Genomic DNA, 287324 nt, shown 5'->3' with positions numbered 1-287324 from the left:
ATCCCAAAATCACAACGGTGTCTTAAATCCCAAAATCATGAAGCAGTCTGTACCTGGCATAGCTTCACGCTCACCACACCAGAGTTCTTGTAGCCCTTCTTCTTCTGTTTCTTTTTACTGTTGACACAGTCAAACTCTGCCTGAGAACAAAAACACAAAAGCATGTGTGTGAGTGCGAAAGGTTGTACTTAAAGTACCAGTTGTGCGTTTGAAATCTACATTTTGCTTGACGAATTCACAACTAGTGGGTCACCAAAACCCAATGTCATTACATTACAAAAACACCACAATGAGCCGCCTCACGCTGGTTTGTTGTTTCAACAGGGATGAAACATTGGTTGTTACACATCCAAGCAAACAATGTAAACACACACACACACACACACACACACGTACCGGAGACGATCGTGATGCTTGCTGAAAGCGCGTCATTGTGGTCTCAAAGGTTCCAATAAGGTCATGTGAGCCATCGTCGTCATAGTCATAACACTCAACCTGGAAAAAGGTAAAGAATTAAAATAACATAACATTTAAAAAAATAAACACAAACAGTGATGTGGCAAACAAGAAAACTGTTACATCTTTCACACAGAAAAAAAAATACAACTAAAAGGACTGTTCACCAAAGCCAAATAATGCAGAGTTCACGGCGAGATTTCTGCATTATCCAACGCAACGGATTCACTTCAGAATCCCAATCACCTCCACTGTATTGGGCCGGAGGCAGAGCCATAAATATATAGACAGCGGTGATAAATGTTGTTTTTGCATGGGTGAACGTACCCTCTAAGTATATTTTTAAAAACTGGAGGTGTAGAAAACAAGAAAAAAAACGTGCACAAGTGAGGTTCAAAACATACCTCTTTGTAAAACTAGCGTACTAGACAGAAGCAGACAGTCAGATGACTAAAAGAGGAATGTGTGGTTTCAGACAAATCCATCTTAATGAGAGGATTGTGTTGGATGAAGCCTGTGACGTTACCCCTCTATATCTACTTCATTCACAAACGTCACCCATTAAGTGATGTACGATGAAAAAGAGACAAACACTGCAACACACTGGGGAACTCACTTGTACCGTTTGGTTGAAAACAGCTCCCTTCCTGACATGTACGCTTCAGAAGTTCAACAAAAATATATACATCATCAAGATAGTACTAAATACACTTCAACAATGTTTTCAGATATCCGAGAGAGCCGACACATTTTTTTGTGTCCGGGATCTATTTTACAGCTGCAAGAACGGTTGTATTATGTCACGACAGTGAAGAAACGCAGCGCCGCTCGACCAAAAAGATCAAGGTGCAAGCGGCGGTTTAAAGAAGTGTATTTGAGGTTAGAAAAAGTATTCAGATTACTTTTATAGGTTTCTCCAGGTCTCCTCCGCAGAGCGACTGCAGGGAGATTCGAAAGGGTTTCCATGTTGGATTCAAGTTGTTGTTCACCACCTGGCGACAGAATTTAATAAAAGTTATACAGACGACTCAATCAAGAACAGATGCATATGGAACTCGTGCAGATTCTTAATTAGCAGTTAATTCTCTCCACTTCCGTACCTCGGTCCTGTGAGCGAGTTGCCATCCAGTTGCTGTCTGCTTGTAGAACTCCAGGTACGGGTCGGACTTCCCAAAGAAATCCTGTAAACGAGTAACGTAATGAAACACACCAATAAGTGTAATGTAGCTGAATACTGAAGAATGAAGAACAGCGTGATAAAAGTTCATACCTTGTTGTCTAGTTTCCTTGCTTCAACTTCAAAATTCGCCACCCTGTTATCTTTTATTTCTTCTGCACTGATCTACAACAGGATGGAAGATGAACAACAGAGGGGAAAAAAACAAAAACGACGTCGCCACATTTCTCTCCGGCACTCACCGTGATGGTCCCTTTGCCTGCAGGGGTCTTGTTCTTCAAGACAAGCGGGCGGGTCAGTTTTTTACTGGACACGACCTAAAATAAAAAACACAAAAGCAAGTTAACAAAGAAGCAGTGGACGAGTGCAACGAGGCGAACATCCAAAACAACCAGGCAAAGTGAACATGTGGGGTCGGGTTACAGCGAGAGCCGCCACAGTAACTGCTCATCAGGGATGTCCGTTCTTGATCCGCAACAGTAGCGTGTTATTACAGCACATGTCTGACTGACAAGACTGGGAGTTTTCGAGCTGCACCCCTTTTAGTCGATAGCTGTTTTGTTTTTTTAAAGGCTTTTCATGCAAAATGATTAATTTCCTAGAAATGTATGGGCACACATAAACATTACATTTCATTTAGCTGATGCTTTTATCCAAAGCGACTTCAAGAAAGTACAATTTCTTCAATAAAGTTAAACTACAAAGTGCAATCAGTTAGTGACATTAAAGTGCTACTACGGTGCTACTTTCCTTATTCCTTATTCAAGGTATAGTCGAAAAAGATGCGTTTTTAGTTTGCGGCAGAAGGTGTAAAGCGTGTTTCTTTGGTCGGGGACGACCATAGTTATGTGAGTTTATAGTGAATCTTTACACAAACTTTGTTCAACGAAACCTAAAGTAAGGAATTGAAACCGTCAACGCCACATGAAGCCAAACGCCTACCTGGCCCAAGGTGCACTCCAGTTGCCCCAGGAAGTCATCGTCACTCAGATCAACGGTTTTGTTGTCGATGTCATAAATCCCAAACTTCAGCTTCTGCACTATTTCAAAGTAATAGTCGATGACAAACTTTTTGGCAAACTTCGGGCAGAGGCAGTTCTGGACTTTCTCCGTGCGCCCCACCTGTCACGAAAGGATCACATTGCTTTACGCTTCATTTCAACATGCACAGATCTGAACAGTAAAATGTATTGGCACACATGCGCTGAAGTAACAGGAAATAGACATGACTGCTGCTTTACTCAACACTGACTTCTCTACTTCGGGGGTTAACGATTAACGATGCTCTTAGATTTTCTTTTGCAAGGGGCAGCAGTGACATAACTGCCACACCTAAAAGTGAAACGTGTTACTTCAAATACCCCACATTATCGGATTCTCAGAGCAGGGGAGGTTTATTGCCTATCAAAATAGTAAACGTTCACCAATACAAAAGCACCAATCTGTAATCTCCTCGGGTATCGAATGATTCCAGATGCCCGACTGACCTCATACCACTGGGAATCAGAGCTGCTCATCAGAAGCACACACAGAGGGTCGGACTTGGAGCCGATGTCCTTGTCCAGGAGATTCTCACAGCACACAGTGAGCTCCACCTTGGTGACACACTGGGTTGCCATGTCTCACCATAGACTGCAGGGGCTGACTGTGAAGAGCTGGAGAAGACACACACGCAGAGATGCACATCACATACTATTACGCACATATTACGCACACTTGATATAACTTGGTGTATAAGTGTGCGTCGCTTTTAAACATGACCTGACGTTACCACTAAAAAAAAGGGGACTTCCATGAACAATGTGTTTCATGTTTTGAGTGCGTTAACTTTACGCAAGCTGGCAACACAGTGACAAGTATGTACATTGTGATGAACAGACGTCACGCCGCAAATATCCAAATGTTGAGTTTCACGCTTCAAAACATTGACACAAAACCGGGGTGCCTCACTCAAACTGGTCCGGTGAACCAGCAACCTCCGGGAAAAGTAACACAGCAGTAACTCATGAGGATACAAGAAGGATACGAGCTACAGTAAAAGAAAGTACTACGACGAGACGCCAGCAAGCCAACTGGGCTGTTGTTTTAATTAATAAAGAGCTGCTTTTGGCCCTTTAACTTCCGCCCAAAATGTAGATGGCGATTTATATTCAAACTTACCGTAAAAAGAGTCTGGACTCACAGTAATAAAACTACTTAGTTGGCTGGTTTTAGCCGCTCGACATGAACGTGACAGCTTAACAGGGTGGATTCGCCCTCTTGAACGTGAAAGTGACGCAATGACGTCAGCTCTTCTCGGCGCTCTGCCTTCAACGTGCCAAAGTTACGCCTACCAGGAAGTGACGTCATCACATCTGATCCCTTTTCAAATATTCACGGTTTTTCGTTTTCCGTTTGAAATCCAACATCTTATGGGCCTCCATAATAAACATCTGCAAAAACAAACAAACAACGGATCATGTTTACTCACTTTGAGGCGTGCAGTTCGTGTCCTCTGCCACTAGAGGGCAGCGTTGTACTATCTATAAACAAGTACCTTCTTAAGATGGAGCTTTAGGTTACAAAATACTTTTGTAGTTTTTAAAACTTTTCCTCAGTCATAACGTCGGGCTGTTTGCAGCCTTAAGATAGTTTAGCCTCTGGTACAGTTTGCTGTGCGCTAAAATGTTTTTTTGGGGGAAACTCTGAACTGAGACGACAATAATAATAATAATAATAATAATAATAATAATAATAATACTGTTATTTATAAAGCACATTTCGCAGACAAAAGAGGTCACACATTGCTGTACAGTTTAAAGAACACAGTAAAAACACAATAAAAGATGAAGTAAAAAACACAATAAAACAAGTAGTGAAAAATAAATAAAAAACAGATAAAAAGCTGGTCATTTCAGGTGTTTAAAACGTTTGTGTGCGCTTACTTCTCTGTGACGTAGAGCACTCGGTCCCTGATGGAGTCTGTGCATCTTCCTGTCGCTGTTTATTAGGCAACACGTCTGAAAACACACTGCAACCCTCATCATGCTAAAATGATAAACATTTAAAACATCTGTTTTAAACTATGAGAAAAAAAATTGTAAAGATGTTTGCTTATTCTCGGCTACTTCCGCCTTCTACGAGACGGAGAAATGAACAAAAAAAGACAAACTGCGTGGACTTTTTTTTTTTTAAATAAATAAATAAAAAATACATTTTGGTAACTTGAAAGAAGAATTCAAAAGGTAACACTGTCTGCTCGGTTCAAAGTGCACATCTCCAAGTCCTCGGAATTCCTCGACAAGTAACTCTGACAGCAAGCATATGCCCCGATTAGACCTGTCAGCCAACACCTGTCCTTGGTTGTAGCGCATCTCCTCCGCGCTCAAAGTCCTCCACCGTGTTGTACATACCCCCATCGGTTGCACCAACCCAGTTTCGAACCCGGAGTTCATGCGCGCCAGGCGGATGCACTACCCATTGGGCTAAGGTGTTTTGGCGATGATACTTAGGTCAATGTATATATTTATCAGTTCGAACGCCGCTTTCAGAATTCCGTCTCTTTTGGGTCGCACAACAAAAATGTATTTAAATAAATACAAATGTTTAAAAACGTAAAAAGACAGACAATTAAGTTGCAATTGTTATGACATTGATATATACGTCTGAAGCAAATAATAAAAACAGTTATTATACTTTTTTTTACATTTTTTATATGCGGTTGCTCAGTTGAGGAGAACTGAGCATGATGTTGCTGTGAAATTATTATATTAATAAAACCTGTTTAATGTTTCTTTAAAGCTTCAGTCACAAACAGTCCAAACTTTAAATCATTTTTCTACATGAGTCACAATGGGAACAAATAAGAAATTGTTTTTTTTGCTCTCCTCGCGGGGAAACCCCAATTTCTCGTAATTTTTGCTGGGCGAATCTCTTAGATAAGTCATAGCACACTGTAGCAGCACTTCTGTAACAGCATGACAGGAAGGCAGTTGCAAAAAAAAAAAAAAAAAACACCACACAAAAAAAACTTTTTAAATGATCTAATATTTTTATTTAAAAAAAACAATTACGGAAATAGAAGCTGGGTACTTTGTAGGTTGACTTGTTATTTTTGTTAATTTTGCATATATTCACATAAAATATCAATAAAAACAAAGTCAAAGACAAAGTATAATAAGGCAATGCCACAGTTAATCAGTGTATATTAAATATACATGTACACTTAGTGAAATGCATTAGGCCATTTTCTTAACAGTCAGTGAAGTGATACGTTGAGTTTCTGGTGTACATCGGTCATCACTTCTGGGGATTCTCATTGTTAACACTCGTATCACAGAATAAGATTTCAAAATCAAATACAGAACAGAAAAAAGAAAAAAAACTGACAGAAAACAGCAGCGAGGGTAAAAAGTAACCTTTTTGTGAGCGTAAAAAATCTCCAAAAGGTATTAATTTAGGCAAACGTATTAATCCATTGTGTTTGGAGCCATTATGTAAACATTACATTACTTTATATAGCACAGCTTTGTCCAAACTCCATGATTTTAATGCAAACATATGCTTCATTATGAGCATAAACATGGAAGACGCGTAAAGCACTCCAGCCCTTTCACGGAGATGTTCGGACAGACTGGCTGCACCAATGACCTTGAATCAAGTCACATGACTTTAAATGAATGCAGCAGATTGTGCAGATCAATCAAACAATAAATGACCGCAAGTCCTAATAATCCTGGCACTTGAGTCACATTGAGATGTATAGAGGCGTCACATTAAATGTTTAAATTAAGTACGTTAGGAAATATTAAGAAATGTACACAGCATCTGTGTACTATGGCTTTATACGGGTAGTACGTAGTATTTACAAATCACAGCATGCCTGCATAGACTGGATGTTGCATGATCATGGTGGCATACTGAGGGGTGCTGACGCCGAGAGGTCAAGGGAGAGGCGAGTCGCTGTGTGGCGGCTTCAAGCGAATGGTGTTGAAGAAGCTCGCCACCTGACCCGGGACTTCCGCCAAGACGCTCTGAGCCAGCATTTCTGGAGGACTCTAAAGAGAAGAAGCAGAGAGAGAGAGGGGGAGAGAACCACATTAGAGACGCAGGGAGCTGCAGAGGTGAGCTCATTTCATGAATGTCCCAAGTATGATCAGCATGTTTCCTCGAGGTCAGTTCCACGAGGAAACTACACAGACGAGCGTTGCACATCTTTGCTTCTACACTGACAGTGGCGACGCTATCCGTTTCACGCCGTACGTGGCACCTGAACACTTAACTATATGGCCGGTTAATTTAGCTTCACAGAAACACAGGAAAAAGCTTAAATATGCATGCAGCTTTGGATCAAATGCGGGTGAGAAGGAGAGGAATGAAGGGGGAGGGCGGGGGTGCTCCTACATTTCTAGGAAGGAGTGGGTTCGACGGGGGGCTTCAGGTCAAATAAATTGAAGAAGGAGGCCACTTGGTCGGGCAACTCTGCCAGTACGCTTTGGGCAAGGGCCGCACTGCCTGCCTGAAATAAGACGTTTAAGATATTGAAACGCATTATTGAGGACATTAAAGAAGCTCATGTGGCGCATGTCTGCGAAGACGCTGCGTCGTGATGCCGCTTACATTTTGGAACTGCCTGAAGGGCACGAACTGCACAATGTCCCGCATGGCCGTCTCGCCGGCAGCGGAGCGCAAATTCCCGTCGTCCCCGTCCAGGAACTCCATGGCGCTGAAGTCGGCCCCTCCGACGCCAACAATGATGATGGACATGGGCAGGCGGGAGGCGTTGACGATGGCGCTGCGCGTCTCATCCATGTCCGTGATCACGCCGTCAGTGATGATGAGCAGAACAAAGTATTGCTGCGAAAAACATCGACATCAGAGGGAACAACAAAAGCAACAGAAGGATTGGTTTCGTGTGTGGAGGAAAATAACCGATCGAATTAATGTGGTCTCCGTTTGGTAGCTACTTCAAGACCAAAAGCACAATCGTAATATACTTGATGGAGTTGTAGCAACTTGCAGCGACTCACAGAGGCGGTTTCCTGCTGCATGGCTTGCTTGCCAAATTGGGCTACGTGGTTGATGATGGGGGAAAAGTTTGTGGGTCCGTAAAGCTTCACCTGGGGCAGACACTGCTGGTAGGCCTGGACCACACCCTCTATACCTAAACATTACATACACACACACACACACACAGGTTATCAGAACTTAAGTCTTACGGGACACACTGATTATCATGTTCTATGTATTTGCCGGAAATTCTGCACGATCCAAAGTGGACTGCACCACTGCAACGTGGGACAAACTGCTGTGCAATGCAAGTAGCTGGTGAAGATGTTGCTCGATCAGTCACTCAAACCCAAATTGATCATCATTATTTTTTCTTGTGGAAGTTACAGGTAAGATTGGAACATCCCATCCCATATTTTCGGCAGAAGAACAAAATGATCCCAATCGTACACAGCGGTAAGAGTTCACATCAGCTTCAGTCTATCCTCACCTGCACAAAAAGGATTCGCCGGGTTGAAGTTGATGGGAAACTCGTGGGAGACCTGAACACAAACAACTATCAATCTGGATCCTGTGACAACTTCTTTGAAATGTTTCGAGGAACAGTGATTCAAAGACACGTTTTTTTTCTTTTTTTTCATGCATTAGAGAAGGTGTTGAAAACACAGCGAAATGCAGATCCAACGTGTGCGTTTGTTTTGACCAACACAAACACCCACCTGCCACGAAGGGGGGATCTGGGCTCCAAATCCAAAAGCAGGGAACATCTTGTCACTATAGGAAGTGAAAGAGAACAGGTGTTGTCGTCGTGGTAACTTCAGTCAAATAAAGGATTAGAAAAGAGCTCTTAACTTTTACATCGATGCTCCTTAAAGCTTCATTCAGACATGACGGGACGTTTACGGAGCGAGCCGTGTGGCTCTGAGTGCTCGTCCCTGCATCTCACATTGAATACACTGATACATTTTCACATCTATCGGATCATTAACATAATGGAGAGAGAGACAAATTCTGTTGCTCGTTTATAATAAACAATACCACACAAACATGTAATTGCAGGATGTTAAATCAACTTTATGTATAACAATCCATGTACCTGTCGTAGTCCTGGATGACATTACCCACTGTCCAGATAGCAGCCAGGTATTCATTATAGCCTTGAGGGTTGATGTAGTGGAGGGACTGGGGAGTGCTGGGATTCCCGTTAGAGCCGGTGAAGTCAATGGCAATCTGCCCCGGGGGATGGATTAAAAGCAGAGGGAATTAAATAGATTAATGCTTTCACAACATCATAACAAATGCTTCCTGAAAACATTACATCCTCAATAGTGTAGAAATAAAAAACATTTCTCCATTGTTTCTTCAAAGAGTCATAAAAAGATGTAGTACTCACAGTGAAGTTGATCTGACAGCCGCCCATTATGTAATCCAGAAATGTGTAATCCTTCACTGTCTGAAAATAAATATTGTTGACAGAAATCATATCTGTTAAAAAAAATGGATGTAACAACATGCGTTGTAGTGGTGATTAACTGTTCTAACATGCAGCAAGATAAAAAAAAAAATGTATATATTGTACATGTTCAAATGTTGAAGTAGAGGTAGTGTGAAACGTCAAAGGTCTACTTTCATCTGAACATCTCAAATCACACAACTGACTTCCGGAGTAGTAAACAAATAAAGTACCTTGCATTGTTTCACAATGATAACGCCAGAGTTCTTGTATCCTTTCTTCTTCTGTTTCTTCTTGCTATTTATGCATTCAAACTCAGCCTGAGAAGAGCACAGACACAACACACGAGTGTCAGGAGCGACACGGTCAAGCTTCATAAAACACACACACACACACACACACACACACACACACACACACACACACACACACACACACACACACACACACACACACACACACACACACACACACACACACACACACACACACACACACACACACACACAGCTAGCTCACCGCATATGTTTGGGAGCCCTGCTGTATTTGGCAGAGTGTGGTCTCAAATGATCCGATAAATTCGTGAGATCCACTGTTGTTGTGATCATAACAATCTACCTAGGAAACACAGACAGTTTGGAGAAACAAGACAAATCCAATCAATTCTCTTGAGAGGGAAACTAAATAAACTAGCACCAGTGTGTGCTAGTTTTATGTAAAATCAAAGCAGATGAGTAAAAAAACATAGTAAATAAGCATGCTTTGAAGCTTCAAATGTGAGACAACACCCCGATATTGAAAAGTGTAACAGAAACACACACACACACACACACACGCCTTCTAATTGGCAAAACGAAAGGTGGGGAAGGTCCCGCCTCCCCTTTAGAGCAGGTCACACACAGTACCTGCTCAGAATCTGCACCCAGCAGCTTCTGAGCACCTTCAGTGTTGAGAGAACAGGTGAACACACACAGCATGGAGCGAGTACAGGTTAGACTAACTGTGTGACGCTACAGTCAGTCTACCAGATGGTTAGCTAAGGTAATGGGTGACTAAAAGAAAAAAGGAATCCATCTTAACAGAAAGCCAGACGTCTACCTTTAGGGAATCTTCCCCAATGGTCATCTTACCCTTTGTGAAATCTAATGTACCGTTTATCAGGTCAAATAAAGCTGAATAAAGAGTAGGCCACGAGCACGAACAGAAATGTATGTTATCTATATTTACATATTTCATATGCTTTAACAATACAATTTATTTAACATTAAATATGTATTGGACTCAGGTTTATTGTGGTCAACAACACAGTGTTGTATCACACATAAACTTAAAATATCCTACATAAATGGGGAAATTAGTACATTTTGGTGCGTTGTATTTTGTTATCATTTGTGAACTGACAAAAACTACCAGAGCCGTCTGGATATCTGGATTTATAATTTAGCTTTGCAAATACTTCCTGTTCTCTCATAATTCATTTTGAATTAATGCTCGCGCCCCACTGTCAAGTCAAGTGTGGACATGATAATGCTTTCGTCATTTAACAGGTAAGTGGACCAATGAGCCAGACACCTGAAATTGTGGACGTCCTCCTTTAAGACAGACATAGATGCGGAAAGGACTTTGGCGTGTCCTATCAAAGACACTGCATCCCTCGCGTGATGAGCACTCACGGTGGAGACAGTAAACTCACTTGCACCGCAGACTGGAAAGCATCCCGTCCTGACAAGTGTGCTTTTACAGGGTTAGAGGATGAAAACAAAACAAAAAAACATAAACTAAGGCTAAAATACATTTTCCTTAATTGTACCAAAACTATCAGACCCGTAGGTGTGTGCACAAGAGGGAATCACTAAAACACAGACAGGGTGCTCAGTGAGGCCCTGATTCAGCCATGACAAAACGAAAATGCTTCAGTGATCAAAATGTGTGCTTTTTGTTGTTGATGTTTAGCCGGGCTGGAAATAAAACAACTTCTTTCACATTAATGTATAAGACAATCCGTAAAATACATTTGGGCTATTCTTTGCCAAATCTCACAGGCACTTTGCTTTCGCACGGAAGAGAAAACAACTTTGCTCGTAGGTGTGTGTACCTTTATAGATTTCTCCACGTCACCTCCACAGAGGGACTGCATCGGGATTCTGAATGGCCTCCATGTCGGGTTTAGGTTGTTTTTCACCACCTGCACAGATCAAAGAGCATTTTGACAGTTGACATGCATTCACCGCATACACTTCAAAACTGTCATGACTTTACTTTCCCACGCACTGTCCAAGAGCCCCTGGGACCACATGAGACACAATGATTATATCCGTACCTCCGTCCTGTGAGCGAGCTGCCATCCAGTTCCCGCCTGCTTGTAGAATTCCAGGAAAGGGTCGGACTTGCCAAAGAAATCCTGCAAATAAGCGAGAAAACAATTCAATTCAGTTCAATCAACACTGAGTATGTTCACTCTGAGCTAAGCTCGTGCTTGGTGAATTTTTAAAGCAATCATGAATGGAGTTACACTACTATGATTCACCGTGGCAACAGGTAAATAAAAGGCAGAGCCTTAATTTTAATCCAGTGGACGTGGAGCTATTAATGGGTCAGTGCAGAGGAAAAGTGTCAATAAGTGAACACAAGATACTTTTCGTCAGTGTTGTCCATTAGTTAATTGTTAACCAGTCTTGCATTTCCTGAATGGATGATGAAGCGGTGGAATCATTTTTAAATTGTATTTGTTCAGCTTTAAATCGGACGGGGACAAAAGCACGTTGGCCAGCAACTGAGTCCCTTTCAAACTAGATTCTCCACCTGCACCACAATCCAGCTCACTCAGAAATATTAACATATAATCTCCAGTATTGTGGGAATTATGTCCTATCAGTGCAACCAATCACATCACGAGACGATAGAGAGAATTATTCATTCATCATACGCATCTAAGCTACAATGTCTTTATGTTTCTGAATATTAAAAAAAAGAAGAATACAAGTAGCAATCAATACCTTTTTATCCAGCTTTCTACCTGCAACTTCGAATTCCACCACCCTGTTGTCTGTTCTTTCTTCAGCACAAATCTACAAAACATGAAACAGCTTTGTGGTAAAAAGAAAAATCAAACAAGTGCAAATACAATCCGCCAGGGAACACATCAAATATCACTAATGCGCCAAATGTCGTTGCCAATGTGAACGACAGGGACTCACAGCGATAGTTCCTTTCCCCGCTGGTGTCTTGTCCTTCATGACGAGCGGTCGTGTTAGTTTCTTTGAGGACACAATCTGGACAGAAAAACACTTTTCTGAATCAAAGTTATCTCATCTACCCAGGCCACGGCTTTTTATGCTCAAAAAACTTGACTGGGGTTTTTTAGTAAGCAAAGTGCCCCAACCTGTCCCAAGGTACACTCCAGTTCTCCCAGGAAGTCAGCTTGTTGCAGACTGTTGTCGTCGCTGTCAATGTCGTACACCGCAAACTTTAGTTTCTGCACCATCTCGAAGTAGTAGTCAATGACAAAAGTCTTGGAAAACTTGGGATTAAGGCAGTTCTGGATCCTCTCCGTCCGGGCAATCTAACACAGACACATGTTTCAGCGTCAAAGACTAGATTTGTACATTATCAGACACTCTTTTTGAACTCACAGCAGCTGTTGACGTGTCCAAAGTGACAGCCAGCGCAGTTGTGGAATGAACACAATATGAGGGTAACCGGCACTTTTTAAGATGGACCTTCTTACCTCACACCAGTGAGGCCCCGAGCTGTTCATGAGAAGCACGCACAGAGGGTCAGACTTCGAGAACGCGTCCATGTCGAGCAGATTCTCACAGGAGACGCTCAGTGCCACCTTGGTCATACAGTCAGGGGCCTTTGGCCCCGGGGGTCCACCTGCTGCCATCCCAGCCTGGAGGACACTCACACACACTCACTGACGAACAGAAACACAGTCTTACAACATGTAAAAAGGGAACATGGTATATACCACACCCATTGTCATTTCAAGTTAGGACTGAGAGCAGCAGCCACCTGTGTTCTGCAAAACATTTGCTCCATCGGTATTTTGTTGTTATCATTTACTTGTCAAGTTTAACCAAACTCATCTCAAAGTTGTACATGGTTTGTTGACGAGCCCAGAAAACGAAGAGGACCCAGTATACATGCCAAACGTGTTATACATTCGTTTATTGACAGTTAATAGAAATGTATAGCGAGTAGAGCACGTTGTATATAAGACGTATGATTAGTTCAGGGTTACTTATCAGCCCCTTTAGTTGCAATCAAATGCAGCTGCTGGAATGCAGTTTACACTGCGCCACACAGTGGTGACTCACAGTAAGATACTCGCCGTTGTAGTAGCGTTATGCGCTCTTTCCATTAAAAGAGAATACACTGACGATGACGTAATGTAGTTACCGTAGCGATAGTGGAACAAACACGAGCTGTAGCGAACTTTAACGTTACTAACTGACGTTGGCTATCGTCGCGTGAGACGCCTCACTAACGTTTACTGTGAACAGTCGATCAAATAAAACTACATGAACTACCACTCACGTTTGCTGTGAACAGTCGATATAAAAACGGGTATAAACTACTAACTACATGAGCTAGTAGCTATAACGTTAAGTTGAACGAGTTGACGCCTATTTTTTTCTCGGCTACCCCCGTGATACTGTAAAAGTACAACATCCCCGTCCTGTAGCTTTAAGTAACGTGAAGTAGCTCGGAACGTCAGCGCATAAAACCTTCGTCTCACGTCACATTTACGGCAAAAAACAGCCCATTGAGAAAAGGAGTCTTCACTTCACACGTCCTACCTTGTTAGCTAGCTGTTAGTTAGTTAGCTGTCCGTGTGTGTGTGTGTGGGATGTTACTAGCTAACAGAAATGACAGACAGCAGCTAGCTAGATGGGCGGGGCTCGCGCACAGACAGTTGACGGGCACCAGTCAGTCTGCTGCGGATAAAAGCAATGCACTCAGCTTAGACACAATATATTAAAGCTGGTAAATCACTAAGCTAAATATAATACATCATTCGGTTTACACAAGGGTTTACAAACACGTCAATAAAAAAAAAGTGGAAATTTGATTAAATATGAAAGACGTCCTGTCGTTATACTTTGAGAAAAGGCATGACGCCAACAAAAGCCTTCAATTTGGAGTTAAATCACAAGTATTTGGTCAAAGCTGCGATAGTCAGACAAAACTGGAGCATAAACATGCCATCAAAAGTGCCTCAAACACCCACTTTAAGAGGAATGTGGTTCAGTGTTGTGGATCCACAGCATTGTGTCGTCCAGATTCAAGTGTTAAATCGAGAGGTTATTTTGTTGTTGTTGTTTATCTTTAGAACAGTCTTGATAAAAGAATCCAAAAGACTACACTACACTAAGAAATGTCACTGAATTAATTAGTATGCATGTTATTTCTTACTGACAGTTGCGTACATTGCATAATAGATTTAATTGGAAAGTTAAATAAATATATATTTAAAATCACACATTGCACAATTCAGCTTTATATTACTTTTGTTCCCCTCCCTGCTAATTTACTCTTCACAATAATGTACCACCACTACCTGCCTTCTCTCTCGCCTTCTTTTGATGTCATTGATCAGCATGAGCTGTCAACAGAACAGATACATGCACATTTTAATGTCAGCAAGCATCGTCACAAAAGTTAGATAAACCTAATTCTAGATTGCTGCACTGGGATGTGACGTATGTTTGCCAGTTGTGGCAAAACATTTCCCTCCTCAGAAGAATGTGACAGAAGAGGCAACATCTTCGTGGTAACAGTTCAGCGTCTTTGTTGCGAACATAAATCGGCTGACGACACTGATGCAAGTGAAAAAAATTATACTTTTAACGGCAAACTATTTTACCAGCAGGGTGCAGCAGATGTTCGTTTATCGAATTGATCTCCTAAGCTGAAACTGTGATTACACTTGTCATACTTAATACACACATTCTCTCAAAAGCTCAAACTTAGTACTGAATTAAAGATCACGTGCAGAATGACACAAACATAAACTATGCTCGCCTGTGCAGACGCAACCAAGACGAGTGTCAACCAGGACTGAAAGAACAGTGTCCAAATGAGTGTGACGGTGCTGACACAAGCTGTCCATCATCACAGCCCACTGCCTGGACACAGAGCACACTATGCGACATACAAAAGGTATCTCTAGGAATTGCAGTGAAGTAATAGCAGAGAAGCTGTAATACACAGAGAATAAATAAATAATAATGACACGTAATCAACAAAGCGATACCACCATGTCAAGCGTTACATTTGCGGCGTTACATGCGCGATACAAGCCGTCGTGTCTCTTGGACACAGCAAATCTTCTCTTATGAACGAACTCTAAATCAAGTCAAATCACATACGCTTGTCCTTGTCCACACTCATTTAATGGCATTCATGTGTGCCGTCGAATACAGTAGATGCAGAAAGAGGGGGGTGCAGATAGGTCCTGAAGATGAGTTGTTTATTTGGGGTTAATTGAACCCAACGGTCTGTGACGGCTCAGAAACACAAGGTTTCAGCTTGTAAGAATTGAAGAAGGAGGCCACTTGATCAGGCAGCTCCGCCAGGACGCTCTGGGCAAGGGCCACGCTGTTTCCCTGCAATGACAATGTTACAAGAAGAAAAGTCTGAGCCACGTTTGGCACGATGCTTGTGGACATTAAAGTGTGCTCATGCTGATCAATGACATTAAAAGAAGGTGAAAAAGAAGCCAGGTGGTGGTGGTACATTATTGTGAAGAGTAAATTAGCAGGGATGGGAACAAAAGTAATATAAGACTGAATTGTGCAATGTGTGATTTTAAATATACATTTATTATATATATAATATATTTTTATTTCCAAATAAGTACAGCAGTTATACAAAGTGATAATGGATTAAGAAATATTCTCGAATTTAAGGTGCAATACACAGGATTGGGAGCGTTTCTATACGGCTCTCAAAAAGGAAAAGCTTGGATCTCTCACACACACACACACACACACACACACACACACACACACACACACACACACACACACACACACACACACACACACACACACACACACACACACACGACCTTTATAATAGTTGTTTGCTGCTATATTAATGCTCCGAATCCCTTATGTGCCCACAATAACTCAGGTATGGCAGAATAAAAGGTGTGGGCCGCTGCTTACTTGAAAATATCTGAAGGGCACAAACTGGACGATGTCTCTTGAGGCGACATCGCCACTGGCCGAACACAGCAATTTGTCATCGCTGTCAAGGAACTCCATTTCGCTGAAGTCTGCCCCTCCCACGCCCACTATGATGATGGACATGGGCAGGCGAGAGGCCTCCACGATGGCAGAGCGCGTCTGGTCCATGTCTGTGATCACGCCATCTGTGATGATGAGCAGCACGTAGTATTGCTGCAGATGGACAGAGAGAAAAACTCTTGACAATGCCAGATATTAAGGTTACAATTATTAAGTATCAGAACATGTTTTAATTCCTGTTATTTTGATTTTTTTTCGAGTTTGCTTGGGTTGATGAGTGATCAGAAATACTCTCCGACAAAGACAACAATTAATCTCATTATGGGAGAGTTACATAACCAACTGCACAACCTTTTTATCAACCAGATTTGACTACATAAATCAAATATTATATCAAAAATGTGTTATTAAAACATGTGCAAGATAAACATAAAGACCTTTTTGGGTCGTAAATGGAACAAAAGCAGTAAAACAACAGGTATTACCGATGAATTATTACGGTATTGTTTTCTTTCAATCAGCTGGTCTTGCTCTCAAAACTGAATCCAACAACCGTTTGATTTAGCAGTGTCCTGAGTGAGTGTCTCTTATATTTTGGGAAAATAATTTGTCTACTCACGGAGGCCACACTCTGCCGGAGAGCTTGTCTGGCGAAGCAAGCCGCGTGGTTGATAATCGGAGAGAAGTTGGTGGGGCCCCAGAGCTTCAACCGGGGAAGACACTGCTGGTAGGCCTCCACCACACCCTGTATCCCTGCAACACACACACACACACACACACACACACACACACACACACACACACACACACACACACACACACACACACACACACACACACACACACACACACACACACACACACACACACACACACACAACTGAACTAAGTTGTTCAGTACGAACCAAACACTTCCCATCTTGTGACAAAGTTTGACTCACCCGCACAGAATGGATATGCTGGATTGAAATTGATAGGAAACTCATGGGAAACCTGCAAGCATGAATTAAGGATAGATAAAAAAAATCATAATAACAGCTTTACAATACATTCAGTCAGAGAACACATTATTCCGATGCCCCTTATCATTTATCTTGTTAAAAACAAATCTTACCAACTTTATTTAAAAAAAACAAAGTCATCCTCCAAAAGTCATTTATGAGGCAGTTTTGTTAGTTTTGGGGGAACAAAATGACCCCCGGTTAAAAATTACCAAATTTCCTTTTTCTAAAGAAGATAAGGATTTTTAAGGCCTTCAAGAAATGTCTCACACCTGCCAGGAGGGAGGGAGCTGGGCTCCAAAACCGAAGACAGGAAACATCTTGTTACTACAAAAAAAGAGAATAGAAACAATACAGGTTTAGGTATAACATTAATGACCCTACACAAGACATCAGTCAGGAGCACGGAGCCGTTAAACTAAGGCCCGTGGAGCGTGACCATTGTTAGCAGGCAAACTTAATCCTGTAGAGGTTTTCAAAAAGCAACCGGTCACGTTTGCGGCCGACTGGTTAACGCTTGCTTGGATCCGCGTCGACATCATCTTCTTCCCAAACTCGGCAATGGAGTGAAGTGGTTGGGTGATGTCGGATGAGGCAGAGTTTGCGTTTACCTGTCGTAGTCCTGGATGACATTACCCACTGCCCAGATAGCTGCCAGGTATTCATTATAGCCTTCAGGGTTGATGTAGTGGAGGGACTGGGGAGAGCTGGGATCCCCGTTAGAGCCGGTGAAGTCAATGGCAATCTGTCCGGAGGTGAGGATAACAAATAAATTAAAAAAATAAAGATTTGAGGACGGATATATACTGTATATATACACACACACACACACATACATACATACACACATACATACATACAGTCAGGGTCATACACAATGTTTCAAATGTACACAACTGCGATTCATTTGAAATAAAGCAGTCAGTATGTGGTTGAAGTTTAGACGTTCATCTTTATTTCAATGGATATAACAACGATATGGGATGAGGGATGACAACCATTTCCAAAGAGTACAAAGACGTCAGAGGCCTCAACCTGTGGTCATCACACCTAAATCTTTGTTTCGGCCTTTGCCAACATCAATATCCGCTGAAACAAGCAGCTACTGGTGGCATCTCTCTCTCTCCATTTAATTGGTCAACATGTGTGGCGTCGTCTCTGTGCATGCGCTGAGCAGAGGGGGGAGGGGCGGGAGTTTCACACACAGCAAGCACATGAGTGAGGCGTGGGAGGGACCCCCGCTTCACTCATGTGACGCACAAAGACTGTGCATTGTAGCAACTTCAGTCCCCTCAGAGAGAATCTTTTTTACAATAGTAATTCATATTGCGCATCATTTTACATTATTGTTGGTAATAAATTAATTTAAGCACCAAAAAATCTGAAGAGCCATTTGAGAGCCGAAAGAGCCGGCTCTTTTTAGTGAGCCGAGCCAAAAGAGCCGGTTCTCTAAAAAGAGCCGGAATTCCCATCACTAGCAGGCAGGCGTAATTGTCCCCTGCAGTCACCTGTCCAGTTCCACACGGTTCTCAGTTGGTTCACCTTTAACTTCGGCGGTAAGTTGTAGACTTTCGCTCGTCTGTGAGTCACCTACCCTTTACAATGAGACCGTTTAGCTCCCCTCGTGTTGACCCCAGGTACTGCACTGTTACAGTATGTTGACCAGCTGGATGCCTCTCCCACACGGGAACAGTGTGAAGATGACACAGTGCCTCCCCAAGTTACAGTTCGTACAGCCACAAGTAACATTTTTGGGACATTATGCTCCGCTGCAGACTCCCCTTGGCGCCCTAACTAACCCATGGTAAAGTGGCCTCTCCTCGCATGACAAACTGACCTGGACTCCTGACGCAGAACGAGCATTAACTGAACTAAAGCGAGCTCTGCAATCAGCCCCGACTGTGGGCTTACCTGACCCGAACAGACCCTTTACTCAAGCTTTTAACAAAAAAAAAGCGGCTGTTATATTGTTCTATATTGAATCGATCGTACCGACGTGTGCTACTGACTAGACCTGAAGAAAGGACTTCCACTAACATACCCAGTGACAACATATCCTCTTCAATGAGAGGATCGGCGGTTCGATCCCCGGCTCCGCTAGCCCATGTCGATGTGTCCCTGAGCAAGACACTTAACCCTAAATTGCTCCTGTAGCTGCGCAGACAGTGTATGAATGAATGTTAGATAGTCCTGATGTGGCACCTTGCATGGTAGCTCCTCTCATCAGTGGGTGAATGATTCCTATGTAAAGCGTCTTTGAGTATTCAGAAAAGTGCTAAATAAAATCAAGTATTATTACTTTTGCCCTGACTGTATATAAATACACTAAGCGTCTGCAAGTGCCAGAGAGGCACACAAACCTGGATGTCTGCTGATTAAAAATTGTCAAGATAAATACAAGTAAAAGGATCTTGTGTCTGACATTTCCAAACTCACAGTGAAGTTGATTTGACAACCTCCCATAATGTAGTCCAGGAAGGTATAGTCCTTCACCACCTGAAAAGAAGGATAAACCACATGTTAACTGTGTGCAGTACAATGGCTCAATAGAGAGTGTAGTAAGAAATAGATTGAAATTGATTAAGGCAAATTGTAATTGTCTTCAATTCCCTTTTCTTCTAAATCATCACCTGGCAGTTCTGGATGCAAATGACTCCAGAGTTTTTATAGTTTTTCTTCTTTAGCTTTTTTGGGGTGATGCACTCAAATTCAGCCTGCAAGTAAAATCAGAGTCATATTTATGCAAGTTAAAAAAATGAAATGAAATCAAGGCTCAAGGCTAACACACACATACACACACAATTATTTGTCGACGCAGGTCATGTTCTGTAGAATGCAGGAGGTAGACGTTCAGGACTGGCAAAGAAACAGTGTACTACCACTACACAAGGAACAGCAAACAAATCATCTGGTTTTAGCAGGTACAGTCTCTCACACACACACAAAAACACAAAAGTCTTACAGGGGAAACGCATGTTCCCATTTGCATCTCAGCCAGTGTGGTTTTGAAGCTCCCGATAAGGTCGTGTGCGCCGCTGCCGCGGTGATCATAACAGTCAACCTGAAGAAAAACAGACACATTTCCCGTAAGCTGTGACAAAATTCTAACTTAGCATCAAGACAGGATGAATAAAATAAGGTTGATGTGATTTTCTGAAGTCGTTACTAAAAAGGTTTCCGGTGTCTAAACATTTTGAAATGGAATGCCGACAGCATTTCTTCTTTTTGAGACAACTACAGCGTGTAAATACAGTGAATACAATGGAAGAAACTCAATCGAGAACAAAGAAGGTAGCAAAAAGGCACACCTTCAGGTGGATGACGTCATGAAACACACACACACACACACACACACATCACTTACCCAGCTGGGGTGCAGCGTGTTTTAAGTTTGAGAGCATTGCAAGACGAAAAGAAAAGGCAATCATAAAATGATTCATTAGTATGTTAGAGTAACATGGTCAATACAGCTGATCTCGTAATGATGAAAGGAAAAACTGATTCTACTGTTAAGGGACGGGGTTGTGTTATTGGGCTGCATTTTTACAGGGCTTATGAGGAAAGGTAACTGAAATGAAAAACTAAATTACCTTGATGGGTCTCTCCACATCTCCTCCACAGAGAGATCGCAGTGAGATGCGGAAGGGTCTCCATAGTGGGTTTAAGTTGTTGTTCACCACCTACATAAACAGGGTTACAATGAGCCACAAGCCAACAATCATCCTTTTCCAGCAGAGGAATGAGTTGCCGGTTGAACCTGTTTACCTCCGTCCTGTGAGCCAGCTGCCATCCAGTTTCTGTCTGCTTGTAGAATTCCAGGAAAGGGTCGGACCACCACAAAAACTGAACATCCATATCCAAATAATGATTAACGGTACTTCAGGGCAGTTGAAATTATAAAGATATCTGACCTAACTGTTCACAATTACCGATATTACCTTTTTGTCCAGCCTGCGGGCCGACACCTCAAAGTTTGCCACCCTGGTGTCTGTTATCTCTTCAGCACATATCTGTTTTTGAAGATAAAGACATCAAAGAAATCAAAACTCTTAAAGGTTTGGTGATTTCAAACGCATGAATTCACATAGCAGGGCCATGTGTTACAACATATAGCTTACAACTCTCTTAATTATATTATACCAAAGAGAGAGAAGCCATAAATCAAAGATCACTATAAGCAACACCAGATCCAAGTATGCAATATGTCTAATTCCAGAAAGATTGTTCTATTTTACGACTATTTGGCTAATATACCATAACATAACTTAACAAACATCACCATGATTCTGGTTATTTTCTCTGATCACATCTCAAGATACATCCCTATATTTATTGGTGCTTTAAATAACTTTTCATTATCAAACTTTCAATAAGCCTTCACATGTTTAAACCATGAACAACATCTTAAACACTTCCCATGCTTTTTTTAACCACATTACAAACCACAAAAGCATAGATTGGAGTTTGGTGTATCCAGAACCACAATGCAGCCCTTCTGTCTGTTGGTGTGGGAATAGAGAGCGCCTCGATCGCATGGCTCGTCATACTGTATGTTTTACAGATGAGAAAAAAGTCCACTCACTGTGATGGTCCCACGACCTGCAGGCCTCTTGTCCTTCAGCAACAAAGATCGGGTCATCTGCCTGCTGGAAACAATCTGAACACAAAACACTGGCAGTGTCACAGGACGAGGAAAAAGAGGCAGAACGGCCCAAAAAGTTGTCGTTTAAAACTGCACAAAGCGAAGCTCACCTGGCCCAGGGTGCATTCAATCTCCCCCAGAAAATCATCGTCGCCCAGGTCGTGGGTGTCATTGTCAATGTCATACACGGAAAACATCAACCTCTGCACCATCTCGAAGTTGTAATCAATCACGAACTTCTTGGCAAACTTCGGGTTCAGGCAGTTCAGGATCATCTCCGTGCGTCCAAACTGATTCACAAAGAAAAACAACGTACTCATCATCTACGGTGTCAGAGGACCTGCGCTCAATCACCCTCAACTACCGTGCCCACGATGCATTCAGGTACGTCTTTGTTGGATGTAAAGGTTGATATAAATAGCTAATTAAAAACAAGGCCTTGAGTCATATCCATACCGTGTGACATGTGTCCCAATACAGACCTCATACCAGTGGGAGCCCGAAGTGTTGATGTACAAGGCACACAGAGGGTCAGACTTGGAGAAGACGTCCATATCCATGAGGTTCTCACAGGAGATGGTTAGCTCCACCTTGGTGGCGTAATGCGTGGCCCCTGGCACCGGGGCCCCACCTGAGGCCATGGCTGCTGGTTGTACTGAAAGACAACCACCGATTATTAGAAGGATTATTTACTCAAGGTGTTTTTGTACTTTATTTAAATATCTCAGTTTTCTGCTACACCTGCTACACTACATGTATGAGGAAAATATTGTACCTTTTCTACTTCATAGACAAGAGCCACTAAGCAAAATGACTTTAACTGAAGAAGGGAAACCCCGGTAGCTACCGGTCAAACAGTAACTAGTTATCACAGAGAAACGTAAGTTACCTTTAACAGAAATAAAGACAACAATTAAACGTTAATGTCACGTTACTGATAATGTAATAAAAAACAACAAATCTTCCTCTGAGCATCAATTAGCTAATTAAATAGGCCATATGCACGCAGTGACAGTTAGTGGGAGTGGCGATGCCCGGTGCAGCAAAACTAACGCCAACCTAAAGTCTCCGCCGAAGCTACCCACACTGTTTCCTCAGTTCAACGCTGACTTATTTACCTGTTTAGTTGTTGAATAAAATAAACACGTTTGCCTTGTTTCTGGTGGTCACGCATAGATACGTGTTTATCTGACAGGAACAGCTGGGGAGCTGGAGGGGTGGAGCCGCCTCTTAGCGGGGCTCTGCGAAATAGTTTAGTCGTCAACATAACGGACTTTTTCTGTCCGCTTCAACCGTCCGGCGCGCAACAACGTTACATCTGTCCTGTACATTTGTTCTACAATTAAGTGTAACCATAGACTGTTTAACTATATAATATAAAAACGTTGTACGGTGAAACTGTCCGATACAATTACTGCGGTAAAATTACGACGGAACTCTCGGGAGTCTTGGTTGTTTCCTGTCGGCGACATATCGAGGGGACAGACTCCCACGGGGGTGCATTCAAGAAATACCTTTCGAGGCAATCATTTAATGCAAATCATTTAAAAATACTGTGATAGCTAACATTTTAGACATTACTTTGACATGTAGGAGGTACCAGAACATGTATTGCATTTTGTTTTGCCCTCAAACATTTAACATTTTAAAATACACTGGTTTGCGGCATTTTAGTGTTGATATGCCCTCTAAACTGCCTTATGTCACATTACATTAATGAATTTGTTCAATGCATAAACATACATACAAAATCAGTGTGGTGACTATGCAATGTATCTTACAGATGTTAGTGTGTGTAGAATATAATAGGCTCTTCGAGATGAGCCAGTTCTGCGCAGAATCGATCGGCGCGCAATGCATGCCGGTTAGATTTGTGTCCGACTTGCTCCCGACTTGCTCTGACGTCATGCACACGTGGTCAACGATACTCTCACGAGACGAAGCCGACCGTCGATTTCAGAAGCAGGTGCTGCAGTGGCTCTCCCCCGACTGCTTGGCCCAGTGCATGATGGGAAACGCCTGGCTCTCGCCACATCAGAGAGCTGATTGGCTCTTAGATCTGACAGCAAACACCACGTGTTGTAGAAAATCCTTATTTTACGTGTAGTTGTAATACTTAACCCTCGATTATTGACTATTTCACAGGCAGACATAAAAATACCAAAGGATGCAGCTACACAGTCATTTCTACATAAATATATATATTTATAAACACATATAATAAATCCAAACGTGATCTGTAAACTACAAGTAAACAAAAGTTCGGAACTAACAGGAAGTACTTTTTTCTGTGACTTCCTGTGTTTACTTTGAAGGCAGCTGACAACTGTCCGACTTGATTGCAGTTTTTTGTCAACGCCTCCTGCTGCGGCCGCTGCTCTCGTCTGGATTTCAGGCGAGGCGCAGCTCTAACGAACGAGCCTATTATATGCGTCAGTGTGCGTGAAGAGACAACCCTCTCCAATCATTGCCCTTTTGCAACGGTTTCCTGTTCCGGGCTCTTGAATGTGTCCTGTTCTGCGTTTCAGGACGAGCCTTTAAGTTGACGATGTCGAGTATATTTCCCTATCATTGAGCGTCCGGGCTTTGACGCAATGGCTGGGATCGTGCTGAGGCGATGCGTGAGCAGGACTTTACTGTCAGCGCCCGGTGCCACAGGCGTCCGGATCAGAGGGACAAACCGGAACTATTGGACAACTTTGAGAAGGACTGCCGCTGCTCTGACCGTGAATACCTCTGCTTTTTATTCTTACTCATCGGATAATATTGCTTACCTGCATGAAACTATTTCAATTAAACTTTAACGTCATGCATTTGGGAGAACAGTTGTGCCACAGTGGACCCGATTGCTTAATACGCTCATGTAGGTAAAAGGGCAGCAGGGCTTTACATGTCTGCTGAGCCAAGTAACAGGTTTAGTATGTTGTTGTTGATGATGATGATGGTAATGACGAGGAAGACTGTGTATAATTGAGCGTGATGTCATACCGAAGGAGATGAGGCTTGCAGAATCAAAAACTTCTTTTAAATCACTTCTTAAAACCCATTTTTATAGAATTGCTTTTAAGTGATGTCGTCCTTTTTATGATTTATTATGCAGTTATTTTATTCCCCTGTTTTTCTTTGTATATTTTATGTATTTGCTCTTATTTGTTTGGTTTTCCGTCCTCTTGCGCCCTCAGGCCGGAGGAGCGGCTGTCCTCCTCGGGCTGCCCGCGCTGTCCTCGCTCACGCTGGAAGCTTATCACAGAGTGCGGAGTTCAACCGTGCTATACGCTTTAGAAAAAGGTAGGAGATATCCTCAAGTACAGATAAAAGAACAAACAAACAAACAGGGTTTCTTCAGGAATTTAGGGGCCGGAGAAAATGCCACAATCTGAATCCAAAATGTCATTAAAACAAAAGCAAAAACACAAACTTGAGTTCTTTTAACCTTTTAGAAAACCCCACCTGAATGTTCTCTGTACTAAACCCTCTCTAACTTTATTCTGCTTCACTTTATCAAAGTCAACCTTTGCAGAGAGGATGTTCACATATTGTGCTATGATTTGGGTTAGAGTTGGACCTGACAGCTGCATCACTTCAAAGAAATAATCATCCTGAAAGTGCTTTCTTCTATGTAAGCGGACCTGAAACCTTTTTTTTTTTTCTGTGTGTCATCTTTATTTAATCTTAAACCGTAACATATAGACTGACATTTACACATCTGAACAACATCTCACATGTGTACCTTTTATCATAACACCCACATTATTCAAATCGCCCTAGTGGTTGCAGAGATGCACCCTTTTTAGTTTGGGTATGCAATATTTGATGAAAGGGCCTAAAAATAGGTTGGTTTCCAATTAATGAGGACTTTTTTGGAGGGAAAAGATAGTGAGTCTGAGTTCAGTTTAGCAAATTAACAACCCTCCCGTTCTCCTTGGGGTCAAAATGACTGTACAATAGGTCTGGAGGACAACGGGAGGGTTAAGCGAGTTTCTTGCTGAATTTGCTGTTGTGTGTTGCGTCTGCACAGACCAGGTGTTGGAGCAGGCGGACTACCTGTACAGCTGCGGAGAGACGGAGAAGCTGTACCAACTGCTGCTGCAGCACAAGGACAGGTGAGCAGAGAGTTCAGCTCTCAGTCTCTCCTCCTATTCCCACCAGAACATATTGAAATGTACCCTGTTTTGATAGATTGTATTATTTATTTGACGTTTTCTTTTTTGCATTCCTGACCAGAGTTTTTTTTGTTCCCAGTGACGAGGCTGAGTTCCTGTGGCGGCTGGCGCGGGCTTCTCGGGACCTGTCGGTGCTGCCCAACACGGGGGCCGAGGGCAAGAAGCAGCTGATGTTCGAGGGTTTCGAATATGCAAAGAAGGCCCTGGAGAAGGATGAGAAGTGTTTCGCAGCGCACAAAGTAAGAGCCCGGTTCCACACTGAGAAGGCACTACTTGGATAATAATATAATTATAATACATATTTTACATCACGGCCCATCCCTCGTGGAATTATTCAGACACATTAACATTCAACAAATGAAACATTCCGCCATCATTTAACGGCACAAAAACATGAAAATCAACCAAATATGAATAATCATAAACTTCCTGCAAATAACGCTCAAAACCAACATTGGAACAATAATAAAACACACAAACACAGAACCCCCTTAAGCATCAGGCACACCGCACCAAACAAAACATGTTTCCCAACACACTTTTGTCTTTCGAGCTTTTTAACAACCACAACCTGAGTGAAAATAAATCCCTCTGCACGTGCAGCATGTCGCCAACGTTTATCAACACATTTCTTTTTAAAAGAGATTTTCAAAACGGAAAGTAAAAAGACATTGAGCTCTCGTCGTTCTCCCCCTCCTGACTCAGTGGTACGCAGTGTGTCTCAGCGACGTCGGGGAGTACCAGGGAGTCAAGGTGAAAATTGGAAATTCATACACCATCAGAGAACATCTAGAGGTGAGCGGACATTTGGGTCTTATTATCACTGCGTCACGTTCACGGTGTGAATGGAAGTGAAACGTGTCGCTTTTTTCCTCCCAGAGAGCTGTTGAACTCAATCCCAAAGATGCCACTTCTTTTCATATTTTGGGTTACTGGTAAGTCTTTGTTTTTTTTTTTTACTGTAACAAACCATAGGTGGGACATTTTGTTTCAATACAGCTGCTTCATATGAACGTTTATTACACATTAAAGTCAGACATGGACACAAACTCGCTAAAGGGAAGTTTTTAGGAGTGTGAAGAGAAAGAAGAACAAATAAATAATGAGGCCCACAGAATGAAAAGCAATGAATGCTCTTAATGTGGCATAGGGAACCTTTTTAAAGATGCAAATATTTACCATTATTAATAATACAGAATATTCCAGCTGTTTTAAAGCAAAAACTCCACTTGGCAATGTTGTTGCATTTCCCTTTGTTCGCCACTAGAGGTGGAAAAATGACACAGACCACAGGTGCCATCTCCAAAGATGTCACTATTGTGCCTAAAATATCATCCGTCATAGTCATCATCATAATCTGTATTCTCTCTCTCAGGTGCTTTGCTTTTGCTGAGCTGCCTTGGTACCAACACAAGGTGGCGGCTGTCATCTTTTCTTCACCGCCCAAGTCCACATACGAGGAGGTGAGGACCGCTCTGTCTAGAAGCCGGTTACTAACTGCACAATGGGCTGCTCATTAACACGGCTTCAGGCCGTTTTGGAGAGATAAACTTTCTCAAATTTGGATGAAGTCATGTTTTTCTGCCCCTTTCAGGCTTTGGGATTCTTCCTGAAAGCTGAAGAAGGTAAAACATCCTGATAAAATCACAGAGGCATGTACTTCTTTCAACTCTATTTCTTCTCTGAGACCATCACCCACTCCACTCTCACCTCCCGTCTCACTGATATAAAATCCTGGATGCAGCAGAATTTTCTTAAACTCAATTGCAATAAATCTGAAATGCTCATCATCGATGAACATTGATGGCTCCATCGTCACCTCCTACACCCAGGTCCGTAACCTCGGCATCATTCTCGACCCCACCCTCTCTTTCCTCCCCCACGCAAACCACATCACCAAAACTGCCTTCTTTCACCTCAGGAACATTGCTCGCCTCCGGCCCTCCTTGTCCTCTGCCACCACTGAAATTCTCATCCATGCCCTCATAACATCTAGACTTGATTATTGCAACAGCATCCTCTACGGCTCCCCCAACAAAATCATCAACAAACTTCAGTATGTTCAGAACTCTGCCGCTCTCTTACTCCCCACTTACAAAGCCCTAAACAATCTGGCCCCTCCCTACCTTTCAGACCTCCTCCCCCTTCACGCCCCTACCCGTTGCCTCAGGTCTGCCAATTTGAACACTCTGAAGACCATCAAGACCAAGCGTCGGACCTGGGGTGACGGGGCCTTTTCAGCTGCTGCACCTCCCCTCTGGAACGCCCTCCCCATCCACATTCGTCAAGCTCCCACCCTATCGTCATTTAAGCAAGCCTGAAAACACACCTCTTCAAACTCGCCTCCACCTGCTAACCCCTGCTCCCTACCCTCCACCTGCTAACCCCTGCTCCCTACCCTCCACCTGCTAACCCCTGCTCCCTACCCTCCACCTGCTAACCCCTGCTCCCTACCCTCCACCTGTTAACCCCTGCTCCCTACCCTCCACCTGCTAACCCCTGCTCCCTACCCTCCACCTGCTAACCCCTGCTCCCTACCCTCCACCTGCTAACCCCTGCTCCCTACCCTCCACCTGTTAACCCCTGCTCCCTACCCTCCACCTGCTAACCCCTGCTCCCTACCCTCCACCTGTTAACCCCTGCTCCCTACCCTCCACCTGCTAACCCCTGCTCCCTACCCTCCACCTGTTAACCCCTGCTCCCTACCCTCCACCTGTTAACCCCTGCTCCCTACCCTCCACCTGCTAACCCCTGCTCCCTACCCTCCACTGCAGGACTAATTCTGTTGCAGCTTCTCCAGTTTTTTGGGATTGTTTGTTTTGTTTCTATATTTTTGTTTTGTTCTGTCTCTGTCAAGCGTCTTTGAGCATCTGGAAAAGCGCTATATAAATTAAATGTATAATTACTTAAAGAGCTGCTCCTCTCTTGTTGGCTGCGAGCTCAGACTTCTCTGTTCAAGAACAACAACAAAAAAAGCACTGTGCTTGTAAATTGCTTCTATTTAAAATGTTTGAAATGCGTTCAATTAACGTGAATTTCTCTGTGTTAGTCGATCCCAACTTCTACAGTAAAAATCTGCTGATGCTCGGGAAGACCTACATGGGCATGAAGGACAAGGAGAAGGCGCTGCTCTTCCTGAACAAGGCAAAAGAATACCCTGCACACACACAAGAAGACAAAGAGGTACACGCACTTCCTGTTTATTTGGTTTCAGCATCACTGATTGGTCCAGACAACGCAATGATGGCTTTTAACTGACGCATGAGTCACCCGTGCTGATGCGAGCACACTTAAGAGGTTCATTTTGTTCCTCCTGGCAGGTCCACGAAGAGGCCGTCGACCTCTTGAAGAAACTAGGATGAGCCCTGCAATCATCACCTGAGTTGAAACCGACGCCTTCGGAGACGGTTAATAATTCCTAACAAATGTTCTTTTCCAGCTGATTCTGTAATCAATACAGTAGAACCATGTTGAATAAGTCAGTTAATTATAAAATAGAACCTGCAACGTTTGATATTTGTAGTGGGGGATCTGCTCTCTGCGTCTCTTCATGCCGGATGTGGGGCAGTGAGGCGTGCAGCGGTTTGTGCTTTGTGGTGAAAAGTTGCGTATTGTAAATTGTTAGTTTAAATTAAAGAAATGTAATAACTTGTATTCCCAAACCCCATCTGTATGTCAGCAAATTAAATGTCAGCTTTATTAAAGTACACGCTTTTAAGTTTGATTTGTGTTTTTTTTCTCTCTTTTAGTTTTTCCAGATCATAATAAATAAAATCTTAACCATGGTTGCTGCTCCTTCACAAGCGTCGGACGAAATGGTTTAATGAGACCAAAGTAAATACCAACTGTTGTGACATCACTAAATGACATGAAGTGGGTTTGGTCTTCAACACTTCCATTGATATTTGTCCTTTGTTGGCAAGGAGGTGATTTCATGCCGCCAATTAAATAAGAGTATATTAGTGTAAATAAACTCAAACCAGCTGTAAAGATGGTCAGATATATTTATTAAATGTTCCTTTTTTCACAGGCAGGACACATTCAAAACAGGATAAACCAAGAGCACAGCGTTTTATTTTCCGTGTAGAAAAGAATAAGACTTGCCAACAGTTTAGTTGTGAATCCTGAGCAGAAGGCCTCCCGATAATCACAACAAAAAGAGCGCGTGGTCATGGAGGCGTTCATCCACTTATTTATCTCATAAATCACATCTCACTTTTGAAGATGGGTGAAAGATTAAAAATGAATCTTTTATACACATGGCCTCCAGTAAAGGGGCATTCTGTACAGTGTGGTTGTGTTTACAGTGCATCTACACGCGATATGTTACAGGGTTTCGGGTTGCCTGAACCGACGGGACAGTGCTGTGAATCCGCGTCGCTTTGGAGAGAACACACCCGCGTCGCTGGCTACGAGGGCGACCGCCGACACGTCCCGTCTATTTCGGATAAGAAAAGAAAAAAGGCATCACAGATTTCCATCGAATGAGCGGTGGCTCCGTGTGATTAATTATAATATTTAAGTACTTTATTTACTTTCATTATCTTTATACAATGAATATTCACATACAGTTGATTTTTTTCTTTGATTACAGGTTTCTGTTTCAAAAGGAAGCACAGAGTTATGCAGTGTTGACTCTTTAGAAAGTCGGCTCCTTTCGCTACAGTAAATGTTTTTTCTTCTTCATCATCATCATCATCATCATACGGCCGTCCCTCCTTCCAGCTCCTCCGCAGGGACGGCTGAACACATGTTATATACATGACCGACAGCTCGAGGAAAAGTCTGAAGCGGCTTTCTGCTGTTTGCAGTGGCCTGAGAAAAGTAAAATAAAAAAATACCCACAATGCTAGAGGAAACGAGGAGGATGGCCTGCCACTGCCACAGCTGAGTTTAGAGCGCTGACCAAAAGAATAAGCACCAGAGTTTAGGAACAGTGGAGGTAAGACGTGAAAAACAAAGCGCAAAGAGAAAGGGGTGCAAAATAAAAAAACATGTAGCACCGCAATGCTGCGTCGTCTCCGCGCGTTTATTGGTCTGTGGCACTTCAGTGTCTCATTAACTCAATCTTTTGTTTTTGTATGCGAACGGTTAGTTTATAATTTTTCTGCATCCTTACTGGTTTACAGACTCATGCATTTATGTATTTATTAAACTAAGGCTCTCTTACCTCAGCACAAAGCCTGAGCTTGACCTTGGGCTGAGTAAACTGAACTGGGTGGATGACGTCGGGAAAGAAGCCTGAAGCTCATCTTGTGGCTTCACTCGTCCTGCTGCAGACAAACAGCAGATACACTATGTGACCGAATGGTTATGTTCTAACTTCTAGTAGACCTATCAACCCCTACATGTGTTTTAATGCTTATTTCCTTAAATTGGACAGTTTCCACTCCGCTGCCTGCATGCAATATTTATATATGTTGCTTTCAAGACATGAAATTTGATAAGTTTTTTTTTTTTTTTTTTTGGTCCAGTGCCTGTCTCCTTTATGACACTGACCAATTTTTTAAAATTCTTTATTTAAAAAGTATTTCCATTTTGCAATAATGTTCGGGTTGTTATGTCTCATAGGCTTGTTTGTAATTCATTAATGGTTGGTAATGAGTGAAACTGAAACCTTGTGCTTTCAGTACAAATTAGTTCTTTTGGAACTTATGACACAAGAAAACCAAATATCATAGGCCTCCAATCATATGATGATGGCAAGATGCCCTGTAGGGGGATTTGTCTCGTCATAGCTTTAATTGAGGGGTTTAAGTCAATATGATCTGCATGTTATCTAAGCTTCATCATGCCTGTTGCTTTGTAAACCACAGTGGCTTCATAGGACACTTCAAAAAGGCAAAAAGAGAACCGGTCGAGAACACGGAATCTGTCTTTTGTCGGGACAATTTTCCAAAACGGGTCAATTTTTAAATGAAAACTGCGAGTGTGTCATCCTGGTGTGTGTCTCACTTGCCAACTGAAGCGGTGGGCTGCAGTCGTGGCGGCCTGGAACATGTCCAGCGTCTCTGGCTTACAACATCTGTACACACCACACACACACAATTCACACTTTTGCTGTGATTTAGAGTCTTTCTTGATTCATCATCTGCCTTTTGATATCTTCACGATTTTATCCGAGGGAGGATGCGATCTGACTCGGGGCGGTCCAGATGTGTGAGGGTTGTGTCTTTGTGTGTTTAGTATAGGTGGTGGTAGAAGGTGGTCACAGGAGTCTTCTCATCTCCAGAGGCAGCCATGCAAGCGCGCTAAAACTGCAACAATTACTATGAGTCCAACGGGGGAAAAAAATAAAAAATTCAGGCACCAGACCCCGATACCACTCTTGCCATTTGGTAGCTCTATAGAACTAGAGCTTTAAAAAGAAGATTGCGCTCCAACTATAAAAATCCTCTCAAAAACACTTTTTCTTTTAAAAAGCCAGTCAGCAGTGGGGAGGACATTTAAAAGATATCCATGATTTCTGTTTTAAACAGAGGAGCTGAAATGCTGAAATGCTTGCATATTTCATGATGGGGTATCATAATATTTAAGGGCTGGGGAACAGGATTGCGGCAAAAAACGATGCTGCAAATTAAGATTTGGTTTAAAATGACAAAATAGCTTATATACATTGGTGGTTATCTTGTGCAATTATTTGTGTTGTTTGTTTAACTTGGCTGAATAGACAGCGATGGGAAAGGGAGAGAAATACAAGAGGACTCCTCCGCCTATTCTTGGCCAAATCCTTCCGTTTCCTCGATGGCAAAGAGCAGCTTCTCTTTCAGCTGGTCGAAACTCTTGTAAGGAGGCAAGTCCAGACGGTTGAAGCTGAGGACAGACAAGGACGAAAGATCAGTGCAAAGGGACGGATGCTTCATAAAACATGAATTACGTCTAAAACAGTGTCAATGTTTCTTTGCTTGTGATGTGATAGAAAATATTCATTAAACAGTGTTCAGACACATTCTGACCAATGGATTTCCATGACCAAACATTTAGTGAAATATCGGTGTAAACATGAAAAAGTGAGAAAATGTAGTATTTAAACAAACAATGAGAATTATAAAGCATACAGTAAACCTTAAATGACACAATTGAATGAGAGACAATAGTTTGATTAAAATAATAAACATGTATATAGATGCCTGTATGTACGCCTGCTTATATTTTGAGCGTCTTTCTTTTAAAAGCATATTCATTATTTAAAATTCAGTGCAAATGAACGTCATGAACACATGAATATAACAAATTTCCATGACTTTTCCAAAACCTTTGGGATTTTAATTTTTTCAAGGACTTTTCCAGGCCTAGAAATAACCATTTTAAAATTCCATGACTTTTCCAGGTTTTCCATGACCGTAAGAACCCTGATTAAAGATAACAAAGCAGCAGCTCTATTCGTTTAGAATCTGCAGAAAGACTGCGTGTGCCTGCCGATTACATCTCATCATTAACAGCTTTCTAAGTCAATTGCGATTCAATTTTCAAGGGGCAGTGGTTGGAATATGATGGCAAAACTGACCAAGAATCAAGTGTAAAACACCACGAGAGGAACAGAGCATCACAGTTGATTTAATACTGTGAGTGACGTACGGAATAACATCTGATCAACACTACGCGAGGGAGGAATTACGAATCTTATGAAATAGAGGTAGTGAACTCCACTCACCACGTGTGGCTCCGAGGAAGCCAAGTGTCCTTCCCCACCTTCTCAATGCAGAACTTCTGGGGCCCGTTACTTCCTGCAATACAAAAGAAGATCAGGAGTGAGGACATTGTGGGGGAAAAAGAAGACACGCGTGTATCCATAGCTCTGGGTTTCAGAAAGATAATTTCGTAAACGTGTAACTCTTTGTGCGTCGGTCACTGACCCATGAGTTCAGCAAAGCCGCCCAGAGGAAGTCGGCAGGTTCCGGTGACAAACTGCATGAGCCGCAGTCGCACTTCGTTGTCCACTTCTTTCACCAGCTTCAAGGGAGGAAGTTACAGCGCGATTTTAATTAGAATCTGTGTTACATAAACCATGCAATGGGCAACGCCCTGTGGAACACTTGGAATATTCTCCTTCTTTGCTTTGTAAACAGATGAGGGCAAGGAATATAGAAGCTGTGTGCGTGTGCGTGTGTGTGTGTGTGTGTGTGTGTGTGTGAGACTGTACCTGCCAAAACCAGATGATCTGTTTGCTGTTCCTTGTGTAGTGGCGGTACACCGTGTTTCTTTGCCAGTCTTGAAGGTCTACCTCCTGCATTCCACAGAGCATCACCTGCGTCGAACACACACACAAATAATTGACAAATAGAAGTCAATGCAAATAACAGAAGTAGAGAGAAGTCTCACAAAATACTGCTTTTTCTCCACACATCATAAGTAATGATTAAAGCTGTGAGGAGTTGGGTAGGCTATTGGGAACACACACTAGAAACACGACACCACAGGTCATCAACAGCACACGGAGCTCGCCACGGCATCAGACCACACGGCTCACCTCGAGCTCCTTTTCATCAAAGTACTGGAGCCACTGAAGGGGGACCACCTCGTTGAAGCCGTCCAGGAAAGCTTTGGTCTGACCTTCCACCCCGCGGGAGAACCTCCACTCTGCCATCAGACTAAAAGCATCGCACAAATGTACTTTGTAAGTTAAAACAATAAAATAAAATATAGGTAGCATTGTGATGAGACAGAAGTTATACTGAACCTGATATACTCCTCCTTGTTCTCCTCGGTGACGAGAACGTTGGTGCCATCAGGTTTGAGATCATGAGAGGTGATCTTCCCCAGGATCTCCATGTCCACTGAGAAGTACATCTCCAGACCGCACTCTTCAATGTTGTTGTCCCTGAGGACAGACGAGAGCGTGTTGCTGCCACAGCATAATCCAGGCTGAACGGCTCATCGTTGCAAAAAGACCTAAGTTGCAACCCCGTCGTGTTAAAGAAAGCAAACTGGCCGAGTCTGCAGCGTTTGCTCCATCTTTGTTCATAACACACGGCTTCATCCCCTCACTGTCTCTTCTCCCTCGGTGTGTGAATAGTATTCTGTAAATGCTGTGTGTGTGGAGTCTGTCCTCTTTCCATATTTCTGTGGTACGGACAGCTTTGTGGTTGAGGTCCCAATGTTTTACCTCACTCCAAACACACTGAAACGTATAACACTTCATATGTATTTAGGAAAGGGAGCAGCATCAATGTAAAGCCTCTGCGAGATTTCTGAAGGAGACTGCTTCTTGAGCACGATATTTGCCATATGCAAGACACGTATAAGAACAATCAGAGCCCGGCATGGCGACAAAAACAACTTTTACGATGCTCGCTTACCCCAAAGGATTACATTGCAGTTAAGCAGCAGCCTTTTATGGCGCTTTCCCTCAATACTGGACCAATTTCAGAAATTGTTGTACTAATTTGTCACTAACCCAGGTTGAAAAATTCCAAAGTTCTTCTTTGACAGCTGTCAAACCAACAATAAAGAACTGGCACTTCACTCTCAAATGCTTAACAGTAATGTGATCATTTAAAATTAGAATATGCTCATTAATTTTCATGTACACATGTATAAATTCTGAATGCCGAAGACGTAACTTACCTTATCCATATAAGCGAGTTGTAGAACTCTGGGTCGATGGACTCCAGGTCTTTGAGTATTAGCTTCTTGTTCAGCATGCGTTTGTAGAAAGGCAGAGAGAAGCCTGTGTCGATAAACTTGCCGTGGAAAAGTGCCTGTAGCAGGAGAGAAATACAAATATGTATTCCTTTAACTGTGCTGGTCAATCTGAAACTATGGTATCTATCTGACAGATTTATTTGGTATATTTAAGAAAACCCAAAACATAGTCAAACGTTGTTTTTCTTTGACAATTGAACACATTCAGATGTCAAGTCTGTATTTGTGTTTTTTTTTGTCTCCAACACTAAAAATACATGTTTCACATCAAATATATGTCGACTAAAATCACCAGCTTGTTCCACTTCTAATGTATTTGCGTTGGCGTTATCAGGATTGTTCGCAATTTGGTGCGGGCAGCATGTTGAACTTGCCATCGCGATGAAGCGGCCGATGAAGCAGAAGTAGGAGAGGTGGTCCGGGTTGATAGCAGAGGCTGGGTTGATCTGCAGACAGTAGTTGCTCTTGCCGGCATACTCAAACAGACAGTACATGGGGTTCAGCACTTCATGGGACAACAAGAAGAACCATTCTCTGCAAAACGACAAGAGAGCGAGACAAGCAGAGAGGGCAAAGACAAGAGAGGGGAGGATGAATGGGAAACAAAATGAAGTGAGGAAAAGTCAGAAGAGAGAAAGGGAGGGAGACAAGAGTTTTAAATGATTAATCACTGCTTGTTTGCACCAAAAACATTTTTAAATTGACATTATACTATTTCTATTGTCTATATTACCGGGCTAAGCCACCATAGTCTAGACCCTCCTCGCCTCTGAAGATAACATAGAGTCTCCTCCTCAAGTCGTAAGGCTTCAGGGCCATAATCTAATGAACAGAGAAAACACACATCAGTAAAACGACATGGGACAAGGAGTATTACTGTATGTGATGTTTAACATTGGTTCAGACTGGCACAGTGGTAGAAAAGCCCTCTTACTTGCTGGAACGAGTCTTCAAACAACGTCTGTCTGGAGACGGTGATCTTCACATGGCTAGGGAGAGCATTGGACTGAGAAAACAGCAGGAGAAACCCATTAATGCAATCGGGACAACAAAATAAGATAAAGACAAGTAACTGAAAGCAAAAAAACAAAATAGTTATGGAGAAGAAGAAAGAAAACACCTACCTGGCACAAGTAGCGGAAATGGGCAAGCTTCCAGCGAAAGCTGCGCTCGTAGGCAATCTGAGGGCCTTTGGTGCTGAGGAGAGCAAAAACATTTAACAAGAGGTCAAAACCTAACAAGCGTCAGCTGATAGATGCAATGGATTCTACAGGGGTCAGCAATCTTCACCAAGCAAATGTAGTACATGTGAAATATGCTCTGGTCCCATCAAGTTGTTATTTAGAAATATTTCCTAGCTTTCAGATTAATTCATCAAATTCTCTCAACATTCCTGCGTGAATCAGAACCATTGAAATTGAAAGCCAGTGGGAACGATTTCTCTTTCTGAATTTCTCGAAATGTATGTGCAAATGTAAAGCAGATCACAGAAAGAAAACTATTCTAAAAGGTGTTCTTACACAGAGGACTTTCCGGTGCGGGGGTCGCTGAAAGTGGTGGTTCGGGTGTTGTGATCCACAAAGTAGCGGACTCCTTCCCTCGTGTACCGGATCTCCCAGCCTTCAGGAAGAGGATCTTCATTCTGTAGCCTGCACGCACACAAGGACCAATTGTACTCTTGGATGTGGAAACGCTATTTCCATTTGAGAATTTTCATAATGGACCAATTTTATAGGTTAAAGTCTTAATTGCAACATCGGTTACAACTTATCAAAGTGATCACATCGTACGCACGATCACACAGAGGTTCTTGCAGTTTGCGGCAACTTTTTTTATTCTTGGTTGGCAACCGCGGAGTGAGTGCTAACGCTAGCTTAACACAAACATGAGCGGTACACTAACAGTTAATGGTAGATTCAAATGATCAAAACTACCTCCCCGAAATCTCGAGTCCCGCACTAATCTGCCTGCTGTTTAGTTTTTAGACCATGGTAACTACAGTTGCTCAAACAGCTCAGGTATTCCAGCAAGAGTCACCCTAATGGGGAAAACCGCTAACGATGTCAGGCACATTTCCGCTGAGTTGAATTGTTTCCAACTCAAGGTCTTCGGGGCACTCAGCAATGCAAAAGAATGCACAAAATGATCTTTTTGTTTCCTTGCTGATTATCTATTCAAAACCGTTAAAAAATAAATAACAACATTGATTTTTGCGTTGTGCCGCTGTTTGAGCTTCATTAGCCCAGTGCAAAGACTTGCATATTCCTGAGTGAGGAGCGGGGAGTTTTAATGGATCAATGGTTTCTGTCTTATTGGGTGAATATCTCAACACTTTTATAGGAAGTCGACTTCACCCAAAACACAGTCATTTTTTAATATCATAGAATGTTTTTCTTCTATTTTGGCCCAAACAAGGCCAGTAAAATCCCTGGCAGACATCACAGACAGAAAAGGCCCATTAACTTCGAGATCACCTTTCACATGAACAAATGCTGATCTTTAAAAGAGCTCACCCTTGGGTGCGGGGGTCTTCCCACTGCGTTGTCTTGGTGCTATGGTTGACAAAGTACACTCGGTCATTGGAGTCCACACGCCTCTCTAAAGTTGATAAAAAACGCAGAGAGGAATCGGTATATTAAGGATAGGACAGGATTGACACTGGGCCCAAAAATGTGGCAACACATGTCAGATTATTAGTGCTGACTCATGCTATGTACTCATGCACACATATTCGACTAGCTGCCATCTACGACCTCTGTGAACAGCGAGCAGCATTTGTGCTTTCGTATTAACATTCAGTTTGGCATGAACATTTATACAAATGTATATATACACATTTCTGTGTTTGTCTCATCAGCAAGAACTGCAGATGTGATGTAGATTTCACAGTTAAAGAACAGCACATACTGACGCAGAGGGAAAACATGTGCAGCATTTAGAAGGAAAGAACGTGAACTCACCCCATCCAGGAGGTAGCGGGCCGAGAGGATCATTCTCAGCCGACATCATGGATGCCTGAAAGCGAGGGATGCACACATAGACTTCCATTAGAAAAAAAATAATTAGCCAAAAAATATTCCAAATAGGTGTATGTATCAAAAAACATTTAAAAAAAATGTAATAAAGACTCCACGATGCAATTTGGGGAAATGGGAGATATTCCAAATGAAAAAAAGTTTTGCTATGTAGCTGGCAAGAAGGCCTCTGTGCTTAGTTAACTGTTCTATACTTCCCAGATGTCTATTGATTTGTGCTGTAAACTAATCATCATCTGTAAAGATGACATCACTGCTGAGATCAAAGATTTAGGAGAAGGACCCTCCCACCAGATTAGAGGTAGTTCTCACCTTTAGGCCAAATGAGTTGCTGTGTATTGATGAATGGGGTTGCAATACAAATGCCCCCAGAGAGGGAGACGAGACTCATGACGCGAATGATTTAGGGACAAGAGTTTCAAGTGTCATCATTTGTAATCACCATCGGAAACTGGACTTTGATTTCTAAGCTCGTCATGATACAAATATTGATCGACTTGTTTACCCGTGTCAATTAGGTAAAAACAAGATGTATATCATGGATGTGAGAAAATAGCATTTATTTTTTCTTTGATTTACTCTACAATTCACTTTACAGTGAGGATAATCCTTTTTAAAGAACTCTGTAGTGTTTTGGATATCTGACCTATCTATTCATCTTCTTCAGTGCAGCCACTGGTTTCCATTAATGTCACTGTGGTATGAAAATCAACTGGCAATGACTTAAAACTTGCTTGAGTTGGGCATAACAATAAGCTTCATTTCTGCTTTCACTGTTGTCAAAGTTGCATTGCTGTAGCTGCATTAAGATGAACCGTGGTAATGCGGTCATACGTAGGTATAGGAAAGGTCTACACTGCCTAATGGACAGAAAAACAATTACTGATGTATAAATAAAAACATTCATAAGTTGAAAACAATTAGAAAAATAGTAACTATATCAAGGACCAGATTTAAAACATCTGGTCTTTTTAAATGGGTGCCTTTAAATACTCTAAAAAGACAATGGAGCCCTTTCAGAGCTCTCGGTCAGTCTCTCCCAAAGTCTGTGTTGAGCTCCACTGTTTGGTGGCAGGAGAAAAAAAAGAGTCAGCTAACCTTTGTCTAAATGCATTTTTTTGGTCCTCATAATATTTAACATGTGTATATATTTTCAGATAACACATACCTAAAACAATTTATCAAATCTATATATTTTTCAAAATGCCTAGTATAACTATTCAAAATCATATAAGATGGCAGTTAAGATGATAAAGCCAGGTTTGTTTACGCCTCATACGCTTCTGTTTTCTGTAGTGATGGGTAAGTACTGGGGAATAATTGAGTCGAATGCACACTTGCTTCTAAAAGCTCAAAGCTGGATAGATCCAGTGTGGTCAGGCGAGTTCTTTGGGTGTGAGATCTAAAGATCGGACTGTACAGTGAGAATCACAAATCAACTAAGGAGTTTATTTGCAATAATAAGTGTTACATAATGACACGGCGTCCATAATTGTAAAGAGTGTCAAGCAAAAAGAGTGAAAATGTTTAAACCCATTTGAACGGTCAGTGTAAGGGACCCCCGGTTCATGTAAAACAAATTTACAAAAGAAGGACTAATTGGCCATATGGTTTCTTTTCATGCAGTATTGTCGCCTCTCTTAAGGGGAATGTCCACGCTTCTTGAATATCATCATTATGTGGAATGTTATATCGTATCATAGAGGGTGGAATTCCACAGTGAAACCAAAACAAAAAAGTTAGAATGTTGACAATCTGAATTAGTGGGCAGGAAAATACAAAAGAATGCCTTTTACAGGTGTAAAACCTGTGCTTTTTAAAATTTTTTTAAGAGTGTTAAGGGAACAGGAGGGCGTTGGACGGGTGAAGGTGGGAATTGACTTACGGAGTAGAGGTATCGCTGGTTAAACTGGTGCATAGCTCCCTGCAGCTGGCTGCGCTGGCTCTGCCACTGCTCAAAATTGCGGACCGATTCCATAGTGGGCCGCTGCCAGGTGGTGGTGCGGGTGTTGTGGTCCACGTAATAGATCCTGCCTCGGTCATCCACTCTACGCTCCCAACTGGAAGAGTGACAGAGATGCGGCACGATAAAAGCCTCAAACAAAGTACACTTCCCATGTTCTAAGAATATATTAACAGCTTTTTTTGTAATTGATATCGGAAACAGACTTGAGCTACTGCTAAGAAGCACAAATGAACCTGGTCAAGTTACAGATTCCATGTCTGAGAAGCGCTGAATAGGAATAGGGAGCATGAGCCACTCACCCTGGTGGAAGTGGCTGTGGTCTTTCCCAGGTCGTAGTTCTGGTGTTGTGGTCTACGTAATAAGTTCTCCCATGCGGGTCTTTACGCTGCTCCCACCTGAAAGACACAACAACAACAATTAGCGAAAACAAAAAGCTACATTAGGTTACAGAGATACATAGAAAATGTGAATTTTTACTAAAACATTATTATGAAATATGAGTTTCATCATAAGGTGGCAACCTCTGCTTTACTAGGAGACAATCTATTTGTAATAATTAAATATGATTGTTATTGAATATTTCAGACAATTTCTAAACATACAGTAAATACCCCTTCATTTAAATCATAGCCTTGAATGAAGTCAGGGAATGCAGAAAATGCAGCTGGTGGTGTTTCTTTTACGAATGAATGAATGAATGAATGAATGAATGAATTAATTAATGAATATATACTTTATTAATCCCCAAGGGGAAATTTTGTATTTTACCCCGGCGGCAGAGGGTCTGCGGCTCCAGCGTTCGGGGCCTGCTGCCTGGGCTTGGCCCCATCCGCAGTTACCGTTGCACTGTTACTACTGCTACCGCCTCCTCCTGTAGCATTCGCTTCTTCTAAAGCTGGAGGGGAGGAGGATGATGAGGAGGAGGTTGTGATGGTGTTGGGCCCCTGTGCCGGGGAGACAAACGTGGAGGAAGCAGCAGCGGTGCACTCAACAGGCTTCGCAGCAGAAGAGGAGGAGGCTGGAGCCTGTGTGGAGGTGGGCAGGGGCCGAGGTGTGCTATCCGGTGCCGTGTCAGGGTCTGGCGGGGCGGCTTCTTGGTTGCAGTCCTCGTGGTCGTCTGCAGGGGGCGGCGCATCACAAGACGCAGCAGACGATGGCCCAAGCGCCGCATCACAGGACTCCCCGTTGACTGCAGGCAAGACAGGGAAAGACAATGGTACTGTTTACGTGCACAGACTAAACACTTCATCCATGACTTGATGTCAGTGATGTCTCATGGAAAAGAATGTAAGTTTTAAATGGCTAGTCTTGTAATCTTGGAACTTACACAGATCCATGCATCAATTTATATCTCTGTGATTTATCTCTGTTTAGAAATTTAGGTAAGGCTATTTGCTGCCTTTGAAAAATGAAACAGTGAAATCACAACAAGAACAATTCTGAAGTCCTCCGTTAGTTTATCACTCAAGTGAGGCAGGCCCACGAATTAGAGAAATCATACCAATTATTTTGATAACGTGGCATTTTAATAAATTCAAACCGATCGAGCTAGTTCTGTCTGAGGTACACTTGTAGAGAAGATAGGTTCTCTCGTCAACCCAGGCTCAGTGAAGTCAATGTGCTATTAGAGCCCTGCCTGCTCTCCACAGTACACCGTACTCGGCTTTCCTTTTCGATCTGGTTATCTCTCCAAGGAGTTTCCGAAAGAGGTGCTGAAAGAAGCAGATTATAGGCCTTAACGAATAAGAATGGATATACGATTATACCGTTTACCAAGTTAACCACGAGAAAGTAAAACGGCCTGAACACAACATAATGAATACCTGCTGGAAATATGCACACGTCTAACTGAGGTGCTCGCATTCTGATTTGAATTACTCCATTCTTGACATAAGAATAGTTTATCAAATATAATCAGGAAATATTTCTCAAGTGAGGACATTATCACTCGCAGGAGACGTAATGGCTGTACATAGGGAAACCACAACAAAGCATTGAAATGGTCAGAAACACACCGTACACATCTAAAAACCCCAGGATTCTGTTTTGAACCATCAGCGTTAATGGCATTCACATATTGCGAGACGCGAACTAAAGATCAAACTCACCCGTCCTACTCTCTGCGTCACTGTCTAAGGGTTGGTGGACTGGGGTGGAGTTGGGTGTGGCGTCTCCGTTGATGACGTGACCAAGGGCGGGGCTGCAGGAGCTGGAAGGTTCCTGTCCATCCACACCATTGGAGACCGAACAGGAACTTGACCTCGGGCCCAAGTCTGTACCATTCAGTGTGCTTTAAAAAGGGAAAACACACCAGGATTCAAACTAGTTAGATCAAATCTGAATCTGGTTACTGAAGAGAATCTAATGATTTATATGTTGTACTGCCTTACTTTGACTAAAGTTTCATGTCCCGCTTATACTAAAGAATGTGTCTCGGAGCTGAGAAAACGCAACTGCCTGAGTTCCCACTCTGCGGTTTTGGTTCCGTAGACACTCTCCCTCTTGACCCTGGCTGAACAGGTCAAATAGAGGCCGCTAAGGCCTTATATGCACATGCTACCGCGTTTTAACACATAAAGCTTGCTTTTGGCCGTTATCGGTCTTGCACAGGGACATATATCTGGTTCCTTTTATATGTAAGAAGTTCCGCTTTATGCCCTCAGGAATAGTGGCAGACAGTATAACTCACCCTTGTCACCTTTAGATGTCTGATATACAGACGGACCGCTCCCTTTTCGCTACTTAGACTGTGACAATTATGGAAGTCAGAAAGAGGAAGTCTCACAGAAAGGGGATAAATATCCATTGCTCTTAGAGAACGGGGCCCACTCTCATGGTGGGGGTGTGCAGACTGTGTGCAGAGCAGACCATCAGGGGAGCTGAGTCCAAGGCCTTGTAGTAGGTATGCAGTCCATGTATATGTAATAATGGCTTAAATAAATAACCTTGATTGTAATGTAACCTGTACTGTCAATTCTTGAACACCCGAGGAATTTCCTGGAGAGGACAATTCTTCCCTTCATTACACAAGCAACAATTCCTTCATTACACCTGACTTCTAGACCTATTTAAAATACACAATAAAATAATTTATTCGATAATTCATACTTTTATTTAGGACTCAATCATTGAGGTTCCTCTCTTTTGCAATCACGACGAGAAATACACAGTAAAACAAATAAATCTAAACCAAAAAGGCCAATACTCTATACTGCACACTAAGTATTAAAGTGATTTCAGATCAGCATCTTGAATTGTCTAGAGATAGTGACAATGTCGAAAATGTCATGCGTTTGGTGCACAAAAACTAAAAGGCAGGTTTTATAAGTTCAGAATAAACCCACAAGACGTAAAAGCTGTTAGTAGTGGACGTTTGTCAGGGTCCTGTGGTCCAGTCCAGCATAGACGTTATATTTGGAGGTGAATGTTCAATAAGCGGTTTATGGATGAAAAGATACAGGTGTTTATCACGTCTCTGTGTCAGAGAGGACAGACTATCTGTGATACAGAATGCAATGGCCAATGTTGTAGGAGTCTCTGGTAATGAATCCGATGGCAGAATGATAAACTGAGTCTCGTGTGAAAGTGGAAGCAGAAGTGTGTCTATAGATTAGCAAATGTGAGCGGAGTGTGTGTGGGGGCCAGTAAAGCTGCCGGGCCTGATGACTTCCTTGGGTGTGCTCTAGGAACATGTGCCAACAGTTTACTGATGTCATCACTGACGTATTCACCACAGTCTCAGGAGAGTGTCCCCAACTGCTTCTAGACAGCAACATCGTCCCTGTACCAAAGACGTCTGCAGGGTCCAGTCTTAATGACAACCACCCTGTGGCTCTCATTCCCATTCTGATGAAGTGGTTTGACAAACTGGTTCTACAATCCACATATAAAACAACATCCCAGCCAGCCTGGAACCTCACTAGTTTGTAAACAGAGCCAACAGATCCACAGATGCACAGATGATGCGGTCTTCATTGCCCTCCACTCCCTCATCTTGAAAACAACAACACCTACATCCAAATGTTGTTTGCTGATTTCAGCTCAGCCTTCACCACAATCTCCCCCGTGAAACGGCTTGGTAAACCGAGCACTATGGGCTTTAGTACCTCACTCTGTAACTGGCTGTTGGACTTCCTCACAAACAGACCCCAGGCAGTTTGGATTTGCAGTCACACCCCTAGCACTCTAGTGGTGAAGATCTGAGCCTCCCCACCCCCGGCTTGCAGATGAAACTAGTTTGTAGATGACACTACGAGCATCGGCCAGATTACAAACAACAATTAGTCTTCATGTAGAGTGAAAATCAACAATCTTGCAGTGTGATGCTCAGAGAACAAACTTATGCTCAACATCAGTAAAACCAAGGAGCTGATTATTGATTTTAGACAAAAAAAAGAGGCTAATACAGACACATCAATGGAGCTGAGGTCGAGCATATGAATAGTTTTAAGGTCTCGGGACCTTGAGTCGTCAAACATCTCCATCCTGGCTTGAATGAAACTCCTAAAAACAGCTGTATTTCTTAAGGAAACTAAAGACGTCAAAATTCCTGTGCCAATTTCTTGTTGTTGAAAGCATTCTGACTGAAAACATTACAAACTGGCATGGGATGTGCACAGCCCCGGAAAGGAGGGCTCTACATCAGGCGATTAGAACCACTCAACATTATTGATACCCATCTACTGAGTATCAGTGATATTGGTGACAAGAGGTGCCTGTGAAGAGCCCAAAGGACCTTTGCAAAGACAACCCAACCCCAGCCTGTTCACCCTGCTGCTGTCTGGCAAGTGTTACAGAAGCATCAGCTGTCGCACCACCAGAGCAGCTCATTTCCTCAGGCTGCGAGTCTTAAATTCATCCTCCACACATAATATAGTTTTGTTAGTTTTTTGCGTGTTTTCTTTTGAAGCAGAATGGGACTGTTGTACAATGATAATAAATGAACTTTGTAACCCTTGTAACCTTAAAAGGCTTGACTCGAGACACTAGGACTATTGTCCTGTGAGGGCAAGGACAGGACATAATAGGATTGCACAGTGACGTAATGGCCACAGCTGAAGAGGCCCTTTTATGAGGCTGAAGAGTTCAGACGGTGCCACAGACGTGCCCACACTAAGACCAATACAAAATCTGCCATATGACTCAATTACAGGCTTTGTCAAGGCAAGTTCGCAGCAAGCAACCAAGAAGAAAAAGTCAGAAAGGTTCATGGACAGCATGGACAACTCCGATGAATTTTGATTTGACTACTCCGCCTATCCGCACATCATAAAAGCTCTTACTATACCGAATACACAATGTAAGACGCATAGCACAGAGAGGGATGCCAACTAATTTCACACCATATCAGTGTCATTAAAATCTTCGGCCATTTTCATGATGGAGCCTGGCAGAGGCTGCCAACCCTTCCAGCAAGGAGTTATTTGTTCATTTGCATCTATACATATAATATTTTTATCAATATACTGATGTTTCAATATTTTAACTACAAATACTACATCAAAGGCAACTGGACTTGCTGTTTTAATATTACAATCTAATGCAGAGAGAAAGAAATGTGATACAAAGGCAAAGTAGCAATTACTGAAATTGTATAAGTTGGAACAGACCGTTGAAACCCAATACAACATTGTGCTCCTGTATCCGGCATGAGGGCCAGGTCGGAATCTAATGTTTTGACAGGCTATGAGATCTGGCGCCTCGAGCTCCACGGGAAAAGTCTCCATGCTTGACTGTCTGAGGAGAAGTAGAAACACAAGCTACCTGAAGTGAAAGGTGGGTAAGGCTCAAGAAATAAAGATTTCAGAAGGTTGAAAGAGGTGACCAGAAAAGAGAGGAGAGGCAACAGAGTGAAGACTGCGGGTTGGCACCCATGCGTAACAGTGACTGACAACCGTAAAGGACAAGTAAAGAGACAAAGAGGGTACAAGTAGGGCAGAGGGTCCCCAAAGATTTGTCTCCCAGCTAAATAGCAGATTACTTGAAGTCACATTTAGGGGAAGAAGCAGGGAGACAAAGGCCAAGTTCTGGGTGACACTACTTTTTGTAAGAAGTTGTTCACACCGTTTCCTGTTATTTACCAGAGATAATCATCTGTTTTATGTTTGAATTTGTTGAAACCAAAAAATGCGTATTTATTATGGTAATTGTCTTGCTTTCATAAACACAAGTTTAAGATTTATTTAACAACGATGGGGGGGGGAAGTCTCGTTACTACAAATATCCCTCTGCTGGCTACCTTTCCGATCTGGCTGAGTATTCAGATATTTTGGGTACTCCCAGGGAGGGGAAACACTACCAAGTGTTAGATATACCTCTCTGTTTGTGTCTTGCAGTCCTCTCAGCAACTGCAATGCAGAGAGGAGCCAGACAGCCACAACATACTAAACCCGCCTGCCAACCTCCCGTCTGTTGCGATGAGCAGACATGCTTCTTCAGTGGCTTTTCCATAAAAACCCAGTTAGACTCACTAAAGGGCACTTTTGCTGTGACAAATACTAAAGACTGGCACCAGAGCGGCAGCACGAGCACTTAAAGCAGGAGAAGGGCATAGTCAAGGTTGAGAAAAAGCAGGACAGACAGACAAGACGCAGACCAAATATGCCTGCATGTGTTCCTCTAGGGCACATTGTCGGGAAACCAAGCTAGCACATAACTCTTTGCAGCCTGTTAGCATTCCTTGTTTTCAAGGAGTTCTTCTCATCAGGCCAACAACCATATAAGGCAGTGGTTCCAAAACTGGAGGGCGCGCTCCCTAGGGGGAGGGCGCAGTGGAACTACACACACACACACACACACACACACACACACACACAAACAAACAAACATCATATGGTTGAACCTAAGAAATACAAATACAATTAAAATAAATCAACTGTGTTCCAACCACGCCCCCCAAAGCGACTCATGTTACAGAGCAACAAGTGGAAAAACCAGAGAGAGAGACACACAGCGACACAGAGAGAAAAAGATAAGAGACCGGAAAGGCGCGATGTACCAAGATGGACATTTTTGTGACTGGTATAAAGTGCAAATCAGATGGCAAGTCTGACACGACAACAACAGCACAAAGAAAAGATAAAGCAAGAAAGTATAACGAGGCATATCGGTCCCTTGGCTTTACAAGCACTGTGGTCAGCCAAGAAGTGAGACCCCAGTGTGCTGTGTGTCTTAAAAGACTGGTATGAAGCCACTGAAACAGGGTTTCCTACACTAATTCAGTTTGAAAACCCTACCGTTAAATGGGGCAAGTTGTTGCAATGTCCTAACTTCAATTTTAACATTTTATGTTAAGTTTGCTTGAAAATATATTAATAAGGTCTGAAAGCAATCTAAAGTGCAATCTTTTTGGAAATTGATAGTGAAGTGATATGTACAAATTTTAGAAAGAAAAACAAATATTTTATAGTTTATATACTATAGTGCAATTAAATCAAAACAAAAAAGGTACAACCCATTTTGGGTGGGTGAGGCTTACAATGTTCCTATATCACAGGGGTGGGCAATTAATTTTCCCAAGGGGCCACATGAGAAATTTGGACCGTTGTGGAGGGCCAAACCAATTCTTAACTTAATTCAATTAACTCAATATTAATGTTATTACTTTATTAAAAAACTGTAAATTATATGGTTTTAAGCTGCTACTGGTAAGAATACATGTAACAATAAGGCTATGAAAATAAGTAAAAAATGTAATGTAATTTTTAAGATTTTTATAAACATTACCTTAAATACGTATGTTAAAGACCAGCAATTTATTAACTTTAAACAAAAGCAATCAATGCTTTTGATGTTTTCCAGTTCAGTTCTTACTCGGTGAGAAAAGTCCAGTCTGTGTTGGCTTGAACAAGAGCATGAAGTCTGGTTGAATGAGGTGGAGATGAAGGACAGCTGAGAGAGAGGATCTGATCTGTTGAACTTCATCACTAGAATGTTTGTTCTCATGTAAGTAGATCCAAAGAGAATCAACATCTTCTGAGCATATGTGAGGAAAGTTCTCCTCTTTGAGAGAAGAATAAACATCCAGAAGTGATACTGACTTAAAGTGCTCTGCCATAGTGGATCAGACCGCAGGTCAGATCCGCGGCTGCTTTGCGCGATTCATTTTCAATCTGGAGGCGGAGACTGCAGCGCGAGGCTCCTTGGGAGGCGAGGGTCTCGCCGCGGCGCCCGCTGCTCGCTGAGGACACAAACTGCAGAACAATACGCTTTCACTTCAGCCTCCAAGTCGGCAACACTGCCCGTCGTGAGACTAAGCGCGTAAGCGCGCGCACACATATATAAATTGCCTTCAAAGCAAAAGCAGTGCCGTTTGTATTGCATTCATGGCGTGCGCCTTATTTATTTTTCATTTTTGATTGACCTCACGCGGGGCAGACTGGGAGAGCCCGCGGGCCGTAAGATGCCCAGGTCTGCTATATCATCAAAGGGAGGCTTGACAGAAAAAGTTTGGGAACCACTGATATAAGGGAAAGTGAAGTGGACAGAATCTTCCCCATGACCCCGAAATGCTGGTAAACTCACCTGTTAGCAGCCCTTGAGGAAGAAGATGATGAGTCTCCATTTTCATGGATGGCATCGCCATTCTGTTGAACTTCTAGTGTAGATGGGGGAAAACTATTTTAGCAAACAGAAATGATGTGCAAGCGTCCATTTACTAAATTAATGTAAAGAGCAATTGGCGAGTGCTTGACTGTACAAGGATTAGGTGATCGTGTACCAGCCTATTTCTCTCCCTTTGCTTCATTGTTGATCGTCACCAGTGCACATGATGATGAAAATTGGCAACCGCCTGCCTCACCCACCCCGAACACATAAATACTCACTGGTGCCATTTGCTGCATTGCCGTTGGTAAGTGGTGCCAGTTCTTCCTGGCCAGTGACAGTCAGGCCATCTAGGTAGACAGTCAGCTCGCCTGCGGGAACCAGAGCTCCCTTCTGCTCCACGCTCAGTTTCAGCACCTCCTTCACATTCTCCACTGTAGAGGCAAACCAGGGATTGTGTGGGAGGATGCATTACAATAGAGAAGCGCATAAAGCAAACCAATTTCATAGACGTGCTTCATTTACAACATTCATGTTGAAAACAGATATCAGGCAACCTCAACAATAAATATGTGGTCATGGTGATTCTGATTAAACACAAACTTTAATGATTCACATTATAAATCAGGAGATGAGCAGAGAGGATACGGGCAAGTATGTAGCAAAAAGACAGGAGAAGTTCAAAACACATGGTGGTGATGTCGGCTCGTCTAAATTAAAGTGTCTACTGTATAACTGCGCCACAACTGTATGTGTTACATCATGAACACACCCCACCCCAGACCTTGTATTATAATATGGTTCTGCATTTTTTATTTTTTTTTAAATCATACATTTTCTGTCATGCTGTTCCAAGGCTTGAATTAGGTCCAGCGTGGCTTTGCCCATCAGAGCGTCTGCCTTCAGGGTGTGGTGACTCCATACTTTGAAATCCACCTGGGTGTGCGGTGTTACATTCCTAAAAAAGGTCAGGAACACACAAACAAGCGCATGACACGTGTAATTATTAGAACGTTTAGCACAAAAATCACGCAAATTTACATCATCAGTAAAAGGAAAGTCAAATGATATGTTTTTAGCGCCAGTGTGCTCCATCAGCAGTGACTTTTTTTTGGGTCAGGGTTTGGGACGAGTTAATACATTTCAATGTGGAGCGCAAAGACGCAGAAATGGTGATGTATGTCCATTTAATACATACAATCACCATTCACAAACTCAGCATCTACTTTCAGTACCCTCCTCGGAAAAGAGAAACAACAACAAAGAAAACAACAATTATTTTGATGCTTCTCATTCTGATCTCCCTCAAAATCCTTCCTGCAGGCTTAGCGACTGATGTACTCGGCTGCTTCCTTGTGTATTCTGTGCAGACACAAAATGAACAGCACAGTCATTGTATTCACGGTTGAGCACATCAGCCTAAAGCGAAACATCTAGGATTGTAGCCAGGACGCCATATGCAGGATACATAACGGCTTGCGAAACAGCCATGGTTCAAACACAGGATAACACAGACAGCACCACTCTGTCTTCTTAGCTATAATTACCCAATCAAGACAATTAGTAATTGCAATGACATGCCTCTGGCATTCAGCTGGGCCATTAGGAAGCAAGAGCTGTAAAAGTCTCACAGCATTTATTTCCCAAATAATTATCAGATGAACAAACAGCCCTTATATTTGTTAGATAAGGTACACACTGTCGGACGCATGGACCTCAAAGTGGTGCCCCAAAGCCGAGAGGAGGACAGAACAGTTACTCCATCTTTCTCTCACAACAGCTTTTCATACGAGAACGGGCCGTTTCTGTTTGAAGAACTCCCCTCAATAGAAGACAGAGGTCTACTCTGTCGATCATTTTATCTTCTCCAAATAATAAAGTGAATTCATGAGTTGTCGTGTGTGCCCCTGACTAAATGAAACACACTGTGAACATGAAGTTGTGTATATCACATGCTAAGATGCACACGGACTGTCAGATACACATAGGAGGCAAACGGTCGCTTCTTACAGAGTGAGCCTCTCATCCCATTTAGGACTGGAGGAGCTGTTGGACTTTGTTGTGCGCTGCGACTCGCCCTCCGCTGTCACCTCCACATAAATGGAAGTCCCAAACAGGCTTTTCTTCCTCTTGAGTTTGGCACAGGAAACTGGTGGGTACATGAATGGGTTAATGAGACAAGTGGTTGTTTTTTTTTCAGCATAAAGTTGACAGTGTAATTCTGATATTCAGACACAATGCAAGCTATGCACTCCTGTACATTATAGCCTAGTGTGCTTGGACTCACCAATGGCATGGAGCTGTGATGTTCCTCTGTGGTTATGGCTAGACTCGGCTCTAGAAGAAGCCGTGGCCATGTCATACACCACAGTGGGAGACCTTTAAATGCATACACACAGAGACCAATAAAGCCAACATCAAACACATAAGCCGTACAGCCAGTAAAATCACAAACAAGAAACAGGTGAACTTGGCAGGGTTCCAATAAAAATACAGCCGAGGAGTCGTAGAAGCTGCTGCTGGATATTCTGAACCTTTTGTTGAGGTCTGTGGTTAATGTTCTACCAGCTTTTAGCTGTTCATATGTTTCAACATATTGTGTAACATTACATTATTTACCTCCTGTAATGTTGTAATTATAATGCTGGAAACACATTTTATACTCACAATTGGTGTGTGTGCTGCTAGACCCTCTGGTTCAGCCCACTCGGTGTCCCATGGTTCCTCTGAAACAGAAAAGAGATATTTTTTAGGACGACAGCTGGTGTAAACTTCAACAATTCAAAGTAGGACCTCTGATTAAGACGCCAATTTAATACTCTGTATGTGTACATCTCGTAACATATGGCATAACTCTTGTGTTCTCCATCATAGAGGAATAAATGGGACACTCTGTGACAAGCCCTTCTGCTTTGCTTTTTTCACTGTCACACTATAATAATAAAAAGTATAAATAAAAGTCATTAAAGCTGGTGTAACATTCTATAGTAGCACAATTGCAGCTTTCACTCAAAACAACTGACCATCGTTCACATCTACAACTGTTCTTATTCTCGTCTCAGCGAACAACCGCAAAATTGACTTCTCCGCTCACAGCAATAAACCGACTTCTTCCACATTTGCTGTGATTACATTCTGCTGTACTGTCTTCTGTAAAGGTAAACTACACTGGTGAGCACTAGTTTCAGTCACTTTTTAGACGTGTACTTCAATCTGTAAATGTGCTAGCAATTTTTTCTGTAAAATTCTGTCGGTGTGAATCTGGCTAAGATCAAACATGAATGAACACCGTCACATTAATGTTAACGCCATAGCGCAAAGTTCAATACTTTGGAAGAAACTTAGGGCTCTGGATCAACTTTTCCACAGGTAGCATTGGTGCCACTAACTTTCTCAGTGGATCATATGAGCACATGATTTAGTCGCACACTTTTTTTTTTTGTACAGTGTGGTATAGATCGATGACCTTGCATGATAATAAATAGTTGTCGTTTGTAGTCCGTGCCTGTACTTTCATCATCAGTTCGCATCTGAGTGCATAAACACACGTATGGCATTAAATATCCACAATACACTGTAATATCTAATGAATATCTCATGCTCACTACAATATTATAACTATACCACCTAGCAAACAACAATTGTAATAGGCTAGAGGAACGTACACAATGTATTGTTAGTGTCTCCGACTTCACGTCATTTATTTAAAGTGTGTAATAGTGTCCCAATTTCTAAACTGTTGACGATTTCTTATTGAGTAACACAAGGCTAAAATTCTCACATCAAATAGGTGAATACAAATGCGTTGTCAGATTTATTTTCCCTGCAGTGCTAAGAAAAAGCAAACAAACAAAAAACTAATTGATCATCAGATCATCAACAAAGTCCCCCTAAATGTTGACTGTCATCAACAATTCCAGTATGGATAAAATGATTACACTACATTATTGTGATCAAACTGCAAAATTAAGAGGCATGTTGTGAACAACGATCTTTCAAGTTAATCAAATGAAATTATATATAGCCTTCTATACAATTATAATTGATCTCAAGACAGATTCAAATGAATCCTGAATATGTCTTTCTTGGGGAATTGTCTAACTTCTTTTGTCAGCAGTGACATAACATAATCCAGATCACCACACTCAGGCATGCTCACCTTCTCCACAGCAACCAGGAGAACAAGACAACAAGATGAAGCCCATTAAAAGGTCTGAGCAAGTCACTACACCCACTGCTTCCTGATCTTGTACCGAGGGTCTAATTTGGACCAAGCGTTTTTTGATATGATTAAATTATCGCAGCATCAGGTTGTCACATAGGCTGATCTCCCAATATAGACCACAATTTGGAGCAGGCACATTTTAAGCAGCTTAGGAGGAACACAATTAAAAAGTCAAGGTCAGCCAGTGCCTGAATGAACTGATCAATGTGCAGATTACAGGGCAGATAGAGACAAACTAAATCAGCAGCACAGTGCCATGTAACAATAAGTCTGCAATCTTACTATTCTCAAAGTTTCATAGCAAGTGAGTTCACTAGTGATCTGCAGGTTAATAAGCAATTTTAAAGAAAAAGCTGTGAGACCAAGTTAAAGTTTAATTTTTTAAATATGAATTACTATGTCAAAGCCCTTGCTAAATCGTCCAGAACCCCACATAGCACTTAATGTTTCAAAAGTAAAAAAATTCCAGTTTTTTTTTTAAACTAATTTTGATTTATAATCGTAATAGCTATGGGAGACAAAAAATGGACCCAAGAAACACTGAAATAAATCGGAGTAAGAAAACTGCTCCTAACAATCAGGAATACATTGAGCCCTCCATACACAGCAGGTAAGTAAAAGCTGTAACAGGAAAAAAAATAAACTAAAAAGGATGGCAATGGCGTCCAGCAGTCATCTGCCATCACTCTCAAAAGGTCTTGACAAGTAAATAACCAAAAACACTTTGACCGGCCCCAAATCCCTCTGGTACTGCATATGGACCGACTATCACACAAATAAGGCTTCTTTTTTTCATGGAACAAATACAATTATTTATCCTATTGCTAGCTAGTTAAAAAAACAACAACACATTAACGTTGAAACCTGGTCCGGTCCAGTGTGAGACAAACAAATATGAAGATGGGAGCTTTTCATTTCAAACCCTTAAAGATTGTTGGTTTACACAAGTTGAAAAATCACACATTTTTCAAAGAGTATATTTGAATATACTCTTTGAAAAATGTGTGATTTTGATGTGTGACATATTCACAAGGTTAGGAACGTGCTTGAATTTGAATTCAAGCACGTTCCTAACCTTGTGAATATGTAGGTAAAAATGAAGCGCTTTCAAAGCGTTCAAGACTTTGTATGAAGCCTGATATTAAGGTTCTCTAATTTCACACAGATAACAACTTACACACCAACATGGACCCTCAGGCCCACATACACCATCTCTCACAAAGTTGCCTGCATTGGAATACATCTGACCATGATGTCAGGGAAGTGTTCGCTTACATGAACAGCACTAAAGTCTCCCTTCAGCACACCGCTCAACAAACTGGGCAAAAATTATAAAAGTCATAACCTCAGTAACAGAAAACCAAACTTAGCCATAGCCAACTCAAGTATTGTTGCCCTATTTAGCTCAAAATGAAAACAAAGGTTATCCATAAAGTACATTCAGAATTGTATTTCATATAGGACTTAATTTACACATGCCAAAGGCTTAATTTACACCTGCCAGAGGTTGTGATCAGTCCAATTTACTGAGCACCGGGCACCCCAAATTTAAAATAATTGCATTGCCTATCTTCAGTAATGAGACAGCTATTGGGCTTCCCTACATACAGTAAACGCTGTTTAAACACTATGTGAATAGACATCTTTAACCTAGTTCTACTTTATCTCAACATACTCAATCGGGAGCCGGGTAAATTCGTCTTTTCTTTATCTTGGCATGACACACTCGCTTCATGCATTGACAGCAGTCTACAACTCCTGCCCCTCAGCTGCTTTTTTTGCTTTTCAAAGGTCAATGTGTGAGCGAGTGTGTGTGTGAATGTGAGTGAGAGAGAGACAGACAGACAAGTATATTTCAGAGCCAGAAAAAGTTGCTTCTCAAGTGACAGCTTCCTGAGAGTCATTCCCTCCTATTGTATAATAACTAATATACAGTATGCGACAACTTGAGCTGTCAAAACACTTTTCATTTGATTTAGCCGGAAGACAGCAGGACACTCAATAATGGTACTGAAATACAATAGCCAAGGAAACCTTCATCAGCCACTGAAACAAATAGTATCATTGGGCCTAAATGTCATTGATAGGGGTTTCCATCAGATCTTAGCTGGGCCCCAAGTCCATATCCTACGTCATATTGTGCACACAATACTGTGTATTTGCCAATCATGGACTGTTTCAGTGTGTTTGTTGTTCTTGTTCAGTATTAATAATAGGAAGCACTACTGACATGTTAAAACACTGTGTTAAACAGCAGTGTGCCTCAAGTCAGGCCTAGGTTTACGTTTCTTAAGTCAGGTATCGTGCATAATCAAAGAAACATATTGTTGACAACAAATGGTGACACGTAAAAGTTAGAGGTACCCACTGTTTTTCCTTTTCTTTTCAGATAACAACGTTCAGTAAACAATACTGTGGATGTTGGATAATAAATCAGCAGATTGCTATCACTTTCAAACTACATGTAAATCGCACCGTTGAGCTAACGAAGCCTCGTTATTCCAAACACGGATCATCACACACAAACTCCGACATGGTTAACGAACGTCGGCTAACTTCTGATAATCTACTAAAATGCTAACGTTAACGCTAACCTAAGTAAGAGTAATTTACCAGACACCCTGCGCAATGCTCTCCAGGTAACCTAGTAGTCTATGACATCGGAGACAGTGTTTGGTCATCTCATACTTGCCTCGGACGTTTCACACCGCGTTAACCGTATCTGTCAGATAAGGACGTGTATCCAGGTCTACTAGCAGCGGTCTGCAGCGAAAAGCTAACGGCTGCTAGCCCGCTATCAATAAGCTAACCAGCTAGCCACTGGAAGAAACCCTGTTTTCAGTGTCATTTATTTCAGTTACAAGCGTCCCGATAGCCGACTGTCCCTCGAATTGCCCTGGCAATATCTAACGAGCTTGCCAGGTGGTTATATCCGCACACAATGGGCATAGCCATTGTGTTTGTTTAATCTTTCGCCGTACAGCCCGCTGCTACTTCAGCGAGCTAACGTCACAAACTTAAGACAAGTTAGCTCTTCTCCCACTGCGGGCGCGAGCCCGGCGTGCTAACGGCTCTAGCGCAGCTAGCCGCTTTGCTAGTCGTCCGCCATCATTGAGCTAACGTCGGTCTGACAGTTTAGTCGGACGTTTAATATAATAATGTGTGATATGACGACAAATTCTTTCGCTTTGGGTTTGGTTACACAAAGCAGTTGGCTTTTACCTCGTCCGGTGTCCCGCTCCGTTCCCGCTCTCTGCGTCTCCTACGTTACGGTTGTCGGTAAAAAGCCCAACCGTATAGGCCCCAGTCTGCTACGGTTGTCTTGCCATCTCTGTGCAGAAGCCTCTAAGCAGCAAAACACACGGTGGACAGGCGCGCCTCCCCAAATATTGCTGTGTAATAACACGGGACACGAGAGTCGGCCCTGTGAGGATGTATGTTGTTATTGAACATACACAGGTGGACAGTTGGACCAGACCGTGTGTAACGTTACTTTTCCTGCGCTTATCTTCTTAAAGTGTAATTAAAATAATCAATTATTTGTGTGTGTGTTTTTTTTACAGTGCACAAACTAAGACACTATCTTGTCAAATTGAAGACAAACACATCATTCCTATATGTTATATGAATGAATATATACGTTATTAATCCCCAAGGGGAAATTTGTTGTCGGTGTAGCAGCAATTTACAGACACACAATATAATATAAAAACAACAGGGATGAAAGATATATACAAAAATAAAATTAAAATAGCTGGGATGAAAGATATGTACAGCGCAGAGAGTATCACTGTGTGTTTTGTGGATTAATGAACTTTTATCTTCAAATGTGTTTATCTGTAGTAAATCGGCAGAAGTACTGAATAAAGAGCCGCTACACACACAGATGTTTTTGCACTTCTGGCTGCTGCTGGTGTAATTTGTATTCATGCAGAGGCTGAAGCATAGTTGCTCTTTTTGGGTGCTCTATAGCAGTGGTTCTCAAATGGGGGTACGTGTACCATAACATTATTTAGTGTGAAAAAGTGTGTTGGACCTTTGTATTGCCTCTAGTGTAAACATTACACGTAATACTATACATCTATTTGATCACATTTGAGTCATATCGGCCCTAAAGAATGCAGCCAGGTCTTGAAAATGTTTTATATTTACAATTGTGTGTTTGTTGCTGGTCCGTGTGTGTTAAGAGGTTATACGGTTCATTAATTTGTCATTTTACAACACAGGGTTGTACAATGAACTATACATTGCACTACACCCATATGACTGCTGAGGCCGCACCGATCTGTTCGTTGATCTTTCGCCCCATTTTAACTTTACTCATGATCAAGATCCCAAGATACTTGAATGCCTTCCCTTGGGCAGCAACTCAATCCCAACCCGGAGAGAGTATTTCTCCAGTAGAGAACCATTGCCTGACTCCCATCCCAACTGTTTCCCACCCAACTGCAAACTGCCCCAGTGCAAGCTGATGGTCACGGTCTGAAGACGCCAATAGGACCACATCATCCGCATAAACCTGAGAAGCTATCTGAAACTAAACATTCTCCTTCCCAGGCGCTGTGCTTTGAAAAAAATTCTGGTGGAGTCACACCCACCGACAACACGTTTGACTTTGTGCTGAGAATACTGACACCCCACAAAGACCGGATGGCTTGTTTTGGAGTCCTTCCCAGCAACCTGGAATAGACTTTGCCAGTGAGGCTGAGCAGTATACCTGATAATTCGAGCACACTATGTCGTCCCCTTTGTTAAAAATGCGAGCTATCACCTCGGTCTGGTAGTCTGCCGGCACTGTTCTCGACCTCCACGTGACAATGAAGAGGCAGGTCAACCAAGACCGCCCAACAATTTCCTGAGCCTTCAGCATCTCAGGGTTAATCTCATAATATTAACCTGCAGGTGATGGGCTCCTTACATCAAAAATCTAAGTCTTTGACCTCTGCCTTCTCCTGGCCTGGTTCAGGAGCTCCTCAAAGATGTACGTATACTGTACAAGCCACAGGGAGTTCTATTAAAAACCTAATTTCCTGCATTCAGGTGAATTTATGGTGGAATTATCTTTATTTATGAAAAAGAAAACACAAATATCAGAGTTCCTTGTTCGCTAACTTCCTAGAGTTTGAATCCCTTTTCTGCATGTCATCCTAACTCTCTCCCCTCTGCCTTTACTGCCTCTCTCCGAGCCATCAACTAATCAAAAGTGGAGAAAAGAAAACGTTAAAAAAGGAAAGAAAACACAACCTGGTGACAATTCAAAAGATAATGCGGTCATGCTCTCAGGCATTCTTTATTGCTTTCAATTATTTATTCTCCTGAGGATCAACTTTTATCATTTAATCCCTGCTGAATCCACATGAATGTAGACATGATTTACCTGGTAAGGGCTGGAGATGCTATAAACAGGAATGGGACAGCACTTTGTGGCAACATATAAAGTTCCAAAACAAAACATGTTATGTACAATTGTGGGTTTGAAACTATACATTTTGCTTTTTTTACTCTCTTCACGGCCAATGCCGACTGCCTGATTTGAACGTCTTCCGGGCTTTGGCCTAACACAGTGGATGAGAGGTAAACCATCAAATACACTACTTTATAAAAAGTGTGCACGTGTGTTTGTATGTGTTTGTGTGCGTGTGTGTGTATAAACACACCAGCAGAGGGCGCCAAAGTACATTTTGAAACACTGAACCCTCAACATGTTCTTGTTAAAATGTGTTAAAAAACTCATATTTACAACCAGCATGTCTCAGAAGCGTACATAATTTATAAGCAAGAATGGAAAATGTATAAACTCAACTCATTTTGTAATAAAGATCATGCCAACTCATCGCACAACATGTGGTGGACATATGGCCGTGACTACCTCAGTCAAACATAATAACCAGTAAAAAAAAGAAGCTGTAAATATTTTGTGGAAGTTATATTGTTTCGTTTGTCTTTTAGTACAACAATCTAAGCCAACAAGTCAGGCACAAGGAGAGTTATAAGAGGATATCTCATTGTCCTCAATGCGTCATATCATTAGTGTATTAGACCTGTAAAAATAAATTCAGGTCTCTAAACCCCCCAAAAATACGTGTGTATGTGTGACATATAGATGATGTAACTAAGATGCAGAGTGCACAAAAAGGCATAGAAATAAAGCTGGTCACCCTGGACCAGAGGTATGGCTTAAAAGCCCTAGGGTCCCCTAATTAGGGGTTCTACAGCTCATATGACCTTGATATGAATACCAGACCCTATTGTCCTTGATCTCTAACGAATTCGCAACTCGCCTTTTTTTTGGTGCGAGACACCAATACTGATCAGACAATGCTCTTACTGTTACTGTTAGACTCCCACAGTCTCATAGGTTACAGGGAAGTTACTTTGAATGAAATCCACCGTTGTTAGGGGTACTTATGAGCGTTTTAGTGAAACGTTACAACCGCTTAGTCGTGTTGAGGAGCTAACGGAATTATTAAAATGTAATGATCTTTAAAAAAATAGAAAAACCATCACGTATCTTCTCACAAGGGTTACAGTTCTTTAGCAATTTAAATGAATTAGATTGGAACTGTGGATGAGTAGATAGCACCGTTTTAGTAATAAAAAAAAAACACTGTGTGGGTCGGGCTTAACACTCTGGGGTCTGGGGTCATTTTCTTGATTTTCCATCATTTTTAAATTTCTCTTTTTAAAGTCACTTGCATATGATACATACATATACAAATTACAGAAGAATCTCAGTTATCTATACAATGAGGCACCATTGTCCCAAGGCACAAGTGTAAAGAGAAAATATGACTAAAGCTGAAAAATTGACTCTTGATTTTGGAAATCTTTCATATTTGTTGTGAAAACATAACTTTACTCATGTGGTATAGCGGTTTTGGTGATGGAAATTGGTTTACCAAAGGTCTCGGGTTCACAAAAGCAGTGGAATATATGAATAAAATGGTAGACACATGTAGATAAATGTCAAAAACCAAATTTATTATTATATGGTGGGGATGATGAGCTGTGGCTGTCTTTGAGGCCTGCTATGGTGATGTGTTGGCAGGCAGACGGGCAGGGAGACTGCTGCAGCTGCATGTTGTCCTCTGGACCCTCGCAGCTCTGAATCCACTCTGTAAAATACATTAATATAGAAGTCAGTATGAGTTCACTGAAAGAAAGTTAACGGTGATAGGGACAACAGTTGATTACCCACCGTTCATAGCTGTAGTCAACTATCTCCGTTAGTTCTCGTTAGCTCGCGCCGTGTTAGCAGCACCTAAAGTGACATAAACACTACTGTTGTAACGATTAACGGAGATCCAATGCTACTAGTCGTACTAAGTTCACTGAAAGAAAGTTAACGGTGATAGAGACAACAGTTGAGTATGCACCGTTCAGTCCTATGCACGTAAGAGACATCCAAAAGGGCGCTATCTAGTGACGCACTAACGCCAAGCTATCGTCAACAAACACACATTAGCTACGGTCTTACAAACACATAATGGAGGTCCAACACTACTGGTCGTACTAAGTTCACTGTAAGAAAGTTAACGGTGATAGGGGCAACAATTGATTACTCACTGTTCAGTCTCACAGAAACGCTGTAGCCAGCTATCTGGCCCGTTAGCTCCGGGTAGCTCCTTGTTAGCGAATCCTTCAGGCACTGGAGCTGCGCCGTCTGTCCCCTCCAATATATTTTTATTAAAAACTTAAACACCTGCCCGACCGCATCGGCGCGGGCCCTGTCCCCAAAGGGTTAAAGCCCCCAATGTTTATGTCATGTTTACTTGCATCACTCTTCTGGTCGCGTCCACACCGTGGTGTGTAATTTCTGCGTTGGCTTCATTTTACAGCCCCGGATGTTGACGTCGTTCCCGATGAGGGAGAGGACAGTTGGTGACGCTTTTTATCATGCGGCAAATGGGGCAAAACTAGAAGAAAATGAAAATCCGAGGGTGAAGAAGAGGGGTCATTTACAAAAAGACTCTAATGAATAATGTCTTTTAGGGAGACGAAGGGATTCGGAAACCTCTTTCGTAGAGCTGCAACAACGAATTGATAAAATTGATAAAAATTGCTTATCAAAAATGTTGGCAACGAATTTCATTATCGATTTGTTGTGTCGCGCGATTATTCCGGCAGTCATAAAGTCGCGGAGAAGAAAAAAAAGAGCGGAGCAGAGCAACTGGCCGCCAGCGTTTCTAAGATTGGAGTGAGAGACTGAGAAACGCTGAGGTCGTGATCTTAGCAAAAATAGAACATCTTGGATGTGACGTGTCGAGTCTTGGCCAAACAGCGTTAAGATGTCTACAGCGGCTTCATTTCCCTCAAACTTGTTTTTAATGGAAGCTAGTCAGCTTGCTATCACAATAGCTAACGTGTTTGGGTTGTGTATTGTTGTTAAAGTTACGTTCTGTTCCTTTACAGTTCAGTCTTGCTTGTAGAAAACCGTAACGTGGTGAAACATGCCGTAACACCCCGGTCTGGTTCAGTTCACGCTGTCACTCGTTAACGTTAAATCGGCACACTGGCGGATCTGGCTGCAGGTTGTTTTTTTACTCAAAGTAGACTGAATCAAATCACGTAGTTGGAGGCCCAGAATGAAATAATTTTAGGAAGAGGACTCTATTTACAGCACAGCTTGATGCAGGGCTGAGATGAAGTGGAGCTGGGCTTGAAGGTTGAGGTCAAAACAGACGTGAGAGGAGCAGTACAGCTTCCCACTGTCCCAGTGTTTTATACATATTGATAAAGCAGGGCATGCTAAAGCAGCCTCTGCTCCAAGGAGATCAATAAAGTAAAACAAAGGGCTCACATTTGGCAGATGTAAAGCATACATGTGTATATTTTTAGTGTTAGTCCATTTTAATTTTTTTTTTTTAATTAACAGCTCAGGGATGTTCAAGGAGCAACCTGTTAGTGCTTTCTGAACATGTTATGCACTGTGAATTTGCACTGTCACTTCTGTTTTTGAACAAAGGGTTGGAAATGAATGCTTTTTTGCTTTTTTATCCGATTCATCGATTATTCAAAAAAATAATCAACCGAATAATGGATTATTAAAATAATCGTTAGTTGCAGCCCGACTCTTTCGGGAATGTCCAATGCCGAAATGGTGAGATAAATTCAAGGAATTCTAGGAGGCCCAATTACGGCATTGCAGTGCAAGCCATGCCATGTCCTCCCAGATAGCAGTCGACTCCGGGGCGGATCCGCCTTCAGGTCGGCAGATCCGCCCTGCTGTCAGACTCAGTTTGGCCATGTGCACCGGATACGCCCCGCCTCCGGATCGCGCACCTTCAGATATATATATATATATATATATATATATATATATATATATATATATATATATATATATATATATATATATATATATATATATATATTTATAAGCAAACAAACTATTTTATTTTTTATTTAAATACATATTCATAAAAGGAGAAAGGATAGATGACAACTCAAACAACCAATCATGACCATGAAGTATGTCTACGCCCTACTTCCAACTGACGTTCACGTCTCATTTCCCACCTGTTTTTCTAATCTGACGCCAGCTGCACCACACGTTTTTATAACGTTTTAGGGAAGTGTTCGATATTATATTTGTTGCTACTGTCGAATTATGCTGGACTATGTGTGGTTATTATACACGCGCCGCAGAGGGGGCGTGGCTAGTGCTATTTCTGTTGTGGAAATCCCACAAACGTAACATCAAACACCCTGGATCTGGGTTCATAATATCCGTAGCCCGCTCAGCCTCTCCATGACATGAGCTGCGTGTGATGCAGCTGCTTTCAGTCGGCAGGACGTCAGTGATGACGATTCAGCGACCCGGTCTGTTCAGTTCACGCTGTCACTCGTTCACGTTAAACCGGCACACTGGAGGACCTGGCTGCAGGTTGTTGTTGTTTTTTACTCAAAGTAGAATCAAATCACGTAGTTGGGCTTAGCCAACAACGTGATGTCGTGGTCATAAGAGGCCAGATATTGATCAGATAATGTGAATGAAATTAATGCTTTTTTGATATTTCTATCTGATTCGTCGATTAATCGTTAGTTGCAGCCCTAGATTTAATGTTTGTTGTTAGTTGACCTAAAAATGTTGGTGCTTATATTTTTCTGTTTTTTTTTGTAAAAAGAAGTGCAGTAGACATATTCTGAGAATAATATATTTTAACACTGTATCTGTCAATAGCTCAAATGAACTAAATTGTTTTTTACCTTTTAATAAAACAATTAAAAATGCATGTGTCATTTAGTGTTAGTATGACGAATGAGTATTTTTCTAACCCCCTTCAAACCCATTTCTATGGGGACTCGGATAACGATAGTGAGGAAAATCCTCAATAAAAAAGGTGCAGAGGTCAAACGACGAGCAGCACAGTTGCCCCTCCAACTGTTGCCCCTCCTCCCCCTCTTCCACAGACGCCATCACCAGCAGGACAGCAAACACCTACAAGCCAGGGGTACAGACCAACTTGGCGAGGGGAAGCTGTGGATCAGACACCGTTGCCTGCTGTGGTGAGCAACAACAGCTACGGGATTCAAATTGAACATTTAATCATTTCACTTTAAAAAAAGTTAACAATTGTTAATTGTATACCACGTATATTACAAAACACACTGCCACATTGAATCCAAGTGAATATGATTATTAGGATTGTATTACTGGAATTGTATAAAACTTGATGTTTCCATATTTTAAGTGAAATCGGTTGTCCAAATTATTTTTTAACCTTATTCTAATGTTTTTTAACAGCTGCTCAAGTTCATATGATGAGCTTATCATTACATGAAGCAGCAGCAACTGGCCAAGAAGTCGAAGTGACTGGAGACCCGGTTCGTTTACCTCAATGGAGGAAGTGGACCTTTTCAAAGGTCCCTCCAACTTTCAGCTAAAAAAGAGTGTGGTGAGTTTTTTTGTTTTAAGCATCTCAAGCAAATCTGATTAAAATGTATCTTTTATTTGAACTATTGTATGTCATTAACACTTTCGTTTTCGAAAACATTCTGTAAAGTATCAGATATTAATAGTACTTTTTTGATACATTTTAGATTTCCTCCCTGGCAACCATTGGACATGATACAAAACGATGACATGGAACATCCTAGAATAATAATCTTCAACCAGTTGCACAGAGACTTGTTGGTTCTCCAATAGCGATTGCTGTTAACCATGTAACCATGTCCACTGGGTTCTATTAAGTTCTATTAGGTTAGTTATATTAGGTTATATTAAAGGTACAAATTGTTCTATAAGGGTAATATCTGTACAAAAAACATGAAACCTTTCAAGAACTAATTGTCTCATAATCATTATTAGTTGATAACTGTACACGTCGAAAAATAATTGTTTGTCCTTTAATAAAAAACATTTTTTGATATCATTCATGGTTGCATTTCTTTTTTCCATTGATGTATTTTAAATATATGTTGGTTAGCTTTGAGATTTTTCTGTAGTTATTTTGAGTAATGGAGGATCCGGGCCAAATGAGCCGCTTTATGAACGGGTCCAAATTGAATATGAGCGGATACGGGCCGTATCTGGTCTGAATCTTTGACCCGGAGCCGTTCCGGATCTGGCCGGATCTGTGCCTGATCTGGTCCGGATCTTCGACGTGCATCCGTTCCGGATCCGTCTCGCTGTGCATCTAGCCTCCGATCCGGATCCGTTTCGCGGATCCGTTCCGGAGCCTATGATACCTCCTGGGCGGATCCGGAACGGAGTTAGTTTGCTATCTGGGCTGCCTTATGCATGCTCTATACAGGCCCTTGCCGAAACCAAAACATCTGACATCTGACAGATAATCTCCTGTTGGCTACGTGTGTGAAAGGGCAACTCTGAAATGCCTGGACCTGATTCTTCGGAAATCGTTGAAGTCATATAGGAAAACGGCTCTATACTGTATTTGTAGGCCTTTGATTCCCTAAAGTTTGAACATAATCTCTGTTAGCCAACTCTAATTTGAGCATTTTGGAGTTCCCCCCCCTTTCATCTGAGGAAAGACAACATCCTGAAGCGAGATTTGCTCCTTCGAAACGCAGCAAACGCGTCCTCTTTGATACGCCTATGGTAGGAAAAAACACAATAAATAACCTTCTATGGGTCTCCTTCCAGTTGGGCAAATAGGAAAAGGGCCCTCCAGAGTGCCCTTCCAGTGGAGAAAACAACATAAAGTGCAGAATTGGGGGTCCTTAAATGAAGAAAACGTGATGCAGTGCCCACCAGAGTGACCTTCAAGGGCAGAAACCGTATACAGACTGGCCAAACATTTTGCTCACTGGTGCCCAGCACCATGCAGCTGGTGCCCTTTTGATTCTTTTCCACCGTGCCCCTCACACAGCCAGAGTCGTCCACTGAGCCTGAGCGCAGCTACCAATGAGACAGGAACAACGCTCTGGGGATGAGAGGAAGGGAAGCCAGGGTTGACATGCTGTGGGTTGATGAGCTGTTTGTGGCCAGGGGATGAACCTCTGCCTCTCAATGGCTCTCGACATGGTGGCAGCTGAGCCTGTCGCTCGCAGCTAACGATGCTCTGAATATCGTATATAACATGTTTCATTACAGCAGTGGTTCTCAAACCTTTTTTGTCACGCCCCACTTTGAAGGAAGAAAGTCACCATCAGTCCCATCAGTGTATGAATGGGTTTGATTGGGTGAATGATGTCATGTAGTGTTAAATTGCTTTGAGTGGTCGGAAGACTAGAAAAGCACTATACAAGTACAGGTCCATTTACCAATTACCTAAACTACTGTGGATGGCAGCACTGTGTCTTGTTTTCTCCACAGGAAGTGCACTCCACAAGCATCTTATTGTCAAGCTGAACTGCTAATTTGTGGCTGCTGCTAACATCTCCGTTGATGTATTTAAAAGCTTTTCTCAAACAGAAATTAGCCCGTGTATTCTCAATGACCGGTGTCGCGGATGCTATGACTCAGACCCTCCATTTGTGCCTCTACCATTACGTTACTGTCAATGTTCTGTTGTCTTCTATTTTACATTATTTTACATTACTTTTGACTGCAGTGAAGAAAAACACAGTTAAAAAGTAATTGATTCAATAACTGATTGCAGTAAAATGTTTGTTTGTATAGAATTTATTTAATATTAACATAAAGCTCTTGAATGCAATTCACACATTATAAACATAAGTATATGTTAATACAGCAAAACAGTTCAAAACATACAATATGTGAACAGGTAACACGGGCGAAATGCAACGTCAGCAACATCAAAAAAAGAAACAAAAATGATAATACTGATAATATACAGTAGGTATTGTTCAAAGGAATTCACATGACAGTAAATGGATTTTAGAAGACTGTAAGCTTAAGTTTATAGTGGATCATTTTTACAAACAGCTGCCTTTCACAAGAGGTATACAAGTTTGTTAAACTCCTTAAAATGTGCACTATCTGACATAAGATGCTAACTTTGTGAGGTGGTGGTTAATGTCCCACCCGTGTGATGCATCAGTCTGTCCGTTGAGGTGGTTGATTATAAATGTTATAACACAAGCGTGGGTAGTGTGTGATGTGAGTTTATTTTTATGCTTTGTTGTATTGCCGTTCTTCATCTCCTCTACTAGTATTACTAGCTGGACCGGCGGCAGAAGCAGATTGCGTTGAAGAAGCGGCAGTGGCATGTGGTGCCGGAGTCACAGCAGCCAAACTGGGGCAAACAGCTCTGTGTCAGCTGAGAGCACTTTGGCTTCACAGGTTTGGGCGCCGCTCTGGAAGGAGGGGGAGCGCCGTTTGGAGGAACAGGGACGACTTTGGGCTTCTGGAAGGTGGAGAGAACGGAAAGAGAGAAGCACAGTAGATGAATATGGGAGCATCAAAACCCAGTGCGATGGTAATATTGCCGATACAGTCTTCTCCTCTGATGTCTAAAAAGTGTTGTGTTGGTTTATTGAGCGCTGAAAACTCAAAGCTCTCTGAATGGCTAGGAGTTGAAACAACAACACATGTATTTATTCAAAGGGTGCACTACTTATTGTGAAGCCTTTTTTTTTTTCTTTGTGCACATTAACAACTTTGTCTCAAATCTGTGTAACCAAGAATTAAGGTTATTTGACATGGTGATGTATCAGATAGCAAAATTCAGCTAAACCATTTCAATTATTTTCAAATAATTTTTTCAACTGAGATCATAAAATTATTTTGCTATGTGTATAAATCACACAAATCAACATTTTTGACAATCACAGATAATCCAATTATGGATTGCTGAGAAGAAAGGCTTTCTGTTCACTAGAAGTCAGTGAGTCAATGCTCAATGTTACTGGATTATAAACCACAGATCTCACCGATGTATGGATCCTTTGTCTTTCATACTGTCCTCGCCTCGCGAACAGTGGTTTCTGTCTGCCCGGGATTACCGGCCCTGTTGAAACAGCGACAAGACTCTGTTTAGGAAATTATGCTGCAGAACATCTCTGCCTCAGATCGCTTCATGTTCAATATCAGATCACCATTAGTCCCAGTTTGTGCCTCTCATGTACCACCATTACTGTACATTTGAGTCACAAAGCCAAGCCTATTCAAATACATCTTTAAAAGATCCAGATGGTTGTTTGATATGTATTATCACAAGAATGCAGTATGAAAAGTACTCATTGTACAGAATGGGCCGTGTTAGTGTTACATTGTAGAGTACCACCCCTGCTGTGTGTGTGAGGCAAACTGAGGCACCACATGCACCTGTTGACTACAGTCGGCACAGTGTTGTATCAGAATATATTTGAGATATCTCCGAATCACTCGAACAGACAACAAACATTCAAATGATTTCAATATGGAAAAAATGCAATAGCAATTTTATCCATTAACTCACAATTATAAAGGTGCACGACTGCACTGGATTTTAATTATAGAGTATACTGAAATGTGTTCCCACAGTAAAACATGTATATCACCTAAATAAACTACTATTTCAGCTGCTTAAACACCAGGTGGGACTTCTGTTCAAGAGGTTTACCCAAACACTAATCTCTATAAACAGATTCTGCATTCACATGTAGAATGTGTAGGCAACCGGACAAGATGTTGGCATCCAAATGTGGGAACCCACCCGCTATCGTCTGATGATGATTACACTTTTTATTGGTTGAAAATGAGCTTGTAAACTGGCTCCTTGTGAAACAATCCGGTCATACACGTCGTCTCTCAACTCCAACTCCAGTCTCGTATCTTGAGTTGCCAAGCGAGGTGTTAACGGGCAAGGCACAGAAAAGGTAGTCTTAGCCCGGACATCTGCTGGCTACACCTGAACCCCAGAAACACCGGCCCTCGGCTTGTCCGTCCTCTGACCGATAGCCGATGGGTTTAGAGATTGACCAAACACTAAAAGATCTCCGCAGTAACCTTACTGGACTGAATTCAAGAAAGGTGAGCGTGTTAGGGACAGGATTCTCTATTAAATCCAAATTACCTGCATAGTCACATGATAATGGATTAATGCCAGAAAAAAATGATTAAACTATATTAAAACCAGCACATGTCAGAGATTTTTGATAAATGGCCAAGTCAGGTCTTAACAAGGAGCGCATGTCCTGTTCGTGAGAAATTTAGAGGCACAATAAAATTGAAAAAAGTACACTAGGTTTTAAATTATTTCTGCTTCAAACTGTATTCATTTACGAGATTAATTATTTACATATATATACTTTAAAGCTAGGGTTGGTAATCTTGACAAAACCCCCAAAACAGCCCAGTGTTTACAACACTTTTTCAATGAAAGTAACATTAGACGGCAACAATATCTCCACAGGCAACAATGTTGCCGTCAGCAACAATGTTGCCATCAGCAGCAAAGCTCCTCCCCAAAGATGTAACGTAAACAATGAACATGGCTGTTGTTAGTACTCACAGCTGTTAGGCCAGCAGCTTGTGGAAGACTCCGGTGACGCGCAATGAGTGCACGGGCAAAGTGCGCACAGGTGTGCAGTTAAACAGGCAGGCAGGTAGACAGGCAGGTAGACAGGCAGGCAGGTAGACGTGCAGGTAGCCCGTCCAATCATTACATTCTGCCTGAATTAAATGATTGGACGGCGTATAAGTCATGCGACCGACACAGATGCTGTTTGATTAAAAATAAAAAATAAGATTACCAACCCGGCCTTTAAGTTGCTTTAAAATGTATACGGTTCAAGTTTGCATCAGGAGGAATGTTAATCGTACAGCAAAAAAAAATTAAAAGCCCAAAATTATGGACATATTATAGGACCCGCATCTTAATATTCAAAACTCTACATCAAACGAGACAAGTATGTGTGGTGGTAAAGAAGATTTCCTTTGTTTTATCTGTTTATTCTCATATGTAGCGTCCTTGTGACGCAGACTATCACAGCACAAAAACATTGAGGTGTTGAAGAGGGTGTTTTTTTAAGGGTCCCACAGGATCCAGATGGAGCCCTGTCAGTAAGTTTGAATATATTTACTTTCGGAATGATTTCACCCAAACATGGAAACAGGATTTCTTTCCGGCAATAATGAATTAATTATGTCGTTATCTCAAGATAACAAGGTTGTTTTCTAGCGATCCCAATCAACTTGTGATCTCGCATTATGGATATTCAAACTAATTGAATCATATCAGTCTAGGGCTTCTGTGGGTGAATGTCTAGACCAGGTGACGACCTCCGGTTTCGCCAAGGGAAGCTGATGCCGAAGCGTCTTAAACTTGCATTCTCTCTACTGACCATCAGGGGGCGACTCCTCAGGTTGCAAAAAGTAGTCCGATTGTATAGAAGTCTATGAGAAAGTGACCCTACTTCTCTCTTGGTTTATTACATCAGTAAACATTGTAAACATGAGTTTCTGATCTCAGTTTCTAGCAGGATTTTCATTTAGTGAATTATGGACCATTTAGAGTCAATTAGACCATAACTGTGATTGACAGGTCGCTGCCGTATACGACGTCTCTGGATCATTCTTCCGAATTCCAAATATGGTTACCTCCGTTTTTTTGGTTGCGAAAAAAAAACATGGCGACGACCTTAATACAAGATGGCTTCCGTGAAATCGTCAAACTCAAGGCTTCAAAAGGGCATTCCAAAAACCAATGACTCCGCCCACTTCGAATATAAAGTCTATGGTCTGGACTAGACTGCAGACTGTGACAGAGTGACAGCTGACTCGTATGAACGGGCCCAATATACAGTCTAAGGTTGAATGCACATCTGCGCGTATGAATCCTACTGCTTTTCTCGCCGCATCGGCAGGTCTGCTACGTCAGCACTGCGTTGTTTTTTGTTTTATAAACTATGATAATCTGGTAATCTCTCTCCTTGAAGTTCTCTTAGAGCCCCAAATTATTATTTTTAAACCCCACAAAGTGTGAGACCACTTTATTGTTAGGTTATTAGCACATGTGTTTCTAATACCCTACATGCTACAGTTGCTGTGAGGAGCAGAGGGCCTCCGCCTCCAGATCATGTTGTGCCTGTCAAACATTTTGCAGGGTTCTATTTCAACCCTTTTCATTGGATTATTTTGGCACTACTGTGTTTAGTCTGACTGTAATCCGATAAGAACATACATGTATTTCTGCAGTCAACAGTCAAAGTTAAATATGGATCATAGGCTACAAAACTGTCTCGTAAAAAAGATATACTACTTGGGTACTGTAACTGTAAACATGTTCTATCGGCTGTTATGCATGTTACGCTATATGTATAGACTATTATTTTTAATCACCTTTTCTTGTATAAAGAAGTTGATTTTTTTGATTTCAGAATCAAAGTCCAAATCATTTTCTATTGCAGTTCAATGTACAATAAACTAAACCAAGGAAAAGAGCAACAATACATTGTAAATCTGTACAGGTCACTCGCATGACATGATTGGGACATAATGTCCAAATACAAATGTGAAAATGTTCAGTATTATACTCTTCCAATAAATCTGATGCTGTAATTATCTTTAGGCGGATCACAGCCGTCAGCTGTTTTTTGCAATTTAATATTCATCATCTGTCTTGCAATTGCTGCACAGCTAGTTTCCCTATTGGGATACATACAGTTTGATCTTATTTTATCTTCCATTCTGGTCAGTTTCATATCTGTCACAACGTGACATCATAAAGATGAGCCCAACCACCGTCCGAGTCCAATCCAACGATACATACTTCACATAATGTACAGGATTTCACATTTTGGCAAACACATGTTCCATTTAACTTTATCTCTGACAAGGAGGCATGAAAGTAATTTCATATTCTGACTGAAATCCATTCTTTATTCCCGGTTGAGATTGTATTCCCTTTCAAACTTTTTTTTAAAAGTCACAATTCAAAATATTCTATGAATAAATTTGGCAGTTCATAATGAAATAATATTACATCGTTCATATTGTATACTTTTGATCCAAAAAATATATTTTCTATGGGAATATGAATATGTTTTTTATGTAAACTGTCGGATTATCTCTATAGAAATTCCCACACACTCAGACTCAAGCATACAAAACAGTTTAGTGCATGCAGGTTATTCTCTATTACTGTATACATCTATGACTAAAACGGCAGCGCCGCCCATGCACTCACCTGTGCTGAGGGGCTTCTGGGGCGCTTTGGCCGGGCTGCTGGGCGCATTGCTGCGGCCATTGCGCGGCTCTTTGCGGGTGTATTGTCCGGCACTGACAACGGTCAAATGCAGAAGGCACAACCACATGACAGCCAGCTTCATCCCGACTGTAACCGACTGCCTCTCCTCGGATGCCACGATGGAGCCCGCAGAGGAGGAGAGGGGGAGAAAAACCAAAGTGCGCGTGTTGCGTTGCCAGCTGCAGCCTGTTGCCTACATCCAACTCGTTGGCCGCCTCGTTCTTTGTCTCTGCGTCTCAGTCCTCGCGGACTTCAACTTATTGGGAAGGTTTTAACAGTACACGCCCCTTGTCTTCACGACTCTAATCAGTTTAATCAACCGTGACCTACATGATTTTATCTTAGATTTAACACGTTTTAACAAGGAAATACTCTTTTTCTCTCAAATAGTACTTTGTGCATATCATGAAATATGTGTATACTCTTAAAAGTGTCACAAAAAGCTTGAATATTATGAACAAGAACTTCATTTCGGTGGGTTTCTCTGGCCTTCTTCTCAAAGAGAGCACTTTCGACCTTTTCTCATACATATCCCATGTGATATTAATTTAAATTGTACTCATGATGCCTTCATGTTCTGTCATACGCTTTTGCTTAAGTATTGGAGATACAATAATATCCAATGTCCAGGCCGATAAAGCAAATCAGATTTCAAGGGCCAAAGACATTGACTAACTGATTTGCTTATTCAACTGATTTATTTTGATTGAGCACGTTGGAATATAAAGTTAAGAGTAAGGACTGCTAACTCTAAATACATTTCACTGACAGTATTTCCGATAAATATGTGTTTAAAATACACAATAGTATTTAGTAATCTACATTTTACTTGATAGAAATGTTTTTGTATTTTTTTTTAATCAAAATAGACTGGTCAGTAAAATCAAGGAGCAACAAGCTTCTTGTTAACATTTACAGAGGAGCCATCAAAGCATCCCCGCTGGATCATTACACTTACATTACACTAGTTGCTATTGGATTCCAGTGGTATAAAATCCCGCTGTGCCGTGATCGCTCTGTCCCCATGAGATGTGCACGGCCCAGGACAGGCGGGATGAAAATGCTCAATATCGTTGGTCATTAGCTGCCATTCCACCAGGTTTCAGAGCTGCTTTATTCCTCAGCCTGTCAGACTCCTAAATGCATCCCTCGCCCTCCACATATAATAATAATAACTTTATTTATATAGCACCTTTAAAAACAAAGTTCACAAAGTGCTCTGCATATAAGCAAAGAAGACATAACTTAAATATCGGTAAACACAAAGAACCATAGGCAATGAATACTACAATAATCAAAACAGATAAATACATAAAATATCCAAACAAAACCAGGGGAACAAAAGAACAGCATAATAGACCATAAAAGGACATAAAAGGACAACATCACTTAAAAACAATTTGATAAAGATGGGTTTTAAGAAGTGATTTAAAAGAAGTTATTGATTCTGCCAGCCTTATCTCCTCCAGTAGGTCGTTCCAAAGACTATAATAGTTTTTAATGTTTTTCCCATGTAGCAAAATGGGACTACAAATTGCATTTCGTTGCGTAACCCTGTTGTACAATTACAATAAATGAACCGTGTAACCCTTGGCCTCCGTTTAGCAACGGCAAAACTACACCAACATACTGATCCTGTCGTTTGCTCACTACTTCCCAGACACATGCATCAATGCTAAAACAGGCAGCGCACCAACAGACTGCATGCATTAAAGTGTTTCAAATAGTAAGGTTTTAGCAAAGATGCATTTGTTAGAAAGTTGGAAAGTCGTGAGCATACGACATTGCGACTTCAATTTTATTGCACTAGTTGTTAACATATGTTTTGGTATAATTTGGCTGTTGTGAAACACAGGCCCCATTTACTTTAAGTCTTCGACAAAATTACAAGGGAACAGGCCAGAGGTGTGATTAATACAGGATAAAGTGACAGCCATGGGACCGTTTTTCTCTTAGGCAGAAGCAGGATGGTATTAAAAGCACTGATGAAGACCAAGACCACAATTCTCACGGTGATGTCCTTTGAAGTTAATTGAGGGTTTACTGAGGCTCCATCCATCTCCACCCACATGAGTGTTTCAGCACCGTTACTCAATATTTCCATCCATACTAACACGTCAGAACAAACCATCATATGACCATTTCCGTACACTGGGCATGTGGGAAGTTGATTGGTTGATTAGCTCCAAAAGAATACAACAAAGTATTACTGTACTATTTAATAAAGGTTGTGCTTGATACTTAAGATCTTCTTTTATATTTCTCACACTCGCACTCAAACAGACAACATGAGTGGAAACAAAACGTAGTTAGAAGGCTGCAGGTTGATCTGTCTGTCTCTCTCTCTCACACACACACACACACACACACACACACACACACACACACACACACACACACACACACACACACACACACCGCTTACAAATCAAAGTTTATCAAATTATGGATCATTAAATTATGGGTCAGTTTCCTCTCGGCTTCGTTGTTGTCTGTTGCACTGAAGAGCGTTTACAAAAGTTTATTTCTGAACTTCATAATAGTTGCCCGGATCCATCGCCCTCCTCAAAGCCTCAGACCTTGACTTCAAACGTCCGCTTTGTAGGGCTGCAAATTGGCCATCAAAGAGTAGTGTGGACGCAAAACATAAATGTAGTAAAATGTATGCTTTTATGCTACAGTCTAAAGTTAAGCAGCAGAATCCCGTCTTTATAAAGAGAAAATAAAAGCTATTAGTACTTAATAATTGTATTATTGGTCAAATCATCTCAAAAAGTAAAAACATTTATTTAATTTGTGTTATATCACTGATCAGTAATATTCAGTGTAATAAAAGTTTTTTAAGTTTTATAAAAGCTCATAAACAACTTGATTTCTTCTCAATCAAATACATATTCCCTTCCCATCACTTTTTTACTAGTGACTAACTGACAACCCGACTAACTAAACATCAAACTTTACATTCCTGCCCTGTGCGTCTCTCAGCCTGTTTGCATTTTTCACAAGCTGGTGCATTTGGAAAACACGACATTTGAAAGGTTCTTGTCTCCATGCCGAGTATAATGCAGCTTCCGGATGAGTCCCCCAAGACTATACTGACCCTCTCAACTGGGGCACTTGATGCTGCCACTTCAAGTGCTCTCATTGATACTGGAAAAAGTTCCGGGAGGGTGTTCCTGTTTGCGTCCCTAAATGAGAGACAATGCTGGCACTGCAAAGGCCAAGTTTCTTCAACGATGTCTCTGGATTTTCTTTTTGTTGTGTCTTGCTTGCAGTTGCGGAGCTTTCTGTGTTCTGAGAATAACCCAGCTGTACTCTCCCCAACCTGCTGCTTCAGATCCAGGCTCCTGGCCATGCTTCCCAGGAAGCTTAGTTTCTCCAAATGGAGGTTTGGCTGCAGGACATCAGACCGCTCCTTCATCAGATTCCACTCTCTATCTGAAAAGACCAGCTTGTTGTTGCCCGTGCCCTGAACAACATGGCACAGTTCCTGGCGGCTGATCGAGAGCACGGCTTTAAATTTGGGGGAGAGTTGAATTCCACCGTGTTTTCACAGCAGCAAAAACCTGTACGTATACACACATCTTTAACGTTTGTAGATGTATACAGTAGAGAGCTCAATTTAGAACATTTTGCAAAGGCCCTGTTCATGCTCCTTGCACCCTTGAGTCCCCCACCAACCTCACACACTAACTGCAGTGTGTGGGCAAAGCATTGTTGATGTTTGATTAGTTTGGTGAACACCCGGTCCAAAACACCCCCGGTCCAGATTTTAGTCATCATTAACTTGATCATCTTCTTCTTGTAAAGCACACAGTAAGGGATTGTTTCATATTAAAGTCGTCGTCTGATGTCATATTTGTCACATGTAGAATCAAAGGCTTCTGCTATTCTTCCTCCTGTGTGTGTTCATTTTATTTACCACAGGCCTGCAAGTTCAAATTCATCTGAAGTCCCTCATCTGTTGCAAAAACATTGATTGTCGGAAAAGCCCAGCATTCTCCTGTCTGACCTAATACTCGCTGTAAATGATACATGGTCTGCACGAGCAAGAAGCAAATTTAGTTTCCCTCGACTCTCTGCAACAAGAGATTCTACCTTTGAGGTCGTTGTCCTGCGACAGACAAGCGTGTACCTGGAGTCAACCACAGACAGGAAGTCTCGGAAAAAAGTTCTTTGTAATACCCCTCTGTTTTGGACGGTTAGCATGATACACTTTCTGAGGGCAACCCTGGAGAAAACTCTGGAGTGAACACTGGAGTAAAGACTGGCTGAGTATAATCTGCACAGACCAGTCTCGTCTACTACATACCTGTGAAACAAAGCTAGCTAGCGCTGCTGCTAGTTCCCCGCTAACTTCTGCTAACTCTCGCTAGTTCCCCGACAACCACCGAAGGTAGCGGGACCAGCCCCGGCTCGACGACCCGACTAGGGCAGAGGGGACCCGGTCAGTAGCAGCAGCAGCGGGGAGCTAGCAGCAGCGCTAGCTTGCTACAGAGTTGACAACCACCGAAGGTAGTAGCGGCTTGTAACCCGGCTTTTACGGTACATTTCATTTAGCTGACGCTTTTATCCAAAGCGACTTACAATAAGTGCATTCAACCATGAGTACAAACTCAGAACAACAAGAATCAAGAAAGTACAATTTCTTCAAGAACGTCAAACTACAAAGTGCTATCAGTAAATGCCATTTAAGTGCTACTAAAGTGCTACTACGGTGCTACTTTCCTTATTCAAGGTGTAGTCGAAAAAGATGTGTTTTTAGTTTGCGGCGGAAGATGTTTCTGCTGTTTCTGCTGTCCTGATGTCAATGGGGAGCTCATTCCACCATTGAGGAGCCAGGACAGCAAACAGTTGTAACTTTGTTGAGTGTTTAGCTCGCAGTGACGGAGCTACAAGCCGATTGGCAGAAGCCGAGCGGAGTAATCGAGCTGGGGTGTGTATGGATTTACCAATGTTTTTAAAGACCAGTCGAGCTGCTGCATTCTGGATGAGTTGCAGAGGTCGGATAAGTAGACCTGCCAGGAGGGAGTTACAGTAGTCAAGGCGCGAGATGACCAGAGCCTGGACGAGAACCTGTGCCGCCTTCTGAGTGAGAAGGGGACGTATTCTCCTGAAGTTGTACAGCATGTACCTACAGTTTGATATAAGTTCATTAGTTTTATTTTAGTGCAGCACATTTGCCAGAATAAAATGTTGGCATCGAACGTTTTTGCAAATCACGGATACATTGACGGAGACCTCAGCGTCCTCTTGCTCTCTGTTTCGTTGGCGCTCCCTTATAGCCAAAGCACATATGCATAGCATATTATGTCACACAGTAAAGCATGTGAATATATTTGCAAAGGAAAATAATTCCTAACGCAACAACATTTTTGCTATATTTAGTATTTAAATTGAAAACATTAGGGCACCGGTACCGTAACTCAATGATAAAGACAGACTCAATGGCGCCTGCCTTGACTGCAATAAGGCTCTGGATTTACTGTAAATCTACGGCAACGGCTTAAATGAGTTAGCCTGGAACTCCCAGACCGCAAGTAAAGCAGTGTTCCAGTTGAAATTTATATTCAGTGAAATTAAATGTGAGAGAGGCATCATTATGCGAATCATGATTCCTCTCATATTTAGGTTCTACAATCCCCTGCGGTAGTGTGGGATGCATTATTATTCTCATCAAGCTGTCCTTGGCCTCTCCCATAAAACCCCTCCCTTAAAACCCCTCCCTTCAGCACCAGAACTGTGACAGAAAGTCAAACATGAAAGGAAAGATTGGCGCGTCAAAGTGACATGAAGAAAAATTCTGAAGGTTGTCATTGAAAAAACACATCAGAATACAAAAAAGAAAAATCAAAATAGGATCAAATATTTTTTAATGTCTATGTTTTATTTTTCAGTGGGACTTTTTTCAGTGCCAGTGTCTTTTTCCTTGGCAAATTTTATTTTCAATGCCAAAACTTACTGTCACTATTAGTAAAGTCAGACAAAAAAACAGTAGTTTATTTCGATACAATTGCTATATTTTGTAGATTACAGTTGCATCTCTGAGAGCAGATAGAAAATGCAGGCATTTTCTAAAAGTACATTAATAGGTGAGATAAGAGATACCGACCGGAGTGGCATCTTTTTTTCTCTCACAACCACATCAACATCTTTGACTACTCAATCTGATGGATCTCAACATATTTGAGATATTTGCTGGTCCACCAGCCTTCTGGGTTTCTGAAAGACTGCCTTGTTGAATATCTGTCCTATATCTGCAGGAATGTCAGGAAACCTTCCTTTGTTCTTTTCAGAAGCCCATGCATTTCTTCAAGCAGAACATTATTGTAATACATTTTCACACTGAATACTAAACCCTTTCTTCATAATTTTAATAAACATATAAATGATGCATCAATGATGGCTTGGTAGGATTTAGCTGTGCCAGCACCCCATGCCTGTGAGCCAGCGGTACAATACAGGGGCCTTTGTAACTGATAACCTGCATGTCAGTTGAACCTGGGTTTGACGAGACAGAATACAGGCTTGAAAAACTTGTGTATATTATGAGAAAGATCATGAAACAAACCTTTTCTAAACATGTTTAATATATTTTTATATGACATGATAGTAAAATAATATTTTAAGGAGGTACCATGGAGTCCTACAACATAGCTAAGAATCAAAAACAGCACCGCTCTTGCTTTTATGTGCCCACTCCAATTACATGTGATGTGTCAAAGCTTTCAGCAGAAACGGAAACATAAAAAAAATACCACCTTACTTGACTTTGGAGTCAAATTTGACCCAGATGTTTATTTCCCACTGTGAGAATCATAAAAAAAGACAGTATATGAAAGCTGCTTTCCAAAAATAAACTAAAAACAAAAACTGTAATCCTTAAAAACAGACGCTGTGCCTGTTTTGTGAGACGTTGTCAAATATTGGGCAACAACATTGGGACATTCTGAGTTGACACAGCAGGAAAAGCACAATGCCAACAACAATAGCTCTGTTATATTCAAGTGTCCAAGTGTTGGGGACAGCAAGCCTGCAGGCAGCAATGATTTACTGCAGTGCTTTTCGTACACGGTGACATTTCAAAATATCTTAAAGATGTTTTTATTCTTTTATTTGTGCATTTACAGAAAAGGTGTTGCCGCGCAAGAACGAAAACAAAGAGTATATAAAAAAAACTGAACACCATCATGTGAGGAAATCACACCAGCCGCGACACCAAGTCGGGCCAAGAGTTAGGGGGTCAGCTCACACATTCTCCATCACTCGCCACTTTCAAAACAGAACTTAAGACTGATTTATCTGCTTTTAACCTGTTCAGTATGTTGTTATTTTATTTAATAAATTTCTCAGGCATTCTGTATTGTTTACACATATTGATTCAGTACCTTCAAGTCTGTTCTCTGGCAGAAAACAGTGGCTTGCACCGTCCGGGTTGGGAGTGAGTCACTGCCCAAAGCAAGGGGCTGTAAGTGCTTTATCTCGGGGTCTTGCTCATGAGTGAGGGTAAAATTGAGTGTGTGATGGACGGGCGGTTCCGTGTCTGCAGTGAATGGAGCATTGTACTCGACCATTGGTAGGGGAAGGAGCTAAGCCAAATCTCTCCAGGGTGATGACAGAGTATGACCAGCTTTCTCTGCATCCAGTGATAACACTGTTGAAATTGTGTTTCAAGATGTTTATTAAACTAAATGAGCGGTGCATGTTGATGGAGGAATGTTTACGAAGCAGGTGATTTATAATTAGACATGGCAAAGAGAGACTTCTTGAGTTCTTCTAAGGTAATGAGTTGGTCTAATGCAGGGGTGGGCAAACTTTTTGGCTCAGGGGCCACAATGAGTTAAAAAAAATTGACAGATGGGTCGGGCCAGTATCAGAAGGATGGAGAGTGATTGTGTGAACTAATATGAATTACAAGTAAAAGCCATTAACTAAAAAGTAAAGAAAACTTACATTTCAGTGGGAACAGTGCTGTTGGTCATCCTTTTTTGCCAGTGCATCAAAGTTTGGTGCGAGTTTGGTTGTGGCAATTCTCAGGACAGATCTGACGTTCATCACGCTGAGCGCCTGCTCACACACGTAGGTAGAGCCAAACAACACCAACATCCTCTGTGCCGTCCTCCTGGTTTTTGGAAACTTGGCTTCGCTTGTTGAAGCATAAAACTCATCCAGTTTAAGGGAGTCACATTGAAGATCATTCAGATCCAATCGCAACTCCCGCGGCGCTGTTTCATAGTCTTATGACAGGGGACGTGACACCAGCTGAAGTGACTTGTCAATTTTTTCGAAATCAGTTGACCGACCGCAGAATACTCCGTGTCGGTCGTCCAGTGATTTGCTGTATTGCTTCACATGTTTAGGGGCCTCTTTCAGTATGGGGAAATAAGCAAATTAAATTTGTCTTGAGAATAAAGTAAATTTGGCTTTGACGGCTCTCACATTTGTGTTCATTTCATGCACAAATTGTTTTTTCACTTGTAGCTTCATGATCAGCTCATTCATGTGTGTCAATATGACCACAGCAAAAGCAAAATCTCCCCTTTAAACACACTCGTCGACATGCTTTCCTCAAACTTAACCAGCGGACATGAGAGTATAATAAGAGTGTTTTGGAGGCGGCTGTAGCTCATGGGGAGAGTGGTCGTCCTGAAACCTCAAGGTAGCCAGTTCGATCCCTGGTCTCCCCATAGTTTGCATGTCGAAGTGTCCTTGAGCGAGACACTGAACCCCCAGTTGCTCCCGGGGCGCCGCACGGCAGCCCACTGCTCCCTAATTACTAAGGATGACTCATGGGTTAAATGCAGAGACCAATTTCCCCAAGGGGATTAATAAAGGATACTTTCTTCTTCTTCTTAAAGCAAGTCTCGGTGATCAGCATCAGTTTCCTCAATTTAATAAATTGACGATGCTGAAATCCCCTCGCTCGGATAGTAAACACGTTTTACGACTGGCTTCACCACATGATCAAGCTACACCACAGCCTTACACGGGGCTTCCTGATGGATTATGCATTGTAGGAAAATTACATCTTTCACCTCATCCTGGATTCTTCTTTTCAGCAGCCCCACATTTTTTCCGGTTAAATTTGGCGATCCATCTGTGGTGACTTTGGCAAGTTTACACCGAGGTAGCTTCAGCCTCTCGATGACACCCTGTCATACAAGTCTTCTCTTCGTGTTGTCCCCTTTAGAGATTCCATGGTCAAAAATTCCTCCATTATCTCAAAATAGTCATTAATCGCTCTGATCAAAATCAAGAGCTGAGCGGTGCCTTTTACGTCGTTTAAGTCTTCGTCAATCATTTCTACACGACGAGTTTGAAATTGGAAAAATGTAGTTTATCACGCAAGACCACTGTCTTGCGTGATAAACTACAACCAATTTGTTTTTCCTCTCTGGACACAAGAGACCTGCTGTCTCTACCGTGCGTTCTTTCAAAAACTCCCTTTCAGAGAAAGGCTTGCTGGCCGTTGCTAGTTTGAATGCTAGCAAATAACTTGCCTTTGTGCTTGACTCTTGAATAGCAGTTGGTTCGGAGAAAAATATTTAGCTTAGTCTGTAAATTGGCTGCCAACCGCTGAGCAGTAGCCGCCTGTTTTGGCATTGACTGTTGGCTAGCGTAGTTAGCATGCTTGGCGGAAAAGTGGCGGCTGATATTGCATTCTTTGAAAAACGCAACGGTTTCTTGGCAAATAAGACTTAGCTTAAATAGGATTTAGCAGACCACTCCTCATTAAACCCTCGGCACTCACTGTCGACTTTTCTTTTCTTTGGTCCACTCATTGTTACAGAAGGGCTCAATGCAGGAAACAGAACCCGACCCGTCACATGAGCGCGCAGGGCGGCGAATCTCGTGGGTCTGATGCGCATTCGTTATGCCGAGGAAAATAACTCTGAATTCAGCTGTTAGTTCATTTTACAATTTTAAAAACTTTAAATAGGGGCTATTAGAGTGTTCATATCAGTCAGTGTTCAAAGTGGGTTGGTACTTATTATTCTTTTGTAGAGCAATTTTAATTTGCTTTGTTTCTGCAAAGTATGATATAAATGAACATTTTATTCCATTCAATAAATTACTCTTAAAACCGAAACCCATCTAATGTTGCAAATCAAAAAGTTCAGATTACACTGCTTTTCTGCATCTAATGATATTATGGATGCCAGTCCTACCCTTATTCAGTGTCATCCCCTCTCTTTTCCCACTTTCTTGTCATTCTCTGGCTGCTCTTGTCATGATGTGAGTTTGTCTGTTTCCTGTTTTATTTTGTAGTCCTTGTCTCGTGTGTCCTCTGTGTTCCCTGCACTTCCTGCCTCTGTGATTGTCTGTTGATTGTCCCTGATTGTTCCCTGCTGTGTCCAATCACGTGCCCCTCCCCAGTGTATTTAAACCCTGTTTGTCTCCTGCATTAGTGTGGGATCGTACTGTGTGTTGCCTGTCCGTGGGCCGCCCCGTGAGTAAGCTTGTCAACCTTTATGTTTATATATAGTGTTTTTTTAAGCCTTTCCTTGTTTTTGTTAGAATAAATTTACTTTATGAACTGTTGCCTCGGCGTCTGGGTCCTAATTTCAACCACCCCGTAACACAAATAGACACTACCACTGACTTCCTGTGACAATTCACCCTCAAATTAGCACATTGACCGTACACAGACCAGATTATGTCATTACGACATAATGTGATTTAATCGGTTAATTTACAAAACATTCAAACAGTTTTATAATTATAGCCTAAAACATTTACTCCAACTCTTTAAAAACAAAAATACTTGACATTCAGAAAGAAAAAGAGGAATCTAAAGGCCAAAGCCATGCATTTGCTCAGGGCCCCATTTGATTATTAACTTGGCTTTCCATCTTTAAATGCTTTGACAAGTGAGAAGTGATGACGGCTTTCCGACATGTAAATTGCTCTGTTTGAAAGAGTAATGACTATTGGTATTAACAATGGTGCCTTCTCAGAATCCTGAATGACCAAAGTGGACAGACAACACCGAGCTATCTTTCCCTCCGACTGTTTCTCTTAGAGGAGCCTTACTGTGTAAGAATATGTGTGACTAAAGGAGACTTTGGGTTTGGGTTCTTGTTTTTCTCTATGCTCTTTTGAGCCCAGAGGAATAAACAGTTTTGACATTGTCAAGCAACAGAAGCATGCAGGGTCTGCAACTCCAAACGATGATTGATCTCAATCCTTCTCTGCTGACTGGTTTTACCCAATTTCCCCAAGTGGATTATAGTTTCTTTGCAAACAACAATAAATGAGAGTTTCTCAAACATGTTCAAACGCATGCACATTTGGCTTATGCAGTAGGAAAGGGGGATTTGATGAGGCCAAATGGCCAGTAGATGGATGGCAAATGTTGCCGTCAGAGGCCGGTGAGAAGTGACGATTATTACATCAAAGGAACAGTTCAACATTTTGGGAAATCCTGCAACAGGGGTTTTGTTATTTTGTGTCTGTGTGTGAGAGAGTGTGGGTTTTATCATGATATTGCTGGAGAACGCAAGGTTCCTCATTGTGATGAATGGGGTGATCATTCACAGGCCCAAGTAGTTGACCCAGATCACGGGCACCGCAACCAGATGGACCAGCTGGGTGGTCAATGAGCTTGAGGGAACCGTTGTTGCTGACATGCTGACAAAACGTTTGTGAAGCGCATATACATACGTGAATATGATTAATATCCAAACTGATTTATAACATTTTCCCATCTTAAAAGCACAATGGATTACAACATCTGAATAGTTCTGATCAAGATTAAATGTTTTGAAATACTGGGACCTGAGGTCCATAAAGGCCCAGTGTTTCCCCTACCGTTATAATACACCCCCGGCCCCTGTAATTTTCTCAATAGCGCTCTTTCCTATATGTAGCCCGGTCTACAAATATCATTTAGACATTAGGATGTAAATAGTTTTCTAAAACATTAACTTAAAAGTAGATGAGCATGGAAATAATTTGAGTTATCTTTACGGTGCAAAAGTTAGAGTTCATGCAAATGAGCATAGTTTGCTTGATGTGTACATGATTCAGCATGCGCTTTCTAACAGCCTAACTTGTTTTACAGAGTAATCTGTCAATCTTTGTTTTTCTGTGTGTTAATTGGGTTGTCCTGAGACTGACAGCCAATCCAATCTATGTCTCAGGTAGAGGGGCGGATTTAGAGGTATGGTTTGCACGTATGTGATCTACACAAGGTAAATACAAGTTGTTTATTGTTTTCTATACTGTGACTAACTGTTATGTTGTAAAACAATGTTGTGTTGCTCATCACGATTAGCATTAGCGATTAGCAAAATATGGTTAACTTTGCTTTTCATACTGTTAGCTCTGCATGTAAAACCAGTTAAGTTCTCCCGCGTGTGCTGCTGTAGACTGTTGCTGCTGTTTCTTCTGCGCTCTGATGCCGACCATCACCCCGCTTTCCTCACCTCCCCAAGTGAAGCGGCCATCACCGTTTTAGGCCTCTACGCTCCCAAGCTACGACTCAGGCCTGCAACAGGGGTTTTGTTATTTTGTGTGTGTGTGTGTGTGTGTGTGTGTGTGTGTGTGTGTGTGTGAGAGAGTGTGGGTTTAACATGTTTAAAGATGCTAGTAATTAATTTGGGTTTTGTTGATATTTTGTCGTATCTTTGTTGATATTGTCATTTATAAGAGATCTATCTGCATGCCATTTTTGTTCGTTGCCTATACTACTATTATAAATACCATTCTGTGTTTTAAGGCAGTTGATGTATTTTGGGTGTGTTATAGTTCCAGAACTGTTTACGAAGGGGTAGAATATAAGTTCAACACCAGATAAAAGGACTAAATAAGAGGCACAGACCTTTTATTTTACTATCTAAATTCTATTGGAGGCACCGCCAGTTAATTCAGTTTTCATAATTAGAGAGTAATCATAATATTCATTTATAAAAACAGGTAATAGCATCATTATATTTAAAACTGTACCCAGGACCACGCCCATAGTACTACAACACCGAGCAGATTCAGATAATATTATATAGCTACATGGGACGGGTGTTACATATAGAACAGGTCTACACCTTGTTCTGTTATTAAACAAACTAAACGGCTGTATTTATATTATCCACATGACAGCATGCCATTTCTGTCTCTACCTACATCACGTTACGTCACGTTAACACTTCTCTGATTTCTGTATCACGCATGGCGAAGTTCTGCCCCGATGCGCACAGACACGTGCGCACTGAGCACACACACACACACGGCAGCGAACTATGGCAACAGTAGCTCTCATGCGAGGAGCACCGGAGTCTTCTGAATGTTCGGCTCTCAAGCAATTGTCGGTGGCCCAAAAAAACACGGGGACCACCCAAAGCCTGACGGGGCTCATTAATAGCGTCAAACTCTGTGTCCATAACCTGGTCGTGATAGCCCAGGCTATGGCAGCGAGAGTCATAAAAAAAACAAGCGTGCCGGGGCTGGCCATGGATCTGCCATGGCAGGACTGAAAAAAAAGGATTGAAAAAAAATGAAATGGCTTTGCAGGCTGGGTCCAGGTACTGGTGGGATCATTCTGTTGTGAATTCCTGAATATTGCGTGAATTCCCATCTGCAATTTCCATAAGTGGCCCCAGTAAGATGTGTTCCTAAAGTGGCAATCCTTAAGATTTTAGTTTGGGTTTATTTGGCAAAACCCTATTTGCTGGTGGTAGCAGATTAATACTACAGGTCCCAGAATGCTGGGTGCAGTAATACAAATAATTGTCTTTTAAATAAAGAAGATAATAATTGCCCTTTTTCTATCATTCAGTGAGCAACCGTGAAGTTATGCACACAGCATGAATCTGCAAACAGCGAGAGTGAAAGTACATAGCTGGTTACCTTCCTGAGAAGTCGGAGCCTTGAAATGAAAATGCTAGACATCATCTCTTGAATGTGTACTATAGTAGCATATGATATGTTTGAGTCCAATACTGTTTTTGCATGCAAGCAGAAATTATAGCTCTGTAAACCCGAGGAAACCCTGAGGAAATCAAAGCAGTGGACCAGTGAAGCTGTGGAGGATCTCCAGCTGTGCTTAGACTGAGATGTGTACCATCATGCACCAGGGTGAGATAAAATGACAAATGGACAGGTTTAAAGAGTTGTTAACAGGCTGTTTATCATCATTAAGCAGCTTGCAGACACTGTTTCTTTCTCCACCACCCAATGTGCCGATCAGCTGTTTCCGGTGTTCACAGATGTTTTCAACTCCACCCCTGGAGAAATGTCACATACCATCCTGCTTCAAGGCCTTCAAGACCTTCACCGTCATCATCATCTGTCCTCCCAAAAAAAACAAGGATTACAGTAGTTAATGACTCCAGGCCCTGACCTCTGTGGTTATGAAGTCTTATGAGTTCCTTGTCCTGTCCCATCTCACAACCCTCACCGACTCACTTATGAACCCGTTGCGGTTCGCCGACAGGGCTAACAGGTCTCTCGGCGACGCCGTCAGCATGGCCCTCCACTTGATCCTCCAGCTTTTGGACTCCTCTGGAATCTGCGCCAAGCCGCAAACCAGTTTGAGCTACTCAATAATTTGAACAATGCTCTGACAAAATATCACTTTCCAAGATATGAAGGCCAGTTGTGCTTTAGATATGTAATTTTGAGTTTGAGTTAATGCCATGTGGTCACCACATGGTGCAATATTTCCCAGAGCACAGCATCAAGGCATTATCTTACACAGTCAGACCAGACTCATCCTAACTGTTATCCTAACCTTAAACCAAGTCTTCACCTTAATGCCGTGTTCACACCGGACGCCGCGGAAGTTTACTCGCGTGAGTGAAACGAGAATGTTCACACCAAACGCGAAAAATCGCGGCGCGAAGGGGGCGTGGCTTAGCTCTGTTGCTTGCCTCTGTGAGAGACAAGCGACGAAGCTTTCATTTCCGCTATCGACCATGGAATAAATAACCACTAGTTCTGCTTGTTTGGGACTTCCACAACAAGTATAAAGCAGAACTAGTGGTTATTTATTCCATGGTCGATGGTCAAACTACTATTTGCTGCGTAAAGATATTGTGGAGTAACGTCTACCTGAGCAGAGAATGATGTCGATCTCCCACTGTGTTGTTATACAAGCTTCTCTGTGCTTAACATGGCTTTTAGTGCATGTTTGTGGTAGCGTGCCCCACAGGCTAGCTCAAGGCTGTCACTGTGCAAGGCTCTCATATGGCGGTTACAGCTGATAACGCCACATCGAAACTACAACGGCCCACCCTCTGGTTCCCCATCAGGTAAACACGATTGGCTCCGTCAACATGTTTGCCGTAGTTTGCACTGTTGGCGCTGTTAGCTGAGAGCCGCCACTCTATCCGATACATGCAAAAGCAAGTCCGACCCATAAAAAACGAAAACGTCTCAAGCCCAGTCCGAATCGACTCAGCGTGATGCGTGCAGAACTCTAAATTTGACACGGCCACACTACACACCAGACCATAATTTCAATTGGGCAAATGTCTTCTCCATTAATCCTCTGAATGCTGTTTGCAGGCCCAAATGACCGCTTGGCCCTTGGGGACATTAAAGCGTAACTCGCCTAACCCTTGCAGAGCTTTGGGATTTTGTCAAATATAAAAGCAGTAGTACGAGCAATATGTTGCATTTAAAGAGTTGGGAAACACACAAAAGTATAAGGAATGGATTCATCCATGACTTCTGCTCTAACCTACCTAGTGTCACGGTTCAGCGCCACACTTTTCTTTAAGTTATTTTCATCCTGTCTGCCTGTCTGTGTACTAACTGTCCTGTCATTTCAAATCCTGCTGCACGCCCCCTTCATCAGTCACTCCCTCCTCGTCAGCCCTCATTCCTTGCACCTGGCCCATCCCTGTCTCACCTGTAGCACATCCCCTCATTAGTCTTCACTACTTAGGTCCCCTCACTTGCACTTGTCCCCTGCCAGATTGTCTTGTGTTTTTGAACCTAGCTCTCCCTGTGTGTTACCTGTTCAGTAAAATACTTATATTCTTTATCTCTGTCTTCCGGAGTCGTGCTTTTGGGTCCTTGCGTAATCGGACCGTTACACCTAGCATATTCAACTTCTTTCTAGATACATTGATCAACTACATTAGTTTTGGGGATTACAAGTTACATAAGATGAACTACTAATTCACTAATAACAAATGTTGCCTATGTTAATATAGGTGATTTTTTTTCCCAAAACAAAATCCATATTATGGGTAAAAAACTATTTTTCAGCTGGGACTTGTATGTGTCAGGAGACCAGATTAAAGGGAGGATTGAGTGGGTGAGTTTCCGGGTTTTCACATTTCTACAAATGTGGTGTTAATTATTTTTGTGTGTTTTAGGTAGGCTGCAGTTTGCCTGGTGTGTAATGTTTAGTTTTTTTTTTTTTTTGTGCAGAATGTGACCACAGCTGGAGACTCCACAGACTTTCAATAAAGCCCTGTCCTGCTTGAAACATCATTCCAGCCCTTCATTCATCTTTTGAGGAGAGTGTGTGGGAACAGAAGGTGTGTGTGCCAAGTCAGTCACGGGCGCTGACATAAGGACTGAGTGACGCAATAAGAAGAGCTGCGACCAGGATGACGCTTGCCATGGATATTGAGAGGCCAATAAATGGATATAATATATGTAATGTATGGATATGATACAAAATAATCATACAAGTCCATGAACAAATATGCTGATCTGCATCAAGTGCTACATTTATGCCTCATTTCTGTTCTTTATGGACTATTTCACTCACTTTTAGTAACAGGTACTTTTTTATATTTTGTTTTCCACTCAACATAGGTGGCTTTGTTTTGCAGGCCGCCTTTAAAAGAATTAAATAAAATCTGGGTCAAGCTCATTTTATATTTTGCACTAGCTGTTGAGGATAACTTGGTTATTAAAAAATGTCAGATTTGTGCAGGACCTTCCATGTGGCGCTAGTGACTGTTCTCTCAGACTAATCAGTACCAGTACCATACAGTAGAAATTAGGAACAATACAATATTTTTATTTCATTTTTTTGGGACTTAGGGGCAGTCTCAACAAATGTTTCTGTTTTTGATCTGGGGAGTTTCTGCTGTCCTGATGTCAATGGAAGCTCGTTACACTATTGTGGAGCCAGGACGGGTGTAACCTCCTGATGTTGTGGAGGATAAATCTGCAGGAGCGGGAGTTCCAGAGACGCCTCCTCCCAGCAGGTCGGTCAACAGGCGAGCATCAGCACAAGCACAATACGGCGGGCCATACGAGCAGTGCATGGGGCCACTGGGAAGAGCTGGTCTTGGGGAACCATTTATTATATTAAGGCTTTGACATCTGTATTTTTGCCTTGTTTGAGTTTTTTTAGTTTATCTTGGTACAATTACAGTAGCTTGTTCCTATTTATGGGGTTTATTCAATTTAGTTTTTTTTTGGGATCAAATCTTTAATATTATTCCATTAGCTTTTAAACAATCTAAATCTTAATTATACTGGATGCGTTTGCCAATGGTTGCTTACTTCAAATAACTTGCCTCAGATTTATAAAAACCTGTGTTGGCCTGTGATCCTTTCTAAGGCTGCTGAATGAGAGATCTATTACATATTTTCATGTCTGAGGTCCTATTTCGTTGTGTTGATGTGTTCAGTGTAAATGTTATGACATGATGCCTGATAGCTAAGAGAACGATAATGTATGCAAACAGGTGTCAGGATCCCTGTCTGACCCATTGTGTGTTAAACCTGTTTCCTCCAAATCTCCTCTCCTCTTGTGTCTGTCTTTCCCCTGTTTGTTTTGTGTGCCATGTGTTTGTGTTCTCGGCCCCGCCTCCTTAGACCTCCCATGGTAGCACCCTTGATTGGCACACAGCTGCAGACAATCTGGCTCATCACCTGCAGTATATCAACCCTGGTCCTGCAGGCCTGGGTTGTCAGTCTGTTTTGTCTTCTTGGAGTTGATCTCTGCCATGGTGATGCTTTTGGTCCTGGTTTTGAATGGTGCTATATAAATAAAGTGTATTGTTATGGGTATTCAATATAGTTATATATCGTTATATTATAATACGGGTAGATCAAATCAAGCATTCTGATTGGTTGAGAGTGAGTCACGGGGCGTACTTTATTTAAGCAATAAGGTACGAGAGGCAGTACTGTGTCGTGCAATAATGTACTGTTCAAAGGTGTTGTTAGGGCAAACCCTTGAACTGTACATTATTGTAGACACAGTACTGCCTCGAGTACCTTATTGCTTTTATAATACGGGTACCTGTGACTTTATAAATAGTAATAGTAAGCTCCCTTTCAGCACAAAAGAGTTGTAGCCTCTCGTGCCTTATTGCTTAAGTATTCACCTTCTGAGAATGAGAATGCTAATTTATGTGTGTGTGTCTGTTCTGTATAAGCTGACGTCCTCCTCCAAGTTACCCGTGTCTGCCCTTCCTCCAGCTTCCTTCTCCACTTCTGTCTCCCTCTCTGTTTACTGCGTTCAGCGGGAGTTGAACGACCAAGCCCCACAACGGTCGCGACAACTTTCTGAGCAGACGCGCAGGACTAAATTATGTTATACTTATTATACTGCATTGAGCTGGCAACAGTGGTGTCATGATTTGGCTCGAGATTTTCTTTGGCGGAGTCTGAGCATGAGACATCACGCCAGAAGCATGAGAATTAGCAACCCTGTTTTTACTTAAGAAACATTGTCAGCACATCACACCTTTACAGCTTCTTTGTGATTATAATCGGTCATGTGACTGTGTTGTTTGTTGGTGTCCTTTGTGAGGATTATCTTGCTGAACAAAAGACAACAAGGATCCTCAACTTTTGTTTGCCACAGAGTTTATTTTCTTCCCTTTCTCGATGGAGGAGATTTATTTTGCTTGTCACCCAACTTGCTTCCATATGAGTTTGATTGACAGATGGTTCATCCAATCATCTGCCACGCACTATCTGAAAGTGCCTGCCCTTTTTCAGACAGTTTCCAATGATGGTTTCTCATATAGTTCCGTGTAGCAAACCATCTGGCGGGTCAGGTTAGCTATTTTCTGCATCAATCCAAAATCGATTGGAAAATCCCACTTTTTGTATATAGGAAATCAGGGCGATGCTAACTTTTGAGTTTCCCAAAAAAATACTATATCCCTGCAGCACTCTATTACAGTCGATAAAATCTGCCTGCTACAATTATTTCAGCAGGGCAGAATTGATGATTGCCAGCTAGAAATGAGAGGCCTGCTTTGTCTGGAATCAAAGACCCATTGAAAAAATGAAGACTTATGAGTGGTAAATCTGCCACTGTTATTGTAAACTGCATACCAGTATGTTCCCTGTCAGAATGGAAAGCTCGACAAGCGTAGCGTGTAACTACAGGGAGCGGGGCTTAATGCATTAAACACCTTCACACTTAAGGCATGTAGTCATGGAGGGGAAATGGTGGACAAGGAGAGTAGATAAACGCTGATGATTTTTGATGCCATCTTCCCAGAATTTCTTTAAATGTTTGTTGGACATAATTCCCTGAACCGACTCTGCCCTGGAGCTGTGCACCCTAAATTTCCATGGAGATATACAACCCTGTCATAAGATCAAACATCCAAAGTCATTTTGCTAATGCATTCATCTCACTCTGTGTGACCAGCGCCAGCAATCCCTGCTGATGACCAGAGTCACAGCCAGCGCCAACCAGCCTCTCAGTATTTTTGGAAACAATTCAGTGCCAAAGGCGGGTCTTATGATTCGCAATGTCAAACATCTCTGCTCGGTCCAAACATCGCTCTTCTTATTATACACGACGGTGCTGGACTTACAAGGCTGATTTTCATCAAACGTCAGGAGGGTTGTAGCCTGCGGGCTGAGCAATGAGATGTTGTGGTTAGTGATAATGTTCTTGATACGGTAGGATAATAAAACTGATATCTGCCTCAGTCACTTGATTAGTATTTGTTCCAAGCTGGTAAACAAATTAACAAGCTAGTAAACAACTTAATATCGAGAGCGTTAAGCCCAAAGTTCAACCTCGTTAATGTGTGCTGAACCCGGCGGCGAGCACAGCTCCAACTGCAAAAGTGGTCCATATAGATTTGAGTTCATATAGTTAGGCTTTGTCTTGCAGATGAGCCTCTCATTCAACCAGTCCAATCTGGATTGCTATTGCGGTTTTAAACTCGTTGTTCATGTATATGAAACTAAACAAAAAGGCAATCACACTACTTGGTTAGGTTCAGTTAAAAAAACAGCATGCTCTGGCTTCAAATGACTACGTTTGTTACGTTATTTAAACTATGGACGTAGTTAAAGCTACGATAAGGAACTTTCATTTTGTGTTAATTTTGCGGCCCCTGTGGACAAAAGCGGTAGTGTTAACTAGCACCAGAGTCCCTGAGGAAAACTCTTATTTTACTGCAGCGGGGTCAACAACTTTATTGCCATTATACAACACAGGATTGCAGAGCCCCCGCCACGCTACAGCAAAGGAATAAACGAGAGAGAAAACATGATATGATATATTCAATATTAGTGTAATATTTCAAGTGAGAGTGCCATAAACTTGAGGTAGTAAGTAGAGAATGAAGGGAGTTCAAAGGTAGTGGTAAGAGGGCCAACATAACAAAATACTTCCATGTACAATTTATAGGTGCTGTGCAAGTTTGCTCTCCAGAATAGAGCAGATGTGTATTTAAAATTCAAGATATTTTTTATGTCATATGCACAGATAACAGTTACTCTGTACAATGAAAAGCTTATTTTGCTTGGTCCTCTAACACACAGTTACAATAAAAGGTCCAAATTAAATTAAAAAAAATAAGGCACAAAATATAGTAACAGTATTGACAAAAATGTGTGTACGAGAGGTGTGCAGAGGCTGAGGTGGAGTGGAGTTCATCCTTAGTCTGGTGATACGGCAGCGGCCACTTCTGTATCGCTTAACAGAATCCAGCAGGCTGTGGTTGTTATACCCTAACCCTTGTTTTTTATCCTTTAGACACTTCGCAGTTATGACGTCCATAACAGTAATTTATCCTAAAATCAACGATGAGCTCCTTGGTTATGCTTATGTTGAGCAGTAGGTTTCTCACTGGTCCAAAAACTTCATGGGGATCATTATAAGTGTTTAACTCAAAGCTGAAATCAACAAACAGCATTCTGATGTAGGTCTTGCTGTGGAGGGCAGCGGAGATGTCAGCCTCTTTTGATCTGTTGGCTGAGAATGCAAACTGGCAAAAGTCCCGGTTATCTATCGGTTGCCTATGACGTGCTGCTGGGGAACCAGTTCAACAAAACACTTCATCAGAAGGGGGGAAGTCAAATTGACGAAACACAGCAGACCTTTCAGATACAAGAACAATAGCGGCAGGTGGGAACGCTTCGCTGTGACAGTGATGTGTTTGAAATGTCAGTGACGGGACTTCTGGTTCTGGATGGCAGCGTAACAAAAGGGCAACCAACAAAAATCGAATATAGAATGATAGAAGGCCTGGTTTATGTTTATTATATTCAGACAGATGGCGAGGATGACATATAAGCTAATATACATCTAATATATTGATAAAAACAACAAGGTGCGGCAACACAATGGCAACTCCCCCACGTATAGCCAGGAGAGCAGCAGAACTGGACTCTGATTCTCAGAGAGATGTGTGATTCCAGGCAAGACCATAAAAAAACAGCTTGAAGACATCAACAAGAAGCCTGAGCGAGGGTTGTAGTACGAGGAAAGGCTGCAAAACACGGAAGAGGCATTAGCAAAAGTGTTCAAACTAAAGAAGCAGCTGCAGGCAAAGATAACGGATAAAGAGGGGTGCTCAAGGAGGGAGAACATGAAGGTACCGAGTACCCAAAGGAGCGGAAAGCGGACCCAGGTCAGTGATTCTCTTAGTGGAGAAGCTGCTTATAAAGAACATTGACATTCCCGGCATGAAGGACCTACAGATGGAAAGAGCTCACTGGGCATTAGCACCACTGCCTCCGGCAAGCGTCCACCGCAGATTGATCCTCGTCAGATTCCTCTGTGTCAGAATGAAGGAAGAAGTGCTTTAACTGGCATGTCAGAAGAACATCCTCGCATGGAAAAACTGCAGAAAGAGCCTTGACCACAACTATGCACCAATCCTAGTCAGACGTAAGGAATATAGATTGGCACGGAGGGTCCTGAATGAAAACATCAGAACATTCCTCTTCCTGTAACAAGCTAGGCTGAGAGTATTCTATGATAATGGGACAAGAACCTACCTGGTGAGGAGGCAACGCTGGACCAGGTGGAGCGGGGTTCACACAACCAGAAGGTTTATAACCTTTTTTTTTTTAACTAAACAAAAAACAGACAAAATACTTTTAATCATGGCAACATTGGTGGAGACAAAAAACAGACGGCATATTCCCTGGCTGTCATCACATCATTACGGCCCTCTAACCCAGTTATCAGAGTTGATGCAGGTCAGGCAAAGAACTTCATGACGAACTTTACGAAGTCTGGAAAAAAGTTCAAATGTTCAAAACATTTGTTGTCTTAGTTCTGCTTTTTCTTCTTCTGTTGAGATTGGATTGTTTCCGATTTGTCAAGAAGGCAAGAGTGATCATTTTACTGTGGTTAGAACAACATGCAAGGTGAATCTGTAAAAACACTTTTTTTTATGCCAATGGGGTTTTAAATGCAACCTAAGAGAAGAAAGATATTGTAAAAACTTTGAAAAAAAAGAGAAGGCACAAATAGCTTTCCTCCCATAAACACACGAGTCGAGCCGAACATGCAGTTTTAAAAAGGCTTTTCGGCATTTATTTCTTCTTCCATTTATTGCATTTATTTCTTCTTCCTACACTTGAGGACAAGGGAGCTACAACACCTGATGGCCTGCAATCCACACAGTGTATACAGTTTATATTGTCTATGTTCACATGGAGGCCATCGCCGTTCCAAAGTGGAACTTCTTGCTTTTCACTTCTGCGCGGCCTACAGTACGTTTAAAAGGTCAGAGCAGCCACACAGCGCTGAACTGCTGACATTCGTATACGCTCTGCTGCCTCACTGCTCCTGCGAGTCCTCTACAGATCCTTATCCTTTTTTTAATTTTTGCTGGGGGAAAGAAAAAGGCAACACACAGCTGAGCTGCTCACGGTCACATGTGGGTTAAGATGTAAAAGGTTATCTCAGCTTTAGGGTTCTTAAATGTTGTGTTATTCACATTTTGGCTGTAGTAAAAAGAGGTGAAAACAATTTAAATAATTTAACGACAATGTATTACAAATATTCTCTGTTGTTGAATATTCAGGTTGCTCAGCAATACAGTTCAAAGACATCTCAAAACAACAGCATGACTTACTAAGTTCACAGTTCACCTCAAAAAACTAAAATACATATTTTTCCACTTTCCCGTAGTGCTATCCATCAAACTAATCTGATAGATATCGGCTGTAGAGATGGCTGCTTCTCTCCAATATAACTCAACAATATGGCACTCTGCTTACACACAAGATCAAATACATTTGCAAAACTCAACATCAGTGAGTCTTTCCAAAAACCAGGATGCAGTTACTCGGTAAGAACAGGGCAGATAACATGCAGGAAAGATTTAAACAATACAGGGTTGTGTTGATTTGATGATGGTGTGCGTATGTGTGTGTGTGTGTGTGTGTGTACACTCTAAACTAAAGTCTGGGGTGGAGTCTAAAGGGTTGAAAATTCAATCATAATAACTATAACTACCAGCACAGAAATAATGATAACAAATAAAGAAATGAATAAAGAAAGAGAAAAAATATAGACAAACGTTAATACGAATCCATGTTTACCGCCACCACCAAAGCTGTTATTAATACTAACAATAACATAAGAATAATAACTCTCAGTGAAGCAGAATCTGTGGAACGGGATAAAAGGGTCAGTCTGGCAGAGTCACCCGGTTTTGTATTTCATAATCTGTAATGTTATTTATCTATGTAATCTTTTTAGAAGCAATAGGTTATCTTTTTTATTTTTATTTTGACTTTATTGATGCAGTTTGTTGGAAGCCCTCTGACCCTTTGAGGAGGCGACCGGCCCATTGTGGGCTTGATACCTTTAATAAGCTGCAGCAGACCCTGGGTCTTATTTAATTGTATTGCGGAAGCCTTCCTTCCACCCGCTCCAAAGAAAACCATCAGAGTTCCTCGAATGACTTCAGCTGCCAGGGACAGTTCATGTACCCTATTTATCATTATTACTACGGAACAATACCCTGAGGAATAACAAGGGTATTAATGATAGTATTACTAATGAATAACATGGGGGCAAAGGGTTAAGAGAAGGCAAACACACTAAACATTTGAAGAAAGGAAAAAGCTAATATATGTGTTCAGGGAGTGACTACATAAAACATGAATATAGAAAATGTGAGATATAGTATTCATGACAAATATTCAACAATAAATACATAATAATGGTCGATGTTAGGAGGTTGTGATATATGCACAAGTCAAATAAATAATTATTATGCTGTTATTACTATTAACAACAACAACACTGATAATAATAATAATAATAATAATAATAATAATAACAATGACAATAATAATGTCCTTAATAAGAACAATGGCAAAACATAAACACATGAAAACTGAGGGGGAGAGATTTTCCATAGAGATGTGACTTATAAATCAGTTTTCCCAGTGTGCAATGAGTGCGGTGAGATCTGGGTGAATTATGGATGTTCCTGTTCAGCTTCTATTCTTTTTTCATAAACGGAGAATTACATTATTATGCCTCTTGAAGCTGCCTTTTCTGTCAACGACAGAGGAGTCGGTGATGATTTGGAGAAAACAATACGGAAACTAATACTTAACTCAAATATATTAAATTATCCAAAAACAGTGTAGAAACTAAAGGAATAAATCAAAAATGTTCTCAAACTTAATGATTCCGGGAAAGTGTCAACAGTAATATTCTGGGACAATGAAAGCTGTAATAAGAGGGGAAATCATTTCCATCACTGCATACATGGAGAAACCCAGAGGCAAAAATTGTTAGATCCGCATGGGAAATTAAAACAGCTATAATTTGTTGAAAGTAATACAAACAAATTCTAATTTGAAGCTGGAAATAAACAAATACAAATACAGAGATTGACTAATATATATCAGGCGAACAAGAAATAGTTTATATTATTGAAACAAAACACAACATTTACAGCAGTCAAAGATAAATTTGCAAAAGTTCAAGGGGAAAATTAAATTTATAAAACATAGAACCGTAAAAAAATTACAAGAATAGAATAGAGAAAATTGAAGAGAGCTTTGAAACATTTTACCAGGAGCTGTATTCTCAACAAGACCCATAACACTTCACGTTCTTTAGAACTATCCATACTCACAAAATGCCAAACTAGTACAAGCAGTTTCTGCCAAAGAATTGGACTCGGCTATCTCTAAACTTAAGGCTGGAAAGTTCCCAGGCTCAGATGGTTTTACCACAACATGATTCAAATCTCTAAAGCCACAGCTATCTCCATTATTACTCAACCCATTTAACGCAAGCATAGGAAAGGAGAATTTCCACCCTCTTGTTGGGAGGCAATAATCTTTGTTACTCCCAAAGAGGATAAACAGAAACAAGAATGTGGGAATTATAAATCTGTCAGGGTTCTAAATTATCCAACAACGCCTGTAGTAAATAGAACAATTTCATAACTTTAGATCGAGGCATTCTGGCTTGCGTTCTTCATCGAGGTCGTCAATGAACGTTTTGACCTCGTCAGACTTTTTCACACATGCACCTTAGAAGTTTTGCCAGAACAACACACACACACACACACACACACACACACACACACACACACACACACACACACACGCACACACACCTACAATTTTCTTCATCATTACAAATGATTTACTTCTATTTTAGCTCGCAGACTTGAAAGACTCTTACCTGATGTCATCCATTTAGAACAGACTGGTTTTATTAAACAAAGACAAACTATGGAAAACACAAGGACCTTCGTCACCTCACACGTTCAATACAGTTACTAAAAAACACCTGTGTTTTGAAAATAATTAAACACTGCATTGTCAAAGTTGGTATTGTTTCTTTATATGTGGTTCAATACTTGCAAGTGTAAGTATGTCATTACTATTGAACAAAAGGATCCGTTGGAGTTTCAAAATTTAGTCGCAAGATCTTTTTCATGACTTTACACTTTCGGGCTTCAGAGAACCTGCAGAACAGTATTTGTCCAAAGCTGAGAGGTTTTCATGAGTTACAGCTCTTAAGAACTGCGGCTTCATATAGCTTTCTCTTTGCATGTGAATATATATATATATATATCTAAATACTTTTTTACCACAAAATGGGACACATCTTTAAAGCCACAACTATCTCCATTATTACCAAAAGGAGAATTTCCACCCTCTTGTAGGGAGAGAATTATCTCTGTTATTCCCAAAGAGGATAAAGAGAAACAAGAAAGTGGGAATGATATGCTTATGTGAAGAGATAGATAGATCGATATATGGGCATTTTTTTCAAATGCCCATATGAGTACGAGCTTTTATATGTTGGCTGGCACATGGATGTTACCAGGTCCAGCAGCTTTACTCACATTCTCTTTGTAGAGTTGCTCTCACATCCGCGTGGATACGGACCGTTGCCAGTCCTCTGATCAAAGCGAAAATATGAAAGGTGTTAAGCTCATTTGGCAAAGTGGCCTCGCTCAACATCCTGTTTTCGTGGATCACCTGGCTCAGATCTTTGGGGTTGTTGGTGTTGGGTTCTCTCTCCACGCTCTCCTAGTCGCCAGTTGTCGGTCTTGCTCTGGCGGTTCCGTGTGTGATTTGGTCCCCTGACTGAAAGACGGCTTTTCTTTGGTTCCTCGCCATAGTTGTCCTGGGTAGCGGCATCTCTGAACATGTGCCAGTCCGTGCAGTCATGTTGAGCAGCTGTATCCTTATTTGTCCATAGTAAAACTGTTTTTTTCTGATGATTTGACCTTTTTTAATAGGAGAACATTGGCATGAGAAGCAGATACATGTGGTCTAATTGTCCGAAGTGGGAGAGCTTTGCAGCTGCCAGGAATCTCTGTGTCAACATGGTCCAAAGTATTGTTTCCTCAGGTGCAGGTGAGGACATGCTGGTGGAATTTAGTTCAAACCGTTCTGTACAGATGTAAAGATGGAGCCACAGCTGTGTCATCTCTTCCACTACTGAACAATTTCATTTGGAGGAACTCTTCACACTTATGATCACACACATACAGAGTTCCTTTACCACTTGGACATGCAGCAGCTGTACTAAGTGTAACAGGATGGTACGGAGGACACAGAAATCACAGGCAGTCATGTCTGCAGGTTTTAAGGGTTTTTAATTAAAGAAACACAAAAGTACTGAAAACGAAGCTCAGTCCAGAGCTCAATTAATTGACACAAACTAAACAATATCAGCCGGGCCGATAGCAGACTTAATCTTCTTCATGAAGAGGCAACGCCTCTCTTCTCTTCTTCTCTCGTCGGGTCTCCATGCTCCGTTTCCCCTCCTTGCCTTTTGTTCGCCTCCCTGACGAGGAGATCAGGAACAGGTGGGTCTCTTCCCACACCTGATCTCCATGCTCTCCTGAACGAGTGGGCGGAGCCTCCTGACTGGCATGTAGATCCCAGCCACGACCCCGCCCCTCTGACTCTCACATCAGCACCAGACCCCAGAGTTTCATACGCTGATGAACGACATGACATCCTAATTAGTGCAGCTTACACCCGAGTTTACATGTGAGCGGTTTAGCCATGAAGGAGGGAAACTCGCCTTTAGTGGAGCAACATAAAACTGCCGTTCTGATTGGCTGAGACACTTGTGTCGTTAAGTCTTTGTGACACTGTGACTTCTAGAAATGCTTTATATGCTCTTGCTGTCTCTATTGCCCAAATGAAATCACTTAAACGTGTCAAAAACTATACATTGTCTCTATTTCCCACTTGATAGCATTTCTACAAATTGTCCATCCTGTATACATGTGAATGTGAAACATCTTCTGGATTGTTGTGTCAGAGGTCTCGTGTGACTATATGCAGCCTACTGTTTATGAATAGAGCGCCATTACATTTTGCATATGTGTGCACCTGTGCTCTCAATTTGTTTGAGTTTCACGTGGTTTCTCTCACAGGCCGTTGCAAGACTTTTGGAAACCAATTCTGGAAAAACAGCATGGTGTTTCCGTTTGCTTTTTTTGCACATGTCATTTTTCCTGTCGTCTCTCAAACGTGGAAAATGAAGATAGTTTTGCAACACTGACAAAAGTTCAAGATTGTTGAAAATAAGTTCAGGAAGGATTGGTGCGGCCCACACAGTTCACTTCTTTTGTAGATAAGGAATCCAGATAGATAAGCATTTACCCCGGAAAGGTTCAAGACAAGGAACGAAACGAATGTGCCCTCTAAATGACAGTTCACTTTACATAATAGTCTCTGCCTTCCTCATCCTCATCCCGCTGAGAGACCAAAAGAACAGCTGAATGGAAAAACATGTAAAAAGACATGTCGTGAAATCTAATCCCTGCAATAAGAAGCTGTGCCGGCGGTGCCATGGGGTTACAAGCATACGAGTCAGTGTTTTTTTACAGATGAAAAGAGACTATGCTGGCAATGAAAGAGGATATCTGCGTGATAAGAATTTATTACATTTGAAAGCATCACACTTTTAAAATGGGCCTTACAGTAATTGTAAGCCCACAGCATCTCATCATATATCAGACCTGGCAGTTTATTTCACCCAAGCACAAACTACTACTCTGATTTCATGAAAGCAGACTTTAAATATGAAGAAACATACACGGGTATTCAATAGATCATTCCACGTTCAATTGCGGGTGAATTCAATATTTCTTCCAGATAAACATCTCTGCTGTAACTTCTCAGTGAATTACTCCCCTTTAAATCCAGGACATTAATAGTGACACCAATTGTTATTCATTTAAGCCTTTTATAGTGCAACTAAGGTGTATATGTGTAACGAAGACTTCATAATAATTCATGTCACATTACAAAAACAAGTCTATTCCAAGTAACCACATTTCAAAGATTATTTCCATCAGAGGAACAAAGTTGAATTGTTTCATGTTCTGCACAAATCTATAAAGCTATTTAAAACACATCGAAAGAAAAGCTCGGTGAAAGATGTTCAAGGCACTTAGAATTACGCGTGAAGGGAATTGACAGAAAACAAAACGCATGTACATTAATCACATATTGACACATTAGATCCAGTTGGGAATCAAGACAGATTCAGTGGTTGAAAAGGCACGTTTCCGTCTCAAACTAATGAAGTATTAAAAACCATATCCTAGCAAACATTATGGGTTGCCATTCATCCATAAAGTGCATCACATGACCCGTTTTCCAGGTTGAGTTTGAGCTGATTCAATAGAGCTGTGGTTGTTCTACACTTTAACATTAACATCCAAGAGTGAAAACACACAACCACAAGTGAAACCACTGCACTTCAAGTGTTTTTATATGGCTTTCGGGCATGCTGTGTAGGTATTACACTCTGGTAGTAGTGAGGCCCGGGGTCGGCCTTTTCTATTACCCGCACGCACCCGACCCTCTGCACCGCCCGAAATGCAAATTATGCGTTAATCAACCACCGGACCCGACCCGCATACCGCCATGCGTTGTAGTCACACAATTGCCGAGACTCTGGTCCGACTCGAGTGCCCGTCTGTGTGTTTAAAGTCTAGTGTACTCGTTCTCAAGATTATCAACCCGAGATGTAAAAGGTCATTTCAGCAGACTGTAAAAACTGTTCCCACCCTACTCTCACAGGAATCTAGCAGTGCAGATAGTTTTGATTTAATATGCAGAAGTCACAGTTACTTATCATGTTACCCTCTGATGGCCCCATTACGAGGGACTATGCTCCGGTAGACGGTTACACTGATAACTGTCGTGTCTGTGGATAATCAGTGGATTACTGTTGAGTTTTTCATGTCATTTTCCAGTACTTTCGACACCAAACAAAAATTCCATTGACCTAATTTGTATCAAGATAGAGGCAGAAATCTTAGAAGTGGATATCTTAGAAGGTCCTGAATACAGAATTCAAAGCATATCCATTGCCGCCACACGGCTCTCAACATGGAGATGGCTGAGCCTGCGGCTAGAAGCTAACGGTGCTGAAAGCTTCACCAGTGTTGAGAAAGCTAACAGTGTTTACCTAAAGTGGAGCGCTTTGGGTCGGCATTATCATTGGTGATTGCTATATGAGCGCAATGCAAAGCGGCCATTACCTAAGACAGTGGTGAATCAAAAGAAGGACTCGCATGCACTAAAGTGCATGTGTGCAAAATGTCTGACTCCGTCCTTGGTTACTCGTAGTAACTTACTTAAATGGTTGGCGTAGATAATAAACAGATAAGTATATGTTTTAAATTTGAAAAGGCTTTTACAAGGACATTAGGTTAGCCTGGTTAGATCAGCTAACGTTATATTTCACAATAGTTAGCGGATTGTTCTAATTTCTAGACAGCGTCTTAAGCACACTAACTTTTGCTACGCCAGCTAAGCAGTGTTGACTTGTTAGTTGTTCTCCTAGACATCGTTGTCAAAAGTAACTTAAAAGTAGAACATTTTACATTTCCGAGGACAGCTTGCATGCGAGAGACACCACCGTAGTAATGTTGACTTGTTCACTTCCGGTATTTCCAGGTTTTCTGTGTCTTTACACTGCAAATAGCCGTTTGCCGCTACATTAATGCACTGAATCCTGTTTATAGAACCTTCAAAATATTAAGCAGATACGATCAAAACTATCTGCATGGCCACACACCAGTAGGGGTAAGGAGAATTTTACTTTTTTGTTTAATGGGTGAACTAATCCCTCAGTGATACCCATGTTACAACATCTAGGGCGACCTCGTGGAAACTGATACAGGTCCAGGCTCAGTCTGATCTATTAACAGGCAAGGTGCCAGAAGAGGTTTAGTGTTGTAGATATTTATGGACTTTCCTTAAATTGGCATACACAATGTCTAAAAGCAATGTGAGGCATGTGCCAGGGGAATGACATGATAGAGCACATTACGATCCTCGAAAAGCAACAATAGACCACATTTCCTTGGCTTACTCTCTCAATAGAATACATTATAGATTGTATGTCTGGGCTCTCACAGGACTTTAGTTTACCACAAATCTTGTGTCGATGCTTTTGGACACAAAATAAAAGTGAAAACCCAATGAAGCATCTCAAGGTCAGTCAATAGCCCCAATGGGAGTCAATGGCAGTACAAAGCAATGACATGGAAGTGCCTGCTAACATAAAGTTATCAATCCTCTGTCCTACCCACCTGGTTACCAATGCATATCCTAAAACATATAATCTCATCTATCCAGACTTTAGTTCCTTTCATGACACATGTGGTTTTCCTGGTTTGAGAGGAGGGCCTCTTGTCACAAGTGATTAGCATAATGCACGTCTGCAGAAACTGATGAGATGATGGTTCGGGTTCTCTGTAGATTGTCACGATTGTGAATGTTTTCTTCTTTTTTTTTTGGTCAGGAAGCCAAACTTTGTCTTTGTCATCGCATGATCAAGATGATTCAGACTGGCAGCCGCTGTATGAGGTTCAAAAGCAAACGGGGTTTAAAGACAGACCAACTTAGTCTGAGGTTTAAATAACTGCAGCCATATAATTCAAGATAGTGTTCATATCGTGCACATGTTGTATGAGGTCTTCAGGATGTCTTCTATAGGGGTTAGATAACATATCCCATGACCATCGTATAGGGAGAAATATAAGTGAAACAGGCTGTTGCAGTATAAAACAGTTCTCTTTTAACATATCACAGATCTTTAGATAAATGCTGCTTCAGATCTATGTCCAAGACTGAAGGTGAAACAGCGGTATGTGGAAAGTGAAAAGAGGAAATTGGAGTTCTGATAGGAGGAAGGAATGAAAAGGTAACACAAGGCCAAAAAGCAACAGAGATTATGGAATAGCACTTCAACATAAGGAAGTAGGGGAGGAGCATCGTGGAGGGAAAAAAGAGGAGAAGAGGGGTACCAGTGTCCATTGTTAATGTTCCAGCTTTTGGTGGTTAAGCTCAGTGACCTCAATGACCGGAGGAGAGGTGCCGAGTGGCGGACCACACCAACAGGCAGAGGATAGCACCGGCTGGACCTCACATCTGCCGCTAGAGATAGGGAGGTCACAGAAGAGGAAACACATTCAGCGACTGACCTTTCCAACTCGAATGAAATGCAGCGTAAGAGCTGCACACCTCAGACAACAGGAAGCCAGACAGACTGAGAGGATCGAACAGCACACGTACAGCTGCTAGTGTAGCCCGACTTAGGAGCCATCCTTGTGGAAGGAGACACATACTGTAGGGACGTGTTATTAATGCAACAACAGCCAGTTACAGGTCCACTGAAAACACAGCGGGAAGTCAGGTTTTTATCTTCCATCTCACACTGCATGACAGATAATGGGGAGACGTCTGGATATACAGGACTGTCTCAGAAAATTAGAATATTGTGATAAAGTTCTTTATTTTCTGTAATGCAATTTAAAAAACAAAAATGTCATGCATTCTGGATTCATTACAAATCCACTGAAATATTGCAAGGCTTTTATTGTTTTAATATTGCTGATTATGGCTTACAGCTTAAGAAAACTCAAAAATCCTATCTCAAAAAATTTGAATATTTCCTCAGACCAAGTTAAAAAAAAAGATTTATAACAGCAAAACAAAATCAAACATTTGAAAATGTCCATTAATGCACTCAGTACTTGGTTGGGAATCCTTTTGCACGGATTACTGCATCAATGCGGCGTGGCATGGAGGCAATCAGTCTGTGGCATTGCTGAGGTTGTATGGATGGCCAGGATGCTTCAACAGCGGCCTTTAGCTCATTTGCATTGTTGGGTCTGTTGTCTTTCAGCTTCTTCTTCACAATACCCCACAAATTCTCTATGGGGTTCAGGTCAGGGGAATTGGCAGGCCAATCGAGGACAGTAATGCCATGGTCAGTACACCAGTTACTGGTGGTTTTGGCACTGTGGGCAGGTGCCAGATCATGCTGGAAAATGAAATCCTCATCTCTATAGAGCTTTTCTGCAGACGGAAGCATGTAGTGCTCTAAAATCTCTTGGTACACAGCTGCATTTACTCTGGACTTGATGAAACACAGTGGACCAACACCAGCAGCTGACATGGCCCCCCAAACCATCACCGACTGTGGGAACTTCACACTGGATTTCAAGCAACTTGGATTTTGCGCCTCTCCAGCCTTTCTCCAGACTCTGGCGCCTTGACTTCCAAATGAAATACAACACTTGCTTTCGTCTGAAAAGAGGACTTTGGACCACTCTGCAACTGTCCAGTGCTTCTTTTCCAGAGCCCAAGTCAGACGCTTCTTCCGTTGTCTTGAGTTCAGAAGTGGCTTGACCATGGGAATACGGCTATTGTAGCCCATTTCCCGGACACGTCTGTGAACAGTGGCTTTTGATACCTGGACTCCAGCTTCAGTCCACTGTCTTTGAAGCTCCCCCAAATTCTGGAAGCGACTGTTCTTCACAATGCTGTTAAGGCTGCGGGCATCTCTCTTGGTTGTGCAGCGTTTCCTGCCACATTTCCCCCTTCCAACAGACTTTTTGTGGATGTGCTTTGAAACTGCACACTGTGAACAGCTTGCTCTTTGAGAAATTTCTTTTTGTGTCTTACCCTCCTGATGGAGGGTGTCAATGATGGTCCTCTGGACAGAAGTCAGATCAGCAGTCTTCCCCATACTTGTGATTTAGTTTACTGAACCAAGCTGAGAGTGTTTTTCAAGGCTCAGGAAACCCTTGCAGGTGTTTCGACTTAATTAGACGATTCAAGTGATTAGTTGAATACCCTACTAGTATACTTTTTCATGATATTCTAATTTTTTGAGATAGGATTTTTGAGTTTTCTTAAGCTGTAAGCCATAATCAGCAATATTAAAACAATAAAAGGCTTGCAATATTTCAGTTGATTTGTAATGAATCCAGAATGCATGACATTTTTGTTTTTTTAAATTGCATTACAGAAAATAAAGAACTTTATCACAATATTCTAATTTTCTGAGACAGTCCTGTAGAAGCAGAGCTCCGCACAGTTTGTTACGAGCCATTTGTGGAATACATTGCAACCAGGCATTCTTCAAGATTTAATGCCATAGATTATTTTGTAGTTTTCAAACTTTTAAACAGACGGCATAATCAGTATGACACAGGCAGAATGAGTAAGGTTTTGTCGGTTGCGGGGAGAAGCCAACCCCAGGTTCACTCTCGTTTTGGAGCGAGCTTTATCCACTTGACTTATTTGTATATATTTTTTTCATAGCTCAGAAACATCTCCAACAGATAAAAATAAGAAAATCCAGACAGTGTGCAGGCTCTCTGCAGACGCAGACACCACAACACACTTGTAATGGGTCATCATAAGTGAGGATTGACTTTATGTTCGGATGAGTCTATACATCCCCTCACCCCACTCATTCTGCCTTCCATAAACTGATTTCCCCTGCATGTCATGTCACCAGATGGGGAGAGGAAGGAGCAAGACCTGAAATCCAACGACCTACAATGCCCAAATAGTGAGCACACATCACCGTGTGAAAGAGAGGCGGCAACAGCATGTGTTAGTCAAATATGATGCAGGGGAGCAGTGTGGCACAGCCAAAAGGTTTACAGAGCACAGCACACTGCAGTACAATGTAAACACACCACAGTTGGGATCAACTCATTTTCAGGACAATCAATTAAAAAAGGGGAAATACAACTAAAAACACATTTTTATTTGAGTGTCTATTTTAGAATTTGAAACCCTGTTCTTATAAATAACAAGGAACGTCAAGCTTTGCAGTAAAAAACATATTTATTTCAAGGTCTGCGTCCACAAGGCCACCGTAGTTAAAGGGGACATTTTTGGGATATTAAATGTGGACGTCAAATCAGCGTTGATGGTAAATGTAGTCAATTGAAGCAATAAATTCCTCAATGAATGTTATAGAGAGCCGAGTTTGCGGCGTCCTTTGTAGGGATGGGGGGAATTGATACAGCCGATATTGTATCGATACACAGAAGCCGAGTATCGATCTTTTATTATATCAATTATAAACTTTTTGGTCCTAGAAAATTAAAATCAATTGCTTTTTCAGCCCACTAGATGGTGCTGTGTTGTTGTCTGGCGAGGTCAGCAGAGGTCGGCGTGGTCGGTAGGAAGCTGGTCAAACAAACATGGAGGCATCGGAGAAAGAAATATATCGCAATACTCAATGTATCGCAGTATCGTGATAATATCATATCGGGGCTTAAGTATCGTGATAATATTGTATCGTGGGACCTCTGGTGATTCCCACCCCTAGTCCTTTGATGCGACAGCAACGTAGTTGGATGCACAGTTTCCTGAAATATGGGTGCAGAGGCTGATATAAACGGGGACACATTTTACATTTACTATGAACACTGATTGGGATATCCACATCTTTTCCTGAATTAGATGAAATGAAAGTGAACTGACCCCAACCTTGATAAACATCCTGACTGCAAACACAGAAAGGTGTATGTGCTCACATGTCATAGATATGGCCAGTGTGGATATTAGGAACAGCAACACTTAACTGCACATGTGGCATACGAGCATGGTGTTAAGACAAGGTGTGAAAATAATAGAAACCTATGCTTTCGCATCCTGACACCACGGAAAGAGGACACGTCCATTCTAGTTAACAGTGGGGTGCACGTTACTGAGAATAAGAAGAAGAGGAAAAGACAGTATCCCGGTGATGTGTTAACCTGAGCTGGTATCCAGTATAATGTACCTCACATGTTATGGGACTCTTTTTTTCAGATTGGGGCAGCACTGCTGTGAAATGTGAAGGGCGAAAAAACACAAGAAGGGAAGGGGAAAATGTTTTTAAAAGCACACTAACAGGTGTGATTATGGTGAAAATAATAATAATGATAATCATATTTTTACTTACAAATCAAAGATATCTTTGCCGATGCCAATGCCAATGAATCATTTATTTAAAGGACAACTAATTAAGTAACCTTTATAATGCTTTATAATGGATTTGTAGTAATTGGGACTATTTTCTGGTACGGATTAATACATCAATGCAGTGCAAAAAGAGGGAAGCTTATAATTAGTGATGAATCAAAAGAGTTGTGATTGGATTAGTGTTTCATTTTTAAGATGAGAGGTGGAACCTTAGACGGGTGCATTTGAAAGTTTAACAGGAGTATTCTCAGATCTTTTGAGTTCAAGTGCTTAAACTTTACTCCGTTTAGGAGGCTTATCAATTACACCAGCAGGACCATGACTCATAACAAGACCCGTATTACTGAACATAACTTGCTATTATGTAATATAGTAAAAGCATCTTGCATTTATCTAAGTGTATTTATAGCAATAGCACAATTTTTTGGGAGGACTTTAACTTGTGGTGCAGTATTTTTTCGACCGTGGCATTGTTACCTTTGCTTAGGAAAGCAGAATACTTTTCCAACCGTAGGTAGAAGCAGAGCACAGGGTTTAAATGCATCCGTCTTCTTGAGCCTATTTCCTCCTCTGTAATTTGATTAGGTAGTAGACACTGAGGCAAGAAAAGTCCTCACTGCTTAGGACTGGCCAATCAAGTTCACTACGGTAGTCAATAAGCCATGGTCTTATTTAACTGAAGGGAGATCCATGCGTTTGTTTACACATGCTTTACTTCATCAGTGAGAAGCCTCCAGCTTTTTCAATCTGCTCCCGTTTACCATGTTAATTTGTCGCTGGTGCAAACTCCAGACACTCTCCATCTGTTTCACATTAACTGCTTCCCGTGGTTAATGGGGCATAAACCCTTCACTTCCCTGAAAGGCTTATCCTGGAAACATCTTCAGGAATAGTGGAGTTTCTTTAGCACCAAGAAACACAAGTGCAACAGTAGAATTCACCAGAAAACTATTTACACTCCTCATATTCGCTGAAGAAAAAGGACTTGAAACTTAAGTCATGTGAGGAAAACACAAGAGAAGCGGGAGACGTGGCCTTTGAAGACATGTGTATTTGTATAAGCAAAAGTCACAGTGCACGGATGCTCCACAGGATGATTGATGCAACATTCAACGTTGGCCAATCAACCCTTGCCCTCGACTCCTGAGCCACTTCCTAAAGTATTAGAAATTGTATTTTGGGTTCCCTTTTTGTGGCAGAAAAACACCAAATGGGGAATATCCCTCAGAAATAATTTGCTGTGTGTAATAGAACCATATGTAGAATGGGATGGTGGGATTTACTTGACAATGCGGCTGCTCTCTACGTTTGTGGAGTTGCTGGTGCTGAACCTGTACATCATTCACTGCTGCGTGTGTTGTGTTGTGTGTGTCCGTTACCCGGTGTCGTCAAGCACATCCTGATCCGCCTCTGCAGCGGACGACTCCACGTCGGCACTGCTCTCGTTGCCCTGAGCTAACAGACCACACAGAGACTCGGGGCTCACGCATTCGCCACTGGGACAGAGAGAGACACACACACACACACACACACACAAAACCAGGTTGTTACAACACACAGTATAATGCTACATCAGAACTTGTGTGTGGACCTCAATTACCACCACCACCAAAGAACCGAGAGATTATACAACTGAAATGTCTACAATCTGGCAGGTGAAACAATACCATTTCCAGATGTAAATGAGTTTGATGTTCCTCGGCCAAATACATTTAAGTCACATAATAAAATAATCTACGATAGAAATGTCTCAGACCTAAAGAGCTAAATGTAATTTAAAACTAATAAAAAAGGGTTTTACAATCTTTCGTGGTTCATAAACTCTCAACTGCTGAACGGTGTATAAATCCTTTGAACTAAATTATACAATTGAACTTATTATGCAAGTATAAAACGTCAAACCACGGATTTAAGTCAAAGGTAACCCTTTTCATTTAGTTGTGGTTCATCTACTCTTCATCCTATTTTTTCATTATTCAAAAATGTAATCTTATATTAATTTCTATTAGTCAAACTAATGGTGACTTATAGCTTCAGTAGAGTACCATCAATCTTTGATACAAATGTATGGGTTTATAAGTCATAATTTAATTATTAAAAATACATAAATTGATAATAATACATAATTATGTATTAAATCTGCTACTAGCCACAATACTACAAGCACATTGTGTATGTCATTTTTTGCATTTTGTAGTTTGTAATTTGTTAAAACCCTGATTCCCATTTCTGGTATTGTATGTGCGCGCGCGCGCGCGCGTGCGTGTGTGCGTGTGTATATATATATATATATATATATATATATATATATATATATATATATATATATATATATATATATATATATATATATATGTGTGTGTGTGTCTATAAAAAAAATTATAATATCCATCCATCCATCCATCCATTATCAGCCGCGTATCCGGGGTCGGGTCGCGGTGGCAGCAGGTTCAGCAGGCCGACCCAGGCTTCCCTCTCACCCGCAACACTTTCCAGCTCATTCTGGGGGATCCCGAGGCGTTCCAAGGCCAGCCGGGAGATATAATCCCTCCAGCGTGTCCTCGGTCTTCCCCGGGGTCTCCTACCAGTTGGACGTGCCTGGAAAACCTCTAATGGGAGGCGTCCAGGAGGCATCCTGACTAGATGCCTAGAGATAAATTATAATATGTTTCATCTAACTCATGTGTGTGTGTGTGTGTGTGTGTGTGTGTGTGTGTGTGTGTGTGTGTGTGTATATATATATATATATATATATATATATATATATATATATATATATATATATATATATATATATATGTGTGTGTCTACTACAGCATGTCTACTGACTTGATATGCTTCTCCAGTAGCACGATGGCTTGCTCCCTCTCCTGCAACCTCCTCTTCAGAGAGGTGATCTCCTTCTGCTTCTCCAGCAGCTCCTTCTGGAGACGATAGTTGCTCTCCTCCAGAGTCTCACAGAACGCCTGCAGGGAGGCGGCGACAAAGAAAAGAAGCACAGAACATATTTGCCGGCAGTAGAAACCAGGATTGGGGGGCAAATCCTGACAAGCAAGAGAGGAGGAACATACCTCAACAAGGCAGACTCTACTTTAATCTAAAGCCACTTCTTAAACACATACATTAGTTTTTCTAAGACAAGGCCGGTTCTCAAAGCTACCGTATTAATGATTAATACTCAGCCCGACTTGAAATGACACGGAAAGCAGCACAAACAGCACATGAGCATGCGTAAGGTCACATGCGCATGCACACTTACTCTGCTCTCCTCCAGACTGTCAAAAGGCCCGGGGGGGTCATCCAGACACAGAAACTCTCTCACTGCCAGGCTGTCAAGGAGAACAAATCAGGTGACGTGAGTGAGAGTGTGTGCGTATGTGTATGTGTGTGTGTGTGTGTGTGTGTGTGTGTGTTGTTCATCAACAGACCAGTGTGCTCAGCTCAGTAATACGATTAAAAAAAACATAAATAAAAAGTAAGGGATTATCAGTTAACCACATAGTTTACACAAAAAGGCGAAATAATTCAATTTTAACATAAGACTGTATGTAAAATCATGTCACATACCAGTTGGCGATGTCCTTGTGTGCCACCAGGTTTTGCAAAAAAGTCTGTAGTCCCAAGAGTCGGTCTTCCAGGAAGTCGCTGTCGTAGTTGTCTTTGAACCACCGCTTGGGAGGAAGCGAGAGGCGGAAGCCGGGGAACATCTCCTTCAGCTAGAAGACGCGCAAACACATACGACATGATCCGTCTCCAACAGTTGGTTACAGCAGTGTAAAAGTATGATCATGTACTTCAAATACCACATTATCTCAGTTTGGTTTGAACGAGATTTCTAGTTTCACGATTCAAGTCTTACGTCATACGCAAAAACAATGCAAAACAGAAGCAAGAGAGAGTTTCAGTGTTTCAGAAATCGCATCATTACACCTAAATGTTAGGAAATCGTAGGTGGTACGCCTCCGCCGAGCAGTCAAGTTGCAGTTTACATCCATGCTTGTCAAAAATGTCATCCCTTTATCGTTTTTAATCCCATGAGACATTTTTGTGTGAAATTGCCATAATTAGCATATGAATTATTGAGTTACGGCCAAAAACATGTTTTGTGAGGTCATAGTGACCTTTATTGTCAACCACCAACATCTAACCGGAGCGGGGAGGCATTTTAATTGTGGAGCAACATGCGTCAATGCCTCTGGAGAACCCTGAAGTAAATTGCATTGATACGGCACCGTTCCCACAGTCTGGAGAGCTGAGAGAGAAAGACGTACATTGCCTCTATTGATAGGCCTTGCATCAAACTCCGCCTCCTTCAGAGATGTGACCCACACAAACCACACTACTTCTGAAAGTACTGCTCAGTGTGTAGGTGTAACATTTGACATGCAAACTCTAACTTACTCACAATACTAGTATAAATTAACTCAATCCAAAATTGACCAATGGCTGCCCTTAATAAGAACCAGAGCAGACCAGTTACTCTGCACTGCAGATAGTGCCCACCTCGTCTTCATCATGCCTATTTCCATCTCTGCCTTTCTCCAAATGTAAAAACTGCTTGTGATTTAATAAATCCTCAAAACGGATTGAGAAAAGGCTGAGTTTATTTATTGCACGTGGTCTACTTGGAGAAATGCTGTATTGAGACGAGGCCCTGGTGTCAGTTTGCTCAGCAGGAGGTGGGTGTCGCTTCACCCAGCAGCCTGAGCATGTGCACAAACGTACGGTGAAACAATGCTGGGCGAGGGCCAAACTGATAAACAAGCAATGTTTGACTCCAGCCACGCAGTGTGAAGACCGTGCTGCATGTTGAAAACCTGATGTGCTAGATATCTACACTTATCGTTTATCTTAATTGCAGGTGCATGTCTGGCTATGTGCACGGAGGGCAAGTCCTCTTCAATAACTTCTAGATGAATACACATCGGGAATATGGTCCAAATTGTTTGATGGATGCACCTGAGTCTGAAACATTTCCAGCCGTTTGAATGTATGAACAATGAGGCCTCACACAATTACGGTATGTGGATCATTTATCATGGATATCACAGCTGCCTTTTGCAGGGAAAGCCACATGAATGGTAGAGGAGGAAGCCGCCCCCACCACAGTGTTCCTAACTAGGGTGATCCCATTTGCTGTGTTTCCACTCTTCTTGCCTTGGGTTACAGAATTTTAGTTATAGATTTAAATCAGTATTTTACAAGCCTATAAAAATAAGCTTGTTTATTGCATCCATTTAAGCGTCATCTTTTTGCTGTTGCGGGCTCTTTTTCTTCATACAGTATTATCACATGGCATCACATCCCTTTCTGCTGGCAATATTTTCCCCTTTTGTAATCTGTGACAAAACGGTCCATCCCAAAACCACGAGAGACCTGTTCCCTAGTTGGCTCGGGCCTGTTGGCTATTTGGGAACAGAAGGCTTCTTTGTGTAGCTTTAATCACTTCCACAGTGCACTCAAAAACAAAAGAACGCATGCTGAAAGCAATTTTTTCAGCATGCGTTCTTTTGTAGCTTCAGGTAGGCCCGAGATTTGGGAACGCCTGTACTTTACACACACGTGTACATATGTACATACAAACACACCCAAACGCACCTTGTCGTTGAGTCTGGAGAAGTCTGTGTACCTTCTGAAAACAACCCAGTTCTCATCTGGAGTCTTCCTGACCAGGACCTTGAATACCTGCAGCAGAGATAAGATAACCCACATGAATTTAAAGCCACAGTTACAACTGCAATGTTGTTTCTGTTTGTTAAGCGCTTGTGAAAGATTTGTATCCAATCAATGAATGTCTGTCAGAAGTGATTGTGGACATTTGACCTTTAATCTCTAGTATTCTTCAGGCAGTGTGTTTGTCTTCAGTGAGCATGTCTGGCCCCTTTGAACTATAGGTCGATGTCGGTAATTAGCATAGCATTTCAAATTGAATCAGAGGACTTAGCTTGAGAGTTGAGCCACAAATGGACAAGATCAAAAAGGTTGCCATGACAAGCCAATGTTCTGCTTCCATACCGTGAACTTGGCCCTCTCCTCCATGACCTCATACCCCAGCACAGTGGGGGTAATGGGCCTCTCCTCTCCTTGCTGGCTCCCAGCTGGATCCGATATGGAGCGTGGACAGCTGGAGTACTCCAAGGAGGGCTCCAGAGCCCCGTTCACCCTGGCCAGCGTCACAGGGCTGAGGAGAGGTGGGGGCGTCCTGCTCCGACTGCCTTTGTCCAGGCCGCGGGATTGCCGACGGGAACCCAATCCTCTGCCGTGGTCCTCCCCGGCCAAGGCGCCGGATACGCTGCCTAGCGATGAAGCTCGCTGTGGCCGCCTGAGCTTGCTGCTACCTGCTGAATGGGCTCTGTCCATCGGCACAGGGACAGGCACAAAGGGTGATGCCATCTTCCTGAGCTTTGTTCTCCTGCCCTGCCACCGCAGTAGTCAACAAGGCTCTTCGCGCTGACCGTGCCTTGCTTCAGAGATGGTGTGCAACGATGAAGTGAAGCAGCAACACTCAGCCTGAGGGGGCCGACAACAACTCTGAGCACCCTGCACACAAAAAGAGAATAATCCTTATTTATTTTATACATCATGGTCACAATTTACTATAAGCCTCCCTTCAAAAACCGGCTGCAAGAATGGGATCCTCAGATTTCCCTGAAACGTCCACCAATGTAGCAGAATCTGTAAGCAAACATTATGCTTTAATAAGGGAGACAGACTGTGAGGGCAGATGAATTATTGACATGAGCCACATATCATTCATAATTCATGGTTTTCTGCATTATTTGTAAAATGCATGACGGTAAAAAGGCATGGGAAGATCTGTAGATAAGTATAGTGAGTCAGATAATCCTGCAACCTGCGTGCAGCTGTAGATTTCTGCTCAGCCTGAGAGGCAGTCAGCTACCTGTCAAACCTGTTTGCATTCATTCAGCATCAGTGGAGCTCAGAGAGCTGAGCGCCTCTGTGTGATTATTTTATTTGCACCTTAATAATACACATGTCATTGGGTGTACAGGATGCTCGAATAAACATTGTAATGTCAACTTAAGACCAGGGGACAAAATAGGAAGCATTACAGAATAAAAGCTCAGATGAATTGGTTGAGTTAACAAAATAAAAGTGATTATATTTACTCCTCGGGCTGCTTACTCTAACCTGCATCTATTTTGGTGCATGTCGAAAGAGCTGGGACGAGAGCCAGCATGACAACACATGCTGTAACCAACGGTATGCTTTTAAGTCACGTTGTTTTAGTCAAGCCAATACTGTCGCCTCGCGTTTTGGAGGCAAAGTTAGCAGGAAGCTAACCTGACAGGATAGATGGCGTCCTGTTACTGAGGAGAACTTCATTAACTAAATGCGCCAGTTAGTGTAACGTTGCTCTGCCTCTCTGTTCAGGCACAACCGATAGCTACACTTTAAATGACCGTTAACCAAGGCGAAATAGTCACAATTAAATAAGAAGTAACCACCAAGCAACATATTTGTCACTGCAACAGCTGCAGCTATCGTTAGCTAACTAGGTATAGTTGCTATTCACATCGATCCAAACAAAGTAGGTTTACGACAATTTGGTTAAAATAAGAGCTGCTTATAATATTCATTTTCATGCCGAATGGAGTAGCATTTCCTAATAGTTTGTCAAAAGTTGTCCCCTACTTTCTACGAGGTATGGTGACAATAATACACAAGGCAACGGTAAAACGCCAACATTTTTGCACGGAGTTTGGCGTGTGCTCCATCCCACTGGAGACCCTTGGATTCAAGGCTATCACGTTACCCCCAAGTTAGCTAACGTAGCTAGTGCGCGAGGACTGGTAGCCGTTTGTGGACGAAGCTAAGGTGACGCACGATGACAACGATGCTCGCTTACCGTCCCCTTCAGAAAATCATTTTCTTTCTGCACATACAGACCGGCGGTTGTTCTTGTTGCTGTTATTCCACTGCACTATCTCCACCCCTGTCCTGTTCATGTTAGCTCGGGTGAATTCAGGCCTCGGCAGTTGCAGTGCGCCAAGGTAGCCAGGTGGGGGCGCTGTGGCACACATAATATTGAACCGCAGTGCACTGGGTGTATCAGCAGCGGTTCTGTGCTCCTCATGGCACATGCACTTTGTAACATTCATTGTTTATACTAGCCTGCTGAATATAAACTGTAGATAAAGGATGCCAGTATCTATCGTTTGGTGAAGTAGCCAGATAATTCCTTGCTGGTTAAGTCCAGTCTGACCTAAAATGCAACACATCCCAATGGTTCATCCCTTTCTTTTTTTTGAAAAACAATTACATTCAATTTACTAGATTATAACCACATTTCCTTCCTAAAATTAAAATATGTTGGCATCCAATGGGAACAATATTGGCAGTAGAGGAAGCAGTGAATATCAAAACTAAATGGTGTAACATGGAAGATAAGATTATGCAGAACATTCTAGGCAAATGGAGGCCTGCAGTATGACTTCACTGCTTTGCACATTTTACTCACAAGTTACTGTCACAAATTTGAAACGGAACACATTGTATCATCTCTAAATGCAAACACCACAACCACAAACTTGTGCATTTAAATAATTAAGCTTCAAAGCTGGTGCAAGCCTAATATTTTGTGGGCCACAGGTGAATTCTGCCCAGCATTTGGAAATGTCTTCAAATATCTATATATAGAATATAGAAACTGCAACTGAATTAAAAACACAAAGATCTTTGTCACTAATGCCAAATCATTTCCTACAGTAGTAGTAATCTACTTCCCCTTTCCCTTTCCTTTAACAAAGAACAATGTGAACTCTATTCTGTGATGCCACAGCATCAGCACCTGCATTGATAGCAGGATTTATGAGCTCTGAACACGGATGTGCATTGTAAAAACTGCATCTAAATCCATTTTGATTTGCTTGATACATTTCATTGTTCACAGTGCAGCTGATCAGACATTTTTTAATAACATTTCTACCGTGATATTTCTGAAGATTATTGCTTTACACACTGTAGTCCGTACCTTGTCTTAATCTCAGCACCAACCCTCCATATCCATGCCTTTTTATGCCTCTGCGGCATAGACGGCCGCGACCAGAGGCATTATGTTTTTTGTTTGTTAACCCGTCTGTCATGACGCATGTCTGTCTGTCTGGCCCATTGTCGTGAACGTGACATCGCAAGAACGCCTGGGGGAAATTCTTGAAATTTGGCCCAGAAATCCACCTGGACCCTAAAGGATGAACCATAGACCTTAAATAAAAAGGGAAGGACTGAGTCGATTTTTGAGCTCACTATGACCTTGAATCCGTACCAATCTCGTAAAGGCAACACCTCAGGTACACCTTGAGGACATTTGTGTCCAAAACTCCAGAATTCATAGGCTAAATATGACAATTACACACAAATGCCTCATAGTATAAAAGGATGACTGTTTGGACGGTGTATACCGCAACATGACTTGGTTTGTGCAGGCTTACAACGGCGAGGTGGTAATTCCAGTGTATGTGATGTGTCTGTGGTTTGCAGACTCCTACAAAGCACACCCATAGCCATGATGATAAAAATGGGTGTGATTTATACTTTCTCAAGCTGCAGCTTGGGTGTGTCAGAGTGTAAAATAACACTGATGGTTCCAACAGAACACGTCTTCCTTTCACTGAATCGTTCCCGATCACTTGTTGCCTTGAAGAAGAGTCTCTTGCCAGTAAGTACAAGTTATGCCTTGTTGTCTTGAGATTGATGAGAGTGATATCAAAAGATTAACTTGTACCAGTTCTTGATTTAACAATATCTGTGTGATTTTTACTGGGTTTGGTGACATTTCACTTTGGTTTAAGAATCTAAGTGAAAAGTGAATAGTAACTGCAAATTGCTGTCGAAGACTTGAATTTGATCTCTGAAACCACTCATGTGGGCCTGCAGACGAAGAAATATTCTGTAAAAAAAAAGAGGGATTCCTATTCGAATTTGAACTTTTTATAAAGGGATTTGTCTTTTGCATTATCAGGGAAACAGAAAGTTGTCAGATAAAATATATGCTTTGGTTTATAACGCAATGAGTAACACTCCGCTTTGTATCAGACGCAATGGAGACACCCACCTCATCCAAGACATCCAAGGCCAACACCACCTTCGCTCTGGCCTTGTTCAAAAAGCTGGGTGATGACGACAAGACAGCGAATGTCTTCTACTCCCCTTTCAGCATCTCTTCAGCTCTGGCTATGGTGATGCTGGGGGCCAGTGGCAACACAGCCACGCAGATGTCAGAGGTACAGTATGCACATACACACACACACACACACACATGCACACACCTTGAAACACACTCTGTGAAAATGAACAGTAATAGCGTTTCAGTTCTCAGGTGAACACACCCATTTGGAAGTGTTTACACAGGCATGAATTCAAAAGTTCTTGCATGTCAGTGGATCTGGTTCAACACGGTGCTGGAATTTCGTAACCACATTATTATGCAAAGGAGAAAGGCGTGGGTTCAGGTTTCAACTTTGTCAAGTTTTCTTCATGCATTTTTAATGAAAGATAAGGCGTCTTCCAAGAATTATTAAAAACACGAGTAAATGATTCAGACACAAATGTATTAGAGGTGACAGGTTTTTGGGCCAGATTTTCCGATGGAAAACTTTGACCTAACTGTTTTGCAGGGTTGGGTGTGGTGGGAGTGTTTGGGCATGCGATTACTCATAATGTTTCATGCCAGCAGAGATCTGTTCTATTCTGCCTCTGATTACAGGGAGAGGGATAGATCCTCTGTGTCCCTTATACTTTCTGACTTTCACGAAAATAGATCTTGAAGATTTTTCATGTAAATACATGCAGAATGACACTAAGGTGACAGGGCTGATGGGATAGGTGCCGCCAAAGAGAACAAAACAGAGCTGTGTGTGTGATGAGATGTGAAGTTGACGATGTGGGCAGTTGAGGATGAACATACGACGGCATTTTATTTGGAAGGGATTCTGATTTTGTGGTTAAAGAAAAGGGCGGCATCGGTTATGCCGAGGGAAAACGTGTGTGTACAAGCATGCCTTGGTTTGTATGCGTGACTCAACCTGAGGCTGCACAGAGGTTTATTTTCTCCAGTCGCTAGAGACTTCAGATGCAGATAGTTAACCGAAGCATCAATCTGCACTCCCACGCACGCACACACACACACACACACACACGCACACTGACAATAGTAAACTTTACAGTGATCCTATACTGATGAGAGAAACTACCATTTGCAACCCTAGGTCCTCTGCTTCACTGAGGCAGAGCAACCGAATCCGGCGCTAGCACCAACTGGGTCGATGCAGTCGCAGATGCAGACGCGGATGCAGTTGCGGACGCAGATACAGCAGAGCAGCAGACTCCCTCGATATCTGGTCAAGGTGGTATCAAAACCAAAATTAGTAGTAATGATGATTAGGGTTATTGGTGTCGTCTGGTGAGGAAAACTGAGATTTTGGTATTTGGTATTTTGGTAGATTTTTGGTATTATTATTATTCCACTGTTTTGCTCGCTAATTTTGTATCATGCTGCATCTTTTAAAATATAATTTGGAAAATTGAAGTGTATACTGCGAAGCAAAAGCACTCCATCCTAACATGTATTTGGTCCACTATGAAGATGACAATCTAAAACAACATAATGGTGAGCAAATGGTGTGTAACTGCAAAAAAATCATCCCCTTGGGTTATTTCACAATGATTGTAATGGTGTGAAGACTTTGGTTTGGTCTGTTTTTGTCTTTTTCCATATTCTTTCCAAAAGGTGCTGTGGGTCTGATAAAGAGAAATCATACCTCGGGTCGTGGGAAGTTTGGCTGAAAGTCATTCTAATTATAGTAAATGATGAGAACAATAACACCAAAATCATTCGGTTCATATTCCTTTCACTGAGTAGCATTTCATGTTGGCACATAGACAAATTGAGAAACAGTTGCAAAATACAATGTAATTGTCAGGAAAAAGAGAAGACTGACCATAGTTTTTGGCCTACAGCTTGGATTCATAAAATGTATTAAAGATGCTAAAAGTTAAATTTCCTGCCTTGGTAATGTTTAAACACCCAACACAGTGTTCGCAAAGCTGTAGTGTGGAGCACCAGGGTTAATGGTGATGTTGGTGTTGATTCTCATTATTTAAAAGGTAAACTGATCACAAGGTCAAGGGTCCATTCAAACATAATACAAAGTTGTCTTGCATCTATCACTGGTTCAGTGTGTCTTTGTAACACGCAGGTCTTCTCTGGCTGTTCGCAGTGCCTGAAACCCCAGAATGGTGAAGACGATGTCCACGCTAGCTTTTCCCAACTGCTGAGTGAGCTCAACAAGGAAGACGCTCTGTATGCCCTCAGCATTGCCAACAGGCTGTATGGAGAGCAGTCCTACAAGTTTGTTGAGGTGGGTGTGTGTGTGAGCCTGTGTTGCTCAGTATTAATTGCTTAATTATTAATAAAGTGAACTGCAACCCTGTACATGTGCAGCCTAATTACTAGTTAGCTGGATCCTTGCTTCTCGCGGTTCAACACATTAATTAACTAGCTCTATGAGACAATGGATCCTTAGCTAAGCCCCGCCCCCCTCTGCTACGTCGTCAAGCTGTCAGAGCGACCATGGAGCCCACACTGTCACTAACTGCACTCATTGAGTAAATATTTGCAATTCTTTGGGGAGAAAAATAGCTCTCTCATAAAGAAGCAGACGGAAGGATTGACAATATGTGTTTGAAGGAAATATCCAGGATGTGAAACTGATTAAGCAGCGAAAACAGGTTGAAAAGATAAAGGTAGAAGCAAGAGTCTACCGACCATCGCCTGGCGATACAGACAGAAGACAATACATTTAAAGAACTACACTGTTTCTGTTAAGCCAAGCTCTCAGGAAATCATACTGAATGAGGGCTTTCAGCTCTCCACTCATGTTAACTTCATTTCAAAATCCCAGATTAACAAATTAATGAAAGAACAGAAAATTGTCAATACACAAATGACTTAGTATTCCCTGAAGTATTTCTTCTTTGTGGATTGGTTTATGTGAGTATCTAATTGTGGTGTGAGTAATCAGATGGGCTGTTTTTGCTTCCAGGATTTCTTATCAGAAACCAAAAAGCACTACAAAGCTGAGCTGGAGCCTGTGGACTTCAAAACCAACGCAGCTGATGCCAGGGTCAACATCAACAGCTGGGTGGAGAAGCAGACACTCGGTAGATCTCACACAAACTCATCACTACAGTACATAGAGCCCCTTTCCAGGCCTTCTCCATCTTATAAAAACAAAATGTATGAGTGGAGCGACACAAGTCTGCCATCCTCCAACTTCAATTTTTAAATGTCTCTTTTTTTCTCAAAGGGGTCACTCTTCCACTTAACCAATCCTCTTGTGTTAGCTTTCTGTTACCATCTCTTGTGTTAACGGGTCGGTTTTGACCCATGTCTTAAATCAGCTGTAAAATGCACTAAAACAATTATCTATCATCCACTTTGTTTCGCATCTCTTGGTTACCTTGTTAGGCTTCCTTATCCATGAAAATATTGTAGTATGTTTTAATATTTTTGGTGTGGGCCTTGTCTTTGTCAGTATACCTCTCCATTTCAATTAAAGAAATGGTAAAATGAACCTCAAGGTGAATCATATAAATAAATAAATAAAAGGTTGTTGTTTTACCTGCCTATTACTGAGGGGTATTAGGACACTTCTCTTAAATACATTTGTTTTATTTTTTTTTTTTCATTTTAATATTATTAACTATAGTAACATCTATGGTGTTAAGGGTCAATTTCGACCCATATATATTTACTTCAAGAAAAAGGCTAAAAAATATTTTTTCCAGCAATAGAACTTTAATACAAACACAAAATGAAAAGCAGAAAAAGTCGTAACACAAAATATAGATTTGCAAGGTCAAACAAACAACAATCAATCAAGCAAATCTTATTTTTTATAACGGGGTCGAAACCGACCCTTACACCACAAAGGTCATAATTTCATCCAGAGCATTTTATAATTTAGTGAAACAAAATGTTTTTGTTTTGTTGAAATAAAGGTTCCTGACAAAGTCAAAAAGCCTTGATGCAATAAACACATTTATGTGGTTCTTTTATGCATTTAAAAACCTAAAACGGGTCGTACCGACCCTAGCACAAGAGGAAGGTCTGCATCCTTGGTGCTATTGATCATTTCATTTCTCATTCAAAAGTGCCATAGACATTTTGTGGGCACTTAGTTCACGTAATTCACAAGCATTACAGTGTTTTCTTTTTCAAGTTTCAATTCCCAGTTCTATCCTATATCAAGCAGTTATGGTTTGTCTCAGTTGAGGAGTTGTATTAAAACTTCCTTTGGTTCAATGCGTTCAATTAAAATTGTTGTAGTTCACAGCAACTTTAAAAACCATCCAACGAGAGTAGAGGATACTGTAGGTGTACACCCAGGTTTTGAGTTGATGTTTTTTGACCCATCTTTATGTTTTATGTCCTTCTATCTAATATTCCTTTCTCTTTCATTCAAAAAATATATATCTACCTGATTTTTGAGCCTTCCATTGTTTTTTGTGCATCTCTTGTCTTTGTTCTTATGTATAGTATTTCTAGAAGTTGTGGTAGAATAAGAAATCAAACTTGGATGAAGACATTGCTAGTGTCTGGGTCTGTGTCTCTGTCTCAATAACGACGTATTTGCTCAATACTGCTCACCAGGAAAAATCAAGGATTTGCTGGTCGAGGGTGTATTGGACGTCTCGACCGTGCTAGTCTTGGTCAATGCCATCTACTTCAAGGGCAACTGGGACCAAAAGTTCAATGAGGATTCTACTGTTGATGCTCAGTTTAGAATTAACAAGGTAACACTGCACAGAGTCTGAGGAAAAGAAATCAGCATGTCTTCAAACTTGTGAAGACATCAGGCTTCCATGGTAATACTAAAATGTTTATTTAGAACTACTTCTTTTATTGGTGCCTTTCACCGTTTTGGTGTAAGCTAAGATATCATAACATTTTTTGAATAGTATATATTTCTTTAAAGCAATTATTTAGTTAAAAAAACAACAACAATCAGAGTATTGATAAAGAACCAAACTAATAATATCACTAAGAGTAATCGATAAAATCCTAACGATACCATCCCTAATGATAATTCAACAACTAAAGGGTTGTTCTGTCTGTTGCTGTCTTTAGAATGACACGAAGCCGGTGAAGATGATGTCCCAGAAAAGTGAATTATCTTTCACCTCCATTCCCGAGACAAACTGCCAGGTAATATCCATGTTTTTCAACAGGGTGGTTTTGCCCGTGTCTGTTTGTCTGCTCAGCAATCTGATATTTGAGAACAGATCTCATGAATTATAGTGAAGACATTAACCACAATTGGTTCCATTTTGACAAGGGTTGAACCCATGATTTCTTAAGATAATGTCCATTCCTGTAACTAATCAGATTATCTTAAAATGAAATGAAAAGAAAGACATAATGTGTTTGCACAGATCCTAGAGATGTTCTATGAAGGGAAGGAGCTAAGCATGCTCATCTTCCTGCCCAATGAGATAGAGGACGACACAACAGGCCTGGAGAAGGTAGGACACACACGCAGAAAACACATGCACAATTTTAAACAGGCTGATTAATAATTCATATCACATCCACACTAGCTGGAGAGGGAGTTAACCTATGAGAAATTTGTGGAGTGGACTCGTCCAGACATGATGGGCCAAACCCAGGTGGAGGTGAAGCTGCCTCGATTCAAGATGGAGGAGAAGTATGGCTTGAACGATGTTCTGATCAGCATGGGCATGGTGGACGCTTTTGATGTCACAAAGAGTAACTTTTCCGGTGAGGAAACACACCATAAATGTATAAACTGCTGAATTATTCTCAGAGCACAACATATCTGAACAGACAAATGAAAGATCACAAAACCCAAAATGTTGTTTTCCAAATTGAAACTACAGGCACAACAAAAACATGACATGATTTTAGTGTGCATGATAAAGCAACGGACTCTCTCTTTCCTCTGCTGACAGGCATGTCCCCAGAAAACAAACTGGTGCTGTCGAAAGTCGTCCACAAGGCTTTCGTGGAGGTCAACGAAGAGGGAACTGAGGCGGCTGCCGCCACTGCTGCTATCATATCGGAACGCTCCATAATGATTCCTGCCACCTTCATCGCAGACCACCCCTTCCTCTTCTTCATCCGACATAACCCCTCCTTGAGCGTTCTCTTTGCCGGCCGATACTGCTCCCCTGAGTGAGAACTAGCGTACGCCCTGCAGACATGGACGGATGATGAGACCCATCCTACGAGAGAACGAACAAAACAGATTTAAAAATACATCTTCTTGGGTCCTTTTGCATCTCTCTGTAGACGTGTTTTTGTGGTCGTATCCTGTCTCTTGGTTGTTCTGTGTCTATTTTGGGTCATTTTGCATCGCTGTGGTTGTTCAACGTCTCTTTTTGATAGTTTTGCGTCACTTTGTGGTCCTTTTATGTCCATTTGACTTCCCAACAATAATTCTAACCCCCTTCACTACTCCGTCCATGCTTGTAGAGCGTAATGATTTAGCCAGGGATACGTATATCTATTGTTGCGGCTATATAAGGCTATGAAGCTAATAGGTGTTGTTGGAAGAAATGGAGAATCACTGCTTTAGAATGTGTGTGTAAAAGTGCATGTGTGTTCCTGTCCTATATTTTCAAGACCCTGATTTTGTAAGAGAGCCTTTTAATTGAAACTATTCTCTGCTACTTAAATGAATAAAAGTGCACATGGGAGATTGGTGGGGTTGAGTCTTCATATCTTCTTTTGCATGCATGCATTTTACTCAATGAGTCTTTGTTTGTCCACCTTCTGTTCGTCATTCTGCACAAATACTTTCTATCCAGTCCCGACAGCTCGTAGCAGTGTAGAAGTGCACCATCATGGTCTTTGGCAGGTTGAACATCTTCAGCTGCCTCAGGAAGAACATCCTCTGCTGAGCCTTCTTGGTGATGGAGCTGATGTTCAGCTCTCATTCAGGTCCTGGGTTATGATGGAGCCCAGGAAGCAGAAGGACTCCACAGCGTTGACGGGGGAGTCACACAGGGTGATAGATATGGGTGGGGCTGCGTTTTTCCGGAAATCCACAACCATCTCCATTGTCTTTAGAGCAGGGGTTATCAAACTTTTTTTGTCACGGCCCACTTTGGAGGAGGAAAAATGTTCATGCCCCACTGCCCCAACAAAATTGTAACAAAATGGTCCATGCTTAATCTGTGCTTTTTCAAATAGTAGAATAAAGAAAATTGTAATCACTTTCAAGTAAACCAGATCGCTCCATCAGACAAAAACAAATACAATGTGAAATCACTTTGTTAGAACAATGTAAATGAAGTTCTATCTGTGCAAAAAATAACTAATATTTGGCAAAAGAAAATAGCTTATTGTGGCTGCATTTAACCTGTTTTGAACTGAATGTATTTTCAAGATAATAACAATAAAGTGCAACCTGTGCAGAACAAAACAGAATGAGTGCAGACGTGTGAGCCATCACGTTGTATCAGTATTAGTGGCTGCAGTGAGCTGCTTTCCTCTACAAGTATTTTTAAAACGGTTGTAGGCTTGATACGGCCGCTCTCAATTCATGCTCAATGTTGAGTTTAGATCTGTATTCTGATTTGAGAAACGCAACAGCAGAAAAGCTGACCTCGGCTTTTGGCAAAACGCCAAGAATTGGCGAGTCGGGCATGCGCGGTTGGGCTGAAGTGCAGGCATGGGAATCCACTGAAATGGTGAAATAATCTGGAGAGGGAAGCTCTCAATAAAGGTTTTGAAATAAAGAAATTCTGCATTTCCCCCTGCGTCCCACCTATAATACCTCCACAGTTTGAGAACCACTGCTTTAGAGTGTGGAGCTCCAGATTGTTTTGTCTGCACCAGGTCACCAGATGCTCAGTCTCCCACCTGTAAGCGGACTCATCCCCACCAGAGATGAGTCCAATGACGGTGGTGTCATCCGCAAAACTTCCTGAGCTTGACCGACTAGTGACTGGAGGTGCAGCTGTTGGTGTACAGGGAGAAGAGCAGAGGGGAACGAACGCAGCCTTGGGGAGAACCGGTACTGATGTCCCGAGAGGCTGAAACATGTTTTCCCAGCTTCGCATGCCGCTTCCTGTCAGACAGGAAGTCTGTTATCCACTTGCAGGTGAGTTGGGCACGTGCAGCTGGCAAAGCTTGTCCTGCAGCAGAGAAGGGACGATGAAGGCAGAGCTGAAATCTACAAACAGGATCCTGGCGATTCCTGATGAGTCCAGATGCTGGAGGATGAGGTGGAGGGCCATGATGAATGCATCGTCTACAGGCCTGTTGGCCCTGTAGGTGAACTGTAAGGGGTCCAGGAGAGTGTCGGTGAGGGTTTTGATGCATTTAGGTATGATCATTTACTGACATACATTATGTAGTCCCTTTGTGTACTGGGGACGACAAACCCCTCGTCTTCCTATGTGATGTTTATGTATATATATATGTATATATGTATATGTATGTATGTATGTATGTATGTATGTATGTGTGTGTATGTATGTATATGTGTGTATATATATATATATATATATATATATATATATATATATATATATATATATAATGTATATATATGTTTATACTGTCTTCGTTATATTATCCATCACATTGCACTGCACCTTAGCTGCTTCTCTTTTGCACTCTGGACAGATGCAAACTCTATTCAAAAGAATAACGTGTTCGTTAAAGAAAACCACAGTTTGAACCCTCAAACCTGGGGATGTTACACTATTCAAACATGGAGGTCTAGTTATATTTTAAATAACATTTCTGTAATGAAACATTTTAGATGTAGAAACAGGAGTGTCACTAAGGACATTTCTATCTGACAGTTTGATTTTATCACATTATTCTCTTTGGTTATCTGAACATATGAAATGTTCTGTAGATAAAGTGCAGCAAATCTTGCAACAGTGGTATTTTCATAGGGTATAAAAGTAAAGTTGACGTAGAAAAAAGAGAAATTGTGATTAAGGCAACTTCTTTCTCAGGGTGTCAGGCTTTAAAGGCAAGGCAAGTTTATTTGTATTGCACATTTCAACAACAAGGCGATTCAAAGTGCTTCACATAAAACCATTAAAAGCATCAAAACATAATGCAGAGAAATTTAAAAACATTAAAACAGTCAAAAAGCTAAATAAAAATTGAATACAAGTTGCAGTGCAGTGTAAGAAATAAAATGCAGTAGTGTGATGCAGCAATTAAATCTGACCTGCAGCTTTCAGGGACCTTGTTCCAGATGTGTGGAGCAGAAAAGCTGAACGCTGCTTCTCCATGTTTAGTTCTGACTCTTGGAACAGAAAGTAGACCCGTCCCAGACGACCTGAGGGGCCGGGATGGTTCATAAGGTAGCAGCAGATCACAAACATACTTAGGCCCTAAACCATTCAGTGCTTTATAAACCAGCAGCAGGATTTTAAAGTCAATTCTTTGTTTGACAGGGAGCCAGTGCAAAGACCTCAGAACTGGAGGGATGTGATCCACTTTCCTGGTCTTAGTGAGGACTCGAGCTGCAGCGTTCTGAATCAGCTGCAGCTTCCTGATTGACTTTTTACAGAGGCCTGTGAACACACCGTTACAGTAGTCAGGTCTACTGAAGATAAATGCATGGACAAGTTTCTCCAGATCCTGTTGCGACATAAGTCCTCTAACCCTTGATATATTCTTCAGGTGATAGTAGGCCGATTTTGTAATTGACTTGATATGGCTGTTCAGGTTGAGGTCTGAATCCATAACTACACCTAGATTTCTGGCTTGGTTTGAGGTTTTTAACATTAGTGATTGAAGCTGAGCGCTGACTTTCAATCGTTCGTCCTTGGGACCAAAAACAATTACTTCTGTTTTATCTTGATTTAATTGAAGAAAATTCTGGCACATCCAGTTATTGATGTCTTCAATGCATTTAGCCAGCCCTTGTATGGGACTATAGTCCCCTGGTGATATAGTTATGTAGAGTTGTGTGTCATCTGCATAATTATGATAGCACACTTTGTTGTTTTTCATAATCTGAGCCAGTGGAAGCATGTAGATGTTGAACAGAAGAGGCCCCAGTATTGAACCTTGGGGAAGTTGTGTGTCATCTGCATAATTATGATAACACACTTCAAAAAGGTATAGATTAACTTGGGTAGGGTGTAAAGGGTGCAGCAAACAGGGCCATACGTGCATTACAGACAAAGTAAACCAAATCCTAAAGATGAGATTAGGTGCAAAAGATAAAACAGTGCAACTAAACAATGCTCCAGAAACACACATGGGTATGCAAACAAGAAGCCACACTTTGGAGATTTCAAAACTACTTGTCATTCTGGTGTTAAAGATAAAGGACTCAGAGTGTGAGTAGCTAGAGGGAACTACAGAGTGTTGATTCTCAACATTCTTCCAGTAATGCTAATAAAATTGTATACTGCTACAATAGTAGATTTATTGTACCCCTCCTGTTGAGAAGCACTGCTCTCAACGACGTGATCACTTAGAGAAGTGGTTTTCAACCTTTTTTCAGGGATGTACCCTCTGTGAAATATTTTTTCACAGGATTTTGGCTGAACAAAAAGAGGTAGTACATAGCCCTGTGCCACAGCATACAAAATACAGTTTATAGACTTACACTTTTTGAATTTATGCTAATTTAAATATATTTTTTAAATATCTCACATACCCCCGTTTGAGAACCTCTGTCTCAGGGGAGCAGTATCGACCAGCAAAGAGAACGCTCATGGACGGGTTATGTCGGATGAAGAAGAGGAAGGCGTGGTCTGCGATGAAGGCACTTGGCCTGATTAATGCCTGACTATAGAAAGACTGCCTATGCAAAGTAGCAGCCGCTGCCTCAGTTCCCTCCTCGTTGACTTCCACGAAAGCCTTGTGGACGACTTTTGACACCATCAGGCCGCTGCCGGGAGCCATGCCTGTCACAGGAGAGAACGGAGACAGAATGTTTTAAATAAACACAGTGCCATTTCTCACCCTACACGACGGGAACGTTGACCATGTTGACGGGAGTCAGTTCAGGTTTCGTGAGTCTGTTCTTGGAATTATTATAAACATATCTGACACTGTCTGGACTGTGAATGTGAGTGTGAATGGTTGTCTGTCTCTATATGTGCCCTGCGACTTGTCCAAGGTGCACCCTGCCTTCCCTAAAGTCAACTGGGATCGGCTCCAGCGCCCCGCGACTCTGAGTAGGATAAGAATTGAATATCTGATATGATCCAGGCACACGTCTTACCAGAGAAGTCACACATTGACACGTCGAAAGCATCCACCATGCCCATGCTGACCAGGACATTCTTCATGTCGTAGCTCTCCTCCATCTTGAACCGAGGAAGCCCCACCTGGACCTCAACTTCACTCATAATGTCTGGACGAGTCCACTCCACAAAGTTCTCATAGGTCAACTCCTTCTCCAGCTGGGGTGGAAACACAATCAATAATGTGTGTATGTGTGTGTGTGTGTGTGTGTGTGTGTGTGTGTGTGTGTGTGTGTGTGTGTGTGTGTGTGCGATGTGTGGGATTTGTGGGATGTGTGTGTGTGTGTGTGTGTGTGTGTGTGTGCGTGTGTGTGTGTGTGTGTGTGTGTGTGTGTGTGTGTCCTACCTTCTCCAGACCAGTCGTACTGTCCTCTATCTCACTGGGTAAAAAGATGAGCATGCTGAGCTCCTTTCCTTGGTAAGGCATCTCTAGGATCTGTATAACAGAGGGTTTCAAATTTTACAGCAAATTCCATATCATGATTTTTTTATGTATTAAGAAGTTATCAATTGTTTGATGGACTGACAGACAGTACGGATTGATCAATGAACTAGTTACCTGGCAGTTGGCTTCCGGGATGTAAGTCAAGGGGAACTTGGATTTCTGGTGCATCATCTTCACTGACTTGGTTTCATTCTGACAACAAGCAGAAAAATAGACAAAGCTTGAAGAGAAACTTAACACCAAAGGACATTTTGCACACATCTTTTTGGTGCAGTGATGTAAAAGTGTACTGCAGAGTGTGGTCAGTTGTAAATAGTGACATCACTGTCGGGGTCAAAAGGATTGCTGGTTCTTTTTCCCGATTTCTGTCACCTGCTGGTGAAAAATCCCTTCATGCACTTCTAGCATTTAGTCCACAAGTTCAAAGCAGGTCACTTGTTATGACTCCAAGTCCAACATCTTTACATTTGTGACTCTGGTGAACCATTTGTCAATGTCGTACCAATACATTGATGTGCCTATTGACTCAAACTCTGCTTCATTACCCAACACACATTCTCTCCCCTTCACCAAATGGAAGCATTATTTTTACTGGAGCGTATAGCAACCTATGATTCACGCGTAGCCATTGGGAAACGCTCCCTGCAAGTCATGACTAATTTGCAATAAAAAAGTGTCAGACAAATGCTTTTTTATTAAGTGATTAAATTATTCAACATCCACCCTTTTTGTCTTTCCACCATTTCATATGGATGGGTTTCCTGCTATGGCCTGGATGTTGAATTATTTCTTATTCAACTTTGTTTCACTTCTTTCCATGAAGAAGTCAAAATCAACCTCCATTGCCTTCATGGTTTGTGCTACTATGCAATAAAGTTTGAAAACCCATATTTACTGACTTCTGTCGATCAGTGCTAGTCAATTACAAGTTGTCATTGAGTGTTACCTTGTTGAGTCTAAACTGAGCATCCCGTGTATCACTCTCTTGAAACTGCTTGTTCCAGTTTCCTTTGAAGTAGATGGCATTGACCAGCACCAGCCTTGTGAGGCTGTCCACAACTCCCTCGGCCAACAAGTCCTTGATTTTACCTGGAAATCAAAAGAGACACAAACATGAAGCAATGCCACACAAATGGAAGCATGTCTCCTGCCATGTTTCCATGTGTCAGACCCACCTTGTGTCTGCTCGTGCACCCATGTGTTGATGTTGAGCCTGGCCGCCTCTGAGCTGAATACGAAGTCCACCGACTCCAGCTCTGCGCTGTAGTGCTTCTTGGTTTTTCCTAAATAATCCTGGAATAATCAGCGACAAATTGAGTCGGATCACCTAAAAATAAATCATCTTTTTGATGAACTTTCGTGAATACAGTAACAGCTGGAGAAGTATTTCCATGGTTTTACTTGATGGATACTCGTTCATCGTTCCTTATACAAAGCTTAAAGATTCCTATGTGGGTCTCTCATTCCCTCCAGCCTCATGTGTAAACTACACACATGCTAAAACACACACACCTCAACAAACTTGTAGGACTGCTCCCCGTACAGCCTGTTAGCAACACTGAGGGCATACGGAGCGCCAGCCTTGTTGAGCTCGCTCAGCAGTTGGGCAAAGCTAACGTGGACATCATCCAGACAATCCTGGGTTTTCAGGCACTGTGGAAAAAGTAGACGAGTGTTACAGAGATGCACTGAGCACGTGACAGACCAGTCTATTGTAAACAAACTTTAGAGAACCCATGGAAATGAAAATTCCCACCTTGGACTAAATCATTGCATTAATAGTTAGCAGGAAGTTTCAGATGTGAAACCTGCATCCCTTTGTCCACCAAACGGACAAACCAACGAGGCTTCACAGAATCACCCTGAATGAATGAATGAATATATACTTTATTAATCCCCAAGAGGAAATTTGTTGTCGGGGAAGCAGCAACTTACAGGCACAAAATAAAATATAAAAACAGGGATGAAAGATATATACAAAAATAAAAACAGCTGAGATGAAAGATATGTACAGCGCAGAGTATTAATTTAGGAAATTAAATTAAACTATAGCATTAGAGAAGTGCAAAAATGCAAAGTATGCATGTGTAAGTATATGAAGTGTGTGAACCAGGTGCACCGGCCCGCAAAGCCATTCATGTTGATCTTTTACTTTTCACAAGGACAGTGTGTGTGTGTGTGTGTGTGTCCTACTTTTGACATCTGCGTGGCTGTGTTGCCTCTGGCCCCCAGCATCACCATAGCCAGAGCTGAAGAGATGCTGAAAGGGGAGTAGAAGACATTCGCTGTCTTGTCGTCATCTCCAAACTTTTTGAGCAGCGCCAGAGAGAAGGTGGTGTTGGCCTTGGACAGAGGGGTTGGTGATGCCATGGTGTCTGCAAAGAAGGGAGGGCCGACTAGCATTCATTACTGTGTTACAAACTTCTAAAATGTTTTCAAAGTTTGTGTCTCTTTACCTAGATATACTGGTAATATTGAACTAAGTAAGTGGTGGTTTTCATTCATAATTTAAGATTATTTTGAAAATAGCTGCATCGTTGGTGGTGTCTATGCAAATTAATTATTTACAAAAGTCATATGTTCTAGAAAGTATTTAATAAATTATTTTTTGTCAATACACTGTAACAAATTTCCCCGTTAAATTACATTAAACAACTGGCAGCTACAGCTTCCTATATTCAACTGTAATTCTACAGCATACAGCATACCTACAGTAATTTACAAAAACTGCTTAATACTGTAGCAAATATTACAGTACAGTGCTGTATAGAAAAGGCATTATACTGTTATTTTAGTGTTCCTACTGTAACGTCCATGAACAGTTAATTACCGTAAAATGTATTACAGTACTGTAGAATGTATATTTACAGTATGACACTGCTAGAAGCTAATGATTTAAAAATGTTACATTTCAAAATAAAATCCCTTAAAATTGCTCGCATAGAAACGACTCAAACAAGAAATGGCCTTAAAATAATATGCTTTTACTAAAGCTACAGCTGTGTCAAACACATTCAACAGTGATCACATAAAAAAAAATAATAATAATAATAATAAAAGCCCATATCAAATTTGATTCATTTAAGCAAATGCAAACACATTCAATAGCAATACAAAATGTGAAGTAATTACATTAATGTACAATACATTCAGACCAGAACCCTGAATCATGTTAAACACATTCTCAACAATCTACAACTCAACAAATACAATTTGGAAAAGAGAAAGTCTGGAACTGCACGTTTAAGGATAGAACTGAACAGAACACAAATTAAAAACGTCTTGCCTTAGGAGCAAGGAGAGATAGCTCACTGCAGCCTGGTGTTCTTTTTTCCTATGTGAGGTCCTGTGTGGAAATATGCAGTAGGCTACATAAAGCCCCACTCAAAGTCCAGGAGGTTTTTGATAAGCGTGGCCACATGGGGATTGACAATTGCTGCTATTTTCTGGACCAGCTTCTTGGTCTTTGTCGACACCACCTTCCCCTGGTTGGCCTTTGTCCCTCTTTTCCAGTGAGAGACATAATGAAAGAGAATTAAACTGTCATAGAGCAAAGAATATAAATCACTGTCTAACTTTTATGACACTTACACAGCAGTATCAGTCTTGGACTGGCTGTAAGGGTCAGGGTGTAGTTGCAGACGTCTGTAGAACATGGACAATCCAAATTAAGAATGAAATTGTGTGTACAGTTATAGTATAGACATAAACAAACCAACTTACATCAGCACGGAGTATCAGTCCCTCTGTTCTCTCGTCAAAGTAGGCCATCAGTAGCTGGATGAGGCGAAGATTCAACTCCCCACCTTCATCCTGGGAGACGACGGATTGGACATCTGTGTTCTTTGCTTTTATCATTAAATACTTCTCGATTTCTTTTCCGCATTCTTCAATGGATAGGTCCAAGGCATGCAACACGTTAATGTCAGTTAGCAACTCGAAGTGACAGTAAATGCCTCTTTCCATGTTTATGCCAAAACGTGTGTGTTCTGAATGCTGAAACTTAGAAAAAGCTCTCGTACAATGAGGGAACCCACACCTAAAAGATGCATTAGGCATACAACTATGAGTCCGCACACTGTAAACCCATTTTTATTTCAAATTCAACTTTTAAGTGGTCATTATTTTTTCATTGCTAAATCCATTTAGTTGTTTGCACTAATCAGCTGAGAAAATTGAGTGCAATGATCATGCTGAGCAGAGATAACTTTGTACGCTACGTTTCTGTGAGGGAGGGGAGGGGCCGGTGGGTTAGTGCCGTTTGCAGCGCGCAGAAATACGATGTGTGGCGGGAGGGCGTGGCTTAAGGCCGAAATGAGTGACAGTCACGCTCAATCTGTACATCTGATGTAATCTCTTTGAAGGCCACACACACACACTCAAAATATGTAAGGTACTCAGTTAACAATGTTTTTGCTGCGTCTCTTTTTTCTTGCATTGTTGTTAGGGTTGTAGTTCTGCAGTGGCACGTGGTTTTAATCCCCTTTTCCCACCAAAGACTGTTTGTCTTCTGCGTTTGGCATTCTCCACCATTATGATGTCTTGAGAGGTCGGGATCGTGAGGTGAGGCGTGGGTGTACAGATCGAGATGACAAGCAGGGGGTTTGTTAACTCAAAGGTCTGTATTTAGATGCTTCTTAGCAAAAAGGTCAAACTTAAATCCAACCAAAGGTCGTTACACAAAACATAAATACTCCTGGTTCCTTGGTTCTTTAAAGTATCTCCAACTCTCCTTCCTCTACTCCTGTCCTTGGTTCTCCCTCACACCAGCTGTCCAGGGTAATCAGCCTCATCCCTTTCAGCTGGGCAGCGGCCTTGGGCCTGGCTGCACTGCTGACTGGGAATTGTAGTTTATTCATTCGATGTCATGCTGGATTGTAGTCCCTGCTGCAACCACTGGGAGGGGATGTACCTCCTATTAATGAGCCTACCTCTTATGACATCACACGTTACTTTGGGAAATACAGCTCATGAGCTTTTTGTTTTCGAACATTTCACATGTTTGCCAAACATTTTCAGAAACACAAGGAAAAATAAAATTCTACCATGAAGAAAAATCACAGTGTCTTCAAAACACACTATTGTTATGCAAGCACAAAGATACGTACTGTTGTAATGGTTTGGATTCAGTAGCTGACAAAATGTCACGGCTCGGCTGTGACTGCAGTCCTTTTTTTGTTTTTTCTCTGTATTTTCCCCCTGTGTTCTGAGTATGTGTGTGTCGGCTCTGCCGCTTCCCTGTTTCCCCTGTTCATTCTCTGTATACGTGTGTGTGTGTGTGTGTGTGTGGGGCTTTCAGCACCTGGGCTCATCCCCGCACTTGGACGTCATCTCCAGCACCTGTATACAATCATCCCATCAAATCTTTCCTGTCAAATACCCGGCTTCCCTCTCTCTAGGGGCCGGTTTTTCAAAAGTTTTAATCTGGATCAAATTGATCCAGATTTGGAAATCTCTTTTTCTGCTATCCAGGATCACGTAATCCATTTTATTTTTATGCCGGTTTTTCAATGCAATGTGGGATTGGATTACTCTGATCCGGATTCAAACTATTAAGGATTACCAAATCTGGATTAACTGTGGTCTAAATGGGACTATCACAATAGCTACGTAAAGAACAACAGGTAGAATAGTGTGGGGTCACTCCAATATGCTTTATTTGAACAGAAAATAGGACTGAACGGAACAGCAAACAAACAATATAAACATCCCCCTCCATTGTCCATTTCTTGGAAACAGGCAGTCCGCTCATCTGAGACCTACACCAAATAAATAAATACATACTTTACTCACAAATACATTATGGATACTTTTCATTGTCCTACACAACATGGCGCAAAGTCCTTCTCTGTGATGACGTCCCTGATGCACCTGAGCCCGTTGGAGACACTGACCAACCTCCGCATTCTGTCAGAATGAAGGTCCGACTGGACGACCAATAAAAGATGCAATTGTTACTCTATTTTTGATTAGTCCATGACTGATGATTGTGTCAGTGTGTTTAATGTTTAATGAACAAAGGCAGTTTGGGGGATTAATTTATGGGGCCGAAATATTTATAATTTATAATTTGCTGAACTGAAAGGTTGCTAGCCTCCATAGCCTACCTACTTTATGTACTTCCTGTTGAACAATTCAAGTGAAATTGATGAATAAATATAAATACTGTAAAATGCATGATATAAATGTTGTATTTTTTAACTAACCAATTTTAGTGACTTAGTTTTATTACTAATATCCACCATGAATCCACCCTCCTGCTGGGATCAGTTTAATCCTGATTTTTAGGAGTTTAGAAAAACCCAAACTCAAGGTTTGATCCAGATCAACAAGATTGGATTACGTGATCCAATCCAATTTCTGAATCCTTTTTTTCTTTTGAAAAACCCATTTTCAAGATTTGATCCAATCCGATAGCCGTAATCCGATCCGATTACTTTTGGGCCAGATTATTTTGCCATCTCAGTGGTATTGTGACTCTCAGACACGCTAAATCCTTTCAACGACTCAGAGTGATTTATCTTGTATGTGACTTTTTACTAACCCCTGTTCCCTGTGCCCAGGATTCCCATGCCTGCGCTTCTGCCCAGCCGCTGTCGCTCACACCACCTCACCTCCTGCTCTACTAATCACAAGTGTTCTTTGAATAAACCCATTCCTACCCTTACCTTGCCGTCCCTGTGTCTGCGCTTCTTTTATTATGGTCCACGATCAACAATGGCAACATTACATTATATTGCATATTACTAATGATGTGTGGGTGCAACAGATCAGAGTGTTTGTCTGAGATAGAAAATGATACACAGAGATTTTCCTACTCAGCTACAGCAGACAAAGGCTATTTATAAAATACACGCGTCATCAGGAAAATCAATTTGAAACTCAGTACAAGTTGTTGTTGCTGTATCACACTAGAAGCCCATATATGGACTGGTAGGGCTTGGGAGATCGATGAAGACGTTCGACGAAGGGCTGAGTCCCCATTTTTGGGGGCTCAGGGGTTCAGAAGGCTAAAGGACTCAGAGTGTGATTAGCTATTGGGAACTGAGAAACCCTGCTCACAACGACGTGATCACTTTGGGGAGCAGTATCGGCCAGCAAAGAGAACGCTCATGGACGGGTTATGTCGGATGAAGAAGAGGAAGGGGTGGTCTGCGATGAAGGCACGTGGCATGACAAAGCACTCCAACTGCACAGTAGCAGCAGTGGCGGCAGCCGCCTCAGTTCCCTCCTCGTTGACTTCCACGAAAGCCTTGTGGACGACTTTTGACACCACCAGGCCGCTGCCGGGAGCCATGCCTGTCACAGGAGAGAACGGAGACAGAATGTTTTAAATAAACACAGAGCCATTTCTCACCCTACACGACGGGAACGTTGACCATGTTGACGGGAGTCAGTTCAAGCCTGTTCTTGGAATTATTATAAACATATCTGACACTGTCTGGACAGTCCTGTGTGGAGTTAGCATGTTCTCCCTGTGGCAGCATGGGTTCACTCCAGGTTCTCCGGGCTCCTCCCACAGTCCAAAGACATACAGCTTAGGTTAATTGGAGACTCTAAATTGCCCGTAGGTGTGAATGTGAGTGTGAATGGTTGTCTGTCTCTATATGTGCCCTGCGACTTGTCCAAGGTGCACCCTGCCTTCCCTAAAGTCAACTGGGATCGGCTCCAGCGCCCCGCGACTCTGAGTAGGATAAGTATTGAATATCTGATATGATCCAGGCACACGTCTTACCAGAGAAGTCACTCATTGACACGTCGAAAGCATCCACCATGCCCATGCTGACCAGGACATTCTTCATGTCGTAGCTCTCCTCCATCTTGAACCGAGGAAGCCCCACCTGGACCTCAACTTCCCTCATAATGTCTGGACGAGTCCACTCCACAAAGTTCTCATAGGTCAGCTCCTTCTCCAGCTGGGGTGGAAACACAATCAATGATTGGTTTGCCTGCATCTTGTGGACTTCTTTATGAGAGTGTGTGTGTGTGTGTGTGTGTGTGTGTGTGTGTGTGTGTGTGTGTGTGTGTGTGTCCTACCTTCTCCAGACCCGTTGTACTGTCATCTATCTCACTGGGTAAAAAGATGAGCATGCTGAGCTCCTTTCCTTGGTAAGGCATCTCTAGGATCTGTACAACAGAGGGTTTCAAATTTTACAGCAAGTTCTATATCCTGTTCTGACAACTACGTGGTTATTTTTTTAAATGTGTTGAGGATTGGGTTATGTAAAGTACGAGTTCTTCTCTTCTATTTTTCATTCTAAGTTCTTTTCATTTCTCTTTATGCATTATAATATAATAATTATAATAATAATTATTTTGCATTATAACTAAATTGCTTTAAGTGAAATAGTCTTATATCACAATGCATTATAAGTTGTTTGAAGTAAAATGATCTTTTATCACGATGCATTATAACTAATTGTTTTGATTGAAATAGTCTTTTTATCATGCTGCATTATGCTAATTGTTTTGAGTGAAATTGTGCTTAAATACGCTGTAGTACATTCCAGTTATTTTTATGACATTTTAATGACATTTATATATGGTCATAGCAGATAGTATCCTGTTGTATAACTGTTTCTAAGAGCTGAGGGGATTCCCTCCAAGACAAAAAAGAAACGGTTAATGAACTACAATGTGACTTTTACTCTTGTAGCTTTTTAAACATATGATACTGGTGAACTGACTCTTAAGCGCTGAGGGGAATTCCTCCAAGACAAAAAAATAATCAGTTATGATACTGTGTGTATAATAACTCTTGTTGAAATAAAATGTATACTCTCAAATAAGAGTGTAGAACTCTACTCAATGGGGACTCTCGTTTAATGGAAGAAGATAACTTCCAGGTTTTTCGAGACGAAGAAGATAACACCGGGCCGAGGCCATTGACCAGGGAACACAATCCAGCACGATCCCGCCTCGTTTCCAGATCCAGTCAAATGTAAGTAATCGGTTGGGTTGCACTGTGTGTAAAACGGTTCATCTTCCTTTCCTGTTAGAGGAAACAGTTCGGTGGATCACTGTGGCTCAATGAAATAGGTAGGCCACAGGGAAAAACTGAACAAATGGAGTTTTTAGCATCAGTCATTATCTCTATAAATTGTAATCGAAAGCAAATTGAGAGGGAAACCTCATGGTTCTAAAACGGGCCCTCCTTCCGCGGCTGGCGTAAGGAGTAGGCGCTCCCCCTAAATTCTGACCAGGTCAGGGCCGTCCCGTTACAAATGTATTGACAAATTATCAATTGTTTGATTGACTGACAGACTGTATGAATTGATCAACAAACTAGTTACCTGGCATTTGGCTTCCGGGATGTAAGTCAAGGGGAACTCGAATTCCTGGTGCATCATCTTCACTGACTTGGTTTCATTCTGACAACAAGCAGAAAAATACACAAAAGAGAAACTTAACACCAAGGTACATTTTGTACACATCTTTAGGATTGCTAGTTCTTTATCACGGTATCTGTCACCTGCTGGTGAAAAACCCCTTCATGCCTAGCATTTAGTCCACAAGTTCAAAGCCAGGTCACTTGTTGAACCATTTGCCAATGTTCATTACCCAACACACATTATCTTCCCTTCACCAAACGGAAGCATCACTTCTACTGGAGTGTAGCAACCTATGATTCATGCGGAGCCATTGGGAATTGCTCCCGGTAAGTCTTGAGTAATTTGCAAATGCCTTTTTATTAAGTGATCAAATTCCACCCTTTTTGTCTTTCCACCATTTCATATGGTCGGGTTTCCTGCCATGGCCTGGATGTTGAATTATTTCTTCTTCAACTTTGTTTCACTTCTTTCCATGAAGAAGTCAAAATCAACCTCCATTGCCTTCATGGTTTGTGCTACTATGCAATAAAGTTGTAAAACCCATATTTACTGACTTCTGTCGATCAGTGCTAGTATAGCGCCCTGAAATATGTTATTTCATATGTCTTACTAATTTAATACAACTGTGTCCATTACTAACAATTTACTTTAAATTGTGTGTTCAAATTAAGTCATATATTGTTGTTCCAATGTTTGAGAACATTACATTACCTGTACACATACTGGCTGTCAAGGGCAGCCAGTATTGCATGCAGCTTAGAAAAGAGCTGCTATCTCTTTAAGGGAGAAGTGAAGCAGACGTGCTTTATACTGGCTGAAGACAAAGTATGCTTGTTACTAAACTGGGATTTGTTAAATAAAAGTTGCAAAACTGAAGAAGGACGTGTTTGTGGACAGTTCGTTTCAAGGGTGCAACACTAGTCAATTACAAGTTGTCATTGAGTGTTACCTTGTTGAGTCTAAACTGAACATCCCGTGTATCACTCTCTTTAAACTGCTCGTTCCAGTTGCCTTTAAAGTAGATGGCATTGACCAGCACCAGCCTTGTGAGGCTGTCCACAACTCCCTCGGCAAGCAAGTCCTTGATTTTACCTGGAAATCAAAAGAGACACAAACATGAAGCAATGCCACACAAATGGAAGCATGTCTACTGCCATGTTTCCATGTGTCAGACCCACCTTGTGTCTGCTCGTGCACCCATGTGTTGATGTTGAGCCTGGCCGCCTCTGAGCTGAATACGAAGTCCACCGACTCCAGCTCTGCGCTGTAGTGCTTCTTGGTTTTTCCTAAATAATCCTGGAATCATCAATGACACATTTTTTGAGTCCAAACCTAAATAATCTCTTTGCTGAACTTTCGTGAGTCCAGTAACAGCTGGAGAAGTATTTCCATGGTTTTACTTGATGGATATTCGTTCATTGTTCCTTATACAAAGCTTAAAGATTCCTATGTGGGTCTCTCATTCCCTTCAGCCTCATATGTAAACTACACACATGCTGAAACACACACACCTCAACAAACGTGTAGGACTGCTCCCCGTACAGCCTGTTAGCAACACTGAGGGCATACGGAGCGTCAGCCTTGTTGAGCTCGCTCAGCAGTTGGGCAAAGCTAACGTGGACATCATCCAGACAATCCTGGGTTTTCAGGCACTGTGGAAAAAGTAGACGAGTGTTACAGAGATGCACTGAGCACGTGACAGACCAGTCTATTGTAAACAGTATATTAGACGGGTTATCTTGCCGATTAAGTGATGAGTTCTACAAGTTTCCCTTGTTGAGGTTGGTGCTCCACACTATGCATTAGCAAGTTTGTTACATTACGTTGGGTGATGGTGGGTTGCAGTCGCTCACCTGAAATACTTCCTAAAATTTTTGGTTTCAAAGCCCTCTCTTGTTTATTAATTGGTCATAAAAAAAGTAAGGAATCAGCACCGAATCTATAACAAAGAAAGATTGTTTCATAACTATCTACTGGGAAGAAGCTGATTGCTTGGACTTTCTCATCACTTAATGGGTATGATACATGTTATATGTTGAACAGGGGTACTCCTTTACGTTGAAGGCTTTCAGTATTTCACGACTCTCCACATACTGTACATACTGGATCTGAGAACACTGTCATCATTTACATGTCAAGGTTAATGCACAACATCCAAACACGGACTGAAAAATATGGCAAAAGACTAAATGGAAAAAGAAAAGGGACCACTTTAACACCTTTAAAACAGACTTTAGAGAACCCATGGAAATGAAACATCCACATGAAGATGCACGCCATCCCTCCACCACGTTGTTATTTACATGGTTATCTTCAAAAACACAGTAGGCCATCAATAGAACAGCCAGGACTACATTCCTGTGTATTATGTAATACTATGTGGTTTTGAGCTGTTGGAGACACACACACACACACATGCACACACAGACACACACACACACACACACACACACACACACACACACACACACACACACACACACACACACACACACATGCACACACAGACACACACACACACACACACACACACACACACACACACACACACAACACTAAACCTTCCAAGTCAAACCGCTGATCAAGATAAGTGAGTACAATAATTTTTGGGATTAATAAAACACTTCTCTCCAGTTTTAAACTCCAGCACAAAGAAATAAGGAGATGATGATCGTAGTTACATATCATATTGCAAGAGCCAGTGAATGCAAATTCCCTCATTGGACTAAATCATAAGATAAATGACTAGTTTTGACAAGAATTGAGGTGGATTCACAGTGAAAGCTGGCCCCTCCCACATACTCCCACTTCTACCAGCCCAGCCTTATCTGGGTGTGTCTGTGCTTGAGCAATCCTTTGGAATTCTTTTACCATATAACAATTATTTTCATGCTGGGTTGACTTTCCGGGGATTTCAGAGGACGCAGCTCGTGGTGGTGTTTTGATGGTACTTCACTGTGAAACCTGCTTCCTTTTGTCCACCGAACGGACAAACCAACAAGGCTTCACAGAATCACCCTGAACCAGGTGCACCAGCCCACAAGGACAGTTGTGTGTGTGTGTGTGTGTGTGTGTGTGTGTGTGTGTGTGTGTGTGTGTGTGTGTGTGTGTGTGTGTGTGTGTGTGTGTGTGTGTACTGTACCTCTGACATCTGCGTGGCTGTGTTGCCTCTGGCCCCCAGCATCACCATAGCCAGAGCTGAAGAGATGCTGAAAGGGGAGTAGAAGACATTCGCTGTCTTGTCGTCATCTCCAAACTTTTTGAGCAGCGCCAGAGAGAAGGTGGTGTTGGCCTTGGACAGAGGGGTTGGTGATGCCATGGTGTCTGCAAAGAAGGGAGGGCCGACTAGCATTCATTACTGTGTTACAAACTTCTAAAATGTTTTCAAAGTTGGTGTCTCTTTACCTAGATATACTTTACTTTATACATTTACTAGCAATATATTACAACTTAGAATAACCTATTCTAGCATTTACTATACTTCATTCTTAACGCCGCACCATAAGTCAACCAAGTTAAATGCCTGTTATGTATACATCTATTACACAGTCCTATTGAAACTGACCTATACAAACGAGTAAAGTTACTATTAATACACCAACTGTTTATAAACTAAACAATCCCATACCACCGGCTCAATCTGAGTAAAACTAATCTTCTGCTTACTGACAGAGACCTTTCTTGTATTCCTCAAGTATTCCTTGGCTTTCCGTCACAGGAAGACTTCTGTCTCAACCATGAGTTTTATTATTTACACGCTGACTGACACGCCCTGAAACAGGTTACATGGAACTCGTCTTTGTGGTTTCACATTACTTGTAGTTAACAACTAAAAACGTATCTGGTATCTGTGACATGACACAGCTTGATTAGAGATTGGGCAGAAAAAATGTTTTGTAGACAATAATTATGTGATAAATAGTTCTGGAAATACAAGTTCCCTGAGTTTGCTTGCAGATGTTTGATCGTATGTTTGATACCGTAATACTAAATTCTATGTTTGGGAAATTCAGCTCATGAGCTTTTTGTTTTCGCACATTTCAAATGTTTGCCCAACATTCTTTTAGAAACACAAGGAAAAATAAAATTACACCATAAAGAAAAATCACAGCGTTTTCAAACCACACTCCTTTTATACAAGCACAAGGATACATACTGTTGTAATAGTTTGGATTCAGTAGCTGACAAAATCCTCTTTAATTATGGTCCACGGTCAACATACTCAAATGGTATCATTGCATTATTTTCCATATTACTAATGATTACTACAGCAGGCAAGTGAACTGATCACCACCTGGTGGTGAGTTGGATCAGATGGCGGGGGAGCCGGCTAGAAACACCTGGCAAGCCCAAACGTGTAGTGAGGGTGAACTGGGAACGTCTGGCGGAGGATCCCGTCCGGGAGGTCTTCAACTCCCACCTCCGGAAGAACTTCTCACAAATCCCGAGGGAGGTTGGGGATCAATATATAGATAAGTACTATTATAACTATTATTATCAGTCTGGAAGCTTTATTACAGTTTACAGAGTACATCTACATTTAGATACTTTTTACAAAGTGAAATTTACGCCAGCCAACATTAACAGAAATATAAAGCTGTCTTTCTGATCGCCAAAAGCCGGAAACACATCAGTGCTTTTTCCATAAAAAAATACATTTTTGCAGTTGTTTCACTTTGCTGCTCATCATGTTAATGTTCAAGGTACAATGGCATAAAAGTGACACTTTTATTAACAACTTTTTGTGTAAAGTAGCCTCCTTGAATATGAAAAACATCCCAAGTATGTAGGTAACGTGTGAATTATGAACATTTTAAAACAATAAGGAATACATGAATTGTCATGCGTGGGTCACTTGTGATCTGTCTCACCTAAATGTTATTTTAATACAAACAAACTATTTGTTCTATTATTATTTACTCATGCTGGACGATCGGTTCTGACCCAGAAAGCAGCTTTGGTTGCAATACACTTGTTTAAACAGTCAAAAGGCAGTCTAGTGGATTGTTATACACAAATAATTGAAAATATTAGCAATCTTAGCATAAAAATCTGTGTATTTTGGAGGTTCAGAAAATCTCCATGGTAAAATACATTGAAAACAGTTGTCGAGAAAGTGTATAAAACTCACGTTTTTATTGAAACAAGTTGTCAAAGCTTTGATTGTAGGTCCCAAGTAAGAAGTGCAGGGACAGGAAATCGTAACTTGAAGCTTTCTTCAGCGATATCTTTGAGTGAAAGAAGAAATGTCTGCTTTTCTGGCTGATCAACTGAACTTTAGATTCTCTGAACTCAATCGACCGCACATAGAATCACACGTGATACTCTTCACCCATACGGAGACGTCACTCCTACAGAGACGTCACTAGGTGATCGCGTTCTTTCACGAATTCACATGTTTATCCAGTTTTAGTCACATCTCACGCTAAACCTGTTCAGATCCTGGCTGTTTTAATCCAGATGTTTGAACTAGACAAATGATGCAAGCTACTGCACTAGACCAACGGTCCCCGACCTGTTTAGCGCCACGGACTTGTTTGGTGTCAGACAATATTTCCACAGACCGGCCTTCAAGTTGTGGGGGATCAATATGACGAAATCAAATGATACGACCGGCATGAAAACAAATATAAAGTGCATACAAAATACAACTCACCATTACGGTGAATTATCACCATATTATGTAGAGCGTGAGAATCACCTCTCGCGATAACCCCGTATTTTAAGAAGGACTCCTGATATTGTCTTTATAATGCAGCTTTCTTTTTCTTGGAAGTCGACGGCTTTTCTTCTTCTGTCCGTTTTGAACGGCGGCTGTAGCTCAGGGGGATGAGTGGTTGTAACGTAACCGCAAGGTAGTCGGCTCGATCCCTGTTCTCCCCATAGTTCACATGTCAAAGTGTCCCTGAGCAAGACACTTAACACCCAATTGCTCCCGGGCGCCTCACAGGGCAGCCCACTGCTCCCTAACCAAGGATGGGTCAAATGCAGAGAAGAATTTCCCCAAGGGGATTACTAAAGGATACATTATTATTCATTGGGCCTTTCCAAAGAAGCTCACAAAAGACGTCTGTTTTTTACATATTTTGCTAGCTTGATAATGTTTGGGGTAACGTATCACGTGACCCAGACGAGCGCCTTGACATGTGTCAAGAGGCACAGACGCAAAGGCGGATGTATCCGGTCTTTTTTTTAAATAAAACATCTTTCAGACCTTGATAATAAAATATGTGTTTCATATATTCTTTCTGTGCGGCCCGGTGCCAAAGGACCATCGGCCCGGTTAGGAACCGCTGGCCTAAATCCTCTCCTCATGATGCGGGCCATCTCTGGTAAAATTGCCTCCATCAGTGGAACAGATCATTCGAGAGTGTGACTTAGACTGTTTTATTTTGTGTTTTTCAGAAAAACCTGAAAAAAATAATTCCGGCCATTATTTGAGGAATGCATTTGTTGTTTGACGTTTTGATAACATACCATAAAAAGGGTGCAGCAAACAGGGCCATACGTGCATTACAGACAAAATGAACCAGATTCTAATGATGAGATTGGGTACAAAAGATAAAACAGTGCAACAACACAATGCTCCAGAAACACACAGAGGTAATGCAAACAAGAAGCCACACTTTTTCACCACCACCAACGATCCTTGTCATTCTGGTGTTAAAGATAAAGGACTCAGAGTGTGATTAGCTATTGGGAACTGAGAAACCCTGCTCACAACGGCGTGATCACTTTGGGGAGCAGTATCGGCCAGCAAAGAGAACGCTCATGGACGGGTTATGTCGGATGAAGAAGAGGAAGGGGTGGTCTGCGATGAAGGCACGTGGCATGACAAGGCTGTTTCTCTGCATAGTAACAGCAGTGGCGGCAGCCGCCTCAGTTCCCTCCTCGTTGACTTCCACGAAAGCCTTGTGGACGACTTTTGACACCACCAGGCCGCTGCCGGGAGCCATGCCTGTCACAGGAGAGAACGGAGACAGAATGTTTTAAATAAACACAGTGCCATTTCTCACCCTACACGACGGGAACGTTGACCATGTTGACGGGAGTCAGTTCAAGCCTGTTCTTGGAATTATTATAAACATATCTGACACTGTCTGGACAGTCCTGTGTGGAGTTAGCATGTTCTCCCTGTGGCAGCATGGGTTCCCTCCAGGTTCTCCGGGCTCCTCCCACAGTCCAAAGACATACAGCTTAGGTTAATTGGAGACTCTAAATTGCCCGTAGGTGTGAATGTGAGTGTGAATGGTTGTCTGTCTCTATATGTGCCCTGCGACTTGTCCAAGGTGCACCCTGCCTTCCCTAAAGTCAACTGGGATCGGCTCCAGCGCCCCGCGACTCTGAGTAGGATAAGTATTGAATATCTGATATGATCCAGGCACACGTCTTACCAGAGAAGTCACTCATTGACACGTCGAAAGCATCCACCATGCCCATGCTGACCAGGACATTCTTCATGTCGTAGCTCTCCTCCATCTTGAACCGAGGAAGCCCCACCTGGACCTCAACTTCCCTCATCATGTCTGGACGAGTCCACTCCACAAAGTTCTCATAGGTCAACTCCTTCTCCAGCTGGGGTGGAAACACAATCAATGATTGGTTTGCCTGCATCTTGTGGACTTCCTTTGAGAGTGTGTGTGTGTGTGTGTGTGTGTGTGTGTGTGTGTGTGTGTGTGTGTGTGTGTGTGTGTGTGTGTGTGTGAGTGAGTGAGTGAGTGTGTGTGTGTGTGTGTCCTACCTTCTCCAGACCCGTTGTACTGTCATCTATCTCACTGGGTAAAAAGATGAGCATGCTGAGCTCCTTTCCTTGGTAAGGCATCTCTAGGATCTGTACAACAGAGGGTTTCAAATTATATATCCTGTTCTGAAAACTAAGTGGTTATTTTTAATAATGGATTAAGAAGTTATCAATTGTCTGATTGACTGACAGACAGTACGAATTGATCAACAAACTAGTTACCTGGCAGTTGGCTTTTGGGATGTTAGTCAAGGGGAACTTGGATTTCTGGTGCATCATCTTCACTGACTTGGTTTCATTCTGACAACAAGCAGAAAAATAGACAAAGCTTGAAGAGAAACTGTTAGAAAAATTTACTCGACACCTTGAGGTAAAATCATAGATCAGGACATTTATTCTTTGCAAAGAGGAGCAGAGTCAGAAACACAACATGATATGTCAATTGCGTATCCTGGACTGCTCAATAAATGAGCAGAGAGGTACCTCTTAAATACATTAATGAAACAATCACAGAAGCTCTCATGACGTCTTCAGATTGGCTTGCATCGGCATGGTCATGATAACAAGGAACACCACGTTCTTCACACAGAGACATGTAGGCATCCACAGTCTCAAAACTATCAGAAGGTCACTGTTAAAGCATACGTATGTTTTAACAGGAGAGTAGGTCAAATGAGAAGCCACAAGCCTTTACACATTGTATGATTAATAATATAACTGTGAAACAGTACTTGATTAAGAGTAAATAAGTTTTTCTTCTAACAGAAACTTAACACCAAGTGACATTTTATATATTTTTGTTGCAGTGATGTGAAAGTATTGAGGGTCTGGTCAGTAGTAAATAGTGACATCACTGCCGAGATCAAAAGGATTGTTGGTTCTTTTTCATGGTTTCTGTCACCTGCTGGTGAAAAATCCCTTCATGCACTTCTAGCATTTAGTCCACAAGTTCAAAGCCAGGTCACTTGTTGAACCATTTGCCAATGTTCATTACACAACACACACTATCTTCCCTTCACCAAATGGAAGCATCACTTCTACTGGAGTGTAGCAACCTATGATTCATGCGTAGCCATTGGGAAACGCTTACAGTAAGTCTTGAGTAATTTGCAATACAAAAACGTCAGACAAATGCTTTTTTATTAAATGATCAAATTCCACCCTTTTTGTCTTTCCACCATTTCATATGGTCGGGTTTCCTGCTATGGCCTGGATGTCATCTTCACTGACTTGGTTTCATTCTGACAACAAGCAGAAAAATAGACAAAGCTTGAAGAGAAACTTAACACCAAGTGACATTTTGCACACATCTTTTTGGTGCAGTGATGTAAAAGTGTACTGCAGGGTGTGGTCAGTTGTAAATAGTGACATCACTGTCGAGGTCAAAAGATTAAAGATTTCAAGATTTCTGTCACCTGCTGGTGAAAAATCCCTTCATGCACTTCTAGCATTTAGTCCACAAGTTCAAAGCAGGTCACTTGTTATGACTCCAAGTCCAACATCTTTACATTTGTGACTCTGGTGAACCATTTGTCAATGTCGTACCAATACATTGATGTGTCTATTGACTCAAACTCTGCTTCATCACCCAACACACATTCTCTCCCCTTCACCAAATGGAAGCATTATTTTTACTGGAGCGTATAGCAACCTATGATTCACGCGCAGCCATTAGGAAACGCTCCCTGCAAGTCATGACTAATTTGCAATAAAAAAGTGTCAGACAAATGCTTTTTTATTAAGTGATTAAATTATTCAACATCCACCCTTTTTGTCTTTCCACCATTTCATTTGGACGGGTTTCCTGCCATGGCCTGGATGTTGAATTATTTCTTATTCAACTTTGTTTCACTTCTTTCCATGAAGAAGTCAAAATCAACCTCCATTGCCTTCATGGTTTGTGCTACTATGCAATAAAGTTTGAAAACCCATATTTACTGACTTCTGTCGATCAGTGCTAGTCAATTACAAGTTGTCATTGAGTGTTACCTTGTTGAGTCTAAACTGAGCATCCCGTGTGGCACTCTCTTTAAACTGCTTGTTCCAGTTTCCTTTGAAGTAGATGGCATTGACCAGCACCAGCCTGGTGAGGCTGTCCACAACTCCCTCGGCCAGCAAGTCCTTGATTTTACCTGGAAATCAAAAGAGACACAAACATGAAGCAATGCCACACAAATGGAAGCATGTCTCCTGCCATGTTTCCATGTGTCAGACCCACCTTGTGTCTGCTCGTGCACCCATGTGTTGATGTTGAGCCTGGCCGCCTCTGAGCTGAATACGAAGTCCACCGACTCCAGCTCTGCGCTGTAGTGCTTCTTGGTTTTTCCTAAATAATCCTGGAATCATCAACGACACATTTACTGAGTCTGATCACCCAAAATGAAATAATCTCTTTGCTGAACTTTCATGAGTACAGTAACAGCTGGAGAAGTATTTCCATGGTTTGACTTGATGGATACTCGTTCATTGTTCCTTATACAAAGCTTAAAGATTCCTATGTGGGTCTCTCATTCCCTCCAGCCTCATGTGTAAACTACACACATGCTAAAACACACACACCTCAACAAACTTGTAGGACTGCTCCCCGTACAGCCTGTTAGCAACACTGAGGGCATACGGAGCGCCAGCCTTGTTGAGCTCGCTCAGCAGTTGGGCAAAGCTAACGTGGACATCATCCAGACAATCCTGGGTTTTCAGGCACTGTGGAAAAAGTAGACGAGTGTTACAGAGATGCACTGAGCACGTGACAGACCAGTCTATTGTAAACAGTATATTAGACTATTAATTAAGTGATGAGTGACTGTTTACCCCACTGTCTTTTGAGTTTCATGCTGTTTACAATAGACTGGTCTGTTGTAAACAGCATGTTTATGTTGTTACTCATCCGGTTCAACTAAACATTGTTGGTCTCTACCGCCCACCTGGTTCCTCCTGACGTCCTCCTGTCGAACTTTGCAGGAAACGGCTCCCCGCTCATCCTTCTGGGTGACTTTAACATCCAGACAGTCATCTGACCTGTTACTCCTACTGTCTTCCTTTGCTCTCTCACTCAGTCCTTCCCCTCCTACTCACAAAGCTGGCAACCACCGTGACTATATTTTCACCAGAAACTGCTTTACATCTAACCTCACTGAAACTCCACTTCAGGTCTCTGACCACTTCTTTATCTCTTACTCTCTCCCACTCTTTGGAACTGACAACCATCCCACTTCGACAACAGACTCTGCAGCTGTCCGTCGCAACATTCGCACCCTCTCTCCCTTCCTCTCTGGCCTTGTCTGTTCTGTCAGCCATTCCTTCAACTGACTCTTTCTCACTCATGCATCCTAACTCTGCCACAGACATTCTCCTTTCTACTAGTCTTCCTCTCTTGATTCGCTCTGTCCTCCGTGGTGGTCCACCCTTCTAACAAGCGACTTTACAAAAAAGATAGATGACATGCGCCCTTCATTTATTAATCCATTTTCTATAACTACACCTCCATTAACTTCATCTTCTTCCCCTTCGCTTTCCTTTTTCACTCCCGTCTCCCAATCAAGTTCTTACCTTGGTAACCTTTGCCCGCCCAATGGCGTGTGTGTGTGTGTGTGTGTGTGTGTGTGTGTGTGTGTGTGTGTGTGTACTGTACCTCTGACATCTGCGTGGCTGTGTTGCCTCTGGCCCCCAGCATCACCATAGCCAGAGCTGAAGAGATGCTGAAAGGGGAGTAGAAGACATTCGCTGTCTTGTCGTCATCTCCAAACTTTTTGAGCAGCGCCAGAGAGAAGGTGGTGTTGGCCTTGGACAGAGGGGTTGGTGATGCCATGGTGTCTGCAAAGAAGGGAGGGCCGACTAGCATTCATTACTGTGTTACAAACTTCTAAAATGTTTTCAAAGTTTGTGTCTCTTTACCTAGATATACTGGTAATATTCAATTAAGTAAGTGATGGTTTTCATTTTGAAATTAGCTGCATCGTTGGTGTTGTATATGCAAATTTACAGGTAGATTGTAATTATATTTATAAAAAATCATATATTCTAGAAAGTATTTAATATATGAACTGAACTGTACAAATGAGTAAAGTTACACCAACTGTGTATAAACTAAATTAATCCCATCCCACTGTCTCAATCTGAATTAAACTCATCTTCTGACAGATCTTTCTTGTATTCCTCAAGTATTCAATCTCCTTTCCGTCACACGAAGAATTCTGTCTAAACCATGAGTTTTATTATTTACACGCTGACTGACACGCCCGAAAGAGGTTACATGGAACTCGGCTTTCTGGTTTCATATTACTTGTAAAAAAAAAAAATGTATCTGGTATCTGTGACATGACACAGCTCGAAAGACACAGCTTTAAAATACACGTGTCATCAGGAAAATCACCTATTATAATTTGAAATTCAACAGACACACATTTAGGAGGCTTTCCGTTTTTTAGCTTTGGTTGTAAATGCCTGAGTTCAGTGAGACACTTTTAACGTGGCGTTTCTACTAAATTGTGTGTGGTCGAGGGACGAGCATGACATGGGAATTTAGATTGATATCTTTAATTTTAAGATGGAGAAAGTGCTTGATATGCAGAGGAAATGCAGAGGTGCTGGATGGATGAACAGAAATCCGAGGCTGATAGAAGCGACCAGACAGCGTTACAATACTGTGATGTTCCACCAGAGGGAGCTCATCTCAAGGTTTCTTTGAGAGGATCGCAAAGAACAGAGAGGCCGTTTCTCAATACCCAAGTACGGACTTGTGAACTTTTGGAGTCTGGACTTATATGTATAATACATATACATATATATACACACATATATATATATATATATATATATATATATATATATATATATATATATATATATATATAAATAAAATAATACATATTTATAAACATATAATTTAAATATGTCTTATTGTGTCTTATTCCTTTTTCCGGAATTGTTTGCAATTATATATACATATATACATATATATATACATATATATACATATATATATATATATATATATATATATATATATATATATATATATATATATATATATATATATATATATACATATAATTGCAAACAATTCCGTCAAAAGTAATAAGACATATTTAAATTATATGTTTATAAATATGTATTATTTTATATATATATATATATATATATATATATATATATATATATATATATATATATATAAAATTGCAAACAATTCCGTCAAAAGTAATAAGACACCGCTGTAGTTCAAAGTAAAAGTTTAAATCTTAAGTTATAAACCTTAACCTTTCCCTCAGTCAAACTGATTTAATGTGACTGTGAATAAATAATAATGATTGCTTGTTAAATCCTCGAAACAGAATTATATCTCATGTTTAATCGATACGGAGACATCGGAGCCAGCGGATCATTTCAAAAAGTCCAGCCGAGATCAGGCTGCTCTCGGCGGGCAGCAGAGCGCTGACGGCCCGGTGCTGCGGGGCTCACGGTCCCGTTTGCTGGTCCGAAATGCATTCTGGGATATTGGCTCTCTCAAGTACGCTCAAGTCTGCTCTGATGCATCCCCGGTAAAATGGGCGGATCAAGTCACATCCGGGCATTTTCACCGTTCTTGGCGAGAAGCGGACTTTTGAATTGGAACAGTACTTGGGCCGCGACTGATGACGTTTCACGAGTCCACGAGAACATAAGTTCAGAGAAGAACGCTGACTGAGAAACGGCCCATGACTCAGGGCATGATGGGGAAACGCCTGGCTGTCGCCAGATCAAAGAGCTGACTGGCTGTTTGATTTGACAACAAACACCACATTAACCGCAGAAAATCCTTTTTTCCTGTGTAGTTGGAATACTTAATGTTTGATTGTCGGCAAATTAGTCTCCTGCTGTGCAATGAAAGTTTATTCTAAAACCATATCGTGTGTGGTCGATAATAACAAAGATTATTTATACGACACATATCAAAACCAGTAGTAATGTATACAGGCAGACATAAAAAAGACCAAAGGATGCAGCTACACGCACATTTCTACATACATTTCACTTTTCACAGGCAGACATAAATACAACAAATTATAGCATATAATATAAGATACATGCACATTTCCACATAAATACATACTTACAAAGATATATAAATGAATCCGAACGAGGTCTGCCGACAACAAGTATCCTGTAGATCGGATCTAACAGGATGTAACTTCAACGTCCCCTTCTGCTGCCGCTTGCAGTCCAGTCAGCCTCCACTTTGAAAAACAGTCAAGACAGTCCGCACGTTGGTTTTCGGTCCCCTTATACTCGGCATTACGGGATGAGCGTGCAAGAACTGACTTCAAAATAAGAGCAAAGCTCCGGTGAACGTGATAGGACATGTCACATTCATTCAATAAAGCAGTCAATTGGTCTGGAAATCAAAGATAAATTAATTACAAAGTGAACAGCAAGAATACAAATATACATTAGTAAATAAAACTAAATGAATGACTTGTGGTAAGGACCCAGGCAAAGGGGCAGAGCTTATAAAAAGGGGTGGGACGCTCACCTGGGCATTTCTTCCTGGGTAGTCAGACACCTGAGAGGTCATTAGCTCTGATAGAGCAGCCATATATTTTGCAAGGGCATTTTATTATTGTTTCACCTATTGTGTGTTTGCTGTGAATAAGTACATTGTATTGTTTTTGTGTGACTATTTACTGTTTTTATTTAGTTTCCTGACAGTGCAGTTTAGTCCCACATGATTTACTTTCTTGTTTGTGCACTTTTGATTTAGGTATAGTTTACTCAATCTATCAATAAAAGGTATATGTTTGGTATGTAGTCTCTGGCTCCAGTTTACTGTGTTGTGTGGGATATCACCGGGTCACATGATGAAACATTATACATGTTATGAATGATACCTTAAAAAAAACACTAATTATTACCACATGCAAACTATTTCAAGGAAAAGTACCTCTTCCAACATCGGGAAATTCTGATGCTGAATTTCAAAATGAAAGCCCTAGAAAGTCACATTCATGAGACTCAGTCCAAATTAACTTCTCTGATTAAGGTTTGGTTTTGCTGAGTAATCGCAACTAGCTCCTTTGGGAATGTACAAAAATTGCAAAATAAGATATTCCTTTATTAGTCCCGCATTGGGGACATTTTCAGGATTAAAGCAGCAGACAGGTAAAGTGCACACAAGAGACATATAGTAAGAATAGGTAGTAAGAATAGGTGTAATATACATAAACTGTAAGAAAAAACTAAGAATCCACAATAACAATATTATATATACAGACAGAATGTATTTATATTGCACCGGTTGAAGTGATTAAAGTGTATAAAGTGTGATTTGTGGTTTACAGTAATGAGAAGTCTGAAAGCTACTATCCCCGTACGGCTTCCGTACAATGACACATGATCAAGGCTCGTTCACATCCATGGGCTTATAGAAGGAAGGTTTGGACACGTTCTTGGGCTATGGGGTATGACGCATGCGCAGTGTGCCTGTGGCTGCGACGTCGGACGGCGCTAGAAGGGACGGTGTCCTGTCAGGTGCTCTTTTGTTGCGCTCCGCCACACAGAATTCTTTAGGCACGCTCGTGCGCCAGGTAATGAGCCGGCCAGGAAGCGCAGACCAGATGTCACTGCGCATGCGTTGTGACTCTATGGTGTACGCCGTGAGTTCTCCTCTTATACTATCCTTGATGAAAATGCGGAAGCTCATTTGGAAAGTTTTCGGGGCGTGTCAGTCAGCGAGTAAATAATAAAACTCATGGTTGAGACAGAAGTCTTCCTGTGAAGAAAAGGAGATTGAACACTTGAGGAATACAAGAACAATCTCTGTCAGTAAGTAGAAGATGAGTTTAATTCAGATTGAGACGGTGGGATGGGATTATTTAGTGTATATACAGTTGGTGTATTAATAGTAACTTTACTCGTTTATACAGGTCACGTTAAACTGTGTAATAGATGCATACATAACAGGCATTACACTTGGATGACTCATGGTGCGGCGTTAAGAATGAAGTATAGTAAATGCTAGAATGGGTTATTCTATATTGTAATATATTGCTAGTAAATGTAGCATGATAAGTAGCTACTCTTTGTGTTATCCACGAGCGACATTCACCATTTCAGCTGTTATTATAACATTGATGAATGCGGAAATGTAATACTTTATAAAATGTGTAAATTGTTGTCATCATATTGACAAACAATGATTTATTAAATACTTTCTAGAATATATGATTTTTTTGTAAATATAATTGCAATCTACCAGAACATTTGCATAGACACCACCAACGATACAGCTAATTTCAAAATAATCTTAAATTATGAATGAAAACCACCACTTACTTAGTTAAATAGTACTAGTATATCTAGCTAAAGAGACACACACTTATGAAAACATTTTAGAAGTTTGTAACACAGTAATGAATGCTAGTCGGCCCTCCCTTCTTTGCAGACACCATGGCATCACCAACCCCTCTGTCCAAGGCCAACACCACCTTCTCTCTGGCGCTGCTCAAAAAGTTTGGAGATGACGACAAGACAGCGAATGTCTTCTACTCCCCTTTCAGCATCTCTTCAGCTCTGGCTATGGTGATGCTGGGGGCCAGAGGCAACACAGCCACGCAGATGTCAGAGGTACAGCACACACACACGCACACACACACACACACACACACACACACACACACACACACACACACACACACACACACACACACACACACACACAAAAGGATGCAGGTTTCACAGTGAAATGCCCTCCATCTAAACACCACCACAAGCTGCGTCCTCTGAAATCCACAGAAAGTCCACCCAGCACCTCCCTGAGATAATTTCAAGCCGCAATGAAGATAGTGGGATACATGTGATAGGAATGAAGGGCTCAGAGGCGTACTGCGTGTGTGTCGGCCCTCATTCAGTATGAATCACCAGCGGTTTCCTTTCGGCGTCAGCAGAAATGACAAAGATCTCTTCTGTTCAGGTTTTATGGTGGGTGGGGAGGGGGGTCTTTGTTGTGTTTCTATGGGGACGTGAAACATAATATTGAAGTGAGAGGGCAATAAAGATATAGGTAAAGTATTCTGTACACCTTATCAATTCTCATTATGTTATGTGCAGCAGACACTTGTCTTGCTCACCTGGGTGTCACATGTTGAATTGCTGAATGGATTCCAGACTATTTGCAGTCCTCTATAATTAATTCTAATTAATTAAATAATTAAACCCAACTATTTAGAATGAGACCATTCATAGTAATGACTGCTTTTACTCTTACTGTGCTCCCATTAACAATGTAGGCACACCACCTGAATTTTAATTAATTTCCTAATTTCCTTTGTAGGAAAAAAAAGAAGCATTTTTTTTTAAGCCTAATTGATGTCTATTCAGTGATGATGAGGTATGGAAGTAATTATGCATAGTACTATACTCCATAATAATGGACTGCTTTATACTTTAACACCTTGATGAGAACAAAAAAAACACACAGTGGCAGATTGAACAGCAGAAGCAACAGCAGAAGAATGAAAATAACAACATTTTTCTAAAGGATCGCTCAAGCAAAGACACACCCAGACGACTCCGAGCTGCTTGACAGGGTCAGGGACAAAGTCGGTGTTATAAATACATCCTTTTATGAAAGAGTTCACTCAGCAAAGCCAGGAGCTTTGTCCTGCTGTGTTCTTTGTGTAAAGGCTGGGTTTGTTCCAGAAGGTGGAAGCTCACTGTGTGCAAGCATGACTTGGTGAGTAAGTGAGTGAGTGGGCGTGTGAGTGAGTGAAAGAGAGCAGAGGTGACAGTGACATGAGGCCGCTAATGAGGATTTGACTTTTAGCAGCCACTTACCAAAAGAAATGTCAGCTGCTTCAGTAAATACTCCAATCCGTTGAGCAGTTAGATCATCCGAGATTGCAAGAACTTGTCATTTATCTTCCCGCCAACCATTAACGTGGTTATTCAATCCAATTGGTGCCTGCAATATAAGGTGTAGCTACGGTCATCACCTCCGTATCTCTTCGTGCCAGAGAGGGGTTTATCACAGCAGAAAAGGGTTTTCCTCACTTCTACAGACCTAGATGCGACTTGGCATCATCTTGGATCCATCTTCCAAATTAACGTGCTGCATACAACTGGTATGATATCTTCCTGTCCGGAGACAGGTTGGTGTCTAACCTAACAGTCAACACAGCTGCACCCCCACTGTAGGTCCTCAGCTTCACCGAGGCAGAGGAGCCCCGGCATGCGGGAGCAGAGCAGATGCAGATGCAGCAGCAGGCTGCGTTCAAACTGCCGCCGCAGCTTCAGAAGATGGTAACAAAGCCGACAGCGGAGGAATGATAAACTCACTGAGGGGCTTTTTACTAACGGTCTGGTGTCATCTGGTGAGGGGATCCTCGGGGACGGAGAGCCGGCGGCTTCAAGAGAGAATTTTTGTGCTTGTTCTGTGCTGCTTTGCTTACTGATCTCCAGTCTGCTGCCAGCTCAAGCTGAATTTGAAAAAAACAACAACACAGCAATGCAAGGGAGGCACCCGAGTTGACTGCTGTGTACTGAAGGTTTAGTGTGTGTGTCCACATATTATTACAAATACACAGGAATGTAGTCCTGGCTGTTCTATTGATGGCCTCCTCCTGGTTTGCTTTTTTATCTCTTGCAGCTACTGGAAACCACCGTGTGATTAGACTTAACCCTCTCAACCAAACTTAAGAAAATAGTGTACACACAAATTAAGCTGTTTCCTTATTCTTGTGTAAAACCTTCTTGGATGTGGTGACGACTTACGAAAATGACTGTGTTGGTCTTGCTGATTTGGATACTCACCGCTCTGAATTCAGCTGAATCATCAGATTGGTCGTGTATTTTTAAAGATAACCTTGTAAATAACAACGTGGTGGAGGGACGTGGATGTTTCTTTTCCATGGGTTCTTTAAAGTCAGTTTTAAAAGGTGTTAAAGTGGTCCCTCTACTTTTTCAATTTAGTCTTTTGCCATATTTTTCAGTCGGTGTTGGGATGTTGTGCATTAACCTTGACATGTAAATGATGACAGTGTTCTCAGATCCAGTATGTACAGAATGTGGAGAGTCGTGAAATACTGAAAGCCTTCAACGTAAAGGAGTACCCCTGTTCAAAATATAAATATCATACCCATTAAGTGATGAGAAAGTCCAAGCAATCCACTTCTTCCCAGTAGATCATTATGGAACAACAACAAAGTATTTCAGGTGAGCGACTGCTACCCACCATCACCCAACGTAATGTAACAAACTTGCTAATGCATAGCGTGGAGCACCAACCTCAACAAGGGAAACTTGTAGAACTCATCACTTAATCGGCAAGATAACCCGTCTAATATACTGTTTACAATAGACTGGTCTGTCACGTGCTCAGTGCATCTCTGTAACACTCGTCTACTTTTTCCACAGTGCCTGAAAACCCAGGATTGTCTGGATGATGTCCACGTTAGCTTTGCCCAACTGCTGAGCGAGCTCAACAAGGCTGACGCTCCGTATGCCCTCAGTGTTGCTAACAGGCTGTACGGGGAGCAGTCCTACAAGTTTGTTGAGGTGTGTGTGTTTCAGCATGTGTGTAGTTTACATATGAGGCTGGAGGGAATGAGAGACCCACATAGGAATCTTTAAGCTTTGTATAAGGAACAATGAACGAGTATCCATCAAGTCAAACCATGGAAATACTTCTCCAGCTGTTACTGTACTCATGAAAGTTCAGCAAAGAGATTATTTCATTTTGGGTGATCAGACTCAGTAAATGTGTCATTGATGATTCCAGGATTATTTAGGAAAAACCAAGAAGCACTACAGCGCAGAGCTGGAGTCGGTGGACTTCGTATTCAGCTCAGAGGCGGCCAGGCTCAACATCAACACATGGGTGCACGAGCAGACACAAGGTGGGTCTGACACATGGAAACATGGCAGGAGACATGCTTCCATTTGTGTGGCATTGCTTAACGTTTGTGTCTCTTTTGATTTCCAGGTAAAATCAAGGACTTGTTGGCCGAGGGTGTTGTGGACAGCCTCACCAGGCTGGTGCTGGTCAATGCCATCTACTTCAAAGGAAACTGGAACAAGCAGTTTCAAGAGAGTGCCACACGGGATGCTCAGTTTAGACTCAACAAGGTAACACTCAATGACAACTTGTAATTGACTAGCACTGATCGACAGAAGTCAGTAAATATGGGTTTTACAACTTTATTGCATAGTAGCACAAACCATGAAGGCAATGGAGGTTGATTTTGACTTCTTCATGGAAAGAAGTGAAACAAAGTTGAAGCAAAAATAATTCAACATTCCAGGCCATGGCAGGAAACCCGACCATATGAAATGGTGGAAAGACAAAAAGGGTGGAATTTGATCATTTAATAAAAAAAGCATTTGTCTGACATTTTTGTATTGCAAATTACTCAAGACTTACCGTAAGCGTTTCCCAATGGCTACGCATGAATGATAGGTTGCTACACTCCAGTAGAAGTAGGGAAGGGAGAGAATGTGTGTTGTGTAATGAACATTAGCAAATGGTTCAACAAGTGACCTGGCTTTGAACTTGTGGACTAAATGCTAGAAGTGCATGAAGGGATTTTTCACCAGCAGGTGACAGAAACCATGAAAAAGAACCAACAATCCTTTTGACCTCGGCAGTGATGTCACTATTTACTACTGACCACACCCTCAGTACACTTTCACATCACTGCAACAAAAAGATGTGTACAAAATGTCCTTTGGTGTTAAGTTTCTCTTCAAGCTTTGTCTATTTTTCTGCTTGTTGTCAGAATGAAACCAAGTCAGTGAAGATGATGCACCAGAAATCCAAGTTCCCCTTGACTTACATCCCGGAAGCCAACTGCCAGGTAACTAGTTTGTTGATCAATTCATACTGACTGTTAGTCGATCAAACAATTGAACGTAGTTGTCAGAACAGGATATATAATTTGCTGTAAAATTTGATTCCCTCTGTTGCACAGATCCTAGAGATGCCTTACCAAGGAAAGGAGCTCAGCATGCTCATCTTTTTACCCAATCAGATAGAGGACAGTACGACTGGTCTGGAGAAGGTAGTGCGCACACACACACACACACACACACACACACACACACACACACACACACACACACACACACACACACACACACACACACACACACACACACACACATAAAGAAGTCCACAAGATGCAGGCAAACCAATCATTGATTGTGTTTCCACCCCAGCTGGAGAAGGAGCTGACCTATGAGAACTTTGTGGAGTGGACTCGTCCAGACATGATGGATGAAGTTGAGCTCCAGGTGGGGCTTCCTCGGTTCAAGATGGAGGAGAGCTACGACATGAAGAATGTCCTGGTCAGCATGGGCATGGTGGATGCTTTCGACCAGTCAATGTGTGACTTCTCTGGTAAGACGTGTGCATGGATCATATCAGATATATTCATAGTAATTAATCTAACAGACACACAAAACCTGAACCGTCTCCGTTCTCTCCTGTGACAGGCATGGCTCCCGGCAACGACCTGGTGCTGTCGAAAGTCGTCCACAAAGCTTTCGTGGAGGTCAACGAGGAGGGAACTGAGGCGGCTGCCGCCACCGCTGCTATCATGATGCTTCGCTGTGCCATGCCACGCCCCTTCATCGCAGACCACCCCTTCCTCTTCTTCATCCGACATAACCAGTCCATGAGCGTTCTCTTTGCTGGCCGGTACTGCTCCCCAAAGTGATCACATTGTTGAGAGCAGTGTTTCTCAACAGGAGGGGTACAATACATCTACTCTTGTAACAGTATGCAATTTTATTAGCATTACTGGAAGAATGTTGAGAATCAACACTCTGGAGTTCCCTCTAGCTACTCACACTTTGAGTCTTTTATCTTTAACACCAGAATGAGAAGGATCGTTGGTGGTGTTGAAAGTGTGGCTTCTTGTTTGCATTTTGTTTGCATTCTTGTTTGTGTTTCTGGAGCATTGTGTTGTTGCACTGTTTTATCTTTTGCACCTAATCTCATCCATAGGATCTGGTTTACTTTGTCTGTAATGCATGTATGGCCCTGTTTGCTGCACCCTTTACACCCTACCCTAGTTAATCTATACCTTTAAAGCATAACACCCTGAGAAAGAATTTGCCTTTAATGACAATTTCTCTTTTTTCTACGTCAACTTTACTTTTATACCCTATGAAAATACCACTGTTGCAAGATTTGCTGCACTTTATCTACAGAACAAGCAATTTCAGCATTTCATATGTTCAGTCAACCAAAGAGAACAATGTGATGAAATCCAACCGTCAGATAGAAATGTCCTTAGTGTTTGGCGTAATCAAGGAAAGTGCGGTTATTTGTAATTGTACCATTATGCAATAAATACAGACTATAAAGAACAAGAGCTTACATGAAGGTTTGAACTGGCATTGAGTCCAGGTCAGTTTATGTGTCCTTATAATTTTACATGTGGAATAAAGGTGTGTGGTTCAAAAATATTGTTTGTCAGATTAAAAAGAAAATCATGCTATTGACATTTTCTAAAATCTGGATCAGCTGCTTGTGTAAGATGGATAACCCTCAGTCTGATCAGTCAGTGGTTCCAGCAACCCGATCGCTGACAGCAGTAATGCTTTGCTCAACTATATATGAGAGTATACTACATTAACTACTTTAAGTGTCCTAGTCCTAAAGGGCGTTTCTTCCCTGAGATCAAAAGAATAACACATGTTCATGAAAAAAAACCTCTCTGTTTGAACCCTCAAAACTGGGGCTGTTACACTATTCAAACAGGAGAATACATAAAGTAGGTTCACTGTTCTGGACACAGAGTTGAAGTCTACAGAGCACATATGGGTAACATGTAATGTTGTGCTAAACATCACACATGAAGACGAGGGGTTTGTCGTTCCCAGTACACAAAGGGACGACATTGTGCGTGTCAGTAAATGCATCTTACTCCAGCCCAGCAGGTGGCGCTGATGTATCGGTGTGTTTGTGCCACGACTAGAAGCCAAAGAAGAAAAAGTTAGGGATGCCACTTCCGGATAACTTCCTGGTTGTCTTGTTTGAAGTCCAATTATTCAAAAACATATCTCTTATTAACAATACGTGAGGACTATATCACCATCAATCGTAGGGGATCATGAGATGAGGAAAAAGGACACTTTGGCTGACGCATTCCGGCTCAAAGATGACAAACTAGCTTTGTTAGCTTCGTTAGCTTCCCGCTAAACTGGTTTCGCTGCTTGGCTAGTGATGGAGAGGCTAATAACAAAGCTCACAGAGAAGCATGTCCTCCTCACGGCTTCCGTCGCTCTACGACTGGCCTTGGTCGCTTATGGAGACTACCAGGACAGGACCATGGTGGTGAAGTACACTGACATCGACTACCATGTGTTCACAGATGCTGCCAGATTCATCACTGAGGTAACAGTCTTATAACGTCTGTGACCGGAAGCAAGTGGTCAGAGGAAGCTGTGTGTGGATGTGTCTCCTAATATAATGCTGGGTCAGCAATGAGGAAGACGAGGGGTGGGAGGTACATCTCTCAAGTACGAGAGTGTAATTCCGACATACTACTACTATATGACGTCAATGCTAATGTGTTGATATGCTAACAATGATTTCTCTGACGTCACATTTTAAAGACTTCAAACAAAATGGCAACATTTAAAAAAAAAAATTACAAAACCATATTTCATAGTGAAATTTCATAGTGAAATCTCAACTTCATCAATCAAATCATCAATCAACCAAAGTTACTAGTTGCCTTTCATTGAAAGATGTAACATCCCAAACATGAGCAGTTCATAGATCATGATGCATCGTTCACGTTACAGATTACTCCATAACATTTATTTATCCATATACATTTATAGTTAAAATTATCTCCAACTAAAACATTAAAGTACTGTTTACATGACGCAGAATTCAGATTCAGATTCAACTTTGTCATTGAGTAATTAACATGCAGTTAATGCCTCAATAATAATGATCCAATAACATTGACTTGGGGCCATTCTGCTTGATGAGTACTTTTGATACTCCAAGTACACTCTGTTGCTACTTCTGTGATGTGTCATTTCAATGTGGGAACCTTCTGCACAGGGCCAGTCCCCGTACAACAGATCAACCTACCGCTACACTCCTCTCCTAGCCTGGCTGCTCACCCCCAACATCTACCTCAGCGTGGTGTTTGGCAAGATCCTCTTCATCGTGTGTGACGTGCTGTCAGGACTGCTCATCTACAGAATCCTCCGTCTGAGAGGTCTGAGCTGTGAGGTATGTTTTTTTTAGGCACTTTTTAATAAATCGATTTGAGTTGATTAACAGAAATCGTTCAAGAGGATAGTTTGTTTATTGTTGCAAATACCTCCATTTGTTTTGTCCTGATAAAACAACAGCGTATCGCCTTGCTGGAAATACACAGCTGAGATTAAGTTGTGTTTTTGGGGCATTTATGTTCAGACTGCACGGCGTGTTTGTTCTCTGTGGCTACTCAACCCACTGCCCATGGGAGTGTCCAGCCGAGGGAATGCTGAGTCAATACTGGCAGCTCTGGTGCTGGGGACGTTACTCTGTATGGAAGGTAAGGGTGTGGATGTTGTGTGTGAAGCTTTTGAGTTTCAAAACAACATTTTAAGCTGTAATGTAGATACTCAGCTCCTCTGCTAATACTTTTGACCTTTTTTTGGTTTCGTTTTCTTCTTCTAGCCCGGCATCTGATGTGGGCTGCCGTGCTCTATGGTCTGTCAGTCCATATGAAGATCTACCCCGTTACGTATGCTCTGCCCATCGCTCTGTCCCTGCGCACGCCAGCGGCCAGATCAGAGAAGGTCAAAAAGGGGTGGAGCTGGTTCATGGGGTTTATGGGAAGCTTCCTCAACCGGCAGCTGTTCCTCTTTGCAAGTGTGGCCGGAGGAGTTTTCTGTTTGCTTACAGCCCTCTTCTACTACATGTGAGAAGCTACCCAGCTAGTTAAAATGTCTTAAGTATTTCTGATATGACTCAATATTAGCCTCTCCATGCCTCCCTTATCTGAAGAAATACACTGAACAATCCTTTCCTGAATTGACAGGTATGGATGGGAGTTTCTTCATGAGACCTACTTGTACCACCTGACCAGAAGGGACATCCGACACAACTTCTCTCCATACTTCTATATGCTCTACCTCACCACAGGTATTCACCGCTCCAGCCCTTCGTAGCCTTCTAGTGGAACACCTTGCTGTAGACAGAACTACAGAACAAAGACCAGCATCTGGTTCAAGCTGGCGTGCAGAAGTGCCTGGTCAGCAGCGATGAAGTTTGTTTGTTTGTGTGTTTTATTCAGTCAATCATTACAATACAATAAGTAAAGCCACAATGTAATGCAAAACAGAAAAACTGAGTGGTTGTTTATTAAATCAGTTTTAAAGTTGGGAACTATTTTATTAAGTATTTTCCTTGCATCCGTGTTAAATTGGGAGTTTAAACTTGCAGGAGACGATCTTTCTCAGCCTGATCTAATTCTTTTGTTGGCGCAGACAGCAGGTGGAGCCAGTGGCTTGGCCTGGCAGCATTCCTGCCTCAGCTCGTCCTGCTGGTGGTGGCGTCATGGGCCTTTCACGCTGACCTAGCCTTCTGCTGCTTCCTGCACACCGCCATCTTTGTCTCTTTCAACAAAGTCTGCACTTCACAGGTACATCAAGCAGTCATAGGATCCAATTAAGAAGAGATATTGTTTTTTTTGTAGCGTGTTGTTTTGTAGTTTATTCTGATGACACAGGACTTGACTTATCAGTTTTATATTCAAAAGGCATATTGCTTAGAGAGAACCACCTGACATGCAATAATAAGATGAATCAAAGCGTTCAAGTGACATAGTCTCAAAGTAAGAATAAAGAAAGAACAAAGAGAGGAAGGCAGCATATAGACTCATTTAGTGAACGTGATTGCACCGGTTTTATCCTACCTGCATCAGGTGTGGTCATATGTTGTGTGTTATCCTTTCATAGTACTTCCTGTGGTACCTGTGTCTACTCCCTCTGGTCATCCCTCACCTGAGTCTGTCACTAAAACAGAGAGTGGGACTGCTCCTCCTCTGGTTTGCTGGACAGGTAATTAAATTGATCATATTTTGGTGTTTGCAGGGCTTTAAACAAAGTAACTCAAATGGACTTAGAGGAAGCTAATATACTTTCTCTCCACCATCAGGGTGTCTGGTTGGGCCCAGCCTACTTCCTGGAGTTTGAAGGCTACAACACCTTCCTGTTAATGTGGCTGGCTGGACTACTCTTCTTGATCATCAACTCATTCATCTTGATTCAGATCATAGACCATTACAAACCGACTCAAACTCCACAGAGAATGAAGGTTGAGTGACGTTCCAGTCATTTTAACTGAAGATGATGGATTACGGATGTTCAAAAATAAAGTGTTTATTTTGTTAATTCTCAGTTTCCCCAGTACTTTACTACTTCCTGGAACCTAAATAATTTTAGGAAAGAACAGATACATACAGTGCTATTTTCTGAGTGACTAAATCCATGGGTTAATTTCAGTCGTTCAGAGTTAAAACCATTGATTAAATGCATTCCACTGGAGGCCAAAACACGTCAAATCCTCAATGACTCACATGGGGCAGAAAATTGCCGTTGTACCGCTTTCTCTTGGGTGAAACTTTGAAGTCTGTTCTTCCACCTGTGGCCACACCACATGACAAAGCAGATGTTTTACATTTGTTGTCAAGGGAAAAATACCATCCATGGATCAGAGAACACACACACAGCCCTTCCACAGTTTAACAACCACAATGTCAAACAGCTTTGCACCAAAATATTTAACACACCCTTCAAAGGTTTCCGCTTGTCACTGTCACTGCTATCTTGAGAAAGGGAGGCTCGTTCTCATTCCAGAGGGAGGAACGGGCAGATTGTGAATAGCTAGGCGTCACTCCGTTTGAGTGTCTCACTTCCATGTTGGTGCTCACCCCTTAAATTCGAAGCAGGGATTTGTGATCAGATGTCCTCTTACCAAATCCACAGAGGAAATCTATATCATGTCATTTTTGTGAGTTGAGCGAGATGAATAGTACCTGCACGTTAGTCGAATGAACAGGGAACGTTTTCTTAGTTTGGAGAAAAATACCACTTCAATATTTTTGTTGCATTGTGAAACTACTAATGGCGACACTGCGATCGGTAATTATCAATACGTCCAGATACGGATACACCGTCCTGTAAAAGCCTCTTCTATTTCCTTATGTACATTTTCTACATGGCCTCAAAGTTCATGCCATGCGATGTGATTTAAAAAAAGACTGGACTCCTCCTCAGTTGCAGTGTGCGGTTGCGACCAGTAGGTAGAAGCATTCGCCAGCACAAGAGGCAGCTCAGACGTCGTCTATCCTCTAGTAACCCTCGCAGATTAATCAGGCAACTGGAGCATGAACAAAACCCAAAACAGACAGTGCTGGCAGTGGCTACATAATCTCACTGTACTCTTCCCCCTAATCTCACTCGGGAATTATTAGAGCATTCGCTAGTCCTGTAGGTTTAGATCATGTTTGCTGGCCTTGCCCCGTGGGATTGAATATGGGAGTGCATAATGATGATAAAATATGTATTTTTGGATGCACGTGAGATACACAGTGGAGGGCTGATTTAGTGGCTTTCCTAAGACATTCCTGCACAGGACGTGTGTATCTGTGGAAGAGGATGAGCGTGCTTCCTTGTGTGTTGCATACACTTGTGTCTGACTCACGGTCAGCTGCGGCCTGCATATCCAGTTCATGAATCACCAGGTTGCACTCAGTAACCTTTCAACTGGCTAGTCGCCCCCGGGCATATAAACCATTTCATTTTAAAACCGCATCCCACTGAACACTCTCACATTCAGTAGTTTATTTTTTAAATCCCCAGGACTGAAAATATGAATGTTGTTTCTTCTTCAACTCTCTTTCCTCTTAGTTTCTAGAGCAGCCATCCCCAACCAGCGATGCTTCTAACTCTCCAGTTGCCCGGTGGGTTGGAAATATTTAGTATTTATTAATATAGTAGCTACATTTATTTGATAAAGTCAAATTTACAAACCTTCGACAGTAGTGCATTATGTCAGTATCAGCTGTAACACCTGAACAAGCAGCGATTGAGGCTGCTTGAAAAGTAGTTAGCAAGGTAGCAGGGCAGAAACAGTTAAATACTGGATAATGATTCAAATGAATAGCTAAAAGTCTTCAATAAACAGTTTAAATAGTTAGCTAAATGTACTGTGTAGTAGATAGGTGGTGAAACAGAATGGATACATTATTGTAATAGTTAACAGTTCTGAATATCTGTTTGAAATAGAAAGTTAAAAGTAGGAAAAGTTGGTTAGCTCAAATATTTAGCTAAAAGTTGGATAAACGGTTGAAATTGCTAAAGGTAGGATACATTTTTTAAATTGTGAGCTAACTGTGATAAATAGGTGAAAATGTAGAAAGTAGGGCAAACAGTTGCAATAGTTAGCTAAGAGTTTGGGGAAAATAGTGGAAAACCCCCCAAAACATGTCTGAAATGGCTTGTTCTTACTGTCAGAATAAATAGCTAAAAGTAACGAGTAAATGGTTGAAACATCCAGCTCTAGTGTGGTAGTGGTGCGCATAAAAAATAGTGTTCAATAACATTCAGTTTGAACTTATTGAACTTGATGGGTGGTTCGAAGGGGTGCTTGAGTTCATCCGACAGGGCTGTGGGGATGAATCAGACTTTAAAAAAAGGTGGCACTCAGCTGCATGAGAGGCTTTGACAGAGCTAAAGAAAGTAAGCAACGAGGCAAGGTGCTGTTTATTGTTCATTAGCTAATTGTAGTCTGGAAGCAAGAAGTGGCAAGGTTGTGGGGGTTATGGGCGAGGGATCGCGTGACTGTCTTCCATATGCTTAGCAGGGTGTGTATATGTGCATGATAATGTGCATGCATAAGTGTATGCACATGCGTGTCTGTGATATACCCTCAAGGATTCTCCACATTGTCGCCGGGGGATATGGGGAGAGGAGATGCGGACATTGTTGTGTCTGCATTGGTGCATCTGCCTATACGTGTGTGTGTGTGTGTGTGTGTGTGTGTGTGTGTGTGTGTGTGTGTGTGAGAGAGAGAGAGTGGGTGTGACCAATTAGGGCAAATGGTGTGTGGAGTAGCAAAGAGTGGGGTATGAACGGTCACGCAACCTTGCATGGTATAGAATTATAGGTCTTCGTTTGCTCTGCACACACACACATACACACTCTCTCTCTCTCTTTCTCCCTCCACCCACCCTCACAGATACAGCTGTCAACAAGCATCAAACGCTTTGCTTACACTACAGTTGCCCTAAGCAGTCTCTCCTCTCTCTTGATTGGATGTGCTCTCTGCATTGTTTTCATCCCTTTCCAAAGCTAACTTCTCTTTTCTCACCTCTAGGTTTTGTCTCTCCACCTCTCACTCCCACTCTCCCTGTTTCTTTATCACTCTCACCCCTTTCCCGTCTGTGCAGAACAAGTGTCATATGGCGTGATGGAGGGTTGCGTGCATGCTGATGAATATTAAACATTTAAAGTCGGCCTCATCTCCCCCACACTCGTATCGTCACATCATCAGTCTCACTGCAGTGAGACAAAAGCAAAGTCCTCCTTTGGGGGAAAGTAAGCGAGAGATACTACACACAGTTTTGTGTGAGTTGGTCGCTACTCACTTGTGAAGAAAACTGTGTGTATGTCAGAGAGGCACCATTGCATATGTAATTCATGTTATAGAGCTTGAAAAGCGCGACACTTCCTCCTTGTTCGGCTCTATCTAACGTTGCACTTAGTGGTGTGCATTCTGTTATAGCTTTTAATATTCATTTTCAACGCATGTCTGGTGAGCAAAACAAAAAACACTTGTGTAGTTCGTCCTGTAAACAAACAAAAAAAAAACAGTCCCTTGAACAAAAACATATTAATGTCAACACCATATAGCCTTTACTATTCCTCCGGTACTGTATTTCCCCACATCTTGCCAACTGCCAAGTAAAGAAACAAATACTTCCTCAGTCACTTACACATAACCACATCACAACGAGCCCTGCCACACACACGAACACACACACACACGCACACACACACACACACACACGCACACACACGCACACACTCTCTGCTTGCTGAGGGAGGCCCCAGAGAATCTCACTGTTAAGATGAAATACATGTTAAGTTCCTGTTCAAGTGAACACAGTGTTCAGTCTCATTACAGCACCTGGAGGGGAACTACTATCTTAATTGGATAGAGCATGTTTTTAGCTAAGAGGAAGAGAACAGTTCTTCTGTACTGTTGTGTACGGTGAGGGTCTACATGGGTGTACAAAGCCATTGTGTAACTTGTTGCCTATAGTGAATCAACAACATACTGGTAACCAGAGGAAATAACCTTGTTAGGTGTACTTTTACTGGATGGGAAGTGCAGTTTTAAATTATGTTCCAACACACTGAAACATACATTAGACCAACAAGGACATCCATTATTAATATTCTGCACATGAGTGACTTCTGTGGTTTTTGATGCAGGGTAATGTGCGATTGTAGCCATTGCATCGACTCCATTGTTGTTGCAGAGGCTATTTTAACCACAGAAGTTCCACTCTCTTTTCAAATCTTTATTCAGAGCACTTTTGAAATCTAAAACATAGTATGTTGAGGTATCTTTTTTTCAGATTGTGTTTGTTTCTATTGCTTCCGTTTAAATAAAGTAAAAAATAAACTAAATCAAAAAACCTTATTCATAAAAAAAATTCGTTAGTAGTCTGAACAAACATGGGACGTGGTTCTGGTTCTTACTCTCCATACCAGCATGCAAATACACAATGTTGCACACACACCACAAACACACTCACAATCGTCCCCACACGAACGGATCCTTGTGTATCCTGAAAATAAGCAAAACAGTGAGGGACCTACTGCAGGTAATGGTCGGATAAGATCTGCACGTGATGGCTGGGCAATTATAAATTATACAAAATCTGAATTTGTTTTTTTTGTCTGTTTAGCAGCAGGCAACTGAGTCACTGGCGCCACTGGTACTGAGCTCTGATGTCTCTGTCGAGGTCGGAGGTCAGGCTGTAGTAAACAATGGATGAGGAAAGCTAAACAAGGTGGCTCCAGAGAGTCCCGGATACAGCGCATGCAACATAACTGCAACGTCCATGGTTCAATGTCCTACTCCTCTTCCCCTTGAAGTCATCTCAAAAGAAAACGTCAACAAACCATTTAATCCAATGGGAAAGAGTCTCACTTCCATTCATTCCCATGTGTATCATTGTCTTACTGTGGCTCCACCTGGCCAAGTGCCCACGCAATTTAATGACAAATATTTAATATATATTGACCCAATAGCTTGAATTGTGATCATTTAAACCATTATTGAATGTGTGATTTTGTTTCCTGGTGTTTCCAGTGTCATGTACGTGGCCACCATGCCAAATAGAGAACACTGCTCCGGCAGTAGCTATTCATGTAGTGTGATTGCAGGTTTTTCATCATATCAATGCATACGTTTCCATGTTCCGGTGTTGTAATTATTGGTCGCCCACCATTTGCTTTATTCCTAAACCTCTATTCTGTCTCCTACTATCTGCAAACGATCACCCTAGAAGTTTCCTTGGACCTAATTTACATCTAATATTAGAAAATCAGATCAACGTTGGCCAGCAAGACTAAAATAATTGTATTTCAAGCTGAATTAGTCATTTTCATCAGTGTTAATAAGTGATTTTTGGGGGGGCTTTCAGAGTCAATATAATCTACAGTATTGAATGCAGTTAATGATCAAAGACCAGATTCTCTCTGTCACAACTTTGACATGAAAAATGAATTGCTCCTCCGTCCAGAGGGAGGAGGACGGGGTAAAGTAAGCAGTGAATGGTCGGGCCTATTTTAAGTGAACACATTTAACTACCTAGTTGGATAGAAGTCCGGCTCCGCTGGGAATGTCCTGGATCAGGACTTAACCACAGCTTTTAGGCTACATCTCTGCCTCCTCTTGCTCCCTGCTTCTGTTCTTGCCCTACATCTCTCTGAGGATGCCAACGCTCCCCTGGCTCCAGCTCTCGTCCTAGACAGCGGTGAGAGACTGGTGTCGAGTTTCTCAGATCGTGTGAAGGAGCTGTCATGCCAACTTTACAGCACATTAATCATACAGGCAATGTGGCTAGAGATACTCCGTATCCTGTTCTGCTGAGTATTTATTATTAATAGAGACACAAATCTGAAGGATGAGACCACATTTGGTGTACGTGAAAAATTCAAAAGCTGCTAAAGAGACATGGCTGTTAACTGAACCATAGAATTTGGCAAATTTTGTATTCTGGACAGCGTTAATGAGAGCAAGAAAGAAACAAGATTAGTAGAGTTTTTACATTATTATTTCACATTATTTGATTTGAGCTCCATGGTTTTCATTTGGCATTGTTAAGAAAGTGACAATGAAAAAGTTCTTTGAACATGTATCGTGCTAAGCTTTTGCCGAGGATGGTTTCTTGGCCTGTTGCTGCTCGCTTTCACTCTGTTTTCAATCTATTACGAATCTTAAAAGACGAGTGCGCTCGTCATTCACAGCGGCGCAATGTTCACACAGGCATTTCTCACGGCAGTCATTTGACTTGTGATAGCAGGAGAAGCACAGGTGTCACTAATACTACTAACGAGAGCACACGCACAACACCAGACACCTGAAATCAACGCCGTCATTCATTTGATTATTTACACCTGTGCTTTTTCTACGGCGACAAGTCAATGCGTCCTCTGTGAAAAAGGTCTAAGCGACTAATTATGTGTAATCTGATTACTGTGGATGTGTTTTTTTGGCGGTAGTCCAGAATGTTAATCTGTTACTCACACACCAAGCTGGCAGTAGTTGGTTGGCTTGTTTTTTGATCTCCCAAGTAGCAAAAGAACAACACTTCACCCAGAATTTACATAATAAAGAAAAGTCTTTTAATAAGTCCCATTTGCAAAAACACGTAGAAACATTGGAAGACATTGCATATGTACACTGTGTTCGCTACCTTGCAGCTACCTCCTCCATGAGACAAGTATGACTTTTTATAACAATTATCAAAAAAAGATAGCAAGAGAAAAAAAAGGGCATTTATTTACCTTAGTGAAACAGAAAAGCCTTCAAAACTGTAGTTTTTAAATTATACGCTTTTGCCTCTTACAATAAATACGAATCATCAAACATTTATTGAAATGAACACACACACACACAGAGAGAGAAAAAGACAAAGTCAAAACAGTGACACCGTGTAACAGTTGTGCGTGTTGACTCAAAAACCTGTCTGGGTAGGCTGAACTTCAACTGAACTACTCCCAGTAGTGCAATTTCAAAACTACAACAGTAGCTCCACAGAACTGAGACTCTAACATCGAATCAATTTGGTGCTTTTTAATTCATTTTGTGCAAAAACATTGATTGTGAGGAAAAGGTCGGATGTTTTCGGACTCAAACGACGACATGAAAAGTGTATATTCATTTCAAAGGAAATGTGTCGCATCTGCAGTGAGACAGGCTGTATCGAGTTGAAATGCTGAGCTCGCCATGAACACTAATCCAAACTGTACAACATTAGCTTTGACATAAGATGACATAAATTAATTCATTATTTGTAGGTTTGAAAGGTTGCAAAAAAAAAAGATTGTGCGCATTGGAAGAATAATCAACATCAAACCTATTAACAAAAGACGGTCTTCTTTTCCTTCAGTTCTAACACTTCTACCTCGTCCAAACAAAGCTTCAACTGGTTATGAATATAGTCATTTCAGCGGTGCAGACTATCTCTCTTAGGTCCAAGTTCATCTTAGGTCCTGCAACTTAAAGGGCAATTCAAGTGTGATCTTCTATCTCGGAGCCAAGCAGCACATGCTTGAACCACACGTGGTGGAGCTTCATGCGCCGCCTTATGTAATCGGCTTCGAGTTTAATAAACAGATGTAGTGAATATACTTCAAGCTTTGGCCAAAAGTTGTACATGTTTCCGTCTATTAACTACAACGTTTTCCAAAGGTTTCTGCATTTGCAAGGAGAAACCTTTTTATTTTATTTTTTACTTTCCTTTGTGGTGTATTCTTGACAAAAGCACTGCATTGTACGCTATGCTCTTGGAAAATCAAATTCAGGACACACTTTTTGAGTAAACAAAGTCAATTAGTTTGTATCATGCATTAAAAAAAAACAACAGCTTTTCTGTCGCTGCATGAATGAGGAGGGACCTAATTTTTTTTTTTACTTCAATTGATTAAGGTTCAAATCTTTAAAAGTTGACCTAATACAAGTCTAAAATGCATAGAAACCACTAGATTCCATTCAAACATCACTGGGGCATTAATGAAAAAAGGTAGGCGATTTATAGTTGAAGCACTAAAACATGCAAAACCACCATCAAGGCCGATCATCCTTTAAGTTATCACTGACTGTGTGCCATCTCCCTTGATAAGCCCAGCAGTAGGTGTAAGTCATCGCATGTGTACAATGTTTAAAAAACAAGTCTCTTTTTACAGCAAAATAATTTTCCCTCCCACAAAAGCCCGGTGTACACAACACATAAAACAAAAATAAAATTGTGTCTCTAGACATAAATTGTCTCATTGTCACTAAATCCAAAAGTGCTAGGAACCAACTACAAAATGTATCCCTTAAAAACTAAATTGTCTATCCATAAACTGGATTCAAGGTATTATTTTTGATTGTCACAACACGAACACTAGAACCTGAGCCTTGTTTGTGACCTCTTCATCGAATCGAAGAAGAAGTCGTTTAAATGTTAACATCCTGGGAATCCTTTTGTAATGCTGGTGCATTTGGCGCAATACAAAGTACTTTAATGCACACTGATTGTTTGAGAGTGTGTGTGTGTGTGTGTGTGTGTGTGTGTGTGTGTGTGCCTGTGTGTGTGTGTGTGTGTGAGAAATTATCCGCTGTGTTTGCACTTATTATTCTTATGGCATATAGATGTAAGGACTGGACTTGTGGTGCCCCGTGCTCGTGACACAAGGCATAATGTTCCTCGGACCAACCATCATGGACTGGCTTATGTTGTGAGCGTTCTCAGACCACGGCGGGGAGTCCATGGGCTCCCGCTTGATGGAATGGACCAGGCCGTGACCTTTGAACTCATAAGTGCCATGCTTGTTGTAGTCCGGGTGCATGTAGGCCTTGTGAGGGTCCTGTGGATAGATGTGTGAGTCCATGAGGTTGACGGATTGGTTGCTGCATAGAGAGTCTGAGTGAGAGAGCCTCTGAGGACTAAACTGGCTGTTGTCGTTGTGATTGCCCAAGTCTTTGTCACATTTTAACAGGCGTCCGGTTGTGTTCCCGACGTTGTTGACCGCATAGTTCTGATAGTTGCCGTTGTTGTACGTTGGGCTGATTCCTGCTTTCCCTCGGTGGCAGGGCGAGTACTGCGGATCATAATAATCCGCCTCCGATTTGAGATGGGGGCCCGAGCTCTGGTCGTACACCCCGTTGACGTAGCGCCGGTCGATGGCCTCTGGGTCGCGGCAAGCCCAGGGTCGCCCGTAGGCGTCGCAGCCGTTCTCAGAGTCAGAGTCGTTCTCCACCTTGATGGGCTGCATCTCGGGCATCAGGTGGCCGTCGTAGCACTCCCCGTAGCCGTTCTCGTTCTTCACCAGGTCCACGCAGTAGGCGTCCGGGTCTGTGGGAATCTGGACGTTCCCGTAGAGCTTGGAGACAAACACCTCGCCGCCTCTGCCGCTGTGGCAGCTCGGGGAAAGGCGGTACGGCCTCCCATACTGGCTGGCCTTGTTCATGCGGTTAGAGGGGATGTAGCCGACACCCTGGCCCGCTCTGAGGGGGCCGGAGTTCGGCCGCAGAGGCCAGCCGCAGCCCAGGCCTGGGCTCACACCCTTATGGGAAGCCATGGTGGACTTGCAGTAGTTGAGGGGCTCCTCTTGGTTGTAGTAACCCTCGGGGCGGTACTTGAGGTTGTCTTTGGAGAGCGGGGTCCAGGGGGTGTGGTGGCCCCGCTGGGTTGCGCCAGGAGTGGGACAGGAGAGGAGGACCGGGTCTGCTATGTCGCCCATTCCTCCACCGAAGGAATGCCTCCCGAGGTGGTCCCCTCGCTCACTGTGAGGGAGAGGAGAGACATGAAGAGAGGGGTGGGGAGGAGAGAGGGAAGGAAGGAGATCATTAGTCATGAAACAAGATGACAAACCAATCAGAGTAGATTATACAACATTTCTGTAGTCCTTGAGGACATTCAAGAAGAGGCGGTCTCTTGAAATCTCATTGATCCGCCCAGAAATCCATATGGGATCGTCCACAAACTGATTGTTTATTCTACTGATTGATGAGTGACTCAAAGCCCAAATATCTAGGTTTGGTTCACTTAAGTTCACTAGAGAATCATTCCAAAAGTGACTCATCTTTTCCAGGATTCATCTCATCTGAAAATTGAGACCAGAGTCAACATCCATAGCCCAAAGAGCAATGATGGCTCGCAATCCAAGCTAATAGGCAGGACATCTTAGGTATTAGTATTCAGTAAAAGAAACAGTTATTTTTCTAATCTTACGAACACATTATATTTCAAGTGTTTAATTAACTTTGTTAGCGATTAGAAACCCATCAGTGGTGGCGGCTAATGTTGGCCATTTCTCATGCTGTCTACTGATTATTATAGAAGAAGAATGTTTCAAATCTACATTTTTCAGCAATGTGACCGAACCTTTTGCTTAGGTCATCAATGCATTTTGATCACTACTTTTTTGGAAATACTACAAACATCTGGCTGTCTTTTGCTTCTCTTTGCTGTTTTCTCTCTTTCAACAGGAGCTTTTCACAGTTTTTTATAAGGCAGGGTAAACACAGGTGTAATTGATCAAAGTAATTATGCCCTTACATTTAGTGTGTCACAGCCGTTCCAGTGAGCCAGTATGCACAGTACTGGGGCCATAATTAATTAGAAACACCTGCGTTTACCCTGCAATTACGCGTCAAATGGCTGCTGTGAAAAGGGCCTCCTGGATCACATAACACTATAATGATAAGATAAGGCTTTGGGGTATTGCCTCTTTGGACCCGGGCAGCACACATTGTCTATTTAAAAAACATTACATATGTAAATATACAAATGTTTAAGTATTTTCCATTGCATAAAATGAGAAGATGCTGTTCATATTAGCTGACCTCCAAAACTTTTGTATTTTTACACGACACTGCTGTAAAACCAAACTCCCAACACCCAACCCCACGAGCTTCACAGCCTCATGATCCAACCAGCCCACATGCCGTGCACTTATAAGTAATTGGTATTTTTCTCAAGAAACCTGGATGATGCTGAGAAGGAATGAACAGCAGAGGGGGTGGTAGGGCTCTGCTCCCTGACTACAGCTCAACTCTTGGCCTCTCTGCCTCCCAAAGTTGTTAATGATGCATGAAGCGCAGAGGGCCTCATCCAAGCTGGGACATGTATTTGCTCCTAATTGGCCACAGGTAAGGCCTCCAGCACTCGTACGGTTTGGTGTCTGAGCCTGTTGGGCCATGAAAGGGCTTATGTCCGTGTTCATAAAGCTGTTGCTGGACAGTATACTGGTATATCTTGAAAATACATTTAAAAAATGAATAATAAACGAGCACTGATGCCCATTTTCCATCACTCTAACACTGTTAAGAGTGTTTGAATATGTTTGTGTACCGTTACCTCATGTATCTTTCTCAAGGCAGTCACTAAGTATGATTTCACATATTTACCAAAGTAAACATGTTGGCCCTTATGAATGATGAGGGCCAGTTATGATGTGGCCTTTCAAGGTTTATAGTTTTGACCTTTACTTCTATCTCCCCCATCAGGCAAACTGGTCTAATCTCTAGAGGAGGTAACAAGCTGCCAAAATGCATCTAAGGACTAAAAGGTGTCTGAGACATCAAGTTTGTGTTAAAAAGCTTGACCTTTAATTACAGAATAGCACCCCCATTAAAACAATCAATGGCTTTAGACCAAGACTCAGTGTGAAAATACATCATCGCTCCAACTTTGGTTAAAGTGTCAAGGATGTTGCTTCATGAACTGTATGGGCTCTCTCACCCATGCTCCAGTGCGGAGATCATCCCTCCACCTCCTCCCTTGTTCTTTCCCCGCATTAACATGTTCTTCATTTTCATCTCAGTGATGGAGGGCAGTAGGAGGGGTACACCTATGCAGAATAAAGCCAGCTGGGGAGGCGTCAGAGCTCCGGAGCCGGTCTTCTTTTTCTGACCGTGGAGGAACTTCAACCGACCCTGGAACTGAATAGTCTGGGAGAGAAGAGAAGAAGAATGTACTGGTTTGAACACACCTTTTTTAGATTTTGATTTAAACTGGTTTTCAATTTAATTCCGGGAAACATTATTAAGGGTTTACTTGTCCTGTACCACAGTGTACTATACAGTAAGGACACTGTGCCTTTATGTATACAGATAAAAGAACCACACACACACACACACACACACACACACACACACACACACACACACACACACACACACCACATTAGTATTTAAACAAGACTAAGCATCAACAGCTGAGTGAGAAGCTCTTTGAGGCTGCAGCGCTTTGAGCTAAATGCTAACCACGCCATGCTAACAGTGCTAGCATTAGCACATAATTTGCCCATTTAGCAGATCATTTGAGGTCGTTTAGCAGTCCACTTCCAGCCAGTTAACATGCTAACATTTGCTGATTAGCACTGAATTACAAAGTACAGTTGAAGTTGAAGGGATTTTAATGAGTTCTTGTTGTTGCGCCAAAGACGCGCTGCCATCCATTAAGCCTCTGTGGCAGGCAGTTATGTTAAAAATGAAGCTAATTTCTCTTTTGTTTGTTTCACAGGAAATGAAGATTCTCTGGTCTTTTTATTGGCTAGCAGAATGAGTAGCGTGTATTGCATTAATATTTTTTCTTTTCATTTTGTTGAATGATCAGGAAAGTATCTCACCAGTATTTGCTCACTACTTGGCTATAAAGGCTTCCAGAATAAAACTGCCGTCTACGATTTCTGTGCAGGCAACGTCAGCGCAACCAGAGCAGACTTGATGACAGTGAACTTTAATGACCATGATGAAATGGTCCAAACCCGTATGCTTATTGCTCTGTCATCACGGCCCTGGACTTTTCCACTGCTGTTCTCAAAACCACTCTAGTCACAGCCATGAGGGATGAACCAGGCTTCTATTCTGCTGCTGGGTCCAGGCACCCAATTGCCTCATAATGCAACTATAAATAACTGTACGCACTACAATAAAAAAATAAGCTTCGCTGTACCGAAGGGTTCATAACACTTTTTATATGCCTGGGTCTTCTCCCAGAAAGTGGGCAATATATACTCCATGGTTTAACTTTCATTGCATATTTCTCTGTACGTGTTAATGCTTGTAACTGTTCAGTTTAGCTGGCAGTTTGGTTTCGACCACTCACCAAGAATCCGGAGGTGCTGTCCAAGAGGCATCGGACTCTGGCAATGAAACACCTGTTGAGAAAACAGGAGAGCTCAGGAGGAATCCCCCCTGCCTCCGGAGAATGGAACAGGCTGCTCACGACAAAGTCCTCACCTGAAATGTAATGGAGAAAGACGGAGGAAGTGAAGAAGAAGAATTTCATTTCAACTGCAATTTTTGTGCCAAACCTTCAATGTGTTTCACAGTCAGGAAAAGGTGTGTTTGTGGACGATAGCACACAATTATATAGACATACTTAGATCAGTGATTTTCAACCACTGTGCGGTGCGAGATAGCCAGGTGTGCCATGGAAAAATGTCCAATTTCACTTAATCGGTCCAAATAAATATTATTTAGTTGCCGCAAATAATTTGCAATTGTTGATGGTTCTGAGCCTGCAATATAGTGGCTGGCCTAGTAATGAAATACTCTTCTATGCCAGTAGGTAGCGCAATAATGACCTACCATATATGCTGTATTATGCTACAATGTGACATTTTGTAACTTTTTTGGTTGTTGGTGTGTTGCAGGATTTTTTTATTGTAGATGTTCCGCGGCTCAAAAAAGGTTGAAAAACACTGCTCTGGAACTCAAGAGTAACTAGCAGAACTTCCAACGTCTGTGATCACCGCAATATCCCTATCTCAAGGGAAGTGGTTCATCCTTTCCCAGTGAGCTACCCACCGGTTCCTGAAGGTAGCTGGTCCTGTTGTGCCGACGTCCCCGGCGGAGGACACATGGCCCAGTGGAGCTGGCGTCTGAACTCCTGGCGGTCGTCGATGTGGATGTAGTCAAACACATTCTGGTGCATCACGTCAGTCTGCCGGGGAAAATCAAGCGGCATTCAGTACATTTGTTGAGGAAAGAACACTTCCAGTTTATCGAGTCATCTCCTGAAAGCCTTCGGAAACATGAGATTGCGGCAGACTGACTTTGGACTGTGCTGAGCTGCCATCAGTGCAGCTGGTGGATGCTGTTTAGAATGAGGGATTCCTGCTATTGCTGCTCTGATACACTCAGCCTGCCTCAGGATTCCCAGGGAGCATGTTAACCTCCCCAATACACGCATAAGGACCCGACTGTACACACAAAGTCTACGGAAACATACAGTACATGCACACTATATCGATGGATATTTGTTTGCACATACACACACACACACACACAGGAGCAGTAACAGTCTAAGGGCCGCTGTCGGGCCAGCGAGGGCAGCTGTGTTTGTCAAACATCGCGTGACACCGGCTCTCGAACAGCGGTCCAGCCCAGCTTGCCGTCCACACACACACACACACGCACACGCACACGCACACACACACACACACACACACACAGTAAGTCGGGTTCCAGCCCACTCTCGTCATGCCTCTTGCTCTTTTCCAGCAATAGCTTTGCTTTCTGTCATTCCATGACAGATTCCTCACTAAAACGTTCAACCTTCTCCTCTTCCCTCCTCCCTGCTCTCTCTCCATAATTTCCACACTGGTGGCACGCGAGGGTTTTTGATCGCCTGCCTCAGAAAACACAATCTGTTCCCACCGTCTTTGGCGGGCGCTGCGTCCTGTGGTTTTGGTTCCCTACCGGCAGGCAGGCAGACAGACGGATCGAGTGACTATTGTTTATGTTTCTCGTAAAAAATCGCGGAGGAAAAGAAGAGGGGGAGAAAAGAAAGAGAATAAGTGATATTTTCGCTGACCTTCAAAGGCTAACAAATGGGATCAAAGGCCAGTGGAGGGTTTCTGCTCTTCTCCGGGGCTTTCTTGTGGTGCTACTTAGTGAAGCGTTCTCTTTTCTTTTTTTGTGGTATATTAGGGATAAGTGTCCTTCTGACTACAATTGTGGGTTCAAAATTATGTGTCATGTCGTCAAGGCCTTCGAGGCAAACAATGTGAATAAAAAACAACCAATAGCTCCTTTGTGAGAAATGTGGGAAAGGCTAAGATGTTTCTGAATTATATCATGGTGATCTGTGAGTACTTCTCTTATGTATTGCAACAGACTCTCAACAACACATTCACTTTGAAGTTTCTTATAAAGAACATTTTGTATTTAAAGTCACCTATAGTTTGGCCCATAGTTCTCAACATTGATATAGTATAGAGAACTATATCGTTTGAATCTGATGTATACAAACAGTGATCGTCTACCTCAAACAAACTGCTTTGGCTCTTTCTCTTCAGCAGGTAAAGTATGTTTTTGCATTTGTTGAGTCTCTTGATGATCACTTGGCAGTATTAATAGAACTTACATTACTGTCCCTGACTATGTTCGGTATGATAAAAGGACACTGTGTGGCTGTGTTGGCTGGACTCCACCCTGAAATATCTCGACAAATATTGGATAGATTGCCTTGCCATTTTGTACAGAAATACAAGGTCCCCCAGAGGATTAATCTTGCAGAAATCCCCTGATCTTTTTTATCCAGCACCACCGGCTCAAAAAAACTTATAACACACCCATGTTAGCATTTAGCTCAAATATTCATACACACCCATTTGATGCACTTTACAGTTTACATTTCCTTTGTCTTTCTCCACTGGCTTCCATGCCACCCTGCACACACACTCACACACACTCATGTGCGCACAGACACGCTGTGGCAGGATCTCTCAGACCGCTGTGGTCCGCATGTCGATTTCATGGCGCTGGGTAACTGCCCCCGTCTGCTTGTAAGCCAAGTGGGAGCGCTCTACCAGAATAATTTCCACACCAAAGTGTCAATGTGCTGTGTGTGTGTGTGTGTGTGTGTGTGTGTGTAAACTGACAGAGGGCAAAGGAGGGATTTTAACAGTGAAAAGCACTTTATTCATGGTTTTGAGGGAGGGAAATGATTTCAGCATCGCAGGACAGGCAAGCCTGTGTTGATATCATTCATAATTAATGACTGGCTGGGTATAGCCGCCGGAGAGGAAGGAAGCTAAACCGTTGGTGACTTATCAGTGCCCGCACACAGACCGACACCCACAGTGCGTGTCTCAGGGTGAAACGGAGGTCTTCACCTTCCTGTGGCCTCTTAGTGTGTGACTTAGTGGGTTCAGTGTGCCCCTCTAGATAGAGTTATCAGGCGGACTGGAAGAGAGACTTTCACTGACTCATTAGCCGTAGCGTGAAAAGGAAAGAAAGTAGGAAGGGATGGATGGGAGAGAAAATATCGTCTGGGGGTGAAATAAGGAAATGGTGAACTTTCTGAATAATGGCGGAGACCTGTGACCACTGAGGCTTCCCAGGTGTGGATGTATTAGCGTACCTTTGGGAAAAATGGATATAAATCTCCAATATAATGTAAATGATGACACCTGTTTGATTCTAAAATAAGTTTGTAATGGATCTATGCTATTAAAGAAATTGTTTTGGTAAATTACCTTATTTGCTTTCTTACAGAGAATGAGGATGAGATTAGAATACCAACACCACTTTCACGCCTGTACTGTAAATACAAAGCTGACGCTAGCAGCTGCTTAGCTTAGCATAAAGACTGGGAACAAGTGGAAACCTCTCCAAATTAAAATCCACCAACCAGCACATCTAAAGCTCTCTAATTAACATGTAGTGTCTCGTTTAATCTGCACAAAAACACGACTATTTGCCACTTTATTGTAATGTGCGGGACAGAATATCTCTTTGTGGGGAGCAGTAACTCTGAGATATAATATAATAAGAAATTAATGATTATTAACAATGTTTTGTCATGTTTCATACTGGCTGTGTTTGCTGTCAGATGTCTGAATTCCTGAAATAGTTTCATGGGTTCAGGTTACCTCAGCCTCGGGCAGGAAGACATTGGACGACCGACAATTTGTCAAAAACATGATAAGTTGGGCTCGTAATGCAACCGGCTGAGTACAGAGGGAGGCCCTAACAACACACCTATTATTTTCAAGGAAATGTTGCAGCTGAAGACATTGATATATGGTTTGTACAGCTTTGTACACACACACACACACACACACACACACACACACACACACACACACACACTCTTTGTTTTTTTAAGACGTTCAACTCACCTGATGAAATCCCAGATAGTCCACAATGGTGGAAGAGGCATAAAATACCATCCCATCACTGCTCACCACCAAGGCGAAGCCTGTAAGAGACTACACACACACACACACACACACACACACACACACACGCACACACACAAACACACACACACACACACGCACAGAGAGACAGGAATAAGCAGTGACTCAGGGCAACTCATGCAGCAAATAAACTCAAGTGCAACAAATACATAATTGACAAACACAAACAACTGGATTTAATCGGTGCCGTCTTTGCAAAGCTATAGCTTTAGAAGGCATGATTGCACCCAGCAGAAACACCGTGCAACCGAGTCAAATGCTTTTTTGATTTACGACCCAACTGTGGTCACAGTTATTACCGTTTTTTTTTTTCAAGCAAGGCGTAGCCAGAATTTGACTCTAACCAGATTTCTTTTATAGCACATTAATATCATTCTTTCCATAATTATCAGAACAGCAAATAAGAGTAAAAAATGAAACAAAAGACTTAATAATATACTGTACACTGGAGCAGGAATGAAAGGCAGATGACTATGGAAGCGAGTGGGCCAAGTAAAACTTGCTGATTTGCAATGCAAAATATTGCTTTTGATAGACTTTTTTGACTATTTTCTGTCGGTATTTTATTTTTTAAAGCAGTTAACTTTAGGATGACATACACACTAATTTGCTCCCCTTTAAATGTATGTATTTCATCATAAACTTTGATAATTAAGTCCGTTTGACTGCCAACATGCTTTGATTTGTGATACCAAACACGTTGATTAAAAGCAGAGAAACTCCAGACACAAACACAGACTCAGGCCTGCATTCCCTCCACACAGACACACACACACACACACACACACACACACACACACACACACACACACACACACACACACACACACACACACACACACACACACACCCAGCACAGCTTGCAGAGACAAGTGTTGATTAAAGAGAAAATTTGAATAAATACATAACTGGCAATCGAGGGAGGGAGGACAGATGGGGGTGGAGAAGAGAAAAAAAGGCAAAACAAGGGAAGGAGACGTGGAAGAGTCTTTCAGTGTGTGTGTGTGTGTGTGTGTGTGTGTGTGTGTGTGTGTGTGTGTGTGTGTGTTGTGCACAGCTGTGATAGCGTGACAACTGCAAGGCTACTTGACTTGCGTGACTGCTGCTGCCAGAGTCTGTCATCTCTATTTTACTGCGAGACTATGCAGGTCTTGCCCTGTGTGTGTGTGTGTGTGTGTGTGTGTGTGTGTGTGTGTGTGTGTGTGTGTGTGTGTGGTATATTTCCCTGTGGCCTCTACATTCACACTCACTCCCTCACTTTCTCCTAACATTGATCTGATTGCCTTAGCGAGCAGATCAACGCTCAGCTCCCTGCACAAGCTGCAAACTCTGACAAAGCAACGCTGTGGCAGAAAAACTATCTGGACTATGATATGACAATATGGTCCAAAGCATATATGATGAGGAGGGAGGGAAGCAGAGATGAGAGGGTGACTCAGGGTCTTGGTGGTGTAGATGCAGATGTTGTTTGACAAGTTCAACTGGCACATGCTCATAACATGCAGGGGGGGGGGGGGGGCTCAGATAGAGACACACAGCTCTCTGCAGCAAGCACTCAAACGATGCTCCCACTTGAGTGAGAAATACACAAATACATATCTGCTCTGCAAAACAAGCCCTTTTCCTGTTTTTGAATCGGGCTCAGCACTTGCGAAGCATGATTTGTCTTTATCGAAGATCCACATAGAGCAATGTGGGATCATTATAGCTCAGCATAGTTTCTAAAATGGACATGAAAACAGTCTGAATATTCTTGGATGTGATGTTGCCTTTATGAGGTCCAACAAGGCCTTAAAAAGGCCAACATTTACATGTTGGGTTCATTTAAGTTGCTTTTAGCCCATTCACCTTTGAAATGCCACAGTCAATTTCTGCAACCCATTTTCTTTTGAAAGGGTTTTGGCATTTTTATTTTTATGGAATAAATAAGCCTTAGAAAAACACAATTTTCCTTTCTTTTCTTTTTTTTACAGTTGATTACTGTAATAGTTGGCATTCCAAGATGGAATGACTGACCAATATATTATTGATAAATACAGAGCATTTATTTTTCACATGTCCGAAACTATTATGGGAACATTCATCATTTATGTTGGGATGGAAGAAGCCATTTACCATTTAGCAAAAATGCCTATACAGCTCAAATAATCATTATTCTATTTTTTTTTTCCATGTTGAAAAACAACCAAGCTAAATACCAACAGGGAGACCTTTATGCCTCTATTTTGAAATAAGAAAAGAGTTATAATAAAGAAAGATATACTGGCTGCATACTGTTTTGGTGTGTTTTCTCCATTCACATTTCCTTCACTTCCTCGCATACTAGAGCCTTTAGGTAATGGAAACAGGCACCTGCTGCTGGCCTGCACCGCCACATATCTGCAACTACGACGCCCCCGGCTCCCATAACCGCCCCGGGGAAACTAAAAGCTTTGACTTACAAATCTTAAGAGGTGCTTTGCACGCAGAGCCCAAAATAAAATATTGGTTCCCTGGATTTGGAAGCAAGGGAGAGGAGGGGAGGAGGTGGTGGTGGGCCGGCCGTGTCTCATTGTTTCGACAGAGTTCCTTTTGGTTTTTCCTTCTGTCTCGCTGTCACAGTGAGATGAAAGCAGTGACGATGAGGTCATGACAAACATGCAGACCTGCTGCCATCAGGAAGCCACATCCTTCACACACACGTACGAAGGTTAGCATAATACGGGAGTCTGATAGATTGAATGATGTTGACATTGAAATGGTTGGATATCAGCCAATGAGTGAGACCGCAGCCCCACATAAGAAACACATTACAGCCAGCTATGGGGCTCTAGGGAAGGCAGATACCACAGCAAGTACCGCATGAACTACCATGGAACTTAGCAGAGATATGTAGGGTCCCCAGAGGATGATCCCTACTGACTTTGGTGATTCCCTGACTTCTCCTCTAGCGCCACCACAAGACTGAGATTTTTGGTTCCGATTTAAATGTCTCCACAACTATTGGATGGATTGCATCAGCAAGTTTTGCTCCTGTTATTTTAATAATTTACATTTTATAGAATATATATTGTATGAACTACAATATTCTGAAAACAAATAAAACATACAATAAATGTTTGTTTTTGTATAAGTCTCAACCTCAAATGCATTCACGGCCATGCACAAGCATGAAATAATGGACCTGCCACACAAACATACCATATACCAAACACACACATCCTCACACATACAAAGACGTGCAATCCCACTAACCAAACACACACAGACACCTCCGCCTACCCCTCTCTTGGGATCCCGTCCCAGTAACAACTAATGCACAGTTTGCTGTGAGGCCCCTGGTGCAGGCCGAGTCACGCAACGGGAGGCGGCACATCGGCACGGTCAATCTATCCTTTTGTTTACCGCCCCATTGAGACAACCCAACACGTTAACAGAAGCATCAGTGGATCAGCTCGCCCCCGTGAGTGTGCGCACGCAGCTGCTGGCCGATGATCAGTGTTGCTTGTTGTTCGACAGATAGCCATTAGGGTATTGAGTCCGTAGCAATGATCTGAGGCTAAAGTAATTCCCACGTAGCGGGCCGCCGTGCCTGGGTCTGATTACGGCCTCCAAGTCTGCTCGGATGCCTTCAAGAGGAACTTTCGCCTCTCGAGAAAGTTTTCTGTGAAATATATTCAAAAGATGCATCGAGTGCATGAGTGGGTTCAGGGTCAGAGCCAAGTTCGACTAAGCCCTGGTGTCGTTTAAAAGAAACTAAACAAGACATGACGTGTCATACCCTGAAATATATGCATGTATGATAATCTGATTCTGTCTGATTAAAGGTCCGAGGTCAACTGACAAAAAACAAATCTCCTATTTGCTCTGATTAATGTTGACAGGCTCGGTGTGTTTTTCTCACTCTCTTCTGCTCACTTTCACACACGACTACATGCATCCAGACAGAGATGCACTCACACACACAAACACACAGACACACACACACACACTTGACTGGCTGCTAAAGCCGCCAGCATGTGTGAGTCCCCACCTCCTTCATCAGCTCTGACACTCCCGTCTCACCCGTATGTCACGCAACACCACAGCTCTGCAAAGGAGGTCAGGGCAAAGGGCGAAGGGCACACACGCATGCACACACAAAAGAAGGACCCCCACCACCCCACCACCCCACCACCCCACCTCGCTCTCCATCTCACACTCAGTCAGTCACAATCAAACACAAATGCTCTCCTGATTGATGTGAATGCAAGCTAGCGACTATTTTCCTCGCGGGTACAACCAAAAAGACCATCATGTGATATCATTAAAAAACACTTAGGAAGGCACACGTACACACACGTAATACTTTCTGTTCACGCAGTTATTCCACACATACAGACAACCGCCATGTGGGTTCTTACTTCCAGGAGGAGGCTGCTTTCATTGGCTGTGGTGCCCAGTGGAAGGCTCTCTTTCCTGGGTTCGGGGTTTGAGGATGCTGTGCTGATGCTGTGCTTCCTGGGGGGCTTGTCGTGGCCCACTGTGAAAAAAGACAAAGGAAAAGGTAAATTGTCTGAAACGAGGGGCTTATTTATGTTAAAACAACTAAAACCGAAAGCAACCCATTGGGTCAAGGATGTAAACAAATGCTATGGATATGAAAGGAGCAGCCACAAACAGAACGTGTAAATCAACCACGGTCCTTAATTTCATGAACCTTATACATGATGAGATATGTGCTCATATTCGCTGCGTTCAAGGTCTGGAAAATATAATCAAGCACACCTCACAGGAACATAACAGGACGAAAACGACAATAAGTACATTTTCTAAAGCTTCTAAGTTCTCCAAAAAAGCCAGTGTGATGCGGCAGTGCTAGAGTTGGACCGGCACGCAGACATGTGGCCGACACATTAACTGTATCAGTCTCCTTTTCACCAGATATCAGTCTGTGCCGCCTAACAAGGCAATGCAGTGGAGGATGTCATGACTTTACGGGATTCTTCTCCCACGACACAGCCACACGCACACGCACACGCACACGCAAAGGCCCGCTGGTGCACACAGCTTGAGGTGGAGTGCAGCATTGAGTGCTTTTGGGACGTCTGGTGGGTTTCGAAATAGACTTACTTGCACTGAAATGTGTGAAAGATGTTCTTTATTCTATAGAAACGCTCATCACTCCCCTGCTCCGATATTCAAAGGAGTAGAAACATCTACTTACTTAAGTTATAAAAATAACACAAGTGAGTCACGCTCCATCAGCTACTTATACACAGGCTAGGATCTCTCCGCTGCGGAGTGAAAGGCCTACCTACTACCAAGCCAGAGTGTGTACACACGCAATTAGCCTACGCGGCCGTGGCGTGCAGAAATGTCACATGTGCATCGGTGACGTGTGCGTTGCGTGTCGGAGGCATGTTTGCGTGTTTCTCTTATGGGCGTGCTGTCAGTGGGCATGTGGCTCACTCCAAGAGATCAGCCCTTCGCTCCGTCACTCATTGTAGCAGGCACAGATTAGTCACGCAACACACTCACACGCTACAGCCTCATTACGAAAAACTATCTAAGTACATAAGTATGTATGTATGTATGTATCTTCCGATGCGCCGTATAGTCCCCACCCCCACCGAATAACCCCATTACGGCTTCCATTCCTCCCCCTTTAACCTTAACCATCTCCTGTCCTCTGTCCATCCCTCCCCCATGAACCCTCCTCCTCCTCCTCCTCTTCATCTCTCCACCCTTTCTTTGTTCAACTCGGCATCGCAGGCGATCGACAACCGATTTCGTGACACTGAAAGAGTTCCCCTTCTCTTAATTCCACTCTCAAGCACGCAGAGCTAATGCGCCCGTTTCTTTCCTCCCCCTTCTTATCTATATATTTTGACTCGATTAACTTCTTTCACGTTTAATCATTCATTCCCTCCGGTTGCAACATCAGGTGTATGAGTGGAAATAAAGGCCGCAATGTAAGTGTAAGCACGGTGGACTGCATTGATAGGCGGCTTCGTAAACTCATAAATGCCAGTAATAACGTTAAGTATTTTGTCATCACCTCCGCTTGGCGCAAACACACACAAGCAAACAGACTCATAAAGCCACACACACACCATTCTCTTCAATCACCGCAACATCATCCAACCAGTGGAAACTAGCAGAGGGAAATGGACCTAATAAGCCTCTTTATTTTCCTCCTTCATCGCCTCGTGTATTTTTGTTTTCTCTCTTACGGCAGCTTTTGGAGAGGATGCAGCGTCAGGAAAGACAAACACACGGGATGATTAATTAACGGCACAGGCACTTCCTCTGCCGACAATACCGGCTTTATTCATCACCGCTCGCGTCTTCGGGTTTGCTTTTCTTTGCCGCTATTTTCTCCCTGGTCTATAAAGGAAAACAGAGTGGGTAATGGCGAGGCGTTTATGTGCTCTGTGTGAGGACGGGGTGTCAAGTAAAAAGTGACAAGTAGCGGGATGTCGATGCTGCCAAGGGGTGAGGCTGAAAGTGTCGAGCTCCTTTAGCCGGCCCGGTCTGTCTTTCCACTTCCACCGAGTACGCGAAACGTTAAGACCACCCGCCAGATGCCGAGCTACAGCGTGATTCAATTTTGCACAACTCAAGTCACAATTGTCTCTGGACTTCAATTGGCTCAGACGACACCTTCGAAGATTTGTTGAAATGAAAAAATATGATGATATTACAAACAGTGATTGTGATGGAAAGAAAGAGAAGCTCGATGTGAGGAAAGACTGCGATTTAGATGTGATTGCTTTAGATTGCTGCGTGCCAAAATGATCCCTTCTAGGGCTCCTGTGAGGCCGAAAAACAAACCTTTCCCTGCTGCCTGTTGTCAGAGACATGGCAGGATCACGTAAGAAAAACAGGAGTGTGTGTGGGTGTGTGTGGGTTTGGGACACAGTCCACATCAATCAGGCCCTTTCTGCACCCTCTAGGGGGCGAGGTGTGTCTGTCCGTGAGGCACATGGATGTGTAGCAGCAAAGTCTCGGTCTGTTCTTCTGCATTCAACACCGTCTCCTTTCAAACCACTTCCTCCCACTCTACCAATAACAGGCGAAAAAAATGAGAAATATGAAGAGGAACCAGAGTAGAGAAAGAAGAAACCTCGATAAGGAAGGAGAGCTGTGCAGGGGAGAGGGAAGGGGGTGATGGGATGCCTCTGTGACTAATAGTGTCACCGACATGCTTTTATTCTGGGGATAATGGAGATCAAACACAGAGGAATGTCTCGCAAACGCAGAGATGAATATTTCAATGCGGTCCTGTGCATTAGATCCAAAAGATGGCATGGCATGACATTATGTTGAGGAGTGTTGCATGACTCCGAGCGCTTCAGAAATCGTGAGTACAAGAGCGGCAAGCATTTTGAACTGAATGGTAGGTGATACCCCGGCTCCATTCTTCAGCTCACGCTGCTATCCAGAGCAATATGCAGCGAGGAGCAGGTAAGTGTTCATACATGGCTGCTCAGAGACACAACACCAGCTGCTGCACGGTCTTAACCTGGGACCTACTACCCTGCATGCAACTCCAGTCAAACAGGTGGTTGCTGCTGCTTTTTGGGTGTGTTTTTTGAGACATTTCATCACTTTATACTCAGTTTAATACACATTGGAGGACACAGTGGAGGAAAGTAACTAAGTACATTTACACACGTACTGTCCTGAACATTTATTTCACAGCCAGAGCCACCGGAATAACATACGATGACCTTAAAAGTTGTAGAATAAACTACCCAACTGTATATAACGTAGTTTTAGAAAAGCTCCGGACCTGAACATGCGAACGGCGCGCTGCACAGCAGTCCCTCCCCTTCCACAAGGCTTGCGTGAGTAGAGAGAGCAGTGTGTGCGCATATATGTGTGTGTGTGTGTGTGTGTGTGTGTGTGTGTCTGTGTGTCTGTGTGTGTGTGTTGAGGTCGGGTTGGCTTACAGCCACTTCCTTTGCCTATTCCCGCCCCCCTTCTCTCAGCGCTCTTCTTCTCGGTCTCTCTCTCTCTCTCTCTCCGCAGGCACAGGAAATCCACAGTAGAGAGAGCAGCAGCACCAACACACACACACACACACACACACACACACACACACACACACAGACACACACACACACACACACACACACACACACAGACAGACACACACACACACACACAGGGGGAGAGAGAGAGAAGTTGGCCGATCAAGGGCTGGTTGTCACGCGAGCGAGCCGTCTGTCAATCTACCCCCCCTCCTCCTGACAGAGGGCTGGCGGCCGGCCAAGGCCTTGCGTGCAAGCCGGCGAGCCACATTAGCCCATAAAGAATTTCATAATAGCAACAGCTGTTAAATATTGATGACTGCTGGCAAGCGCTCAATGGTGCTCCGCAAAAAGGTTAAGCCTGCACTGTAATGGAAGCTAATACTTCATTATGCCAGAGATCAAATGTCCGGATCTCGGCCTGTCCAAATCCAACCCTTACCGTTTCAACTTTTTTCTTCTTCTTGTTTTTGCAATGTGGCAAAGAGAAAGAAGAAGAAGAAGAAAAAAGATTCACTGAAAGAAAGATTTTGGCGCTTTCATATTTTTGTGAAGATAAACAGCAGCTTTTTCCACTTGGTTCCTACCGTTCCACTTGGATAAGCATAAACAGTATGCATTAAAATTTCAATCACCCTTGATACCAATATTAATATTGGATTGAGGTCTCTAATCTTCCCGATATTGTTTTGGATGAGAATGTTTTCCACTGTGACATATAAGATTACATTTGGAGGGAGGGACTGCCAGGGTTTAAAGCAGTTAGTTCCCTTTTGTTCACAAAGCCACATTTACAAAAATAACTTTTCTTGGAGGCCGGACAGGAATCACGAATATGAATCTTTCAGAGGAGATCCCAATGTTCAGTGAGTGTTTTTTGAGAGTAGTGTGCATGTGGAGCTGAGCTGAGGAAGGAAAAAATAAATAAAAAATAGAACATAAACAGTAGCCGCGACGCCGAAGTGAAGGGGAAGTGATATTACGATATTACTACAAAGCAAATGGGATCACACAGATTGGAGGTTGGTATGCAAAACTCGATTGTTTTCTACTTCTCTGTTTTGGTTGGCAGGAGTGATCTGTCTCCGCACATGAGCCCTCGGGCAAAACAGAACTGTGTGTACTGCTACTGTATGTGGCTTGACGACACGGCGCATCATAAAACTGGCGCCATGCATTCTCCACACACACACACACGCACAGACACACACATGCACACTGGAAGACTGTTGCTTCTATAAATAGAGAACATGCCTGATTGTGGCCCACATGTTTTATGTGAGCGTGGTGTTTGTTAGCAGAGAAAATAGCTTTTTTTTCTGATGAACCCATTGAAAGAGTGTGTAGCCAGCACAAGGGTTGTCTAAACACTCCTAAATTTGCCTTGTCAAGAATTTGGGAAAATGCACCGCAACATAAGGCCAACGCGATACAATATTTATACAGACAATTAGAAAAACTAACAGAATGCAAATGGATGGAGGCCCGGGGAGGATGTGGCTCAGCGTGAAACGATGTGCTCCCAGCTTACACACACACACACACACACACACACTCTCTCACGGGCTGTTTTGCGTGAGATGAGCCAGTTATAAAAGCTTTTTAATTTGACCGTACCTAAATGAGCGCAACAGCGTATTTGCTAATTGAAGACAACAAGACGCTACAGTTTCCCGGCCGTTGCCAGGGATCTGACACGTTCCACCAGGACAAACGTCGGCCCCGGCCTTCAGTCTGCTCAGCGGGGGTGAACTCAGGATACGGACTCCCTCCTGAGTCACACACATATCCGAGCAGTAACTCTGCCTGGAGGCCCAATGACAACACACGTGTACGATCACATGTACAGTTCGCAGTTGCGGAACACAAACACAGGCGGTGGAAGTATATTCTGCGGGAGTCGGGGGGGGGAAACTCCATTGTTAGGCCTGATCTCCACTCCCCTATGAGTCTATATTTATCACAAACTTCCTCTGATTGGCTCGTTCAAATAGAGATATAAAGAATTTCCCTCTGGGGGACCTCAGTGTCCGTGGCACACTTGGACTTTTGTGGGAAAACTGTTGACACACTTTCGACCAAGCCGAAGCTCAAAAAGAGAAACACATTCATTTTTAGATCCTTGGTGTAAAGTACGTTGTTGTTTTTTCTTCTTCTGGATGGCCAACTGTAAAATTGATAGAAATAACTGACACATTTCTCAAGCAGAAATGTGACAAAATAATGGAATATCTGTGTCATGTGTGCAGATCTGAGATGCACACTGCATCACTGTAAGAAGCACCAGCTCCTGCATGCGTGTTTGTGTTGACGCGGTTACTCTATAAATAGCTTTTCCTTGGATTCCTGTTTTGATGAGGACGGCTGTGGCTTGTTGCTCTCTCAAGGAGCTGGCGGTTAATAAAATTTGCATTCAGGAACCCCACCTGGCCACAATAAAGCACGAGCCTTCTATTTCCGTGCTCGCAGACAATCTCCGTTTTCACGAGCAGCCTGAGACTCAAGGGCTCGAGATGAACGCGATGAAGTTTATGTGAACGTTTTGCTGGTTGCTGTGAAGCCCATCTCGCTGATTTTGAGTTTAATTAGCGACGCATTTGAAACGAAAACCTCTCGTGCTTCATAAACAAACAAGGAGCACAGAATTAGATGTGCCATGAAAGGCGGATTCAAAGTGTTTTTAAATTAGTTAAATATGATTGGAATTGCAGAGGGGGAAAGAGTGAAGTATTTTTTGGGGGGTTCCTCATAAATTGAGCTATTTAGGTCCAGGCCTTGGTCCAAAAAGTCTACTTCATCAAAATCTAGACTGGAGCAAAGTCGCTGGCTTCCAATGTACAGAATAAACGACCATAAAGGGTTTATTATATAGCTCACTCATTTCACTCGGTCTGTCCTACACTGAGTTTTTCATTCGAAAAAAAAGCACTAGTGCCTTTGCTTATTCATCCTGAAAAAGGGAATTCTGAACAACAACTCAGGGAATAATTATTAGTTCTCTACCCCTGTGTTTCAGTCTGCATTCCTGCAGGAGAGGGGAGGAGGGCAAAAGAAAGGCGGAGAGCAGAGCGAAGGTTACAGTCTGCAGCGCCGCTGGTTCCCTGCGTTGCGTGCCAACTAGTGTCACTGGCGTTATTCACAATAACAGGGAGAAAGGAGCACAACAAGCCTCAGATTATCCCTCTTGTATTTGTATTCTCCTCCCTGCTGGCAAGTCAAAAGCAATCATCGCTTGCTTTGCGGTCACAACGAAACACTCACCAGGTTTTCTGAAGAGCCACACCTATTATGATTTCATTTTTGATCCTGTTAGCATTTTTAATTTTTTTTAACATCCATGCAGCCACTCCATAACACGAAGGTAATCTGTTAAAAAAGATTATGGTGCTGTTTAGGCCCATTGAGGCAAATAATAACGGACAGATGGTCCCTCGGGCTGAATCCATATGGGAGGGAAACTACGCTAATGCTGCTGCAGCACGCAATGCTAAACGAATGCTAACCGCGGAGCACTTTTTTACGACAGCAACAAGTTGTGCTCATTTGCGGGGCTTGCACTCAAGAGAGGCATCGTTTTAGTGGAGGAAACGTGAGTACAAAGTGGCTGACATAATGCAGTAATGAGAGGAGTCCAATAGCAGGGCGGAAAGAAAAGAGTATAAAAGTACTTTTATGGTACTTCGCTGAAACTCTGCGGGAGCAAAATGTCACTGTCCTAGAAAAAAAGAAACATTGTTTTTTAAGCTGTGTGACAATGCATGTGAACTAATCCAATGGGATTTTAAATGCTTCATTTTGTCTGAGAGGAAGGAGAAGTTTCTCAACCCATAAAGCGGCACGTAATCCTTTCGTGACACGAATCAAAACCGCACAATTTGGCGATACGTGGTTTCCTTTCAAAGGGGAACAACAAGTTAAAAGATGTGTTGAGATATAGTACGACTGTGAACCCACACCGAAACGACACGGACCCGTGGACCAACACACAGGAAGGCCCACCGATGTGTAATTAGATTGATGTGAGGCGGTTAATGTGGGCCGGGGTCAAGTGATAGCCATGATGCCGACCATGCTTTATGCATGAAAGCCATTTACCTTGTCAGTCAGTCGACACTATCAGAGGTGTATGTATCCGTGTGTGTGTGTGTGTGTGTGTGTGTGTGTGTGTGTGTGTGTGTGTGTATGTGTGTGTGTGTGTGTGGACCAGGGCCATCTGTGAGGCAGGTAATCTAGAGCAATAGCATAGTGTAGTATGTATGATATTTCTCTCCTTCTCTCTCTCCACAAACAAACAGTCACATCTCAATTTAAGTTTAAAAGCATATTTTTTGGTAAAAAAATAATAATCCCAAAACAGTATTTTTGGTACAGTTTCAGCCTGATTTGATCTTCCCGTCTCCTGCGTCTCTCACCAACAATATCACACAACAATTTGGCCTCTGACGGAGCTAATTCTTTAAGCAACACGCTGACCGTAACCGTAATCTGATTATCCGTCTCCTAACACCTCGCAGAAACATCCCAGAGGCATCTCAGCGCTTGCGTCAAAACATCACGCGCGATGTTGCCCGTGAGAAGACAATTTTAAGGATTCAGAAAAAAAATAGGCGAAAACAGATTTACAACCAACTCAACCTCAACTAGCGTTGGAGTTTAACATTGCCTTTTAATACCGTGTTTAAAAGCACAAGGACAAGGTGTTAGCTACTGGCAGCTTCGCGTAAACAAAAGCATCAGCTTTCCAAAAAAATGGAGACGTGAGCTCTGGGAGCACAGTTGAAAATAGCCGAGGTGAGCCCACGAGGTATCCTTTATCGGGTCTGGACATATCGTGACTGTCCACTTCACATTCTCCCATCTGTGCCCCTTGCATGTCACCACAACACTAATCCAAGCCTGTTTATACGAACAGTGTTTGCTCCGATCACTTCATTTGGCTCATGGGAGGGAGAGGACATATACCCCCTGTGCAGCAGGCGATATACGTGTGGTTGTGTGTGTTTGAGGGCAGGATATGGAGGGAGGCGGGGGGGTATGATGAGGACTGATGGTGGGATCACGCAAGCTTGCTAAAAGAGGCAAAGTCAGGAGAGAGTCACGCATGGCGGGGCTTTGCTGTGGATGCCACTCAGTCGCCACTGTACTTCCTGGCATCTGGTGTTGGCGTGTTGCTGCGAGTGTATTTATGTATGTTGTGTTTAATTCCCAACCAACTGACAAGATTTTCTGAGGGTAAACAAACACCGACTTGTCTGCCCTCCTCAAACAGGCTGTCGCTCTAAATCGGAAGACAATTTTTCTCACTTTGCACGCAGAGCTGCCGACTGAAGCCCAACACGCCCTTTCGAGGGAACATTCAACCCACTGCTCAACCTGTAAAACAGCTACTCCTGGAGAAGCTCTGTATAGTGTGAGAACAAAACCCCCATGATGTCACAGTGATGACATCATGGGGGTTTCTCAGCTGGGGTTTTCTAACAAAAAGTAACCTGCGTTACAAACTGGAGGAGTGGATTTGGATGGACGTTGAGAAAGGTCTAAAAAAAGATGCAATTCTACTCGTGGAAATGTAGGATTCAGCGTTTTGAAGCTTGACTCACAGCTTGACCCAATTTTGTCTTTATATGTGTCTCTTCAGAAGGCCTGAATACCCCTTTAATCAAGATGGTTCGCCTGGTTTCGTGAGTCCTTAGTTGTGTGAAAAGGTTCTGCTTGAGCTTATGACACAGTATTTGTTTGTGTGTTTCACCCCGGAGATGATCTCATCACCATGTGCTTAAAGATGGGACTCTGCTTGTCACGGAAGCAAAGTCGGACGCACGGGTCAGTCCAATTTACATATATAACTTTAGATTTTGGGCCATTTTCATGGAAAATAAAGTTTTTTTCAGAAATAAATTCTGGTCGAGCATTTAAACAACATTAAGACCATTATAGGAAAATATCTCCTAAATGTTCCTACTTCTTTTAATGTCCGATTGCTGCAGGATTTTAACTTTGTAGAAAGCTGCAGATGGTGAAGAGCAACGCCGCAATGCCGAGGCATAAATATGGAAAAAGTTTCAGGGCAAGGTTCGCCGGCTAATTTGATTCATGCCAATAGTAGGTACCATCCAGTTATTTTATAATTTAATTTGTTAGGATTTACGTTACTTATAAAGACAGCTGCTTACAAAAACCATGGACGAAATGCAAGATGAGCTCATGTGCATCTGATATTTGTTTTCAAGCTGGAGATAGAAATGTAATCAAACAGGAACATGCGTGCATGTACCCGTCAGCTCTTCAAAACCAAAAACAGTTACAGCAGAGTCCTGGCGTGACTAATGGATACTCTGCAAAATATTCCGTTTAACGATCGCGAGGATCTAAAAAGACAAGATTCAGAAAGGCTCAAGGAGAAATTCTTCCATTTATGCTGAACACCAGGCCCTAACGCGCGGCACGCTTCTCAAACTACCCGCGCAATTATCGCCTCCGCACTAATGAACCTCACTTTACACCGTGTGTCGGTAAACCACCATTCGGGCCCGGCAGCACATAAACTTCCCCTTCGCCCTACAGCTGAGACCTGTGGGCAACACCGCTGGACCGGGGCCCGCTCCCGCAGATCTGAGCCTCAAAGTTCTGTTTATACGAAGAAAGTCTCTTCCACCTCAAGTGCCCCGACATGAAAGTAAAATCAAGGCTGTTTGTTATAAGATACTTTTATATACGGATTATTATATTAGAGTGGCATCTACTTCCACACATCTATTCACATGTTCTTTTTTTGTATGTCTTCTATTCTCTCTGATGAGCAGATTTCCTCCTAAAAATCATCCAATTTCCGTCTAATCACATCTAGCTGCTGTACTGAGTGAGATGCGAGACGGCAGCTTTTATGAGTCTTGTTTCCACCGGACATGAAATAAAATGGACGATTTGAAGTGTTGTGAAGGCCGACAATATTTTTTCCCTCCATAAACACAGCATGGGATTTCCAGGCGGAGAATCCGCGACGGAGACACCTCAAACCAAATGTGTCTGAGGTAGAAGTGCAGAACATGTGTTTGTGGAGCGGCACTGCACTGCACTGCATGCAGGCCTGTCCTCCAGTATGTTCTGCTTGCAGCTGAAGTCTGATTTAAGAGCGGGACCGCAGAAATTCCTCTGCAATGGCTTCAGGATGTCTCCGGAATAACAGTAATATCTCTGATTTGGGAAAATATGAGCAGCTCAAAAACACTGCTGTGTCACTGTGGCCGACTCACGCGAGGCGAGGCATTCCTCTTCCCCCTCTATTGCATAAGGAATTCGTAATTTGTGGCTCGGTTTCTGTTTTTTTCCTCAACTTTTCTGTTGTGAAATCCGGTGGGATCGCATTTCAGCTGAATAAACGAAACAATGGCCAGAAGTTGCATGATAATTTACAATTACATATTATTAATACACCATTTGAATTGATTCTAAAGTAATACAAAAGTAAGAGTGATTTTGGTGGATTACTATTTGAGTGTCCCGTCATCTTAATGCTGTTAGGAGAGACAAGAATTGCGGCACTGTTCCAGTTGAGAGAAGTTGTCACATCGCTCCAGATCCTGATCCACTTACAGTTAAGAATGCACACACACACACACACGCACACGCACACACACACACACTAGCGCAATGTGAAAACATGGACACAAATCCAATTTAGCCAGTGAGCGATGTGGTGTCTTGCTCAAGGACAATTCAACAGGACACACAGCTGCTGCTGGGTTTGCACCGTCCATTTGAGAGGCCAGTCTCCCGTTACACACACTCTGCGCGCGCACACACACACACGCACAAAATAAACACAGCAAATACCCACATCCTCCTCACCCGACAACACTGCTGCAACTGTTCCTCATGTGACAGAAGGGGGGTGAGCTGAGGGAGTGGCGAGGAATAGCGTGCGAAGACCTAATACAATGTTTCAACCCCAGATGGGTCACATCAGTAGCCCGCAATCAACCAATTTGGCCCTGCCAAGTTTACACGCTTTACATGTCAAAAGGGACGGGGGAAGAGAGAGAAACCGGTTTCTTCATTTTTTTTTTTTCCCCCACTCCAAACTTCTTTTTATTGCCTGCCACAGCTTATAATTATTAATTACTGTGACTGTATTTTCCATTGAGGAGAGGAGAAATGAGGAGAGGAGAGGAGCGGAGGAGGAGGGGAGGAGGAGAACGAAGGAAAGGAGGAAAGGAGGAGAGGAGGGGAGGAGGAGAAAGGAGAAAGGAGGAGAGGAGATGAGGGGAGGAAAGGAGGTGAGGAGAAATAAGGAGAATAGAAAGGAGGAGAAGACAGGAGAGGAGGAGAGGAGAAAGGAGGAGGAGAGGAGAAAGGAGCAGAGATGAGAGGAGAAAGGAGGAGAGAGGAGAAAGGAGGAGAGGAGATGAGAAAGGAGGAGGAGAAAGGAAGAGAGAGGAGAGGAGAGGAGAGGAGAGGAGAAAGGAGGAGGAGAGGAGAAGTGAGGAGAAAGGAGGAGAGGAGAGGAGAAAGGAGGAAAGAGGAGAAAGGAGGAGAGAGGAGAAAGGAGGAGGAGAAAGGAGGAGAGGAGATGAGAAAGGAGGAGGAGAAAGGAGGAGAGAGGAGAGGAGAGGAGAAAGGAGGGAAGAGGAGAGGAGAGGAGATGAGAAAGGAGGAGTAGAAAGGAGGAGAGAGGAGAGGAGAGGAGAAAGGAGGGAAGAGGAGAGGAGAGGAGATGAGAAAGGAGGAGGAGAAAGGAGGAGAGAGGAGAGGAGAGGAGAAAGGAGGGGAGAGGAGAGGATGGCTACAGGGACATAAAATCAGAGTGGAACCCAGTGGGGTGAGTGCAGAGAACAACAGAGCCGGTTCCTGACACCAGGGCATTTCTTGGAAGCTAAGTAGAAATAGGTTAACCGCAAAGATGCTAAGGGTCATGAGACACCCTCAAACTCCGTCTTCCCTCCCAATCCACACATTCTAGTACAACAGGAAGTGCTCTGACACCACTGATTACAACCAGCGCCGCAGAGCCATTCAGGGGCAGGCTAAGACCCCGTCGTCTCCGTCCAAAGTGGTTAGGACGAGCCGAGAGGACACGAGAGTTGCGCCTCAAGTGCAACTTGAGGCGGGGAGCTCTCTAACGCGTTCACAGCAGGGATGTTTAAATGAGGCCGATGATATCATTGTCTCTGGAGGAATAAAGCTCCAGATGACAAAAGTTTCAGCATCCTGCGCCAAATTATCAGTGGCAAATCCTGCACATGCATGCTGGTGTTTGCACAGAGAGTACGAGGCATATTGTACCAGAGATATCTGTCTCACACACACAGACAGAGCTTTCCCATTCTCTTCTCAAGGCAGTGTGTGGTCTTGTCATTCATGCTTTGTTTCCACCGTGGCCTCTCCACTTTAAATAGCCTGCTATAATCTGTCCATTCGAGCACAGCCACATCTAGTTTCAGACTGAATTTTATAGTGCGCTGTGCAGTTTGGAATCAGAGCAGACCGTCAGATCGGAGCCCAGATCTGCTGCGGGGTTGTGCGCATGTGATGATGGAGGCTTAACATCGGTGGAAAAGGAGCTAAGTGGTGTGAAAGTATGTTGAAAAGGTTTCCACTGTTTCCTAAAAGATCAACCGCAATTTAATGAAAGATCTTAAATCAGCTGGAGTCAGGATGATACAGGGATAGCGCCTGGCAGCTTCACGCTTTAGCTTGGCGTGCTTCTGCACAGACCAAAACGCTTTCAATTGATGCTCCTCACGCATATGACTTAACGAACTGCTTGGGAGAGGACTAATAGTCGTCATCAACTTGTTTATGGAAGGACAGTGAGTTTGAACTTAGGGGTGGCTCTGTGTGGCGTTGCAAGTTAAGCATGGATTCCCAGGCGATTGTCTCAAACTCTGACTAACAAAGAAGAGGTGGGAGAAGAAAAGAAAAAAGAATAGAATCTTTTTTTAACCTAAAAAAAAAAAAAGGCAGAAAGGGAGGAAAAGATAAAGAGAGGCCGGGGTGGGAACTGTCATAAAATGAACAGAGAATGAGATTCAAAGTATTTTTTTTCCCACCGGACAATAAAACATGAAAAAGTATGTGTTAGAAGGATGGAGAAATCCTTCCCTGGCTCCACTGTTCTGTGGAGTCAGAGAGAGATCCAGATGTGTCTCAAACATGCCTCAAGTTTCATTGTGATACTTAGTGGGTCTTAGTGAAGCGGACCCGGGGTTTTCTATTAAAGTCTGGCCCAACACCAGGGCCAGATGGTTCACACATGAGAGATAGAGAGGAGCAGCTCTGACCTTAATTGTACAGTTAATTGTACAGTTATCTTGCAGGTAGTACACTGCAGCCACCAGATTACTGAGGAGTGATTTATTCTACGGCTTCCAACAAGATGATGAACACCATTCCCCTGCACCAGCATCACTGTCTGGGATTGATCTATCTGCAATGCTTTAGGCCTCTTCGGAGGCTTTGAGTCCTCATCATTACAGCATACTTAAAAATGACAATTACATGGACTTTGAGCTATTTGTGTGGCCTTTATTTTGCACTTGTTTTTCAGGTCGCCTACAGACACTGATCCTCAAAAGGAAAAAAGCTGGTGTTTTGCGTATTTATTTGCCATACGATGGTGCCATTTTAGGTACATGTATATTTGAGGAAGAAACGGTTCTGACAAATGCAAAGGATATTGTAACACCTCCCTCATTTCAACACGTTCACACTGAGGGGGAAAGTCACGGCTGACATCGCCTCTACTTTCCTTTCCTCTCTTCCCCGTGTTCGACGGTCACTGCTTCTCCCTGTCGAAGCATTTAGGATTATTATGCCATAACCGAGAAATTCTCCCCCGACCACCTGTGGTGAATCACTGGGGAAATAAAGAAAGACACAGTGGTGAGACTATGAGGTGAGGGCTATTTCTGGGTGGAAAATGTTGACGAATCACTGCTGATTAAAAAAATCTAAATTTGTAAAGAAATGTAAACTTTTTTTCTGGGGACCCATCTTTTGAAAGTGACAACCCAACAGGCCGTGTCCATAATGTCAATGAACCTTCCGGATCATCTTCACTGCCGTTTACGCATCATCGTTTGTAATCTTGAATAAATAAACCAGACATTTTTAATAGATATATTGATGAATCAAAACTTAGTATTTTGTGGGTCTTATTGAAAACATATACACATGTTAATGTTAAAATAATACTTATATATATATATACATATATATATGTATTATTATTGTTATATTATTATTATAATTATCAGAACAACGTGGACATTCAAGCTCCGTCATGTGGCTCAAGGTTGTACTGCAGATATTAGAATAAAATCTCAACCCTTCAAACTGATTTGAATGAAAGACAGAAGATCCTGTCAGGCAATTAAGACATTTCTTTTTTGCTGTTCTGGAAGCCGATGTATTTAGATTTATATCCTGCTAAATTTTCCTCTGGTATGTCAAACATTTGCTTGAAGGAGCTTGGCAGTTTGATGGAAACACTGCTATAGCTAACATGCCATACAGGCTTTCCGTATCTCAAATTCATATTTTCTTGACTCCAAGCCAAACAAGCTGGTTGATATGCTGCCAACTGGAACATAAACTGTTATGCTTCTGGCTTCTTTCATGGAGTGTTTGTTTTGGTTTTCTTTTTTACTCTACATAAGAGCCGAGTGTGCATTTTTTTTTAATCAGGCACAGCGTCATAAGCGGCAGTTATTTTGTGAGGAGCGGAATAAAAGACAGGGGACACGAAAAGCACAGGAGGAGAACCCTTGCGTCTGATTGGCCGTCGCAGGTGCAGATTTGAGTACGCATTGCTGTGGACTGACGGTCTTTGTGTGTGTGTGTGTGTGTGTGTGTGTGTGTGTGTGTGTGTGTGTGTGTGTGTGTGATCTCATCTGATCAGTGTCAGGAATGACAGCTCTGCATCCTGAAGGCGTTGGGGGGAGTGTGTGCAGCGCGAGTGTTGCGTTTACGTGTGTGTGACTGCACAGCATCAGCGCTTTGTATCCAAGTGGTGTGTGTTTGAAAACGCCATTTTTATGAGTGATTCCACCTGAACAGTGTTAACTATGTCAGCTCCATGTCCTAAAGGTGTGTGTGTGTGTGTGTGTGTGTGTGTGTGTGTGTGTGTGTGTGTGTGTGTGTGTGTGTGTGTGTGTGTGTGTATGCGCGCGCCTATGTGGGAGGGAGAGAGCTGGGATTCCCTAAAGCGTGTTTAGTAAATCCTCAACCGGCACGGATTCCCAGGCATCGCGTGCAGCAGGGTGGGACTCCCGAGCTAAACCACGCCTCCACACACATACATACACACACACATATATACACTCTCACACACACAGTAGACAACAGCTCCTGACTGAGGCCAGCGGAATGTTAGGAGCAGGGCTTAAGCTGGTGTCGTGGGAGGGTTAATGGATTTCAACCATTTATTCACCTGTCATCCCCATTAAATCCGTAGCTGGTCCTTCCGTGACCAAATGAGACCTCTTATCTCCATAACAACCCTCATCTGGTTAACCTCAACCCCGTTTACCCTCCAGTGTGTGTGTGTCAGTGGAAATGCATATCTCCTGTATGCTCGCGGCAGCACTAGTGGAAACACAGAATGATACTTATCTCATGTAAATAGGAAAGCAACGATCCAATGTACCTTTCGGATAAATCCTCGCTATGTCTGGCTGCAACACCTTGAGACTAATGCGTTTTTTTGAAGTTAAAGAGCCGGTTTGGCTGATGGGTCTCACATGTCGGGGTGGTTTTTGTTGCAGTGTGGGTGGTCAGTCCCCACTAGATCAGAGCCTTGCCAAGAAAAAAACTGTTGCACTGTTGTGTGCGTGTCGTGGTGGTGGATGTGTGTTCGAGGGAGGGTGCCGGGTGAGAGTGCAGCTTATTATGGTCGACTGGGCCCAAAACATGTCATTGCGGAGAAATGGTCGGCTCTCCACCGCCAAACTATTTTCAGTGAAACGCTTTTCATTTTGAACATTAGTATAATTACACTGTGAAAGTGAACGTAAACAAAGTCGGCATCCTCCTCGGATTGCTGCAATATTTACAGGTGACGCGTTGATTCTCAATTTGGAAACTGTTCAAATTTGAGTGGTCCGTTAGCGGCTATATGGGTGGATTATTTGGCATCAAGGTGACCTATACTGTATAAAAGGACCATCTTTCAACAGGGGGATAATGAAACTCCACAAGCTGCAGCTTTACTGGGCGACAGGACTGATCAGCAACTCGTCGGCAGTTGCTCGCAAATTGTGCTTTGCTCTTGGGAGTCAGGCAAGTCTCAGCACAAGCACCAGCACACTCCCAAATCTGGAAGATCCTAACTAGACTTTGCCTCAGGTTGTAAATCTCAACGAACATGGCAGCTGTTCTGGAAACAAGCCTTTAAATGTCAACATATTTCTTCTGTCATGTCTGAAATACTGTGGTTGAGCATTTTTATTTTTGGGATGGGTCAACTGATGCAGCCCTCGGAGACACTTTATGACTGATCTCGGGTCTATAACGCCTGAACAAGAGCTTCAGATAAGATACATGGCATTTTTACTGATCCCAATTGAGTCCTGACGTCATCTGTCATTTGGCGCTAACGAAACAGCTTGTCAATGAATCATGTGAAACCCTTCAGAATAAAAGACCCTCTGTTGTGAAGTTGCTGTGTTTACAAACCAGAGAGCTTGTAATCTGGTGATCTGTATCACTCTGACCCACACAGCTTCTCCAGTTTTCTTTTTTGTTTGTTACCAAAAATGTTCTATTTATTTGTATTTGTTTGCTTTGTCTTTCCATTTTTGTTTTGTTTCGTTTGTCTCGGTCTCTTGTCCCCAATGTAAAGCGTCTTTGTGTACCTAGAAAAGCGCTATAAAAGTTTGAATTATTATTATTATAACCCTTGAAATTTGGATGTATAATCTCGTGGACAAACTCCCTTATATGTTCACCTACACAGTGACAAGGAGAAATGATAAGGAGGACCAAGAAGGGCGTCTCTGGACTGTGTACTACCTTATGGTTGCTTTGCTCTGCAGCTCACAGCCACAGTGCAGCATCTCAGAACTGTTTGACTGATCGTTGCACAGTGAGTGTCGAAGACCTACTGATTGGAAATGAGGGGAAAATAAATGATGCTGTGTACAGCTTGCAACCAGCCTCTTTTTAGCATGTGCAAACAAGAGTGCAGTGCAATACGGGCTAATGCGTGTCCATGTGTGCAGCCTTGATGCGTAAACCTGACACCATTACAACATGTGATGCACACCACCTGTGCAAACAGCACTACAAAGACTTCCCTGTTTTCATGCACTGGCCCTTTAATTGGTCTTTAATTGGGCCAGTTAGGACAGAGAGACATAACCAGGCAGCTGTGGACTGAACAGGAGCAGAGACGGGAGATTAACTGTGGCTGGAAATTGACTTTTCCCGACATCAACTAGTCGGTAACCTGCTATTTTCAATAGTGATCAGCAGTTCAGAGACCTGCATGCATTATGACGCAGAATCTTTTAATAATAAAGGACATTTACATGAAGATAAATACGCTTAAGCTGTTATAGACACACACACACACACACACACACACACACACACACGCACGCACACGCACACGCACACACACCTCTATAGTCCCAAATACTTGGTGATTTACAAAACCACATCTGAGAAGTTATGTAATGTTCAAACATGTGGCCAGTTCTGAAAACAAACCATGGCACGCAACGGCAGCGAGGTCGTTTTATACACTGGAGAGTCTTACGGCTCTGCTCTCTCTACTACCTTCCTCTTTTTCTGAATCTGTCTCAACCCCTCTCTCTTATTCCCAAAGGAGCACTTGTGAAGCTCACAGGGAAAGCGGTCGGACATTATTAGCGTAGCAACATGCCACTGAGTTTTTCCTGACATAGGTTGAGCCCTTAAATAGACTTACCACCGCAGCAGGGACACGCAATGTCAGAGCCATTGATCCTTGAACTGGAAATGGAACCGAAAATGACAATGTAACAAAATGAAATGGCACTAATCCTGATGACGAGTTCATGTTCCAGGACAACTGAACTAAAGCGTGCACTTAGCGGTTGATAAGAAACATGTGACGGCTTCTTTAAGGTCCCGCATGATGTGTAATTTTCGTGTAATCGTTACCACACTGGAGTGGCAGGAAGCCAGACAGAAGGTTGTGTAGCAGACATTCTAACCACTCTAACGCACCTCACCATCATTAACCAGTGGTATTTCACAGCGACAAGAATGTCTTTGTTGAATTCATCTTTCATCATGCACAGACCCCCCCAAAAAATAGGCAAATTGTGGAATTGTTAACCAATAACTTGTCAAAACACGTTTTATTTAGGCACCAAGCATTGTTAAAAGGTCAGTCTGCATTTGGGTGGTAGATGGGGAACCCGGCACAAAAAGCTGTTTATAGTGAAAATGTGTTTTCGTGATTTGATTATACTAATCTTAGGAAGCCAGTATAATTGTGCAATTCAGGTTTTATAGGCAGTACTTCTTGAATTTGGCAGGAATGATCACACTAAATTACCCAGAAGACGGAAACAGAAGAAATAAGATGTGAGGTTTGGTTCTAATCAGAGCAGGGAAGGTTGATGGAGAGTTTATCTACCTTTCTGGCCTGAAATACATATTTATCGAGTAAAATGTAAAACCCACCGAAAGTCATATGGAAATACTTTAAAATTGCTATAAAATACAGGAAGAATAAAAATTGGAGCAGATACTGGAGATAAAATAAGTGTGAAGACACTGTGGAAAGCCAAGACTCCTCCACTTTTTGTTCCCATATCCTGGATTTGATTGAACTGATTCAACAGGTGATCGGATTTTTTTTTTTTTTTTTTTACGAGAAGATTCAGCAGTTGTAAATCCAATGAAAGCAGCATGTGTGGATCCATTGTTCTGTCTTCGGTTATGTGTGCGTATTGCACATGTCTGTTTATGTAGACAGCATCCTGTGAAGGAGCAGAGGAAAATCATGCCATTGTGCTGGTGTATGTCGACACCTCCTTCCTCCCTCTGCTTCACCCGCACTTCAACTGAAACAGACGCACTGCGATAGAAAGTGGGTTTTTCTTTTGAACCTCCAGACTACCTTTTGGCTTTGTAATACTGCAAGATATGTATCACTGCATCATGAAAACACATATATAAAACATTCATATTTTAGAATTAACTGTTGTGATTTAAAATAGCATTTCTCTGAAATTATAAATACAGTATTCTCATCCTTCCTTCCCTTTTGTGAAATATTTATTCTTTGAAAGTTTCTATTTATATCATTTTAAAAACTTGGGAGGAAAAAAATCCAGGTTTTAATAACTGTCTTTACAAACTTCAGAAAAATAGTATGCATAATAGTAAAAACATTTAGAAATAGCTAGCTCGACCTAATGGACAAATGTTCAAAATAGTTATAAATAAATAAATGTAAAAGATAAGTAGTAGAAATAGTTAGCAAAAAGTAATACATGGTTAAAATTGTTAACTAAATGTAAACATTTTAATTGTTGTATAGATGTAAGGGATGAATGTTCAGAAATGTTAGCTAAATATAACAGATAAGTGGTGATCTAAAAGTAATAAACATTTGAAAGAATTAGTGAAATGTAATAAATGGTAGAAATAGTTTGCTAAAAGTAATAAATAGACATAACAGTTATGAAAATAATAAACGGTAGAAAAAACTAGACATAGTAAATAAATGGTTGAAATAGTAAGCTAGAGAAAATGGAGAAATTGTTTGCCAAATGTAATAGTTTGCTGAAAAGTAAGTAATACATTATTTAAATAGTTAGCTGGATATAATGGATAAGTGGTCGAAATAATTATAAAAGTGATAAATGTGTGTAATAGTTAGGTCAAATATATAGTAGAAATAGCTGAATTTAACAGATACATGGTTTAATAGCTTTGGACCCATGTGCAGACATCAAAATGCAGGTGTTCCAAATTAGTTAAATTGTAAAGAATTCGTCGCATGTGACTTTCAAATGTATTCTTCTGCAAAATCTGGGGAGAAAATGGACAAAATGTGCATCTCCATCAGGTCTGGTCACCAGATCCACCTTCTGCCGTGCAAGATATGGAACACAAGAATCCTCTTTGGAAAAGCACGGTTGGGGAACTGAACATCCTCTAGTATGCCTCAGGACAAGAGAGAAACGCCTATATGTACATAACGAATGACACACCATTAAATTCACATTTACCGACATTCCAACTGTATGCAACAGCTGTGTGGAGAATGAATTACATGTAGTACTAGCACGAGGGATGGTGAGATGGAGGGGAGGAAACACATATGGAGGGAGAGATGGATTGGCACGAGTTGCCTGTAATGTATTGGTTCCACAGGATGCCCTGCACGCTAAAAAGAAACCATAATTGGCCTTGATCACGCTCAGCCATTGAGACGTATAGTAAAAGTGACTGGCAGTGGAGAGATAGGGAGAGAGAGATCGAAAGGGAAGGGAAGGGTGGGGGAGATGGTAAGGCAGTGTGACAGAGTGATTTTTCAGAAGAGGATGAACTGTAAATATTGACCCTGGAGAGGAGGACAATATGTGTGTGCAAGATGCGTGCGTGATATTGTTTCCCTGCTGGTGCAGAGAAATGATATTACGATAGCGACACACACACAAACACACACACACACACACACACACACACACACACAGTTTAAGTTCTTCACTGGTCTGGAAAATGCATCAGCGATGACTCCTATTGAGACGAGATAAACGTGGTTTTAGAACTGTTACAGTGGTTACGTGTATAGTTTAACAACTGAGAACTTTTTAAACACGGAAGATTCTCTGAAAAGGTTTCAGTACGAACTCTTAAAGCACACGCAAGAAGGTAGCATGTCTCTGATCCTCGTCAGGATGGAGTTTAAAATTCTTCCCTAAGCCGTCAATGCACAGTATTTATGAAAACGCGGCGGCACACCTGAAAGAACTTCCTCGCTCCAAATCTCCCCAACTCCACGGACTCCAATCAGATGACCCCTTGACCCTTTGCGCCCCCATGACTAATCCTCGTAGCAGATTGGGCCTTCAGCTCGACGACCCCCCATCTTTGGAATGCACTTCCCCACCATCTACGAGCGCTACGGACTGTTGTGTCCTTCAAAAGAGGCCTCGAAACCTTTTAGTTCAGGAAGGATTCATTTTTGTTCGGAGCACTGAAATGCTTTTTAATTCACACTGCGCCTCGAAGTCATATTGGGGTTTAACGTGTGTCAACACCTGCGGTCTGCTTCGCTTTTTAATTGTTTTAATTGTAGCACTTTACCTTTCGATGAAAGGTATGATCAAATGAATGATTACAATCTGTAGCGACTATGGATAAATAGTGAGTTATTACTTTTTTAATTGCAAAGATACTGCCGCCCAGGATTTTACGAGCGCTAAGCTACTTTTCACTTCACTCACGTATTCATTATAAAGCAATTTCTATTGTAAGAAGGGTTCATGAACAGATCCTGGGATAGGGTTTTAACTTGATATATATTTATATATGTGTGTGTGCATTTATGTGTTTTTACTAACGAGGAACCCCGCAAGCTACCAAATAGGAAACATACATGTTCTTACACAGCCCAGCTTTGCTTTTACATGTGGAGTTTCAGAGTGTGGGACAGAGCGTAAAAACAAGTATCTCACGCCAAAAGCGTGAGAGCTGGCAACCCCAGCTCATAACAAAGATCACAATTGTCATGACACAGACTCGCTCACCCTTCTTCTCTCCCTCTTCCTGCGTCTCTCTCCCGGCCCTTGTCCTGGTATGCCCTCCCTCCCTCCGTCATGCCGCTGTCCCTGTTGAGCGACTCATGCATGGATACAATGTGCTCCACTGTGCTCTTTGAAGGCTAGCATTACTGTTCACACGCAATCGGCACCGAACACCGATGTTTCTCCCTCCTTCTCGCTTTCATTTTTTTCCCCCCTTCCACTTTTATCCATCTTTTATCCCTTCGTTATTTTTTTCTGTTTCAAGACACAGCTGGGGAAACGGGGAAACCTTCAGAAACATTTATGATAGCAAACGCCTACTTTTACCCCAATGAAGGTATTAATAAATTCCAGTATTTATCATTTACAAGGTACTAAATGATGTTGGAGTCACATTTACACATTCTCAGGCATATTTCCCCTCATTTATCCTGAAAGCTTGGTTCACAAAATATACAGTATCTGCTGAATATGACCAGCGTGCGTCTTTCTTCAATTACAGGTTTACGACCTCTCTTGCTCACAAAGCAATGAGCAAAAGCAGCCACTGGTCTCACCACAATCACATTATAACTAACCTGATGTTCTTCCTCTAATTATTTCAACTGCACCAGAAACATGAAACACAGTACGTCAAAAATAAAAGCCGAACCTTTAATGAAGTTGACATGGGTTCACAATGACTGTGAGTTAAAGCAATTACGTGTATATTCATTTGGATGAAAATGTTGACGACCGGTCCCCCCCACGTTTTTCTCATTTCAGGAAGAAATATGCAAACATACAAGCGATCGATAAGTATTTCAACAGTGGGCTCTTGAGTCTTTCCTATCTTCTGTCAGCCTCCAATTGTTTCCATGTGCTCGACCTCAGGAATCTCTCCTGGATATTCAGAGCGTGCCGCTGCCACAGTGGGAATATGATACCTGACTTTTTCTTTCTTTTCCACCTCTCTCCTGTTTTTCCCCTCTCAGTGACAAAAATATCATCTCCTTCTCTCCTTTTTTTTTTTTGTATTTCACATTTTGTCCTGCTTCTGTCCGAGCACAATTTGACAATCTGCTCCCGTGTGGACGGACTTTTAGTGTCATTTCCTCGTGGCTCTCTTATACGTACAGTACAGTGTGTGAGATTTAGTCGATTGCATTGAAAGCCTTAATGAATGTGTGTGTGTGTGACTTCTAGTGATAGTGTATAGGAAGTAAATTAACTCATTTCTGCAGGGCTGGTCTCTCTCTCTCTCTCTCTCTCTCCCTCTCTTTCTCTCTCTTTCTCTCTCTCTCTTTCTCTCTCTCTCTGCTCGCTTTGACAGATCGTTTTCATAACCACTTTTCTGAGGTCACAGCCTCGTCTGCTGTAGTCACGCAACCCTTCGCCTGCTCAGTCAGCTTTACATGCACACACACATAGTAAATGTACACATGTGCACACACACACACACACACACTACTACAGTAATACTACACTATACAAAAGGCCGTCTTAAAGAGACAGTGTGCGTCTCTCTCTCTCTCTCTCGGCAGCCACAACATGTTACAGACTCCGCTTTTAAAGGGTCAGCATGTCTATTTTTGGCTCTCGCCGCTCAAAGCATTCCTCCGCTGCTGGCAACGCACATGCAACCTGTGGCTGCGGAGTGGCAATGCAACACGGGCTGTTGCTGATTTCCAGATTAAACATCCGACTTTTGGAAAATGCCACATTTTAACAGTGTGTTTACGGGGCAGAAAAACGTAAACAGGGAATTAATTGCGGTGGTGATATACTCATGCAACACTCTGCTTAAAGGGATTCATAAGAACGGTCTCTTTTCTGTGGTTGGTGCATTCTTCCTTTAACCACATGTGACTTAATGATGCCAGTTGCTCGTGCAGGTGAGAGTCAATTCCTCAGCGATCATTTCTCTCTACGTGAAAGATGTCTGTCTGCAGCGATGAGATGGAAGCTCACATCGTCCTGACCGGGTCTGTCCACCTGTCCGTCTTCTCCTCTCCGTCCTCCTGCTTCTGTCTCGTTGCCTCTCCCCAACACCTCTCTATCCTCTCATCACCTTTCTACCACCAGGATAGCCCAGGGAGGAATATACAGTAACTGGGGATGACAGCGAACCAAAGACGGCGGGCAGGGAGAAAAAGTGCCAGTGATTGGAACGGGTTCAGTGAAGACGGTGAAACAAAGGGATCATTCACATTGCCGGCCCTCTAAAATACTTGGGGATCCCGACAAAGGTCTGGTTTGTTGGAAGAAGGATGTGCCTGAGAACTGATACCAATATTAACGAACAGAGATGTTGAAAAGATGTGCACAAAAATAACATTGCATCCTTTTTTTATATACTTAAAGTTCTCCTACTTGGTTTCAGGACACCCTTTTGTGATTTAATCAAATATATTGCTCAGTTTTGTTTTTCTCCAGCTCCGCCAAACTGCAAAGTTATTTCAAGTATGCCATGAATTTGTTCATACATTCAGCATATTTTGCTACCTGGGGCTTCTTGACATTTGCAGCCAGCCTTCCTCATCACTTGAACATATGTTGGGGTGATTAGGACGACACAAATGGACAGCGAAAGACTTTTAATCTATTATTCTGCTGCCCGGCCCCCTTAGTTACTGTTGCTAAGCCTGTTAAGCGTTCTGTTCCTGCACGACGCATGTAGTTGACAAAGCTTTGTCTTAAAGGCTCAGTGTTCATTCGAAGCACAAGAGCATCGTTCCCGAACAGCGAGAATGCATGAATGTACTGCAAATATGTTGGAGCGCACGCGAACCGAGCTGGTTTCACATATTATTACCTGCACTCTGGCCGCATAACCAAAGTGGACGTTTTGACGCTTGGGATACACAGAGTGGACAATAATTCCTCACAAGCTGAAATGAGATTTTCCAGCTCATCAAATCTCGGTTTGTGTTTTTTGTCATGACATCACCAGCAGGGGAGGGGTGGCTGCGAAACAGCCTCAATATGGCCTGGAAATTGACTGAGAATTTGGCCCGGGAGAGGTTGCATGAGAAGGAGAAGGACTTGAAGTAGCAGGGAGGAGAGGCCTGCCAAGAGTAAAGGCTCAGGCCTGAAGGCTTTTGGCAGGTGTTTTGACTCTGCTATCCATCCAGCTGCTGACTGAAAACATGGGAATCTATTAGCCGTACAGACAGGGTCTAATCTCCATAATCTTCCGTCCTTTTGCTAATTTCTAAGAATGTTGAAAAGGAACCTGCTTGTCTGACTAGTAGATGAAAAGACAAGAACCAACGATATTCAATCATCCAACAAAAGGACTTTTTTCCGGAAAATCTGAATGAATCATAGTTAATTGTCTAGCACAGCAGCCTCAGCCTCATCAACGATAATATGGCCCTGCCAATTAGGTCAAGTCTGAGGGTTTTCTACATGAATTGGCCCATCTGACATTTTAACAAAGATGCTTGTCCAAGGATGGATGGATGGAGAATTGGTATTGTGATGGCCCAATGAATTATGCAATAGGGTTTCTCTCCTTTTATTTTATGCCTCCCTTCTGCCTTTTTGCAACCCCCATCCACCTCTCTCGAACACGGGCCTGTGTTAAAATCATTCATGGTGTCGTCTCTCGTGACATGTTGACCTCATTGCAAAAGTCTTCTGATTCAGGAGATGCAAACACTCATTCACACAGACCTGAGGGTCATGGTAAAGGGACAGGTGAGGGAAGTGGAGCGACGAAAAGCAAAGAATCTTTGGCCTCAGTTACAAAGGCGAAAAACAATGAAAAGTGAGTGAGTGCGGGAGGCCTGCCAAAGCCGCACCAGTAGGCAGGCAGGTTGAGGTTGTGCAGGCCTCCAGGCAAAGAAGGGGTGGCACCACAAGAGAGGAAGGATTAAACGGAAGATTAACAAGCTGGGAGATCACAAAGAAAAGAAAAGAAAAACAGACAGCTTGACGTAGGAATAAAACGACAATGAAAGTGATACGTCAAGAAAATGTATGATGTATGATAAAAGAAGCCCCAATGATTTCATTGGAATTAAATAACTACTGCTGCTCTGGAGTGCAATCTATTCCATTATTCAATATTGTCAGTTTAAACTCACTAAGAGGGAATGCCTTGTTGGGTTTGTAACTTTTCCATTTTCCTGTAGTTAGTCTCCTTTGTTTAAGCCGACACGAAAGACAAAGGATTAAAATATGAACAGATGGTGGATGATCTGTTTCTTTTAAAAGAGATCCAACGGCATGCACCCTCTGATCGGGCGAGAAACCATTGACAGACGCAGGACAATCCGCATTTGCTGCTCCTGTCTGTGTGCATGAGAGGGGATATTTATAAAACTTGCACCGCATTATCATGCCCGAGACATGTGAGCGGGTGTGGCATCTTCATCCTTAACTCGTTTAGAACATATTGAGGTCATTTTCCCCGGCTTTACACAACATTGCGTGAGAAGGGAAGGGTATCCGGTGGATCCAATTGCCCTCTGTGAGGGCGGCAGCGCCTCCATGAATGTGGCCTTTGAGTGGCGAGAGGCCAGTAGACATGCAGACAGCCTGTACTTACTGTAACTGGGAAATAGGCCTGATGCGACTTCAAACAGCCACAATGATGTTATTATGGTCTCCCCCCACCCTACTCCTTCCCAAGCCTGTCTCTCTCTCTACTTTCTGAGAACTTGTTGCTCATGAGTCACAAGGAAGGAGTCTCCGGCAATCTGTTGTTTACCCTCATATTACCCATGGCAGGACAAATCACTGCTTCACTTCCAGTTTAAAAAAAGATGCTTTTTGTTACCCCCCACCATCATAGAGAGACTGAAGTGGATTTATCCAAACGCTATCATTATCTCCATTTACCGCAGAGAACATTAAGTGGGCAGAAGTGCTTTCACACTTCTTCTAACTTTCATGTCTTGAGCTAAAGAATGACAAGAACATTGGACGACATGCCGTGTGACCTGGGGAGGTTACTGAAGAGGAAAAACAAGGAAATGCTCCTTTTAATGGAGTTCAGAGAGGTGAGGGCTTCCATGACTCCAATATAGTAATAAGCAACGCACTAATATAACTTTTGAAGCAATAACGCTCCACTGACTTTGCTCCCAATGTTGGGCAAACACGGATTACCCACTCCTTCACTCTAAACTAGGTTATCCATATCTTCAAGATGAGATTTGCTGTTTTCCCCCCAGAAAAAAATCAAATAAGGCCTCCCAGCAAACATTTGACAGGCGGGTAAGTAAGCAAGAGGTAGAAAAGTTCAACATCATCCCAAGCAAACCAACAATATGATGGTATACAGTAGCAACAGTGAAAACAGCTTTTTTGAATTTATATCAGACAATTATGGAAGTCCTGGTTTCACAAAATGATGCAGGTGGCAGCTATGGACGACGAGTGGATGTGACTCAGATTTGATTTTGGAGCTATATTTACACATTCTTTGAACGTCGGTGGAGGCTGTCATATCAACATGTCACAATGTTTGCCGGGCCTGGCTAAGTTTTGACGGTAAGAAACTGGGTTAGACTTCAGAATGACAATTCTATCACATTTAATTCGTCAAATCATCCGGATAAAAACAAACAGAATAACAAACTTTATTCTGAGAGTTTTCGGTTTTGTCAAGTAAGTGGTGGTTGCGGTACTATATAATATATATATATATATATATATATATATATATATATATATATATATATATATATATATACATCTGCTTTTCAAAGCTTTTCAAACAGGTGAAAGTGCATTTAAAATATTTCATCCCTTTATTCAGATTTTTGTTTTGTTTTGAGTAAATAAAGACGTATAAGAAACAATAAAATTCTAACTGCTGAAAGTGGTAACTTGAAGTTCAAGGGCTAAAGATGTGAACGCTTTATAATTCAGGCTGTATAGTCATTGTATAAACAAGCCAAGACTCAGTTCCCTCTTTAACCGCCCTGCTCTCGAGCTAATTGTTATCCTGCGGTGTGAAAAGCTCTTTCATGTGTTAATCTGGAAACACGGCCATGGAAAGCATTGAGATCCATTACCGGTCAAGAAATACTGCTTAGGAAATAAAAAAGGATTGAAAAATGATGGGAGTGGTTTATGAAAAATAAACGTGGGTGGAAGCCACTTCCATCTCTTCATTTGACACATGACACTGTATGAAAACAGGGATTAGACTGGCAATGCTCTGACTGGATAAATGTATGTGTGTGTGTGTGTGTGTGTGTGTGTGTGTGTGTGTGTGTGTGTGTGTGTGTGTGTGTGTGTGTGTTTGCGTGTACGATGCATATTTAAAACATTTGCAATTTGATGATGAAAACAAACCCTGGCACATTAGCATGGAGAATTTCCCAGCTCCGCACGCAACCTTAGAGATGGGGAGGGCCTCAGAGTGTGAGTGTGAGTGTGTGTGTGTGTGTGTGTGTGTGTGTGTGTGTGTGTGTGTGTGTGTGTGTGTGTGTGTGTTCCTGCGGGTGAAGCCGGCAGCTGTTTAAATTCAGTCTCCAGCCCTTACTGTGCAACATGCCAATTTAAACACGATCCTCAGGGACAGAAACAGAGTCTGACACTTCTCGCCACCACCTCTTTCTTTCTTTCTTTCTCTCTCTCCCTCCTTCTCGTTCTTCCTTCTTTTGTTGCAAATACCCGCGATGACGCCTCTAAGTCTACTTTAAATCGGAATTCGACAAACACCACGACACCCATAACTCAGGCCTCACTTGTCTTGCTGCATTAGCCCCGGCGAGCTCCTGCACCTTATATGATGATCCTACTTGATCCCTTTGCTCCCTGTCGTGTACCATCTTTAAGGGGTCGTGTCATTGCGCCCGATGAATAAGTCATTAGATCAGCGCTGTGCTCGTCCCTGAAAGGTCCGGAGGCTCGGCGCCTTTGGCTCCGCTTCGAATGAGGTCACAAACTGTCATTGGAAGAGTCAGAGATGAAACTGTAGAAATGAAACACTAATTAAAGCCTACCAACTGCTTTGCACCAACAAATATGTAAGACCAAAACAGCCTTTGAAAGTGATTGTGTGTGTGTGTGTGTGTGTGTGTGTGTGTGTGTGTGTGTGTGTGTGTGAGAGAGAGAGAGAGATTCAATTAGGGCTGCAGCAGGAACAACTTGCATTTAATTTGACCACACAATGGTTTTTAGCAGGAATATTTAGCTGGTTTCCAATATTCCTGTAGAATTAACAATTTATAACATACATTTATAAATAAAGGAAACGCTTCTAAAAATGAGATTCTTGAGTCAACAGTGTACGTTTGAGTGTGTATTTATATACACATCTGGGGTTATGATAAATCATCCATTCCCACTGGAGTTTTCCTCATTGGCATAAACAATGTGTTGAAATTTCAAGTGAGGTTGATAAATGATCGGATCCAAGATGAAATCCCTTGTCCTGCCCATCATTTATTTGATTGTTGATTTGCAGTGCACACATGCACACATGCACACAGCTTGCACAAATCTCAAATGCATGAGTCCCAGGGTGCATTCGGGCCTCTTCGCGTCTCTGTTTACTGTTGAACACTTAAGATATACCCTTTATTTCTCCTGGCTAACAAATATCGCCTGGGGGGCAGGAGGGCTGAGCCCAGTACAAGTCACGCAACCGCCTCTCTCTGTCTCTCCCTCTCTCAGTCATCGCCCTACACACACACACACACACACACACACACACACACCCTGGCCATCCTGACTCACTGGATACCTGGCTGCCTGGGTGAGACATTTGCCCCTGCAGAGCTGTCCCTCTTTAACAATGTGCCTGGACGCTGTCAAGTCAGAGACCATCCCGCTGCCGCTAACTGATGTTTGCCTTCACCTTGTCTTTCTTTGCAGGCGCCCAAGTAAAAGTGGATGTGTGTGCATGTGTGATGAGAATGTCTTTACCCGCTCTTCCTCTAGCTGGATCCTCTGCTTGCGTCTCACTCCACCCTAAAAATATTTTGTCAGGCTCACTCATTCGATCATAATTTAGCAGAGAGCAGGAGTTCACACAGAGTTCAATCTGCTCTGGGTACAGCGGAGGCCTGCCAGCCAATAAAACAAAACAAAAAACACACACACACCCTTTTAAACATCCTCCTGCATCACATTCGCTATCTTCAAATAGTCCTTACTGTGGCCCTTTCTCACTGAAATACTTGCACTGTGCAGCATGCACAGCAATATGTCTTTGCTTTAGTGTCCGTTACATTTGGATGGTGGATTTACAACGCACTCTGTCCGAGATTGAAAAAGAAGCTCTTCCCCACCGAAGCTTCTCCAAGTGACCCTAACTTCATATGACATGATCTGAAGGACTATTTTTACTCGGGCGAGTTACGTGCTCCTGTTTTCCCCATATCAGATACTGATGAAAGGGGACCTCATCTGGCTGATGGTAGTTAGCGTATAGAGCTGCATCGGGTCAGATGCCACCTTTGGTTAGTGATCTTTCCAACCGCATGGAAACATATCGATTTACATTAGGGAACAACAGCAGGGACCGGGCCACCGTTGCACACTGAAGCATGCTTCAATTAAGATAAATGGAGGTGACAGACAAAACAAACGGTCCGGGGTACAGTACAGCGTACGGACAACAACCTGGTGACATGTGCTACTTGTGGAAGTCGTGCCACAGAGAACAAACACTATTGGTAAATCTGCTTATAAAAGGCTTATGCTTCAAGTCGTTTTGCATTAATTCCATCATTCAACTACACTGTATGTATGCAGGCTTATGCCATCGTCTTAAGGATTGAACCCTTTTTTTTGCGGCTAAGGTGATAGTGTCACAGTCCAGGATGGTGATGCGTTCAGATGATTTCATCAATGGTAGCGACAGATGTGACACAGACTGCAAAACTTTGACTGAGTTTGTTGATGCAGTTTCCTACGATTTCTCCCCCCTCCGCACCAATGCCCTGCTGGGTCACGGTCCGTCCCCTGTGTGAGACGTTGATCAGCATCGTGCCAGAGCCGCGGTGTCTCTGAGTACATTCATCAGCCACTGTGAATGGACTCTCCATCCGCTCGGTTTAGCCATCAACAGATCGCATTACTGACACCAGTGAGCTTTTTATGCGGGTGGCCATGTTAAATTGGTTGTGCTGTCGCTAATAGGCCTTTGGTGCTCACTCGGAGGCAACGGGGGAGAGAATCCATGCCGTGTCATCAATCAGTTCATTGTGGAGCGTCTTTGAAGCATGCGAACGGGACCACAGAGGAACACTGACAAGCTTGACAATAACAAAATCTGATTCTTGGATTCTACTATTGATTCGGTTACTTGTGCAATTGTAATTCCAATTGAGGCCACATGTAAGGCTTTTTCTTTGGTCATAGTACGCATTCCAGCATTGCCGCAAAATTGATTCACTTTTCAAATTCAGTGATCTCACAATAAACAGTCGCAAAACGGGTTTTTTTCTTCCTCAGGAAGCTGCTTCTGAGCAGAAATGCTCACATGCCACAACAAAGGAAAAAAAGAAAAAAGGGGCTTAGTGAGTTATCAAATCTCTCAAAGCACTCACAATGTGGCTTTGGGCGGTGCTGAATCTGTTTGCCATATTGCATGTTTGCATGGAGATCAACAAAGTCTTTGCTATGTGGGGGATGACTATAAATTGGCAATGTGAAATTAGTTAATCTAAGCCAAAAGGGCTGTAGTTGAGGTTAAGCATGCTAGAGTGGCGTGCTTGCAAATAAACTAGTGGAGCTACACGGCAAACCAACAGCAGAGCAAACGTTTGTGATAAGAAATGTCTTGCCTCTAACATAACCACTGTGGAGTAACTACAGTGTGCGATATACTAGCTTTTCTAATTGAATGCCATGATATAATAAACTGTGCAAGACAACAGCTGGGATTTGTCAGCTTGTTTGTAGCATCGCTGCATGCTTAAAGTGCTTCCATAATATAATTATCAACTGGAGCTCCGGGGGCTTCGGTGCGCTTGTTGCTTCCCTCCTCGTCCCCTCGGAGCTTTCCTTGCTCGGGCAGAGCGACGCGCTAGGTGGTAGCTGTGGCAGTAATTACACAAGACAGCTTCCAACAATAGTGTTGGGCCAACAAAGGCTTTTGCTCACTCTGCATGAGTCCTGGCTGTCTATTCACACTCACTCAAACTCAAACACACACTCTACCCGTCTGTGTTCGCACACACACAGACACACACACACACACCTCCCATTGCTGCACGGCCGCCACTAGCTGTTACAGTTAGCGTCTAACGGGTGGAGGGGGGCCCCTCCCCTCGGCACTGATTTGAGTAATTCACTTATGGCCTTTTGTGATCCCAGGGGGCTCTGTTGGCCCCACAGGACAACAGAGCCCAGCTCCACTCAAGCGAGTTCAGTGTCTGTGGCACGAGAGGCCAGGCAGGGACAAAGCCAGTGTCATGCCTTTGATTCAAGCAACTAATGAGTTAGCTGTGAGGACCCTAAATGCATAAGGCGGCTTCTCCATTCATGGTTCTCGACACATACAAGGGATTAGCGTGGTTGGCCTGTCGCGCTAGTTAACAGCTATTGTGTGACTGATTATTGTAGAGGGGGAAAACATACATGCAAGAGGGTGGGAGAGTGAGCCGACATGCAACTAATGTGCAATTCAGCATGGAACCATTGGGCGGGTGGGGACTGTGTGTTAGCTGCAATAAAGGAAATAACACATTTTAATTGCAAATGTATGACGATGATCTTGATGTTATTTTAGAAATTGTTCTATTTCCACAAACACAACTCAACCAAGCAGAACCACGTGTATCTATGATACACAAAAAAATAAAATGTTGTTTTATCTACACATTGGGTCTAAATCTGTAATAGTTTCCTTAACTAAAATGGCTGTTTTGACCCAGTCTTAGACATAAAAAGCTCAAATTTTATCTTAAAACCGTTTCAAATGTATTGCAAAAGAGAGAGAGTAGATTATAACAGTTCTCAACCATACTATATAGAGCCGACTGTATTTCAGTTTGGGTATATAATCCCAATTGAAAAAAAATACTATTATATAATAACTCAAACAAAGCATTGTCAATGGTTCTACCCATGGGTCCTTGGGGAAGTTAGCCCAATGTTGCTATATTGACCCAATCACGAGTATAAAAATGACCAAATTATAAGTTAAACTGTTGCATAGGATCTAAATGTTATTTTTCACCACTGTAAGTATATTACTTTACTGTCTAGACCTATTTCTGTGTTACATTCACGACAAATGAACGGGGTTTTAGCATGCCAAAGTAACGGACAGGAATGATAAGAGGCTGAGCACGGGTATTAAGTTAGTCATAACAGTGAGAAGACATTACCATTTACACTGGAAACGTATTAAGCGGCCATACGTCTACACTTGTATATAGAACCCGTAGCACGGAATTACAGACATCGCATGTGGAGGAAAGAGGAAGGAGAAAAGCCTGAGCACTGGCATTTAGCCTGATCACGCACTCTTCATGGAGCGCATGGAGATGAGAGGTGATTTTTTTTCTTTCACAGAGGTCAGTGAAACAAACAGAAGAGCAGAACCCCACGGGGAGGAGGAGGAAGAGGAGGAGGAAGAGGAGGAGGAGGAGGAGGAGGAGGAGGAGGAGGAGGAGAGAGACACAGGAGTGTTAGTCGTGGTCGCAGAGAAAAACGACAAATAATTAATGAAACACAGGGGACAGAAATTGGGTGACAGGGTGAATCTGGAGCCCAATTTGATGATGACAATCACACATAAGAGCAAATGTCTCTGCTTCAACAGCATACACGCACAAACAGATTAGGATGTAGTGCTCTATTATCTCCCTGGATGCTCTTAATCAATACACATCACAGGGTCTTATCAGGGTTTAGCGATGTGAATCGGGATGAGAAGCTATTAAATGATCTAATTAACTGTCAAAAGAAATCGTAGACTGTGACCTGTTATATATATATATATATATATATATATATATATATATATATATATATAGGATAATCACGAAAGCCACTTTTGTCCACTTGGCATCCCCTTTTCATTACTCAGTGTAAAGGCCTTGTAATGTACCAGCCCCCCGGGTGAACTGGAGATGCCGTGCTACCAACACCAGCACAGCGCTGGCCAGTCTACTTGTATTCGTCTTCAGGCTTGTTGTGACATATGACATTTAACTGATATGATGGGCTGACGGGTTGAAGTCCTTGCATCCTTTAGGCTTTGAAGCATTGCGTGCTGGAGGACTCAAATGTGTAATCGCCCTACGCCACCGAGAAATCGGCACGTAAGCGTCGATTCACAGCTCGTCAGGTTGAGACAAATTACCCGAGAAGTCTCACTGATTCCTGGTGATTTCTACCTCCTAATCCCTCCATAAGGGTGTGATTGGGTCAAACAACGGGGGAGAATGAAAAGGTCAATGGCTTTGACCTTTGGCGAGTTTGAGTGTTCACTTCCAAAAAGGTATGGACAGATGCAACAAATGGGTTAATGAGCTGTGCGCTCGGTGCATAGTCGCAACCTGGGAGCGCATGATATAGTGTTACAGGTCAACCGAACAGGCCGCTAGCGAGTTAAGTTATTTGGATTCTCAGGAGATGGTCAGTAAACAAGTGTCTACAGACATTTACTTTTTTTATCTTAGTATCTTGGTTTAGAGTAAAGACCGCTAGCCTGACCGTGTCCAAAAGTAACGAACTCTGCCTACTAGCACTGCCAAAGCTCACTAATTATCATGTTATGTTGTTTGTTTATCCGTACGAAAACTTAGGTGTAAATGCATCTTTGTGCTAAACTAAACTAAGCTAAGTGGCTGCCGGACAAAGCTTGATATGATATGTGGCATCGATCTCCTCATCTAAATCTCAGGGAGAAAGTGAATCATCATATTCTCAAAAGTGTGTTTTAACTGCAGTGTTTGTCTCAAGCTTGAGTTTGGTGCACCAACAGGCACAGATCTGCACTGGAACAGACTAAAGGAGGCTAAGAGAAGCCGAACAAGCTGCCGATACAATCTCCCGGCAACATTTTGCAACGCGAAACAACCATGGGCAGCAGTCCACGATTCAGCAGAAGTTTCAAGAGCGGGACATCTTGTTTCAGAAACTCAAAACAACAGCGAATTGACCACATCTTGACCTTTCTAATGCTGAACCTTTTCACTTCATTTCTAGTCCGTGCAGCTCACTGATTCGTCATGGCCTCTGCCCGACAGTCTTGTCTGCCTTTGGGTTTGAGGAAGGAAAATGTGTGGGGTCACTGAGAGTTTAGTAAACACAAAGTCCGTCTATAATGTGACCTGATACACATTTCACCCCCTGAGCAAAGACTGCAGTCAGAAACAGCGATCACGCTGCAGCACTTCCCTTTTTGGGAATGATGTGCCCGCGTATCGACTGGATTTGACACAGATTGGACATGAAGAGGATTAACACAGATTGTCCGGTTATTCTCTTAAAACCAGAAGATGGATCCAGACTGAATTGCTTCGCCCTCCTTCCTCTATTGCGCGACGGCGGGGTTTGTTACAAAACCCGTCTCCTGTCTGCTGGCCGACGTCACAAGTGGCGTACGCCTGCCGTGAGTCTGCGGGCTCTGTGGCCTTTCTCTTCCTCTTTTATTAAAGCTCACCCAGCATTTAGAGGCAGACAACACGCGTACCGAAACTGGCTGCCGCACGTTCGGAGACGAGGGCAACGCAGATGCAGAGCGCCGGTCCAAAACACCGTTGTGTGGATTCTGCGTGGCAGCGAAGCGATCGGCACGCCAAGTTACCAAACGGAAGGTGGGGCTTTAATCGTGGGCTACCAGACTCACACACACACACACACAAACTTACGAATACACTTTGCTGCGATGTGGATACATTTACACCCTCAGGGGTAGTTGTGATGTTGCGAGACAGTAATGATTTTCAGGGCGGATCATTTACTGAGAGCGAAGCAATACAGCACCGAAGTCATACAGATGGTTTCCAGGTGGTTGATGTCTCGCTGAGGTCAGTGTGTAGGTCTATTTTGAGATAATACAGAAAACTATGCATAAACTATGCAGGCGGGAGTGTAAATGAAGAAGGGTAAAGTTGTGTTTTTTGGGGGGGTTTATGTATTATTTTGCAATGGATACAATGATGGAGTTTAGCTATAGTACAGGAAATATACCAAAGGATTATATATATATATATATATATATATATATATATATATATATATATATATATATATATATATATATTATATACCAGACATACTGATCACTGCGATCAGATATCAGTGGGTCAAGAGCTGCGATGGTGACAGACGCCGTCAAAATGAAAATCTATCACACCTCATCGCACACAGTCAAAAATATCCACCGTGCCGAGTAACGATGCACACGCCCAACGTTCTCACACACACAACCCGTTGCACCGGGTTAAATGTCAATGCAAACCCATGATCTCTTCCAAAAACAATCAACTGAAACTGATCCAGCTATTCTGGAGACATGAACTGCTGATCATCTGGTCACAAGCTCACAAGCTTAACAGTTTACTTTGCTCAAAGATTTCTTGTTGGAGAGTGTTCTGCTTTATCAGAGACACAGCAGCCGAGGATGTGACCACAATACACACTCGAAACCAACAAAAGGGAACATCAACACCGCGTTGGACCCCATGAGATACATATCATGCCAGCAGCGAATATTACTGCCGAGAGCAGTGCAATGAATACACGTCAGGCGGAACGTTAGGGAAGAGGTCTGTCCTTTATTATGCGGTCTCCAGGTCCTCTGCCTTGGAACTCCCATCTGATTCTCATCACAAGCCCCGTTGACTTCTGCTCTCTCTGGTGGAGCCTCTTTCAATTCATATTAGTGCAGGAACACAGGAAGAGGAAAGGAAAGGAATAAAGAGTAAAGGTGCACGTCCCATTTCCTTGACACACTGAACTCAAATCAGATATTTTACAAGATATCATGATTGCTTTTATGCCACTGGAAGACAAAAATAAACAGCTCCTCAGCAATAATACAAATTAATTAAAGAGGAAATATTTTGCCATTAGTTACCTGATCCCTTCTGAAAGTACGGCCGCAACCTGATTAAATATACGAAACAAAGCTAAATTTGAGTTTCACATAATGAGACAAAAAGCAATGAAACACAATCGCACAAAACAGACTGGAGGAGAATTAAAGGCAATCGGGCAGAAAGACAAAGGAGGAGGGATAGTTAATCCTGAGGGTAAATATTTAACAAGCTCAGCAATTACAGAGACCGAGCATGGAAGAGATGGGAACTGCAGCCTGCTGACTGTCAACACACAACACACAACTCACAACAAACACACACACACACACACACACACACACACACACATACACACACATGATCCTACTCGCTTGGGCATCTGCCTAGAAACGCTGAGAATAAAGATACCCTGACCTAAAATGAAAATTACACAAAAAAACATGGGGCAAAGACCGTAGGCTATGAACTGATGATTTGGATTTTTTAATTTTATTATATATTTGTTTGTAGCTGCATCACTACACACTAGTAATGGACACATGTTTGTCCATTAATAATCAGTTTTTATAGTTCAACTGCAAGAAAGTTTATGACCGTTTGAATTTGAACCCCTCGAAATGGATCTCAGCCACTGGGGGGTTGTGAGTTTTGCAATATTTATTTTCATATCCAAATATATATACATGTCATCCTTGTGAAACGTGTATTTTCACAAGTGGACATTTGCATCCTCCAGACAGACAAAACTAAATTCCATACAAAATTTAAATGGGAAATAAAATGTAATTAGTCGATGTCAAAGTGCATAAAATAGAAATAGCACATGGAGTCATCTCGGGTCACGTACTTCATTGTGCCCATAAGCGCATCGCAGCTGAACCTCATGGAATATGATGAATAAGGGAAACTGGCTGAAGTGATTCTCTGTCTAATGTCGCTTTTTATTTACTCACACACACACACACACACACACACACACACACACACACACACACACACACACACACACACACACACACACACACACACACAGCCTAGCGGTGTATTTGCATAAAGTGCATAGGTACATACTGTTCACTTTGCTCCACCCTTGAGCAGTCACGCAACAGAGACAACCGGTAGCATCTCAGTGTGCTCCCGAAACCACCTGCCACACGATCCTCCTCCTCCTCCTCCTCCTCCTCCTCCTCTTCTTCTCTAAACCTTCAACTGTGTAGTTAGTAAATCAAGCCAGTGAATCTCTGTTTTAAAATGAGAAAACAAATGGTACAGTCCAACCCTGTGGCCCCTTGATCACAACTAACTGAATTGGACATCAGTCATGACTGTAGTAACTTCACACCGTCCCCCCGGTGGACAAAAAGGAGAACTGCATCAATATGAGCAGGAAAGTCTTCATTCTTTCTCCAGAAAACAGTTTATAAATGCAAATGTAACTTAACTGGGTTTCATAGCATGTTTTTGAACACTGACTCAGTGTTCAAAAGAGAAGGGAAAGAAAAAAAGAGGTTATGACTGTTGTTCCAAACCGCAGGAAGGATGTGGCTATGTACTTGTTGCTCATCTTGGATTTGTTTGCAAGAGGCATTGCTCCAGGTTTAAATATCAGCGGCTCTGAGAGTCCAGTGAGAGAGGGAGGGCCGAGCTGTATACAGAACCAAATCCACCGTGTTCCACTCTGATTAATCTCATTAGTGTAGCATTAAAATCCAGCTAAGCTGGTCACTACTGCCACTGATAACAAGACATCCAGCAGTGTTGGCAAAAACAAATAGAGGCTTTTGCACTAATGCATGTTTCAAGAGTTCAGAATAGAAATAATAATTCCTGATGGACGACCACCTTTACCGCAAACGCTATAGCGCCTTCACCGCTTTGGAAGACGAGCACAGAAGGCTAAGAAACACCACCGCTCAGCGCTCATCGCCCACGTGACCGAACCTCATCCGTTTGCTCCTGCACCGAGGCAGCGGTTGTGGTCTTTATCTCTGCGTGATCTCTTATCGGCCCCCTTTGATAAGTCCAATTAGCACCTGTACTGCAACTTTGCGTGATGGCTAAGCTACATGAGCATTCGGGGTAAAACGAGTAACCGTGTGTGTGTGTGGGGGGGGTAAAGTTACATGACGCCGGCCAACAGGATGCCAGTTGTTTGGTGCCATGCCAAACCAAGGCAGCAGATGATGGAGATTAAGGCCGCTGCAAGGATCAGAGGAGCAGAAGGTGAAAGAGGAGAGCCACATGTGTCAAAGAGGTTGTGGCTGAAAAACGTTCAGCTGGTCAGAACTGTATAAATCCCTTTGCTGACGTTTCCAAGAAAACGGCTATCCATGAGGACTTTCTTTCAACCCCCGGGACGAGGAACACAGAGCGCCTCACAGGACCTCTCTGTGCGGCTTCCCTGCAGCCCCCGTCTACTTCATCACAAGCATTTTCCCTTTCAGTGCAGGGGGAAGATGCTTATTCTTTGCTCTTTATATATATATATAAAAAAATAAAACTACCTCTTGTCTTAGAGCTGTCGCATCCAGCTGGGCCAGTAGCCTCTGAGTTGATGAGGCAGCCGCCGAGGCCACCGGCAACGGAATATGTTCTGAAGCGGCCCCATGAATATTTGAAGTGCATTGTGGAGCAACACGAGGAGAGGAAGGGAAGCATTCAGTGGATTGTGTGGGGGGGAAGAGTGTGCCTCAATTTAGCTTTTAATTACATGCAGCTACAACACACAAAGGGGTGATAGGGAGTTAAGGGAAGGGGAACCGGAAAAAAACTAAAACGATGCATCTGTGGTGACGCTACCTTCCTCGAATCATCAGAAACCCCCATTGACTCAGCACGGGGAGGACGAGAGAACAGAGGCACAAGAGGCACGTTCTCTGCTGTGCCGGTTAACGCATGACATGGCGTGACGGTGTTTCCCGAAAAAGCGACGCAGAAAAGAACATCTCCTGTAAGCCGAGGGAACTCTTACCCATTCTGCACAAGAGTTTGACTCATTTGAGGGTTAAAGAATTATGAATTTTTATGAGGCAACAAATATTTTTAAGGGATATAGAATATCTTTAAAGTGACAATTTCGAAAATATTGCAAAAATAGTATTTATGTTTTCTTATATCATAGATATGTGTCGTCCTATCTTAGAGTCGCTTCACATTTGTTCGTGGGTCAGTTTGATAATACAAATCTATCAAAACTGCACAACATTGACCTATATGCCCATTTCCAGCAGCACATAGCACATTATTAACCCCACACATCAACTCACAACTCCCTCTGAACTCAGAGACAGGCACACATAAAGCGAAGCGCCCCGGGCCGCTCCACCTGCCACTACGAACGTCGCCCCCTCGACCTCCTTTACCTTGGAAGAAACTCTTGACGCGGAGGTAGGAGACGGCGAGGCGCAGCACGGACAGCTTGTCCAGCTTGGAGATGACATCCGGGGGGAACGGCAGCAGGCTGGCCAGCCGGTCCAGCTCCGCATTCAGCCTGTCTCTGTGCCGCTTGGACGGGTTGGTTTTCTCATTGGCAGAGGACGGCTTCCTGATGGCGAGACGGACAGAGGGGAGACACGGAGACGGGGGTTAAATGGGCATCGGGACGCGCGGCTGAGACCGCCACACGTCACACACTCAGTAAAATAAGAACAGCTTCGGCGACATCACGTGTTTTAGTCGGGACAAACTTTAACAATTTAAAAAGACGTTCTCATTATTACAAATATACATTTTATAAATTGTTAAACCCTTTATGTAATGTGTCTTAAACACAAGCAAAAACAAGAAGTGGAGCAATGCCTGACTCATACTGTGTGACTATTTGATTATTTATTTTTTGGATCGATGTGACAAACAAGGCTCCCAATTATTAAAAGAAGCGTTATTATGAATTCATTTATACCTCACACGTCCCCCTGTCTTCCACCTGTATTTCCTTTAGAATCGTCCGTCCCCAGCACCCAATGCACCCCAATAGTTTGTGTTTACTCAAAGGACAAGTCTCTTTATTTGGCAGTAACATTTGTCTCTTTACAACAAGACAAAAACAATGAGTTGTGTTTCCCTCCCTGCAGAATATCTTTTGTGAATCCTGTCGGTTCACCTCACAGGAATATATCTGTATTTACCTAAAGCCACTGCGGCTGCTCCCCCTCTTCAAATCAACTCCTGATGGTAAAGGTATTGGACTTATTGCTTTTTCCTTCTCAGTCCCTCTCATATGAAATGCTCCTTAGGCACCGAGTTATTTGTGTGTTTTAGAATGGGGTGCCACAGCGTTACAAGCTGAACTTAACATGAGCCGCGTATGTAATGGTCAGCTCCAATTTCCACAGCTGAGAGTTTCTGATCGGACAGACAGAATATGTTTTTTTTTAACACGAGTGCCCGGACTCTGATTTATTCTGGTGCATGCATAAATGTTGCAAAAACACACAACAGAAAAACATCTTGAGTGTGAAGGTCTGATCGGATTATTCAGCGAAACCAAAGTTGACTTCGCTCTGCTCACTTGTGAGTTCTACAATATTCATGGAGAACTAAAAGTACTCAAAACAGCCTTATTATTTCAATATTAAACAAAGTCCTAAATATATCTCGTGGCATGACTAGCAGATTACAATTCCAAGTGTATTCATGCCCAGTGCACAAGCAGTATTGATTTGATGTGGCAAAGACTTCCTTTTATATGAGCGGCGGAGGCAGTGCAAAACATGAAAACTTTATAAATGCCACAGGCCTTGTTAAATTACCACTTCCCTCCCCTAAATATTATATAACCATACTCACTATTCATGACATCAGCTGACAAGAGGGCCCAAAAAATAAATCTAAATACTGTCCTCTACATTGAAAACTATGGACACCAAAAACACATTCTGCCCAACACATGATTGACTCCTATGCCTGTGGCTAAAAACATGCACGTGTGAAGTACAAAAAAAAAGCAATATATGCTCAATGTCACTGACAATAATTAGGAATCAAGAGGGAAGCAAATACACACATATGGTCGTTTAATATTAAGCTATAGTAAGTAGTTAATTAATATTATTAATAGTGTGTGTGATATGCTCGCTATCTGCCAGTTATGAGATCATAACCGGTTATTCTGTGCTACAATTATTCAAATTTAAAAAAATCCCCAATACCAACTGGAGCCGACACCGCCACATGTACACCTCTGTAACTTCCCAAAATCACAAGGTGGCGAGAGGAGAACTGGCCCTGCAAGTGGGCCGTATGGTAACCGGGGGAAAGGGGCACCGTGGATTTAACAAATCGCTCCTTAACTGTTTCTGCACGGGCTTCCTCCTCTTCCTCCCCGCGTACATGCAGTCTCCCGGAGGAATCATGATCTCGCGCTCCGTGGAGGTAACAGGTGCGCTGCGTAGGAGACAGAGAGGACGTTAACTACAACTTAACACATGTAGGACAGGGAGCATTCAAGTCATTATTATTATTATGATTCATTTTTTATGTTTTAGGTGGGTGTGTGCAGTAAATCCCCGCATGCATCCACATAGAGCATATTAAACCCAATTAAGCTGTAGTTCAAATCTCAACAAACTAGTGTGTTAATTAGCAGCAGAAAGGTCAACGGCTCAGTAACAATCTCCATACAGTTGGAGCTCAGCACACTGCTGCGACTCATCGAATCGACATTTAGCAAAGCCGCGGATCCCTCAATAAAAAAACAAACAACAAATAAACAAATAAAATAACAAGGCTTTGAAGACAAATAAAATCACGCGAAAACGTTAACAAACAAAAAAAGGAAGAAGAAGAAGCACTGACCCCAAATCCCTCGGGATATCAGTTAGTTCCAGTATCGTGATGGCTGTGGGGGTCACATTCACTTAAAGTGCAAAAAAAGAGATGCACCGAGTGCACCGACTCGGTAACGAATGATTAAATCCACGGGAAGCGAGATAAAGCGGAGAGGTCCTGTGTGCGCTGCGCGGATGTTTTCATCAGCTCTGCACTGCTCGCGGCAGATGTTGGCTGATGCTTTATACCCAATTGAGTCGCCTTCACTTCCTCGCGTTTCAGGTGGCGGATTCCTCTGAATGACATGTCGAGCTCTTCGCACGCAACTCTCTGCCTCGCAAACAGAGCGCGAGAGAGCGAGCGCACACACACACGCGCGTGCGCGCCGGCGTGCACACACGCGGCTAAGCCTGTGCCGCTTTCAGGTACTCTCTGAATATGTGATTTACGAACTTTCAATCTTTATATGGAATTCTAATATTGGTGGCAATTGCTTTTATATGTATATGTATAAAGTAGAATATATACAAATTGGATGACTCTTTTTTTCTCATGGTGGCTCTTTATTTGTGCATACTTTGGTAAGTAGGTTAGCCTAATATGCAATATTAAGAAGTGGCGGCTACAAGGATGTTCTCTTTAGTCTGTGCCCACAGCTCGTTTGGTTTTGTGCAACTAAAATCATCTGAACACGTCCCGTTGTATCACTCCGCTATCTGTATTAAATAACGTGTATTCTCGATTTAAATACATTATAATGCGTGTCCAGTTTGTATATTTACGAGGAGCGCATGAAAGTAGCGGTAGCCCAACCCGACCCGAGCCCGCAGCCGCGCGCAGCACACACACATTTCCCGAGCAGCGCGAGGGGCGGGATCACACGCGAGGTTCAAGCGAGAGGAAAACACGAAGCTGCAGATCCACACCGACGCTCACCGGGGAAGCGACGGCAGCTGCGGACCTAAAAGACAAACACACTTTTTTTTTACAACAAACGCTGCTGTGCTTGAATATAAAACCACATTGGACGGGACTGGTCTTCTTTTTTAACGAATAATGAAGTGTATGGACGTAGCTTTCAGAGTCCAGTTGGCTCTGCGGGACTGATTTGGCGGCTGCGTCAAGTTCGGTAGATTTACGCCGGAAATGAGATGATCAGGCCCTTCAAAACAAAAGCATGATCGCGGCTCGGATCTACCGGCGTAGTGGGGTCTCGGGAGTAAGAGTGACACCGCGTTGAGTGTGAAAGGACTAGTCTGTGTCATTTTGAGTGTTGCTGGGCTAGATATTCATAGTATTAAGTTATTGTAACGTGTCCTAAACTATCGGAGTCGAATATACATGCGTGAGACTTGTTAAAAGGTTTGCACGGTTTTATTATTACCGGAAGTGCTCTTACAATGTGGTTGCCTTGATAGCGATTACATTCTTCTCAAATTCGGATTCTTGATTTAATAATGAATTGATCAATGAAATGATAAAAACGTGATCTGTTCCAAATTAGTAACCATCGCAGTTGTTTTGGGTACTTTAAGTTTGTAAAGGAATACTTTGTATTGTTTGCTTTTTAAACACGTTTTTGTTTTCATGGTTTCTTGTCAAACTTTACCAAATACAGTATATGTCACTGTCCTATATGATCTCGTCACTGAAGCAGAAACAGGGATAGTCCTAATGTGTGTGTAGTTTGTGTGTCAGTCCACTGTGCTGCCCCCTAGTGGACAGTCAGACGCCACCCTCCCGTCAAGTACACCATTACTTCTTGTGTATTTATGTGGAGCAACAACCCATGCAAGCTTCTGACTGACTTTTTTTGTGTCTTTAAATAAGGATGACACCACAGAGGACAATCCCCTTGGTGGTGTTGTGCCACCTACGATCACACATACAAGTTGAGAAAGGCCCTCGAGGGAAGAAGAATATGCATTTCTTCTTTTGCTTATCGAGAGACCTGGCAGCCCGACAAGATACATGAATATGAAATTGCATAACAATGGAAAATACCATTAAAAAAAGTGTCTGTTGGAGTGTCTCTTTGTAATAGAGCAAACAGCAACAAATGAAAACGACACAGTAACTACAAATAATACATGCTAACAATAACATCTGGAAGGCCTGCATTAGAAAATAGTCAACTGAATGACAATTTTCTTAAAATTACAACTTTATCTTACAGTAAAATCAGTTCTGAGTTCATCAGATTGATCATTGATTATTCACATACAGCACATATCTGTAAAATCAAAAATATTTAAAGATATAAGACTCAAGTCATATGGCGAGAGATGAATTCCCCCCAAAACAACCATGGCGTTGTATCAAGGTGTCCATCAGGAGCGATGTTGTATTTGTTGTGACAGGTGGATCTGGGGATCTGAAGAGGTCCTGAGGTCCAATTAACCTCTCAGTAGCTGCCATTAAAGCTACAGGGAGCTTTAGAATCGATGCACATCCACTATCCAACACAAACACTACACTATACCCGAGCGGCTTCCAGATTAGCTCCGGCTTAGAGCGCTGCTGCTGCTGCTCGGACAGACCTTTGCACGCGACCGTGCACGTGTGAGAGTGCACGCACGTGTGCTTACGGCAGGTGTGTGTATGTGTGTGTGTGTGATTTAATACACATTTCAGAACAATGAGCACAGAGCCAAATATGACTGCCTGAAAGCCATCCGCCAGCTGCAGCAGTGCATCTTTCATTGATTAAGATGTCTGCGTCACCGCAGGGTTTCAGAGCTGTCACGTGACAAGTCTGATTCTAAATGGACATCCATAATTGATGATGCGGTCGATATTGGAAACGACAACTGAAGACATAACTAACGCAGTAGCACAGCTATGATGACAGTTATTGGAATTATGTTTGAAGGAGAGGCGGTTGTACTCTTGTGAGAGACCCGGATGACAAAATGTGGTGGAAGTTGCTGTTCTACATTTACGACAACCTCCGCGCAACAGATGGCCCTGAACGCAACGCAGGGAGAAATAGTTCATATCTGGCAAAAGCAAGAACGGTGTTGTAATCCATGACAGCAGATCATTGTTAATGGACACGGCCAGCTCAAGAGGTCGTGAGGTCAAACCGGGCTCGTGCTTTGACGCTCACTGCGCAGATATCCACGTAAAAAAAAAAAAAACATGAGCGTGGTTTCCACTCTTTGAGTTCATTCACTTCCTCTAATGCCGGACCAAACACATCGCACACTGACCTCAAAGTGTTTCATGCCGCAGTTGGAGGATGGAGAGGCGGTGGATCTGCTTTGATCTCATAACACGATGGAACTGACATCCGGGGCACAACTAGACAATTGACTATAAATGCCCGTGATGCACGAACTCATCTGACCAAACAACCGTAAAAAATAAATAATGCACGAACTCATGGGACTCAGGGCCGTGCAGGTCTCGGATGATCCTGCTTGGAATGAGGTCAAGCAGGTGGGAATTAGTGATTTTTTTCCATTCGAGCTGACAGGAGCATCGATTGATTGTGGAGTTCAAATTGCAGTGAGCACGTAAGTGTTTCGCTGATGACAAACAACAACAAGGCAACATCACCCAGTGGAGCCGAAAGCTAAATAAAAAAAGCGCTTAAAACTCGTGCTTTTTGCCGTCACGTGTCCGTCCATCTCCGCATCGGGAGAGCTGTGTCAATCGGTCTAAAAGTGGAAACTGTGTTACGGGACTCTGTGGGAGATAATCTTTTGTCGACATTTGGATTTGGATGCTGCAAAGTTCATGTTGGGGTCAGAACAAGGGTCAGGATGGAAGGAGGCTGCGTTTCTTCTCCGATCTTAATCCCCTCCGTCCTGTTTTGTATTCCCGTGGCGCTGTTCCTGTTATCTGCGTTTGTGTGTGTGAAGTATGCAGAAAAAGAGAGAGGAAAAAACAAGTTTGCGAGGGAGGAGTGTTGACTGTGGGATTCTGATGTGGAAAGCAGGCAAACAACACGCGCATAAAGCCAGTGCCCTCGGTTATGCCCGTCTGGAAACCGCACTGGCGTGTACAGCCAGAGGCCATGGCCACAAAGTGAATTTAGCAAATGGGACCTAAGCTTTTAGAGAAGACCCTCACCCACACACAAACGCCGGGGAAATGTATATCTGGCAATTTATATCTGGCAACTTGGCTCAAATGTGTCCCTGCGCCTACATTTATCCACGCGCATGCGCAAACACCTGGCGGAGCGCAGCACCACCACCGCTCATTAAGTTTAGCGCTCAATCCAGAAGTCTTGTTTAGTTGTTTTCAACCACTGTGGTGAAATGATTTACCAACTGATAATTTCCTTTATGCAGTATTTTTTAAATGAAATGGCCCGTTTTTCGGTAAATGGTCATACGCAAAATTACTTTTCAATGTTCTTTAACATTATTGACAATATAATATATTTTCGTATGCTTATTATGTTGAGACTATAACTGTTCCTTGGGAGATTATTCCAATAAACCAGGTATAATTAGGTTTGTGTGACGCTGCCCTCGGTGCTGAGGAGTCGGCACTGCTATAGAATGAAGATCTGGAAAACTGGCACTTTGAAAAAAATTAAAAAAGGGAAACATTTATCTTCTCTGGGGATTTCAACCTCGGCTTTAACTCAGACAGACTCAGGTTCCCGCAGCCAGCAGCGTTACCACAGACAGGGGACCACTTTCAGGGAGGAGGCAGACATCTTGGCTGAGGCCGCCGGGCTCCTACCAGTCGCAGTTAGTTACAAGTAGTCAGTGGGAAATAAATGTATGTATTCATTACAGAAACTGCTTTTTCCGGGTATCTATCTCACCTCTGCAACGCACCATCACCCCTGCCCTTCTGTGCCGGATGACTCCACTGTATTGACAGCTACAAACAACATTATTAAATGTTATTCAACCCAATCAAAACCGCATGCGAATTAAATCAATTGGGAGGAAATTGAATGAGTCACTCCATTTGGCGCGCACATGCCACAGGGACGTTAATATATTCCAAATGGATCTCTCTCTCTCTCTCTCTCTCTCTCTCTCTCTCTTTCTGTGTACATCTGAACACTCAATCTGCCACAGGGCCTGCAGAGGCAAGCTTTCCTCCACTGAGTGATGCTTTTCATTAAACTCTACTACAGGAACCCTGTCGCCTGCCTGTCGGGCCAGTCTATATCCAGGTCATCAATAATGATTTCAACAACGATTTCAATGGTCATGTTTTTTCCCTCCTCCAACACATATTCTCAGCTGATCGTGCTCACGTGGCGACAGAAGCCTTTAAAAACTAAACACTACATCCAACATGGACAAGGGTGTATTGTACTCAACATGTATTTCATATTTAAAGCCCCGCCCAACATTGTTTTACTTGTTGTTACTTCATTGCGATGTTTGAGTTGCACTGTGCAGAATGTGTTAACCCGAAAGGGAAAAAGCAGCCCTTTTTGTGTGTTGGTCTAAACTACTGGTCATACCAGACCCGGTACGGCTGGAGAGGCTAACGTGTTCTCAAAGGAGGGAGCTTTTAATGTGGATGAACTCTACTTTTCATTTGTCAGAGAACAACGTAACAAGTCTTCATCCAGAGGTTGCTATCTATATATAGTGTGAGATGAAGAAGAGACCTCAATCAGGAGCTAAACTTCACAGAACAACATGACAGCTGGAGGAGTGCAGCCATCATGTGTTGCACCAATGGAAACTCACTGCCATCTTGTGGAAGGAAGATGGTTTTCACGTCAGCTGTGATTTGTGAAAAGAGTTCACACAAGAAAAGCTGGGCGTAAAACCTGCTTTCTAACTATTAAACCTGAGCACCAATGAATAGTTTGTATTCAGTTTATTTTTCACCATGGACACAGATTTGACTTTGTTTTTTTAGTGATTTGATTTATTACCCAGATTCCTTTCTTTTGTGCGTTCATATACCGCAGTACATGAACGAACAGGATATCAGCGTGTCATCAATCATCAACTGAATCCTTTGGATTAAAGACATGGATCAAAAGCACCTAATATTTAGGAATGACGTCACGCTCCATTGGGCCAGCTTTGTTGACAGACTCCATGGAAACTATGCTTCTCTTTCAAACTAAATTGATGCGGCTCATAAAATATTAACATCTAAAACATTAAAAAAACATAGTTATTGCATCATTGTAATGTTTATTTATTCATGACAGCACAGTCTTGACTAAAAATGATCTATTCGTATAATGGCAAAGACATAGAAGCAGCTCAGTCCCTCTCTCTCTCTCTCTCTCCCTCTCTTTCCTCATCACTGCTCCCTTTTGGTCATTACAATTGCTCTGAAGTCTCAATCACAGCATTACTGGATAAATTATTGTTAGGCTCATGATCTCTCCTTGCCTCCTGACTTACCGTGGCATTTCTACAATACATATGCTGTACCCTTCACATTTGTTCGGATAAAATAACCTCTCCCTCGGCTCTTTCCCGCCTCCCTCTCCCTCCGCTGTGTGTTTGATCTTGTCGTCTTTCTAATCTCTCTGCGCTCTAACCTCTCTGCGCTCTAACCTCTCTGCGCTGCATTCGCAGTAGATGTGGCCACCGTATCGCTGTGGCAAAAACAAAACAAAAATCATAATTTGCAACGCATCGAGTGCTTTGTCGAGCAGCAGCAGGGCGCTGGACGCAGCCGGTCACACCTCGTCTGCTTTAGGATCCACGGGAGGAATACTTTAATGGCGCTTGGTCCTGGCGGGTTCTACAAAGGCCGGTTATCAGGGTCTATGTGGTCGTTTGGCTGCGGCCTCCTCTTGCATTAACGCCACTAGTGGTCTGGGACACCGGCTCCAGAAGATTCCTTAATATTCGTGCCTTGGCTAGAGGTCACCGCCATTTTTACTCTTATCTTAAGTACCTTTGGCGTACTTCCTGCTGGGCGTCAGGGCTGCTGGGTTATCTTTTGTTGGGGGAACGAACCTGATGTCTCATCCAACCCGTTGGTGCTGGTAAAGAAAGGTGGAGAGAGAGAGAGAGAGAGAGAGAGAGAGAGAGAGAGAGAGAGAAAGAGATAAATGGATAAAGAGGCGGAGAGACAGCTTATGATGTTGTCTTTGTGTGAATAGAGCTCTAATTTCCAAGTTCCCAGCTCATTTGTTTGACACTCACAGCGTGGTTCACCTGGTTGTCTTTGGTTACTAGCGCTGCTACCAAAGGACGACTGGAAGTTATGGATGGTCTCCTGAAGGATCTGCCTCTCTCGACCCTGATGGCAGACAACAACAACCATTAAACATTGTAAACACATCAGTAAACATTTGCAGGCACAGATGACGCCGCTATACTTTCACATATCATGTCCTTCTGATACCAAATGTAAGTAGCTCCGTTTTCCAATTTCCATGAATGTTCAAAGTATTTCTACCAATCTCAAGATGTTAGCAGTTTATTATGATATAATGTTGAGTTATACTAAGGAAAACTACAAGTGGAAACAAATATAACCTCAGCCCATAGAGATCCCTGGAAACACACCACTGGGAGCAAAGGTTCTTCAGAGATTCACAATATAAAGTTAACCAAATGCACCTTTCCAGCGTTGAGCTCTGATATGGCAGCTAAGATCTGCTGTCTGGGTCCGTCCGTTTTAATGCCAAGCTCTCTCAGGTCTCCATCTGTTAGAGTCAGGAAAGCCTCCATGTCCACCTGGAAGCAGAGAAAAGAGAAACACCGACTGAAAACACTGTATAAAACATGTGTAATGAATTAAACATCTATAATTGTCTTTTTTTAATATGAGTACAGCACTGTAGTCCATGAGATCCTTTCAGGCAGTGAAGTTCAGTGATGAAGTTAAGGGAAAGCAGTTTCCTTCACACTGAGAACTCATGACTCAAAATGAAGGAGAAAAAAAAAAAGAATAAGGCAGAAGACACACAATCAATCTGAAGGAAAACTGCTTTGGAACTCCCTTCTGACGTAAAAGATAGAATACCTCCTGTTCCTCAAATATTGGCTGGTATTTCTCGAGGGAAAGTTTCTTCAAAATGCCAGACAGCTCATCTGAAAAAAAACACAAACAACACATTATGTGATGGAAGGAAAAGTGATGAAACTTGGCATTCACGGCCAGAGTAGATTTAGTGTCTCGATTATTTCGGTGTCAAGGCCCACGGAGCACAATCCAATTTAAGTTATCAAGAATCAGGAAAAACTACCAGTCATTGTATTAAAAATAACTACAGTCAATAGTTGTGCACATCAATGAATACTGCTTTCTGGCTTTCTCACAAGCATTTAAATGATTGGTCTAAAAGCTGAATAAATGTAGAATTGATGCTTGTGAACTTTGTGGCATACAGAAGAAGGATTTCGGTTGCTGGATAAATCTGCATGTCTCACCTTCATCAGTTATGGTTCCACTGCTGGAGCCACCGCTGCTCTTGGAGCGAGGATGGGAAGAGGCGGAGGACAGAGAGTCTCCCGGCCCAGCGGGCGGCTTGGGCGTTGGGGAGGGAGATGGAGTCAAAGTGGGCGACGTGCTCTTGGATGTGGAGGAATTCCCCGACTGAGGTCTCTTCTTCAACTCCATCTTCTACAATATGAAATAAGCAGCACCGGTTCACTGACGTGATAGGAGGCACTGCCTTTACTTTGGCTGTTATATACACAGTAACGACAGAAAGGAAAGCACAACACAGACCCTTCTGGAGTGGATGTCGGGGGCCACCAGGCTGGGGTGGGAGTGGATCTCAGGAAGGTTAACATCAGGCAGCGGCATGCCGGGCGCTGAGGGTGGCAGAGGGGGTTGAATCTGTGTCTGGCTGTGCTGTTTCTCTGGAGCCTGGACCTTTGCATCCATCAGACCTGCTGCTCTCTTCCTTTGGGCCGCTATCTGGGAGAGAACGCTGTCCGCACTGCCCCCTAGTGGAGGAAGGAGGCAAGAGCGTGTAAACCAGTTGCTTACGTTCCCATTTGGACCGGGTATGTTTGTGTCTGTCTGCGTTTTGCATGAACCTGAGCGGTTATGAGAGTCCCGGTTGATCCCTGCCACTCCATTGGAGCCTCCGGAGGAGTGGGGGGAGTGGTAGTGACCAGAATTTGAAGGAGAGGAGGAGGAGGGCCCCTTGGGTATGCTGGGAAACTTAATGGACCTGCTAACCACGCGACTGATGGATGTCTGCCATTTAAAAAGGAGAGAGAGAGAGAAGGAGTGAATCGCAAAAGACTTATGAATGATGACTAACATTTAGAAAGGGTTTTTACCAGCAGCGCATCTCTCGCTCACAAACACTCACAATATCCGAGTTTCCGCTGCTGTTCAGCTTCCTCTGGGGCGGCATGGGCAGGCGGGGCGCTTCGCTCTTTCCGTCCCCGAGGAGACGAGAACGATCCGAGTTCCACGGTTCAAAGTTGGACGGAGGAAGGAAGGGAGGGATCACCGCTTTCAGCTTGTCGTTGGGCAGCCGGGTCAAGGGCGCACCACTTCTGAGCTAGAGGACATGGAAATACATACAATTACACCACTACTAAAAAACAACAACCATAAACGTTGGGGTGCAAAACCACAAACCTTTACAACTAAATATAATTACAAAAAGTATAAAAACACAGGGCAAAAGAAGCAATCACGTTGTTTCAGCCAAGCATGCTAACTTTCTGATGTCCTATAAGGCAATTCATTGTCAGCACAAAAAAAGTACAAAGAAGATTAGTTTACATCACATCAAACGCTCCTACCATTGTGGTGATAAGGAAGTCTTCCTTTTCAGAGTTTACCCTGCAAAGACCTGAAAAAACTGAACATCAGTCACATTCCCTCCACCACATCTTGTCATGCATGTCATGCATTACATCTTTCTAAATTCAAGGATCAACACATAAGCAAAGTCAGTGGCGGAAAGGAACTAAGTACATTCTATCAAATACTGTACTGGAGTTAACTATTTCCATTTCATGCTACTTTCTATCATATTGTACTTTTTACTCCACTTACTGCTTAATATGATGTACAGTATTATTATTTTCATTGATTCCTTTCTGTGGGTGGGAGTTCACAAGCTAACTAGCAGTAGCTTATTTAAAGCAGCTAAAATTAGCTCAACCTTCACCACCAACAACATTTAAGTGATAAACATATTATTGCATCAATAATTATAATATCACACATATATACATTGTTTTGAAATTCTGACATGTTGCATGATAATATCGTCGCTCTGTCTCACCAGTGTCTTTGCTCGTGCCCGTCCAGGCCGTGCTGATGTCATTCCCCGCCGGGGCCGGAGTTGGTGCCGGCTCTCCGTTAGACGCGGCCGCCGACTTCCTATTCGCCTTCATCGTGGCATCCAGTGACGGCTCAGCGTCGTCTGGAAATGGAGCCAGGCGGTTGGACGAGAGGCCGTGTCTCAGGGTGTGAGTCAACTTAAGCCGCCGGAACCGATTGGACATCCGACTCCACCAGGACTGGAAGGGGGTGAAGTCGGACATGTAACGGGGCAGAGTTGTAGAGGGAGCTTATTATTATTATTTTTCTCCCCTAATATCTTTAGAGCATCTAGTCATTTTATTAAAATCCAATTGACTTGATTATGTGGATTACATCTGAAATAAATAATGTATAAATAATGAATCAGTACTATGTGATATGGGTTTGTCCCTACTTCATTACATCATGTTTTTACCTTCAGGCCCCCCTTGTCGTCAGGTGGCACGGGGACGTTGTTGAGGGACTGTCGGCTTTTAGAGCGAGTCAGTAAGGCTCTGCTGCGATGCTTCGACTTGTCCTTGTCTACTTGCATACACACTGATGCTAACAGTCGCACCAACTCAGTGTCTGTGAACGTCCAGAGGAGACACACAATGAATGAATAAGGACTCACTGAGTGAAACCATTAATGGAAACCACCTCCACGGACTGTGTCGTCTGCAACAGTCTACTTAATATCAAGATATAAACTTCCTTTCAATAGCATTTCAGCTTTAAATCTGTCAATTTTAAAGAATAAATGATGTGAGCAGGCATCTCTCATGCCATATCACACAACACTGAAGCATACAGAAACACAACCTCCCTTGACAATAAAATGCCCCTTATTCAAATTAGGGGCATTTCTTTTTTTAAGTAAATATGACATTTCAAGGCTATTTCTAGCATTTTTACTCGCAATTTTTTTTTCCATTTTGATGGAAATGGATTTTCAGTCTACTGAATAACCAATTAATCGACTTATGATTTCAGCTGCTCTAAAATTCAGTCAATTTAACATCTGAAATATTTAATTCCCAAATAGATTGTCCACATTTTGGAAAATGATGCTTATGAATACTTCGTGCTTAATTTTTAAAACTCACGTTAAGGACCTCTAACCCTCTACATTAAGTCAAATGAGCTATCAAGAGGACACTGCTATTTTAAGAAATGGTGGAAATCTGATTTAGCTAATCCTGCTATTTATTACAGTTTATTAGGGAGGAATTGTTTGTTTAGTCTGAGCCCATTTCCCCAAAAGGCTGTAAAACAAAGTGGCGATAGTGCGGATAGTACCTGGGTCGTTCAGCAACATAACCAAATCAAACGCTGTGTATCCATTCTTCGCTCGAAGGTTGACGTCCGCCCCTTGACTCAACAGGTACTTGACGATGTCTTTATTGCTGCGAGGAGGAGGGGGACAGAGAGAACAGAAGAAAGAATGGGAAAGGATCAACGACAGCGTCTGAAGTTTCCCATAAGACGCCAGCATGTCCTTCTTACCCGTGATAGGTCGCCTGCATTAAAGCGGTCCACCCATGGACGCCGTCCTGCTTGTTTATGTCGGCATTCTTCTCCACCATCAGCTGCACCACCTCTAGCTGACCGCTCACTGCCGCTATCATCAGAGGTGACGCTCCCTCCTGATTGGATGAATTCACCTGAGTGGGATCCTCCTCCAAGATCTCCTTGACTAGCTGAGAGTTTCCTGAGTCAACACACACACACACACACATGAATAAGCAAATTGACTTGTTTGTGTTTTTTTGCATCACCTGTTAATCTAACAACCAAAATGCAGTTTACTTGAAGTTTCGCTGCATCCTTATAGTATTCAAATTAACTCACCTAACTTGAGCGCACTGAACACATCTGGTCTCCTCCTATCATCGTCTGTGGAGAAAAGAGCACTGCTAAGAACAATAGAGAGAGGTCTGGTTTACGACAGCCCTACTTTGGCATACGCCACGAAGCTCAGCATCACCTGTTCATGTCAATAAATACATATTACTGATACATTCACCACTCACAGGAGTGAGTTTGGGTTTGATTTCAGACGTTGAGGTCATATGAAAAATGTTCTGTGCAGGAAAACTGAGCTACTAGTGAGAAGAGCTATCAGACATCAAAGAGGCTGAGAGCTACCACTGTTGGTTTCGCTCTCACATTCGTGTTAATTGCAGTTCAAGGCAGCAACACACACACACACACACACACACACACACACACACACACAACAGGGAAGAGACAGATCCTGTTAAACTGTAAAAGACATACAAAAATATATAAAATGGAAACTAAAATACTAAGAATTCAACACATTCTCACAAAAAAAAAAAAAAAAAGTTAAAATATGTGTGGGAAGTGATAGAAGCAGCGAAACATGCCACGACATGGAACTGAGCTGGACTAGATTTGATTTATTTTCATCTACCAATCTCACTGCCAGTACCATTATGATGTTGTGTCATGTAGTGAAGTGCATTGATTGATTGCCGTACCGGTCTGGGGTCGGACCGTGGTGATGGAGTCCAGATAGGCCTTGATGTCTCTCTGTTTAAGCTGCATGGCGAGTTCAAAGGCCGTCTTGGACAGAACATTCACCCTGTCTGGGTCGGCTCCACGCTCCACCAGCTGCTGAGTCACAGCCACCTTCAAACACACAACAACTTCATCTGTCAGCTGCTCCGGTTACTCAAAACAAAGACAATGTTCCAGCAGCTACAACTTCATATGCCTTCGTGCTGCAACCGTGTTTGAGGCAAAGTCACGCGTGTCAAGATGTAAATACAAGTAAATGTGGTATCCGTCCATCTTGTTTATCTCTCCAACCAGCCACCAATCCATTGGACCCACCTTCCCACTGAGGGTGGCCACCATTAGAGGTCCCCAGCCAGTGGTCTTCTGGGAAAAGTTGATGTCAGAGCCCCATTCTAGCAGCAGGCGCACCGCGGCCTCGTGGCCGTGCTGAGAAGCCACCATCAGGGCTGTGATGTCCATGAATTCTCTGCCACCGCCTCCTGGACCGCCTTCACCACCTCCGAAACCAGCCGAGCTGTGTGGAAGAGAAGGATTAATAAACAGTTGAAGACTGTGGGTGTTATTCAAAGGCGAACTGAATTGAGGCGAAATGCCTAAAAAACGTCCCAGACCTGCAGCTGTTGTTGTTGTTGCCGTTTGAGACCGCCTCCGCAGCAATGGCCAGGTGATCGTAGTCATCGACGTAGGCGCCGCTCTCCAGGAGCAGCTTCACCACATGAGTGTGTCCCCCGCGGGCCGCCATCGTGAGAACACTCGCGCCCAGCCTGTTGCGTCCGTTGATCTCTGCCCCGTTCTCCAACAGGATGTGGGCAACCGTCAGGTGACCAAACCTGGGGGGAGAATTGGAGACAACGAATGAGATAGAGAGTGGAACTTGACTAATCTAAAATGAGAGGGCCTGGTCCGCCAGTTATGTCACACTTAATTGGGGGAAATCCTCTTAAAGTGTATACCTAACATGGAATATATATACATATATATATATATATATATATATATATATATATATATATATATATATTATATGTATTTTAAAATAAGAGGAAAGATCTTTTAGAATGTCCACACCAACATGCAAACTCTACAGAGACAGGCCCCCAAATCCAGACCTTCCCGGTCGCTTGTGTGTGTCGATCAAATTGGAAGCAAAAACACAGGAAGGTTGCATTACAATCAGTAGAGTTTATTGTGAGAATTATGGATTATTTCAGATGTCCTCATCTTTCACGACTGTCATCACAGGCTTCTCCCTCTCTTTCTCTTTCTACTATGTAATGCCCTGCTTAGATAGATAGATAGATGTATACTTTATTAATCCCCAAGGGGAAATTTCTTGTCATAGTAGCGCCGTACAACTTGAAGATACAAATAAACACACAAGATAAAAGATCAAATGTATAAAGAAACAACAGGGATGAAAGATATATACAAATAAAATAAGATAAAAATAAAGTAAAATATAAACGCATATATATATATATATATATATATATATATATAAATATACACAAAAGAATAGAGCACTATGATGAATTTATTTTTATTTTTCTTCCTTTCTCTCCTTTTACCAGTCACTCCACTGCACACTTCATATTTAAACACTCATGCCACATACACTTAACTTTAACTTTAACTTAAACACACACGTCACTTTAACATACACTTATATAATTGTTATCTGTTGTCTGAGCTCTTTATCCTTATCTGATTTAGACACCATTGCACTGTTGCTGTCGTTGATTGTTGTTTGTCTTGTCTAATGTCTAATGTATGCACCTTCCGCCGAACTAAATTCCTCGTTTGTGCAAACATTCCTGGCAATAAACGGTTTCTGATTCTGATTCTGATGAAAAGATCACGTATGCTGAAGGATAAAGGCTGGAAACTGCATACCAGTTTGACAGCAAGACTGAACGAAGGATTTCTCAAAAGGTTATTTGTCAAAGTTTCATGACACTTTACGTGTTACCATCGTTTCATTACATCAACATGAATACGCCTACATGTTATACCTACAAACCACGAAGCTGGTTTCATTAGCAGATTGTGCAACAGGTAACCTTAAATGACACAAATGAACGAGAGACAATAGTTTGATTAAAAGAATAAACATTTATATAGATGCCTGTATATATGCCTGCTTATATTTTGAGCGTCTTTCTTTTAAACACATGACGACATGAACACATGAATATAACACATTTCCATGACTTTTCCAAAACTTTTGGGGAATTTTATTTTTTCAAGGACTTTTCCAGACCTGGAAATAACCATTTTAAAAATCCCAGGACTTTTCCAGGTTTTCCATGACAGGGTTCTTACGGTCATGGAAAACCTGGAAAAGTCATGGAATTTTACGATTGAAATAATTCACCATCAGACGCATGTCATGTCAAATACAATGGCCAGATGTTTTTAATGGGGTTTGGTGTGTACTTCAAGCCCCACCTCGCAGCCTGCATCAGCGGGGTCCAGCCGTAGTTGTTGTGGCTCTCCACCGAGGTCCCCTTTCGTAGCAAAAACCGGACCAGGTTCTCGTGCCCACTGGCCGACGCGAACTGCAGGGCGGTGTTGCCCTCCTCGTCCGTGGAGTCCACCGGCACCAGGGGCAGCATGTCCGCGGGGTTCGGGCACTCGGACCCCGCTTCTGACCGCAGCCGGCTCTGCCGACCCGACTCCCTCGGGGCCCCGGGCTCCAGGACCCCGCGGGCGGTTTCATAGTCGCCCTCGTCGCAGGCACGGAAGAGTAACAGCGAGTTGGCGGGGACTCCGAAATTCATCTCCTCGTTAATGGTGCTCCTCCGTCTCCATCCAGCTGCAGTTAAGTTTCATCGATAATAACGGTTGCAGCAACTTTTTCCTCTGTCACTTGTGGCCGGGAATCATGACGCACAGCAAAATAAAGTTAAGAGTCCTTAACGTATATTCTTCTTCTCGACCACCACACCAACGGACTCATCTTTTACCACCGGCACACATTGGCAGCATCTTAACGGGTTTCGACAAAACAACTTTTTGGCAACCAGCCGCCGGTTCCGTGACTTGTTTAGGGAGCTGACTCGCGCGAGTGCGTCTGCGAGACGACACTGGACTTCCGCTTTTATCCTTCAAAATAAAACTCGTTTTCTCTGCACTCAAGTTGGTTGTCAAATGTAAGAAATCACACAACCCACACTCAATTGCAATAACTGGGATATTAATCCTGATTATTATTGTTTTTCATACTTTTTTTAATTGTAGTTCCCGTTTAGTACTCATGTCAATATATTAGTTTTGTTTTTGAGAAATCTTTGCCGGATGTTATAGTATGTTATCATGTCTACCTTAACACCACCCAGGTGGAGCGGGTAGTACATTTACATTTTACTACCCCTAGTGGTCACATGTTAGACCTACATCTCCGTATTCTTCATTGGCTTTAAACATAATTCTGAATATTATTAATTGTCTCAGATGTGTACCAGATGTGGTCACCATAATCACCATCATACATAAAATAACCAAACGATATGAACTTCTATTCCATCTTATTTGAGTGATTTGAAAGTATTTTTGAAATGTATTTGATACATCTTACAACAACAAAATAACAACAACAAATATGCCTATGTTCATGTGATCTTTTAGATAGAAAGAAGGACATTTTTGTTTCAATTTTTGCCAGGCGTCTAAGTAATGTTTCTTGATGTATGAGTGTAGACACTAGATGTCGCTGTTGAGGTAAAAGGCCTAAAACACTAAAGAAGAAGTAACAGAGACCCGGATGGACAGTACATAAGCAGGAAACTGCCCTTCTCTCCCTCTTTTTCTGATCAGCTAACCAAGTTGGTTGCTCTTATTCCTGGCTCACCGCTGTTCGCTTGAATTTCTCCCGAATAAGTCGGTCAGGGATCATTGAAATGGTACGTGCTGTTTGAATATAACCGTCACTCTTGTACGAAGTTCATTTTGTGGTGGTTTAGTAAATAAATAGTTTAACTCTATCGTGGAACGTCTGCTACGTCTTTAGGCTAACGATAGCGCCGACAGCTCGTGTCTCGTGGAGTAGGTCTCCCGCCGTGAGTCATTCAAAAACTGGACTATTAAATAATACTTTGTCTATAAACAAAGTTGTAAACCTTTCAGTTCATGCACTTCACATTTCCAGAGTGTTTTATGACACTCTATAATTCGGCATACTTTAAAATACAGTCTTTGCTTGAAATTAAAGCTTTAAGATAACATATTTTTGCTAATTTGACAGGTTATGTGGAGCAATTGACGTGTGAATGTATGAATCATTTACACCAAGTCATCGTTAACTACATCATAGCACACGCTTTTTTTCTTTTCTTATGAAGCATAACCTAGGTTAACTTAAATATTGGGCGCTCCACGTGCTAGCTTTCGTTAGCTAGTGCTGCGTTTAGGTGCTGCCCGTAAATCTCCAGCGTGTTGGACGTCCAAACCATTGGCAGAATTAATAAAACTACCATCCTTTATTTTAGAAAATTACCATAAATTATATCAATTGTCATTATTTTCAGCAATGCAGAGTTGGCTTCTTTAGATTATTGATGTCACGTGTAGTTTTCTTGTAATGGTAAACTACAGTGTTTAGGTGATGTAAGCGAAGATGGGGCTGTTACTGTGTAATACTGGAGAAAATATCCATGTCCTTAACTCTGCCAGTTTCTTCAGTACATCTCCGCTCACAAACTGGTACTGTAGTACCAGTATAATATAAAATGTGATTTCAATGTCAGGGCCTGCATTTTAATGACTTGTTTCCACGCATGCAGGCTTTCAAGGACACTGGCAAGGCACCTGTTGAGACCGAGGTCGCCATTCACCGCATTCGCATCACCCTCACCAGCCGTAATGTGAAATCTCTGGAGAAAGGTAACTAAACTCAAAGTGGCTTAATGTTGTGACTGGAATGTAGATGTGTGCGATGAGGACAATTTCCATCTGATAAACCATGAAGACTGGATATACGCTATTCTGAGCCCTGGCCATTTAAGTATTATGATGTAATTGCTGGTTGAATTTGTTCTTAAAAGTTTTGTCTGCTTGTAATCCTCAGTCTGCGCAGACTTGATCCGTGGCGCTAAGGAGAAGAGCCTGAAGGTGAAGGGACCTGTCCGCATGCCAACCAAGGTACTGACGTGCACAAGCTAGATTACTTTTTGATTTGCCATTCTTGGTTTGGCCAAACTAAAAGAAAACAATTCTGCCCCTTCCAGACTCTGCGCATCACCACCAGGAAAACTCCCTGTGGTGAAGGATCCAAAACCTGGGATCGCTTCCAGATGAGGATCCATAAGCGCCTGATTGATCTGCACAGCCCATCTGAAATTGTCAAGCAGATCACCTCCATCAGCATCGAACCCGGTGTAGAGGTTGAAGTTACCATCGCAGACGCATAAACAATGCACATCGTTCAATAAAGAACTGAACAAGGAAACTGATATGTGTCTGTGTGGGCTTTGTCTGAAGCAAAGATTCTTAAAAGTGTAAATGGATGAAATGCCACAAAAGGGAGTGTGGAACGGGTCCATAAATATACTATCAAAGGTCATGTGATATTGAAGCTAAAAGGAGTAGTTTGGGAGCAGTGCATGCCTCCAAGAAAGGAACATAATTCACCAAAGTGATAAAGAAGGCAAAATAATCTGCACTCCAATTCTGTTTCTACAGAATTGTTAGCACATATTGCTAAATAAAAGATGTGTTTCAGTTCAACCAGGTTTTAAAAATGTCTCATGGCCATATGATTTGCCACTTATTTAGAGCGGCATAAGTATGAGACTTTTCAGCCAATATTGGTGCCTGAGTCATTTTTACTGTACATGGTATTTAAATTTAATCCACAGGGCTGTTTCTAGCTGGTCCAGAGTTTGTTTTGGAAAGATTCCTGTCATTTGGTGACTACTTTGAAGTCGATGAAGAAAACTAGATGCATAAATGTGACCAGGCTTGCTTTATAAAAGTGAAATGCTTTCATTTGGTTTTTACGTTCCGTTTTGATTTTCTTTACAAAGCTCTAATGAGAAAAAACTTATTTGTGGGTGGATTTAAAATGATGGGGGTACGTGAGATTTAAAAAAATATATTTTTAACCATCCACTAGTGACTTTAGTATTACTAGTATGAACCCTGGACATGGTTGCTTGTTTGAGACATTGGGGATATGGTTTTAGGTATTCTATTCACACAATGCATCCTTTTGATGTAGGCTTGCTTATTTTAAATGAACATCCATTAAAAATAGTTATTTAATAAATATTCAATAAATTATGAGTAAGTTCATGAACTGAATTCTATATTAAATCCGACACTGGTGGCACAGTGCTGTGTATTACATCTTTTTTTCAACCAAAAATACTTTGCACTGGTCAGGGGATACTCGGCTGGAAAACATTTCACGGGGTTCATCACTGGAATAAGGTTGAGCACCACTGCCTTTGAGATCTATTAAGTGAGTCTATGGAACGGTCCTTTCTCACAGCAGACCTGGACTTATCGTAGATGGTACAGCACAGGTGTTACTAACGATGTCTCTCTTTGATCAAGAGTGACACTCAGTCACGTGTGCTTTCTGATCCAAAATGTCTCAAGCAGTCTGGGAACATAGCTTTGAGTGACTGATAGAAAACGAGTCTTGGTATTATTTTGGTATCAAATAAATAAAACATTTCCTTTTTAGTTGTACTACAACTATGAATATTCAGAGATTGATCCCGAGGCAATGATTTGATACATCTCTGTTGAACTCCAGCAGAGTTCTGAGCTGGTTGGTCAGTCCTGCTGATTTGCTTGATTTCACACCTGCTTTCAATTAAAACTAATTACCAGCTCCTCCTGGATTCTCAGTGAGGGAACACCATCAGACATACATGTAGGTCAAATACATAATTCTTAAGGCCAAAATCTCTTTCAGTCAGGGAACTGTAAGATCTCCATTGATCACAACTTTGTTTTCGCCAAGTAGTAAAATAATACATTAATCGATAGACGTGTTGGGGCTTCCTTGCATCAAGATGAGTACAGTTAATTTGACGGCTGAGGACAGCGTCAATCTGCAGCCTGTTGACATGGACTTGACTTGTAATGCCAGCCCTTCATCCCAGCAGGTAATGTTTTTTTAGTTTTTGTTTGAATCGAACAGTACGAATGCTCAAATTCAGTTTCATGTTGTACTCGTGGCTTTTAGCATCTCTGACCTGTCAGGATGCCTGTCCCTAGGCCAGAAGACCTTAAATACACCCTACGACTCTGCGGTTTAGTTTCCAGTCTGGTTTGTCTTTGTGTTTTAGACTGAGCTGCCAGGTGGTGCTGAGCAGCAGACCATGAGCGTGTACCTCAGAGTCAGGTCTCTCTCCAGAGAGGAACTCTCTGATGGGGAGGATCAGGTACAAACACACCTCCTATGAGCGCATGCCGCACACACAAGCCATCGTTTAGATGCAACCCTATGAACTGGTGTTTTCTCTTCAGGGTTGTGTTGTGATTGAAAACAACCAGACGGTGACACTGAAAGCCCCGAAGGGTTCTGCCACCATGAAGAGCAGTGAGAAGGGCATCGGCATGGCTCTCCACAAATTCTCCTTCTCACAGGTCTGCAGCATTGGAAATTGTAGTACTGCTCCTATATCTCCCTGAAATATACTGTGGACGAGCTGTGTACTATTTTTAACCAACTGTCTTTCGGTTGGCTTTTAGATTTTTGGACAAGAGATGACCCAGTCTGAGCTTTTTGAGAACACTGTCAAAAGCCAAATGTCTGATTTCTTGGATGGGAAGAATGCGCTGATATTTAGCTATGGTGTAACCAACGCAGGGAAAACCTACACAATCCAAGGTACAGATGGAAGCTCAACAGCATCCAAATGAGCGTAAAAACTTAAAGTATGTTGTGAAATGTTTTAGGGACTCCAAAAGAGCCGGGCATACTCCCTCGAGTGCTGGACGCCACCTTCCACTACATCAGAGGCCGTCTGCATGAGGGGATGGACCTGAAGCCCTACCTCAGGAATGGTGCACAGCATCTGGATCCGGACCAAGTCCAGCAAGAGAAAAGTGCTAAAGCTGCCATTTTTGCTTCAGTCAAAGATGTGAGGGAAAAGTCTTGCCAACTTTATTTGGCATCGCCAGAAATATTGTTAGGATTTTTTAACAATTGATAAGGCCACAATGCTCTCTATTTCTTTGCTCCCATCCAGGATTGTGATCCTCTCCGGGCCAATGGTTGTTTAGAGTCCTTGTCTTCTCCCTCCACCCGTTTCTCTTCCTCCCCTTTGTCCTACGATCAGACCGGTAGCGCTCATAAATTATACACACAGAACATTTATTGTCTTGCATTGTAAAAAACGGTTTAAGCTTGAAGTAGTCCGAGTTTGGACTCAAATGAGGAGGTGCTCAAAATGTCATTATGTATGATCCTTAAATGTTTCTGTTTCACTCTCTGACTTCATCTCCTTCTTTAGTGTTGGCAAGCGACCCAACCGAAGCGGGCAGCAGCCAGTTTGCCTTGTGGGTTGCATTCTTTGAAATCTACAATGAGTGTGTGTACGATTTGCTTCAACCCCCTTTGTGCTCAAAGTCCAAGAGACGTGCTGCTCTTCGAGTGTGTGACGATGGTGCTGGAAATGCTTACGTTAAAGGTGAGCGGGACTTCATCAGGTGTTCTCGAGTTGGTAGAAATAAACGGCAGTAGTCTTCACGTTGCTCGAGGCTTAAAACTGAATTGAAATTATTTCAGATCTCAGTTGGCTTAACATCCAGACCCTGGGAGAAGCCTTCAAACTGCTCCAGTTTGGAAACAAAAACAGAAGTGCTGCAGCCACAAAGATGAACCAGTCGTCGAGCAGAAGGCAAACCCTTGTTTCATCGTGTCTGTGCTTGGTGCCATTTTTCTGTTTTCAAAGCTCAACCTATTTGCCTTACAGCCACAGCATATTTACCATGAAGTTACTGAAGATCGATGGCAGTGCAGTTGAAAGGATCTCAGAGTATGTATCTGCCAGAGATGTCATGAATATTCAAGCAATGCTTATGTGGTTTTTTGTTTTGTGTGCCTGCATTTGTTAGTAGCTGTGAGGAATTGTAGACTCATCCACTTATACAGTGACAATATAAGCTAACCTGCCTATGGTGGAAATTTGAATCAAGTTTCTTGGAAAACTATGGAAAATAACTGTGGCCAAGTATGGCACATGGTGATTGTAATGATAATAAAAAAGGTCATACAGTAAAGAAAACTGAACAAGAAAGCAGACAATGTATACACCTAAAATGTATCCAAAGAGGTTGGAATAAACACCAGACATGACCGCGAAAGATAATTGAATCGAAGCCTTACTGCTTCGGAGTTATTGGACCAGATTGAAAGTTTGTAGTTGATTTTTGGCCCTCATGCGCCATGAAAGAAGATAAAATGCATAAAACAACTTTATTCTCAGGTTTTCTTTGTGTGACCTGGCCGGCTCAGAACGATGCAACAAAACCAAGACGTTTGGGGAGAGGCTGAGGGAGGCAGGGAACATCAACACCTCCCTGCTCATTCTGGGGAAATGCATCACTGCCCTCCGCAACAATCAGACTGACCGGTACAGTTGGTTCCTAATGTGTCACCAGCTACAAATACTTGTTTGACAAGTGAAGCAAGGCAGCGGCGACTCTAAAGAATGTGGATGTTTTTGCATTGCTAAAACCCTGCAATATGTGCTTTTGCATTATTAAAGCCCTTTTATTTTTGTAATTTCTTCTGTACTGTTTACCAGAATGAAGAACAGCTACATTCCCTTCAGAGAGAGTAAACTCACCAAGCTCTTCCAGGCAGTTTTCTGCGGCAAAGGAAGGGCGTCGATGATCGTCAACATCAACCAGTGTGCTTCCACCTACGATGAGACTCTCCATGTTATGAAATTCTCTGCTGTTGCCAAACAGGTTAGTCTTGAGAATGCAATGGAGTGAGCGGGATCTTTTTTTAAATGCCACTGATCTTCCCTGTGCTGTCTGTAGGTGATGCAGGTGATCCCAGACAAGCCTCGGGAGTCTTTGGCTCCCTGCTTGGTCGGCCGTGACGGCAAGCCTCTGAGGAATGAAAGGATCGACAGCCAGGCCCTGGAGAGCGACCTGTCTGAGGAGGAGCTGCTGGATGAGGAAGACGAGGCGAACATGTCTTTGCTGCCACAGAACGTAAAACTGTTGCTCCGTGTCACAGCCCTTGTTTCAAAAATGTACCAGAGATGAACCGTTCTCCAGTTGTATTTTTGGTAACAGAATCAGCCCCATGTATTACTTGGGTGGGTTTACCTCAACGGCTGTCTATAACAGGTTTCTGCACATTGGGGTAGTTTGCCTTCAGGTTTCTATGTCAAAGCCATTTTTTCCCAAAATCTTCTTGGGTTACGGCAACAAACCTACTTGGTTCAGTAAAAGGTCATGGTTTGTGTTGAAAAATACCCTTTCTGGTAGAAGGCCCTGAAGGCAAACTTCTCCTGTATATATCAACTGAGCGCAACATTAGCGAGCTAACAAGCTAAACTAAGAAAGGGAATATCACTTGCTGAATATCTGCATGTTGACGTTAGCATTTAGTTCAAGCACTGCTGTGCCCAAATGCTGTTGTAGATTCTTAATGCTTTGTCAAATACAGCAGATGGGGAATATTTCACTTAAATCATTCTAAGATGCAATGTGCAGACCAAACTTATCTCCATGAATGCTTTACTTTCACTCTCCTAGGAGATGGTGAATATCATTGAAAGCCTGCGAACCAAACTCCTGGCCGAGCGAAGAAGAAACCTGGTTCAGGAAATGGAGATTCGGAAAGAAATGGGAGATGCCATGTTACAACAGCTCATGGAGAGTGAAGAGCTCCGCATGTAGGTTACTTTTTATTTCGCAAGAGAAGGCTTGTCATGCAGATGTGTGTCTGCAACCGAGGTGAGGGGTCAGCGACAACATCCCTCACGAAACCATTTGTTACAAACTTAAATGAGGTTTGCTTTTACCGTTCAGTCGACAGATCGAGGAGCAGAAGGAGAGCTACCAAGAAAAGCTGGAGAACACTTTTGAGATGTACAAGGATGCTATCAAAGAGCATGCATACCAGTGTGCTATGAACAATCTGGAGGATGACTATGTACCTCTTGAGGAGTTCATTGCTGTCCAGGAGAAGGTGGAGGTATGCCATTTGATCAACTTAAAAAAAAAGAAGGTTTGACTGGATCTTGTTATGTCCCACTGAAATGTACTGCAATAATACATTGTTCAAATCCCCGCTGCTACATATTGAATTGTGAAAAGCTAAATTAAGAATTAACCTACTAAACCAAGCGGTCAAATTTTGGTTTGTCATCAAAACTTAACATCTGTCTCTCACTGACTGCGTAGGCCCTGAAACGTAAAGTTTCAGAGTTGGAAACCTTGACTCCCAGTATTGGACGGGCATTGTGTGCAGTTCCAACAGTGGACCAGTCGTGCCAGACTCAACCATCCAAAGAGACAGAAGCAAGAGGTTATCATACGTCATATTCATACACACAGTTTAGCACCTTCCTCTTTCAGGGAATGTCCTCTGGGATGAATGTAGACAACTTTGTTTTAAATGGGAGTGGTTCAAGAGACGTACAACATGATGTTTTGAGCTTTTTTCCGTCTTTGAATTTGGTGTATTTTCTATTCGGTATTTCTATTGGTATGTTCTCCTCTCGGTTTGTTTCATTGAGCTCACCAGCTTTTGTTAGAAGGGCAATAAACGTCACTCATTTCCTCCCCACAGCGGAAGATCGCTGCAAACGGCTGTACAAAGAAAAATGTGCCATAGAGAAGATGTGTGAGGACAAACAACAGGTAAAGTGGCCAAATTTGAATTCTGTAATTTAATGAAACTTTGCATGAGACTGGTTCTGTGATCACTTGCTTAGTTTTACATTTAATGTCCGGTTCAGTTGATTTTGTCCCTAGAGCAAAGGTTGCTGGACGTCAGTGAAACGCTTCAGAAGGTCAGAGATGGCTTCCTGGAGAAATCGGCTGATGTGGAGGTTTTACAGAAGAAGTGTGACCATCAGGTGAGATGATACAAAGTGGGACAAATTATACTTGTAATGGCTTTAATACAATTTGAGCTGTTTGACTGGATCCAAACATGATTTTTTTTCACAAGACAAAATCTATGGACGACATACTACGGCAGAGCGTTGAAAAGGACCGCGAGATTGCCTCACTGGAGGCAGAGCTCTCCCAGAAGTCGCCTGTGAAGCCCAAAATCAAGCGAGGCCTGCTTGCCAACATCAAGGAAGCGGTGAATTCTCCACGGAAGGGTACACCTGGGCGAACGCTCAGGAACACGGTTAAGACTGCACACAACTGAAGAGCATCTGGACAAAAGGAGAGATTCCTTTTTGTTTTCAACAACTTAAACATGAACTGTTTTAGGGTACCTAGACATTAAACCGCAAGTGTGACTCATTTAATTTATTCATGTGTAGTGTGTTTCTAATTGTTTTTTTTATTCAAATTAAATTGCTTAAACTTCTAGGTGTGAAGTCATTTATATTAATCATTTCCAGTATAAATTTTTAATTTTTGAATAACTCTAAAGCTTCATTCGTGTCATTTCATGGGCACATGCATACATTTAGATTTCTTGTGTGCTGTATACACATAGAAGCCCATGCACACTTCTATAGAGCAATCACGCCAGGGAATTCATGCTTTGAACACACAGAACCTTGTATCAACCTGGTCAAACAAGGCCATCCATTATCGAGAGCCTGAGGAAAAGCAAACGACAAAAGACCCTGATAGATAAAGGAAACTATACACAATGTTCAATTCCTTAAGTGCATCAATATTTAATTTGCTTATTGGTCTATATTTGCCTGCAGCCACTAAGATCCCTTCATTCTTAACCAATGCAATATAAGAAACATGACTAATATTTCATGCATACATTGTGCTAGTAAAAAAACGTTATGTAGTATATTGACCTTTTACAGTTGAGTGAGTGAGGTAACAGAGTGCAGCCTCCTCTGTTAGTGAAAGGGCCATTGTGGGAGAGACAGCCAGCTGCTCTTCTATCTCTCTGGTCTCAGTGATAGTTAATGAGATTAGCTGTTCGTCTTGGCCTGCGTCAGTGCAAAGGGGTCAATCACAGGATTAGCACCTTGCTGAGGAGTTGCATCAGTTAATTACACTTTTTTTTTCCTCATTACTTAGACTTTCCCACCTCTGGCTCTTTGTGAGTTACTCTTTTTATCCACCAAAGCATGTTTAGCACCCGTAATTGCAATTTAGTCATTGGAGTGGAATTTTTGCAATGCATCATGCGGCTCTGGGACTGAGTCCGTCTCGAACCTCAGCAACTGAATGAAGCATCTACCAGGGGAGGAAGAGGAGCAGGGGCAGCCAGAGAAGTGACGGGCAGCTGGGCCAAAATCTTGCCTGCTGTGGCAGAGTCTGAGACTCTGGACAAGTCATCCTCATGCCACTTGTAAATAACAAAGTAGGCGATGATTGCACAGTTGGCACAGACGAGGCTTTGGCTGACGGAAAGGCTCTGGTGGATTCTTTGATTAAGGTAAGCTGCGTCAAGTTTTAAACGTCTCTTATTTATGCCACGACTATTTAGGAAATAGAATGTTGTGGTATTATTCTGACATTGCATGTATCCTAGTCAGTGTGAAATGTATTTTACAATTGAAGTAGAATAAATGTCACAAGGTTGATACAATTATTCAATCGCTACTATTGTTTTTATCTATTATATTTACATTCATATTTCACAGACTAAACTTACACAAGACATCCAAATATCCTTTTTCCCCCTGTGGCTAAAAAAGCACTCACTGAAAATAATTTCTTGGTCCACTGCGTCTTTGTGACCAATGTTGGATAACGCCACGGCCATGCCTGCATTTAGTCTGTTATTGACATGCATGCAGTTGTTTTAACCATCATTTACTATAATGTTATAGCTGTGTATGGCATGTAGTTAACTTGTGTGTTGGAAATATTTTATGCACAGTGAGGAAAAAAAGTATTTGGTCATCTACAAACCTAATTTTAGCTCCACCCTGAATATTTGCTTGATATGCAGTTGATGTATTTCTTTGACGCTTTTGAGCTTTCACTTGTATTAAGTATTTTAAATGAACAAGTGGAACAGTACTACGGTTCAAGTTATGCACAAATACTGTCTGGAAATGCGTAAATGCCAATGAATACAGCATATGTAGTTGTCATTGTTGTATTCCCACGCTCTGAGTGCACAAGGTTGTTTTGGCTTATCTAGAAATAGATCAATGATAAGGAGATTAATTGTGATATTTTTCATTGAAACTCCTCCTGCTAATCCTCCATGGCTAAGCTAATGCCTATTAATAAAACAGTGTTAGGATATGATCTAAATCATAAAAGTGGAATTGTTTTTACATCATTATTGTTACAAGCAGCTTCAGATAACTAATGGATATTGTTTTTTACCAATCCAAAGGCCAGTGTTTATTTTCTTTATGAAGCACTGACTTTGTCTGTCTTTTAAACACTGGACATATTTTTAACCTTAATAACAAAATTAATGTGTTCACTAGAGGACAGTTAGTGGTCTGCTGTATACTGGGTCGGCTGATGTGCACAGCTGGGGCGCGTATTGATATCAAGCACATTGGACGTTGCTGTTGTAAACTTTGAGTTTCAGGAGGAAGGCACATTCTTGCCTCCGAAGCCTGTATATCAGACAGTTTTCAGGTCTGAGTTATCAGGAAGTAATCACTTCTCTGAGATATCCAGCAAGGACACTCTGAAACATATTCATTTCAAGCAACTACAGAGGTGTGTTGGTTGCTAGCACACAGCGTCAGGTTACCTTAATTACACCCATGATCAATTAGCACAATGAAATTTGTATTTTCTCCACACAGGTGGTGGCATGTTACCGGCACTTGGCATCATGTGTCGGTGGGTGCACAGACAGTTTGCAGCTGCGGGAGGAGTTGCGGCAAACACGAGAGAAGGCCCAAATGTTGTCCATGTCCATCTGTAATCACCTGACCTCGCATCTCCGAAACAAGAGCCTGCCTGAGGGGCAGCGGAAGGAGATGGAGCTCCTCTGGGTGGCCTTCTCCTCCAGCCTGGAGCTCCTCCATGTTGACATGTGCAAAGTTTTCAACGTGGCTGAAATCTTCTCTCTGGCCAACACTGATAGCCTGGTGCAAACTGGCCTTCAAGGTAAATTATAGCCCTGCACCTCTTATTGTATATGTGAATAGTAGTTTAAGGGGTAGATTAATCATGCAAATCATTTGGTGGGGTATTTTTGCAGGCAGCTACTACTTTCCTTTCAAATCCACTGGTGGCAATAGTAGTGTATACTTTTCAGTCTTTTGTTGAATGGATTTTAGAGAGGCGTTGATGGCCATTTTGGAGGATGTACGTTGTTGAAACGTATCGCATTATACAGAGACGTGTCTCTGTTATTTAGCCCAGTGGTTCACAACCTAGAGGTTGGGACCGGCAATTGTGTCACAAGACAATTGAAAGCGGTCGCCAGATAGTTGTGGAGAAAAAAACAAGACATTTTATACTGTTTTTCTTTCACTTCATACCGCCTGTTCAAGTGAAATTATCTGTCCCAGAATATTGAGTGTTTGTGATGGGGGGATGGGTTACGGTGGGTCAGGGGAGATAAAACGTCACTGAATGCACAAAACACTCACAGTGCCTGGAGCACATACACGATGCCTTTTGTGTTAGCTGTTGAAACTAAACAAAGTGGTGTGTCGCAATGCAAAAAGGTTGAGAGCCACTGCATCAGCCTACCCTCACTGATATGAATCATAGAAACACTTGAACATTATAACCGTCATGGGGTAAAAATGTACTGCAGGACTGTTGCAGGCTGCATTAGAATCAGTTGAATCATGGATAAAAAGTTTAATTTTGCCCATGCAGGAGGAGGCACTGAGGTGGCGGCCCGGGCCCTCAGTCTGCCAGACCTGAACCAAGCCCAGAGCCCAAACCTCCCTCCTGGGCTCGAGAGCCAGGAGCGCGACACCATGGAGCAGGAGATCAGCCAAATTGACCACATGATCGATGACATGGAGATGAAGGTCAACGTGATGCGCTGGATGGTGGAGCCCCATGGGCCACAGTACGCAGACCCGCTCAGCAGCACCGACAGCGCCTCCCTGGCTCTGCTCTCCGTCGATGAGGAGCAGCCTGGACACCAGCCTCTATGCCAGCGCAGTCAAATCTTTGTGCTCTTATTGATATTTGCTGTTGTGTTGGTGTCAGCCACGTTATCTGTCTGTATCGTCTTCTTGTCATGAGCGAAACCTTATTACTCAACTTATTGTATTTCTTTAAAAAAAATAACTACTGCAATTACAGGAGTTTTCTCTTTCCATACTCCTTCCAGGACAAGTTTCTTTTTGTAATAGCGGCTAAATTATCTACTTGTGCATGAGATTTGTCTCAAGATACGCTGCAATAAATCTGGATGCAAACCAGTTTGACATTTATTGCGCTGAATCCAACGCTGCCATACACTTTAAACTGTCTTTGTTGAACAAAGTAAGAATAAAAAAAAACATGGCCAGTGGGATCTGGTTTAAAATAACTTATACAATATAAGACAGGTGGCTGATTTTACTTTACCTAATTATAAAAAATAATAGAGCTTATATTTCCCATTGTTCAGTACAGTGCATTCTCCTTCCCTATAAATAAGAAAAGTCAGAAAGAAACGTGTCACGTTTTATTCCTTGTTGCCATTGAGAAGACATAGGTGCGGATGCTTTGTAGTTAATATACTGTAACAAGCAGAATATTCATTTCCAATGACTTCTTTTGATTCAGTTTGACTTATTGTGTATATAATCTTTGCAGTAGATAACTGACAATGTATGGTTATGCATTGTAGAAGTATCAACTTTGATATGAAACTGTTATTTTCCATTTATTTTACTGTCTAGCACCTTGGTAAAGCACCAAATACGTGTATGCAACAGGAAATGTACAGAATTTAAACTGCATTAAATTACCCATTCTACTATAGTTTTTGTTCGGTTTTTATTTTGAAAAAGGTTAATACAATACAAATCTGATAGGATCTACGAAAGTCTGTGGATCTAATATGGCTTGCAGGATATACTGTAACTGTGGGTCACACTTATCATCATGCCTTATCATGAAGAAACATAATTGATCATGGCGAGATCACAGAATACTAATTTTGTGATATTGAGGAAATATAAACTGACCCATCAAATGCAATGATACAGACACATCATTGAAGACTCAAGCTTTTTTTGTTTGTTTATATTTCTTTGAGAGACAACTAGTGTGATTACTGGCAGTGGCAAATCTGTGGCCGGTGTCAGTCAAGTGCCAGGACTAGTCAGAGACTTGCCACCAGTAGTCAGAGAGGTTTCCACAGTCCTGACACCTGACTGAGGTGATATTGTGATGCAAAAATATAATGAAAAGTCTACAGTTAAAATTATAATAAATAATAAGATAGATAATTTTTAGAGTCATTTTAACAATTGTTTCAGTTTAATTTAGAAACAGTTTGACATGTGACTTCTGCTGCCACCCCACAATGCAACACACATATGACAAACGCGTTTGACACAAGTGAGCTTTATTTTGAAGGGCGTGTGACCGGACGTGGGGAAGTTTCACGCGCCTCCCTCTCTTGTCTGACGGGATGGCGGGGGCGGCAATAACTAACTCGGTGAAAAGTTTCAATTCAGCCGAGCCAGAGCGGCAGTACGATGCCCGGGATCCTCACAGACGGGAGTAGAGCCCAGCAGCTGCTGTCGTAACACTCAGCCTCCACAATGGCGCTGAAACAGTGTCGTTCGCGACTCAAACGGCTGGGCGTTAACCACCCGGAAAAGCGGTGCGACCTCGGCCGCAGCTTTGTGTACTCAAACATGTCCGGCTTGACAGCTGTTAACCAACTCCCGTGTGTCGTCCTTCCACCTCCGAGGAGCTTGGAGAAGCCGCTATGGAGAGGGAGACTGAAGGTTACCCATGTGTCCGCAAGAGGTAACTGGACTCGCTTGGTCTCGACTCTCTAACCCGCTCCCGGGCTGACGTTATCTCACGTTAAAGCTCCAGTCTGTGCTTTACTGTGGTGATGTAGCTTGTACGTGTACACGATAGGTAGTTGCGTGCCCTTTTCTAATCTCCCACGCGACACAATGCTCATCACGGCACAAAGTCTATGACCGGAAGACTTGTCGTAAACTCTTGTTTGAGTGTCAAAATAAAAGTCCTCCACTTCCCTTGGATACAATGAAGTATCCATCGGAACTGCTGAATGCACCAACTATAAACTTCTTCAGGAGCAAATCTTTGTAAACAACGCAGTGTCTTCTAGATCCTTCTAAAGCCAGACCCTGATGCTAAATCTAAAATGTTTTCAGGAGACACCTTTGCCCGCATCCCCACACTGTATTTACATAATATGCCATTATTTTGAGGCTTGTCGGCACCACAGAGGGTTGAGCTTTGTGTTTTTTAAATATATATTCTTCATCAACGAATTATCTTCAAATTGTTTAAATGGTTGATATTTGTGAATTTGGTCCAACCTGTACTCACCCACCACACAGCCCGATGGTTATTGTTGTTCTGAAGGTCATATTAAAGCAGTAAAAGAAGTGGCATAGGGTGTATAATGGAAACAGTGGCACAGCAGCAAACAAAAACAGTGACAAAATATATAAAATATGCAACTTTTAAAACAGCCGTGCACTTGCACAGCTATCAATTCTTTCACATGTGATTAAGTGCTGAAGTATGTGAGTGTGTTAGTTTATAATTGTGTTATTCTGATATGAAACACTAAATGAGAAGTATGGGCTATAAGGGATGATCAATATGAGGCTCCATAATATATAAGAACATTTTAAGTAAATGTATAATACATTATATATGTGCGGTTTGTATCTTTAATGGGTCAAATCTGTCCTAAAACCACCTTGTGTTATTAATTATGTCAATGCTTACAGAGTATGTGGACACTGCCCATTTGTTTAATATTTATGTAACTTCAGTCTTGAAGCTTTTTAATAAAGCAATGTAAATATTGCATCATTAAAAAGTCTCACCTCAGCTTTTTAATAAAGCAATGTAAACATTGACTCAAGCTTTTTTTGTTTGTTTATATTTCTTTGAGAGACAACTAGTGTAAACATTGTTTTATTAAAAAGCTGAGGTGAGACTTTTTAATGATGCAATATTTACATTGCTTTATTAAAAAGCTTCAAGACTGAAGTTACATAAATATTTAACAAATGGGCAGTGTTAAAATATGCAGTGACATACATATTGCAAAAAGGAAAGGAAGGAAAAAGGAATATTTCTACAATTGTGGTGTCTGGGTAATGCTCAATTTCTTGTATCTTCACTTCCATCTTCATGTCACTGATTTCAGGGCTGAGTACCTCCATCAGAGCTCCCGAGTATCTGAAACCAGATGTGCCGAGGTCTGAAAGCGGGAAGCTGTTTTTTGATACCCATGCAGTGGTGCGACTCTTTGAGGAAAATGGTTCGGCTTTCATTTGTCACTTAAAAAAAAAAGAAAAGTCACAATATTACTTTGCTTCGTCAAAAAACGACCTGTTGATTTTCCTCACGTAGACGCACTTGTCGTTGAACAGGCTTCACGACTCAGCAAGCCGAGGCGATGGTTCAAGTGCTGGTGAGGATGACAAAGTCGAACATGGACGCCATCTACAACGACATGGTCACCAAAGTGCAGCAGGTGAGACAGCGGGAGGAGGTTTGTTTCTCGTACCTTTACTGTAAATACATGAGTAAGCACGACGTCGCCACCAGTCAAAAAGCTGTTCCTCAAGTCCTGTAAAGGTCACTGAACCGAGAACATTGTGTCTCCTGGTCCCCTGATAGAAAACAGATGCTTACCGTGCAAAACGGAGTGTAACTGTGTGTGCAATGTAGGAAGAGGAGGCAAATAAAATCAATCAAACTCTCTTCATACTGACTATCGCGTCACCATAACATCTGGATTTCCAGTTGTTCTCATTTCCATATCTGTCCTTACTTTGTGTCCAGATGAGTAATTTGCTTTACATAACTATGTTTTTTTCCTCTTTCATTTTCGCTCTTGCAGGAAATCATGTTGCAGCGTCTGATGTCTCAAATAGCCGCCGTGAAGAAGGACATGATCATCCTCGAGAAGAGCGAGTTCACCACTCTACTGGCAGAAAACGAGGCAAGTATGGTTACCAGCTGCCCTGCGCCTGTGAATATAGATTATATATTCAAATTGGACAATTGAATGGTCACATCAATAATCTGAATAAAAAATATAAAGCAGAATACAAATAATTTAATTAAATACAAATCAGTCACTCCACCTAAGGAGTGTAAATTCCTCTTACACTAATGACTCAGTGTGTGTGTGTGTGTGCGTGTGCAGTATGTTCTGTCTGTTGTTCTCTTTTCTGAATCATATGATTTTTGATATTTAACATTTATTCCAGAAACTCAAGGTCCAGTTATTGCAGTTCAAGGTCCAACTGGCTGTAAGTGGTCATTCTGATTTACTCAAATCACTTCATGTCCATGTTTGATGGTAGAAACATTTCATCATCCTTTTCCTCATCCAAGATGTTTTTATTTTACGCTTTCCTTTGCGTCTCTCCTCGGCCACCTTGCAGGATGTCATGAATAAAGTTCGCTCTGACACTGTCATGGACATGCATTTGGAGAAAAGTCGTGGAAAAGAATTGGTAAGTGCTTGAGAACATTAAATAAGCGAGATCTGTATCTACACTACAGTACATAATAACAGATAATGACTTCCTATTTCAATTATCTTCTGAACAAAACATTGTTTGTCATTTTCAGAAAGTAAAGCATGAGAAGTTGCTTCTAGAAACGCGAACTGAGATTATGGAAATGGTTTGTATATGTGCAGTAGACATTCACATCCGATCTTAACTGCATGGTTATCTACATAGTGTACAGTCTGGTCAGACGATGGTTCAGTTATGACACGTGTTCTTTTATAACAACTTTATAGCCTATGCAAAACCCTGTTGTGCAAAACGTAGTATGCTTTAGTGTACTAAAAAAAATTACTTTTGAAATGTCATAAATGTTATAAATTTCTGTTAAATCTTTGATCTTATTGTTAATGTTTCTTTTTTATCTTTTAATGCTCTCCTTTTTACAGACGGCAGAGCAAGATCGTCATATATCTCAGACCAACATGAAAATAGACACCGAAGTGGCTGGTTTGAAAACCATGTTAGAATCTCATAAACTGGATACTATAAAATACCTTGCAGGTGGGACATTGTGCGTTGTTGTTACGTGGAACCAGAGACCACCGCATTGGGCTGTCGAATTATCTTTATTGCAGTGGGGAAGAAACAGTTTATTAAGTGGGTTAATACAGGTTAACTATTGCAGATTAAGCATTATTCATTTTAAACATTTTCAATACAAGAAAGTGCTCATTTTGGGTGTTTAAGCTTAAATTTGAAGGAAACTGCATTTTCTCAACTGTTCAGAAGTCAAATAAATATGAAGTAAATGACTGTGACTTACTTAAGCAAGTAGAAGAATAATGATTGACCGATGCTTTTTTCTTTTTTAGGTTCAGTGTTCACCTGTCTCACGGTGGTCTTGGGTTTCTATCGTATTTGGATGTGAGCAGGACTGCAATTGTGATTTTAAACTTTCAAATCCCCCAAATCTAAAAATAGTCAGAGACCAAATGTCTTTTGTTTCAGAAAGTCTGTATGCATCGGTTTAATCTTATTATTTTCTCAGAAGTACAAATTATGAAAATTGAAGATTTTCAAATAATGAAATTTAGATTAGTTGATTATCTACTCTCCCTCAGAGCTGATAATGTTTTAACTATATCACGGTTATTTTTTGGCTGCCAGAATGTATTTGATAAATATACTTAAAAGTTTTACTAAGTCCAATTAATCTTTTTATGTATTGTCCACTAAAGAAACTCCAAAAAAACTGAAGTTATACTTTTAAAAAAAGTATTTATTTTGTATGTGTATATCACGCTGTATAGAGAAAATCAGAAGAAGAATGGGTTACTGTGACTCAACCACCTAGCTTTATTATCACAGATATTTAATCTGTTTCTATCTGTATGCTTTGTGGTCTCAGAAATGTTTAGGATGATTGCTTAATTAATGTTATTTTAATTAAATGAATGGTCAATACATGTCAACTTTTTGCCAACAAATGAAGTGTCTCTTTCGATTGATTTTTTTTGTTTAGAGATATATTTAATGGTACTGTTTTGGGGAACTGGCAATTACTGTCTTCTCTGTGTTTCAATTGCTTGTTATCATGATAATCCATAACGTAGCCTAACAAAAATATGGGACATCTGTGTACTGAAACTTCGTGATCTGGAAATGTGATTTAGTTTAAGGAGTGATAGTAATAGTTTTCGAATAATGTCAGTTGTGTGTCGCGAAGAAATAGTAGTAGTCTTGAGGGAAATAATGCCAAGAAAATAAACAGCTGACGAGGCACGTCAGACGGTTTAGTTTGGCTCTTATTTTGAAAGACACCTGAACCGGAAGTGTTTGTCGTAGTGGACCTGAGTGACTCCAATGTGTTCACTTCTGCCGACACGTGTGTCGCTGTCAAATAAGAGTTTATCCGCCAACAATAACCCAGCCGCTGTTGCATTGTAAGTTTACATGTATGTGTTGTAAAGGTAATATGTAAAAGATAGCTCGTTGCAGTGACTCGTATGGTAACGTAAGACCAGTTAGCGGCTAAGCTAGCAGGAGGAACCAAAGTAACGTTATAGATAGTTAACAGGTAAAGGCTGGTTCTGTACGTTTGACACGAGGTGTGTGTTATCTTTAGAGAGAAAACAAAAAGCACAATTACCACTTGACAAGTGTGTGAAGTGGTTGGCAACGGCTTCATTGATCAATTCTTAAATGCAACAATGTTGCCACCAGTCTGAGTGGGTTGAGTAACGTAACTTTAGCGTAAAATATAATGGCAACGTTACTAACTAGTTAAATCAGACGTGTGTTCGCTGGCAGAGTAAGCCAGGAAGGCTTTCGGGCATATTAGTACTGCTTTGTATCCACCTAATTTTCTGAAATATGTCTTATTGCTTTATCACAGGCAACGATGGCGGACGCGTTTAGCAGCAGCTCGGAAACCGTGATTCAGCGCGTGGTGGACGTGACAGTGAAGGCAACTACGCCTCTGGAGAAACTCGAAGAGTTGTATCAGATTAAAAAGACTTGCGACTTCATCAGCGAGCATCAGTTTGAAAAGGTGAGGACGTGTGTTGTTGTTTTTTGACACTAAAGTAAAATAAGTTTAATAAGTGTATATAAGGTTTACAGTTAGGCAGCTGGAGTTCATTCACGTGCAGGAACACCAGATGCACGTCACTTATTGATCTATAATATATATCACATATTGATTGTGGTTGATGTCGCAGGTTGCGCTGCAGTTCCCCGATGAGCTGCTGGTGGATTCCGTTGCAGTCGCGGTGGAGATTGAGAGAAACAGTAATGCCAAGCCGTTCATTTTGGGAGATACGTCCTATGGCAGGTAACTCACCAGGTTTAGCTGAGAAAGATCTAAGATTGTTTTACTTATGCATTGCCTGCACATTGCTAATGTCATTTTTTGAGTGCTTCAGTTTTTCTTGCTAAGTGAGGTGAAAAAAAGTAGTGACCAGTTGTACCTTTTCCTGGCGGTTCTTAAAAGGACACTCTATGCTTTACCATGTTTGATCCACCACACTTTCTTTCTAAAACTGATTCACTAAGTGAGGATAATAAGCTTTTGACAGTTTTCATTAATTTTATTGATCTGGAAAAAGATCAGCTTTAGCTACTCCACTCCACACAGAGTATACATGATATGTTTCAGCCGACTTTAAAGTCGAAATGCTAAGATAAAGGTGTTGTTCTCTTGAGCAGCTGCTGTGTGGACGAGGTGGCTGCAGAACACATCGCAGCCGACTGCATTGTGCACTACGGCGGCGCCTGCCTCAGCCCGTCCAAGAGGCTGCCGCTGATGTACGTCTTTGAGCGAAGGCTGGTGGATCTTGAGAAGTGCAGCTCTGCCTTCAGAGAACTCCACCCCGACACAGGGAGTCACGTCGCCATCCTCTGTGACGTCAACTATGTTCATGCCATGAGTAAGCTATGCTACTTGTATAAACCGACGTATTCATGTTTATCTAACCAGTCATCTGAAAATCAGGATGTGTAATTCGATAAAAAGTAGGACAAATTGACAGTTTTCAGTCATATTGATCACAACTTGAGTTGTTGTAGAAAGTATTGAAATCTTGCCTTGTCTAGCTTTGTAAAGGTTTGTTAATCATTTCCTCTCAGTGACTGAATACAACATGTTTTTTTTTTAAATGTTTTTCAGATGATCTGGTGACAATCCTGTTGCCAGAGTATCCAAACATTGTTGTTTCTGAACTCATTGTGGAAGGAGAGCAGTGTTACAGTCACGGCCGGATTACAAGACAACATGATGACTCCCATTTGTCAGAGCGAGACAACAGCCAGGTTATTTATCAGTTTGGAAGGCGGTTCTCCTTGAGCAGTGGTTTAAGCATCACGGATTACAGTATGTTCTACGTCGGTCAAGAGGGATCGACTCTGAGAAACTTCATGATGACGTGGAATCGCTGCTCGTTTTGTTCATTTGACCCCATGACGATGACGGGGAGGACTGAGTCCGTGAGCATCAACCGTGCTCTGATGAAGCGATATTACGCTATAGAAAGGGCCAAAGATGCTAATGTGGTTGGCATCCTAGTTGGCACACTCGGGGTGGCCGACTACCTCGGCATCATCCAGCAGTTGAAGGAGACTATCCGAGGAGCTGGGAAGAAGAGCTATGTGTTTGCCATGGGGAAACTGAACGTGCCCAAACTCGCAAACTTTCTTGAAATTGACATTTTTGTGTTAATTGCGTGTCCCGAGAACTCACTGCTGGACTCAAGTGAGTTCTTTAAACCTGTAGTAACGCCATTTGAGATGGAGGTGGCCTGCAACAAGAAGAGGGAGTGGTCAGAGGAATACGTCACAGACTTTCGACATCTCCTGCCAGGTTAGATTGGGATTTATTTATTCTCCTTCTAAAATGTGTATTGGTGGCTATAGTGAATATTAATATTATTCTATCCATATGTTTTTATGGAATTTAAGATGGAGTAATGTACTCCATCTTAAATTTGTTATGCGTTTCCTCTTTTAGTTAACACTTACAGATATTTGGGTCGGGTAGATTCAGAACCTTCCCCACCTCCATAGTGTTCATAATATGAATACAGGTATTTATTATCCAGACTTGTTGAGCCTACTATCCATCTATCTATCCAACTCACCAGTAGCCAAGAGAAGGCAGTAGAAATATCTTGCTACATCTAATTTATTCTTTTTATCCCAAACTTTCACCAGGTGGACAGAGCCATGTGCCTCTGGCCAATCAGCAGGAAGAAGACGATGAGGCTGACGTGTCTTTAATCACAGGAGCGCTGCGAAGCCAGAATCTGTTGAACAGTGAGCCTGCAGTGTCTTCATTTGGCTCCTCCGTGGTCCTCAGGAACCAGACGCTGACTGTCGCCAACACAAACTCAGCTGGTATGAGACGTTCACAAATTCTGCTGCACATGAGACGCCGTTTGAATTAGAGTCGACAAATATATATGTTTATTGTAGAGTTCTGTGCACATACAATAAGCGTTAAGTCAAACAAACACATTTTGCTTTTCTTTTCAGCATCTTTTCTGGCAGAACGGAGCTGGCGTGGATTAGAGAAGAAGTTGGGGGAGACCCCTGTGGCAAAGGCAGTGGAGGGCAGGAGAGGCATCGCTATTGCCTATGAAGAGGAAGGAACGGCTCCTTGACAATGCACCTGACACACACAAGGACTCTAACAGATTATGTAATCATGCTTGCAGGTATTAAATGTATATTATTTGTAAGTACTGCCAAGTTTTCATAAAATCAATATCGGATATCACTATTTTTTTGTATCGCACTACTTACTGAACACAGAATGTAACCTATGATTACAACTTGACACACTTGTCCAAATGTATTCAATGTGAAAAAGGATTTAACTTGATGAAAAAGTGTTCAGGAGTTGCAATAATGAACAATGTGTGAGACCCTGATTAATCAAATAGTTTTTTTTTTTTAATGTTTTGGTCGGGGTTCCTGACCACTTTTCATCCTTAGCCACTCCACTGTATGTTTTCTGCTCTCATGTATTTATTCAAATGACTGGCCATTGACAGGAACTTCTTCCACAAAGGATGCAGGAAATATACCACTGTTCCCACTACATTGCCCCTCCAGCCAGTCCTGGTTAACTAAAGAAAAATGAGAAATTATGAATTAAAATACATATTTCTCAAGCAAATGCCAATATTTGTTTTATATTTGGCATCTATATGGCCTAAAGATCAGTCTCACCTCTAGAGAGTAATGTAATATTATCGCCTTCATGAAAGTTGAGATCCTCCGGGTTTGACGACTCGTATGAATGAAGTGCCACCAAGTGAACCTCGCTCGGTGGAGTTCCATCAGTTTGCTGAAAACACAAATACCATATAGATAATCATTTACTGCTCAATTTCATAATGTACTCTTGTTTTGCACTGGCTTCATGATGCATGGTTTAACTTTACCTTAATGAGTACAGGAAGATGTAGTAGACCATAACTTAACATAGAGAATCAAATGGTTCCATGATAAATTCATATATAACAATATATAGAAACAAAAATAAACTTTTCAGAAGCACCATGAGGCCAGCATGCACTACAATGGGCCGCCACTTACTTCCTCTTTGATGCTGCACCACAGGGTGATGCGCAGACCACTGGCACGACGCCACACACTTTCCATGTCTGTGCTGGGGGTGATTACGCTTTCTTCCGTTGCCTCAGAGGTTAAACTAAATCGGCAAAAAAAATTAATTGGATTTCGTACTCGCTCAATTTGTCATTTAAACTGGAAGATTTGTTTTCAAATGTGCACCTTACCTCAAAGTGATTGCAGCTGATGGGAGTTTCAGTTTCTTTCTGATTTTCTCAATCAGTATTTCAGAGGAAGACCCGAGAGGTACTGAGACCGCAAAGTTGAACTTGTAACAGACTTTGACAATGCACAAGTTGTCTGTGGACTGTTCATCCTGGCATTAATGGAAGAGCACATTGATATTAAATCAACAGACACTTTAATACTTCCCATGTTGCCACATTGTGTGGTTTACAGGTGTATCCTACTCATGGGCAGGTCTGGACAAATCAAGGACTTGACTCTGCGTACCTTTTGTTGTGTGTCTCCACTGCTGTTCCTACTAGGAGGAAGACCTTAAGTACAGAGAATGAGTTCATCAAAGGTTCTGACATTCAGCACCAATCAGAGAATGGTGCCTGCAGTTATTAGCATTTGCTAAACCCATGTGTCCGATAAGTTTACCTGATTTCCTCTCAGGTCTGGTGGGTGGTTTTTGACTCGGAGGTTGAGATTGCCCCTGTCCCTGATTGATACCATCCAAACAATGGCATTCAAAGGAGAAAATACATAAAGATGTAATTGCGTAATGCAAAACTTGAACAAACACCACATTGGCACTAGTTATTATAGCAAACTTCAGAGTATGCTTTAGAAAAGTAAAACAAGACTACTGACAAAGTATTTAACAAACATTTTAAGGTCTCAGAGCAAAGCGTTTGACGACTAGAAACCACATCGCTTTTAAAAACATTAAGAAGGAATCTACAAAACAAGAAACCCTCCTCTTACAAATGTCTCACCTCATTCGGTTTGGAAGCCAAGGAGATCTCCAAACGTTCAAGGTAATTGTAAGGAACAAGTCCCCTCTATAATTGACATGATAATGATGAATAGTCTGAATTGAAAGTAACATGAATGATGGATTTATGTGCATACGTCACACATGGTGGTTTCAGATGTACAGATTATGTCCGTGGTGACCTTACTCTTTCGTTGAAGATCACAGAAGCCCAGTTGTCGGCCCCCTTCTGCAGGACAAACACAATGTTGCCCGGCACCACGGCCAACTCATCACTGGTCTCAGGAACGAACTCGAACAGGACGGTGTGGGGTTCTCCTTCTAAAGCCCTGTGAAGACCGCCGACATCCCAGACGCATCAAGAGCTCTGCTGGCACACACTAGTCTCGAGTGTCTACACAGCGATTCGACATGTTACTCTTATGAAAGCATCACATTTCATATATTAGCTTGATGCTTTTTCCATTCCTTCTATTAAATTCGCCATCTGTAACAAGTAATAAGATAATCTGCAATCCTTTTTTTTCCTGCAACGAGGCTGAAATAGAACAACTGTAAACAAATCACATCTTTAAATATTAAAATGAATTAACACATTTGAAACATAATGAGTCTTTGGAGGTGTCAGGTTTCTAGGGCTTCAAAGTGGATTGTTGTACCTAAAAACCTCAGGTTCTTTTGGACACGTTGGACCATCTTCAACCTGTCAGATGTAAACAGAAACGCAGCATCCAATCAATACGCTCATAGTAACCCAAATATTTCTTTGTCATAACTTCTTGTGTTTTCTTTTTATTGCCAAAGAGAGAGAAGGAGCCCAGATGTCACCTGTGGCTGTAAGGGGGCAAATCCAGAGAAGACGTCCTGAGGAACGACCGAGGCAACAACCTGAAGATAGCAGAGAAAAAGAAATGTAGGTTATGTATGGAAAATAATGATTGTTTAAAGTGAATTAGACAAGCTGTATTCTGGTGAAGTTTAATTATGTGACTATTGCAGTATTACCTTTGCTTTGCCCAGGTAGTCCTTCTTCTCCAGCTCAGCAACATAGTGCTTATTCGGTTTAAATAACATTTTTGATGGGAACTCGACCGGCTTGAAAAGTTTCTGTTTCTGTTGGTGAAAATGCATTACAATCAAGATTGTAATATTTGTCAAGTATTTCTGACATGACAGAAAATTCTGATTCAACAGAGTAGCACTTTGAGCTATGCACCAATCTAAACTAATAGCACTCTCTCCATGCCTCATCCTTGACTGATATTAATGCACATTTATTTGCAAATACACTGGATGATATCGGGCTTGTATTAGAATGAAACCCTTATCTGATTGATGCACGGATAGGTGCATAATTTTGCTTTGAAGAGTTGCCGTCTCACCCAGAAAGTTTATTAATCTGTGCTTATTTGAATCTGAACCTCTCTGAAAGCGGAATACATATCATTCTTTGTCATGAATATGACCACATTTAGAGATATTGACTAACTGAACCAAACATTTTTGGTAGCTCAAATCCCACATTTTTGTAATAGGTGAGAACTGTTTAATAATGTTTTTGTATGTTAACTGACCAGGGCGGAATCAAGAGCTCTGTCGATGATATCGAGTTTGGTATCTGTCTTGTAGTTGAGAGCCGTCACAAGGTTTTCGTGGGCTTTGTCCCAGTTGCCCAACTGAGCCTCAGACAGAGCCATATTGAGGAGAACCTGTGGCAGGAAGCATTGATATTGCATTAGATGCTTGTCACTGTTCCCTTAGCCATCTTCAATCCATCCGTTATTGAGGAGTGAAAGTTCGTCAAACTGTACATTGAAAGAATGGTAGCAGTGTTAAATACAAACAGATAAACTTTTTTTTAACCATTGGTTTTTAACATCACATTAGCCATCAAGGCAGATTAGAAAAGGAATGTCTCTCAGCTGTTTGGCAGTAGTGGACCGAATAGAGAAGAATTGTCTTATAATGTGTACATTACATAATAATGAGACTTTATGTATTTATTGGATGCTTCTGAATACTTACCTCACATGCATATAATTTGTATCTGAGACCAAGTGCTTTGTAATCTATCAGTTGGTTGCCTCTTAGTGCTTTGAAGGCATGCTGGAAATCAGCTAAACTCTCCTCATACCTTTGAATATAAATCATCCAGTTAATTTCTTGTGCATGTAATAAACATTATTTAAAAAAAGAATATAATAAAAAAAAAAGTAAGGACAGAGACTATGAATCAAATGTCATGATATTCAAAGCATACTGTGTTCAGTGTTCTTTAAATTATGATTTGAAATATGAAAAATGTATGTGGCCATTGCATCATAGATGACTGGTGTGTCTTACCTCTTCTTTTGGTAAAACGTCATTCCTCTTTGAAAGAAAGCAACAGCCAAATGTTCATCCTTTCCTATGCTGCAATCAAACGCCTGAGAAACATAAGAAAACACAGTAACTTCCTCAAGAAGAAAAGAGAAATGGTAAACTCTACTTCTTCTTTCACTGTGACTTGCGCTTTCAGACTGCAAATATATATCACAACATTTCACCTCAGCTTCATCAGCTACTTCCAAACTAGATTTAACAAGTAGATGCAGTAATATTGCAAAAATAAAAAGACAAAGATATGTGTGTGAAATGTTTTGGCTTACCAACTAAACATCAGACATACCTTTTCAGCAGCATCCAGGTCTTGGTTAAGAAGATGGAGACAGCCAATGTCAAAATACATTTTGGAGTTTGGCTCCTGGATAGACAGGAAAATCCTGAGAGCCTTCGTCAAATCCTGCTCGTCAACGCAAGTTACAGCCTGGTCCCACTGGCGCAAAGTGTCCAGATAAGACATGTTCGCTGGTTTAGAGTACACTGAGCACATTCAGGAAGCTCTTCTGATTTGTACCAGCTAGTTCAGGAAGTGTGATGAAAGTGTCATTGTGGGTACATTTGCATCTGCACCACTACCAGGTGTGAAGGCCCAGTGGTTGTTGTCTGGTATTTAATCATAACTTTGACATAAATTTAGGAGTGTCATTATTAGTACACTGGAAATTGGTTGACTGTTTTCTTTATGATGATTTCAAAGCCCAAATCTGGAGCCTTTATTTTGTATTAGGTGGGCTTTTATTTTGTCTTATTTTATCAACATCGATGTCAAACGTGGCAGTACAAAACTAAAACGACTGGCAAAAAGTGAAAGCACTTCAAAAATGTCCCTGAGAAAGGACGAGACCCGTTTTGCCCGTGTATCCCAACGTAAATTATGCTTTTATTTTATAAGAATAAAAAAACGTATTTCCGTTATTCATCAGATTGACTTTAGACCAGTTGCCCTGATGCAGTCGTATCGAGCTAAACAAACATGTCTCTGCTACACAACGAGACAACGGACCTTAATGATACGTATGATGATATGTAGGCAAATGCAACGGGGAACATGCGGCGACTTCTAAGAAACGTGGCAACCATTGAGCTGTAGATGGCGAGTTGCTCTCCGACCCGTTGGTTAGCTTTGTGTAGCCCTTTGTGACCGTGTTTACACACTGCTAGCTAGTGCCTCCGTTGGCTAATGCAAGCTAGCAAAATGGACCTTGGAACAATGTTGTACAACAATTTAAAAGATGTCACATGGAGCACGACGTCTTTGCCATTAGATCAACTCATCAGTGCTTATAGGTTGCCTCAAATTGCCAAGCTGGACAACGGTTAGTAACTTGCTGTCACTTCTGAGCTTTCTTTTGCTAGCTGCTAAATTGCTAGTTAGCAGCTAGCTACACTAACCAACTTTTTTTTCAGAGGCTGTTTTTTGTCAGCGTGTCGTATTAATTCCCAATATCAATATAATTCCCAGTTTCAAGTTAACATGAAAGGTTGACATTTGTTTTGAGGTTGCGTCGCTACATCTGAACCCTATTGTATCTCCCCTAATGATTCTGTGTGCTAAGTTACTCAGTGTTTTGACTTGTGACCTCACTGCTCTCCCTCTGGAGCCATGCTAAGTAAAGGCAGTACGTTAGGAAATAACCAGCGACTGTTTTTCTAGTTAGGGACAACAGATTGAGGGACCAGTAGATAATGTTAACTGTGCAACTTGGTGACTGCTTCAAAATGTGTGCATACAATTCTACTGTCAAGGCACATGGGCGATACAAAGTTAGGGCAGAGCTATGCGTGACAATTGTAGCAGGTTGAGTCAACTTAATTGATCAATCAAGGCTGATAAATTATCTTTGACCTAACCCTGGGTACTAGGAAAGCCTCACTTAGGCAGAACAATAAGAGATGACACTGTACACTTAAGTGAAGTAGAATAAAACTACAGATGACTGTATTGTGGAGTTAGGGGATTTACCTCTCCATCAATAGTTGTGTAATAACATAAGCATGTCTGTCATCCTATGTACTAAAAAAATTAAGCCATTATGAGACCATCAGCAATTATTTGATCTTTATCTTCCCATTTTCTGTCACATTCTGCTAAGCGCCCTGTGAAGAATGGTGGTGGTGTATTGTGCTTTTAAATTGGAGCGCTTGCTTTTTAGAGAGGTATGGATTAAGGCATTTGTCATTGTCCATGGGGGATAGGGATTTGAGTGTGTTGAGTAATCCAGTGCATTTGTCTGAGTGGAGCAACCTGCAGGGCTCACAAGTGGTAAAAGAAAAGGGAAAGACTAGTCATGGCATTTCTCAGGGTACTGACTTTATTATTTGGGATACTCATTAAGAATTTGTCTCAACTGTGGATGCTAAAACATTTCTTTTTTGCTGCTACAACCAATTAATAGAATACGTGTGAAAACACAGCGACAAGATTTATCATAACGTCAATAAAACCTAGGCCGACTATCAGTGTCTGAGATACCAAACTTTATATTTCAACAGCAACATTTTACTATTCATTTGAGATTTTGCAGGTGTAAAGACAGAAAATGTTACATGACAGTTACGATGTTTTATGAAAGTTGAGATTTTGATAGTGCAAAAGGATACATCAGACGTTACTCTGACAGGTTGTTAGATTTAGTGTTGTACAATTTGATATTTTGTCTAATGTACCTTGCGGTATTACAATATTTCTTTGAAAGGTAAAACCTGTGTTCTGCTTGTTGTTTTCATTCCTCCAGGCCAGTTGGTGGAAGGGCTCAGAGACAATGACTACCTCTTGATTCATTCCTGCCGTCAGTGGACGACTATTACTGCTCACAGTCTGGAGGAGGGACACTATGTCATTGGGCCCAAAATAGAGATCCCAGTACACTATGAAGGTGAGCTACATATGCATGGCTGCTAAATGCTCTGGAATTTGCTTGACATTGTCTTTTGATGATATATTTTTGTATACATCATAACCCCCCCCAAAAAAAATCAGGTGCTTCAACTAACAACATGGGATTTGAATCAGGAGGGCTCCTTGAATGATGATTTAAATCTGTGATGTCTGTGCCGCAGACCTAGAAAATACAAAATACATTTTGAGAGGGTTTTGGTGCATCATCATAAGAACAATGTGTAGCTTTATCCCAAAACGTTTATTTATTTATTGATACTCTCACTGAAAAGCATAATCTATGCTTGATCCAGTCAGTTGCATTGATACGTCTTTTCCTGTTTCAGGTCAGTTTAAGCTACTGGAGCAGGACAGAGATGTCAAGGAGCCTGTGCAGTACTTCAACAGCGTGGAGGAGGTGGCCAAAGCATTCCCTGAGAGGGTTTACGTCATGGAAGAAATCACTTTCAATGTTAAGGTACATCTAATGTGTTACAGAGATTATTGGTTCTGGATTCTGTAGTGTTAATTGAATTTAGTATACTTTTGGACTGTTTATACCATGTAATATATTTCTCTATAAATCTGCTTTCCAATTCTGAGAATTAATCTCTAATCAGACACATTTCATAAACTAAGACTTCAATTAAAGACTAGATATCCTCTCTTTAAGATGCCAAAAACCAGGCATATTCAATATATTTGGTTTATTTTCCATAACTTTCCATAATCTTTGTTGTGGTCAATTTCTTCTAACCACACTGATAAGTAATATTTAGGGAAACAAAACCATCATTTATATAACAAGCCTATACATAAAGCAATTGGTAATGTGCTATCTGTATGTTTACTGACAGGGTTTTTACTTTTAAAAGGATTTCTTTAATTTCTTCTTGTGTCGTCTTTTCACAGATGGCTTCAGGTGAATGCAATGAAGATACCGAAGTTTACAACATAACACTAAGCACCGGTGATGAACTGACGTTAATGGGCCAGGCGGAGATCCTATACGCCAAGACTTCCAGAGAAAAATCCAGGTTCAACACAATTTTGAAGAAGATTGGGAAGCTAAACTCCATCAGCAAGATGGGTCGAAGTAAGATGCCCTGCTTGATCTGCATGAACCATCGCACCAATGAGAGCATCAGCCTGCCTTTCCAGTGCAAAGGCAGGTTCAGCACCTGCAGTCCGCTGGAGCTCCAGATGCAGGACGGCGAGCACATCATCAGGAACATCGTGGAGAAAACCCGCCTCCCTGTCAACGTCACAGTACCCGGCAGTCCACCCCGTAACCAGCATGACCTCCACCTAATCCGGGAGGGCCATCGCTACAAATTGGTCAACATTCAGACGAAGACGGTGGTCGTGTGCTGCATTCTGCGAAGCAACAAAATAATCCCCATCCATTTTCCCTTTCATATGGTCATGCCGAGATGTATTATTCCGGAAGAACTCCTGCTAGGAGAGTTGTGGCTCGACACTATGGTACATCGCTGGTTCTCCTTCTGCCAGGAGCAGTTCGACATAGACGACTATTCTCGCGCCGTCCGGGATGTGCGGACTGACTGGAACGACGATGGGAAGAGCCCGAAGAAAAGCAGCGGGAATGGCAGTTGCAGCGGAGGCAGCAACAGCTCCAACGGTTGTACCAACCACATGCAGATTCCCAGCTCTTTAACTTACGCCCGGGATGAGCTCACCCAGTCCTTCCACCGACTATCTGTGTGTGTGTACGGCAGCAACCTGCACGGTAACAGTGAGGTCAATTTGCAGGGCTGTATGACACTATGTGGAGATTGGGCTCTCCTTCCCTCTGACAGCATCCCTTCAGACTCAGGAGAAAATGAACACTTTTTCCCCGAACTGATGGACAGCACAAGCCAACAATCACCCCTCAACATGTCGGACGTTCCCTATGAGGAGCTGTGGCTGGATCATCTGAGAGGTCAGATCCCAAAAGCTTCTTTAAGCGAGGCAACACGAGGCATCAACAATGGCTGCGGTTCGACAGCAGCCCTGTCGTACCCAGTGACTTGTCCAGTTGGTGCAACTCCCACTTTAGATGCGTCTCTTACTCCGCCACCAGTTCCACCCAAGTCTGAAGCTGTGAGTATCATCAATCGTACTTAAAGTTGCAATTCTTCAGACTGTTTCGGTGATTCCCAGGGTGCAGTTCAAGACTACAGCAAACAGTAGCTTCTTTGTCAGAAATAGAACCGAGACAACTGGTGTATTAGATTACAGTGCAACTATACAAACTCACATTGTTTTGATAAAGAAGTCATTCAAAAATAAAATTCAACTGATTTCATGCTATGCACAGCACTAGTACTTTTCCACGCAACAGATAGCCAAAGTAAAGTTGGTTAACTTGCTGAGTTGGAGTACATGCAGCCTGTCGCCTGCTTCTCATCATCTAACGGTTCAACGGTAACTGTTGCAAAAATGTCCCCCTGATGAAATCAATGCCAGAAATGGCTGCTGCTTTTTTCTGTAGAGGCATTGGTCTCATGATTTCTGATAAAAGGTTGACATAATAGGTTACCAGGTTGCCGTGTAGCATTGATTGTGTTTCCTGTGGCTGCTTCACAATAAAAGTCACCCTGTGTTTTTCCGGTTGAAAGCTTTAAAAAAAAAAAAAAAAAGGATTGTGTTAAATTTGCCTTCAGTTTTTAAAGTCAGTTAATTTCCTTTCCAGGTGAAGGAAGAATGCCGTCTCTTGAACGCCCCACCAATTCCTCCACGGAGTTTGAAACAGATGCCATCTGTGCCCATCCTGTCGAAACCACGGCAGCAAGAGACTCGGTCTCCAAGTCCAACCCTCTCCTATTATTCTTCTGGTCTCCACAACATGTAAGAAGTTGCAACATTTCAATGCAAACATTTGACACCAATTGCACCCAAATTAAAAATAGAAAGAAAAAAGCAGGACATGCTGATATTTCATAGTTCTAGAAAACAATGTTGGTGATATTTTGTTCAACTTCCCCTCAAAATGTGTTTGTTTAAATGAAAGGTTGCTCTTATACCACAAATTAATTTCTACTTTTCCATCAGCAGTGGAGCGTCTGAGCAAGAGCCGGCCGACCCACAAGAGCCAAGCCGGGTGTGCTACCCCTGTAACTGGGTTAAATCCAACAGCACTGAGCCGAATGCTACGTTGGTCAGTGGTAGCCTGCCTTCGGATGGGATGTCCTCCAGGTTGTCTTGGCCAAATAATTTAAGTGGAGGAGAATCGCACAGCATGGAGGAATTTCTACCAGCCGGCTGTCGAAGTTACTACAGTTACCCCAGAAAAAGACCCCCAAGCACCCCAAAAACCTGCACAACCAGCCTGGTTGACTTTGACGGCAGAGAGCACAGCAGTACGGACTTCAGGTCGCAGAAAGCGTCTCTGAATCAGTTCTGCACCAAATCTTCAAGTTACAACTCGGAAACGTACAGGGACAAGACCAAGCAGAGCCTCTCTTGCCCCATATTGCCACCGAGAACACCGAAATCAAATGACCCACAGAAGAGCACAGACCTCCTGTCAGATTATGTCTGTGATGGAACCCTCCAATCGCAGGAACCATCCAATTGCTCACCTACTCAACACGAGCAGGTGACAAAAGACTCATTAACTCCTAACTGTCCATCCTCCCCCTCCACTGCCCAGTGGCAGCCCCCGTCCAGTCTGGCTGGCCTTTCTATCGAGGAGATGTCCAAATCTCTACGGTTTATTGGCCTGCCGGACGATAATGTTTCTCTTTTCGTGTCCGAGAAGATTGATGGGAATTTACTCCTGCAGCTCACCGAGGATATTTTGTCAGAGGACTTCAAGCTAAGCAAACTGCAGGTAAAGAAACTCATGCAGTTCATAAATGGGTGGAGGCCCAAGATATAAAGAGCAGTATATGAAACTAAGTTCTGTTATAAAGCAGAGCGTCATGCCTTCAGTATATATGCTATGCACACCAAGCCACAAAGAGTTTCTTTTTGTATAATATGAATTCATGTCTTTGTTACTATATTGTCAGGAAAGACTTAAAGTCTGTGACTGCTACTTACTGAATGAAACCATTTGGCACTTTCATGGAGACATTTCTATGTCGGCTACTTGGTACCTTTAATGCCCCACAGCCTACTAGTGGTCATGTCGTCACATATATCCTAATTTAAGGCAACACATGTAAAAGAAAACACTGACGTGACAAGAGACTTGCTTATTGAGCAAGTTGTACCATTATGTCCTTTTTAAAGTGGAATAATGCAACATGAATCGCTATTTTCAGGATTTCTAAAAAGAGCGCGGAGGTAGTATGGTATATGTTGCTTATTTACCATATTAAAAACATTTAGTAGGCGATACACAATTAGACATTTGGCAGAATTTGGTAACCGAAAAAAATGATATAGTTTTGCAGTCAGTGACAAATGAAGTATGCACCTGGTTTTTACGAGGTCAGGGATGTGATGGAGAATTGTGTATTTCTAAACGTCAACCAAAACAGCTGATTTAATTCACAACTGTTGAATGAATTCAAGACCTGCCCTCTGCTAACGGGTATTAAGAAATACTCGTGCTCTTTTAAAAATCGACCCCTTTGAGCTCCTCTTGAGCTGTAATCCTGGTCTGCTTCAGTGAACATTCACTACTTTTCCGAATGGCCAGAAATAGATGTAAACTTCATCTCTGAAGAGAGTCGCTGTCTGTGCATCGATCTTATATCGGGTAGTGTTAGTTTCCTGTCTATTTTTAGGAGATTAAGTGTTGCATTTAAACCACCTGGGCTTTGTTGGCCATCAGCATGTGATATTCTACGTCACTGAACTAAACCCGTAAATCAGCCAAATCCAACGATCATGATGGTCTCTCATGTGCAACAAGATGTCAGATTTATGCGAGGTCGTATTTATATTTGATGCCTATTTAATCTAAAGTTGAATTCAACTATATTGCTAATTGCTTAGAATTTAAATATCTCTGCTGAAACAAGTAAAAAAATACTTTTTTAGAGATTATCTATTGCAGGAAAAGACTGACTGGGAACAAGATGATAACCAACAGAGGTCATGGACGACGACATTCTACATAAAATACAAATTATGCATCATGCACTTTGGTGGATTTCAGCCTTATTAATTGCAGTTAAGGTAATTAAATATAAACTTATAAAAGAAAAGTGTCTACGTAGAGAGTGAATGCACTACATGCTTTTTAAAAACTTAAATGGTACTTCTCTTTTGTTCACATTGTATGCATTGGAAATGTGCTCTCATGCTAGAAACTATTAAAAGATAGCTTTTCTGCGCCTTAACCCATAGACCTTAAAATATATAATATTTCACTTTGGCTTAACATTTTCATTGAGTCCGTCTTGTCTTGAGATTATACTCTTAACAAACGTCTCAACATGAATATGGCATAATGATGGTCAGCGTGTATTTCCCCATGCCCTGAGAGGCATGTAAGCTAAAATTGAAAATGATCCGCTTCTATGACATATTGGTTTCTATTGGTACCAAACATTTTCTCTGTAGCCTTGAATCAGAGTTGATTTATTTATGCAGTATTTAACATTTTGCAGACTAGTTATTGTCAGACTGTTGGTATGGCTAATATATGAAGGTGCTTCAGCAACAACAGCCTTTCTACATCCCTGTGGACTGAGCTGTTGGCCAACAACTGTTGATTTCTTCCACTGACATGTATTGCAGTGGGTTGTTACATATTTTATTTTATATATTTTTTATGTAAATGCAATTGTAATGTTTGTTTTTTTTAAATGTTGAAATGATTGTTATTGAGAAAAAAAATCTTATGTTCAAATATCTTTAAAAAAACCAAAACATTCTGTACAACCTGGTTTCTACTCAGGTTAATGAATCCATGAATTACAATAATATTCGGCCATGAGGTAAGACACTACATGGACAGTGACTAAAAAGAATAATGTTAATATTTGTATGTTTTCAGGTATTTTCCAGATTTCCTTTTTTTATTTTCATTGGTAATTCATGGCACTGTTATCATACGGTGATTTAATGTCCTATGCAATAGACATGGCGATCCAAAGAGACCATGGGAAAGAACTCAGCAAGTGAGTGATAATGATAGGCAATGAAGTATTATGCATATTGAAATGACCACAAATGGTAAAACAGTGCATGCCAAAGTCATTCTTTGTATGTCAGTAATTTTACATGGATACCTCTGAGATATTAACTATGAACACACTACAACAACTGACCCGGTCCCACGAACGCACCATCATCAAGCAGTTAACACTGATGGGTATTCCATCTTGATGATGCCCGTCAACCCTCATTAATAATTAGCATCTGTGCAAAAAGGAGTGAAAATGATTGTGACACTGGGTTTGATAGCATTATTGGTGAACATTATTGAAATCTTGAGTTATGAACAGCTATCTTTGAATTAACTTGTTTCCCTATTTTCGATTGTATTAAAAATGGATTAACTGGTGTTAGTGTTTTTTCTTTTTTTAGGAATAAATTCAAGTTTTTACATTTAATCAGTTGCACAACCATGTCATATATACAATACCTGGATGATGCAAGATATCTTTACTTTATAGCAACTATATATATATATATATATATATATATATATATATATATATATATATATATATATATATATATATATATATATATATATATATATATATATATATATATATATATATATATATAAAAATTATTTGTTAAAGGTGATGGTGTTATTATCCTACTACATGCTACTTTTTGTATAAATTGACACAGCATTTGATTGGTCCAGCTCCTCAAATATGAGAAGTGGCTGCTTTTCTGTCTTAACATTTTAATAAATTGTATGGCTTTGGGTTTTGGACTTTTAGTTGGACAAAACAAGACTGAAAACTCCTTTGTATAATAATTGACAGATTACTTGGTTACAGTTAGTAATACATTAATTGATTTTATATAGTTGCACTAGAAATGTTACAAAATCTGTCAGCAATTAACAAAAAGGGTTTTAGGAAGGAGTTGCAGATCTGACCTGAAGCCCTTCAGGAACAAGTAAGTGCTTCATCAGTTCTGCTTTTACGGTTTACTGCCTTACACCAGACAGGTTAACGTCTCACAGTTCAAAAGGACCTGCAGTTCTGCTTTTTATGGCTCAACTTTCACAACGGGTTGATATTTGAAGCCCTAATTATAATGACTTTACAAAGCCCCAGTATTTGTGCCAGTTGGCCTACATGATTACACAATTGTTGAAGTCGTACTTGAATATCATCTCTGAGGACATGCATCAAGTAGTAACATTTAATACTTCATAGTCACGGTAATATCTCTTCAAATACATATTCGTGATGCTCATTCATTCACCTTTTTATAAGACAGAAAACTATAACCGATGGCGACTGATAAATTTCCATGCAGTTTACGTAATTGTATCTGTTCATAGATACTATACTAGGACTTACTTTTCAAGGGAGAACCTACACACACATTCTTCTCACATACACCCCTCTCTCCTACATGCTTGCACTCACACATACACATTTAATAGCACTTGGACACATACAAATGGAGGACAATTCAACCCGGGAGGAAATTGTAGAGATTATATATAAAAAAACTACAACTAATAGTATATCCTTCCTCTTGTGTTAGGGTCGGCACCGACTCGTTTTAGGTTTTAAATGCATAAAGGAACCACATAAAATGTGTTTATTGCATCACAGCTTTATGACTTTGTCAGGAACCTTTATTTCAACAAAATAAAAAATTGTTTCACTAAATTATAAAATGCTCTGGTTGAAATTATGACCTTTGTGTTGTTAGGGTCGGTTTCAACCCCGTTATAAAAAATAAGATTTGCTTGATTGGTTGTTTTTTTTACCTTGCAAATCTATATTTTATGTTATGGCTTGTTCTGCTTTTCATTTTGTGTTTGTATTAAAGTTATATTACTGAAAAAAATACCGTTTAGCCTTTTTCTTGAAGTAAATATAAATGGGTCAAAATTTACCCGTAACACCATAGATGTTACTATAATTAATAATATAAAAATTCAAAAATAAATAAAACAAATTTATTTAAGAGATGTGTCCTAATACCCATCAGTAATAGCCAGGTAAAACAACAACCTTGTATTTATTTATATGATTCTCTTGAGGTTCATTTAACCATTTTTTTTATTGAAATCGAGGGGCATCCTGACAAAGGAAAAGGCCCAGAGGCTCACACCAAAAATATTAAAACATACAACAATATGTTCATGGATACGGAAGCCTAACAAGGTAACCAAGAGATGAGAAACAAATTGGATGATAAATGATTGTTTTTAGTGTATTTTACAGCTGACTTAAGACATGGGTCGGCACCGACCCGTTAACACAAGAGATGGTAACAGAAAGCTAACACAAGAGGAAGGATATGAATTAAAATATTATTTTGCAGCTCAGTTTTAATTTGTGTCAAACTGTCAACACCTGAACCTAACTTAAATCTGAAAATTTGACTGCGGAACTAAACCATAAGATACCCTTTATGATCAATTGTTATTGTTGTTTCATAATCTTTCATAGAGAGGGATTGTACTCTATCGTTAACCCCGGCAGCATTTGATGTCCTGTAGCTAATAAAGTAGGTGTGTATTAGATTTGAACCTCGAGACATTTTAATCTTACCCCCTTATTGTATCCAACCAACCAGGATGCTCTCGAGTCTTTTGTCTCAACTACAAGGTAAAGCCACCCCTCCGACTCTGTTAGGCCAATTATGACTGAAAAATAGTAGTGGGTGGACCAAGTCAGCTTTTTATAAAGCCTACAGATGTGAAACATTCTCCATTCAGCTGCTGACTAACCAACCAAATTCTACTCTCTGACCATTTCAAGGGCCGGACACGGCACCAACCCGTCAGCCTCCTGCGTATCCCGTCCACGGGCAGATCAGCTCTCCAAGCCTGCTTCCAGGTCTGTCGTCTCCGTTGATAGATTTCATTTATATTGTTAAGATGTTGGTGAAGGGTGGGATGTTTAAGTGAGACAGCTAGTCATAAAATACGGAGTATTTGGAAAGCATATTAGTTTTTGTCTCTATACGACTGTGGTCCGACAACTATGGGCAACTTTCTTTTCGGGTTGGAGAAATACAATGAAGTGAGTAATGTACTTGTTGTAAGATTCCCACCCTCAATTACTGTACATTTTATATCTATATAGGATTCTGGTGCAATAAAATACTAAATTAACATAATCCTACTCATGGTAGCGCTGCCGATGAATTTTGCCCAACATTCCTCACTATTGATTATCGCTGTTGGATATCCTCTTACGTTACCAACGCTGGAAAATCCAGCACATCAGACCTTCTTCATCTTGCTTTAAAGAAAGTAATACTGAGATGTCTTCAGATGTTTTTGGTAAACTTCTCTACTTTGAGTATAAAAGTGAGTAAAGTGATTGTGATATTTTGTTTTGCCAGTCATGTCGACTCCAGGCCTGCTGTTCCTGCTGGTGATGTCCTTCTGCCTTGCTGTCCTCAGTGCTCCGCCAGACACTTCGATGGAGACTGATCTAGACGAGGGACCACTGATGCAAGGAGGTCCAACCAAGAATAAATTAAAAACGCTTAATACCTGGTTTAAGAAACATCATAAGATGATTGGAGAGTTACTTAAGGAGAATGTAGACATGATACCAGTAGTAGGGCCCTACCTTGCTCGACTGATCAAAACCCTGGTGGTGCTAACGCCACAAGCCAAGACACTGGAAGCTATCAACTCTGATCTTCAAGTTCTTAATTTTAAGATTGACAACTTTCATTCAGAAATTAAATGGGATGCCTGGGCAGCTGGTGCCTACCAAATTACAGTGAACAACATCGAGAAAGCCTGGATGAAATACACGGAGCTAGAGCGTAGTTATCATAAAAGTACTAACACAGAAAAGGAGGCACTCAAAAAGAAATTTTTCACATTCTACAGCCAGTATGCCGACAGCACCTTTGTCCTGCACCAATTCTTGACAGCTAAACCATCATCTATAACACAAAACCTTGGAGACGTACTGGTTGAAAGATTAAGATGTCATGAAAAAGATGTCAAAGCCCAGTTTTTATATTTGAATACACTTATGTATAAAGGCAATGTACTCAATGAAAAGTACCACGAATTCAAAGGCACAAACACCGATGCCGGTGTTAAAACCGCCCTAGAGATTGCGTCCCAATCTGCCTCAGCTTTGATCAAATCACACCAGAGATGCTTATCTAACAGTAATGTTTACATAGAAAGGGACATTTTTGAGCACATTGATGTCACCAAAAAACATCAAGAGATAGCAGACAGTGTCATGGATTTTTTGGCCAAAACATATGACAGGTATGACTGGATGGTTGTTGCATTTACAACCCTACATTCAAAGCATGACCTGCAGTTACTAAACAGGCATTCGTTTTCAGGGTTTACTGAGGTAGAGAGAGGAACAGTAACAGTGGCTGTAGCCAAACAGGTGAAAGGGGGTCACACCAAGGCTGGCGCTGTTAAAGATGCGATTAAAAAGTGTTTATCAAAGCATTCTTCAATCTGTTTTGATGTAGTAAAGAAACTTGTGGAATGTCAGGAAACCATTTTTGGAAAACGCTTATTTCAGACATTGACAGCAGTGCATGCCTATAAAGGAAAGAGTCAAACTTCCACCAACGCCGTGAAAGCACCAGATGATAACAACTTTGCAATCAAACAAAGTTCATCCCTTACCCCCCACCTCTTTGAAGGTAAATGTGGAAATTTCTTAGGGAAGTTTATGGTCACTATTAAAAGTGACGAAGAGCACCTGAGAAAAAAAGATCTCTGCTCCAATGTAAACTGTGGGAAAAAAGGCAAGTGTGTCGTTGTGCCAGAAACATTCATAGCAATGTGTGAGTGCCAGTATCCATACTATGGTGAGCGCTGTGACCTGAGCTTAGAGAGTGATAAGAGAACCCTCCAGAAGGAACCAATACGCAGAACCCAAACCCCAGGTGTTCGGAAAAGCAAATCAGTGCCTCCTGGTAATCGTCGATCTCTGCAAAGCAACTCCCAACGCTCTGCTACCCGTGGGTCTCGGAAGAGCAACTCCCAGCGCTCTACTTCTCGTAAGTCTCGGAAGAGCAACTCCCAACGCTCTACTTCTCGTAAGTCTCGGAAGAGCAACTCCCAGCGCTCTACTTCTCGTAAGTCTCGGAAGAGCAACTCCCAACGCTCTACTTCTCGTAAGTCTGGGAAGAGCAAATCAGTGCCTCCCGGTAATCGTCGATCTCTGCAAAGCAACTCCCAACGCTCTGCCGACCGTAGATCTCGGCAGAGCCCACCAGAGCGCTCTGCACAAGGACGTGATATCAAGTCGTTTTGTGGTTCTGCGTGCGATGATATGACCACTAAAACTCTCATTTACTAAAACAACCAAACTTAGTCTATAGCCATGCTAACGCTGCACATGCTTTGAGCTAAATGCTATCATTTCTTTATTGACTGAATGTTAACATGCTGACGTATGGGAGGTATAATGATTACCATGCTTACCATCTCAGTAAATTTACAATGATAAAGGTTTAGAGCAAATAGTACCGCAAAATACACATTTGTACTATTGACATGTGTAAAAACCTATTAATTATATTATTTGCTTCTAAAATGTAACTGAAATTGTGTGACTAAGGCCCTTTATT

At 42.1% G+C, this 287324-nt stretch overlaps 21 protein-coding genes across 26 annotated transcripts in view; 10 read left to right on the top strand and 11 right to left on the bottom strand.

The window, feature by feature from the left end:
- Positions 1-3889, bottom strand: part of LOC306751077 (copine-3-like) — a 9264-nt gene extending 5375 nt beyond the window's left edge. For both annotated transcript variants that reach the window (XM_079234600.1, XM_079234601.1), the window contains exons 1-9: positions 3794-3889; positions 3121-3288; positions 2576-2755; positions 1876-1950; positions 1727-1798; positions 1557-1637; positions 1359-1448; positions 397-495; positions 54-140 (exon numbers count right to left, since the gene is read on the bottom strand). In XM_079234600.1, coding sequence (XP_079090726.1) covers positions 54-140; positions 397-495; positions 1359-1448; positions 1557-1637; positions 1727-1798; positions 1876-1950; positions 2576-2755; positions 3121-3252 — 816 coding nt within the window. In that variant the 5' untranslated portion in view covers positions 3253-3288; positions 3794-3889. The remainder of the gene's footprint in view (positions 1-53; positions 141-396; positions 496-1358; positions 1449-1556; positions 1638-1726; positions 1799-1875; positions 1951-2575; positions 2756-3120; positions 3289-3793) is intronic.
- Positions 3890-5650: 1761 nt separating this feature from the next.
- On the bottom strand, positions 5651-13204 carry LOC306751076 (copine-3-like). Of its 2 annotated transcripts, XM_079234599.1 has the most exons (17): positions 13089-13204; positions 12802-12990; positions 12457-12636; positions 12272-12346; positions 12071-12142; positions 11395-11475; positions 11170-11259; positions 9594-9692; positions 9308-9394; positions 9015-9074; positions 8718-8851; positions 8341-8395; positions 8112-8163; positions 7642-7775; positions 7232-7468; positions 7016-7130; positions 6542-6669 (listed from the first exon to the last, which is right to left on the bottom strand). In XM_079234599.1, exons 2-16 carry the CDS (start codon positions 12958-12960, stop codon positions 7020-7022), a joined length of 1626 nt encoding a protein of 541 aa, XP_079090725.1. In that variant the 5' UTR covers positions 12961-12990; positions 13089-13204; the 3' UTR covers positions 6542-6669; positions 7016-7019. The 2 variants fall into 2 exon arrangements, with proteins under 2 accessions (XP_079090724.1, XP_079090725.1); XM_079234598.1 differs by lacking the exon at positions 7016-7130 and having other exon boundaries at positions 5651-6669.
- A 1365-nt stretch (positions 13205-14569) lies between these two features.
- On the bottom strand, positions 14570-23228 carry LOC306751075 (copine-3-like). The gene is made up of 16 exons (XM_079234597.1): positions 23092-23228; positions 22456-22628; positions 22084-22263; positions 21914-21988; positions 21270-21341; positions 21097-21174; positions 20922-21011; positions 20294-20392; positions 19962-20045; positions 19768-19827; positions 17943-18076; positions 17604-17658; positions 17272-17323; positions 16950-17083; positions 16250-16483; positions 14570-15685 (listed from the first exon to the last, which is right to left on the bottom strand). Exons 2-16 carry the CDS (start codon positions 22612-22614, stop codon positions 15560-15562), a joined length of 1632 nt encoding a protein of 543 aa, XP_079090723.1. The 5' UTR covers positions 22615-22628; positions 23092-23228; the 3' UTR covers positions 14570-15559.
- Positions 23229-24488: 1260 nt separating this feature from the next.
- On the top strand, positions 24489-29852 carry rmdn1 (regulator of microtubule dynamics 1). Its single transcript, XM_079234301.1, has 10 exons — positions 24489-24699; positions 25156-25261; positions 25992-26076; positions 26216-26375; positions 26842-26931; positions 27016-27071; positions 27512-27599; positions 27731-27761; positions 29186-29319; positions 29457-29852. The coding sequence occupies exons 1-10, from the start codon at positions 24568-24570 to the stop codon at positions 29496-29498; spliced, it is 924 nt and encodes a 307-aa protein (XP_079090427.1). The 5' UTR covers positions 24489-24567; the 3' UTR covers positions 29499-29852.
- A 1667-nt stretch (positions 29853-31519) lies between these two features.
- On the bottom strand, positions 31520-52022 carry wwp1 (WW domain containing E3 ubiquitin protein ligase 1). Of its 2 annotated transcripts, XM_079234128.1 has the most exons (24): positions 51994-52022; positions 51614-51705; positions 51337-51475; positions 50160-50284; positions 49608-49760; positions 49306-49378; positions 42891-43072; positions 41551-41971; positions 41082-41177; positions 40702-40876; positions 38742-38796; positions 38295-38379; positions 37302-37430; positions 36906-36978; positions 36716-36787; positions 36515-36603; positions 36156-36315; positions 35704-35837; positions 34817-34957; positions 34607-34727; positions 34280-34384; positions 33989-34089; positions 33791-33859; positions 31520-32949 (listed from the first exon to the last, which is right to left on the bottom strand). In XM_079234128.1, exons 2-24 carry the CDS (start codon positions 51681-51683, stop codon positions 32850-32852), a joined length of 2868 nt encoding a protein of 955 aa, XP_079090254.1. In that variant the 5' UTR covers positions 51684-51705; positions 51994-52022; the 3' UTR covers positions 31520-32849. The 2 variants fall into 2 exon arrangements, with proteins under 2 accessions (XP_079090254.1, XP_079090255.1); XM_079234129.1 differs by lacking the exons at positions 41551-41971; positions 42891-43072; positions 49306-49378; ... (3 more) ...; positions 51614-51705; positions 51994-52022 and having other exon boundaries at positions 33791-33863; positions 33993-34089; positions 41082-41126.
- A 47385-nt stretch (positions 52023-99407) lies between these two features.
- On the bottom strand, positions 99408-114471 carry snx16 (sorting nexin 16; the record flags this gene model as incomplete). Of its 2 annotated transcripts, XM_079234423.1 has the most annotated exons (8): positions 99408-103656; positions 104106-104235; positions 109452-109568; positions 110902-111038; positions 111332-111401; positions 111640-111788; positions 113671-113757; positions 114088-114471. In XM_079234423.1, the coding sequence occupies 7 exons, from the start codon at positions 114463-114465 to the stop codon at positions 104118-104120; spliced, it is 1056 nt and encodes a 351-aa protein (XP_079090549.1). In that variant the 3' UTR covers positions 99408-103656; positions 104106-104117. The 2 variants fall into 2 exon arrangements, with proteins under 2 accessions (XP_079090549.1, XP_079090548.1); XM_079234422.1 differs by lacking the exons at positions 99408-103656; positions 104106-104235 and adding an exon at positions 107898-107934 and having other exon boundaries at positions 114088-114465.
- Positions 114472-117670: 3199 nt separating this feature from the next.
- Positions 117671-125479, top strand: LOC306750657 (leukocyte elastase inhibitor-like). Its single transcript, XM_079234122.1, has 10 exons — positions 117671-117751; positions 118129-118316; positions 119301-119438; positions 120312-120452; positions 121137-121254; positions 122747-122889; positions 123224-123301; positions 123529-123618; positions 123694-123874; positions 124066-125479. The coding sequence occupies exons 2-10, from the start codon at positions 118134-118136 to the stop codon at positions 124290-124292; spliced, it is 1299 nt and encodes a 432-aa protein (XP_079090248.1). The 5' UTR covers positions 117671-117751; positions 118129-118133; the 3' UTR covers positions 124293-125479.
- Positions 125480-126207: 728 nt separating this feature from the next.
- LOC306750823 (leukocyte elastase inhibitor-like) lies at positions 126208-132163 on the bottom strand (the record flags this gene model as incomplete). The annotated part of the gene is made up of 9 exons (XM_079234297.1): positions 126208-126399; positions 128753-129006; positions 129327-129507; positions 129695-129784; positions 129908-129985; positions 130740-130882; positions 130969-131086; positions 131306-131446; positions 131987-132163. 9 exons carry the CDS (start codon positions 132161-132163, stop codon positions 126208-126210), a joined length of 1374 nt encoding a protein of 457 aa, XP_079090423.1.
- A 3272-nt stretch (positions 132164-135435) lies between these two features.
- On the bottom strand, positions 135436-142871 carry LOC306750659 (leukocyte elastase inhibitor-like). Its single transcript, XM_079234125.1, has 9 exons — positions 142802-142871; positions 142268-142449; positions 140637-140777; positions 140304-140421; positions 140075-140217; positions 139087-139164; positions 137831-137920; positions 137529-137709; positions 135436-137092 (listed from the first exon to the last, which is right to left on the bottom strand). Exons 2-9 carry the CDS (start codon positions 142442-142444, stop codon positions 136866-136868), a joined length of 1155 nt encoding a protein of 384 aa, XP_079090251.1. The 5' UTR covers positions 142445-142449; positions 142802-142871; the 3' UTR covers positions 135436-136865.
- A 2522-nt stretch (positions 142872-145393) lies between these two features.
- Positions 145394-153055, bottom strand: LOC306750660 (leukocyte elastase inhibitor-like). Its single transcript, XM_079234126.1, has 9 exons — positions 152959-153055; positions 150495-150676; positions 149426-149566; positions 149085-149202; positions 148856-148998; positions 147089-147166; positions 146867-146956; positions 146520-146700; positions 145394-146083 (listed from the first exon to the last, which is right to left on the bottom strand). The coding sequence occupies exons 2-9, from the start codon at positions 150669-150671 to the stop codon at positions 145857-145859; spliced, it is 1155 nt and encodes a 384-aa protein (XP_079090252.1). The 5' UTR covers positions 150672-150676; positions 152959-153055; the 3' UTR covers positions 145394-145856.
- Positions 153056-154610: 1555 nt separating this feature from the next.
- Positions 154611-161297, top strand: LOC306750658 (leukocyte elastase inhibitor-like). 2 transcript variants are annotated; one of them, XM_079234123.1, is made up of 10 exons: positions 154611-154663; positions 155283-155464; positions 157034-157138; positions 158252-158392; positions 158616-158733; positions 158820-158962; positions 159613-159690; positions 159805-159894; positions 160052-160232; positions 160328-161297. In XM_079234123.1, exons 2-10 carry the CDS (start codon positions 155288-155290, stop codon positions 160549-160551), a joined length of 1257 nt encoding a protein of 418 aa, XP_079090249.1. In that variant the 5' UTR covers positions 154611-154663; positions 155283-155287; the 3' UTR covers positions 160552-161297. The 2 variants fall into 2 exon arrangements, with proteins under 2 accessions (XP_079090249.1, XP_079090250.1); XM_079234124.1 differs by lacking the exon at positions 157034-157138.
- Positions 161298-162065: 768 nt separating this feature from the next.
- pigm (phosphatidylinositol glycan anchor biosynthesis, class M) lies at positions 162066-165173 on the top strand (the record flags this gene model as incomplete). Its single annotated transcript, XM_079234398.1, has 8 exons — positions 162066-162236; positions 162918-163091; positions 163278-163398; positions 163524-163767; positions 163888-163991; positions 164336-164490; positions 164807-164908; positions 165006-165173. The coding sequence occupies 8 exons, from the start codon at positions 162066-162068 to the stop codon at positions 165171-165173; spliced, it is 1239 nt and encodes a 412-aa protein (XP_079090524.1).
- Positions 165174-173756: 8583 nt separating this feature from the next.
- On the bottom strand, positions 173757-229401 carry ahrra (aryl-hydrocarbon receptor repressor a; the record flags this gene model as incomplete). Its single annotated transcript, XM_079233915.1, has 8 exons — positions 173757-174920; positions 176881-177089; positions 178249-178382; positions 178953-179088; positions 182273-182362; positions 186736-186854; positions 227410-227591; positions 229340-229401. 8 exons carry the CDS (start codon positions 229399-229401, stop codon positions 173774-173776), a joined length of 2079 nt encoding a protein of 692 aa, XP_079090041.1. The 3' UTR covers positions 173757-173773.
- Positions 229402-235903: 6502 nt separating this feature from the next.
- Positions 235904-245450, bottom strand: anks6 (ankyrin repeat and sterile alpha motif domain containing 6). The gene is made up of 18 exons (XM_079234060.1): positions 244991-245450; positions 243154-243372; positions 242858-243056; positions 242503-242653; positions 241850-241894; positions 241505-241709; positions 241298-241404; positions 240435-240586; positions 239979-240216; positions 239491-239540; positions 239049-239243; positions 238768-238930; positions 238454-238674; positions 238153-238345; positions 237746-237813; positions 237340-237456; positions 236920-237016; positions 235904-236756 (listed from the first exon to the last, which is right to left on the bottom strand). Exons 1-18 carry the CDS (start codon positions 245320-245322, stop codon positions 236707-236709), a joined length of 2802 nt encoding a protein of 933 aa, XP_079090186.1. The 5' UTR covers positions 245323-245450; the 3' UTR covers positions 235904-236706.
- An 852-nt stretch (positions 245451-246302) lies between these two features.
- rps20 (ribosomal protein S20) lies at positions 246303-247986 on the top strand. Its single transcript, XM_079234432.1, has 4 exons — positions 246303-246444; positions 247324-247423; positions 247608-247681; positions 247768-247986. Exons 1-4 carry the CDS (start codon positions 246442-246444, stop codon positions 247948-247950), a joined length of 360 nt encoding a protein of 119 aa, XP_079090558.1. The 5' UTR covers positions 246303-246441; the 3' UTR covers positions 247951-247986.
- A 1578-nt stretch (positions 247987-249564) lies between these two features.
- LOC306750822 (kinesin-like protein KIF20A) lies at positions 249565-254903 on the top strand (the record flags this gene model as incomplete). The annotated part of the gene is made up of 18 exons (XM_079234296.1): positions 249565-249657; positions 249841-249936; positions 250022-250141; positions 250247-250385; positions 250454-250638; positions 250747-250840; positions 251011-251187; positions 251286-251397; positions 251473-251535; positions 251986-252132; positions 252307-252472; positions 252548-252724; positions 253274-253413; positions 253550-253715; positions 253925-254048; positions 254313-254383; positions 254482-254601; positions 254697-254903. 18 exons carry the CDS (start codon positions 249565-249567, stop codon positions 254901-254903), a joined length of 2397 nt encoding a protein of 798 aa, XP_079090422.1.
- Positions 254904-256016: 1113 nt separating this feature from the next.
- rgs9bp (regulator of G protein signaling 9 binding protein) lies at positions 256017-258861 on the top strand (the record flags this gene model as incomplete). The annotated part of the gene is made up of 3 exons (XM_079234485.1): positions 256017-256112; positions 257455-257761; positions 258485-258861. 3 exons carry the CDS (start codon positions 256017-256019, stop codon positions 258859-258861), a joined length of 780 nt encoding a protein of 259 aa, XP_079090611.1.
- Positions 258862-260294: 1433 nt separating this feature from the next.
- On the top strand, positions 260295-264774 carry mcur1 (mitochondrial calcium uniporter regulator 1). Its single transcript, XM_079234652.1, has 9 exons — positions 260295-260587; positions 261981-262094; positions 262207-262310; positions 262680-262781; positions 263053-263094; positions 263230-263301; positions 263420-263473; positions 263748-263862; positions 264174-264774. The coding sequence occupies exons 1-9, from the start codon at positions 260377-260379 to the stop codon at positions 264227-264229; spliced, it is 870 nt and encodes a 289-aa protein (XP_079090778.1). The 5' UTR covers positions 260295-260376; the 3' UTR covers positions 264230-264774.
- Positions 264775-265702: 928 nt separating this feature from the next.
- Positions 265703-268545, top strand: dph2 (diphthamide biosynthesis 2; the record flags this gene model as incomplete). Its single annotated transcript, XM_079234051.1, has 6 exons — positions 265703-265852; positions 266022-266134; positions 266509-266729; positions 266969-267658; positions 268009-268191; positions 268330-268545. The coding sequence occupies 6 exons, from the start codon at positions 265703-265705 to the stop codon at positions 268455-268457; spliced, it is 1485 nt and encodes a 494-aa protein (XP_079090177.1). The 3' UTR covers positions 268458-268545.
- A 141-nt stretch (positions 268546-268686) lies between these two features.
- Positions 268687-273218, bottom strand: ncf2 (neutrophil cytosolic factor 2; the record flags this gene model as incomplete). The annotated part of the gene is made up of 15 exons (XM_079234052.1): positions 268687-268925; positions 269029-269146; positions 269398-269512; positions 269601-269749; positions 269887-269930; positions 270040-270100; positions 270378-270443; positions 270564-270705; positions 271036-271079; positions 271205-271264; positions 271382-271489; positions 271951-272085; positions 272402-272510; positions 272720-272802; positions 273045-273218. 15 exons carry the CDS (start codon positions 273216-273218, stop codon positions 268825-268827), a joined length of 1509 nt encoding a protein of 502 aa, XP_079090178.1. The 3' UTR covers positions 268687-268824.
- Positions 273219-273938: 720 nt separating this feature from the next.
- garem (GRB2 associated, regulator of MAPK1) lies at positions 273939-279522 on the top strand (the record flags this gene model as incomplete). The annotated part of the gene is made up of 6 exons (XM_079234391.1): positions 273939-274074; positions 275494-275634; positions 275984-276114; positions 276549-277742; positions 278335-278489; positions 278694-279522. The coding sequence occupies 6 exons, from the start codon at positions 273939-273941 to the stop codon at positions 279520-279522; spliced, it is 2586 nt and encodes an 861-aa protein (XP_079090517.1).
- Positions 279523-287324: the final 7802 nt, after the last annotated feature.

The sequence above is a fragment of the Taurulus bubalis genome (assembly GCF_910589615.1).
Source record: "Taurulus bubalis genome assembly, chromosome: 18".
Lineage (NCBI taxonomy): Eukaryota > Metazoa > Chordata > Actinopteri > Perciformes > Cottidae > Taurulus > Taurulus bubalis.
This window is presented reverse-complemented; position numbering and strand designations above follow the sequence as displayed.

Bases quoted from the DNA above. Each gene is read 5' to 3' on its own strand.
- LOC306751076 (XM_079234598.1), bottom strand. From the start codon at position 12,960: ATGGCAGCAGGTGGACCCCCGGGGCCAAAGGCCCCTGACTGTATGACC. The intron at 12,347-12,456 runs GTTGGGGCACTT...TTTTCTGTCCAG, and splicing joins TGGAGTGTACCTTGGGACAG to ATTGTGTCCTCAAAGAAACT. The intron at 9,395-9,593 runs GTGAGCTAGCTG...TGCTCTTCTCAG, and splicing joins AGGGCTCCCAAACATATGCG to GCTGAGTTTGAATGCATAAA.
- LOC306751075 (XM_079234597.1), bottom strand. From the start codon at position 22,614: ATGGCCTCAGGTGGGGCCCCGGTGCCAGGGGCCACGCATTACGCCACC. The intron at 20,393-20,921 runs GTAATTTAGTTT...GTTTTTCTTCAG, and splicing joins ATGTGGAGAGACCCATCAAG to GTTGACTGTTATGATCACCG. The intron at 17,324-17,603 runs GTGTGAGACATT...TCATGCTTGCAG, and splicing joins AGCTCCCTCCCTCCTGGCAG to GTTTCCCATGAGTTTCCTAT.
- rmdn1 (XM_079234301.1), top strand. From the start codon at position 24,568: ATGGCTGGGATCGTGCTGAGGCGATGCGTGAGCAGGACTTTACTGTCA. The intron at 24,700-25,155 runs GTGAATACCTCT...TTGCGCCCTCAG, and splicing joins GGACTGCCGCTGCTCTGACC to GCCGGAGGAGCGGCTGTCCT. The intron at 26,376-26,841 runs GTAAGAGCCCGG...CTCCTGACTCAG, and splicing joins AGTGTTTCGCAGCGCACAAA to TGGTACGCAGTGTGTCTCAG.
- wwp1 (XM_079234128.1), bottom strand. From the start codon at position 51,683: ATGGCCACGGCTTCTTCTAGAGCCGAGTCTAGCCATAACCACAGAGGA. The intron at 40,877-41,081 runs GTGAGTGGCTCA...TCACTCTTCCAG, and splicing joins CCACAGCCACTTCCACCAGG to TTGGGAGCGTAGAGTGGATG. The intron at 35,838-36,155 runs GCAAGTTCAACA...CTCCTGCTACAG, and splicing joins TCGGCCGCTTCATCGCGATG to GCACTTTTCCACGGCAAGTT.
- LOC306750657 (XM_079234122.1), top strand. From the start codon at position 118,134: ATGGAGACACCCACCTCATCCAAGACATCCAAGGCCAACACCACCTTC. The intron at 118,317-119,300 runs GTACAGTATGCA...TTGCAACCCTAG, and splicing joins CAGCCACGCAGATGTCAGAG to GTCCTCTGCTTCACTGAGGC. The intron at 122,890-123,223 runs GTAACACTGCAC...TGCTGTCTTTAG, and splicing joins CTCAGTTTAGAATTAACAAG to AATGACACGAAGCCGGTGAA.
- LOC306750659 (XM_079234125.1), bottom strand. From the start codon at position 142,444: ATGGCATCACCAACCCCTCTGTCCAAGGCCAACACCACCTTCTCTCTG. The intron at 139,165-140,074 runs GTAACACTCAAT...GCTTGTTGTCAG, and splicing joins TTCAGTTTAGACTCAACAAG to AATGAAACCAAGTCAGTGAA. The intron at 137,093-137,528 runs GTAAGACGTGTG...CTCCTGTGACAG, and splicing joins GTCAATGAGTGACTTCTCTG to GCATGGCTCCCGGCAGCGGC.
- LOC306750660 (XM_079234126.1), bottom strand. From the start codon at position 150,671: ATGGCATCACCAACCCCTCTGTCCAAGGCCAACACCACCTTCTCTCTG. The intron at 148,999-149,084 runs GTGGGTCTGACA...TTTGATTTCCAG, and splicing joins GGTGCACGAGCAGACACAAG to GTAAAATCAAGGACTTGCTG. The intron at 147,167-148,855 runs GTAACACTCAAT...GCTTGTTGTCAG, and splicing joins CTCAGTTTAGACTCAACAAG to AATGAAACCAAGTCAGTGAA.
- LOC306750658 (XM_079234123.1), top strand. From the start codon at position 155,288: ATGGCATCACCAACCCCTCTGTCCAAGGCCAACACCACCTTCTCTCTG. The intron at 155,465-157,033 runs GTACAGCACACA...CCCCCACTGTAG, and splicing joins CAGCCACGCAGATGTCAGAG to GTCCTCAGCTTCACCGAGGC. The intron at 157,139-158,251 runs GTAACAAAGCCG...CTTTTTCCACAG, and splicing joins CGCCGCAGCTTCAGAAGATG to TGCCTGAAAACCCAGGATTG.
- anks6 (XM_079234060.1), bottom strand. From the start codon at position 245,322: ATGAATTTCGGAGTCCCCGCCAACTCGCTGTTACTCTTCCGTGCCTGC. The intron at 241,895-242,502 runs GTACGGCAATCA...TTTTCTCCACAG, and splicing joins CACGGTCCGACCCCAGACCG to ACGATGATAGGAGGAGACCA. The intron at 241,710-241,849 runs GTGAGTTAATTT...GTGTTGACTCAG, and splicing joins GTTCAGTGCGCTCAAGTTAG to GAAACTCTCAGCTAGTCAAG.
- rps20 (XM_079234432.1), top strand. The intron at 247,424-247,607 runs GTAACTAAACTC...TGTAATCCTCAG, and splicing joins TGTGAAATCTCTGGAGAAAG to TCTGCGCAGACTTGATCCGT. The intron at 247,682-247,767 runs GTACTGACGTGC...TGCCCCTTCCAG, and splicing joins CTGTCCGCATGCCAACCAAG to ACTCTGCGCATCACCACCAG.
- mcur1 (XM_079234652.1), top strand. From the start codon at position 260,377: ATGGCGCTGAAACAGTGTCGTTCGCGACTCAAACGGCTGGGCGTTAAC. The intron at 262,095-262,206 runs GTTCGGCTTTCA...GTCGTTGAACAG, and splicing joins GCGACTCTTTGAGGAAAATG to GCTTCACGACTCAGCAAGCC. The intron at 263,863-264,173 runs GTGGGACATTGT...TTTCTTTTTTAG, and splicing joins TACTATAAAATACCTTGCAG to GTTCAGTGTTCACCTGTCTC.